Below are 288358 nucleotides of genomic sequence, written 5' to 3' on the forward strand. Positions count from 1 at the left end.
TAAATAGCAGACATATATGGCTTTGGAATTGCTTTTTGGTAATTAGAAGGCTGCTAAATGCCACTGCACATCGCACGTCTATTATCGTTAGCAGTGAAGGGGTTAATTAGGTAGCTTGTAGTGTTAATTTTAGCTTTAGTGTAGAGATCAGCCTCCCACCTGACACATTACACCCCCTGATCCCTCCCAAACAGCTCTCTTCCCTCCCCCACCCCACAATTGTCCCCACCATGTTAAGTACTTTCAGAAAGTCTGCCAGTACTAAAATAAAAGCTACCTTTGATTTTTTTTTAAAAATTAAGCATATTTACATATGCTGCTCTGTAGGATCCCCCTTATCCCCCAACCTCCCTGATCCCCCCCCCCAAACATCTCTCTAACCCTCCCCCTCTAACTTATTGGTAGCCATCTTGGGTACTGGCAGCTGTCTGCCAGTACCCAGTTTACAATAAAATATATTTATTTATTTATTTATTTATTTTCTGTAGTGTAGCTTGCCCCCCCCCCAAGACAAACCCCACACCCCCTCCCAGATACCTTAGATAATTTCTATTATAATTTTATTTCCCCCTCTCTGCCACTTCACTATTTTTCTGCAGTGTAGCGGTTCCCACTTGCTCCCTACCCGTGCACGGGCCCGCCCCCCGTGCACGCGCACGCGTCCGTGCACGCCCCCGGTTACTCTGCCCACGATCCCGCCCCCCTCTGGATCAAAGAAGGCATTGATGGACGCCCACCCGCCTCCCACACCGGCTCCCATCCACTAACGATTGCGGCCATCGATGGCTGATGCAGAGAGGGCCACAGAGTGGCTCTCTCTGCATCGGACTGCTAAAAAATGTTATTGCAGGATGCCTCGATATCGAGACATCACTGCAATAACCGGAAAGCGGCTGGAAGCGATCAGGATCGCTTCCACCACTTTCAGAGACTGAGGACGTGCAGGGTACGTCCTCGGTCGTTAAGGGTATTTTTTTGGAGGACATACCCTGCACGTAGGGCATGCAATTTTAAACAACTTTCCAATTACTTTTATCATCAAATTTGCTTTGTTCTCATAGGCCTAGATTTGGAGTTCGGCGGTAAAAGGGCTGTTAACGCTCTGCGGGCTTTTTTCTGGCCGCACCATAAATTTAACTCTGGTATCGAGAGTTTAATCAAATGCTGCGTTAGGCTCCAAAAAAGGAGCGTAGAGCATTTTTACCGCAAATGCAACTCTCGATACCAGAGTTGCTTACGGACGCGGCCGGCCTCAAAAACGTGCTCGTGCACGATTCTCCCATAGGAAACAATGGGGCTGTTTGAGCTGAAAAAAAACCTAACACCTGCAAAAAAGCAGCGTTCAGCTCCTAACGCAGCCCCATTGTTTCCTATGGGGAAACACTTCCTACGTCTGCACCTAACACTCTAACATGTACCCCGAGTCTAAACACCCCTAACCTTACACTTATTAACCCCTAATCTGCCGCCCCCGCTATCGCTGACACCTGCATATTTTTTTTAACCCCTAATCTGCCGCTCCGTACACCGCCGCAACCTACGTTATCCCTATGTACCCCTAATCTGCTGCCCTAACATCGCCGACCCCTATATTATATTTATTAACCCCTAATCTGCCCCCCTCAACGTCGCCGACACCTGCCTACACTTATTAACTCCTAATCTGCCGAGCGGACCTGAGCGCTACTATAATAAAGTTATTAACCCCTAATCCGCCTCACTAACCCTATCATAAATAGTATTAACCCCTAATCTGCCCTCCCTAACATCGCCGACACCTACCTTCAATTATTAACCCCTAATCTGCCGAGCGGACCTCACCGCTACTATAATAAATGTATTAACCCCTAAAGCTAAGTCTAACCCTAATACTAACACCCCCCTAAGTTAAATATAATTTACATCTAACGAAATTAATTAACTCTTATTAAATAACTTATTCCTATTTAAAGCTAAATACTTACCTGTAAAATAAATCCTAATATAGCTACAATATAAATTATAATTATATTATAGCTATTTTAGGATTAATATTTATTTTACAGGCAACTTTTTAATTATTTTAACCAGGTACAATAGCTATTAAATAGTTAAGAACTATTTAATAGTTACCTAGTTAAAATAATAACAAATTTACCTGTAAAATAAATCCTAACCTAAGATATAATTAAACCTAACACTACCCTATCAATAAATTAATTAAATAAACTACCTACAATTACCTACAATTAACCTAACACTACACTATCAATAAATTAATTAAACACAATTCCTACAAATAAATACAATTAACTAAACTATCTAAAGTACAAAAAATAAAAAAAGAACTAAGTTACAAAAAATAATAAAATATTTACAAACATAAGAAAAATATTACAACAATTTTAAACTAATTACACCTACTCTAAGCCCCCTAATAAAATAACAAAGCCCCCCAAAATAAAAAATTCCCTACCCTATTCTAAATTAAAAAAGTTACAAGCTCTTTTACCTTACCAGACCTGAACAGGGCCCTTTGCGGGGCATGCCCCAAGGATTTCAGCTCTTTTGCCTGTAAAAAAAAACATACCATACCCCCCCCCAACATTACAACCCACCACCCACATACCCCTAATCTAACCCAAACCCCCCTTAAATAAACCTAACACTAAGCCCCTGAAGATCTTCCTACCTTGTCTTCACCATACCAGGTTCACCGATCCGTCCTGGCTCCAACATCTTCATCCAACCCAAGCGGGGGTTGGCGATCCATCATCCGGTGCTGAAGAGGTCCAGAAGAGGCTCCAAAGTCTTCCTCCTATCCGGCAAGAAGAGGACATCCGGACCGGCAAACATCTTCTCCAAGCGGCATCTTCAATCTTCTTCCATCCGGTGCGGAGCGGGTCCATCTTGAAGCAGGCGACGTGGATCCATCCTCTTCTTCCGTTGTCTCCCGACGAATGACGGTTCCTTTAAGGGACGTCATCCAAGATGGCGTCCCTCGAATTCCGATTGGCTGATAGGATTCTATCAGCCAATCGGAATTAAGGTAGGAATTTTCTGATTGGCTGATGGAATCAGCCAATCAGAATCAAGTTCAATCCGATTGGCTGATCCAATCAGCCAATCAGATTGAGCTCGCATTCTATTGGCTGATCGGAACAGCCAATAGAATGCGAGCTCAATCTGATTGGCTGATTGGATCAGCCAATCGGATTGAACTTGATTCTGATTGGCTGATTCCATCAGCCAATCAGAATATTCCTACCTTAATTCCGATTGGCTGATAGAATCCTATCAGCCAATCGGAATTCGAGGGACGCCATCTTGGATGACGTCCCTTAAAGGAACCGTCATTCGTCGGGAGACAACGGAAGAAGAGGATGGATCCGCGTCGCCTGCTTCAAGATGGACCCGCTCCGCACCGGATGGAAGAAGATTGAAGATGCCGCTTGGAGAAGATGTTTGCCGGTCCGGATGTCCTCTTCTTGCCGGATAGGAGGAAGACTTTGGAGCCTCTTCTGGACCTCTTCAGCACCGGATGATGGATCGCCAACCCCCGCTTGGGTTGGATGAAGATGTTGGAGCCAGGACGGATCGGTGAACCTGGTATGGTGAAGACAAGGTAGGAAGATCTTCAGGGGCTTAGTGTTAGGTTTATTTAAGGGGGGTTTGGGTTAGATTAGGGGTATGTGGGTGGTGGGTTGTAATGTTGGGGGGGGGTATGGTATGTTTTTTTTTACAGGCAAAAGAGCTGAAATCCTTGGGGCATGCCCCGCAAAGGGCCCTATTCAGGGCTGGTAAGGTAAAAGAGCTTGTAACTTTTTTAATTTAGAATAGGGTAGGGAATTTTTTATTTTGGGGGGCTTTGTTATTTTATTAGGGGGCTTAGAGTAGGTGTAATTAGTTTAAAATTGTTGTAATATTTTTCTTATGTTTGTAAATATTTTATTATTTTTTGTAACTTAGTTCTTTTTTTATTTTTTGTACTTTAGATAGTTTAGTTAATTGTATTTATTTGTAGGAATTGTGTTTAATTAATTTATTGATAGTGTAGTGTTAGGTTAATTGTAGGTAATTGTAGGTAGTTTATTTAATTAATTTATTGATAGGGTAGTGTTAGGTTTAATTATATCTTAGGTTAGGATTTATTTTACAGGTAAATTTGTTATTATTTTAACTAGGTAACTATTAAATAGTTCTTAACTATTTAATAGCTATTGTACCTGGTTAAAATAATTAAAAAGTTGCCTGTAAAATAAATATTAATCCTAAAATAGCTATAATATAATTATAATTTATATTGTAGCTATATTAGGATTTATTTTACAGGTAAGTATTTAGCTTTAAATAGGAATAAGTTATTTAATAAGAGTTAATTAATTTCGTTAGATGTAAATTATATTTAACTTAGGGGGGTGTTAGTATTAGGGTTAGACTTAGCTTTAGGGGTTAATACATTTATTATAGTAGCGGTGAGGTCCGCTCGGCAGATTAGGGGTTAATAATTGAAGGTAGGTGTCGGCGATGTTAGGGAGGGCAGATTAGGGGTTAATACTATTTATGATAGGGTTAGTGAGGCGGGTTAGGGGTTAATAACTTTCTTATAGTAGCGCTCAGGTCCGCTCGGCAGATTAGGGGTTAATAAGTGTAGGCAGGTGTCGGCGACGTTGAGGGGGGCAGATTAGGGGTTAATAAATATAATATAGGGGTTGGCGGTGTTAGGGGTAGCAGATTAGGGGTACATAGGGATAACGTAGGTGGCGGCGCTTTGCGGTCGGAAGATTAGGGGTTAATTATTTTAAGTAGCTGGCGGCGACGTTGTGGGGGGCAGGTTAGGGGTTAATAAATGTAATACAGGGGTCGGCGGGGTTAGGGGCAGCAGATATGGGGTACATAAGTATAACGTAGGTGGCGGTCGGCAGATTAGGGGTTAAAAATTTTAATCGAGTGGCGGCGATGTGGGGGGAGCTCGGTTTAGGGGTACATAGGTAGTTTATGGGTGTTAGTGTACTTTAGGGTACAGTAGTTAAGAGCTTTATGAACCGGCGTTAGCCAGAAAGCTCTTAACTCCTGCTATTTTCAGGCGGCTGGAATTTTGTCGTTAGAGCTCTAACGCTCACTTCAGAAACGACTCTAAATACCAGCGTTAGAAAGATCCCATTGAAAAGATAGGCTACGCAAATGGCGTAGGGGGATCTGCGGTATGGAAAAGTCGCGGCTGAAAAGTGAGCGTTAGACCCTTTAATCACTGACTCCAAATACCAGCGGGCGGCCAAAACCAGCGTTAGGAGCCTCTAACGCTGGTTTTGACGGCTACCGCCGAACTCCAAATCTAGGCCTTAGTGTTTTTAGTTCAAAGCGAAACCAAGGTAGGCTCATATGCTAATTTCTAAGCTCTTGAAAGCCGCCTCTTATAGCAGTTAATTTTGTCACTTTTTAACAGCTAGAGGGCATAAGTTTATCTGTGCCATATAGATAACATTGAGATCATGCCGATGGAGATACCTAGGAGTCAGCACTGATTGGCTAAAGTGCATGTCTATCAAAAGAAGTGAAATAAGCGGGTAGTCTGCAGAGGCTTAGATACAGGTAATCACAGGGGTTAAAAGTATATTAAAGGGACATGAAACCCATATTTTTTTTTTCACAATTTAGAAAGAACATGCAATTTTATACAACTTTCTAATATACTTCTATTATCTAATTTGTTTCATTCTTTTGATATCCTTTGCAGAAAAGCACATCTAGATAGGCTCAGTAGCTGCTGATTGGTGACTGCACATTGATGCCTCGTGTGATTGGATCACCAGTGTTCATTGCTATTTCTTCAACAAAGGATATCTAAAGAATGACGCAAATGAGATAATACAAGTAAATTGGAATGTTGTTTAAAACTGTATCCTCTACCTGAATCATGAAAGAACATTTTTGGGTTTAATGTCCCTTTAATATAACAGTGTTGGTTATACAAAACTGGGGAATTGGTAATAAAGGGATTATCTATCTTTTTAAACAATAACAATTCTGGAGTAGACTGTCCCTTTAAATAATAATAAAAATGCAATACATTCTGAGACACTTTATTTAGATGGAGCAGAGGAAATTTTAGATATTACGTGTTTTTAATGAATCAGCTCCAACTCACTTTTTCATTTTGATTTTACTGCTTTTTCATTTATTAAAAAAAAAACTAAAAAAAAATCACAATCTGGATAGGCTTAGTGTTCATATCTATATTGCTATACAAATAAGAGAAATAAAATCATTACCGTTTTGTATGGTGTAGTGCCTTGTATCAAATACAAACAATCTTTAATTGTTAGTTCTCAGAAATCTTGGGGATCTGTGGAATAGTAAGTAATGCCCCACATGTCTGTCCGCTATTCACAATCTAATTCTTCTAATTCATTATGAATCTATGCAGTTGTACCTGTATTGTATGTGAGCATGATCTCTACTTTTTTATGTCTATATTAGCACATATGACTGTTTGCTGAGTTAAGAGGGAGGAAAGAGGGAGATGGATAAAGTTAATAATTTTACAGGTTTGAAAGCCAAGGATTGAAGGCAGACTTAGCTCCTTGATCAGGGGACTCCTTCACTAGGACCCTGGAGACCTCAGAGAGCGTAGATACATTTAAATAAATGAAAAGAGGACAGGAGCGCAAGGGACTGATCTGAGTGCAGTATAATAAAACTTAGACTTTAATGCGAAAATTACAAAAAACACACTCACACTTTTCAACCTCAAACAGATGAGGTATGTATACGGCACAAAATCAAAAGGCCCAAGGACTTGCTCGCCACGAACCCCCTCCGGTGCAATGGGTTTCCCCTTCAGTCACCACATATACAGGCTGCCGTTCTCCATCCAGCCGTACACTTGTTCCCAAAAGTCTGTGGTCTCTGGTCAAACAGTCACAGTCAAAACCGTATATGCAATGTCCCAGAGTCTCTTTTCAAATTTTACCGTGTCCAAGGGTCTTTGAGCAAAATCACATGTAGAATGTTTTTAACGCCAGATTCATTCAGATTACCACTAAACGCTCACAAGCCGGCTAGAGTGTTTGTGGATCTGACTCCTCACAGCGTGTATAGATGTGGGCGTGGCCTTACGCGTTTCGTGGGGCTCCTCCCCACTTCGTCAGAGGCATGCCCACATACCTGTAACCAGTCTATTTATATCGGAATCCCATATCTGGATGTCACTTAGTTTCCCAGCAAAGAATTCAGAAAGTCTTGAGTCGTGCTAAGGGAAAGGTATGTAAAGCTCTGCAATATGATTGGCTGCAATGTGGCGCTCTTTACTAGCAGATTGTTAGATCTTGCTTTTTTGTAACATTTAAATAAATAGTACATTCTCTAATTTTTGAGTTTAATATGCCCTTGCTTTTTTGCAGGCCTCAGCTGGTACCCTGTTCCCGCACTAGTAAGCTATGAATAAAAACAACCAATCAAATAGACTTTACAGTTGCACAACGCTATGATGAGAACTAATGAATCTGTGGAAAACATTATTATCAAACATGATTTAACCTTTATTGAATAGAGCCCTTGTCAATGTAAGGAGTGTTTACTAATCTAGGCCTATGTTATATATAGTAAAGACTGCTGATTTATAAGATAGCTGAAAACTGTGTAATCACTAGTAATTAAAACATTTTCTTTAAGTAAATAAATATTGTCATTAAATGCAGTGCATGGTATTTAACCCTTTTAATGTCTTTACTCTGACCAGCATGCTTTAAAAATATCCCAAAAATACATTTATGGTAACAAGTCCAATATAATGCTGTAACATTATTAAGCATTTAAAAAAAAAGTTATAGCAACTGCAACAAAATGCCTCTCTATCTGATATATCTAATATATCAAAGATTCAAAAAGTGATGAGTGAATGGACCCATATATTGAGACAACATGGCCAGGGCCGCCACTAGAAATTTTGGGGCCCCTGACTTAACCATTGATCAGGGCCCCCCCCCCCCCTCCTTTGACATGTGCAATTTTTGACCAAGTGACTAAAACGTATATGCACTTTATTCTTAAGTGTCTATTTAAACTTGGAAATGTTGTAAAGGTAGTAACATACACTGAAACAAACACGATCACACATAAGGATTCGCATATAGACACTCTAGCAAACACGCAAAGAAACTCAGACACAGACACCCAAACAGACACTTAGCACTTGTTTACATTGACCTGACAAGTAATGAGGTAAACTACAGTTTTGTAAAAAAAGGAGATTTAGAAAACAAATTATGGAGTTCTGATTATCTTTTTGTAAAGGAAGATGCCAACTAAATGATGACAACAGCATGCAGTGGCTGAAAGGAAGGGCCCTGAACTGCCTAAACAATAATTTAAAGGTTAAATGGTAGATCAGTGACTTCCGGAAAGGTCTCATTAGTCTCAAAGTCTGTAGAAAGATGTGAATAATCAGTAGTAAGGTCAAAATGTCCTAAAAAGGAACAGACAATGGACACACACACACACACACAAACTCAAACTTGCACATACACCCAAGGAAACACCAACAGAGACAGCCTCAGAAAACACACAAAGACATACACACACACACACACACACACAGAGACACCCACAGAAAACACATATAGACATACATACACACCCTCACTGAGACATCCACAGAAAACACACAAAGACATACACACACCCTCACAGAGACACCCATAGAAAAGAAACACCCTCACAGAGACATCCACAGAAAACACAGACATACACACACACACACACACACACACCCTCACAGAGACATCCACAGGCATACACACCCACCCTCACAGAGGCATCCAGAGAAAATACACAAGGTCAAACACACGCCCACCCTCACAGAGACACCCATAGAAAAAGCTAAAAGACATATGCACACACCCTCACAGACATCCACAGAAAATGCACAAAGACATACACACCCACCCTCAAAGAGATACCAACAGAAAAAAAATACATACACACTCATAGAGACACAAACCAAAGCACAAAGACATAAACACAGACACCCACAGAAACACTCACAGGAGGAAACATTTATGCACCTTGCATCCCCTAAATCAACAGTGTGTGACATGCATGATAAAAAAAAATGCAGAAATTAAGAGATCACTTTTTAAAGAATCATATTTGTAAATGTGCAAACAAAAATAATTCTGTGAATTCAAAATTGTACATTAATGATCTGGGTAGATAGCTAGATGAAGAAAATTACTTTTAAAAGGTTGACATATGTTTGTTTGATATTTTCCCCATTTTCCCCAACCAAGAGCACCACTTCAAACAGTGTACAAATGTTCCCATCTGTCAGCTGTACTTGTGGATTTTGAAAATGCTGTACTCTATATAGTCTTGGTGGAACCATAAGCTGTGGTACTCATACCATTAGATCTGGTGAAATGCAGGATTTAAGGTTTTTTGGTATGCATTTCAAAATTAAGTCAGCTGTAGAGTAAACTGAACAGTTTTAAGTTAACCTGTCTCATTTCCAACACTGAGCAATCTTAGTCTCAGAGTATAACATGTTATGCAGATGTAAAAATCTTAGATAAAATGCCTCCTTGTATCTGGAAAGTCCTTGCATAAAGGGGCAGTAAACTGGAATGTGATATATATCATTTGTGTATTGAGGAGGAAACATTTCTGCATGGTTTTAAATATAGAATTTCTACAGCATTGTCAAATAATCATAAATACACTGCTGCTAAAAAATTTGTTTTTATGGACCCCTGGCCCCACCATACAACTACTACCACACTGAAGTTACAATCTTAAATTGCACAAACAAATAAAAAACATTTGCTAAGTAATTTCTACCTCCTCTGCAAATAAAAGTGATCAGCCGTCTGTCTCAGGCACACACTCTACAAAGTGCCAAGTCTGTCTCACACTGTGCATAGTGGTTTAGTGCACACTCAGAAATCCTCTCAAATGCTAATACTTTACTCCTTGTAATAACATTTCCCATGCTCAATTAGCACTCTGCTGTAGTACCCACTGGTGGCTGCCAAAATGTAAAAAAAAAAATGTAAATTTTTTTTTTTTTTTTTTTTTTTTTTTTTTTTAGTTCTTGCCTCATGGGGCCCCCCTAGCCCATTGGGCCCCTGACAGGAGTCACCCCTGTCACCCCCTGATGGCGGCCCTGAAAATGGCTGCCTATTCAATGAGAATTGGAATAAAGCAACAACAAGTACTACAGAGTAACTGTGTGAGAAAACATCTAAACATCTGTATCTCTGCATGAAAAATATATGTTTGTGTTTGTGTGCATGAAAACCACATGAATATCTGTAAACTTTGTTTTCTTTTAAGTAAAAACAGTATTAAGTGTATATATAAAAATACATACAGCGGTGGTCTTTTATGCTATGGTTATCTGCAATTCTTGGAGTGGGGTGTTCTGATGAAGAAGCATAGATCCAGTTTCTGCGTGTGCCACTGTGTTCGCTATATTTGATACATTGCTTATAATGGAGGTCTACAGCAAGCAGGTAGAGAATATTGGATTTTTGTAGGGGAGACATTTCCTCTGCTTTTTAAATACAATTTCCTGAAAATACAGTTGCCCGGGTTATGAGAATTGCAAGCCCCTATTTTTTCCTGCAGATGTATTGTGGATATGACTAAATGCATGTTTGTTTCTGCTGGTGGGTGCTCAATTATGAACATCACTGTACATTACTAGACCTTTTATCTGTATCCATGACCTTCAGAAAAACATTGCATTACATATTAAATAGACTCAAAACAGCAACCTATATAGCGCTGCGAAATCTGTTGGCGCTCTACAAATAACCGATAATAATATATATATGATTTGCATAACTGATCCTTCTGAACATTTTTCCTTATTGGCTCATAAGAACAATCCCTAAAGCTCTGTTGGTGTGCATACAGGGGCGTACCTCTACCAGAATTATAACAAAAAATAGTTTTCTTCAAGATGAGCAAATCTGTTTTCTTCAGACAAAAAAACTATAACATTTTAAAATGCTCTCTTTGGATGCAAGAGTGAAAAAAAATTAATATCCATTTAATTAATATCATAAACATAATGTGGTTCCATATCTAATTAATTTAGATGTAATTTAGAGTGTTAGTCAGATAGAATCTCAAATGTCTGTTTCCAGGGAAAGACAATCAAATTACTTCAAGCTTGATAAAATGTATTTAACGTTTCCTTTGTCCTTTAGCCACCTTATAGCTGGACTGAGTAAAGGACATCATATTTTATCTTCATGTTAAATCCACTGCTTAGAATTTCTATAGTGCAGTGAATTATGTTTCACTCCTGGAACATTTTATTCCTCAAGTTCTTCATTGACAATGTCATTAGCCTAGTTAAATACTTAAAATACTTATGTGGAAAGGCTATAGCAATGAAATACAGCTAGAACAGAAAATTCCAGAAAACAACAACTATACACCCTAAAGTGAAAATACAGGTTTGTGTCACTTTAGCTTTCCAAGAATGACTGTGCATCAAGTTATACAAATATTAACTCATTTAACATGTTAAAACTTGATCCCCCCCCCCAAGTGAAGTATTTGTTTTGTGTTCATCAAAAACAAATGGCATGTAATATTGAAACTGCTGCATATATATCTAATTATAAAAAAAAATAATCTTTAAATGTGCTTGTAATAGTTAACTGAGGCATTTTATTTTAGTTTATTCCAGTAATGTATGAGAGCAATTAAATGTTTAGAACTGATCACAGCTCCTAAATCTTTCTGGGTTTTATATGTTGCATTTTTTGTTGTTGAAATAAAACTCTTACAATACTTTATGGAATAGTTTAGGATGCTTGTTATTAGTGTGGTTGAATTTCTAGTGGATCTCATTACAAGTTCGAATACATGTTTTCTAAATTTCTATTCTCTGTGGAAATCTGATTTAAATAACAAAAGTTGGTGCAGACTTATTTACAAACATTGTTGAAATTATAAGAAATTGGGGCATTTGAGAAACCCATGCTATTTTATTTTGAAAATACAATATGGGCTAGATTACAAGTGAAGCGCAAAATTGCTCTTATGCAAGCACGATATTTGGGCTCTACCAGTAATACCAGCGCACCCAAATGTGCCCTGGTATTACAAGTTGGGTGCAATGTGAACGTGACCTCATGTTCACATTGCAGGGAACCAGCACGCTTCCATAGGCTCCAATGGGAGCCTCGTTCTCATGCCGTGAGACACACGGCTGAGAATCTAGAGCAGCGAAGGGGGTAAATCGTGCAGCAAAAAAGAAATATATATTTGAATATATACATATACATTTATGTGTTTATCCAGAATACGGATGGACGCCTCCATCCGTATTCTGGACTGCGGTACTCAGCTCCGGGCTTCAGTGGATGACGTCAGTGATGACGTAGGAGGTATGAGTGAGAATATTCACCCAGCGCTTGTCAATTTCCTGTGGGATAAGTCAGGACCCATACACTGGTGGATCAATATCACAGAGAGTAAAAAGTATGACGTCCCGGAACACACAAAAGTGTAATAAATTGCAAAATGTTTTTGCATAAATTAAAATCCAAAGGTTCAACAGTGCAACAATAGCTATAGCTATTTCCACTTAGCTTATTGTAGTCCATGCTACATGTACACATTGAGCTCATATGTTTACTCCTTGCATTTTTATAATGTTACTGGGTTATTGTCTCCACTATTAATTATCTGTATTCATATTATTTTTATATAAACTTCTGTATTTCTTTTTGTGTACATGTCAATTAGTGTACTTTATGTACATCTTATATCTTGATTAAGTACTCTACATACATTTCTATTGCATATTTGTATTGTTTGTATCTATTTACTTCCTCCCTGTATACACATAATTGTTATAATGTTGAAGCATATGTATTATGGGGTTAATACCTTGTTCCGGTTGTAGTTAAGGGCGTGTTTTGTTTATTGGGTTTCACAACCTATAAGATTGATTGTTAACCTTTTTAAAGATGTCTCACCTGTGTGGCATCATAGGCTATGATTAAGGCTTCTCGCCGAAAAATGTAAGCCATTGGTGCCACGCTCTCACTACCTAGCTTTTCGCTATTGTTGCACTGTTGAACCTTTGGATTTTAATTAATGCGAATAAATTTTGGATTTTATTACACTTCTGTGTGTCCCAGGACATCATACTTTCTACTCTCTTTGATATATGTGTATATACACATATTAACTCATATATATATATATATATATATATATATATTGCATATAAGCATATACATATATATTTATAGTAATTATACATTCCCCATAGACCGCTAGGTAAAAGTACTTTTCAGTGCTGTTTTTTCTAACACCCCACACCTCCACACTTTAACCCCATAAAACTGCTTTGAGAAAAATGCTCATATTGTTTTTTAACAAAAAGGAAAACAAACACTTTTATTTGTGGGATATTTTAAAAAATAACCACCAGAGGTCTGACATTAATTACTACCGTAAGCTTGTGGTAGCAATTACCAGCCACTTGTAATGGCTGGTTATTTATCGTGCTCCCAAATTTGCCATTTACGGGCACACGATAAGTTAGCGCTCCACTTGTAATCTAGCCCTATATATTATATTTTTAGATGTTAACTGTATATAATTACAATTTATATAGTCAACTTAAATAAACTGGGGAATTCATTTTGGACATTAGCCTTTTCAGGAAACACATAAGGGGGAAGACAGTAGTAAGAAGAGAAGCCACTAATAATTTCCAGTGTGAAAGACCTACTAATGAAATAGCAATCCACCTATATGTCCATATATAATATAATATATATTTATATATACCTATACTATATATATCTATATACATATCTTATATAATGTGTATATATTTACATATTTATATAATAATGAAATCAGCCATATAGACACTCTCAACCGTTCACTAAGCAATTGGAGTCTCACTGAGCCTGTAAACTGCTATGCAGAATTGCACCCCAACATACCGTCAAGGGAGTATGACCAGAATGTTTGACACTGCAAAGCCGCTCGATACAGCAAATCGGCTATTATAACACTGAGCCCATAAGCTGCTATGCAAACATTGCACCTCAACTGTGTAATTACTGTCAAAGGAGTATATTCAGAATGCTTAATTCTGCAGAACCGCCCAAGAAAGTAGCATGAAGCAGATCGGCATTTTGACATACAAAGTGGCATACACTTCACTCCTTGCCACCTATATCGCTGTCAGCCTTGAATCGCTTATCTATGGTGGTGTCCTTCACATGCAGATGCTTGTTGTCCATGCTGTAGCCTGACGATCTGTGATGATATCACACACTCGGCAAAACTCAGTGATCGGCTCCAATGTCCCAATCAAAAGGAACAGGTTACTAAAGTTGGAATCGAACCAAGCCCCAAAACGATCTCCATCGCCAAAAAGTCACAAAGGAAGGCTGGCTCTAAATTCACAATTTATTAATAGTAAGTGACAGCGTAAAATCAAAAAAAGGCATAGAGCACAAAAAATAGTACAGACCACAGGCGGGTTTTCTATCTATCTATCTATCTATCTATCTATCTATCACAAATGGGGCTCCCAACCCTCAGGCTCCAATGTTTTTGGAAAATTATTTACACTAGTTTGCACACAACATTTTCTAATGCAAAGTCATACATGTTATCAATTAATTAGAGTTGCCAACAGCACCATTAATTTATTTGGATATTTTTGCAAAGGGTATTACCCACGGCTGGCAGCCGTAAATCCTGGGATATCCAAAAAAGCAGGCAGACACAGGATTTCCTTAATCGCCTTTATTCAGCAAGGAAAGGCTAATTCCCAAACGTTTCGGCTCTCGAAGGAGCCTTTCTCATTCAATTAATAGTGGGAACCAATACCCAAACTAGAGGATACAGAATGAACAGGGAGAGAGAACAAGACAGTCAGACCTAAACAGAAGGCACCACAGCTTGAAGAACCTTTCTCCCAAAATAAGGCCTCAGCTGAGGCAAAAGTATCACATTTGGAAAAAGTATGCAGAGAGGACCAAGTTGCAGCCTTGCAAATCTGTTCCACAAAAGCTTCATTTTTAAAAAACAAGAAGAGGAGACAACCCTAGTGGAATGAGCTATAATTCTCTGAGGAGGCTACTGTCCAGCAGTCTCATAAGCAAAACTAAAATGTATCAGAGTAAGTTAAGCGCTAAAAGCAAGGGTAAGTAGGTATAATATAAAGTGTAATTATATCCAATATTGAGAGAATAGTAACCAAAAAATAGTAACCAAAAGATGTATATAAATGTGAAATGTTTATAGGAGTAATATCAAAGATATATATCTATTATAGAGAGGTAGGATTAAAGTAGGACCAATGTATCAATATTATATTCAAACAAACAGTTTATTTAAAATACTGTATCATAAAGTGTGCAATAGTTAAAATAATAGTATCTTAAAATAGAGGGACGTCTCCCTTAACTAGTAGCAAAACCCAATGGGCTGATACAAAGTGATAAAACATACAGTGCTTGCGTTTCAGAGAACAGTTCTCATTCCCAAAGCAATGATATGCAGCCTTTGCTTGTTAATATCAAGTATGAGAGAACCACAACTTGCTTGTTAGGTGATAGGCCGTGTTGTATACGGCTTGGCGTTACCGGATGGTAATGAGTGCGCCTTTTTTATGAGGCTCTTACGTGAACTTCCTGACGTCACTTGTAATGATGGTGTACGGTGTTTCCGTATTTACCCCTATTCCTTAATGCAAGAGGAAATCCTGGGGGATATATAGAAGTTCTTTGCGCTTAATATTAAGTAATATAGGTCGTCAGGATTGTTGTATACAGCTTTACTGGAGAACTTTGCGGTCGCGATGTGGCGACTTAGAGCATAAAGTGCAGTTTTTTTTCGTGGTTGCTAGTAGCAACTAGAGGAACCTTCAACAGGCAGGACTTGGCGGTCGTTTGTTAAACGACTAGAGAAGTGATGAATAAATCTTTGCGGTCGCTGATTGCGACTAAGAAGTCCTTTATGAAAAGCTTGGCGGTCGCTAGGGGTGACTTGAAGATTCTAAGTGATGGTTCACAATGTGGTCACTAGTAGCGACTAGAAGGTCTTGTGTAAGTGTGACCAGGCACACCCAGTAAAACTTGAGTCCTTTGAAAGGCAATATAATAAACAAGTAACAAATGATAAAAAACTGCAGATAGCACAGTGTCAGGTCAATGCGTTTCGCCCTTGGGCTTCATCAAGATGTCTTGATAAAACCCAAGGGCGAAACGCGTTGATCTGACACTGTGCTATCTGCAGTTTTTTATCATTTGTTACTTGTTTATTATATTGCCTTTCAAAGGACTCAAGTTTTACTGGGTGTGCCTGGTCACACTTACACAAGACCTTCTAGTCACTACTAGCGACCACATTGTGAACCATCACTTAGGATCTTCAAGTCGCCTCTAGCGACCACCAAGCTTTTCATAAAGGACTTCTTAGTCGCAATCAGCGACCGCAAAGATTTATTCATCACTTCTCTAGTCATTTAACAAACGACCGCCAAGTCCTGCCTGTTGAAGGTTCCTCTAGTTGCTACTAGCAACCACGAAACAGACTGCACTTTATGCTCTAAGTCGCCACATTGCGACCGCAAAGTTCTCCAGTAAAGCTGTATACAACAATCCTGACGTCAGTATTGCTTAATATTAAGCGCAAAGAACTTCTATATATCCCCCAGGATTTTCTCTTGCATTAAGGAATAGGGGTTACTACGGAAACACCGTATGCCATCATTATAAGTGATGTCAGGAAGTTCACGTAAGAGCCGCATAAAAAAGGAGCACTCATTACCATCCAGTAACGCCAAGCCGTATACAACACGGCCTATCACCTAACAAGCAAGTTGTGGTTCTCTCATACTTGATATTAACAAGTAAAGGCTGCATATCATTGCTTTGGGAATGAGAACTGTTCTCTGAAACGCAAGTACTGTATGTTTTATCACTTTGTATCAGCCCATTGGGTTTCGTCTACTAGTTAAGGGAGACGTCCCTATATTTTTAGATACTATTATTTTAACCATTGCACATTTTATGATACAGTGTTTTTAAATAAACTGTTTGTTTGAATATAATATTGATACATTGGTCCTACTTTAATCCTACCTCTCTATAATAGATATATATCTTTGATATTACTCCTATAAACATTTCACGTTTATATACATCTTTTGGTTACTATTTTTTGGTTACTATTCTCTCAATATTGGATATAATTACACTTTATATTATACCTACTTACCCTTGCTTTTAGCGCTTAACTTACTCTGATACATTTCTGTTACGATTAATTGTTTTCTTGGAGGGGAATTCTATAGTTAAGCCGGGTCATACATCCATTAGCGCTTATAATTACATTTTTTCTTCATACGCAAAACTAATCATGCTTCTCAACCAGAGGGAAAGAGAAGTAGAAGTAGCCTTCTGACCCTTACGATTTTCTGAGAAACAAACAAACAGGGCAGAAGACTGGCGAAAATCCTTAGTCGTCTGTAGGTAGAATTTTAGAGCACGCACAACTTCCAAGTTGTGCAACAGACGTTTTTTATGAGAAGAAGGATTGGGACAAAGAGAAGGAACAACAATTTCCTGATTAATATTTCTATCCGAAACCACTTTAGGAAGAAACCCCAATTTAGTACGAAGAACTGCCTTATCCTCATGAAAGATAAGGTAAGGGGAATCACACTGCAAAGCCAAGAGTTTCGAAACTGTCCGAGCAGAAGAGATAGCAATAAGAAACAAAACCTTCCAAGATAGCAACTTAATATCTATGGAATGCATTGGCTCAAACGGAGCCTGCTGCGAAACTTTAAGAACAAGATTAAGTCTCTAAGGAGGAGCAACAGGTTTAATTCTGACCAGGGCCTGACAAAAAGATTGAACATCTGGCACATCCGCCAGACGCTTGTGTAACAAAATAGATAATGCAGAAATCTGACCTTTCAGAAAACTGACTGACAACCCTTTCTCCAGACCTTCCTGGAGAAAAGACAAAATTCTAGGAATCCTGACCGTACTATAAGAGTAGCCCTTAGATTCACACCAATAAATGAATTTACACTATACCTTATGGTAAATTGTTTCGAATAACAGGCTTGCGAGCCTGGATCATGGTCTTAATGACCGACTCAGAAAATCCACGCTCAGACAGAACTAAGCATTCAATCTCCAAGCAGTCAGCTTCAGAGAAATGAGATTTGGATGGAGGAATGGACCCTGAGTTAGAAGGCCCTTCCTCAGAGGCAACCTCCAAGGCGGCTGAGATGACATCTTCACTAGGTCTGCATATCAGATCCTGCGAAGCCATGCAGGAGCTATTAGAATAACCAATGTTCTCTCTTGTTTGATACAAGCAATAACTTGTAGGTGGAGCGCAAATGGAGGAAACAGGTATGCTAATCCAAAATCCCAAGGAACCACCAGAGCATCTATCAGAGAGGCCTGAGGATCTCTTCACCTTGAACTGTACATTGGAAGCTTGGCGTTCTGCCGAGACACCATCAGATCCAACTCCAGCACCCCCCATTTGAGGGTTAACCTGGAGAACACCACCAGATGGAGAGCCCACTCCCCGGGATGAAATGTCTGTCTGCTCAGGAAATCCGCTTCCCAGCTGTCCCATCCAGGAATGTGGATGGCAGATAGACAACAATTTTGAGCCTCCGCCCACTGAATAATCCACCTCCACCTCCTTCATGGCTAAGGAACTCCGAGTTCCTCCCTGGTTGTTGATGTAAGCCACTGAGGTGATGTTGTCTGACTGAAACCTGATAAACCGGACTAGAGACAATTGAGGCCAAGCCATCAGAGCATTGTAAATCGCTCTCAACTCCAAGATGTTTATGGGGAGAGCAGACTCTTACCGAGTCCAATTTCCCTGCACCTTTAATGAGTCCCAGACTGCTCCCCAGCCTAGCAGGCAGACGTCCATGGTTACAATCACCCAGGAAGGTCTCCGGAAGCATGTGCCCTGAGACAGATGGTCCTGAGAGAGCCACCATGGGAGAGAGTCTCTTGTCGACTGGTCTAGATCTATCCTCTGAGACATATTCGAATGGTCTCCGTTCTATTGTCTGAGCATGCATAATTGCAGAACTCTCTAATGGAATCGAGCAAAGGGAATGATTTCCATGGAAGCGACCATCAGGCCAATTATCTCCATACATTGAGCCACTGATGGCCGAACAGTAAACTAAAGATTTTTAATAGATAGGGAATCTATTATGGTCACTAAGAAAACCACCCTTGTAGCTGGAACAAGGGAACTCTTTTCCAGATTCACTTTCCAACCGGGGGAACCTAGAAAAGACAACAAGATCCTTGTATGAGAGTTTACTTGTTGAAAAGATGGCGTCTGAACCAATATGTCGTCCAGGTATGGCACCACTGCAATTCCCTGAGACCTGATCACTGCCAAGAGAGTCCCCAGAACCTTTGAGAAAACTCTGGGAGCTGTGGCAAGTCCAAACGGAAGAGCCACAAACTGAAAGTGTTTGTCGAAAAAGTGAATCTCAGGAATTTGTGATGATCCCTGTGGATGGGAACATGAAGATATGCGTCCTTCAGGTCTATGGTCGTCATGAACTGACCCTCTTGGACCAAAGGAAGAATGGAACGAATGGTTTCTATTTTGAAGGACGGTACCCTGAGAAACTTGTTGAGGCACTTTATGTCTAAAATGGGTCAAAAAGTTCCATCTTTTTTGGGAACCACGAACATATTTGAATAGAATCCTAGACCCTGTTCCCTTACTGGAACTGGAACAATCACTCCCAGGGAGGAAAGGTCCTGAACGCAGTTCAAAAATGCCTCTGTTTTTACCTGGACTGCAGATAATCTTGAGAGGTGGAATCTGCCCCTGGAAGGGAAAGTTTTGAATTCTATTTTGTAACCCTGAGATACTATGTCCACAGCCCAAGGATCTGGGACATCTCGTCTTCACGCTTGACCAAACAGGGAAAGTCTGCCCCCCACTTGATCCGATCCCGGACCGGGGGCCGACCCTTCATGCTGACTTAGACTTAGCTGAGGAGATGGTGGTTTCCGGAAGGGGTGGAGCTAGGATACAACCGCTCCAGGTCGGCGTTCAGGTGAACGCATGAGGGAAAAAAAACTAACCCTTAGCTCATAGCCGCATAGCCCGCAGAAGTGTGCTGCTTGTCCGGGTTCTAAATATAGTGGCGATACAGGGTGCTTTTATTTGCACCGGAGCTAGAGAAACCTACACGGCCGTTTATGGCCAGCGGCTATACCGCATCGTAACAATTGGCCTAGGATTGGAAGAAAGATGGCCAGAGAGAGCGGGCAATAACCAGTGAGAACGAACATTGCTTGCCTAAAATCTTCGTTTACAAGACTACCCAGTAACAGTTGTTCCCCTGGTGGAAAACCTGCCGCAAAAACTATAGAGGACGTATTCACTGAATACACATCCCCCAGGTGGGGCGAGTCGTGGACGGAGCACCAGGTGACCTGAGACGGATAAAGTGCCAGATCCATCACCCGGCTACAGGTGCAAGACGGGGCCTATCGATAACAGTGAGGCTGGTCCGTGGAAGCAAAGAGCTGTTTGACGCTTAGAGGCTGTGAGCACATCAATACTGAGTCGTTTGCATGGAAGGAAGGAGCCGCTGACGCCCGGAGGGATCCGAGCCTCATGATCTAACCTGACAGAAAATACTCAGTTTCAGAAACAACAGTGCTATAGCTGGAAGTGGGAGCATCCAGGCACAGGTGATAATTGAGTTGTCCCATGTCAAAATTGATCCCATAGTGTCATGCCGAGGTACGCCGGGGCAAAAGGTAACCTGTAACCTGTTGGAGAAATAAGGGAGAACGACTGCCCGCTGAAGATAATCTGCCGAGCTTTGTTGGAGCGCAAGTATTAAACACTGTACTTATTCTTTTCCCTTTCCATAAACGGGATATTTTACTATTGCCTTTTATGACTGCCCGGGGATATAAACGCTAAAAAAGAAAAAAATGTGGTACAGTGACTTTGACACGGGTATTATATATGTCTAAAGAGGAGGACTTAATTCCGCTAAATGAAGCAATATACAGGCAAGGCGCCTGGTAGCAGTGATGTATACCATTTGAACATTTAAAGTGGATAAATTTGTCCGAGTAGATATTTGAATTTTGCTAGAAATTGGTGTTGGCCTTTTTTTCCTGGCTCTGCATAATAAGAGCTAAAACTGTGTTAGCGAATAACTCTAGGCTTGTATTATAAGAATTGAATTTTTTGGCAACAAATAAGTATAGCCTTTGTATTATAAGAAATATAAGAGTTGAATTTTTTGTCAATAAGTAACACTAGCCTTTGCTTAATAAGAATTGAATCTGTACTGATAAATAATACTAGTCACGGTTTAACTAGAGTGGAACCTGAGTTAACAAACAACAGTTGCTGTGACACCATAAGAGTTGAATATCTGTAAGAAAAATAACATTAGCTCTTGCATAATAAGTCTTGACGCTGTACTGATAAAAAATATTAGCTTTTGTTTAATAAGAGCGGAATAGGTGTGAATAAATAATACTAGCCCTTGTATAATAAGAATTGAATCTGGGTTAATAAATTAGCCTTTGCATCATAAGAGTGGAAGTTGTATCAACAAATAACATTAGCCATTGTATAATAAGACCTGAATCTGCTCTGATAAATAATATTAACTTTAGTTGAATCTGTGTGAAAGAAAATAACACAAGTTAGTCTTGGTAATAGCTTCAAATTTTATTCTAAAGAAGAGGGAAGAATAGCAATTTTGAACTTGGAAAATTCTGAGTCTCAGGCTTAGTCCCTGATATTTAAAGGTTGTAAGCATTGATTTTCTTCTTGTGTAAGGAAATTCATTTGGTCTGCATTTATTACATACACCCACACGTTTTTTTTTTTTTGTTTTTTTTTCCCCTTCTCCACACTCACTTCACTGGTCCCTTTTTTTTTTTTTTTTTCCCTTCACTTTTTAATCATCCAGGAAGACTCACTCAATACACACTTAGGCACATATATTCAAGGCCATCCACCACTGCCCAGTAATCTAATAATCACCTCACTATCACTCAATCATTTGTTATCACCTTACACCTTTCAATGGAAAGGTTTATTGCACAAGGCAGACAAAGTTCTCCAATAATGCCTACCAAAACAAGAGAAAAGAAAGGTACTAAAATGCCAGAGGCTAGCCTTGAGACTACTAATGAACCTTTAAATGATCCACAAATATTGATTGCCCAAATAAATTTGCTCTTTACACCTCAATTCGAGGCAATTAAACAAGACCTTTCTAATATCTCGACAAATTTAGATATGCTTACTACTGAAGTAAAGCAATTCTCTGCAAGGCTTACAGAAGCGGAGAATAGAATTTCAGATGTGGAAGACTTGGTAAATAATCACGACAGTATTTTAGTTAAACAAGAAACACAGATAAAAAATTTACAAGCCCGTCTGGAGGATATTGAGGATCGCTCCAGGCGGAATAATTTAAGAATAGTAGGTCTCCCTGAGACAGCAGAGTTCGAAAATATGCTGAATTTTGCATCTAATACTTTACCCCAGCTACTGGGATTTCCCCCCTCTAAACTACCTTTACAGATAGAAAGAGCACATAGGGTAGGTCCAAGGAAATATAACGAAGACGGTTCTCCAAGAATTAGAGTCTGCATATTCAAGGTTTTGAGGTTTCAAGACAAAGTCGAGCTGCTTAAGTTATATAGGAAAACGGATACATTTAATATTGCTAATAAAAGAGTCTTTATATTTCAAGATTTTTCGAATGAGACTTCCTCAAAGAGGAGAAATATGGCCCCCTACTGTTCCCAATTGATAGATAGAGGTGTAAAAGCACATATGGTTTATCCAGCCAGAATTATTGTAGAAAAGGATGGTACAAAGAAAAACCTAAACTCTATAACGGAAGCTAAAGAGTTTATAGCTAATCTTGATTCCCTACAGAACTAGAGAGAGATCTCAATTGTAATAAAACTAGGCTACTATGAGTTGTAAGGTGATATGGATTTTATTGTATGTCTTTTTTTTTTTTTTTTTCTCTCTCTCCTTGCTTTTTTTTCTTCCCTTTCCCCCCCCCCCCCTTCTACTAGGTAAATTAGGATTTTAATTGGAGGTTATGACAGAGTTTTGTAAAAACTTTAAGATACTGTCCTGGAACGTGGGGGGTATTTCTTCCCCGGCCAAACGTAAATTGATTATAAAAACGCTAGGTAAATCATCACCAAGTATTGTCTTTCTCCAAGAAACCCACTTAAAAGACAAGGAAATAGTCAAGTTGAAATCAAAATGGGTGGGGGAAGTTATAGGAGCGCCCTGTCTAGGCAGAAAAAGTGGAGTGGCGATTTTATTCAATAAAGACCTGATATATAGTGTCTCATGCATTGAGATAGATGTGGAGGCTAGATATATTATTGTACAAGTCCAAATGAAAAATACAAAATTAATTTTATGTAATATATATGGCCCTAATGGATTCTCTCCCTCTTTCTGGGATAAGATGACGGCCAAATTATTCCCATACATTAAATATAACCTCATTGTAGCTGGAGACTTTAATATGTGTTTATATCCGGACCTAGAAAGAATGAATGTAGATCATCAAGCCCGATATAATAGACAGGCTAAATATTTTAAAAAACTGTGTACCTACCTGAAATTAACTGATATTTGGAGGGCGAAGAATCCAGATAAAATTAAATTTACGTGTGAATCCAAGTCCTTTAAAACGTTTTCACGAATAGATTATATTCTAATTTCGGAATCCCTCTCTATTATTAAAGCTCAGGCGTCTATAAATGATATAATGATCTCCGACCATGCTATTATATCGCTGTATTTTGACACATTGGTGAAAGCTAAAGACAAAGTAAATACCTTCTATTTCCCTAGATATCTATATAATAATCTTAGGTTTAATAATTGGTTAAGACAGAAGTGGAAAGACTATTGTACATTAAATATAGCGCAATATAATTCGATTGAAAATTTTTGGGAAGCCTCTAAGGCGGTTTTGAGAGGAGAGATTGGCGCTTATGTATACGCTAGAAAGAAAAAAGCAAGCTTGATTGAAAAGCAAATGATGAATAGTGTTAGGAATGCATACAGGAGATTTTTTAATAATCATAGTGAGGAAAACTGGGGAAAATATATCAAGGCTAGACAGGAAAGGGACATATTACTAAAACAAAGAGCGCAGGAGGAAGACATTAGACTCAATATGCATTTCAGGGCTTTTCATGGATGCTCAGCTAAATACTTATCCATGATAGTTCGGAATAGGAAAAAAAAAAATTATATATTGGCAGTTAAGGAGAGAGAGACGAGATGTACGGATAACACAGAGATTATGAGGGTTTTTCATGACTATTATCAGAATTTATATTGCGAGAAGAAAAGTGATGCAGTAAATCTTGAAGAGTTTTGGGCTAAAATTCAAACCCCGAAAATAAATCAGGAAAATTTAAATCTATTAAATGCCCCTATATCATTGGAAGAAGTGACGGAGGCAATAAGAAACGCGAAAGTAAATAAAGCAGCAGGGCCAGATGGCTTCCCAGCAGAGTATTTGAAAATCTTAATGGAGGACATTGTCCCTACTTTACAAAAACTTTACAATAATTATTTTATTTCAAATAAGCCCATCTCAAATTATTTTTCTGCTGCAAATATATCTTTAATATATAAAAAAGGGAAAGATCCGGAAGATCCCGCCTCATATAGGCCCATATCAGTATTAAATTCCGATTACAAAATACTAACCTCTATAATCGCTAGTAGACTGGCCTATTGTCTCACCGATCTTATTCATCCAGATCAAACTGGCTTCATGATAAATAGGAATTCTTCGAAAAATATTCGAAAGCTTGTTACATATGTGGATTATATATGGTCTATAAAAGGTACATCGAATTCCCAACTAATGCAGGATCTAGCAATTCTTACACTGGATGCCGAAAAGGCGTTTGATTCGATCAATTGGGAATATTTATTTAGCTCAGTTTCAAAATTTGGACTTCAAAATCAATTTCTGGGTTTTATTCGTAATCTGTATAAGAACCCTATTTCCTATCTGCTGGTGAACGGCTCCCTTTCATCTAAAATTATAATGGGTAGAGGCACGAGACAGGGTTGCCCCCTATCGCCACTCTTGTTTAATTTAGCTGTGGAGCCTCTTGCAATATGGCTTAGGGATATAATAGTAGGAGTAAAGCTAGGTACGAGTAAATTAAAATTATTACTGTACGCTGATGATTTATTGATTTTTCTGCAGAACACTACACAGTCAATTCCATTAATAGTAGACACTTTACAGTTTTTCGCATCATTTTCCGGATATAATATTAACTGTAATAAGAGTGAAATTATGTGGTTAAATAAAACTAATACTAGTCTGCAACAAATCCCGTTTAGAACCACTGAAACCCTTAATTACTTAGGCATTAAACTTAGTGCCAATCCTAATAAGTGGTACATAGAGAACTTTTGTCCTTTGACCCAAAAAATTATTGCGGATTTAAAGTTATGGGTATCTTTGCCCCTGTCAATTTCAGCCCGAGTAAATCTAATTAAGACTATTGTCTTCCCTAGACTAGTATATTCACTCCAAAATTTACCGCTTTTGATTAAGACTTATGATCGACAGAGAATTAACGCTGCTTTTTCTAATTTTATTTGGAAAGATAAGAAACCAAGAATAGCGTTAAAAAAGATGATGCAACCATATAAAATGGCAGGTTTTGCCTTACCAGACATTCACCTTTATAATATTGCTTTTTTTAGCTAAAATAGCAATTGAGTGGTTGACAGATATAAATAAGGTCTCATCAAATGATATCGAGAGTTTTTTTGTATATCCTTTTTCTTTGAAAGCGATTTTACATTGTCCTTTGAAAGTACTTCCGAGGAATATAGATTGTTTAATCTCCATTAAGAATATCATCATAGCTTGGTATAAAGTGTGTGGCATATTAGATATGGATCCATATTATTCTGATTTTCTTCCTATAAGGGGCAATCCTAGTTTTACACCTGGAATCAATCAAGCTATATTTAGAAAATGGGCAGACAAAGGAGTGAAGTATATTAATCAGGTATTAACGAATGACTGGTGTGTTGTCTCCTTTGAAACCCTAGTATCACAATTTGAATTACCTAGAACTAGTTTTTTTGGTTATTTGCAAGTCAGACATTTTATAGAAGATATGAGAAGGGATAGGGATCAATTTAAGGAATGGACTGAAATTAAAGGTTATATACATCAATATGTGGTGGGCTCTACATCTATCTCTTTGTTATATGATATCTTACTTGCTAAACAAAGCCTTATTTCCTTGAATAAAATACATGATAACTGGAAATATAATTTTCCTAATCTAGAGCTAACAAAAATAAATACAAGTCTTCTGACTACAAGGAAGTTAACTATACCTATGAGCTGGAAAGAATCCCATTATAAACTTATTAATAATTTTTATTTAACCCCAGCCCGATTGACGAAAATGTATCCAGCACAAAGTTTTAGCTGCCCGCGTTGTAACTTTGCGAAAGCGGGCATATGTCATATGTTTTATCTCTGTCCTAAAATGAAGCAAGGGTGGGAGAAGCTAGTTTACTGGATCAATAAACTTTATAATTCAAATATATCTATAGACATGGAAACAGTTATGTTTTTAAAAAGGTATAATCCGGATCTAGGAATACAAGTTAAAATTTTAAATATACTTATACTACTGGTAAGACATTTGATCGTAAAAAACTGGAAATCTATAGCTGCACCCTCATTGGCTAGGATAATAAAGGAAATTCAAAACCATATTGTATTTGAATCATTTCATATGAAGAATGTTAAGGAGCATAAAGTAAAAAGATTTATATTAGGATGGTTACCTATAATTAAAACATATACATTACAGATTCAGAAACAAATTTTGTACCCCTTTTTAAGTTCTGAGACGTTCGCAGAACTAGCTACGCTAGACATATTTCCAGCGAATTGGTATTCTTCAAGTAGAGAAATGTAGCTCTCCAAGTCATGAAGTACTAGTAAGATAGGGTTAAGAGGATAGAGTAGGACGAGGGGATGAAGGGGGGGGGGGTTTGCCCCCCTTTTTCCCTTTTTTTTTTTTTTCTTTCTCTCCCACTTCTTCTCTCTTTCTCTTCTTTTTCTTTTCTCTTATTTATGTTTATTTTGTTGTATATAATTGGAAAATGTGAGGAACACATTTGGGTTAACAGAAAAAACAATACAGGAAAAATGTAAGACAAATTTGAAAACAAAATGATGTTTAATTTTCTTTGGATGTTTATATATGTTTTGTCCTATTGGAAAATAATAGGCAATGTATGCCTTAAAATGAACAAGTTGCTGAATTTTGATTGTAATATTATAAATGTGTTTCACTTAATAAAGAAATATTAAAAAAAAAAAAGACTTAGCTGAGGGTTTCTTTGATTGCTTCCCCTTATTCCAAGACTGATTGGGCTTCAAAGAAGACTTGGACTGCTCCTGCTTTGAAGAGGGAGAGGAAGACTTTTGACCTTTGAAGTTACGAAAGGAATGAAAATTTCTTTGACGTCCTTTGAGTCTGTTCTTCTTGTGTTGCGGTAGAAAAGACCCTTTTCCACCCGTAATAAAATTATTTCTGCCAGACCAAGTCTGAACAAGGTCTTACCCTTGTAAGGAAGCGCCAGAAGCTTGGACTTAGAGGTAACATCAGCTGACCAAGATTTTAGCCACAATGCCCTACGGCTAGGACAGAGAAGCCAGACATCTTGGCTCCCAGTCTAATAACTTGCATGTTAGCATCAGAAATAAAGGAATTGGCTAGTTTGAGAGCCTTAATCCTATCTTGTATCTCCTCCAATGGAGTCTCTACTAAAATTGATTCAGACAAGGTGTTGCACCAATTAGATGCCACACTTGCTACTGTGGTAATGCAAACTGCAGGTTGCCATTGAAGACCTTGATGAGCATACATCTTCAAATTAGCTTCCAGCTTTTTGTCCATTGGATCCTTAAAGGAGATTGTAGTTCTTTTAGCCAGAGTAGAAATAGCCCCTTCTACTTTAGGCACCGTGCGCAAAGAATCTTTAATGGAGTCAGCTAAAGGAAACATCTTTTTAAATACAGGAGACGGGGAGAAAGGAATCCCTGGCTTCCCCCATTCCTGTGAATTAATCACACGGTCTGGGACAGGAAAAACTTCCATAGAGGAAGGAACATCATAGTATTTATTAAGTTTACTAGACTTCTTAGGGTTGACAATGACAGAAGTATCAGAGTCATCCAAAGTAGCCAATACCTCCTTTAACAGTACACAAAGGTGTTCAAGCTTAAATCTGAAGTTTACTTCCTCAGTATCAAATGAAGGAATAATACTGTCCGAATCTGAGATTTCACCCTCAGAGGCTACCGACGTATCCCCCTCATCAGACTTATGAGGAAGGGCAACCTGCATAGCAGTAGGTGGAACAGAAACCTTACTATCTGAATGTCTAATTTTCCTCTTGCGTTTTCCCAGCATAGGAAAAGCAGATAATGCCGCAGATACCGCAGAAGATACCTGTTTAGCAAAATCTGCAGGCAAATAAACTCCTCCAGGAGGCTGAGAGGAACTGCAGGGCACTGTATGTGATGCCATAGAGGCTTGGGTCATTTGAGGAGAAAGATGTGGCATTGCCTCAACAGCATCATCCTGAGAGATATTGGGCTCAGAGGGCAACAGAAAGAATACATACTCCTTATAGAGACCTGTAGAAAAAGAAAGAATAGAGTAACCAACTCTGGCTTTCGTTACCATGGGCAGCAATGTGTTAGGAAACAAAGCAAGGACTACCTCACAACTTCCTAACTGCTTAAAAGCCACCACTACTCTACTGAAGAAATTGACGTGGACACGGCTAAACCCGAATCCTTGCTTGCAGGGAAAAGTACCCGAAAAAGGAATTAATTTCTTCAGACAGCAAACTTCACCTCCTCCATTGACAGAGGCAAAGAGAATGACTGGGGATTATGGGTAGGGGAGTGACACTTAACAGCTTTGCTGTGGTGCTCTTTGCCTCCTTCTGCTGGCCAGGAGTGATATTCCCCACTAGTAACTGAATTACGTTGTGGAACCTCCATATCTTATGGAAGAAAATTGGGTATAGTGTCCCTTTAACTTCTTTTTTTCCACTTGTTTCTACTGAGCATGCTCACAAAACATTAAAATAGGGGACTTGAACCCAGCTGTATCTCAGCAACCACTGTTCATTTAAGACAAGACAATAAATTATATCTGTATGAGAAATTTCATGGTCTATGCTATAGTTTTATTAAATTATATTTATATACCTTGGGTGAAAGCTAGGGTTATATATTTGGCTGCCAGCATGGGGTACTTCTCACTTTCATTTGGAGAAACATTTTGAATGCGGATGTAAAAACATTTATAATCCCACAACACTTTGAATGCAATATTATACATGTCAGGAAAATTCAATCGTAAAATCTAGCAATACAGATTACAAAAATGGTAGTAAACTATATTAAAATTATTACTTTTTTCTTTGCATCTAATAACTTTCCTGATTTCTCAAACACATTTTACACATCTATTTACCAAGTAAAAGGCAAAGTACAATTTCATACATCAATGCTATTTTATATAATATTCAATGTTCCTATATGAATTTTAAATTCTGAAGGCTTTTTCTTTTTCTCTGTTAATAGCTCATTCATATGTATTTTATAACCAAGGCGATGTATTCCCTAATTGCCTAACTGGCTCATAGCTGCATTACATGATTTTGAAAAGAAATCTTCATGGCGCAAATCCTTTGAGACCTTTTTTTTCACTAGGTGACCCAGGAATAGAAATATTGATTTATAGGATGAAGTAAAAATATATATTTTTTAGGCCACCATTAGATTTGTTGTTTGAGCAAAGTCTTAAGACTATCCATATTTATTTTTCGGTCTCTTTATTAAGATACAAACAGAAAATACAGGAAATATGTATACAAGATATAAAAACAAACACAATTTTCAGAACAAAAAGGCTTCTTCAGGTAAAAGTTAGTATTTAGTGTGACCTCCCTTTGCACTAAGCACATCTTGAATTCTTTTGGGGAGACTGTCCTGAAGTTTTCTGAACTAATATTCTGGTATATTATACCAGACGTCTTTCAGCACTTCCCAGAGTTCTTCTTTAGATTTAGGTTGTCTTTTATTTTTTTCTCTGTCCAGGTTATCCCATACTATATTCAGGTCTAGACCTTGTGAAGGTAAGTCCATTACGATCAGTGTTTTATCAGCTGTTTTTCTTCAAATATAATTTCACTGCATTAGCAGTGTGCTTGGGATCGTTATCATGCTGAAAAATAAAACCATTCCCAATCAGACGCTTTCCAGAAGGAATGGCTTGATGAATTAAAACCTGTCTGTACTTTTCAGCATTCATGATCCTATCAATTCGGACAACACCACTGGCAGAAATGCAGCCCCAAACTAGGACAGTTGGTTTTCCATTTCTAAAGACTAAAACCCAGTCCAGGCCTTACATAAGCAAAATAGTGGTATAATTAATTTCAAAAACTTGCTCAGTTATGTTTTTAATATATTTCAAGCTAAACAAGGAAATCGTATAGTCGTATATTCTATGTATTATTTTTTGCATGTTATATTTATGAGTAAAATTACACACTACAGACATACAAAACCATAAGTAATGTTTACACCTTACTCCTTTTACTTTTACGAACATTCTGCATCAGTTAAAGAGAAAAGAAACAGTGCTCATTTAGTAAAAAAAATGTTATATCAACATAAACATAAAAAGAAACAGAGAGCTACATTATGAGTGACGAGCTATCATTTGAACGCAAGTGATATCGTGTTTTTGCGCATTGAAGCCCTTTGCAGTCAAGTAGATGAAAACATGAAAGATCATATTTATGTAATATTCATATTAAATAAAGTGTTATACTGTCTATTTACTATAAATATTTCACATTCCAATGTTCTGCACATAGCAGAATATGTTCTATGTATTTCTAAATATATATTCCTATGTGTATCGGGTATGGAATCCGTTGACGCTCTACAAATAACTGATAATAATAATAAAAAAATAATACATTTATACCTATATATATATATATATATATATATATATATATATATATATATATATATAGGTATAAATATATATTTGTGCAAAATCCATAATATATATAGTTAAATATCTCTTTAAGAATAAATAAAACCTATTCTGCTTTGTGCAGAATATTGGATTATGAAATATGCACTTTTATCTTCTTATGTTGTGCTTTTAAATAACCGTGAACGTGTTTGTGCAACTTGTAGGTGTTCTTCGACTCAATTGAAATTTTGCGTTCTCCACTTCTCAAATTGAAGTTGTTATTGCAACGTTACGAACACGAGATTGCAAACTTTTTGCTTTCAATTCGTAATATGAGTGCGCATCTCAGAGCGCAAAACAAATTACTTTGAGCGGTTTTAATGCTCGAACACTAAGGCACCACTCGTAATCCAGCCCAGATTGTGTTAATAAAACAGTAAACAATTTACATGTTTTCTTGCAAAATGCTCACTTAGAAACTCTCAGTGTAGCCTGTAGGAAGATAAGAGTGCTGCCATGGTGAGAACAAGTCGCTTGTTACACACTTAATTTTAAATGTGAGGTACTTCCTTTATATAGGGGTACCCTTGCAATCCTATTGGCTGATTTTCATTTTCAAATTCAAATCAGCCAATAGAATGAAAGTTTTTTTCTATTGGCTGATTTGAATTTGAAAATGAAAATTTCTATTGGCTGATTTGAATTTAAAAATAAAAATCAGTCAATAGGAATGGAAGGGTACCCCTATAGAAAGGGGGTACCTCACATTCACAATTCAGTGTGCGGCAGGTGAACTCATGAAGAAGACGTCGGACGGAAGATCAGAAGATAAGAAGAAAAGAAGATGGATGACGATAGACCACCACCGCCGGAATAGATGAGGAGTACCACAGTTTGTCAATGACTTTATTTTTAATAATAGAAGTATACAATCACCAGTACGAACTAAGCGTACTACATATACAGGTTACATGTTCAGCAATGGGTAAGTATCAAGTCACAGCAAATATCAATGACATAACAAGAATGGCTTAACAAATCGGATTTCGGCTCTCCTTGACATGCATAGCGGAGCCAGCCGGATCCGGATATCATGGTATAAATGGGGGGGGGGGGAGGGAGGTGGAAAAAAAGGGGGGGGGGAAGGAGGCGTCTTAAGGGTCAAATTCACCATAGTATATGAGGATCACTTCTGCTATGAAAGGGAATGGATTGAGATAAGAGTGAGGGCCTTGTTTCCTTCTCTCAGATAAGAGCTTTCTATTTATGCCTCAAAACTTGGGAGCCAATGGGTGTTAAATCTGTCCTTCCAGTCTGACCAGATTAACTCAAAAGAGTCTAGTTTATCTCTAGTGTAGTATATATTTTTTTCCATTGAGTAAATGTAGGCCATTAAGGAAACTACGTCTGACCAAGCGGGGGGCTGGTTCTTTTCCAGGCCCTAGCTATTGAAAGCTTAACAGCAGAGAATAAATAGATGCATAGAGTACCCTGGTGTCTAGGTAGTTTGTGCATACCCAAATGGAAAAGGGCCACCCCAGGTGTCTTGAGAATGTGTATTCCCATGTTTGCTAATATAGTGAAGCTTTGGTTCCATAGTGATTAGAGTTTGGGGCAATGCCACCAGATGTGGAGCATGTCCCCACTATGGGCGCACTCCCTCCAACAGGCCGCGGAGGCTGCGGGGAAGAGTGCGGCCAACCTAGTAGGCACATAGTACCAGTGCATGAGAAGCTTAATGTACATTTCATATATATTGACACAGTGTAATACCTGTTTTGTAAGTAAAAGTGTGCGGTGCCATTCCTCCACTGGGATTGATATGTTCAGCCTCTGCTCCCATTTAAGGATGTGAGGGGCCTTATCTACAGGAGTCGCCCCCTCCATAAGCGTGTAGTGTAGTGATAGCGGTTTGCCTAACCGACGGCCTTGCTGCCACCTGGTCTCCCAAATAGTTAGCTGACGAGAGGAGGAGGGTTTGAAGCCCCATCTGGAGAGCAAGCTTATTACTCTCATATGTTCAAAGGCCATATATGATGGCGTCGGTGTGGGGTTGTCGATGTGGGCTAGGTCCACATAAGTTCCCTGGGAAGTCGAGGACCATAAGTCCGCAACTTTACTGAAGCCCAATTTAGCTCAGGTGCCTGGGTGTGAGTCTGGGAAGCCCGAGAGGAGCCCAGTTAGGGCAGTTATAGGAGAGGGGTGAGGAGCTATTTGTTTATAGTGGCGTATCTGGTCGCAGACTGCAAGGCATTCTTTTACCACCGGGTTTGTTATGCAAATGAGTCTCCTACATTGGGGGGTGTCCAAATTAGGTCACTTAATGACAGTTCAAATGGCAATGATGCCTGTTCTACGTTTCTCCATCTGCTATCGGAGCCAATTACGCCCCACTGGGAAATATGTGTGAGCATTGCCGCCTCATAATACCTAGATATGGATGGGGAGGCCACCCCCCCCATCCATTCTGGAGTACTGCAAGTAGCTATGGGCGACTCAAGGGGGTTTACCCTGCCAAATATATTTGGTGCATGCGCTCTGGAATTGTAGAATGAGGGAGCGAGGGATTCTGAGTGGGAGGCATCTGAATACATACGTGAGTTTGGGGAGGAAGCTCATTTTAAGGGCGGCAATACGACCTAGCCACGAGACCGTTTTAAAGTTCCACCTCCGGCCCAAGGATCTGAGTTCCGAAAGGAGAGGCTTATAATTGTCTTCCAGAGTCTGGGGAAGGGAGTTAGAAATTTTAACTCCGAGGTGAGATACGTGAGAGTTATTGACTACAAATTTATGTTTGTTATGTATATGTGTGGAAATATCTTCCGAGAATCCCTGCAAGTAGATTTCTGATTTAGTTTGATTTAATTTATAGAAAGAGAGGGTCCTAAAAGTCTCAAGTAAGGATAAGAGTTTGGGTATAGTTTGTACCGGTTTAGGGGTGAAGATAGTGGTGTCATCTGCAAATAGTGCCACCTTATGTGTCGTGCCATGTAAAGTAATTCCCACTATGTCTTTATCTTCTCTAATAGCTGCGGCAAGGGGTTCGATGGCCAGAGCAAAAAGGATGGGGGAGAGAGGGCACCCTTGTCGTGTACCATTCGAGATGGGGAAAGATGATGAGCAAAACCCAAGGCCCCTGACCGAGGCCGTGGGATCCGAGTACAAGGCTTTTATTGCGAGTATAACTTGCGCTGGGAATTGGAAGGCCTCTAGGACGTTCCATAAATAGTCCCAGCGGACCCGGTCAAAGGCCTTTTCCGCGTCAAGAGTTAGAATGGCCAGGGGTTTATTCAATCTCTGAGCTTCCCATAAGATATTTAACAATCTCCTAGTATTGTCTGGGCCCTCTCGACCGGGGATAAAGCCCACTTGGTCTGGGCTAATTAAGGAGGGCAATAATTTCGCTAGTCTATTGGCCAGGATCTTCGCATAGATTTTAATATCTGTATTAATTAGCGATATTGGTCTGTAATTAGAGCATGACGTTGGGTCCTTATTAGGCTTAGGGATAGCAATAATGGAGGCGACGGATTCAAGTTTGGTGAGTACTATCTTTGGGGTTTAGTGATAGGCTATTTTGGGCCACAAAAAAAGCTTTAGGGCACCGCCCTACCAAATGCCATCTAAGGGTTAATAGTGTAGCGGGAACTTAGCAAAGTGGGGGAGTGGCAGTTTAGGGGCTAATAGTGTAGTGGGGACTTAGTGATGTGGGGGTGTGGTGGTTTAGGGATTAATAGTGTAGTTTAGTTAAACTTTTCCCTATGGCCTTACTCTTTACGCAAACTTTCAGGTTGTGTAAAAAGTTTGAGCATTAAATGTAATTGCGTTAGAGTGATCACTTTTACTTTCAACTTGTAATACAAGCAGACATTGCAGAGGCTGAGAGAAGGCAGCGCTTGGCTGTTACACTCTGCTTTTATTACAGAGGAGAGAACGTTATATGAGTGGCAAGAGAACGAAAAGGGGGAGTATATAAAATTTATAATTAACTTATAAAAAAAGATATGTTAAATTTTATAGGACTGGTTTTGTGTCCCTTTAATGTTTTGTTATTTAGACTGACTTTTCCTCAGTCTACTGGTGTGTGCATTACACTTATGGAGTGCAAAATTACATCTTGATATGATTCAAACTAAGTGCAAACATATGCTAGTGTATTAATAAAGTTGTAGGCAAAAAGGCAACTATAGATGATAATAAAAGGAACACCCACTAATGAATCTGTAGAAAAAAAAGGTGAAGCGAGGCTCAATGAAATTCGAGCATGTTCTCACCTGCAAAAGAAGGCTCCTCTGCAACTTCACAATGATCTATGAATCTAACCAATAGTCTCTTTTATGCCATGTTTAGAACCTTATATTTCCTTAAGAGCTAGTCTCATAAAACCAAATCCAATAGTTGACCTTTTTTTTTAAAAACAGATCAATTTGTGAAACATAGAGCTTTATTCTAATTTGTTAGAAGTGCTCTTCAAATAGATTTTATGCTGTAGAAGATGCTGTTTTAAAATGTAAGCCATTTCTATCCATAAGAACATTTCTTAATGGTTTTCAGATAACTTTGTATTGTGAAAGATAATTTGCATTGCGAACCCTCCCCAATCGAATTCCAGTTTGATAGAAAATATATTTTTTTTACATCTGTTGTACATGATTTTAAAAAAAAAATGGATTTAAGATCTGTTATATCGAAAAAATGTAATACTTTTTGTTTGATATATCTTAGGTGTTTGCATTGCAAATTATTTTTTTTTGGGTGGGGTTGTCATATCTTTAGCATACTTAGGACATCGTAAGGTGATTAAACATGATCATAAATAAAATATCATCATCTGAATGTTTCTTTATGAATTCATTTAAATTCATCCACCAATAAAAAAGTGCTGTCCAGAGGTCTGAAACAAAAAAGAAGCTTAGATGCCTTCTTTTTCAAATAATGATAGCAAGTGAACGAAGAAAAATTGATAATAGGAGTAAATTAGAAAGTTGCTTAAAATTGCATGCTCTATCTGAATCACAAAAGAAAAAATTTGGGTTCAGTGTCCCTTTAACCATTTTTCTATCATTTGTGTTAATCTTTTAACTAGCATTTTTTTATGTCATACTTTTTGTTTGATATATCTTAGGTGTTTGCATTGCAAATTATTTTTTTGGGTGGGTTAAAACAAGATCATAAATAAAATATCATCATCTTAATGTTTCTTTATGAATTCATAAAGAAACATTCAGATGATGATATTTTATTTATGATCATGTTTAATCACCTTACGATGTCCTAAGTATGCTAAAGATATGACAAACCCACCCAAAAAAATAATTTGCAATGCAAACACCTAAGATATATCAAACAAAAAGTATGGACATCAAAAAATGCTAGTTAAAAGATTAACACAAGTGATAGAAAAATGGTTAATTTCACACATCATCAGTTAAGCTCAAACTGCAATCAACTGCACAAGGTAATAATTCGTTAGTAGACAATTATTGTTTACATTATGTTTTTCTTTTGCTTCTGCATTGGTCTGTGAAAAGCTACAACATTCCTGTTACTCAAGTTTTGCATGTTTTTGTACCTTTTTTATTTTTATATTAAGCATTGCATTTAAAAACAGCACAGAAATAAATGACAATCGTGAACATAATGTAAACTAACAGCAATTGCATACCCTAATGGGTTAACATGTGGCTATGTCACAACAAAAAGCTATCACCTAGATTACAAGTTTTGCGCTATAGAGGGTAGTAACGAACGCAACAAAAGTTGCGTTATTTCACCCTCCATAGCGCTGCAATTACGAGTTTTTTAAAAGCCGGCTTGTGCATGCGATATGGTTGTGTTGAGCTCCATACTGCACAAAATACAAGCGCTGCTTTGACGTGCTCATGCACGCTTTCCCCATAGACATCAATGGGGAGAGAGTGTTAGAAAAAAAACTAACACCTGAAGCGTGGAATGAAAAAGCTCTGTAACGCAGCCCCATTGATGTCTATGGGGGAAAAAAAATTATGTTTTAGCCTAACACCCTAACATAAACCCCATGTCTAAATACCCCTAATCTGCTGCCCCCGATATCGCCGACACCTAAATAAATCTATTAAACCCTAATCTGCCGCTCCCGACATCGCCGCCACAGAAATATATCTATTAACCCCTAATTTGCCGCTCCCTATATCACCAACACTATACTAAAGTTATTAACCCCTATTCCCTCGCACCCCAACATCGGCCACACTATAATAAAGATATTAACTCCTATTCTGCCGCACCTTGACATCGCCACCACTAAATAAAGCTATTAACCCCTAAACCTCTGGCCTCCCACATCACTACCACTAAATAAACCTATTAACCCCTAAACTGACAGCCACACAACCTAAATTAAACTATTAACTCCTAAACCTAACCCTAAACCTAACCCTAATACCCCCTAACACTAACATAATTAAAATAGACCTAAATTAAAGTTACAATTATTAACTAAATAATACCTATTTAAAACTAAATACATACTTACCTGTGAAATTAAACCTAAGCTAGCTACAATATAACTAATAGTTATATTGTAGCTAGCTTAGGTTTTATTTTGATTTCACAGGTAAGTTTGTATGTATGTTAACTAGGTAGACTAGTTAGTAAATAGTTATTAACTATTTACTAACTACCTTGTTAAAATAAATACAAAATTACCTGTGAAATAAAACCTAAGCTGCCTTACACTAAACCCTAACATTAAAAAAAATAAAAAAAAACCTACCATTACAAAAATTTAAAAACGAAATTATCCAAAACAATAAAAATTATTCCTATTCTAATACCCTGTTAAAAAAACACCCCAAAATAAAAAACCCTACTCTATAATAAACTACCAAGGGCCCTTAAAAGGGCTTTTTGTAGTCCCTTAAAAAAGGCCTTTTGTAGGGCATTGTCCTAAAGAAATCAGCTCTTTTTCTACAAAAGAAAAACATACACCCACTAGCAGTATACAAACCCCCACCCCCCAAACCCACAAAATAAAAATAAAGTAAAACCTAATCTACCCATTGCCCTGAAAAGGGCATTCAGCTCTTTTGCTGCCCATTAAAAATAAAAAAATGGCTATTCTAAAAAAAAAAAAACACCCCAAAATGAAAAAAAAAAACTATTACACAAAATAACAAACGAATTATCCAAAATAATAACAATTATTCCTATTCTAATACCCATTTTAAATAAAAACATCCCAAAATAAAAGAAACCTAATCTATAATAAGCTACGAATAGCCCTTAAAAGGGCCTTTTGTAGAAACCAGCTCTTTTTCGAAACAAAAATACAAAGACCCACTAACATTACAACCCCCCACCCCCCAAACCCACAAAATAAAAAAACTATCTAAAAAAAACTAATCTACCCATTGCCTAAAAAGGGCATTTGTATGGTCATTGCACTTAAAAGGACATTCAGCTCTTTTTCTTGCCCTTAAAAGGGCATTCAGCTCTTTTAAGAAATGCCCAAACCCTAATCTAAAAAAAAAACACCCCAAAAAACCTTAAAAAAACCTGACTTCTCTTTAGGTACTCACAGTTGCTGAAGTCTTCATCCCGGCAGCTCCATCTTCATCCAGACGGCACCATTTTCATCCATCACGGGACCGGCTTCTTCTTCATTCCTGCGGAGGCCGAACGGTCAATGCGCGGAGGCGGAGTTCCAGCCGAAGGTCCAAGGCGGAAGTCCAGGTAAAGGTGCACAGCGGAGGTCCAGACGGATGTCCAAGGCTGAAGTCCAGGCGGAGGTCCATCGATCCAACGTGGAGGTCCTCTTCATGTGATCGTCTGCCACACACTGAGGATTCAAATGCAAGGTACCCCATTTATACTGGGGGTACCACTGCATTCCTATTAGCTGAAAATTTGAAATCAGCAAATAGGAATTAGGGCTGCTAAAATCCTATTCGCTGTTCAAATCATCCAATAGGATTTAAGCAGCAATCATTCCAATTCGAATCAGCCAATAGGAATGAGAGCTGCTTAAATCCTATTGGCTGATTTGAACAGCCAATAGGATTTAAGCAGCTCTAATTCCTATTGGCTGATTTAAAATTTTCCGCCAATAGGAATGCAATGGTACCCCCAGTATAAAAGGGGTACCTTGCATTTGAATCCTCAGTGTGCAGCGGACAATCGCATAAAGAGGACCTCCACGTCGGATCGATGGACCTCCACCTTTGACCTCCACCTGGACCTCTGCCTTGGACCTTCGCCTGGACCTCCGCCTCCTCGCATCGACTGCTCCACCTCTGCAGGGATGAAGAAGATGCCGGTCCCACGATGAATGAAGATGGAGCTGCCGGGATGAAGATCGTTCAAGCGGGACTTCAGCAACTTTTGTTTAGAAAAAGAGCTGATTTCTTTAGGGCAATGCCCTACAAAAGGCCCTTTTAAGGGCTATTGGTAGTTTATTATAGATTAGGTTTCTTTTATTTCGGGGTGTTTTTTTTTTTAAATGGGTATAAGAATAGGAATAACTGTTATTATTTGGGATAATTCGTTTGTTATTTTGTGTATTTTTTTTTTTTCGTTTTGGGGTGTTATTTTTTTTTAGAATAGACATTTTTTATTTTTAATGGGCAGCAAAAGAGCTGAATGCCCTTTTATGGGCAATGCCTATACAAATGCCCTTTTTAAGGCAAAGGGTAGATTAGTGTTTACTTTATTTTTATTTTATGGGTTTGGGGGGTGGGGGTTTGTATACTATTAGGGGGTTGTTTTTCTTTTGTAGAAAAAGAGCTGACTTCTTTAGGGCAATGCCCTACAAAAGGCCCTTTTAAGGGCTTTCAAAAGGCCCTTTTAAGGGCCCTTGGTAGTTTATTATAGATTAGGTTTTTTTATTTTGGGGTGTTTTTTTATTTTTTTAAACAGGGTATTCGAATAGGAATAATTTTTATTGTTTTGGATAATTTCATTTGTTATTTTTGTTATGGAAGGTTTTTTTATTTTTTGTAATTTTAGAGTTTTTTATTTTTTGTAATGATAGGTTTTAGTGTAAGGCAGCTTAGGTTTTATTTCACAGGTAAGTTTGTATTTATTTTAACTAGGTAGTTAATAAATAGTTAATAACTATTTACTAACTAGTCTACCTAGTTAAAATAAATACAAACTTACCTGTGAAATAAAAATAAAACCTAGGCTAGCTACAATGTAACTATTCGTTATATTGTAGCTAGCTTAGGTTTTATTTCACATGTAAGTATGTATTTAGTTTTAAATAGGTATTATTTAGTTAATAATTGTAACTTTAATGTAACTCTATTTTAATTACGTTAAAGTTAGGGGGTGTTAGGTTTAGGGTTAGGGTTAAGGTTAGGGTAAGGTTTAGGGTTAGATTTAGGGTTACGGTTAGGTTTAGGGGTTAATATAGTTTAATTTAGGTAGTTGCGGGGGGCTGTCGGTTTAGGGGTTAATATGTTTATTTAGTGGTAGTGATGTGGGAGGCCAGAGGTTTATGGATTAATAACTTTATTTAGTGGCGGCGATGTCGGAGAGCAGTGGAATAGGTGTTATAATATTTATTATAGTGTGGGCAATGTTGGGGTGCCGGGAAATAGGGGTTAATAACTTTAGTATAATGGCAACGATGTCGGGAAGCGGCGGAATAGGGGTTAATAAATTTTATTAGTGGCGGCGATGTCAGGATCGACAGATTAGGGGTTAATAACTTTAATTTAGTGTTTGCAATGCGGTAGGGCCTCAGTTTAGGGGTTAATAGGTAGTTTATGGGTGTTAGTGTACTTTGTAACACTTTAGTTATGAGTTTTATGTAACAGTTTTGTTGCGTAAAACTCATAACTACTGCTCTCAGATGGTGGTACGGAACTTTTCGTTATAGGGTGTAACGCAAGCTTTTTAGCCTCACTGCAAAACTCGTAATGGCAGTGCTATGGAAATCGAAATGAAAAAACTTAATTTTTTTCGAGTGCGGGACTGATGTTGCGTTACAGGCTAAAAGGCTTGCAGTACCGACAATACTCGTAATGGCTGCGCTGCTGTTTTAACGCTGAAATTACCATTTTTTTCAGCGTTAAAACATGAATGCACAACTCGTAATCTACCTGTATGAAAGTAAACAGTTTAAATACCATTGCATTTAATACTATGTATTAAGTCTGCTTTGTAAAATTATAAATAGCTTAGCAATCCTCTATTTAATTATTTAAACTGCATCATAGAGGAGCAAGAGCTACTGTATATTCACATGATGTAGACATATATAAACTTTAAATAAAAAGAGAGAAGCACTCAACATGGGAACAAACAATAGTATAATAGCTTGCTTTATGGCTAATTACCACCCAAGGAATAGCCTCTTTTTGCTCAACATGTGCCGTTCACAGAAAATAACTTTTCTGTAGTATATCAGTCTGACCCTGACTAAACAGTGCAGTCTAGTCCTGAAATACCAGGCAATCCCTCTCTGAATGAGAGGAACAGCAAAACCCCAGACGTATGTTTCGGCCTAGTGTGGGCCTCGTCAGTGAGGTGCAGCCATATTGATCTATGCACACAGAGCAACGGGCCCACGTCTGGCTTCCCATATCACCCTTAAGGAGACGTCCCTCAGGGTCATAATTTATCTATTGCATCATAGAGAAGCAAGAGCTACTGTATATTCACATAGTATATGATGTAGATATAAACAAACTTTACCAGTCAATTGTTGCTAACATTAAGTCCAACATTTAGTTCCCCAACAGAGATAAACAACCCCCCTACTAACATAAATGGCCACTCTTGGACCTAAACAGTTGTTTAAAATAACATGGGAGGGAAGCACCAAATGTTTTATAAATTATACCTTCTCTTGAGGTTAAAAATTCAACTGTACTCTAGTAAATGATCAACAAAATACTGTATAAATCAGATAACGTATGCTATTTTAAAAAACTTTCCAATTCATTTCCATTATCAAAATATGCATATTTTGATATGAACATTTTCTGACACATCAACTCCTACTGAGGATGTGCGATAATTCCCAGTATATACGTCTATGCATTTTGTGATTGGCTGATGACTGTCACAAGACACAGGGGGGGGGGGGGAGAGGAAATATTAACTAAATTTGAAATTGGTCAGAATTGTTTTTACTATTATGTGAAATACATGCTGTTGAATATTCTTTTTATTATGCATTTGTTGATTTTGCAAATATACTTTATTTAATGATTCTCTATTATTAAAGGTTGAGTGCCCAATAAAACTCAAATCTTGGATAGATGTCCCTGAGAGAGAACTTAGTGGGGTAAATAAAAATTAAATAGATTATATAAAAATTGTGTACATTTTGCTAATGTCTCAGTTGCATGGCCCCATCATAACTCAATAACAGCACTTTCTTCCTGGTTTTAGGACCCAAGTATGTTTGTTGAAAAACTCTTGTGACCCTATCATATCCCATAAAGGGCTAGTGTATGCCCAACAGGGCCGCCACTAGAAATTTTTGGGCCCCTGACTTAACCATTGACCCCCCTTTGACATGTGCAATTTTGACCAAGTGACTAAAACGTATATGCACTTTCTTCTTAAGTGTCTATTTAAACTTGGAAATGTTGTAAAGGTAGTAACACACAAACACACAGACACACTCATAAACTGAAACACACACACTCACACATAAGGATTCACATATAGACACTCTAGCAGACACGCAAAGAAACACACAAACACACTCAGACACAGACACCCAAACAGACACTCAGCAATTGATTACATTGACCTGACAAGTAATGAGGTAGACTACAGTTTTGTAAAAAAAAAAAGAAGATTTAGAAAACAAAATATGGAGTTCTGCTTATCTTTTTGCAAAGGAAGATGCCAACTAAATGATGACAACAGCATGCAGTGGCTGAAAGGAAGGGCCCTGAACTGCCTAAACAATAATTTAAAGGTTAAATGGTGGATTGGTGACTTCCATAAAGGTCTCATTAGTCTCAAAGTCTGTAGAAAGATGTGAATAATCAGTAGTAAGGTCAAAATGTCCTAAAAAGGAACAGACAATGGACACACACACACACACACACACACAAACTCAAACATGCACATAGACCCAAGGAAACACCGACAGAGACAGCCTCAGAAAACACACAAAGACATACACACACACACACACACACACCCACATAAAACACACAAAGACATACACACACAGAGAGACAACCACATAAAACACAGAAAGACATACATACACACACCCTCACCGAGACATCCACAGAAAACGCACAAAGACATACACACACCCTCACAGAGACACCCACAGAAAACACACACCCTCACAGAGACATCCACAGAAAACACAGACATACATACATACACACATACACCCTCACAGAGACATCCACAGAAAACACAGACATACACACCCACCCTCACAGAGGCATCCAGAGAAAATACACAAAGGAAAACATACACACACCCTCACAGAGACACCCACAGAAAAAGCTCAAAGACATATGCACACACCTTCACAGACATCCACAGAAAATGCACAAAGACAAACACACCCACCCTCACAGAGAGACCCACAGAAAAAAATACATACACACTCATAGAGACACAAACCAAAGCACAAAGACACAGACACCCACAGAAACACTCACAGGAGGAAACATTTATGCACCTTGCATCTCTTAAATCAACAGTGTGTGACATGCATGATACAAAATTGCAGAAATTAAGAGAACACTTTTTAAAGAATCATATTTGTAAATGTGTAAACAAAAATAATTCTGTGAATTCAAAATTGTACATAAATTATCTGGGCAGATGATCTGGGTACTTTTAAAAGGTTGACATATGTTTGTTTGTTTTTCCCCAACCAAGAGCACCACTTCAAATATAGGCCTAGATTTAGAGTTCGGCGGTAAAAGGGCTGTTAACGCTCCGCGGGTTTTTTTCTGGCCGCACCATAAATTTAACTCTGGTATCGAGAGTTCAAACAAATGCTGCGTTAGGCTCCAAAAAAGGAGCGTAGAGCATTTTTACCGCAAATGCAACTCTCGATACCAGAGTTGCTTACGGACGCGGCCGGCATCAAAAACGTGCTCGTGCACGATTCTCCCATAGGAAACAATGGGGCTGTTTGAGCTGAAAAAAAACCTAACACCTGCAAAAAAGCAGCGTTCAGCTCCTAACGCAGCCCCATTGTTTCCTATGGGGAAACACCTCCTAAGTCTGCACCTAACACCCTAACATGTACCCCGAGTCTAAACACCCCTAACCTTACACTTATTAACCCCTAATCTGCCGCCCCCGCTATCGCTGACCCCTGCATTACACTTTTAACCCCTAATCTGCCGCTCCGTAAACCGCCGCCACCTACGTTATCCCTATGTACCCCTAATCTGCTGCCCTAACATCGCCGACCCCTATGTTATATTTATTAACCCCTAATCTGCCCCCCACAACGTCGCCGACACCTACCTACACTTATTAACCCCTAATCTGCCGAGCGGACCTGAGCGCTACTATAATAAAGTTATTAACCCCTAATCCGCCTCACTAACCCTATCATAAATAGTATTAACCCCTAATCTGCCCTCCCTAACATCGCCGACACCTACCTTCAATTATTAACCCCTAATCTGCCGACCGGAGCTCACCGCTATTCTAATAAATGTATTAACCCCTAAAGCTAAGTCTAACCCTAACACTAACACCCCCCTAAGTTAAATATAATTTTTATCTAACGAAATTAATTAACTCTTATTAAATAAATAATTCCTATTTAAAGCTAAATACTTACCTGTAAAATAAATCCTAATATAGCTACAATATAAATTATAATTATATTATACCTATTTTAGGATTAATATTTATTTTACAGGCAACTTTGTAATTATTTTAACCAGGTACAATAGCTATTAAATAGTTAAGAACTATTTAATAGTTACCTAGTTAAAATAATTACAAATTTACCTGTAAAATAAATCCTAACCTAAGATATAATTAAACCTAACACTACCCTATCAATAAAATAATTAAATAAACTACCTACAATTACCTACAATTAACCTAACACTACACTATCAATAAATTAATTAAACACAATTGCTACAAATAAATAACATTAAATAAACTATCTAAAGTACAAAAAATAAAAAAGAACTAAGTTACAGAAAATAATAAAATATTTACAAACATAAGAAAAATATTACAACAATTTTAAACTAATTACACCTACTCTAAGCCCCCTAATAAAATAACAAAGCCCCCCAAAATAAAAAATTCCCTACCCTATTCTAAAATACAAATATTACAAGCTCTTTTACCTTACCAGCCCTGAACAGGGCCCTTTGCGGGGCATGCCCCAAGAATTTCAGCTCTTTTGCCTGTAAAAAAAAACATACAATACCCCCCCCCAACATTACAACCCACCACCCACATACCCCTAATCTAACCCAAACCCCCCTTAAATAAACCTAACACTACCCCCCTGATGATCTTCCTACCTTGTCTTCACCATGCCAGGTTCACCGATCCGTCCTGGCTCCAAGATCTTCATCCAACCCAAGCGGGGCTAGACATCCACTGAAGAAGTCCAGAAGAGGGTCCAAAGTCTTCCTCCTATCCGGCAAGAAGAGGACATCCGGACCGGCAAACATCTTCTCCAAGCGGCATCTTCTATCTTCTTCCATCCGATGACGACCGGCTCCATCTTGAAGACCTCCAGCGCGGATCCATCCTCTTCTTCCGACGACTAGACGACGAATGACGGTTCCTTTAAGGGACGTCATCCAAGATGGCGTCCCTCGAATTCCGATTGGCTGATAGGATTCTATCAGCCAATCGGAATTAAGGTAGGAATTTTCTGATTAGCTGATGGAATCAGCCAATCAGAATATAGTTCAATCCGATTGGCTGATCCAATCAGCCAATCAGATTGAGCTCGCATTCTATTGGCTGTTCCGATCAGCCAATAGAATGCGAGCTCAATCTGATTGGCTGATTGGATCAGCCAATCGGATTGAACTATATTCTGATTGGCTGATTCCATCAGCCAATCAGAAAATTCCTACCTTAATTCCGATTGGCTGATAGAATCCTATCAGCCAATCGGAATTCGAGGGACGCCATCTTGGATGACGTCCCTTAAAGGAACCGTCATTCGTCGTCTAGTCGTCGGAAGAAGAGGATGGATCCGCGCTGGAGGTCTTCAAGATGGAGCCGGTCGTCATCGGATGGAAGAAGATAGAAGATGCCGCTTGGAGAAGATGTTTGCCGGTCCGGATGTCCTCTTCTTGCCGGATAGGAGGAAGACTTTGGACCCTCTTCTGGACTTCTTCAGTGGATGTCTAGCCCCGCTTGGGTTGGATGAAGATCTTGGAGCCAGGACGGATCGGTGAACCTGGCATGGTGAAGACAAGGTAGGAAGATCATCAGGGGGGTAGTGTTAGGTTTATTTAAGGGGGGTTTGGGTTAGATTAGGGGTATGTGGGTGGTGGGTTGTAATGTTGGGGGGGGGTATTGTATGTTTTTTTTTACAGGCAAAAGAGCTGAAATTCTTGGGGCATGCCCCGCAAAGGGCCCTGTTCAGGGCTGGTAAGGTAAAAGAGCTTGTAATATTTGTATTTTAGAATAGGGTAGGGAATTTTTTATTTTGGGGGGCTTTGTTATTTTATTAGGGGGCTTAGAGTAGGTGTAATTAGTTTAAAATTGTTGTAATATTTTTCTTATGTTTGTAAATATTTTATTATTTTCTGTAACTTAGTTCTTTTTTATTTTTTGTACTTTAGATAGTTTATTTAATGTTATTTATTTGTAGCAATTGTGTTTAATTAATTTATTGATAGTGTAGTGTTAGGTTAATTGTAGGTAATTGTAGGTAGTTTATTTAATTATTTTATTGATAGGGTAGTGTTAGGTTTAATTATATCTTAGGTTAGGATTTATTTTACAGGTAAATTTGTAATTATTTTAACTAGGTAACTATTAAATAGTTCTTAACTATTTAATAGCTATTGTACCTGGTTAAAATAATTACAAAGTTGCCTGTAAAATAAATATTAATCCTAAAATAGGTATAATATAATTATAATTTATATTGTAGCTATATTAGGATTTATTTTACAGGTAAGTATTTAGCTTTAAATAGGAATTATTTATTTAATAAGAGTTAATTAATTTCGTTAGATAAAAATTATATTTAACTTAGGGGGGTGTTAGTGTTAGGGTTAGACTTAGCTTTAGGGGTTAATACATTTATTAGAATAGCGGTGAGCTCCGGTCGGCAGATTAGGGGTTAATAATTGAAGGTAGGTGTCGGCGATGTTAGGGAGGGCAGATTAGGGGTTAATACTATTTATGATAGGGTTAGTGAGGCGGATTAGGGGTTAATAACTTTATTATAGTAGCGCTCAGGTCCGCTCGGCAGATTAGGGGTTAATAAGTGTAGGTAGGTGTCGGCGACGTTGTGGGGGGCAGATTAGGGGTTAATAAATATAACATAGGGGTCGGCGATGTTAGGGGTAGCAGATTAGGGGTACATAGGGATAACGTAGGTGGCGGCGATTTGCGGTCGGAAGATTAGGGGTTAATTATTTTAAGTAGCTTGCGGCGACGTTGTGGGGGGCAAGTTAGGGGTTAATAGATATAATACAGGGGTCGGCGGTGTTAGGGGCAGCAGATTAGGGGTACATAAGTATAACGTAGGTGGCGGTCGGCAGATTAGGGGTTAAAAATTTTAATCGAGTGGCGGCGATGTGGGGGGACCTCGGTTTAGGGGTACATAGGTAGTTTATGGGTGTTAGTGTACTTTAGGGTACAGTAGTTAAGAGCTTTATAAACCGGCGTTAGCCAGAAAGCTCTTAACTCCTGCTATTTTCAGGCGGCTGGAATCTTGTCGTTAGAGCTCTAACGCTCACTGCAGAAACGACTCTAAATACCAGCGTTAGAAAGATCCCATTGAAAAGATAGGCTACGCAAATGGCGTAGGGGGATCTGCGGTATGGAAAAGTCGCGGCTGAAAAGTGAGCGTTAGACCCTTTAATCACTGACTCCAAATACCAGCGGGCGCCCAAAACCAGCGTTAGGAGCCTCTAACGCTGGTTTTGACGGCTACCGCCGAACTCTAAATCTAGGCCTATGTGTACAAATGTTCCCATCTGTCAGCTGTACTTATGGATTTTGAAAATGCTGTACTCTATATGGTCTTGAAAGAACCATAAGCTGTGGTACTCATATCATTAGATCTGGTTAAATGCAGGATTTAGGCTTGTTGGTATGTATTTCAAAATTAAGTCAGAGTAGTGTAAACTGAAAAGTTTTAAGTTAACCTGTCTCATTTCAAACACTGAGCAATCTTAGTCTGAGAGTATAACATGTCATGCAGATGTAAAAAACTTAGATAAAATGCCTCCTTGCATCTGGAAAGTCCTTGCCTAAAGGGGCACTGTAATGTAATATATATATATATATATATATATATATATATATATATATATATATATATATATATATAAATAAATAAAAAAATGCATATCTGGACCCCTGACCCCACCATACAACTACTACCAGACTGAAGTTACAATCGGAAATTGCACAAAGAAATAAAAAACATTTACTAAGTAAGTCCTACCTCCTCTTGAATTGAAAGTGATCTGCCGTTTGACTCAGCACACACTGTACAAACAAAGTGCCAAGTCTGTCTCACACTGTGCATAGTGGTTTATTGCACACTTTAGAAATCCTCTCAAATGCTAATACTTTACTCCTTGTTATAACATTCCCCATGCTCAATTTTAGTTCTTGCCTCATGGGGCCCCCCTGGCCCATTGGGCCCCTGACAGGAGTCACCCCTGTCACCCCCTGATTGCGGCCCTGATGCCCAAGTCTGGTAGAAGAGGGCGGGTTGCCTCTGAAACTCCCTTGTATTATTAACCTTTCCATCGGGCTTGCCCGTCTCCAACTCTTCATCACTACACAGCCCATTTTCTATGGGGGAAAACATAGGCTCTGGAGACACACTGAGAGAGTTCCATTCTGCCTAGAGTTGTACTATGAACCACTGACAGAAATTGTTCAGGAGTAGGTCTACCTTTTCACAAAGCCCTATCGTGCTGGTTGCCATTTTAGAAATTATCCCCTTTCAAATCTCTCTATAGCTTACACCAAAGCTCTCTATATAGAATTTCTTAAAGGCTACACTCTCTCAGTATATACATTCATCTATTAGTTATTTAAAGAACTGTGCATACTATAGCAGCATTCCAGTGAGAACACACCAGAGTTTTCACTGGGGCTCACTTTGCCATGCCTCTATAAAGCACTCAGAAGAAGGTTAAAGAGGCAGTCTACTCCAGAATCGTTATTGTTTAAAAATATAGTTGTTTTATTACCCATTCCCCAGTTTTGTATACCAACATGGTTATATTAATATACTTTTTACCTCAGTGATTACCTTGTATGTAAGCCTCTGCAGACTGCCCCATTATCTCAGTTATTTTGACAGACATGCATTTTAGCCAATCAGTGCTGACTCATAAATAACTCTACAGGAGTGAGCGCAGTGTTATCTATATGACACAAATGAACTAGCACTGTCTAGCTGTGAAAAAACTGTCAAAATGCAATGAGATAAGTGGCAGCCTTCAAGGTCTTCAAGGTCTTCAAAATTAGCACATAAGCCTACCTAGGTTTAGTTTTCAACAAAGACCAAGAGAACAAAGGAAATTTGATGATTAAAGTAAATTGGAAAGTTGTTTAAAATTGCATGCCCTATCTGAATCTTAAATAGACTTTAAGAAACCAAGTCTTAAAACAATACTGCTACATCTTGTTCCTGAGGCTCCCCTAGAGCAGATATTTTGATATATTTAAAATTATGGGCATCTTGGAGGTAGATATCATGCACAATAGATGAAACTCTCCTAGAGTTTAGAAATATGCTGCTGAACTTCTGAAAATCAGATGTTCTGTATATAATGCATGCATTACTAGGATTGACAAAGAAATTCAAATGATCTTGGGCGGAATGCTATTGCTTAAAAAAAAAAAGAAGAAGATTTCGCATAGCAAAGTTTAATTTTTTTTTAATCTAGACCATAGGTATAGAACAGTTAACCTTGCACATTTTTCTATGGCATATTTTCATTGAGATATTTTACTGTGGCCCTATATCTGACACATGGCTCTAAAACACATTTTCAAATTGATATACACTTTTCCTAGCACTTTCCCTGTGACAAACAGCATTTCTCCACTCCAGTCCTCAAATAACTAGCAATAACTGTCCAGAATCTAAGGCTTCCTCTGCCTAAATACAGGTGAGTCACATTGACTGAGCAAGTGTCCAGCCAGGCAGAGAAATACAATCTGGCCTGTTAGAGATGCTTCAGAGTAGAATTGGGAGAAACTGATTTCTATGATACAGTGATTATTTATATTAGCTGCATCAGGGTAAAAAATAATGAAATAGCAGGTGCTGGAGTACCCCTTGCTAATGCTTTAGGTACCTCCAGGGGTACTTCCACGGATTGGGAAACAACCGGGTCGGCGCTTGCATAAGGCTGCATAGGCAGCTGCCTTAGGGCTCCCCAACAGAGGGGCACAAAATTAGAGCCGTTGGGTGTTGCTGACACTGCTTCCATTGCTGCTCTCACGCACGGGGGTCTCCACTTTTAGCCACACACCTAGGCCAGGGGAGAGACATGGTGGCGGTGTTGAAATCTTACTATCCCCCTCCTGCTCCTATCAGCACCTGCATCCTCATACATCTCTTTCTTTTTCCACTGCATCCGCATGTTCTCCCCCCTCTCCCTCAGGGTGGCAGTTGTCTATCGCCCCCTAGACCAACCTCCCAATTCCTTGATAACTTTGCTGTCTGGCTTTCTCACTTTCTCTCTACCAATACACCTGATCTAATCCTGGGGGACTTCAACATCCCCATTTTTAACCCATCTGCCCCTGCTGCCTCTAAGCTTTTCTCACTCACAAACTCTTTTGGTCTCTAACAATCCACCCTATTCCCTAGTCACTGCAATGGACACTCTATTGATCTGGTATTCTCCTACCTCTGCTCTCTCTCTGACGTCACCTGTCGCCCATTTCCCATCTCAGACCACCATCTGCTCACCTATAATCTTAATGTACAAGTTAAACCTACTTATCCCCCTTGCCCCCTCACCTGTAGAAATCTGCACACTGTGGATCCTCTCCAACTTTACAACCTTATTAAAAAATGCCTCCCCCACACTTTTACGATATCCTGCCCTGACCTTGCTACAAACCACAATAACAATAATCTCTACTCTGAATTTGACACTCTTGCTCCTCCCCAAATACGCAAAACCCTACGTCATCAACTCCAACCCTGGCACTCTAAGCAAACACGCTACCTGCAAAAATGCTCCAATGCTGCTGAACGTGCCTGGAGGAAATCCCGCTCTGAACCAGATTTCCTCCACTATAAATTCATTCTTTATTCTTACTCCTCTGTCCTTCACTTAGCCAAGCAAACCGACTTCTCTTCTCTTATATCTACTGACTCCTCAAACCCTAAATGTCTCTTCTCCTTTTTCAACTCTCTCCTCTATCCACCTACACCACCCCCTTCATCTGCCTTTAGTGCTCAAGACCTGGCAGACTACTTTTTCAACAAAACACTTACCATCCAAAGTAATATCCCAACACAAGACTGCAACCTTACATCTCCGCCCCCGGTCACCCTCTCCACCACTCTCGGAACCTTCCCCCCAACCACTGAGAATGAAATGAATTCCCTATTGTCTTCCTCACACCTCTCTACCTGATCCTATCCCTTCACATCTAATACCTTCTCTGTCTTCTACCCTCACTCCAGCTCTTACTCACATATTCAATCTATCCCTCACTAGCGGTTCATTCCCATCTTTCTTCAAACATGCAAAGGTCACCCCATCCTCAAAAAACCCTCCCTCAACCCCTATTCTCCTGCAAACTATTGCCCCATATCACTGCTTCTGCTAGCTTCAAAAGTCCTAGAAAAACTAGTTTTCGATCGCCTGACCCACTTCTTGTCCTCCAACTCATTGCTTGACCCCCTGCAATCTGGCTTCTGTCCCCAACACTCAACTGAGACTGCCCTCACCAAGGTTACTAACGATCTTCTTTCTGCTAAAAATAATGGCCACTACTCTATACTTATCTTACTTGACCTGTCTGCTGCCTTTGACACAGTTGACCATCCCTTCTCCTATGGACTCTCAGCTCCCTTGGGCTCTCTGACACTGCCCTCTCCTGGATCCACTCTTATCTCTCTAATAGCTCCTTTTCTGTCTCCTTTGCTTCCTCTCCATTGTCTCTGTCTGTTGGAGTACCTCAAGGCTCTGTTCTGGGTCCTCTACTCTTCTCAATTTATACTTCCTCGCTGGGTAAACTTATCAGTAGCTATGGCTTCAACTATTACCTCTATGCTGATTATACTCAGATCTACTTATCCACCCCTGCACTCTCTCCTTCTGTCCTTTCTCACAACAGTGTCTGCTTATCTGGCATTTCTTCTTGGATGGCCTCTCACCACCTAAAAATCAACATGTCCAAGACTGAGCTCCTTCTAACCCCCCCTCTAAATCTACTTTGTTTCTAATTTTTCAATCACTGCTGGTGACACCACTATCTCCCCATCACCACAAGTCTGCTGCCTAGGAGTTACACTTGACTCCAATCTGTCCATCATACCCCACATCCAATTGCCCTCTTCATCCTGTCGAAACCACCTACGCAATATCTCCAAAATTCGTCCATTTCTGAGTGCTTAAACTACTAAACAGCTAATCCACTCCCTGGTAATTTCCTGGCTCGACTACTGTAATAACCTACTAACTGGCCTTCCTCTCTCCCACCTCTCCCCTCTTCAATCCATCCTAAATGCCTCTGCTAGGCTAATCCACCTCTCCCGACACTCTGTATCTGCTGCACCTCTCTGCGAGTCCCTTCACTGGCTCCCCATTCACAGCAGAATTAAATTCAAAATTCTCACTCTGACCCACAAAGCCCTTACCAACGCAACCCCCCAACCTGTCCTTACTCATCAACAAATATACTACAGCCCAAGCCCTAAGATCCAACAATGACCTGCTCCTTGCATCTTTTACCATCACCTCCTCCCATGCTAGACTACAGGACTTCTCTCGTGTGGCACCAACCATCTGGGATGCACTTCCTCGAGCTGTCAGACTTTCCTTTAACCTCTCCTCCTTTAAATGCTCCCTAAAGACCTTTTTGTTCAGGAAAGCCTATCTTCAAATCAGTAACACATGAATTCCACTAAAAGGAAAGAGATGCACTAAGAGCCCTTGAACAAAATGAGAACATTGTTATTAAGAGAGCTGATAAAGGCAATAGTGTTGTTGTCTGTGACAAGGCATGGTATATAGGAGAAGCTAAGAGGCAATTGGAAGACACTAATGTCTATAAGAAGGTCTCCTTTAGTCCACGTTTTGATTTTCAAAGACAACTGCTTAAACTTCTCAATGAAGGCAGGAGATATGGCTTCATTGACAAGTCTACCTTTGATTATTTGTATATTGAACATCCTAGAACGGCTGTGTTCTATCACCTACCCAAGACACATAAAGGATTAAACGATATAAAGGGAAGACCGATTGTGTCCGGCAATGGTTCCCTATTGGAACATCTATCAGAATGGGTAGATGATATACTACAGCCGTATGTTCTTGGATTGAGCAGCTATACAAGAGACACCACTCATGTCCTAAATATCTTTGGAGAGCATGAGTGGTATGAGAATTATAGTTGGTTAACTATAGATGCTATTTCATTATATTCATCCATTCCACACACTATAGGCCTGCAAGCTGTACAATACTATTTGGATAGAGACACCAAAATGAATGATGATTTTAAACTATATGTGCTGAAGGTAATAGAATTTTTGCTTCAGCACAATAGTTTTCTCTTTGAAAATGATTACTTTGTGCAACAACAAGGGACGGCTATGGGGGCACGTTTTGCACCCTCATATGCGAACCTAGTAATGGGATGGCTTGAGGAAACATATATCTATAGTGACAACAACCCTTTTAGTAGGCATATAATTCAATATAAAAGGTTCATTGATGACCTTATATTGATATGGGAAGGTGATGAGATTGAGGCGGATATGTTTGTGAACTATCTTAACACTAACCATATGGGTTTAAAATTCACCAAAGAGTGGAATAGAGAGGAAATCAACTTTCTGGATATTGTATTAAAGGGAGAAATTGTCCATAGCTGTGTAAATACTACCTTATATCGAAAACCCATTGCTGGTAATGCCCTATTATATGCCACCAGTAGTCATCCCAGACATGTATTTAAAGGCATCATAAAAGGTCAGATGATGCGAGTAAGAAGAAATTGCTCTAAAGAAACAGACTATGCAAGGGAAAGTGAACATTTAGTTGAGCGTCTGACAGAAAGAGGTTATCAGAAAACGGAAGTTTTGAGAATCAAAAAAGAGGTTGATAACTATAAGAGGAAAGATCTACTACAAAATAAAAAAGTTCAGAAAGTGGACACAAGACCTATATTTATCACTAAATACTCTAATCAATATAATGACATTTGTGGTATTATAAAAAAATATCTCCCCATTTTATATGGAGACGATATATTGAAGGATATTATAAGTGATGGCTGTAAATTTGTTTATTCTAAGAATAGCACATTGGCTAATGTGCTATCGCCCAGCATGCTTAAAACTAAAAGGAATAGAGATGATAGCTCATGGTTAAAACACAGTGGCAGTTTTAAATGCGGCAGTAGTCGCTGTAAAGCATGTGAGTACCACAATGTTACAAGTACCTTTACATCACATGTGACAGGAGAAAGCTTTAATGTACAGGGATGTGTCAATTGCAGTTCTTGCTATGTGATTTACTTAGCTGAATGTACACTTTGTAAGGGTCAATACGTGGGTCTCACGACGCGTGATGTGAGAACACGCATTAGAGAACATCTAGGAGATATAAGAAATAAGGTACCCTGCTCAGAATTGAGCAGACACTTTATTTTTGAGCATAATCAATCTGTTACATCTTTCAGCTGGAACATCATTGAAGCTGTTAAAACCCCAAGTCGAGGAGGAGATAGATCACAAATCCTAGGTAGACAAGAGGTCTATTGGATATTTAAATTGAAGACGCAGGTCCCCATGGGGTATAATTCTGAATATGACCTTGTAAATTTTTGGGAGTAATAAAGTCATTAGAATCATATCCAGATATCCAGACAATTTATGTTGTTGTCTAATTGTATATATTTTTGATAGAATGTTTCAAGATAAGTTTCATAAATATTTGACAAATTGTCTATATATTCATTATATGTAGTTAACTTGAACTTAATGCTTTGATTCTTTAAATATATACTGAATTCATTTGTGATGATATATTTTGCACTGATTTTTAGGTCTCTCTATCCCCAAGCTCTGTATACATATGTGAAACAATTTGTTTGTTTAAATTACTTATATATAGGAATATTCTTGCAATGTTTTGAACACAGGACTATATATATTTTTTCAGTTTAATTGTGAACATACAAATTTAAAAGTTGTTTTTGTTCCTGAATTATTTCAAATGTTAATTTATAAATAAGTACTAATATGTAGGATAGCTGTCTGATATAACCTCTTCACAATTTGGCCTTATCCATATTCAAGCAGTCAGCGTGTAAGGAGTTAAGTCTAGCAGGTAGAATTAATTAACTAATTAACTATAGATCTATATAACAACTAAGTTTGTGGTCATAGGATATGGTCTATGAATACGGCAACAGCTAGCCGAAACGCGTTAGACCCTTTTCCATCACATTTTTAAAATGTTTTTCTATATTCTACGCCTGTTTTAATGGAACAATAAAGTATTCGTTTTTAGCTTACCTTTTTGGGACCGTTTTCTCTTTTTTTCTATTTCTGCAATTTTTAAGGGTTGTGAGGAGCCCTTATTCCTAGGTCCTGGTAAGCTGGTTTGAGCATTTGCCATCATACCTACCAATACAGCCAGAGAATAACGGAACAGTTACGGAGACCGGTGACCTGACGTCACTTCCGGAAGTAAGCCCTGCACCCGCGTTTGGGATTACCGGTGAAAGGATTGAGGTCGACGGTCGCACTCACTCTGTGGTCGCCGCCTCTGCCAGACCGAATGTAAGCCGCCCCAGGAGAATATACAGCAGCGCATCACAGATTCAAGGTAACGCTGAAAACTGAATATAAGGGGTTGTTCGTTTGCGGTGTGGCAGGTGAAGAGGGAAGTTCTGTCTGAAAACCTGTCCATTCAGTATCAGACTTAGATATCGGTCTCTATTGGCTATTTGGAGTATCTGTATGTTGTGAGTTTTTACGCTTTGCTGCTAGTGTGATCCTTCTTGCTTACTCTTTATGAATTCCACTTGCCTAATAGCTGCCCTCATCTAACTCCACACTAACATCATTCCCACCTTTGCAGTCTTCACCTCCTGTTTCTCACCCTCCTACCCATCTAGATTGTAAGTTACCATGGAAACAGGACCCTCAATTCCCCCTTTATTTGTTTGTTAAATTTTGTCTGATGCGTTTTTATATTGTACTGTACTTTTATCTTTGTATCCATGGACAGCTCTGCGGAATCTGTTGACGCTTTATAAATAAAGAAGAATAATAATAATGTTGCAGCAGCACTAATGTGAGAAAGAACATGCACTATCAGCTATTGTAGAGTACGCTCACTCTTCCTGCTCATTTTTAGACAGCTTGAGAAAGAGCATGCGCTGATAGAGTTGGGCCATAATAAGAGCTGTTTGTATTTGTGTGCAGGGCCGCCATCAGAGGGTGTCAGGCATTGCTGGTGTCAGGGCTCGTCTGTGTCCCTACTGCCAGAGTACAGAAAAAAAGGAATACACCCCCTGTGCTAGATAAAAAATAGACTTGCTCCACAAAAAATAAAAGATTCCCAATCCTAAAGAATAGATACAAACTAAGACTATTGTGGGCACCTTAAATCAGGCAGGTCCGCTGCATACAAAATATCTATAGACTATGGGGCCCATTTAACAAGCTCCGTATGGAGCTTGACGACCCGTGTTTCTGGCAAGTCTTCAGACTCGCCAGAAACACCAGTTATGAAGCAGCGGTCTAAAGACCACTGCTCCATAACCTGTCTGACAGCTATGACACCCCCCTGCTGGCGGCTGATTGGCCGCGAGTCTGCAGGGGGCAGAGTTGCACCAGCAGCTCTTGCGAGCTGCTGCTGCAATGCTGAATACGGAGAGCGTATTGCTCTCCGTATTCAGCAAGGTCTGGCGGACCTGATCCGCACTGTCGGATCAGGTCCCCCAGACCTTGACAAATAGAGGCCTATGTATATATATATATCTATCTATATAGTCGTTACAAATAACATGTCAAAAAATAAAGTGAACATATAATAAATTTATTGCATCAATATAAAGTATATAAATAAATAACACCAATGGTGTATCATAACATAAATGAAAGCATAAAAACTCTGCTGCAGACAGAGACTAATGATAAAATCAGCACTGATTAAAAATTCACGTTAAAAAAACGTCCTATTTGCTACCTCTAGCTATGCAGAGCGTAGCAATATCCAAAGTTGTTAAGAGGTGATCTCAATGGACAAACAAAGTAGCAAAAACTCAGATGGCAATGTATTATTTAAAAAAGTAGACAAAATAGTACCTTGTATTTAATCCAGAACTTGAAAAAGGCGCCCATATCAGTGAAAGTTAATGAGTTTGATTGTACTCCACATATTCTAGGGATTACAAATATCCGGAGTTTTGGATCAAATACAAGGTACTATTTTGTTTACTTTTTGCAATAATACCAGTGGAGAACTCTGGACCCCAAGATGTCCCAGTCCACAAAGTGACATGATCCGTCACTGGGGGTCAGAGCGGGCAGCTGTTCAAAAGTTCCCTAGGTAAGCCAATAGGAGTAGGGGTTGTAGGAGGGGTCCAAACCCCAAGTTCCCAAGAGAGTTCCCTTCCGGCAATCACCCCACTTTTTGCCCTCCATAGGAAGTATCAATCCCCAAAAGAGCAGAGTTCTGGGGCAAAAGGCTGCTGGAGCGACCTAGGGTAAATGTCAGCAGGGACCCTGGGTAGCTCGGCCAGCTAGTAGTTCCATGAGCGCGGCCAGCCAGGAAGGGGTCAGGCGGTAAGAGATCAGCTCTTCCAAGAGAAGGTATGAACAGTGAGAACACAAGAGGGAGAGAGTTTGGGATTTCCCGTAATCCATAAGGGGCCAGAAAACGAGGTAATAAACAGTGACCCAGGTAGTAGGGGGGTGGGGGTAGTCTTGGCAGCCTGGTATCTGTGACAATAAAGTCTGAAATCATATTTGTATTTGTTTATTGACCCATGATGTTATTTAGTAGCTTTTTATGTTATTTATAGAAATGGAAAAAAATATATATTTAATAATAATTATAACATTTTAAAATTTCTAGGCACAAAAAAGTTCTCTACCTAAAACACTGGCATAATCAGCCATTCTATAGTGCAGCAATTTGTCTGACAGCTATGGTGCAGTCAGTATATACAGGTGGCCCTCGTTTTACAACGGTTCAATTTACACCGATTCAGAATAACAACCTTTTTTTCCAGTCATGTGACTGCTATTGAAAAGCATTGAGAAGCAGTGCATTTATTAAAATAGACAGTAGGTGGAGCTGTCCGCTTGTGTTGCAGCAAAGCCAAGCAAGCTGAAATTTATCAGTTTAACCAGACCTGAGCTATCAAGCAGATTTCAAAGGAACAAGATCTTCCTGTCTATAAATCAGTCCAGATTGGAATGCATAGAAAGAACTGTTTGCAGAAAAATGCAAGTGAAGTCTGTGTTGTGTGATTATTTTATTAGGTTTATAATGCTGTTTAGCAAATGTTTTTGTTCATTTAACTTAGTTTAATTATATATTCTGTGTTGTGTGATTATTTTATTAGGTTTATAATGCTGTATAGCATTTAAAGTCTTCATTTTAAAGCTTTAAAAATAATGTATTAGGTGTTACTTATGACAATTTTGAGAGGGGCCTGGAACCTATCTCCCTCACTTCCCATTAACTTACATTGTAAACTGGGTTTCAATTTACAACGGTTTCGATTTACAACCATTCCTTCTGGAACCTAACCCCGGCGTAAACTGAGGGCTACCTGTACATTAATCATGATATGCCCCCACCCAAGTACCTGGCTGAGGGATGGGGATGGCAGGGGCCACAACCATTGGTTTAGTCAAGGGCCACCACATTTCTAGTGGTGGCCCTGGTATGGGCTCCTCTCTCTCTCTCTATTATGCTCTATGGAAGCCAGTAACTGCACTGAAACAGTTTGCCTAGGGGTATGCTAACTTTATTAACAGTTGTACTAACTGCCAAAGCATGGAGAAAGAACTTTCAGTACATTGGAGTCTTGAATGACCAAGTGTTTTTATCGTATCACAAGCTGATGAGTATGGTAGCAAAGGTGAGGTACTGCTGCTGTCAGAGTATCTTGCAGATATATTGAAGTAACAGTGCAACTGAGACTGCTTTGCCTGCTAAAATATGGTTCAGTGAGTGTACCCTAAATTTTTCTCCCATTTCATTTTTTCCCAATGATCCATTTTACCTGCTAGGGTGTGTTAAATACAAATAGAATAAATCAGATTAATATGATAACATATATCTGTCTTATCAATCATTATAAATAAAATAGGTATCTATAGCTTCTTAACACATAACTAGAACATTTGTTAAGAAGCAGTAATGGGAGAGTATGTCTTTTTTTTTTTTGCAGTGGGGGGGGGGGGGGCAAAAATGTGTCTTTGCCTGTGTAGCCAAAAATCTAGTACCGGCCCTGGGAAACAATGTATTAAAAAACAGTCAATAATAAGTAAAAGTATGAATCATGTACAGGCAGTCCTCGGGTTACAGACATCCGACTTAAGTACAACTCGTACTTACATACAGAGAAAATAGAGCTTTATCGACAATCCTTCTTTCCAGGATAATCCAAAATACTGAAAATCCAATTGTCACAAGGACAGAAAGTGATGTGAAATTTTCTGAACAGGGGCTCAGATAGCAAAACAAACTTTATCCTATGCTATCCAAAACAAAAAAAAAATGTTTGGCTAGAGTTTCACCTAAAAAAAGTGCCTGTTCCAACTTACATACAAATTCAACTTAAGAACAAACCTAAAGTCCCTGTCTTGTATGTAACCCGGGGACTGCCTGTATACCATTTGAACAGGCAAAATTATTATTATTATTTATTATTGAGGATGATTTGTGAGTTGTTTGTTCAGAAAATTTAAAAAAATAAGTCTAGATTTTATGTAGTTCATTTTCATAAACAAGATAAGAATCTTTGTAATATTTCAAAATGTGTTCTTTAAAATGCGGGACTTTACAAAGAGAGATCAAATGCTGAAGGTTGCAGATGAAAGAACAGGAAAGGATGTCTGACCTTTAACCTTTAACAGACCGAGACATAATTAAGAGATTGATTATTTTTTTAAATTCCATTTGCAGTTTCCTATTATCTTAAGCTTTTGTCTTCAAATTACGTTAAAATGTAAGAAGCCGATCCAAAAATAGACGTTTAATATAGGAAGAATCTTCATTTACATTTTCCTTGCTTACAGGGCTTATTTTAAGGGGCAGTTTACTGTAAAAAAAAATTAAATCTCTTATATTAGTAGAGTTTTATTTTTAAACATAGTCCCTTTTCTTACTATTTGTTTATCCATTAAAAAGGGGAGCCAATATATAAATATAAATATTTGTATGAACAAATTCCAAATATGGCTGTGGGTAGTGGCATTTGGCTCTTTTCGGAGCCGGATATATGTGTGTGAAAGTGCACAGACAAAGATCTGTATTTACATATATATATGCATGCTGTAATATAGTGTAGTATATTCAGGAGTAATTTGAGGAAGTACTTCTTTACAGAAAGGGTGATTGATTCATGGAATAAACTTTCACAAGAGGTAGTAATGACAAACACTGTGGGGTACTTTAAGAATGCCTGGGACAAGCATAAGGCTATCCTAGGAACTAGTTTATACTTTTAGAAAATATCAGGCAGACTTGCTGGGCCTATGGCTCTTATCTGGTGTCAATATCTATGTTTCTATGCAATCATAGGAAATATCAAACATATGTAATATGTATTCATAAACCTGTCTGAAAACTTCCTTTAAAACTGTAATTAAAATTAGTCTTGTTATGAAGTGCATATGAAAATATTTAACATTTTATTGAAAAAAATATAATTGTATATTTCCTGTTTGTGGATAAATTAAATTTGTAATACAAATACAATGTGGTATTTGCTTTCTTTGAAGCTGAAAGCAGAAGGTGTATCCTTATTTGTTATGACAAAACTATGCATAATTGCTAAGATAATTTATCTTCATTGTTTTTTCAGACTTTTGTAGATTTTGTATCCAGCAATTGTTTTATATAAAAACACAGTGCATGTACATATAAAACAATATGGATATCAAAGTGTTTACAATTTGTAAATGCCCTGTAAGAAATCACACATTTATGTTCAGGATGACCTATGTGGTACAGTTAGACAATTTCAGCAAATGTTGAATTTAAACTAGCCTTGAACATAAATTATTCTCAGCCATTATAGCGTAAATAAATCATTTCTAGTCATTCATAATTCCAATAAAGAATGTAAATATGTAAAACGTTGTGGAAATAATACAATTTATAGTTACAAGCAGTTGTATTTCATTTTAAAATAACGTTTATTTAAGGGTACAATTTATTATTATGTAAAATAAAAAAATAATAAGACAACAAAAGTGAGCAAAATATGATGGGAGACAGATGGAAATAGAAAAAATATTTTAAAGCTGTATGTAAAACATTTTAATTTCAAAGAAAAAATTTCTCAGCCACATACCAAATTTGTTAACGCACACATATATATTCTATATATATATATACTTTTATTTGCTAAGAAAAAAAGAATGTATTTATATTATTTTACCATCCTAATATTTAAAATCAGCTACATAACAATTATGGAATTGGATGTTGCATACAAAACGCACAATTATATCTTGTTAAGACCTCACTGTACATAATCTTCAGTAATGTGTTGTTATTTAAATTGCTTTGATTTTGCTCCAAATAGGCAAAATACTGTATACTGTACAGTGATTACATTATCATGATTATAGATAATTTCAGTAGCACAGAATGTAGCATTTTACTACCCAGCTTAGTGATCTCAGAGTTAATTATGCCAATTATATAATTGTTTTACACATCCTGATAATTTGAGAATTTGCTTTGTACATATTGTATGATTTTCATTTTATTTGGATAAAATTAAAAAAAATTACATTTAGAAAAAAATAGCTAAATAGTCTATAATTTGTGCTCCGTTATGACACCTCTTTCAGTCCATCACCAGATATTAGCTATAATGATTTTGCTTCTAATCCTAGGCCTTTAGGCTTGGTGCATTATAGTTGCCATAGCAATGGCTGTAATTTAAGCTGTGAAAAGAGAGATGACATTTTCAGCCCTGACATTCGTCCTGTGTCATTAATTCCAGCTCCAAAATGGGGGCAAACAAATGTGCAGATTTGTAGATATCCCTCTATATGAATCTCCTTAGGGACAGCCAATTGTTTGGCTAATTAAATGCAAACCACAAGGATACACTGCTCTCACACAATATACATTAGGATCCTCATAAATGTGACAACATCATAGCATTTGTAGTAATTCATTCTGATCTGCATGTAATTTACACTTAGATGCTATATTTTAATATGGACTTCCAATTTTCAAATTAAACTTTATTATTGTATTATATAGCAAAATTGTTTTCATATTACTTGCAAGTCACTTGTGCCAGTAGCTTCAAAATGAATTATTTTTTGACAAAGACTAAAAAAAATATATATTCATTTAATGCAACCTAATTTTAAATTCAGAGTTTACTGGTCAAAATATATTTATTTTTATATGTATTTATTTGAATTTACTTGTATGGCACAGAATATTCCACATTTGATAATAGTATAGCACTAGGTTACAGTATCAGATAAGATACTGCTTAAAGAAGCTCCTAATCTAAAAGATTAAGAGTGAAGAGTGACGTAAGTGAACAGATAAGGGCAGGACGACTTGCTGGAAAAAGTAGTGTGTGAGTGTCAGATTTTAGGCTATGGATTTGTCATAAAAAGTTCAAAGAACCAGCGAGTCATTCAAAACGCCATAAATTTCAAAAAATAAATGTTTAATGTTAGAAACCCATGCTTAAAAGGATATGAAACCCAAATTGTTTCTTTCATGATTCAGATAGAGAATACAATATCTAAACAACTTTCCAATTTGCTTCTATTATTTAATTTGCTGCCTTCTCTTGTTATCATTTGCTGAAAGGTTTATCTAGGCAAGTTCGTGAGCAGCAGAGAACCTAGACTCTAGCTGTTGATTGGTGGCTGCATATAATTATTGAATGTGATTGGCTCACCCATTTGTTCAGTTAGAAACCAGTAGTGCACTGCTGCTCCTTCAACAAATGATACCAAGAGATTGAAACAGATTAGATAATAGAAGTAAATTAGAAAGTTGTTTAAAATTGTATTCTCTATATGAATCATGAAAAAAAGATTTTTGGGTTTCATGTACCTTTAAGATAAAAACAACAAACACAGCAGCGTGCACAGATAGTGGCTAACGCGTTTCGGCCCGCAAGCCTTACTCATCATAGACATGCATTTGTCATGTTTAGTAAGAATTGGACGCAAATAGAGCTTCTGTAATAAGTAATACAAAGTGTTACTTGCATAAGACTTAACTCAGAATCTCAGTTTCAATGAGATTGAAAGTATAAATTGGTAATTCAGAGTGATACAGTGTAATGGCTTAGAGAAATAACTGAACTTTTCGCCAATACATCATAGCAAAGAAAAAAAGTGTAAAAAAAGGAAAAAGGCTTATTTTGCAAAATATTTTTTGTTAAATAACTGAGTAATGAGTGGACAGTCGCCTTCTCTCACCCTTTGAGGCAGAGTGAGCGTGCACCTATTCTCTCTATATATGCTAGTGCCATATGTTCCAATTGCCTATAGAGCTCTGCTTCAGTAACAGGAGCAGTGGCAGTAAACCAGTGGGGAGGAGGACTAGTAACGTAAATAAGGTTAAATGCTCTTTGAGTCTATAAAATTTGCATTACCTTTTTTTTTTCTTGTTGCATTTAAAAAGTATTTATTATTTCTTATGGAACTGGTTTTATGCCTCTTTGTGCCTGGGTCCTTTGCTGTGACCAGTATAGGGTAGATATAAATGTGTTGTCGCATTTAATAATCAATCACTGTGTAGAATGCTGCACTGTATAAGTTGTACATTTCACAAAATAAACCTCAAAATTTAATTACATAGAATATGAACAAAATAAATAATGAATATAGACATTTTATACAGCCTTACATTTTTATTTTAATGGACGTTTAATAAATAAACTATGAAGTTGGCACTGAAAACTAATTCCAGTATTCGCATTGTAAAATTAAAAAAAAACTTGAAATTCATCTTGCAAAAGAAAAGGAATTCTTACCACCCATGTTCTAATTATACGCATTGTATAATATAGAAGAAAGCGTTCACGTGTTTGGCAGAGTATTTTATGTCATAATGACAGTTTTACTGCTTGAACTTTCAATTTTAATTACAGCATGAAAGAAATATGTGCTTTGCATGCAGATTGTTTTATAATCATAAATGTAATATTAGTTAAACTAGCATTGTGTAAAGTATGTATTATTAACCCTTTAATGACCATGACGTACCCTGTACGTTGCTGGTTGTTAAGGGATTTCTTGGATATAATAGCGCTATTATACCCTCTCTCCTTCCTGCTGGCCACCGTAAATAGAGCTATTAATAGTGAAATCCCCATAGAAGGACCAGCGACATACAGGGTACATACCGGGTCCTTAAGGTGTTATAGGACTTACTTTTTTTATACAAATAAACAAATAGAATAGTTTTAATAATTAAAGTGACGGTAAAGTCAAAATTAAATTTTCATTATTTAAATAGAGCAGACAATTTGGAACAACTTTCCTGATTACTTTTATTGTTTATTTTGCTTTGTTCTATTGATATCCTTTGTTGAAAACCATGCATAGGTTGGCTTAAGAGCAGCAATGTACTACTGAAAACTAGCTGTGGATTGGTAGCTGCGCATATAGGCCTCTTTTCATTCGCCGACATGATATGTTCAGTTAGATACTAGTAGGGCATTGCTGCTGGATCAACACAAGATACAAAGAAAACATAGGCGGCTCTAGTGTTAGACCAAATAGGGGACCGCCTAAGGCCTCATTTATGCTGCACCTCTCTGCCAATCCCTTCACTGGCTTCCTCTTGCCTCCAGGATTAAACACAAAATTCTGACTCTGACATACAAAGCCCTCAACTGCACTTCTCCCCCCTATATCTCAGACCTTGTCTCCAGATACTCTCCCTCCCGTCCTCTTCGCTCTGCTCATGATCTCCTCCTCTCCTCCTCTCTTGTTAACTCCTCCCATTCCCATTTGCAAGACTTCTCCAGCCTGGCTCCCATCATGTGGAACTCCCTGCCTCGCTCCACAAGACTCTCCCCTATTTTTGAAAGCTTCAAGCGCTCCCTAAAGACTCTACTGTTCAGGGATGCATACAACCTACACTAACCTTTCCTAACTCCATTGCTATCCCCTTGAATCCCTTAGCATGTAAGCCTATGAGCCCAGCTGTTTGTAGATCACCTTCATAAGAACCGACTACAAAAGTGCAACTCTTGGCAGGGCCATCTACCCCATCCCTATAAATGCTATCTTTTATACCACCTAAATTTATAGCACTGCGGAATATGTTAATAATAATAATAATAATAATAATAAAAGATGGGGCCTCACAGAGGGACAGAGAAAATGTGCTTTATTTTTTTGCCTCTGGGGCATTTTTGGTAGTATAGTAGCATTTCCCACCAACTTTCTCCTGACGCAGCTGGATATTCTAACCCTCAGAGCCTATTACACAACTGCAAAATCTCTGGCTGTCAAGTCCAGGCTCTTCACTTCCCTCCACCTTCTGCGTGCCACTGTGTAGTTCTGTCAGCCTCAGTATAATCAGGAGGTGAACATGTAAAAAGGACAGGGTGAATGCAGTTTAAGCATTTCATTCCCTTTGCAACCAATGGTAATAAGCTGCTATTAACATTTCTTATACTCTCATTTGTCCCTCCTCTCACACTCTCCTCTCTTCTTATATTTACACTTCTCTCTCGCTCTTTTACTCCCTCCACTCTTTTCTCCCACTTCTCTCCCTCCTCTATTGCCCCCTCTCACTGCCTTCTCTTTTTCCATTTTCTTTCTTTTACTCCCTCCATTCTCTACACTTTCTTCTCTCTTTTTTCCATTGCTTCCCCCTTCTTTCTCATTATTCTCCCTCTCACCTTTCTCACCCTCTTGTCACTCTCTATTTTTTCTGACTATTTCTTCTTTCTCTCTCTTTCTGTATAGTTTCTTTCTCTTTCTTTCCACTGTCATTACATTTTTTAATCTATACTTAACTCTTCACTTGTTGTCCTCTCTCCCTTCTCTTTTCTCTGCTATCTCCCTTTTTTGTCTCTCCCTCTCTTCTCTTCCTACTCTGTCTTCCCACTGTCCCTTGTATAATCATTCTTTTTATTCTCAATCTACTCTCTTTCTCTCACTCTCTCTCTCTCTCTCTCTCTCTCTCTCTCTCTCTCTCTTATCTCTTCTTCTGTAAGGCTCGTGGGATACTCCTCTATCAGACCAAACTCGGTGAGTAGTCTTGTTATCCCGGCGTCGAGACGGAAAGATAGGGAATATCCCAGAGCAGAGAGTATCAGGCAAATGAGGAGAGCGGCACTAACCACAGGCTGGACAGCACAAGGCAAATAAGGCAGACAGGATACGGCAACAGAAAATCAGTCCAGCAATTCAGGGGGTAACCAGGTAGCATAGTGAGACAGGCAGGGTTCAGCAACAAGAAGATAGTCCAGCAATGTAGGGGTTAACCAGGTAGCGTAATGAGACAGGCAGGGATCAGCAACAAGAAGTCAGTCCAGCAAGTTAGGGGTTAACCAAGTAGCGTAGTGAGACAGGCAGGTTTCAGCAACAAAGTATAAGTTCAGCAGTTTAGGGGTTAACCAAGTAGCGTAGTAAGACAGGCAAGGTTTCAGCAACAAAGTATTAGTCCAGCAGTTTAGGAGTTAACCAAGTAGCGTAGTAAGACAGGCAAGGTTTCAGCAACAAAGTATCAGTCCAGCAGTTTAGGGGTTAACCAAGTAGCGCAGTAAGGCTGGCAAGGATTCAGCAGCTAAGTATCAATCCAGCAGACGATCTGTCACTCCCAGGGGCACACGAAGTAGCACCTATACTTGGGCAGTGACAGATCGCTTGCTGCCCGCTAAAGTACTTGGTGGATTGGCTCCAAGAGAATGGCCGGCATCAGGAGCGTGCGGCGATGACGTCAGCGCCGCACGCATCCTGAGCCGACACAGCCCTAGGCAACGATCATGGGGAAGATGCCATGCCCCTAGCAATGGCGCAGCATGACATAGCCCCCTCCTCAAGGGTTCCCTCCGGGAACCAGAGTCGGCTTCCAAGGGTGAGCAGCATGGAATTTGGAGACCAGAGATGGAGCATGCACATCATGGGCAGCAACCCAGAAACGGTCTGCTACAGAGTAACCCTTCCAATGTATCAGATAATGCAATTGTCTGCACCTGTATCTGGAGTCCAGAATCTTAGCCACTTCATATTCAGGGTTACCATGAATCAAGAGCAGAGGAGGAGGAGTTTGAGGCTGGGAATATCTATTCTTGATGTACGGCTTGAGTAGTGAGATGTGGAAGACTGGGTGTATGCGTAGGGTTCTTGGCAAGGCCACTTTGTAGGCAACAGGAGACAGTCTTTTTAGAACCTTTTAAGGACCGATAAACCTAGGCCCCAATTTGTGACAGGGTTGACTTAGACGGATATGTCGAGTGGCGACCCAAACACGTTCACCCACTGGAATGGCACGTACAGAAGCCCTGTGACGATCAGCAAACTTCTTACATCTAGAGACAGCTGAATGCAGCTGAGAGTGAATTCGTTGCCAATGAGTGGTGAGATCAGTGACATGACGGTCTGTGGCAGGTACCCCAGTGGACCGAGCTGAAAGAGGGAAGATACAAAGTTGATAACCTGCTGCAGCTTGGAATGGAGAGCATCAAAGAGACCAGTGCCAATGGGTGTTTCTTGCCAGCTCAGCTAAGGGTAGCAATTCAGACCAGATGGTATGGCGAGTGTTGACAAAGGCTCTAAGGTTGGCTTCAAGATCCTGGTTTGCTCTCTCAGTTAGTCCATTGGTCTGAGGATGGTAGCCATACGACAAGGATACAGTGGTTCCAATCAATTTACAAAAGGTTCTCCAGAAGGCAGAGATGAACTGTGAACCCCTTTTCGGAGACAATATTCACAGGAATGCCATGAAGTCATACCACATCCAAGAGAAAAAGGGATAACAATTCCTGAGCAGAAGGCAGTTTGGCTAGGGGTACGAAGTAAGCCAGTCTGGAGAAGCGATCCACCACAACCCAGATAACTTTATGGTGGTTGGAATAGGGAATATCAACAATGAAGCCCATTGTTATGTGTGTCCAGGGTCGTTTGGGAATGGACAATGGTTGGAGCAGGCCAGGAGGCAAGGATCAGGGAGTCTTGTTGGCAGCACAAATTGTGCAGGCTTTCACGTAGTCCTGAGCATCAGACTTCATAGTTGGCCACCAAACATGTTGGCACAGACGCCTGAAGGTCCTAGTCGAACCAGGATGTCGTGAGAGTTTGCTATCATGAGCCCAGACTAGCACAGGGATACGGAGGTTCCGAGGTACAAAGAGGATATCAGAGGCCATGGGGGCACAAGGAGGTTTACTAGACTGAGCACGTTGTAATCTTTGCAGAAGAGTGGTATTGACTTGAGTGATCACACAGGAGGGGGGCATGATGTGTTCGATAGGAGCTTCGGAGGAATCACTTGAGTGAGGGAACTGACGGGAAAGGGTTTCCGCCTTCTTGTTCTTGGTTCCAGGAAGGTAGGAAACCACAAAGTGAAAATGGGAAAAGAACAAGGCCCACCTGGCCTGACGAGGATTGAGTCGATGAGCAGTTTCTAGGTAAGTCAGATTCTTATGGTTGGTGAGGATCTGAATAGGGTTGGTGGTGCCCTCTAGCCAGTGACGCCATTCAGTTAAGGCCATTTTAATGGCTAAGAGTTCACGATTACCCACATCGTAGTTCCTCTCAGCAGGAGTAAAACGTTTAGAAAAGAAGGCTACAGGGTGTGATTTTGAAGTCAGAGGGTCCCTTTGGGTAAGAACTGCTCCAGCCCCTATCTCAGAGGCATCAACCTCTAAGGCAGTGATTTGCAACCTTATTTTGCTGTGGCACACTTTTTTACATTAAAAAATCCTGTGGCACACCACCATCCCAAAATTTTACAAAATCACACATTGTAGCCTAATACAGGATATATATATACAGTATATATATATATATATATACACACACACACATATATATATATATATATATATATATACACACACTGTACTGTGCTGTCATGCCATGCCTTCTACAAACTATACATGACATATTGACATTCATTCACAAACACCCCCGCACTTTTGTCAGTCTGCCGCAGCACACATGAGGATCTCTCATGGCACACTAGTGTACCACGGCACACTGGTTGAAAAACACTGCTCTAAGGTGAACTGTAGGTCAGGGTCAGGATGGCGGAGCACAGGAGCTGAACAGAAAGCCTTTTTCAGACAAGAAAATGCATTTATGGCCTCAAAAGGTCAATGTTTACAGTCCTTGTTCCGTCTAGTCAATTCAGTGAGAGGAGCGACTGTTTGAGAAAAGTTCTTTATGAACTTGCGGTAGTAATTGGAGAACCCCAAGAACCTCTGTAATTCCTTTAAGGAGGTAGGTTGAGGCCATTCTAGTACAGTGATGAGTTTAGCAGGATCCATGGCAAAACCCTCCTTCGAGATGACATATCCAAGGAATTGGATCCGGACTTGATCAAACTCACATTTTTCTAGCTTGGCTACCAAAGAGTTATCCCTGAGATGAAGAAGCACCTGTCTCACGTGCCTGTGATACTCCTCTAAAGTGGAAGAGAAAACAAGGATATCATCCAGGTAAATGATGACAGTGCGGTTAAGGAGGTCATGGAAGACGTCGTTGACAAATGCCTTGAAGACTGCAGGGGCGTTACACAACCTAAAGGTATTCGTAATGCCCCGATCTTGTGTTGAAGGCGGTATTCCATTCGTGGCCTGGAGAGATGCGAATCAAATTGTATGCCCCACGTAAGTCCAATTTAGTGAAGAAGCGAGCATCCTGGAGTAAGTCATACAATTCACTGATCAGTGGTATGGGATAGCGATTCTTGATGGTTATGTTGTTCAAGGCCCTGTAGTCTATGCAGGGTCTGAGCCCACCATCCTTCTTACCGACAAAAAAGAAACCAGCCCCAGCAGGAGAGGAAGAAGGGCAAATTAAACCTTTAGCTAGTTTTCTTGGATGTACTCCTCCATGGATTTGGTTTCAAACTTGGAGAGTGGATACGTCCTGCCTTTAGGAAGTGGGGCTCCGGGAAGGAGGTTGATCTTACAGTCATAGGGATGGTAGGGTGGCAACATGTCGGCTGCTTTTTTTCTCAAACACATCAACAAAGTCTGCATATACCGAAGGAAGGATGGAGGGAGTCTGGATGCTGGCTATGGGAATGCGGAGCAGAGGAGTGACTTTAGCAAGGCAGGAGTGGAAACAGGAGGCACCCCAAGAAGCCAGTTGTCCCTCAGCCCAGTCAAACTGTGGATTGTGTAAGTGAAGCCAAGGGAGACCAAGGATGACAGGCTGAGCTGAGGAATGAATGACCTCGAACTGGAGTTGTTCGGTATGAAGAACACAGACGGTCAGGGTCAGGGGTGCTGACTCAAAATGGATCAAACTAGAACCAAGGGGGGTGCCATTCATGGTAGTTATCTTGAGACAATGTCTTTTCTGTAGAAGAGGTAGACCAGCTTGAATCATAAAATGGTGATCCAGGAAGTTGCCAGCTGCCCCTGAATCAATGAAGGCTTGAGTGTGGACAGTATTCTGAAGTTAGGTAAGGGTAACATTTACCAGGATCCGAGAGGAGTGAGGGGATTTGGTAGAGATCATGCTTAGAGGTACCCCTGAGTTATCCTCTAAGCATTGGCTTTTCCCAGCCGAATGTCACAGTCCTTTAGTTGGTGCGAGTTAGAGCCACAATAAAAGCATAGTCTCAGTCTCCTTCTCTGTCTTTCGGACTTTGAAGGTTTGAAGGAGGAGAGATCCATGGGTTCCTCCACTGAGGTAACTGGAGCTGCTGAAGGGGTAGAGGATGTTGCCGGAGCCAGAAGAACAGGGGGACGTGAAGGGAGGACCCCTCCTAGTTTGGTCTCTCTCAGCTTGTCTCTCCTGAAAGTGAGAGTCCAGGCTGATACAAAGTGCTATAAAGTCATCCAAAGAAGAAGGAATATCATGATAGAGTTCATCTTTGATGCGTTCCTGCAGACCCCTCCTAAAGGCTGCCTTAAGAGCACTGCCATCCCAAGTGGTTTCAAGTACCAAGGTGCGAAACTCAACGGCAAACTGAGCCACGGTTCTGTTTCCCTGGCGAAGATCCAGGAGGGAATATTCTGCAGCAGGGGTACGGCCAGAAGCCCCAAACACAGCAGAAAAAGCAGAAATGAAATCATCAGCATCATGCAGGAGTGGAGTGTCCTGTTCCAGAAGAGGAGAGACCCAGGCTAGGGCCTTGTCTTTCAGCAAGGAAATGATAAAGGTGACCCTTGACTGGGGATACTGAAAGGTGTGGGGATCATTACGGAAGTGCAGCCTACATTGGTTAAGGAAACCCCTGCAATCCGTAGTACCTTCATACTTGACAGGCAAAGGTATCCGGGGTATGCTTCTAGAAGCAGAGGGAGAAGCCACAGTACTGGAAGCAGGGACTGGTGGTGAAACAACAGGAGTAGTACTCCTCAATGTGACTAGTAAGGAGAGTTGAGTGGTAATAGCCTCCAGCTTGGAATCCATATTCTGCAGTTGTGTAGTATGGGTTCCCAACATCTGTCCTTGGAGATAAACAGCTTGTGCCACCTCCTCTGGTTCCATGGCCCAAGTATAATGTAAGGCTCGTGGGATACTCCTCTATCAGACCGAACTCGGGCAGTAGACTTGTTATCCCGGCGTCGAGCCTGAAAGATAGGGAATATCCCAGAGCAGAGAGTATCAGCAAATGAGGAGAGCAGCACTCACCACAGGCTGGACAGCACAAGGCAAATAAGGCAGACAGGATATGGCAACAGAAAATCAGGCCAGCAATTCAGGGGGTAACCAGATAGCGTAGTGAGACAGGCAGGGTTCAGCAAAAAGAAGACAGTCCAGCAATGTAGGGGTTAACCAGGTAGCGTAATGAGACAGGCAGGGATCAGCAACAAGAAGTCAGTCCAGCATGTTAGGGGTTAACCAAATAGCGTAGTGAGACAGGCAGGGTTCAGTAACATTGATCAGTCCAGCAGATTAAGGGTTAACCAGGTAGAGTAGTAAGACAAGCAAGGTTTCAGCAACAAAGTATCAGTCCAGCAGTTTAGGGGTTAACCAAGTAACGTAGTAAGACAGGCAAGGTTTCAGCAACAAAGTATCAGTCCAGCAGTTTAGGGGTTAACCAAGTAGCGTAGTAAGACAGGCAAGGTTTCAGCAACAAATTATCAGTCCAGCAGTTTAGGGGTTAAACAAGTAGCGTAGTAAGACAGGCAAGGATTCAGCAACTAAGTATCAATCCAGCAGACGATCTGTCACTCCCAGGGGCACACAAAGTAGCACCTATACTTGGGCAGTGACAGATCGCTTGCTGCCCGCTAAAGTACCTGGTGGATTGACGCCAAGAGACCGGCCGGCATCAGTAGCATGTGGAGATGAAGTCAGCACCGCACGCATCCTGAGCCGACACAGCCCTAGGCAACGAGCATGGGGAAGACTCTCTTATCTCTTCTTCCCACTCTCCCTTGTATAACCATTCTCTTTATTCTCACTCTACTCTCTCTCTTTTTTTGCTCTCCCTCTCTTATCTCTTCTTCACACTTTCCCTTGTATAACCATTCTCTTTATTCTCACTCTACTCTCTCTTTTTCTCTCTCTTTCTCTTATCTCTTCCTTACACTCTCCCTTGTATAACCATTCTCTTTATTCTCACTCTACTCTCTCTTTTTCTCTCTCTCTTATCTCTTCATCACTCTTCCTTTTCCCACTCCTCTCACCCTTTCACCTCTCTTTTTCAATTCTTCATTTTTTCTCTCTACTGTCTTTTTCCTCATCAACTCTCCCTCTCTTTTTTTTACTCTCTCTTTTTCTTGCATTATTATTGAGAATTGTATACAATGCAGGGACATAGTTAATGGGATAGTCTACTCCAATCTTTTTATTGTTTAAAAAGATAGATAATACTTTTATTACCCATTCCCCAGTTTTGCATAACCAACATTGTTATAATAATATACTTTTTACGTCTGTGATCACCTTTTATCTAAGCCTCTGCAGACTGCCCTTTTATTTCAATTATTTTGACCGACTTGCATTTTAGCTAATCAGTGCTGACTGACAAATAACTCCACGGGAGTGAGCACAATGTTGCCTATGTAACACACATGACCTAGCACTGTCTAGCTGTGAAAAACTGTCAAAATTCACTGAGATAAGTGGTGGCCTGTAGTGTCTTAGAGACAGGTAGAGGTTTAGAGGTTAAAAGGTTATAAAATATATTAATATAAGAATGTTTATTGTGCAAATCTGTGGAATGGGTAGTAAAGGTATTATCTATCTTTTTAAACAAAAAAGAATTGGAGTAGACTGTTGCATTAATAGGTAATACAAATTAAACATAAAAAAGACTTATAGTTGAATTTTGCCTAAGGCCTCACCATCTCTAGAACCGGTTCTGCAAACAAATGATGCACAATTTATAATAGAAGTAAATTGGAAAGTTGTTTAAAGTTGCATGCTCTTTTTAAAACATGAATGAAAGAAATGTGGGTTTCATTCCTCTTATAGCCTCTGTTCTGCAGCAAATTGTATCCTCCTAAAAGGGAACTATTTGAATTACTTATTACACCTGCAATCCTTGTCTGCTTTTATTTCCTTTTTTAGTACACTTCCCACCAAAACTTTGAACACTGAAACATATTTGCTGTTTGTCCAATATAATGTAAGTATTATAAGCATAACAAGATCTACTTGCTACATTTACCCAATGATTTGTATTCAATAAAGTCCTTTCCCAATGTAGTGAATTGGCTTCAAATACTTTTTTTAGGACTAGTGAAAAAGTTTCTTAAGATACAGAATATAGTACAGGAAATTAAAGGGACATAAACCTCACATTTTTTATTTCATGTTTCAAAAAGAGCATGCGATTTTAAACAACTTTCCAATTGACTTCTATTAGAAAATTTGCTTCTTTTTCTCGATATTTTTTGCTGAAGGAGCAGCAATGAACTAATAGTAGCTACCTGAAACATGTCGGGTGGGCGAATGACAAGAGGCAAATATGTGCAGCTACCAATTAGCTTCTATTATCTAATTTGCTTCCTTTAGCAAAGGATACCAAGAGAATGAAGCAAATTAGATAATAGAAGTAAATTGAAAAGTTGTTTGAAATTGTATGTTCTATCTGCATCATAAAAGAAAAATGTTCGGTTTTATGTCGCTTTAAAGAGCATGAAACCCAATTTTTTTTCTTTCATCATTTAGATAGAGCATGTGATTTTACACGACTTTCCAATTTACTCCTTTTATCTAATTTGTTTTTCTCTTTGTATCCTTTGTTGAAAAAGATACCTAGGTAGGCTCAGGAGCTGCTGTTCGGTGACTACACATGTATGCCTCATGTTATTGGCTCTCTCAATTTATTAACTAGTAATGCATTGCTGTTTCTTCAAAAAAGAATACCAAGAAAGTAAGTAATTTAGATCATTGAAGTAAATTGGAAAGTTGTATTCTCTTTCTGAATCATGAAAGAAAAGTTTGAGTTTCGTGTCATTTAAGTATCATCAATTCTTAGAGAATATAAATGATCCAAAGTTCTTCATACAATAAATAAGTAGCATATTGAGCAACGGTCTTGTTTGCATGTGAATGGTATATACCCCTATGTGAAATGTGACTGGTTGTCTAGTACTAGCACTTAGTTTTATAAATGGTTTTACTGTGCTCACTTTCATTTAAAATGAAAAATACCACTAATACGACTAAACTATATTGAAAGATGCAAATTATATTGAAATATTGGTTTGAAAAGAAAATACCAGGAAAAGAACATCACCAAATGGCTGCATAGGTTGGAAAATAGGAACCACAAGTTTGTATATGTACTGTGGTACCAACACAGGGTAAATATAGATTGACACATGTATATTGGTTATGAAAATATCAGCTGTGATTGATAACAGCCACATTATTTTTTTTTACCATATGTAGATCTGCTCCTTAATTGTAAAGTAATCTGCATAAATCAGCTTGGTTATGTTTTTCCTACCACATGCATTTCCTTCACATTGCAATACAAAAGGAAATTAAGGTTCTGCTCCAAAGAACATTCTAAAGATAGTAATGTAAACACCCTGTAACTGTGGTTAGTTATAAACCTGAATGGTAAATTACAGTGTACACCATCTAACATGTATGTGTACCACCCCAGGAGAGGGCTAAGGTTACTTCTATAGCCTGCTAAGGATAAATTCTATTGCATGTTAGCAATTTTTAAAACCTTGTTTATGCTATTTTTCTCTTGTTTTTGAAGATTTTAAACTCTGTTTCCCATGTGTTTTGCTTTTCTGTTTATAGTTACAGATTTGTATGCAACTTCACCTGAAAAGTATTTGATGAAGCTGTAATATTTTTGGTATTTAGTTGGAGGCAATATTTAAACTTTCAACAACTTTATACAAATAGAAGTAGTTCATGTTTTATCATGCCTGGACACTACAGTAGAGATTATTTCCCATTGAAAACATTTCCAACCATTGTTGCAGTAAAACAAAAGCAACTCTAATAAACTTTTTTTCACCTGAGACATCTTTTTACAATAGTAAATTTAGTCCAACTGAAACCCCTTGTCAGGTGGATATACAAATTTTTTTTATACATCAATAGATAAATTCAACTTTCATGACCATTGTTAATCACTAATAACAGTTAGAATCACTGTCTAACCCCATGTAGCTTCCTCTCCAATGTGTGATTATGTACATACCTTACATTAAGCAAAACACAGAAAAAGTTACTCACTCACACCCAGGGAACACACTCACTCATTCAGTCGTACATGCATGCACACTCACTCACTCACACACTCATACATACACTAACAATACACACACTCATAAATACACAAACTCACTCATATGCACACACACACTTTCACACTCACTCATTCATACATACAACTCACACACAATCACTCATTCATACATACATACACTCACAACCCACACACACTCATACATACACAAACCCATGCATACATACACATTCACACACTCTTACATACACACACACACTCTTACATACAATCACACTTACACACAAACACTCTAACTCATACATACTCACACACTCTTACATACACACACCATACTCTCACACACACACATTCATACACACAAACACATACTTACTCATAAATACACATATGTATGGACACACATATTCATACACACACACATCTACACACTTACAACACACATTCATACATACTTAAACTCACTTATACATACAGGGAGTGCAGAATTATTAGGCAAATGAGTATTTTGACCACATCATCCTGTTTATGCATGTTGTCTTACTCCAAGCTGTATAGGCTCGAAAGCCTACTACCAATTAAGCATATTAGGTGATGTGCATCTCTGTAATGAGAAGGGGTGTGGTCTAATGACATCAACACCCTATATCAGGTGTGCATAATTATTAGGCAACTTCCTTTCCTTTGGCAAAATGGGTCAAAAGAAGGACTTGACAGGCTCAGAAAAGTCAAAAATAGTGAGATATCTTGCAGAGGGATGCAGCACTCTTAAAATTGCAAAGCTTCTGAAGCGTGATCATCGAACAATCAAGCGTTTCATTCAAAATAGTCAACAGGGTTGCAAGAAGCGTGTGGAAAAACCAAGGCGCAAAATAACTGCCCATGAACTGAGAAAAGTCAAGCGTGCAGCTGCCAAGATGCCACTTGCCACCAGTTTGGCCATATTTCAGAGCTGCAACATCACTGGAGTGCCCAAAAGCACAAGGTGTGCAATACTCAGAGACATGGCCAAGGTAAGAAAGGCTGAAAGACGACCACCACTGAACAAGACACACAAGCTGAAACGTCAAGACTGGGCCAAGAAATATCTCAAGACTGATTTTTCTAAGGTTTTATGGACTGATGAAATGAGAGTGAGTCTTGATGGGCCAGATGGATGGGCCCGTGGCTGGATTGGTAAAGGGCAGAGAGCTCCAGTCCGACTCAGACGCCAGCAAGGTGGAGGTGGAGTACTGGTTTGGGCTGGTATCATCAAAGATGAGCTTGTGGGGCCTTTTCCGGTTGAGGATGGAGTCAAGCTCAACTCCCAGTCCTACTGCCAGTTTCTGGAAGACACCTTCTTCAAGCAGTGGTACAGGAAGAAGTCTGCATCCTTCAAGAAAAACATGATTTTCATGCAGGACAATGCTCCATCACACGCGTCCAAGTACTCCACAGCGTGGCTGGCAAGAAAGGGTATAAAAGAAGAAAATCTAATGACATGGCCTCCTTGTTCACCTGATCTGAACCCCATTGAGAACCTGTGGTCCATCATCAAATGTGAGATTTACAAGGAGGGAAAACAGTACACCTCTCTGAACAGTGTCTGGGAGGCTGTGGTTGCTGCTGCACGCAATGTTGATGGTGAACAGATCAAAACACTGACAGAATCCATGGATGGCAGGCTTTTGAGTGTCCTTGCAAAGAAAGGTGGCTATATTGGTCACTGATTTGTTTTTGTTTTGTTTTTGAATGTCAGAAATGTATATTTGTGAATGTTGAGATGTTATATTGGTTTCACTGGTAAAAATAAATAATTGAAATGGGTATATATTTGTTTTTTGTTAAGTTGCCTAATAATTATGCACAGTAATAGTCACCTGCACACACAGATATCCCCCTAAAATAGCTAAAACTAAAAACAAACTAAAAACTACTTCCAAAAATATTCAGCTTTGATATTAATGAGTTTTTTGGGTTCATTGAGAACATGGTTGTTGTTCAATAATAAAATTAATCCTCAAAAATACAACTTGCCTAATAATTCTGCACTCCCTGTATATATATATATATATATATATATATATATATATATATATATACACACACACATACATATACACACTCACTCACATAGTTATACATACACACATCCAGGGTGTCCCATGACATTAATACAAATAATTTTATCTGTGTTAATATTTAAGTGACCTCACTGGGTTTTCCTGACCACCAATGTAAAAAGCATGGCTCTAGACTGTTAACATAATAAAAAAAACAATAGTTTGTTTAATAACCTGTACAAATATGTTAACTCTTTTCACAGAAGTTCTGTTTTACTATTTGCCAATATATGCAGCCTAGTAGGTCAATACAATTAAGCTTCCCTTTTTTATGGTGGTTATGCAATCTAGAGGGGCATATAGGGCAGTGCCTACTTAGGCCAGAGAGAACCCATGATTAACATATTAATAACTCATCTAGAACTTTAACATCTAAATAATAATTGTTTGCGTTCCTACAGAATTTATCCTAAATTATACATTTATGGATTTTGTGCATTTTTAATCTGTTTATTTTATGGAATTGTTTTGCAATTGTGTGTGTCATCTAATTATATGTATTTTGTTTTCCTAATATTTAAAGTGACAGTAAACACATTGAGAATTAAATGTAAAAAGTTTATACATTTGTATTATTTGTTTTGCCCCCTGTTCATGCAATTTAGCTTTGAAACTTTAGAATTGCTAGATATCTTTCTTTAATTGGCTTAAACATATAAGAACTGCAAAATAATGCACTTAATACTAACAATATGACAATGGCTAGCCTTGTCAGCTGCAGACTCAAGCTCAGATTGGTTCTTCCATATAAAGATTGCGACCTCTTCTGATTTATTTTTTTCCGGCCATGCTCATTACCATACATTTGCATAAATTATTATACAGCATAATCTAGGAACTAAAGCTGCCAGGACTTTAATAATCATTTATTTAGAATTAGATTCTAACACACTTAGAATATGTTTCTCCATTATATCATCTATATTTCAATATTTATGCTTCATTTTTGAACTTTGACCTGAGCCTTAAAAATACTGTCTGCGTTGTTAAAATCCCGGCTTGGTGGTAGCTCTACCTCCATATGAGTCAAGTAGCAGGTGGATTTAGGCTATTGAAAAACAATTACAGCAAACACGTTTTTAAAATGTATTTGGCTGATATGTATTTCATAGCAAGGCAACATATTTTGTCATTACAAGGTGTTTATTATCCTTTTAAAAGTACTGAAAACTTTTTCTCAGATTAAAATATATCTTTAATCAGTTGTGCTGTAGTAACTGAATTAACAGATTGCCAAATTTGATTTTTGTAGGGGTTAAATCAGGGAAAATTTAGGGGTGACCCAAGACTCCCTAAATATTAAGGTCTTGGGATTTTAACAACGCAGACAGTATTTTAAAGGCTCAGGTCAACGTGTAAAATGTACATATCCATATTGTTTGCTGCTACTATATGTGTTGGGGAGAGTGTTGAAGACGTCACAATACATAAATGTTGTTTCTGTATTAACTCTTTAACTTGAATATTGAGTGTCCATATACAGCACAATTCTTTACTACATAATTGATTTTGTATAGTCCTATATATACATCTCTATCTTTATCTACAGTTTATTTGTCTTTCCCTATTTCACTTTCACTCCTTTTTCTGTCTTTCTATCTTCCTTTCTCTCTTCCTTTTTCACTGAAAAAAGTGTTATACAACAGAAATGTATAGCCTCTACCCACACATAATGGTATTTTGTTCATTGCTTTAGAAATTTAATTCAAACATCCTCATTTTAGATTATTATGATGTTTAAAGCCTGTACATTAAAATGCATAATATTGTTACATATTTTGACTTTTATGTTCCTTTAATAGTTAAAAAAGAAAGTTACTTATGCCACGTTTCATTTATGTCCTTACTTGTGTCATAAAAACTATTAATATTGATTATAGTGTATACTTAATGCCCTGCACATGCCATATTAGATTCAATATTCTTTTAGCATAATGAGTCAGTTGCTAATTGTACCTGGTGAAAGTAAGCTATGAGCATTTGTTTCACTACCAGAAATAAATATCTGATATATTCAGCACCAGATGATAAGTGCATGTGAGAAGTTAAAATTGGGCTTAACTGTCTTCGCCCTATTCTATCTCTGTCAACGTTGCCTATTGCATATGCCAGAGATAGTTTCCACCACCCTATGACCTCATCCTAAATTTCTCATACTGAAACAGGTGTGAGAGGGCATAATTTGTATAGCATCAAATATTTATAGCTTGTTTTATTTACTCTTTTTGTTCATGAAGCATGGGTATTAAAACCACATCCTTTAACTTGTGTAACTTTGGGTAACAAAGTGTTATTTCTTTTATAAATAAATAGATGCTGTATATATACTGTATAAATATAAATATATATATATATATATATATATATATATATAACAACCTATAGCATGTACAAAACATACATGGATGCAAGCAGCAAGTAGGTTAAAAAGCAGATAGGTAATGCAGTGACAATTTATATATTGCCTGAGTGAGACTGACTCATTACAGTACATTAATAAGTGAGGTTGCATAAGGGGGAGGTGTTGTTTCTATTCATTGCAACAATACTAAAATGTGTGGTTGAAGAATCCAATAAATTTGCACTTTTTGAGCTATTTATGAACTATGTTTTTAGGTGTCACAAACCTATCATGTTTAATATAGCATATGCTACAATTATAAATGCAACATGTCTTTCCCGTAGTTATAATTTAAATAATACTATTCCAGGAACCAATGGTGGAAGAAGCCAAGATAGTTGCAAATTGTACAGATCTCATCATGAGGCTTTTATAGACATAGAGATTGAATCTGATAACTCTGACATACACGACCCACTTAGCATACTGTGGTAGCCAGTGTACATGTGTATTCCTCTCTCATACATAGACTAAGGGCTCCATGTACGAAACAGCGAAAGCTGCTCCGGAGCCTTTGCGGGGCAGGTTTGCATATGTGAGCCTGCTTCCCGCAATGTAAGAAGCAGCGGTCCTTAGACCGCTGCTTCCTACACCCTACGCCACCTCTTAGGTGGCGAAGCAAAATCACAGAGAGCACGCTCGCTCTCTGTGATTGACAGCCCCTTCAGTCGCATGATTGGTCGCGCGACTGAAGGGGCGGGCATTACACACTCCGCTGAGTGTGTAATGATACATACGGGCAAGCGGATCAATAGATCCGCTGCCCGTGTGTAGCGGAGGCGGGCGGACAGCTTCGCGAGTTAAGAAGCTGTCCGCCCGCCTCTTAGTACATGGAGCCCTAAGTGTTGTCTATTAGTTGAATGTGATGTCACTGGCACATGAATCCTGTACATGCTGGAGATATGTTTATGTGACTTACCATCTTATGCACTGGAGGATTCATGCACAGTAAACGTTACTGCGGCCAGGAGAGATAACTTGTGCTAAAATATGTTTTTCAAATATGTTCCATTTTAATTTGAAATGCACAACAGTGCGTTTAATTTTTTTTGCATCTCTTTAAAGGGCCACTAAAGTCAGAATTATACTTTCATTATTCAGATAGAGTGTGCAAATAAATGTACTTCTACTATCAAATTTTTCACTTGATATGCTTTGTTAAAGAGCATACTTAGATAAGTTCTGGAGTGTGCTCGTGTATAAAGCACTATATTTTAGTAGTGTTTGCAAAGATTATCGACCCTACATTACTGTATGTTTAACCCCCGCAAAGGTGGTAGAATCAAACTTAAATGTGCCACTAGCCCTGCTCTGATTGGATCAACTGCGGTTTCCTTTGCGGAGTTAAACACATAGCAGTGTAGGGTCAATAGTCTTAAAATAACATGCTCTTACAAATTAGGACATGTAATTGTTCGATTATTATGGGCCTTTAACAAGAATTCCCATTTAAACATAAAACAATGAATGAATGCATGAATTAATAAATAAATAACATTGCTGTGATATATAAAACAAATGTTTGTGTTAATACTTGTGAAGGTTTTTGCCTCCCCACCAGCAGAGCTTGTCCTTTTATTCAGTGAGTAATTGATAGTGCTGGACGTGATATGCAATATCTTTAATAGATATCGATGGACCGCACTAACATTAGCGTGCTACTTGGTAAAGGGCTTTAAGCAGAGAAGGGCTAATGTGGCTGACTTCACTCGAGCGCAACCTGATATATACACTGTATTTTGTTCATTCCTGAAAGTGCGCTTCTTTCTGAGTGTATTATGTCTCCCTAAGGGAAAAAGGGGCAACCAGACGTGGCCTCCTTGCTCATTGTGCTTAGAGGAATATGGCTGCACCTAACTGACAAGGCCCAATAAAGGCCCGAAACGATCATCTGGGGTTGCTGTGTTCCTTGTTAAGAGAGGATTTGCCTGGTATTTCGGTGCTGGACTGACCTTAAAAAATATAAATGAATACAGTATATTACCAAAAATATGCAAAATAAACATTCCTCTATTTGTGCTATAGACAAAACTTTTAACAAACTATTCCAGTATGTGATTAGGACTCAGCACAGAAAATGTTAACTCAGAGCACATTGCCATTACTAGATACCTTATTCTTTGCTGCTGTTAAAAAAAGTGGAGGAAGTGGAAATCCCCCTGCATGGCTCATAGCACATACACATGACCTTATGCAAAACTTTCTGCCTTCAATGAAGCTTAATCCACACCACTGTACAATGCATGATGGGAATTAAAGTCCAGAACTGCAGTGGCACATTACTGAGAGGGAAAGAGTAAACTATAAATTCCAGAATGCTATGTATCTCACAGAATACTGTGTTTCTTCCTAAAAAACAGAACTACATTCAGGGGAAATAAAAGAACAAAAAACAGATATTCAATTGTCTTTTTTCCCCCTGCCGTTTGTACTCCAGGTGGGGAGGAAAACCCAGGGGGCATGGCCCCCTGTGGACTCCCATGTATAGATATACAAGTATAAATATATATTTTACAAATAAATAATCAGGGATATATAGAAATATATATTTAAAAATAAAAAAACAATAATTCCTCTATGTGAAGAACATTGGAATGTCAAGTATTCCTAACTCACTTCGGGTTTAGCACAGTTGGTCTAACATGGTGTTGGGTTAGGGCGAGAGAGATAACTGTTTCTTTTGTATTGCTTTCCATAGAAGTCTATGGAGAGAAGTTAATGCTTTTGCAATATCCTGAAGTTAGCACGACTCGGAATAAATATAGGAATAAAAACATAATTATGTAAGAACTTACCTGATAAATTCATTTCTTTCATATTGGCAAGAGTCCATGAGCTAGTGACGTATGGTATATACAATCCTACCAGGAGGGGCAAAGTTTCCCAAACCTCAAAATGCCTATAAATACACCCCTCACCACACCCACAATTCAGTTTAATGAATAGCCAAGAAGTGGGGTGATAAAGAAAGGAGTAAAAAGCATCAACAAAGGAATTGGAATAATTGTGCTTTATACAAAAAAATCATAACCACCATAAAAAAAAGGGTGGGCCTCATGGACTCTTGCCAATATGAAAGAAATGAATTTATCAGGTAAGTTCTTACATAAATTATGTTTTCTTTCATGTAATTGGCAAGAGTCCATGAGCTAGTGATGTATGGGATAGCAAATACCCAAGATGTGGAACTCCACGCAAGAGTCACTAGAGAGGGAGAGATAAAAAATAAAGACAGCCAATTCCGCTGAAAAAATTAATCCACAACCCAAATCATAAGTTTTAATCTTATAATGAAAAAGAAAAAAACTGAAATTATAAGCAGGAGAATCAAACTGAAACAGCTGCCTGAAGAACTTTTCTACCAAAAACTGCTTCTGAAGAAGAAAAAACATAAAAATGGTAGAATTTAGTAAATGTATGCAAAGAAGACCAAGTTGCTGCTTTGCAAATCTGATCAACTGAAGCTTCAATCTTAAAAGCCCAGGAAGTGGAAACTGACCTAGTAGAATTTACCCAACTCCAAATAAGCGTGATGAATCAAAAGCTTTAACCAAGATGCCAAAGAAATGGCAGAAGCCTTCTGACCTTTCCTAAAACCAGAAAAGATAACAAATAGACTAGAAGTCTTCCTGAAATCTTTAGTAGCTTTAACATAATATTTCAAAGCTCTTACCACATCTAAAGAATGTAAAGATCTTTCCAAAGAATTCTTAGGATTAGGACACAAAGAAAGGACAACAATTTCTCTACTAATGTTGTTGGAATTCACAACTTTAGGTAGGAACTTAAATGAAATCCGCAAAATCGCCTTATCCTGATAAAAAAATCAGAAAAGGAGACTCCCAAGAAAGAGCAGTTAATTTAGAAACTCTTCTAGCAGAAGAGATGGCCAAAAGAAACAACACTTTCCAAGAAAGCAATTTAATGACCAAAGAATGCATAGGCTCAAACGGAGAAGCCTGAAAAGCCTTCAAAACCAAATTAAGACTCCAAGGAGGAGAGATTGATTTAATGACAGGCTTGATACGAACCAAAGCCTGAACAAAACAATGAATATCAGGGAGTTTCGCAATTTTTCTGTGGAATAAGACAGAAAGAGCAGAGATTTGTCCTTTCAAGGAACTTGCAGACAAACCCATATCCAAACCATCCTGAAGAAACTGAAAAATTCTAGGAATACTAAAAGAATGCCAAGAGAATTTATGAGAAGAACACCATGAAATGTAAGTCTTCCAAACTCGATAATAAATTTTTCTAGAAACAGATTTACGAGCCTGCAACATAGTATTAATCATTGAGTCAGAGAAACCTCTATGACTAAGCACTAAGCGTTCAATTTCCATACCTTCAAATTTAATGATTTGAGATCCTGATGGAAAAACGAACCTTGAGATATAAGGTCTGGCCTTAATGGAAGTGGCCAAGGTTGGCAACTGGACATCCGAACAAGATCCACATACAAAACTTGTGCGGCCATGCTGGAGCTACCAGCAGCACAAACGATTGCTCAATGATGATTTTGAAAATCACTCTTGGAAGAAGAACTAGAGACGGACAAATATAGGCAGATTGATAACTCCAAAGAAATGTCAATGCATCCACTGCTTCCGCCTGAGGATCCCTGGACCTGGATAGGTACCTGGGAAGTTTCTTGTTTAGATGAGATGCCATCAGATCTATTTCTGGAAGCCCCCACATCTGAACAATTTGAAAAAAACACATCTAGGTGAAGAGACCACTCTCCTGGATGTAAGGTCTGATGACTGAGATAATCCGTTTCCCAATTGTCTATACCTGGGATATGGACCACAGAAATTAGACAGGAGCTGGATTCCGCCCAAGCAAGTATCCAAGATACTTCTTTCATAGCCTGAGGACTGTGAGTCCCACCCTGATGATTGACATACGCCACAGTTGTGACATTGTCTGTCTGAAAAACAATAAACGTCTCTCTCTTCAATAGAAGCCAAAACTGAAGAGCTCTGAGAATCGCACAGAGTTCCAAAATATTGATTGGTAATCTCGCCTCTTGAGATTTCCAAACCCCTTGTGCTGTCAGAGATCCCCAGACAGCTTCCCAACCTAAAATACTTGCATCTGTTGTGATCACGGTCCAGGTTGGATGAACCAAAGAGACCCGTAGAACTATACGATGGTGATCTAACCACCAAGTCAGAGATAGTTGAATATTGGGATTCAAGGATATTAAATGTGATATCCTAGTATAATCCCTGCACCATTAATTCAGCATAAAAAACTGGAGAGGTCTCATATGAAAACGAGCAAAGGGGATCGCATCCGATGCTGCAGTCATGAGACCTAAAACTTCCATGCATATAACTACTGAAGGAAATAATAGAGACTGAAGGTTCTGACAAGCTGAACCCAATATAAATTGTCTCTTGTCTGTTAGAGACAAAGACATTGACACAATCTATCTGGAAACCTAAAAAAGGTGACCCTTGTCTGAGGAATCAAGGAACTTTTTTGGTAAAATGATCCTCCAACCATGTCTTTGAAGGAACAACAGAAGTTGAATCATATGAGATTCTGCAGAACGAAAAGACTGAGCAAGTACCAAGATATCGTCCAAATAAGGAAACACCGAGAACCTTTGAAAAGATTCCTAGAGCTGTCGCTAGGCCAGAAAGGAAGAGCAACAAATTGGTAATGCTTGTCTAAAAAAGAGAATCTCAGAAAATGAAAATAATCTGAATGAAACAGAATATGAAGATATGCATCCTGTAAGTCTATTGTGGGCAAATAATGCCCTTGCTGAACAAAAGGCAGAATAGATCTTATAATCACCATTCTGAAAGATGGTACTCTTACATGACAATTCAAAAGATTTTCTTTCTTTGGGACAATGAATAGTTCTGAATAAAACCCCAGACCCCGTTCCTGAAACGGAACTGGTATGAATACCCCAGATAACTCCAGGTCTGAAACACACTTCAGGAAAGTCTGAGCCTTTACTGGGATTGCTGGAATATGTGAGAGAGAAAAAGACTTCTCACAGGCGGTCTTACTCTGAATCCTATTCTGTACCCCTGAGAAACAATATTCTGAATCTAAGGAGTTTGGACCGAATTGAACCAAACAACTTTTAGAAATATCTTAACCTGACCCCTACCAGTTAAGCTGGAATAAGGGCCACACCTTCATGCGAATTTGGGGGCTGTCTTTGATCTCTTAAATGGCTTGAATTCATTCCATTTTGAAGAAAGCTTCCAATTAGAAACACATTACTTGGGGAAGAATTAGGTTTCTGTTCCTTATTAAGAACAAAAACGGTTATAAGCTTAAGATTTACCCTTAGGACTTAATCTTGAGGCAAAAAAACTCCCTTCCCCACAGTAACAGTTGAAAGTATTGAATCCAACTGTGAACCAAATAAGTTATTACCTTGGAAGGAAAGAAAATAGAAATCTGGATTTAGGAATCAAATCAGCATTCCAAGATTTAACCCACAAAGTTCTTCTAGCTAAAATAGCTAAAGGCATAGATTTAACCTCAATTTTGATAATATCAAAAAATGGCATCACAAATGAAATTATTAGCATGTGGAATCAAGTTAACAATGCTAAACAAATCATAATCCAATACTTGTTGCGCTAAAGTTTCCAACCAAAAAAGATGAAACAGCTGCAACATCAGCCAAAGAAATTGCAGGCCTAAGAAAAGGACCTGAAAATAAATTAATTTTCCTTAGATAAGATACAAGTTTCCCATCTGAAGGATCTTTAAAATAAATACTATTTTCCATAGGAATAGTAGTACGTTTAGCAAGAGTAGAGGTAGCCCCATTAACTTTGGGGATCTTTTCCCAAAACTCCAAACTAACTGCTGGCAAAGGATACAATTTTTAAAACCTTAAAGAAGGAATAAAAGAAGTACCAGGCCTATTTCATTCCCTAGTATTAGGAACTGGAAAAAAACCTCTGAAGTAACCACAGGAGGTTAATAAACAGAATTTAAATGTTAACTAGCCTTAAAATCAAGAGGACTAGTCTCCTCAATATCCAATATAATCAACACTTTTTCAACAAAGAACGAATGTACTCCAAAAATAAAAAAGTAGATTTGTAAGTGTCAATATCTGATGAAGGATCTTCTGAATCAGATAAATCCTCATCAGAGAAGGATAATTCAGTATGTTGTCGGTCATTTGAAAATTCATCAACTAAATGAGAAGTTTTAAAAAAGACCTTTACATTTTATTAGAAGGCGGGATGGCAGACAAAGCCTTCTAAATAGAATCAGAAACATATTCTTATAAAATCCCAGGTATATCTTGTACATTAGATGTTAAAAGAATAGCAATAGACAATGCATTAATACTGATGGACATTTTCTCTGCATGTAAAAGTTTATCATGATAACTTATTACAAACCACAGCTAAAGATAAAAATTCATAACATTAAAATAAATGAACTTAGCTTTGGTAGGACTGATATTAGTCAGCAGGAATCCAACAGTGTTTTCTGATACAGGAACAGTTTTGAGACATCTTGCAAATGTAAGAGAAAAACAACATATAAAGCAAAATATAAATTTCCTTATATGACAGTTTCAGGAATGGGGGAACAAAATGCAAACAGCATAGCCTTCTGACATAGAAAAAAAGACCAGAGCAAAAGGAATGGGGTCTTAAAATAATGAAAATATTTGGCGCCAAGTATGACGCACAAAAAACAGAAAAATATTTTTTGGTGCCAAAGACGTCCGATGACGCAACCTCGTGAAAGACTCAGCGCCAACTAAGACGCCGGAAATTACAAATTTGCATCACAAACGTAACTTTTGCGCCAAAAAATCTCGCACCAAGCATTACGCAATAAATTTTGAATTTTGCACCCTCGAGAGCCTAATACAGCCTGCAATTTAAAAGAGTCAATTTTAAAAAGACTAAACCCCAGGTAAGATTTTTTTTTATCTTTTTCTTAAAAATGCATTTCCCAGATATGAAACTGACAGTCTGCAAGAAAAGGAAATATACTGAAACCTGAATCATGGCAAATATAAGTACAATACATATATTTATAACTTTATATAAAGTGCCAAGCTATAGCTAAGAGTGTCTTAAGTAAAAGAAACATACTTACCAAAAGACACCCATCCACATATAGCAGATAGCCAAACCAGTACTGAAACGAGAATCAGTAGAGGTAATGGTATATAAGAGTATATCGTCGATCTGAAAAGGGAGGTAGGAGATGAATCTCTACGACCGATAACAGAGAACCTATGAAATAGATCCCCGTTAGGATGACCATTGTATTCAATAGGTAATACTCCCTTCACATCCCTCTGACATTCACTGTACTCTGAGAGGAACCGGGCTTCAAAAAATGCTGAGAAGCGCATATCAACGTAGAAATCTAGCACAAACTTACTTCACCACCTCCATAGGAGGCAAAGTTTGTAAAACTGAATTGAGGGTGTGGTGAGGGGTGTATTTATAGGCATTTTGAGGTTTGGGAAACTTGGCCCCTCCTGGTAGGATTGTATATCCCATATGTCACTATCTCATGGACCCTTGCCAATTACATGAAAGAAAGCTGTGTCACTGTATATGGTAATCTAATTTTAAAATCAGACCTAGCAGTCTTAGGGCCCAATTATTTAAAGGTCTCTGGGCTGATGAGATTATTTAAGAATGCCCACCAGTACTTCTATTTCCCTGGTGGAATAATCTAAAGCCACTTTTAACCTTGAAAACAGGGTGCCTCGCTAATGGGGGTATACTGCATTTTCATATGGGAAGGAGATGTATACATTACAAAAGTCCACAATGAAAATCGTAATTTTAAAAATCATATAAAATGAATTATTGAACCCTTCACACAAAAATACACAGGAAAAAATTGTATAATTAAAATGTCTCAAAAATCTTAACACAATTGTTCACTAAACAACATATTTTATCAAAAATGTAAAATTTTTACGTGAATTACACAGGAATAAATCATTTTAAATACGCACTGTGACAGACCCCTCTGTCAACCTCCCTACGGATTATGGATTCAGGCATTATGTTAAGTCACCCTGTGCCCATTATAGGTACAGGGTGCAAATCCAACAGTACTGGAGGGGTTAACTTCAGTTTTGAGTAACTGTTAGTTTTGAGTAACTGTATTGTCTAAGACAGTTGTTGTTAGCAGTAGTTGTTGTTGCACCAGTTTTAAGCAGTGGCTAGAAGCAAAATAAATAGCTGATTTAGACTTAAACTTGGACTGAATTATTTAGACGACATTTTTAAGATGAGGATGTCTCTGCCTAACTAAAAGATATTGCGGATCCTACTGCCTCTCCGCTACACGCACAAATTCTAATTTAAATACACTGCATGTGCAAAAACACAAAATTTGTAATTATAAGTACAAAGTACAAAGTGTAATTGTTGTTTTATTGTAAAATGTGTGAAATTGATCTCTCAAATCCAAGTGTAATTCTGTAAACATTTCCTCCGTACAGATCTCACAGGTTTTTTTTTTTAAAACTAAAAGGTGGCGAGATAATACTCAAAATACTTAATACCCTAATAGAAAAACATAAAAACACATACTGTACATCTAAAAATAGAGGTGAGTGTCAGATGCTATAGGCAGAACAATACAAAGCAGAGGATTTCATTTTTAAGGTCGCCTCCTGCTCACTGCTAACTTCACTCTCCCCAGCAAAGTTTCCCTTTCTAGCAAGTTCCATTACTTTTTATAGGAGACATCTCGCCACTAACAGAAATTGCCCCCTTTTTAAGATAATTCCATGAGGACAGCCCCTGCGAGGGTCAGCGTGGAAAACCATGTTTGATCTGGCACAGTTTAGATCTTTGTTTCTGAATTATGCTGCGTAACTATTTACACAAATGTATGCTAATTAGCACAGTCAGTATTTTTTTCCCCAAGAAAGATGGCAACCCTATGCACAGGTCACACGTGTAGAATATTTTGGGTATCGGAAACTAAGATTAGACTGGAGCAGTGTCTTTCTTGAGCACGCAGAGGATTTTGAAATGCAGCTAAAGTTGACATTGATTAATTGAGGGATTTTTCTGTTGAGGTAGAAAAGTTTTCTGAAAGTCACAGCAGTTTTCTTAAAGTCACAGAATTCACTACTTTTCCATCAGGCATTCTGATCTATAAGTTTTTGTTGTATATCTCGAGTAATTTTTGTCTTATTTTCATGGCCATTGCAATACTTTTCAATAACTACCTTTTTAATTAGTTCAAGGAACATAAAAGTGCAAAACGAAAATGTTCTAATTTGTTAATTAGAACATTTAAACCACACAAAACATATAGTTAAATTCAGTTCTAGAGCAGCACACTTAGTGCGCCAAAGACAAGAGGCATATGTACATAGACACCAGTCACCAGGTTTGTATCATGTGTTTAAAAACCTTGCAGGGTTTAAAAACAATTTTTAAGAAAATATATTAGAGCATGTTTTTTATTGCACTTTTATATCTCTTTAAGCTACTCAAATGACATAAATGATAAAACAGGAAAATAATGTTAAACATGTAAAAAGAAAAAAAATTCCTAGGCTTTCCAAGAGAGTTTTCACAAAGCGTTCTTGCAGAGCTTTTCATTTAGCAAAATATATGTGGTCAATGTAAAAACAAAATATGCAGGCTAATATCTTACCTCCCAAAATTCCCAGAGGATTCCAGGAAAGGGAGGTTAAGAGATGTGGGTGGCTTCTAATAGACACCTATAGGGGCCTAGTTATCAACCTCAAATACGCTGGAATTCCGCAGCGTGTTTGTGGCGAGGCTGATTCGCCTTAGTTATCAAAGGCTAGAGACCGGCAAAAGTAGAATTTTGTGACGTAAACTTCGATCCGCCGGACTCAGTCCGACACAGATCGATTCTTACGTCACTCCAGATGTTCCGCACACAAGTGCGGCACAATCTGACTACTTTTGCTAGTTATCAAAAAACTAGCAGGTACGCTCGGCACTTTTCCGGCTCAGCGTACCTGGTTTTCAAACCGCCACCCTGGAGGCGGCGGATCCCATAGGAATCAATGGGAGTCTGACCATAGCGAAAGTACAAGTTCGCTGCTGCCAGACATCCCATTGATTCCTATGGGAGATGTCTGTACCTAACACCCTAACATGTACCCCAAGTCTAAACACCACTAATCTGTCCCCCCTACACCGCCGCAACTAAAGAAAGTTGTTACCCCCTAAACCGCCGCTCCCGGAGCCCACCGCAAGCTACTCTATACATATTAACCCCTAAACCGCCGCTCCCGGAGCCCACCGCAACTATAATATATGTATTAACCCCTAAACCGCCGCTCCCGGAGCCCACCGCAAGCTACTCTATACATATTAACCCCTAAACCGCCGCTCCCGGAGCCCACCGCAACTATAATATATGTATTAACCCCTAAACCGCCGCTCCAGGACCCTGCCGCAACCTATATTAAATTTATTAACCCCTAATCTGCCCCCCTACACCGTCGCCACCTATAATACATTTATTAACCCCTATCCTGCCCCCCACTACACCGCCTCCACTGTAATACATTTATTAACTCCTAAACCTAAGTCTAACACTAACCCTAACACCCCCCTAACTTAAATATTAATTAAATAAATCTAAATAATATTTCTATTATGAACTAAATTAATCCTATTTAAAACTAAATTTCTCCAACATTGGTGTGTCCGGTCCACGGCGTCATCCATTACTTGTGGGAAATGTTCTCCCCCACAGGGAAAGGCAAGGAGAGCACACAGCAAGAGCTGTCCATATAGCTCCCCCTCTGGCTCCGCCCCCCAGTCATTCTCCTTGCCGCTCTGAACAAGTAGCATCTACCACGGGGATGGCGAGGAGTTTGTGGTGTTAGTTGTAGTTTTTTATTCTTCTATCAAGAGTTTGTTATTTTAAAATAGTGCTGGCTTGTACTATTTACTCTATAACAGAAAAGTGATGAAGATTTCTGTTTAAGAGGGCTATGATTTTAGCACAAGTAACTAAAATCCATTACTGTTACCACGCAGGACTGTTGAAACAAGAGAACTTCAGTTGGGGGTAACAGTTTGCAGACTCATCTGCTTCAGGTATGACTAGTCTCCTTCTAACAACACAGGCTAATGCTAGATGACAGTCATTTTTCCCCTCAGGGGAAACGGTAAGCCATTTTTCTTTCACCTCAGCAAAAAAGATAACAGGCTTCCCCTTTTTGTTTTTTATGCTGGTAGACACTGTTAGGGGCTAAATCGATTGGTTTTTATTACAATATTATACCATTTGAAATATTTTATAAGCTCACATACACTTGGGAACGTTTTTTATTGATCTGGCTTGTTTTAGACACCTAAATCTAGTCAGGAAGGCCCCTTCACTCTAGTGTGCTGAGGGAGGAAGCCTCATTTTGGCACTTCAGCTGTGCAGTTGAATTTCAAGGCAGTGCATGCAGATTCATGTGAGAGGGTCCTGTGGTTCAGAAAGTGACTCCAAAAGGCTTTTTTCTGTGAATGGTGACCCCTAAGGAAGGTAAGAAGCTGCAGCAAGGCTGTAGCTGGGATTGTGGTGTGTAAAAACGGTTAAATCCAACAATTAGCTCCGGTTTGCTTGTTTTAAGAGCTAGAGTCTCCATATTTGCTGTGCAATACTTTCTAAGCATTAAGACACTGGGGTCCAAATTTCAGAAAATATTGCCTTCATAGTTTTTTGAACATTCAGAAATAAATGTGTCATTTTATTATTTAAAGAGACAGTAACGTTTTTGTTTAAAATCGTTTTTATTGCATTGTTTGCCTGCCTAAATCTGTTTAACATGTCTGTTCCATCAGATAACCTATGTTCTGTGTGTATAGAGACAAATGTGGTTCCCCCTTCGAGTGTTTGTGATAATTGCGCCATAGCGTCCAAACAAAATCAGGACAGCTCTGTTATTTTTCATAATGTTGCCCAAGATGATTTATCTAATGAAGGTAGTGGGGATAGCTCTACATCCTCTCCTTCTGTGTCTACACCAGCTTTGCCCGCGCAGGCGACACCTAGCGCGCCAGTGCTTATTTCTATGCAACAATTATCAGCAGTAGTGGATAATTCTATAGCAAATCTTTTATCCAAACTGCCAGTTTTTCAGAGAAAGCGTGATTGTTCAGTTTTAAATACAGATAAAAAGGATGAACAATCAGACGCTGACGATGCCTTATCTATTTTACCCTCACATCAATCGGAATTGGCTGTGAGGGAAGGGCTGTCTGAGGGTGAAATTTCAGACTCAGGAAAAATTTCTCAACAGGCAGAACCTGATCTAGTGGCATTTAAGTTTAAGCTAGAACATCTCCGCGCTTTGCTTAAGGAGGTATTAGCTACTCTGGATGACTGTGATTCCATGGTAGTACCAGAGAAGTTGTGCAAATTGGACAAATTTTTAGAGGTCCCAGTGCACGACAACGCTTTTCCAATACCTAAGAGGGTAGCGAACATAGTGGAAAAGGAGTGGGAGAAGCCAGGTGTACCCTTTGCCCCTCCTCCTATATTTAAGAAAATGTTTCCCATAGTAGACCCTAGAAGGGACGCATGGCAAACGGTCCCGAAGGTTGAGGGAGCTGTTTCAACACTAGCGAAGCGCACAACTATTACTATAGAGGACAGTTGCGCTTTCAAAGATCCTATGGATAAAAAATTGGAAGGATTGCTTAAAAAGATTTTTGTTCAGCAAGGGTTCATCCTTCAACCAGCTACGTGTGTTATTACTGTCACTTCAGCGGCGTCCTTTTGGTTCGAAGAACTAGAAAGGTCACTCCAGAAAGAGACTTCCTATGAAGAAGTCATGGACAGAATTCACGCATTAAAGTTAGCTAATTCCTTTATATTGGATGCCGCCTTTCAAATAACGAAATTGGCGGCGAAAAACTCAGGTTTTGCTATAGCGCTTTGGCTAAAATCCTGGTCGGCAGACGTGTCGTCCAAGACTAAGTTACTGAATATTCCTTTCAAGGGTAAGACCCTTTTTGGGCCGGAATTGAAGGAAATTATTTCAGACATCACTGGGGGTAAGGGCCATGCCCTCCCACAGGATAGGCCTTTTAAGGCTAAGAACAAGTCTAATTTTCGTTCCTTTCGCAATTTCAGGAACGGACCAGCTAATAACTCCACTGCCGCTAGACAAGAAGGTAACGCGGCCCAGCCCAAACCCGCTTGGAAGCCCATGCAAGGCTGGAACAAGGGTAAACAAACCAAGAAACCTGCTGCTGCTACCAAGACAGCATGAAGGGGTAGCCCCCGATCCGGGACCGGATCTGGTAGGGAGCAGACTATCTCTCTTCGCTCAGGCTTGGGCAAGAGATGTTCTGGATCCCTGGGCACTAGAGATAGTTTCCAAGGGATACCTGTTAGAATTCAAGGGACTTCCTCCAAAGGGAAGGTTCCACCTGTCTCGCTTATCTTCAGACCAGATAAAGAAACAGGCATTCTTACATTGTGTAAGAGACCTATCAAAGATAGGAGTGATAAACCCAGTCCCCTCCGGGGAACAAGGTCTAGGGTTTTACTCAAACCTGTTTGTGGTTCCCAAAAAAGAGGGAACTTTCAGGCCAATTCTGGATTTAAAGATATTAAACAAGTTCCTCAGAGTTCCATCCTTCAAGATGGAAACCATTCGGACTATCTTACCAACAATCCAGCAGGGTCAATTTTTGACTACCGTGGATCTGAAGGATGCGTATCTGCATATCCCAATCCACAAATCTCATCATCAGTTCCTGAGGTTCGCCTTTCTGGACAAACATTACCAGTTTGTGGCTCTTCCATTCGGTTTAGCCACCGCTCCCAGAATTTTCACAAAGGTGCTAGGGTCCCTTCTAGCGGTCCTAAGACCAAGGGGCATCGCTGTAGCACCTTATCTAGACGACATCCTAATCCAAGCGTAGTCTCTTTCCAAAGCGAGGGCTCATACAGACATTGTGTTGGCTTTTCTCAGATCTCACGGGTGGAAAGTGAACATAGAAAAAAGTTCACTGTCACCGTCCACAAGGGTTCCTTTTCTGGGAACAATAATAGATTCTGTGGAAATGAAGATCTTTCTCACAGATGTCAGAAAGACAAAGCTTCTAAAAGCTTGTCGAGTTCTTCACTCTATTCCTCAACCCTCCATAGCTCAATGCATGGAAGTAATAGGACTAATGGTCGCAGCAATGGATGTGGTTCCTTTTGCTCGAATTCATCTAAGACCATTACAGCTGTGCATGCTCAATCAGTGGAATGGGGACTATACAGACTTGTCTCCCCAAATTCAAGTAGACCAGGTAACCAGGGACTCACTTCTCTGGTGGTTGACCCAGGATCACCTGTCTCAGGGAATGAGTTTCCGCAGACCGGAGTGGGTCATCGTCACGACCGACGCCAGCCTCTTGGGGTGGGGCGCGGTCTGGGACTCTCTGAAAGCTCAGGGCTTATGGTCGCGGGAAGAGTCGCTTCTCCCGATAAACATTTTGGAACTAAGAGCTATATTCAATGCGCTCCTGGCTTGGCCTCAGCTAGCGGAAGCCAGGTTCATAAGATTTCAGTCGGACAACATAACGACTGTTGCGTACATCAATCATCAGGGGGGAACAAAGAGTTCCCTAGCGATGAAGGAAGTAACCAAGATAATCCAATGGGCAGAGAATCACTCCTGCCATCTATCTGCTATTCACATCCCAGGAGTAGACAACTGGGAGGCGGACTATTTGAGTCGTCAGACTTTCCATCCGGGGGAGTGGGAACTCCATCCGGAGGTCTTTGCTCAGTTAACCCAATTATGGGGCATTCCAGACATGGATCTAATGGCGTCCCGTCAGAACTTCAAGATTCCTTGCTACGGGTCCAGATCCAGGGATCCCAAGGCGAGTCTAGTGGATGCATTAGTGGCGCCTTGGTCATTCAACCTAGCATATGTGTTTCCACCGTTTCCTCTCCTCCCCAGGCTCATAGCCAGGATCAAACAGGAGAAGGCCTCGGTGATTCTGATAGCTCCTGCGTGGCCACGCAGGACTTGGTATGCAGACCTGGTGAATATGTCATCGGCTCCACCATGGAAGCTACCTTTGAGACAGGACCTTCTAGTACAAGGTCCATTCGAACATCCCAATCTAGTTTCTCTGCAGCTGACTGCTTGGAAATTGAACGCTTGATTTTATCCAAGCGTGGGTTTTCAAATTCTGTGATTGATACTCTGGTCCAAGCCAGAAAACCTGTGACTAGAAGGATTTACCATAAAATATGGAAAAAATATATCTGTTGGTGTGAATCCAAAGGATTCTCCTGGAGTAAGATTAAAATTCCAAAGATTCTCTCCTTTCTCCAAGAAGGTTTGGATAAAGGATTGTCAGCTAGTTCTCTAAAAGGACAGATTTCTGCATTATCCGTCTTGTTGCACAAACGACTGGCAGCTTTGCCAGATGTACAAGCTTTTGTTCAGGCTTTGGTTAGAATCAAGCCTGTTTACAGACCCATGACTCCTCCTTGGAGTCTAAATTTAGTTCTTTCAGTTCTTCAAGGGGTTCCGTTTGAACCTTTACATTCCATAGATATTAAGTTACTATCTTGGAAAGTTCTGCTTTTGGTTGCTATTTCTTCTGCTAGAAGAGTTTCTGAATTATCTGCTTTGCAGTGTGATCCACCCTATCTGGTGTTCCATTCAGATAAGGTTGTTTTGCGTACTAAGCCTGGTTTTCTTCCAAAAGTTGTTTCCAACGAGAACATCAACCAGGAAATAGTTGTTACTTCTTTGTGTCCGAATCCAGTTTCAAAGAAGGAACGTTTATTACACAATTTAGATGTTGTTCGTGCTTTAAAGTTCTATTTAGAAGCAACAAAAGATTTTAGACAAACCTCATCCTTGTTTGTCGTTTACTCTGGTAAGAGGAGAGGTCAAAAAGCTACTGCTACCTCTCTCTCTTTCTGGCTGAAAAGCATTATCCGCTTGGCTTATGAGACTGCCGGACGGCAGCCTCCTGACCGTATCACAGCTCACTCTACTAGGGCTGTGGCTTCCACATGGGCCTATAAGAACGAGGCTTCTGTTGACCAGATATGTAAGGCAGCGACTTGGTCTTCTCTGCACACTTTTGCCAAATTCTACAAATTTGATATTTTTGCTTCTTCGGAGGCTGTTTTTGGGAGAAAGGTTTTGCAAGCCGTGGTGCCTTCTGTTTAGGTAACCTGATTTGCTCCCTCCCTTCATCCGTGTCCTAAAGCTTTGGTATTGGTTCCCACAAGTAATGGATGACGCCGTGGACCGGACACACCAATGTTGGAGAAAACAGAATTTATGCTTATCTGATAAATTACTTTCTCCAACGGTGTGTCCGGTCCACGGCCCGCCCTGGTTTTTTTTTTTAATCAGGTTGAAAAAAATTTTCTTTATACACTACAGTCACCACGGCACCCTATAGTTTCTCCTTTTTCTCCTAACCGTCGGTCGAATGACTGGGGGGCGGAGCCAGAGGGGGAGCTATATGGACAGCTCTTGCTGTGTGCTCTCCTTGCCTTTCCCTGTGGGGGAGAACATTTCCCACAAGTAATGGATGACGCCGTGGACCGGACACACCGTTGGAGAAAGTAATTTATCAGGTAAGCATAAATTCTGTTACTTACCTTTAAAATAAACCCTAATATAGCTAGAATATAAATAATAATTATATTGTAGCTATCTTAGGATTTATTTTTATTTTACAGGCAAATTTCAATTTATTTTAACTAGGTACAATAGCTATTAAATAGTTATTAACTATTTAATAGCTTACCTAGCTAAAATAAAGAGAAATTTACCTGTAAAATAAAAACTAACCTAAGTTACAATTACACCTAACACTACACTATACTTTAATAAATTATTCCTATTTAAAACTAAATACTTACCTGTAAAATAAACCCTAAGATAGCTACAATGTAATTAATAATTACATTGTAGCTATTTTAGGAATTATATTTATTTTACAGGTAACTTTGTATTTATTTTAGCTAGTTAGAATAGTTATTAAATAGTTATTAACTATTTAATAACTACCTAGCTAAAAGAAATACAAAATTACCTGTAAAATAAATCCTAACCTAAGTTACAATTAAACCTAACACTACACTATCATTAAATAAATTAAATAAATTAACTACAAATAACTACAATTAAATACAATTACATAAACTAACTAAAGTACAAAAAAAAAAAAGCTAAGTTAGAAAAAATAAAAAAAATAGGTTACAAACATTTAAAAAATATTACAACAATTTTAAGCTACTTACACTTAATCTAAGCCCCCTAATAAAATAACAAACCCCCCCAAAATAAAAAAAATGCCCTACCCTATTCTAAATTAAAAAAGTTCAAAGCTCTTTTACCTTACCAGCCCTTAAAAGGGCCATTTGTGGGGCATGCCCCAAAGAATTCAGCTCTTTTGCCTGTAAAAGAAAATTACAACCCCCCCAACATTAAAACCCACCACCCACATACCCCTAATCTAACCCAAACCCCCCTTAAAATAACCTAACACTAATCCCCTGAAGATCATCCTACCTTGAGTCATCTTCACTCAGCCGAGCAGCGATGGAACCGAAGAGGAGACCCGGAGCGGCAGAAGTTATCCTCCAAGCGGCGCTGAAGAAATCTTCCATCCGATGAAGTGATCCTCCAAGCGGCGCTGAAGAAGTCTTCCATCCGGGCGATGTCATCTTCCAAGAGGCGCTGAAGAAGTCTTCTATCCGGGCGATGTCATCTTCCAAGCGGGGTCTTCAATCTTCATCCCGCCGACGCAGAACATCCTTCTTTCCCGACGGACTACCGCCGAATGAAGGCTCCTTTAAGGGACGTCATCCAAGATGGCGTCCCTTCAATTCCGATTGGCTGATAGGATTCTATCAGCCAATCGGAATTAAGGTAGGAAAAATCTGATTGGCTGATTGAATCAGCCAATCAGATTCAAGTTCAATCCGATTGGCTGATCCAATCAGCCAATCAGATTGAGCTCGCATTCTATTGGCTGTTCCGATCAGCCAATAGAATGCAAGCTCAATCTGATTGGCTGATTGGATCAGCCAATCGGATTGAACTTGAATCTGATTGGCTTACAGGAGCCTTCATTCGTCGGTAGTCCGTCGGGAAAGAAGGATGTTCCGCGTCGGCGGGATGAAGATTGAAGACCCCGCTTGGAAGATGACATCGCCCGGATAGAAGACTTCTTCAGCGCCTCTTGGAAGATGACATCGCCCGGATGGAAGACTTCTTCAGCGCCGCTTGGAGGATTACTTCATCGGATGGAAGATTTCTTCAGCGCCGCTTGGAGGATAACTTCTGCCGCTCCAGGTCTCCTCTTCGGTTCCATCGCTGCTCGGCTGAGTGAAGACGACTCAAGGTAGGATGATCTTCAGGGGATTAGTGTTAGGTTATTTTAAGGGGGGGTTTGGGTTAGATTAGGGGTATGTGGGTGGTGGGTTTTAATGTTGGGGGGGGGTTGTATTTTTCTTTTACAGGCAAAAGAGCTGAATTCTTTGGGGCATGCCCCACAAATGGCCCTTTTAACGGCTGGTAAGGTAAAAGAGCTTTGAACTTTTTTAATTTAGAATAGGGTAGGGCATTTTTTTATTTTGGGGGGGTTTGTTATTTTATTAGGGGGCTTGGATTAGGTGTAAGTAGCTTAAAATTGTAATATTTTTAAAATGTTTGTAACTTATTTTTTTTATTTTTTGAAACTTAGCTTTTTTTATTTTTTGTACTTTAGTTAGTTTATGTAATTGTATTTAATTGTAGTTATTTGTAGGTAATTTATTTAATTAATTTAATGATAGTGTAGTGTTAGGTTTAATTGTAACTTAGGTTAGGATTTATTTTACAGGTAATTTTGTATTTCTTTTAGCTAGGTAGTCTTTAAATAGTTAATAACTATTTAATAACTATTCTAACTAGCTAAAATAAATGCAAAGTTACCTGTAAAATAAATATAAATCCTAAGATAGCTACAATGTAATTATTAATTACATTGTAGCTATCTTAGGGTTTATTTTACAGGTAAGTATTTAGTTTTAAATAGGAATAATTTATTAAAGTATAGTGTAGTGTAAAGTAGGTGTAATTGTAACTTAGGTTAGCTTTTATTTTACAGGTAAATTTCTCTTTATTTTAGCTAGGTAAGCTATTAAATAGTTATTAACTATTTAATAGCTATTGTACCTAGTTAAAATAAAATGAAATTTGCCTGTAAAATAAAAATAAATCCTAAGATAGCTACAATATAATTATTATTTATATTCTAGCTATATTAGGGTTTATTTTAAAGGTAAGTATTTAGTTTTAAATAGGATTAATTTAGTTCATAATAGAAATATTATTTAGATTTATTTAATTAATATTTAAGTTAGGGGGGTGTTAGGGTTAGTGTTAGACTTAGGTTTAGGGGTTAATAATTTTATTACAGTGGCGGCGGTGTAGTGGGGGGCAGGATAGGGGTTAATAAATTTATTATAGGTGGTGACGGTGTAGGGGGGGCAGGATAGGGGTTAATAAATTTAATATAGGTTGCGGCGGGGTAAGGGAGCGGCGGTTTAGGGGTTAAACTATTTATTTAGTTGCGGCGAGGTGCGGGATCAGCAGGATAGGGGTTAATAACTTTATTATAGAGGGCGACTGTATAGGGGGGGGCAGGATAGGGGTTACTAGGTATAATGTAGGTGGCAGCGGTGTCCGGGAGCGGCGGTTTAGGGGTTAATACATTTATAAGAGTTGCGGCGGGGTCTAGGAGCGGCGGTTTAGGGGTTAATACATTTATAAGAGTTGCGGCGGGGTCTAGGAGCGGCGGTTTAGGGGTTAATACATTTATAAGAGTTGCAGCGGGGTCTAGCAGTGGCGGTTTAGGGGTTAGTAACTTTATTTAGTTGCGGGGGGCTCCGGTATAGGGGGGTAGAACAGTGTAGTTAGTGGGGGTGCTTAGTGACAGGCTAGCAAGAAAGCTGTAAAAAAGCCAAAGAGCAGCGAGATCGGATGAGTGATAACTCTCACAGTCCGCTGCTCATCGCCCCGTACTTGGTGCACGGCTTTTTGACAGCTTTTTTGATAACTTAGGTGAATTTTTGCAGGTCCGCGGCGGCGATGTGAGGCGAGCTTAGGCAGGCGTATTGGGACGGCGAAGACAGGTAAAATAGACACGTTGATAACTACCCCCCATAGTGTTCTTCTGGATTTCAGAAGTTTTCTCTCCAAGATGGAAATAATTTCAGTCATTAAAGGACCAGTAAATACAGCAGATTTGCACAATCAACAAATGCATGATAATAGGACAATGCAATAGCACTTAGGGGCCGATTTTTCATTGTGCGGGCGGACATGATCCGCTGTAGCGGATCATGTCTGCCGCACATCTATTAATGCTGACAGCATTTATCATTGCACAAGCATTTTGTGTGAAATTCTTGTGCAATGCCGCCCCCTGCACATTTGTGGCCAATCATCCTGATCGTATCTGATTGTGATGGTTGCTGTCCACCACCTCAGAGGTGGCGGACAAGTTAAGGAGCAGCATTCTTAATACCGCTGCCTCTTAACTTCAGTTTCAGAGGAACCTGAAACTACGGGGGTATATTGCAGCATCCGCTGCTTGATAAATCTACCCCTTAGTTTGAACTTCAAAACAGTTGTAGATTTTTTTCTGCCAAATTTCAAAGTTATAATTTTTGGGAAAAAACTGACTCCTAAAGAAGGAACAGTAAAAGAAAGGATATTTGAGACCCATAAAACTTTTATTGATACTCTAAAATCTAAAATGATAGAAAACATAATATAACATACACAAAAAGTTTATGACCCAAAAGAGGTGATACATCAGAGGAGATACTGGGGGTATATATCTATATTACACATATACCTATGTGACATCAATGATTCCTCTTGACAAAGTCTGAATGCTGTCAGACGAAACGCATTGAGGTCATCACGCTCCACACCTCAACGTCCTCTGACGCACCTGGAGGTTTTATCGGCACCCTGATCTTGCGCACACCATGGAGATTTTCTATATGTGCCATTTATGTCCTTATATCTTGTAAGTTTTTATTCATCTTGCGCTCTTGTATGCCATTAAATACTGACACTCTTAGCGTGGGATGTGCTGTCTTTTCTTTTTACTACTAGTTCCAAACGCCTGAGGATTCACCGAACGGAGGTTTCCTACAATTGCCAGCAGCTCCCGACTCCTTCAACTTCAATACCATACTTAAACTTCAATACCATACTCCAGAGACGGCACTTAGTAACGTCCACATTGAAAAACATACTCTAAAGGTGGAAGATATATATCTCTACTCTCTGGTTATACTCTGGACTCCCGAATGACATTTAACTCATATTGAGAGACATCTTCTTGCCTATTAAAGTGGATGTAAAGTCACGATCTCCTCTGTTACTCATCTTTTTATTTGATTAAAATAAAGGTTAGTTTAAGTCATCATTTTTCTCAAATTGAATAATATATCAGAATCGAAGGATTTATAAACCTATTTCGCTTACTTTCATCCTCCGCCCGCCATCTTGTCCCTCGTTTCTAATTTGATTGACATCCCATGATATCTAATAACAGATCGTACCCCATGACGTCCAGCCCCTTTTTCTCACACGTCACGCGATCAAACTGCGCATGCATTCCTTAACGATTTGTCATTCACAATCCATGCTTGTCCACGTTTAGCGCATGCGCAAAGCTTTTACTATCATATTTACATTGGCGTTCAGTAAAAGCGGAAAGTAAGTATCGATGCAACGTTTAGCGCATGCGCAAAGCTTTTAATATCATATTTATACGATCGATGTTGGGATCAGAAAAAAAGATGTTTCTTTTGCTTGCTGCCAAAGTATTCAATGAATGGAAACATTTATTGAATACTCTGGGTGCGATCCGATATGCAGCGTAGTTTGCGGCGCAAGCGAGGGAACCCCCGCCGCCCGCAGTTTCAGCTCGCAACTCGAGCTATCCTATATACGGCGCCGTCAGATGCTAAAGTGCCGTAAGTCTGACAAACCAGCGATGTCCAGAAATCTGCGTAAGTACAAATTTCTGGAGTCGCCAGTGACTTACGGCACTTTAGAAACTGCCGGCGCTTACAAAACCTGACTAAAGTATGAAATCACCCGTACTGTCTAACACGCCTCCCAAACATAGCCCGACACATCTAACCCTCTATCCGCTATCCCCCCTCACTATCCTAACAATAAAAAAAGTTATTAACCCCTAAACCACCGCTCCCGGACCCCACCGCCACCTAATAAAGTTATTAACCCCTAAACTGCCACTCCCGGACCCCGCCACCAGCTATATTAAATCTATAACCCCCTAATGTGAGCCCCTACCCCGCCGCCATCTACCTTACCTACCCCCTAATGTGAGCCCCTACCCCGCCACCATCTACCTTACCTACCCCCTAAAGTGAGCCCCTACCCCGCCGCCATCTATTTTAAAATTATTAACCCCTAATTTAATCCCCCTACACCACCGCCACCTATATTAAATTATTTAACCCCTAATCTAATCCCCCTACCCCGCCGTCACCTATATTAAATTAATTAACCCCTAATCTAATCCCCCTACCCCGCTGCCAGCTATATTAAATTAATTAACCCCTAATCTAATCCCCCTACACCGCCGCCAGCTATATTAACTATATTAACCCTAATTATATTAGGGTTAATATAGTTAATATAGTTATTATATTATATATATTAACTAAATTAACCCTAATTATATTAGGGTTAATATAGTTAATATAGTTATTATATTATATATATATTAAGTATAATAACCCTATCTAACTCTAACATCCCTAACTAAACTCTTATTAAAATAAATCTAATATTAATATTATTAATTAAAATATTCCTATTTAAATCTAAATACTTACCTATAAAATAAACCCTAAGATAGCTACAATGTAATTAATAATTACATTGTAGCTATTTTAGGGTTTATATTTATTTTACAGGTAACTTGGTATTTATTTTAACTAGGTACAATAGCTATTAAATAGTTAATAACTATTTAATAGCTACCTAGTTAAAATAATTACCAATTTACCTGTAAAATAAATCCTAACCTAAGTAACAAATACACCTACACTATCAATAAATTAAATAAACTACAAATATCTAACTAAAATACAATTAAATAAACTAAACTAAATTACAAAAACAAACAAACACTAAATTACAAAAAATAAAAAAAAGATTACAAGATTTTTAAGCTAATTACACCTATTCTAAGCCCCCTAATAAAATAATAAAGCCCCCCAAAATAAAAAATATTCCCTACCCTATTCTAAATTAAAAAAGTTAGCTCTTTTACCTTACCAGCCCTTAAAAGGGCCTTTTGTGGGGCATGCCCAAAAGAAAACTGCTCTTTTGCCTGAAAAAAAAAACACAATACCACCCCCCAACATTACAACCTACCACCCACATACCCCTATTCTAAACCCACCCAAACCCCCCTTAAAAAAACCTAACACTACCCCCCTGAAGATCTCCCTACCTTGTATTCACCCAGCCGGGCAGAACTCTTCATCCGATTCGGGCGGTGTCTTCAATCAAGCGGCAAAGAAGTCTTCTTCCATCCGGCGATGTCTTCAAGCAAGTGGCAGAGTCTTCTTCCATCCGGCGATGTCTTCAAGCAAAGCGGCATCTTCAATCTTCTTTCTTCGCTCCTCCGCCGCGGAGCATCCATCCGGCACGACGACTTCCCGACGAATGAGGTTCCTTTAAATGACGTCATGAACCAATCAGCCAATCGGATTGAACTTGAATCTGATTGGCTGATTCAATCAGCCAATCAGATTTTTCTACCTTAATTCCGATTGGCTGATAGAATCCTATCAGCCAATCGGAATTCGACGGACGCCATCTTGGATGACGTCACTTAAAGGAACCTCATTCGTCGGGAAGTCGTCGTGCCGGATGGATGCTCCACGGCGGAGGAGCGAAGAAAGAAGATTGAAGATGCCGCTTTGCTTGAAGACATCGCCGGATGTCTACTTTGGGGTAATGCCACGCAAAAAGCCCTTTTCAGGGCTATTTGTAGGGTTAGACTTAGGTTTAGTGGTAGGGATAGTTTAGTATTTTAGGGGTTAAATAATTTAATATAGCTGGCGGCGGGGTAGGGGGATTAAATTAGGGGTTAATTAATTTAATATAGCTGGCGGCGGGGTAGGGAGATTAAATTAGGGGTTAATTAATTTAAAGGTTAAAGTAATCAAAGGTAGATGGCGGCGGGGTAGGTGCTCACTTTAGGGGGTAGGTAAGGTAGATGGCGGCGGTGTAAGGGGCTCACTTTAGTGGGTAGGTAAGGTAGATGGCAGCGGTGTAAGGGGCTCACTTTAGGGGGTAGTTTAATATAGTTGGCGACGGTGTAGGGGGATCAGATTAGGGGGTAGTTAATGTAGGTGGCGGCGGGGTCCGGGAGCGGCGGTTTAGGGGTTAAATATTTTATTAGGGATTGCGGCGGGGGATCGCGGTTGACAGATAGATAGACATTGCGCATGCGTTAGGTGTTAGGTTTATTTTGTAGCTAGTTTAGGGAGTTACGGGGCTCCAATACACATCGTAAGGCTTACTACGGCTGCTTTTTGTGGCGAGGTGAAAATGGAGTAAGATTTCTCCATTTTCGCCACGTAAGTCCTTACGCTGTATATTTGATACCAAACTGCGCTGGTTTGGTATACCTGCCTATGGCCCAAAAAACGCCGGGTGACGGCAGAAATATACGAGCGTAACTTCTAGGTTACGCCGTATATAGGATACCAAACCAGTGCAAAATTCAGCGTCGCCGGCATTTGCGGGCGACACTGCATATCGGATCGGGCCCTCTGTTTCTTTATTTACATAGAGCGTGTTTGAAAACGCATGCGCTAATTTGATTCTTCTCGGGAGCGCGCTTCACTGATACATAAGATAGCAGGAGGCAATGCTCTGTAAGAAAAGGACTCCGAAAACCGGAAGTCAAGGATGGGAGGAGTTCCAGTTGAAGACGTAGCTAAGTTATTATATAAATTATAATATCAAAAGATGATTATTTAAAAAAAAAAAACATAGCGGTTTACATTGCAAACATATACGGCTAGATTTAGAGTTTTGTCGGTAACGACCCGCGTAGCTAACGCATGCTTTTTTTTCCCCGCACCTTTTAAATACCGCTGGTATTTAGAGCTCACAGAATGGCTGCGTTTTCAGTGCGCTAGGCTCCAAAAAAGGAGCGTAGAGCATAATTTACCGCCACTGCAACTCTCGATACCAGCGGTGCTTACGGACGCGGCCAGCTTCAAAAACGTGCTCATGCACGATTCCCCCATAGGAAACAATGGGGCAGTTTGAGCTGAAAAAACACCTGCAAAAAAGCAGCGTTCAGCTCCTAACGCAGCCCCATTGTTTCCTATGCAAGTCTGCACCTTACACCCTAACATGTACCCCGAGTCTAAACACCCCTAACCTTACACTTATTAACCTCTAATCTGCCGCCCCCGCTATCGCTGACCCCTGCATATTATTATTAACCCCTAATCTACCACTCCGTACACCGCCGCAACCTACATTATCCCTATGTACCTCTAATCTGCTGCCCCTAACACCGCTGACCCCTATATTATATTTATTAACCCCTAATCTGCCCCCCACAACGTCGCCGCAAGCTACCTACAATAATTAACCCCTAATCTGCCGACCGGACCTCACCATTACTATAATAAATGTATTAACCCCTAATCCGCCTCACTAACCCTATAATAAATAGTATTAACCCCTAATCTGCCCTCCCTAACATCGCTGACACCTAACCAAGTATTAACCCCTAATCTGCCGACCGGACCTCACCGCTAATATAATAAATGTATTAACCCCTAAAGCTAAGTCTAACCCTAACACTAACACCCCCCTAAGTTAAATATAATTTTATTCTAACGAAATAAATTAACTCTTATTAAATAAATTATTCCTATTTAAAGCTAAATACTTACCTGTAAAATAAATCCTAATATAGCTACAATATAAATTATAATTATATTGTAGCTATTTTAGGATTAATATTTATTTTACAGGCAACTTTGTAATTATTTTAACCAGGTACAATAGCTATTAAATAGTTAATAACTATTTAATAGTTACCTAGTTAAAATAATTACAAAATTACCTGTAAAATAAATCCTAACCTAAGTTACAATTAAACCTAACACTATCAATAAATAAATTAAATAAACTACCTACAATTATCTACAATTTAACCTAACACTACACTATCAATAAATTAATTAAATACAATACCTACAAATAAATACAATTAAATAAACTAACTAAAGTACAAAAAATAAAAAAGAACTAAGTTACAAAAAATAAAAAAATATTTACAAACATTAGAAAAATATTACAACAATTTTAAACTAATTACACCTACTCTAAGCCCCATAATAAAATAACAAAGACCCCCAAAATAAAAAAATGCCCTACCCTATTCTAACATTAAAATAGAAAAGCTCTTTTAACTTACCAGCCCTGAAAAGGGCCCTTTGCAGGGCATGCCCCAAAGAATTCAGCTCTTTTGCCTGTAAAAAAAAACATACAATACCCCCCCCAACATTACAATCCACCACCCACATACCCCTAATCTAACCCCCCTCTATCAGCCAATTGGAATTAAGGTAGGAAAATTCTGATTGGCTGATGGAATCAGCCAATCAGATTCAAGTTCAATCCTATTGGCTGATCCGATCAGCCAATCAGATTGAGCTCGCATTCTATTGGCTGATCGGAACAGCCAATAGAATGCGAGCTCAATCTGATTGGATGATTGGATCAGCCAATCGGATTGAACTTGAATCTGATTGGCTGATTCCATCAGCCAATCAGAATTTTTCTACCTTAATTCCGATTGGCTGATAGAATCCTATCAGCCAATCGGAATTCGAGGGATGCCATCTTGGATGACGTCCCTTAAAGGAACCGTCATTCGTCGGGAAGTCGTCGGTGAAGATGGATGTTCCGCGTCAGGGGGATGAACTACATGGATCCGGAAGAAAGAAGATTGAAGATGCCGCTTGATAGAAGACTTCAGTCGGATCATGGACCTCTTCAGCTCCCGCTTGGATGAAGACTTCAGCCGGATCATGGACATCTTCAGCTCCCCGCTTGGGCTTGGATCAAGACATCAGAGGCTCTTCTGGATCGATCGGTGAACCCGGCGTGGTGAAGACAAGGTAGGGAGATCTTCAGGGGCTTAGTGTTAGGTTTATTTAAGGGGGGTTTGGGTTAGATTAGGGGTATGTGGGTGGTGGGTTGTAATGTTGGGGGGGTATTGTATGGGTTTTTTTACAGGCAAAAGAGCTGAATTCTTTGGGGCATGCCCCGCAAAGGGCCCTTTTCAGGGCTGGTAAGGTAAAAGAGCTTTTCTATTTTAATTTTAGAACAGGGTAGGGCATTTTTTTATTTTGGGGGTCTTTGTTATTTTATTAGGGGGCTTAGAGTAGGTGTAATTAGTTTAAAATTGTTGTAATATTTTTCTAATGTTTGTAAATATTTTTTTATTTTTTGTAACTTAGTTCTTTTTTATTTTTTGTACTTTAGTTAGTTTATTTAATTGTATTTATTTGTAGGTATTGTATTTAATTAATTTATTGATAGTGTAGTGTTAGGTTTAATTGTAGATAATTGTAGGTAGTTTATTTAATTTATTTATTGATAGTGTAGTGTTAGGTTTAATTGTAACTTAGGTTAGGATTTATTTTACAGGTAATTTTGTAATTATTTTAACTAGGTAACTATTAAATAGTTATTGACTATTTAATAGCTATTGTACCTGGTTAAAATAAATACAAAGTTGCCTGTCAAATAAATATTAATCCTAAAATAGCTAAAATATAATTATAATTTATATTGTAGCTATATTAGGGTTTATTTTACAGGTAAGTATTTAGCTTTAAATAGGAATAATTTATTTAATAAGAGTTAATTTATTTTGTTAGATTTAAATTATATTTAATTTAGGGGGGTGTTAGGGTTAGGGTTAGAATTAGCTTTAGGGGTTAAAAAATTTATTAGAGTAGCGGTGAGGTCCGGTCGGCAGATTAGGGGTTAATGCTTGAAGTTAGGTGGCGGCGATGTTAGGGAGGGAAGATTAGGGGTTAATACTATTTATTATAGGGTTTTTGAGGCGGGAGTGAGGCGGATTAGAGGTTAATACATTTATTATAGTGGCGGTGAGGTACGGTCGGCAGATTAGGGGTTAATAATTGTAGGTAGGTGGAGGCGACGTTGGGGGCGGCAGATTAGGGGTTAATAAATATAATATAGGGGTCGGCGGTGTTAGGGGCAGCAGATTAGGGGTACATAGGGATAACGTAGGTGGCGGCGGTGTGCGGTCGGCAGATTAGGGGTTAAAAAAATTTAATAGAGTGGCGGCGATGTGGGGGGACCTCGGTTTAGGGGTACATAGGTAGTTTATGGGTGTTAGTGTACTTTAGAGCACAGTAGTTAAGAGCTTTATGAACCGGCGTTAGCCCAGAAAGCTCTTAACTCCTGACTTCTTTCTGCGGCTGGAGTTTTGTCGTTAGATTTCTAACGCTCACTTCAGCCACGACTCTAAATACCGGTGTTAGAAAGATCCCATTGAAAAGATAGGATACGCAATTGACGTAAGGGGATCTGCGGTATGGAAAAGTCGCGGCTGGAAAGTGAGCGTTAGGCCCTTTCCTGACTGACTCCAAATACCAGCGGGCGGTAAAAACCAGTGTTAGGAGCCTCTAACGCTGGTTTTGACGGCTACCGCCAAACTCTAAATCTAGGCGATAGAGAATTAGTACTGAGGAGTAGACAGCTTATTATTGACATTCACTTTAAGGGTAACATTGACATACTCCTTCTCAGATCACAATTATACTGATGATATGATCCCTCCACAAACTTTTATTTTTATATTGTGTTTTCTTTTTGTTTGTGTTTGTACATATGTTTTGAATGACTTACTTATATCACAAACATCAGGACACACTGTGTAGGGAGAGCTTAGTTCTTCTTTTTACATTCTCCTATGTGACATCAATATTTGCACATAAAATACTCATTTGCTATCCTTATCCTCCCGCCTGGGGAACACATACCTACAAAATTAAACACTATGATTATGTGAAGCCCTCAAAGGGGGAAATAAGACTGGCTTTAACACTAGGGAAGATAAAAGTAGCAAAATAAATACAGGGACTAAATAATCATATTCTGGTATGCTCTGGTATGCTTATCGGCTTCCATATAGACAATCAAACAACCCTCGGTTAAGTCTCATGTCTGACACGCATTTTGCCGAATGCAGCTTTGTCAAAGATGAGATTTAATCCCAGTTTCACAGGCCTTCAAATACCGTATTGATAACCAATCATATTGTTCTAAATTGTCACACCCACAACAAGTTCAAATAATCAGAATGTTACGTTTGCAATCAGCTCGAATTTGGCAGATAAAAGAACACTCCATCCAATACGTCACAGCAGAGCAAAACTGGTCTGTATCATATGCTACCCGACTGACTCCATCACAGATTCACAGCCAGACCAACACATCATCTACAATCAATTCAAGGCTGGAGGTTAGAAGAACACTCCCTCTAATACATCACAGAAGTGAAAGCTGATCTGAATCACACACTACTACGTACTATAGGACACATTTCCCCTATGATGGATTATAGGTACCTCATGTATTAAGATCACTGAGAGGGATGTATCAGGGTGATTAGGATATATTGGTGTGGTTATCCTGATAGTATTTCTATTACTTAATTTCAAAGTTATGTCTATTTCCAATCCTCCTGTATCACTTGACAGCCATCAGCCAATCACAAATGCATATATGTATATTCTATGAATTCTGGCACATACTCAGTAGGAGCTGGTGATTTAAAAACTGTAAATATAAAAAGACTGTGCACATTTTGTTAATGGAAGTACATTGGAAAGTAGTTTAAAAATGCAATGCTCTATCTAAATCATTAAAGTTTAATTTTGACTTGAGTGTCCCTTTAATTGAAAATATTAAAAAAAACAATACTTTTAAAATATTAAGGGCCAGATTAGGAGTGGAGCAATATTTATCATTACCGCTCAAGCATTAACTGCCTTCAAAGTAAGGATACCACAAGTAATATAAGTTAATAGTGAAAAGTTTTTACTCGCGTGCTAACCCGAAGCGAGCAAAAAAATCAACTTACAATATCGCAATCAAGTTAACGTATTCTCCCTTAGACTTCAATGGAGCATGGAAAGTGGAAAAAACTCACACCCTACTCGCGCTTAAACCTGCTATTAATATTCACATAGTAGAATATGTTCTATTTATTCATAAATACATATTTCGATATATATATATATATATATATATATATATATATATGATGTTTTTTGCCCAAATATATATAATTGTACATATATTATATCGGAATATATACTTAAAAAATACATGGAACATATTCTGCTGTGTACAGAACATTGGAATGCAAAATATTTACAGTACATTCACTGTATAACACTATTAGAAATGAATATTGCATAAATATGTTTTTACATGTTTTCATCTACTTTTCTGCAAAGGGCTTCAACGTACTTGTCTTATGTTTTATGTGTACATATATTTATGTGTTTATATGTAAATATATATGTCTGTAAATACATATATACACATATAAATACATAAATACATATGCACAAACATTTATACATAGATATATACATAGATATACATCTTTAGACAATAAAATATACATCTATACCTATATATCTGTAAGATTATATATGTATAGATAGATATATACAGAAATATATAGGAATATCGATTTAAAAATACAAAGAACATATTCCCTTATGTGAAGAACATTGGAATGTGAATGTTATTTACAGGAAATACATAGTTAAATACGTTTAAAAAAAAAAAAAAAGAATATTGCATAAAAATGATTTTACATGTTTTCAGCTACTTAACTGCAAAGGACTCCAAAGCACTATATATATATATATCGTGACAGTCTCCGGCTACCCCGACTGGGTAGCTCCACCAAAAGGGTCCTTCCTGTACCTGGAACTTGTAGCTATTGAGTAGAGAAAGTGATTTTAGCAAGAGCCCACCCTAATAACCAGACAAGACCAGTATTAAGGTGAAACACAAACAGACTTTATTGTAGAAAACACACAGCTTATATACACATTCTCATCTTGATAAGAGCCTTATCTGCTTCTGTGCTTCCCGCCCCTCCAGACAGGCTGGCGCCTCCATAGGAGCCATAGTCACATAGAGACCCCAAAATAGCTTGGTCGCAGTTTTGGGGTGATCCCGGGGGATCAGCGGCCATTCCAGGATGTCGTTAGAGAGCTCCTGGTCCCCAGATGCCACAGTCACATGAACCGTAACTGGGGACCGGAACGAAAGCCTGGCAAAGTTATTCAGAAACAGTCTGAGGTGGGGGGTGGCCAAAAACCCCGCTCCCCCTCAGCAATCAGCCCAACCCCTGTCAACCAAAGCATAAAAAATTCCCAAAACAATGGAGCTCTGGGGCAAAGGGCCTCTGGAGCGACCTAGGTTAAAGTTCAGCAGGGACCTCTAGCAGGCCCAGCCAGCGAGTGGTTCCATAAGCCTGGCAAGTTATGAAGGGGCCAAGTGGGCAGAGATCAGTTCTTTCTGTGACAACGTGCCATCAGGGTAACAATAAAAGGGAAGCTGGTGGGGACACAATAATCCACAATATGGGAGGAGGTAGACTTGGCAGCCTGGTATCCGTGACAGTGCTCCCCCCTTCAAAGTTCGACAGACCCGGCTAGATTCTGACGGGTCGGCTTGGGGCTGTCCGGGGGTGCTATGCCAATTCAGTTTGTCGGGAGAGGCCATCTGCATCGCTGTTACTCCTTCCCAACCGATACTGAATTGTAAAGTTAAAAGGGCTGCAAGGCTAAGCTCCACTGCAACAGACATCTATTGTCCCCAGAAACCGGGTTAAGCCATACCAGTGGGTTGTGGTCAGTGAGCACTGTGAAGGACCTTCCGTATATGTATGGCTGCAGTTTCTTGAGAGGCCACACCAGTTCCAAGCATTCCTTCTCCACTGCCGCGTAGCCTACTTCCTGAGGTAGTAATTTTCTGCTGATGTAGGCTACAGGGGGTGTTCACAGCCCTCCTCATCTACTTAGCTCAGCACTGCTCCCAACCTGAACATGGAGGCATCTGAGTCCCAGGGTCGAGTGCGGCAGCTTGGAGTCTGGTTTGTTGATGGGTAGTGACTGGGTAAGTATCCGTGCAGCCATCCATAACGAAGGAGGATGCGAGATGCCTTAAGTCACTTCCCAACAAGACTTCAGCCGGCAAGATGGCCATGACTCCCACTTTGACAGCACGGGAGCCGGCACCCCAATCTAGGTGAACCCATGCTGTAGGGATCCGGAGCACCTTACCCCCAGCCACACAAACTGTAATTGATTTCCTCATCTGGTCTGAACTGGTGACCAAGTGTGGCTGGACAAGAGTAATGGTGGCTCCACTGTGCCGCAGTCCTTGGGCCTGCCGGCCGTTGATCCATACTGGCTGGCGATGGTGCAGGTGCCGCCTGCACCTGATCTACCTCATGCAGAACCCCAAATTCTTCTTCGGCCCAAGCTGCGGTGTTCGCTGGGCTTCCTGACTCAAAGCAGTGAGCTGCTCCTCTAGCAACCCCAGTTGGTGCTCTGGTACAGTTGGAGTGGGGCGGATTCTTTGGACAATTGGACCATACATGGCCCACTTGATCACACCCATAGCACCAGATTCCTGTCTTCCGGGGCGGACTGGGTCCAGAAGAGCGGAGTGGAGCCAGTGGAGCAGGACAGTGCCAGTGGATCAATGGAGGCCGAGGAGGTGCAGGAGTGGAGCGGGCTGTTCAATGGGGTTTTGGTCTTACCGTGCGTCGGGCATCTAAGAATTTGTCTGCCAGGATGACAGCTTGATCCACTGTCTCAGGTTTCCGATCCCTGACCCATTTTCGTACCTCCTGCGGGGAGTGGTCATAAAAATGTTCCATAAGGATGAGCTGGGAGGCTTGGGCCAGGGTGGAGACTCTCTCTCCCCCTTGCACCTCATCCCAAAAACAGTCTCATTACTGCAAATCTGCATCTCATCTTATGTCACTCTCCCTCTTGCTCATACTAGCTGTTGGTGACATCTCCCCTAATCCTGGTGCCCCACAAAAACAAACTCTGGTAACCTTAATATCATTACTCTTGCATCTAAAGCCACCACCCCCTTCACTTGTGCACTCTGGAATTCTCGCTCTGTTTGCAACAAGCTCACTTCTATCCATGACCTCTTTATCTCCCACTCTATCAATCTTCTGGCTCTTACAGAAACCTGTCTCTCTCCTTCTTACACAGCTTCCGCTGCTGCACTGTCACATGGGGGTCTCCACTTTAGCCACACTCCTATGTCTGGTAAAAGACAAGGAGGTGGTGTTGGTATTTTACTTTCCTCTTGTTGCACCTTTCAACAAATACAGCCCTTCTCTTCCCTCATATTTTCTTTATTCAGAACACACACAATTTGCTTATTCTCTCCCCTCTCTATATGTGTTATATACCACCCCCCTGGTTCCTCAACTATTTCTAGATCACTTTGCTGCCTGGCTACCATATATCCTTTCCTCAGACACCCCTGCCCTCATTCTTGGCGACTTCAACCTCCTTGTTGAAAATCCCACTGCCTCCTCTGCAAAACAAATTCTGCAACTCACTTCCTCTTTTGGTCTCAATGGATGGATTCTCCCACTGACAAAGATGGTCACTCCCTTGATCTGATTTTCAGCTATTGATGCACTATCTCAAACATCACAATCTCCCCTTTTCCTATTTCTGACCATCAACTCCTCACTTGTAACATCGCATCCCTCCCTATAACTCTCCCTCCTTCTACCCCTCACACTAAACTTCACAGAAGGATCAAGTCATTAGATCAGCAACAGCTCGCTAGCACTCTCAAACCTCTCCTCTCTTCCATCCCCTCCTTTTCCTGCCCTGATAAATCTATTTGCCACTATAACTCCACCCTTATATTGGTCCTTAACAATCTGGCCCCACCTACCATAGCTCGGAAATCATACTCTCATGCTCAGCCCTGGCATACTCCTCTGACACGGTACCTACGCAGATGTTCCCATACTGATGAGTGACACTGGAGAAAATCTCAGAGTTCAATTGAATTTCTTCACTACAAGTTCATCTTGAACTCTTACTATCCTGCCCTTAATCTATATAAGCAACATTACTTCTTCACTCTTATCTCTACTCTTTCTTCAAACTCAAAACGTCCATGTTCAATAATCTTCTCCGCCCACCCCCACCTCCTACTACAACTTCTCTCTGCCCAAGATTTTGCCAGCTACTTCAATAACAAAATTGACTCCATCAGAAATTAAATCATCTCTCAGCATGTTACTGGTCTCCCACCCCCTTAAAAGCTCACAATCATCCACAACCCACATAGCCATAAATTCAGCTCTTTTGCCCCTGTTACAGAGGAAGAAGTTTCTGCCCTTATACTATCCTCTCACCTAACTTCCTGTCCGTTCAACCCCACCCCCTCACAGCTACTCCCCTCCCTCTCTTCTACCCTTACCCCTATACTCACACACATCTTCAACCCCTCCGTGAGCACTGGTATATTTCCCTCATAAAATTAAACATGCACTGGTAACACCTATCCTCAAAAAAACTTCTCTCGATCCAACCTCGCCATCCACCTACCACCTTATTTCCCTACTCCCTCTTGCCTTGAAGCTTACACTAATCTCCCTCCTTGACCCACTGCAATCTGGATTTCACACAGAAACTGCTATTGTTAAGGTTACCAACGACCTACTTACAGCAAAATCCAAAGGCCACTTCTCTCTGCTTATCCTCCTTGATCTGTCTGCAGCCTTTGATACTGTTGACCACCCTCTTTTGTTCCAAACCTTCGGCATTTGTGACACAGCTCTCTCGTGGTTCTCTTCCTATCTGTCTAACCATACCTTTAGTGTAGCCTTCTCTGGGGCATCCTCTGCCCCGTTACCACTTTCTGTTAGAGTACCGCAAGGCTCTGTCCTCGGTCCCCTTCTCTTCTCAATCTACACATCCTTAATAAAGTCCTACGGGTTTCAATATCCTTTGTATGCCGATGACACCCAAATCTACCTCTCTGCACCAGACCTATCTCCATCCTTTCAAACCAGTGTCACTACCTGTCTTTCTCATATCTCATCTTGTATGTCCTCTCACTACCTTAAGCTAAATCTCTCCAAAACTAAGCTCCTTATTTTCCACCCTTCTTCAAAAATCTTCACCCCCACTTCTCTATAACTGTCGATAACGCCATCATAACCCCTACCCCACATGCTCGATGTCTTGGGGTCAGATCTTTCTTTCATTCCTCACATTCAGTCCTTGGCTAAAGCCTGCCACTTCCACCTTAAAAACATCTTTAAAATTAGACATTTCCTTGCACAAGACACAGCTAAGATTTTAATCCACTCTCTCATCCTTTCCCACCTCGACTACTGCAACTCAATCCTCTCTGGTCTCCCTAGCTGCCGCCTAGTTCCTTTACAATCCATAATGAATGACTCTGCCAGGCTCATATTCCTTACACGTCCCACTTCATCTGCTGAACCTCTCTGCCAATCCCTTCACTGGCTTCCTCTTGTCTTAAACACAAAATTCTCACTATGGCATACAAAGCCCTCAATTGCACTGCTCCCCCCTACATCTCAGATCTTGTCTCCAGATACTCTTCCTCCTGACCCCTTCACACTGCTCACGATCTCCTATTCTCCTCCTCTCTTGTTACCTCCTCACATTCCTGTTTACAAGACTTCTCCAGATTGGCTCCCATCTTGTGGAACTCTCTGCCTCGCTCCACAAGACTCTCCCCTAGCTTCAAGCGCTCCCTAAAGACTTTAATATTCAAGTATACATACAACCTACACTAACCTTTCCTAATTGCTATCCTCTTGAACTCCTTAGCATGTAACCCTATGAGCAAAGCTGTTTATAGATCATCCTCATAAGAGCCGACTACAACAGTGCAACTCTCGGCAGGGCCCTCTACCCATTTAATTTTATCTTGTATACCGCCTATGTTTATAGCACTATGGAATCTGTTGGTGCTCTACAAATACCTGATAATAATAAGGTATTTATGCTAGTTTTGGTGCACATTTCTTTTAATACTTGGCCTTTATGTGAGACTTCAGTCACACTCTCCCAACAAACGCAATTTTAATTTGCACTCAAGCGAATGTATTTACTTTCAACTTGTTATACATATGCAATTTAGCGCAGTCACAATATTGCTTATCACATGCCCATGATAAGTGCAAATAAGCACAAATCGCTAATACAGTTTATGATAAAAATGTGTTTGTTTTCTAGGTAATTCTTTCATTAGGTTTGAAGCTGATACAGCAATTATACAGCCAGACATAATATAGTTTGGCAATTAAGATAAGGAAACCAACCTGTTCTAAATCATTCATAATTAATCTTTGATCACTTGTGAGAAGAACTCTTTGTTATGTGGTATGTTATATACATTAATATATATATTTAAAGGTTGGCTTATGTCCAGTGGGATCTCAAGGAGTTACTTAAAGGGGGGCAAATCCTGGAAGCCCACCAAAGTTTGTGGACAGGGCTACAATGGAAGAGGCAGGGCCAGATGGGTAATGGACGGGACCAGGTGGTCCATGGGAGAAGTCGAGCGTGTAGTGGGTGGAGATAGTGGAGCCTGTATAGATTGCTGGTAGCAAAATAAAGGCTGCTCATATCAGGGGTCACATGGTCGAACAGACGTTATGCTGGGGGCTATTCCCAATGCCTAGCCTCCCCTAGTGACACCACTGCTAATGTCCAGCTTGACAAGGAATTCTTTTCTAATAACTGAGCAAACAAATGTCAATTCAAGAGGCTATAGTGGGCACATAGGTTGCATTCTAGAGAAAGACACATATTACTCCACAATATTCTATATTAACACAACTTGCGGTAATGAAAATAATAAAGTATTCAGGATGATTTCTCCATTTATAAACATACACCATCTGCACTGTCATTTCCTTCTCCTGCTTCTAAGACAATGTCATGCTGGATTCCTTTTGTGTTTGTTCCTTAGCATTCTGTTATTTGAGCTCATCCTTTCTTGGAAGCTATCGCATAACCATTTAACATCTATAACTCAGCTGTTTGCATGACTCACATTTATCCTGTATCATTGTTTTCTTCCTTCCACAGATGATGTCTTGTGACAACAGCATTCCTCTCCTTAGCCTTTCTACAATATATATATATATATATATATATATATATATATATATATATATATATACAGTATCCCACAAAAGTGAGTACATCCCTCACATTTTTGTAAATATTTTATTATATCTTTATATGTGACAACACTGAAGAAATGACACTTTGCTACAATGTAAAGTAGTAAGTGTACAGCCTGTATAGCATTATAAATTTGCTGTCCCCTCAGAATAAGTCAACACACAGCCATTAATGTCTAAACCATTGGCAACAAAAGTGAGTACACCCCTAAGTGGAAATGTCCAAGCCGTTTTTCCTCCCCGGTGTCATGTGACTAGTTAGTGTTACAAAGTCTCAGGTGTGAATGAGGAGCAGGTGTGATAAATTTGGTGTTATCACTCTCACACTCTCTCATACTGGTCACTGGAAGTTCAACATGGCACCTCATGGTAAAGAACTCTCTGAGGATCTGAAGAAAAGAATTGTTGCTCTACAAAAGATGGCCTAAGCTATAAGAAGATTGTCAAGACCCTGAAACTGAGCTGCAGCATGGTGGGCAAGACAATACAGCGGTTTCACAGAACAGGTCTTGCCATGGTCGACCAAAGAAGTTGAGTGCACATGCTTGACGTATGAGTGCTGCCAGCATTGCTGCAGAGGTTGAAGGGGTGGGGAGTCAGCCTGTCAGTGCTCAGACCATACGCCGCACACTGCATCAAATTGGTCTGCATGGCTGTTGCCCAGAAGGAAGCCTCTTCTAAACATGATGCACAAAAAAGCCTGCAAACAGTTTGCTGAAGACAAGCAGACTAAGGACAAGGATTACTGGAACCATGTCATGTGGTCCGATGAGACCAAGATAAACTTATTTGGTTCAGATGGTGTCAAGCATGTGTGGCGGCAACCAGATGAGGACGGAGTACAAAGACAAGTACAATGTGGGTCTTGCCTACAGTCAAGCATGGTGGTGGGAGTGTTATGGTCTGGGCCTGCATGAGTGCTGCCGGCACTGGGGAGCTACAGTTCATTTAGGGAACCATGAATGCCAACATGTACTGTGACATACTGAAGCAGTGCATGATCCCCTTCCTTCAGAGACTGGGCCACAGGGCAGTATTCCAACATGATAATGACCACAAACACACATCCAAGATGACCACTGCCTTGCTAAAGAAGCTGAGGGTAAAGGTGATGGACTGGCCAAGCATGTATCCAGACCTAAACCCTATTGAGCATCTGTGGGGCATCCTCAAACGGAAGGTGGGGGAGCGCAAGGTCTCTAACATCCACCAGCTCTGTGATGTCATCATAGAGGAGTGGAAGAGGACTCAAGTGGCAACCTGTGAAGCTTTGGTGAACTCCATGCCCTAAATGGTTAAGGCAGTGCTGAAAAATAATGACGGCCACACAAAATATCGATACTTTCGCCTCAATTTGGACATTTCCACGTAGGGGTGTACTCACTTTTGTTGCCAGCGGTTTAGACATTAATGGCTGTGTGTTAAATTATTTTGAGCAAATTTACACTGTTATACAGGCTGTACACTCATTACTTTAAATGAACAAATGAAGTTACCTGTGTTGGAACTAATCACAGCCGTAGGCCTCGGTGCAGGTAAAAAACAACTTTATTTTCAGTAGATTAACATTCACAGGGTGAAACAGACTCAGGGGTACACTGAGAACAAACGTCCTTTACATTGTAGCAAAGTGTCATTTCAGTGTCATTTCTTTAGTGTTTAGTGTCACATGAAAAGATATAATAAAATTTTAAAATCTGGATATTTAACTTTATCATTAATATTTGTTTTAAATAAAATTACTCCTTGCCAGTAAGTCACAATCTTTTCAGCCTGCATCTTTGGTTTGGTTTTTGTGTATTGAAATGCAAATGATAGCCTATATCTATTTAATCGAAAACAAAAAGGAGTAGTCTGGCACAGTGTATATCAAACCCAATATATCAACTAATAGCAAAATCACCCTACTCATGTGCAAACACAATCTCATATTCTCAAGTGCACTAACCCTACATAAAAATATAAATATTTCACATTCCAATGTTCTTCACATAGAAGAATATGGTCTATTTATTTAAAAAAATCATATGTGTACAAACATCTGAAGTTTTTTTGCACAAATATATGTTTTTGCTTCTTCAGAAGCAGCTTTTGGTAGGGAAATTCTCTGTGCAGCGTTGTCTGGAAATTACATGACTGCCTTTTCAAAAATGTTTATCCCGCCTTCATTACTCGTTGCTTATTAGTTCCCAGCAATAAACGTATGGACTCTTACCACCTTTTTTTTACCTGATAAATTAATTTCTTTTGAGCTGGTAGTGAGAGTCCATGAGGCCTGCCTTATTTATTTGTTTATTTATTTAAAGGGACACTGAACCAAAAAAATTTCTTTCATGATTCAGATAGAGCATGCAATTTTAAGCAACTTTCTAATTTACTCCTATTATCAAATTTTCTCCATTCTCTTGGTATCTTTATTTGAAATGCAAGAATGTAAGTTTAGATGCCGGCCCATTTTTGGTGAACACACTGTGTTGTTCTTGCTGATTGGTGGATAAATTCACCCACCAATAAACAAGTGCTTTCCATGGTCCTGAAATAAAAAAATAGCTTAGATACCTTCTTTTTCAAATAAAGAAAGCAAGAGAACGAAGAAAAATTGATAATAGGAGTAAATTAGAAAGTTGCTTAAAATGTGCATGCTCTCTCTGAATCATGAAAGAAAAAAATTGGGTTCAGTGTCCCTTTAATTTAATTGTTATTTTTTTTTCTGGCGTCTTTTCTAGTTTTGCACCTCATTTCCCTGTTCTGTACTTCCGTACCTTTTTATTTCTGCTCCCTTGGCTGTACATAAGGCTGGTAAATCAGTGATGTGGGAGGGATAGAATACTCTATCTTTGCTTCCTCCTAGTGGCCAGAAATTTAATCCCAGAAGTAATGAACTTGTGGACTCTCGCTACCTTGAAAGAAATGAATTTATCAGGTAAGCATAAATTGTGGGATTTTTATTTAGAATCATAAATAAAATATACTAATCATATGAACTTTAGAACTTAATTACTACATCAATAACTTACTCTTAAGTGTTGTTGCAATAATAAATGTTAAAGGGACATGAAACCCAAAAGTTTTCTTTTGTGATTTAGGTAGAACATACAATTTTAAACAACTTTCCAATTTACTTCTATTATTTAATTTACTTCCTTCTCTTGTTATCCTTTGCTGAAATGTTTATCTAGGTATGCTTAGGAGTGGCAACGAACCTAGGTTCTAGCTGCTGATTGGTGGCTGCATATATATATATATATATATATATATAACGATTGTCATTGGCTCACCCATGTGTTTAGTTAGAAACCAGTAGTGCATTGCTGCTCATTCAACAAATGATACCAAAAGAATGAAGCAAATTTGATAATAGAAGTAAACTGGAAAGTTGTATAAAATTGTATGTTCTACCTAAATCATGAAATAAAAATCTGGAGTTTCATGTCCCTTTTATGTTCCCTTCATGCATATAAGCAATTTACCAATATTAAATCAAATCAATGAGTCTTGTTTGGCCTTTGGTATTACATTTTATTGTAAATATATATATATATATACAATGTTGTATGTGGGCCAACCAAAACTTTTTTATCATGCCCTATACTTTTAATGGACAGAGCCGGGAGCACTGCTAGCATGTTTATTGTGCTTGCATTACAAGAGGTGAGTTAAAGAGACACTCAAGTCAAATGAAACTTTCATGATTCAGATAAAGCAGGCAATTTTAAACAACTTTCCAATTTACTTCCATTAACCAAATGTGCATAGTCTTTTTATATTTACACTTTTTTTTTTTTTTTTTTTTTTTTTAAACAAATTTTTATTGAGGTTCTTTACCAAACATACAAGTATTGCTTTTCCGTACATAGTAAAAAGGAAAATAGGTTATTACAGAGTAAGCTGCCAAAACAAGATCACATAAGTACATAGTATAATTAAATGACAGATTATCTATTAGATATAATCAATAAACTCTGTTCAAACATGAAACCTGCTGTAAGATATAAGCAGCCACACAGGGACCGCCAAGATAATGTAGTACAATATAGGGCAGGAAAGCAGTAATGTGATAGGGCCACTCATGGACCCCTAATGAAGAACCTCTATTTTATATTTTTAAAGCTATAATTGGGAAATATTGTAAATGATCAGGTAAAAATCAAATATAAATTGAATAATGGTATAAGAGCTACTTAGAGAAGAACACAACAAAACTGTTAAACAAGAAATAGTAACAGAGAGGACACCAATTATATGCTTAGATAACACAATAGGGTATGCAGGCATGATGCAATATATAAAATGTAGTGACTTAAAAATAGCATGATAATTAGCATTACAATCAATAATTACAATGAATGAATGCGCCTCTCCTTCACTAAAGTGATATGCTATAATATGTAGATGCAATATAATATTTGGGGTGCGGTAGCACATCAGAACTGTTAAACAGGAAATACCAACAGAGAGGGCGCCATTTATATGCTTAGATAACACAATAGGGTATGTAGGAATAGTGCAATATATAAAATGTGGTGACTTAAAATAGGATGACAAGTAGTATGTCAATCAAAGGTTATACTGAATGCACCTCTCTTTTGCTAAAATAATATTGTGTAACATGGAGATGCAGTATAATACTTAGGGTGCGGTATTAGCAAGATAGACCGCGTATCAAATTCTCCCAGATTGGGAGACATATTATGGGGGGGGGGGGAGGTGGTAGTCTGAATACCGTGGATAGATGTATATCGAGTACGTATCATATTTAGGTATCAAAATATTCATTAGCTATAATGAGGATACTGAGGAAAGCCAGTTTTGTTACTGAGCAGTTACATGCCTCTAAAATCTTAGATATAGATAGAGGTCTGCACCTAGCAAATGTGGAGGGAAAGAGAATCTTGCTGCCCCGGCCGCTGACAGCCTAATCTCCATGTAGTAATATCCTAGGTGCTAGCCTGCGGGTGTGACCTAGGAATAGAGTTAGAAAATGAGCTAAATCTAAGTAGCAATATAGGGCTTATCACAATGTAGGGTACATTAAAAGTTAGCTACAATATGGCGCTTTATAAACAACATTTCACAGGCACATAGACCAGCTGATGCCCATGTCATGTTGCAGCCACTGGCTCACTAACCTATGTCAGAACATAATCCAGAACAATGCACAGTATCCTAAGGAATGCAAGACCTAACTGTGGACTAATATGTATTAAGCAATGGTATATATGATGTAGTAAACAAATTGGCATATGACTCTATAATCCTCTCAGGGTTGGAATCATAGTGTTGAATCCTCCATACTAGTATATCATTGCTACACAAGGTAACTATTGTGGCATAGTCAGGGTAAATACAAATATATCTAACTATATAGAATGTAATTTTTGGGAAGAATAATGGAGGCTGTATATTATGTTACACTAGTAGATCATGGCTGCATAGGGTGACTATTATAGCATAGTTAGGGTAAATACAAATAAACCAACTATATGTTTTGTAATTTTGGGAAGAATGGTGGAGGTTGTATATACTGTTTAACAATAAGCAATACGGAACCCTATAAACAAAACATGGTTAAGCAGACTATTGAAGGGATCATGTCATTTTTAGGTACAGGCTCAGGATAGAAACTTTAACAAACATAACCGCTAGATAAACTAAGGATATAGATAAAACAAGAACATTCATGAGCATGTAATATCACAAGCTTTAAGGTAGTATGTTATTCTATGTTAGGACATATCAGAAGGATATATGGTCTATATGACACCTTTACAGATAGAATTGTCCAACTGTTCAGTGTATACTCAAATCAGTAAGTTTGCATAGGAGAGCAGTTACAGGAACCAGTTTAATATCGTTCTTAGATTCAGGATTCTATTTATCACTGGCCAAATATAAATGTCCCCAAGGTTCAGCACCTTTCAAAGAAGTGATGTTTCCAAGTCAAGTTAGCCAATTCCCCTTTTTTGTAGTAAGTTAGGATCCTTATGCCCGGGCTTCAATGAACTAAGACAGATAAGGCTTACTTTACCCAGCGAAAATACAGCACCGGTAAACCGTGGCCCAAGAGAGAGTAGAAGTGACAGTTGTGCTCTTTTCATCTCGGCTCTGTGCGTCTGTGGCAAGTATACCGGAGCAAAAGCTTTCAACTCCGGAGCTCCAGAAATAGCACATCCGTGGTCTAAAGAGCAAGGAGAAATAGAACTTGAGTGTTCTGGAGGGCTATCTCTCATACCGTACATGGCAGTGGCAGTGCCATGTGTAGATTCCATCACTCCTGCGCCGTCATCCCGCCGCGAAGGGAAAGTCCTCCTGTCATGGCCGCAGGCTAGAGACAACATGCGCCTCGCAGCTGGAGGTAAATTTGGGAGCGTGGTAATAAGTTCTGGTGTCTCGTCGGATAACCCCGGTACAGGGTGTATACCAGTATAGCCGCCTTTCTCCGTCACAGCTAGTGGGTATGCCTCACCCTTAACTGGGTTGTTGTAGTAGTAATTGGGCAATGCGCCATACTGCAGAGAGTCAGACAGGGGACACGGGGTTTCGGGAGTTACCGATTCAGTGCCGTTGCTCTGATCCAAAATAGAATCAGCATTAATCAGGTTAAGGGCAGCATGCGTAGGCTCTTTAATTGAAGCATAGCTCTCAAGTAGTGTGATCTCTAGTCTGATAAAATGTTCATGCAAGAGCTGCGCCATGTCCTCCATCCATCTGTTTAAGGCCTCCGTCTTTGTCATTTTTTTTTAAAGGATTCCACCAACCAAGAGTAACCACTTGAACACTTGTCAGATCTTTAAAAGTAATGAGGATCACAGGATCACTTTGTAGCTTGAAAGAATTATATCCGAGGGGTAAATAAATAAGGTTTAAGTCTAATTGGAGCCAGGAGCTCCACACATACACGTCTGGTTCCTTTGGAAGTTGGCTCCGCCCCCTCATATTTACACTTTTTGAGTCATCAGCTCCTACTGAGCATGTGCAAGAATTCACAGAATATACATACAGTATATGCATTTGTGATTGGCTAATGGCTTTCACATGATACAAGAGGATGACAATAGGAGTGGAAAAATATATAACATTGACATTTGTCAGAAAAAAAAATCTACTACTCTTTTGAAGTTATTGCATTGTCCTTTTATCATGCATTTGTTGATTATGCAAATCTACTGCATTTACCGGTTACACTCAAATGCAATCTTAAATACCACTATAAAATGTAATGTTTTTTGAGACCTGTAGTAAATCATTATTTTTTATAGTGTAGCACGGATCTACATGAAAAACAAATGTTATCATTTCACTAGCCACAGTTTCTATATCATGTGATTAGAGGTAAAGTTGCTTTGTGTTCCTGTTTGAAACATAAATATCATGATAGGTATTCAGCATGTGCAATATCATAGGCAATGAAACTGGGTGTAGCATCTTGCACATTATTTCGGTTTTATAAGGACCGTGAGTTATATAGGAAGGGTGTGAAGCACTCAGGAGAGGAAGATAATTACTTCCTTTGCAGTGTAGAACTAATACTGGTTGAAAGAGAGAGTTGGAATAAAGAAAACACATTCCAGGATTCCAGGGAAGGCAGAATGACTCAGTGGGCTGTGCTACTTGTCAACATTCCTTCAACTTCAACTCAAACAAGTCAGCATTCGTCTACAGAAGGACTTTCTCCAATTACATCTAAGATCATATTTCCTGATACATGTGGGGCCTACATAGATATTTGTCTCAGACTGAAGCTTAGATAATGTATTCCAGATACATTTTTCTGGGTTATAAAACAAAAATGTAACTCCATCTAGAATGTGGTGAATGTTTGAAAGATTTTAGTCAAAACACAATCTTTATCATATGCGGATTAATGCTTTTTTAAAACACTAAAAGGAATTCCTAAAAAAGGGGGTTGTGACTCCTGCATGTTTATTTTTAAATGATTACAAATATTTCTTGAGCAGAACATTATGTTATAAAGTCAAAGACTTGCATGGGATCATTAGATTATATAAAAAAAATAAAAATAATAATAATGCAAAGTGTGTAATTTATCAAAAGGCAATTAAAGATGTGAGTTAAAGGGACAGTCTAGTCAAAATTAAACTTTCATGATTCATATAGTGCATGTCATTTTAAAGAACTTTCCAATTTACTTTTATCATCAAATTTGCTTTGTTCTCTTGGTATTCTTTGTTGAAAGCTAAACCTAGGTAGGCTCATATGCTAATTTCTAAACCCTTAAATGCCGCCTCTTATCTGAATGCATTTGAAAGTTTTTTGTATCTAGAGGTCATTAGTTCATGTGTGCCATATAGATAACATTGTGCTCACACCTGTGGAGTTACTTATGAGAGGGCAGTGATTGGCTAAAATGCAAGTCTGCCAAAAGAACTGAAATAATGGGGCAGTCTGTAGAGGCTTGGATACAAGTTAATCACAGAGGTATAAAGTATATCAATATAAAGTGTTGGTTATGCAAAACTGGGGAATAAGTAATAAAGGGATTATCTATCTTTTCAAACAATGCAAATTCTGAAGTAGACTGTCCCTTTAAATACTCTTCTTACAGAACATATTTAACAGAAACAGAATATATTTTAGGCACCTTGATAACTCTAAAATAGTAACAAAAGGTCTGTACTTTAAACTCAAGATGTTAATTTAGCATGGTTATAAATATATAGGACATCTTTAGTTCTACATTTTAGCTTTACTCCTGCTTAAAATACCTAGTTGTGGTTTGACATCATCATATACCAGTGGCGTCACTAGGGTTGGTATCACCCGGTGCGGTAAGTTATGGTGTCACCCCTCCCCCCCACCCCCCAGAAAGTAGACACACAAAACACAAAAACACAGGCACACACACATAAAAACACTCAGATACACACACACTCAGACACACTTAAAAACACACTCCGATGCACACACAAACACTCGGAAACACACAGACAAACACACAAAAACACTCAGACACACACACATACAAGAACACTCGGACACACACACACAAACACTCAGGCACACACACAAACACTTAGACACACACACACAAAACACTCAGGCACACACACAAACACTTAGACACACACAAAAACACTCATACGCACACAAAAACATTCAGACATACACACACACACAAAAACTCAGTGAGTGACTCCACTGCTCCACTCGTCACTGAGCAGTGAGCACAAATAGGCAGGCAGGTTTAGGCTAGCAGCGCAACTTTGCAAGCCAGACAGCACGCCCACAACATTCATAGTGAAATTTTGCAGGGGAGGAGCAAAGTACAAACAAGCAAAAGCAGCTGGGAAAACTATTTGTGGAAATTGCAGCGCTGGCTCAAGGGGCAAAAAAACTTTCCTAGTCCCACTAATGTTCACAAATGCTGGCCCCTCTAATAAAAATAATCTATGCATTGTATTTCTTTGAATTTCAATTAAAAAAAAAAAAAAAAAAAAAAAAAAAATTCTGGTGGTGTCACCCCCTGGAGGGGGGATGTCATATGCAATAAGGATTTTCCAGGATGCAGAGGTATTTTCTTATTGCTTGTTGTACTGGAGCCATAAGCAGCATTTCAATTGGCATTTCACATGTCCTGGAAAGCAAATAATCACTTTAAAAATGGTAATTAACTGTAGCACCAGTTAAAAGCAACTTTAGCTGAGTGAGAGGGGCCCTAAAGAAACCACTATCACTCCCCATTTGGGATTCATGTGACCCCATTAAAAAAGAAGAGAAGTCCCTCTTTTAGAATACTACTGGATACTTGTCACCATTGACCCACTTATTTAAAAGAGGGACTTCATGATAAAAGGTGATCACTTGTCCCACTGAACACCAGAGAGGATTTATTACAGAGCTCCCATCTCCTCTTCTGTTTTGTTTTCAGGGACTGCGAAATTTTATTTAAAAGAAGGGAATTTTCTTTTTAAATAAGTCATCAAATTATCCTTCCCCAAATAGGAATTAGGGTGGACTTTGTAAATGCAGAAAGAGGGCTACTTCAGAATACCTGTTTCCCCCCATTTTTGACCATGCTGAAAAAAGGGAAGCTCTTTTTCCAATAAAATGACTCATGCTCGTTTCATTGGTAAGTGATTGTCATAGAAATTGCAAATAATTTCCTATTGTTTACTGTATTTACTGGGGTACAGTAGCTCAAAAGGGGTCATCGCATTAAAACAGCATAAACCACACATGCAAAAACATTTGATATCAAATTGGAAATTAAATCACCTTTCTACTAGGTGAATTTTAGAGTTCATTGGCCTTGAAAAGGGATCATGTCATTTCCATTTAAACACTAACATTTGGTAAGTGATTTAAATTTTAAAAAAATATAAGCCATTCTTTTAAACAGGGGCTCACATACTCAGTTGGTTATCATGTGATCACCATAGCATACCAGTCACTTGGTAGAATTATAGCATATTGAACAAAATCATGGTGGCGGGGTAGCCCCCCTGTTCATTTACAATACAAAGCTGAAGATGAGACCCAATATTTGGACAGAACAATTCTGCTCTTTCAAATAAGCATTTTTGTGTTTATCCACCTGTCAGGGTATTATCATAACAATGACCAATACCTGAAAGTAATTACCTTTTTTTCCTCTAAAGAACCCCTTGTTATCACTTCACCAAAGAAATATATAATAAGACCATCCATTTGAAATATGTGTTCCTAATTTTCAATTAGTAACTTTATCCCTGTACAGCTACCAAGTCATTTCTGAAGTAGTAATAAGATGACAAGTGTGTTTGGTCTGGAGTAGAATTATCCTTATATTGTTACAAGGAGTAAAGATAGCTTATGAAATTAGAGTTTTGTATGGTTTTCAATTAATTGAATGAATCTATTATTAATATATTGCATCCCTATTCATTATCTGCATAAGGTTTAAGATAAGTCTAGATAGTTATAGTCTACTGGAACAAAAAGTACATATGAATTTTGTAGGTTAATTGCATGTTATACAATAGTGATGAGTTATTTATTAAAGGCAGCTATAAGTAAAATAAAAACACATTATTTTAAATGAATTAACTTTTTATTGGGCTTTTGTGCTATTTTCTTTCTATATTGAGCTTATGGGGCATATTTAATAATGTGCGAGCGGACATGAATCATGATACGAAGTAGCGTATCATGTCCGCTGCACATCGATAAATGCCGACAGCATATGCTGTCGGCATTTATCATTGCACCAGCAATACTGCCCCTTACAGATTCGCGGTCAATCGGCCGCTAGCAGGGGGTGTCAATCAACCCGATCGTATCCGATCGGTCTTGATAAATATGCCCTTATTTCTCTTTTGGGAGCAGCACATTAAGGCCTAGATTACAAGTGGAGGGCTATTAATAGGTTAGGGTATACTATAAATATGGTGATGCCCATGCTAAAATAAGCACACAATTTTGTATTACAAATGAATGGTTAAAAGGAATAAGCAGAGCATGTTTAGAGCTGCCGACATGTCTTTAGCGGGCCCTACACTTTCAGTGACCAGTATGAGAGAGTGTGAGAACAATAACACACCTGCTTCCCATTCACACCTGAGACCTTGTAACACTATCGAGTCACATGAGGGAAAATGGCTAACTGGGCCCAATTTGGACATTTCCACTTAGGAGTGTACTCCCTTTTGTTGCCAACGGTTTAGACATTAATGGCTGTGTGTTGAGTTATTTTAAGGGGACAGCAAATTTACACTGTTATACAGGCTGTACACTCACTACTTTACATTGTAGCAAAGTGTCATTTCTTCAGTGTTGTCACATGAAAAGATATAATAAAATGTGAGGGGTGTACTCACTTTTGTGAGACACTGTATATGTGTACACATACATACACATTTATACATACACACATACAAATACACACACACATATATAAGCCTGCATCGTGAACACTTTTCCAACAGAAAAGCTCCCAAAAAGCCTTTACTTGTGTTAAGTACCTATTCTCGAAATAGAAACTGGGCATGCGCCCAAAACTGACTGATACAATAGCCCATTCATACAGTTTATTTAAATAACCCCTTTGTTCACTGTGAAGTTAAATACTCATTTACATGTGGGACATTAAAGAAATAAGAAACCCAAAAAATGTATTTTGTGATTCAGACAGAATATATCATTTAAAAAAAGTTTTCAATTTACTTCTATTATCAAATTTGCTTTGCTCCCATTATATGCTGTGTTGAAGAGATACCTAGGTTGGCATCTGGAGCACTACACGGCAGGAAATATTGCTGCCATCTAGTGCTCTTGCAAATGGATAACATTTTTGCCAAATTGCTGCCATTTAGTGCACCAGAAATGGGTCAGATCACAAGCATACACCCCTGCTTTTTAAAAAGTTACCAAGAAAACAAAGAAAAATATATAATAGATAATAGAAGTAAATTAGAAAGTTGTTGAAAATCTCATGCTCTATCAGAATTATGAAAATCAAATTTTGATTTTCATATCCCTTTAACCTATTGTAATCTGAATGCATCCTCAACACTGATTAACCATATGTATTGTATCTTGGCATGATGGGCATACTTCAAAATCACATCAGGCACCAATTTTTATTTGATTTCATTCAAAGTCACACTTGCACTGTTGCATTCGTGAACTTTAACCCCTTCAGTACCATGAATTTTAGAGAAATACCTGCCCAAAGTACCAGAGAATGTTTAGCATTTTTGCCATTACTCCATTTAACCAGAGTCTTGGGGGTCAATTTATCAACCAACAAGTATCTGCTTCTGCGCGAGCCATCAGGCTCACTGGAAACAGGAGTTAAGAAGCAGCGGTCTGCTGCTCCTTAACTCGTCCTCCACCTCTGAGACGGCGGACAGCAATCAGCCCGATCGGATACGATCGGGATGATTGACCCCCCTTGCTAGAAGCTGGTTGGCTGCAAATGTGCAGGGGGCAGCATTGCACAAGCATTTCACTAGAAATGCTTGTGCAATGATAAATGCCGACAGCGTATGATGTCGGCATTTATCGATGTGCACCGATCCGCTACAGTGGATCATGTCCGCCCGCACATTAGTAAATCGACCCCTTGGTTTTTTATTTAATTGTAGCCAACCCAAATTATAAAACATGGAACACAGGACTGGGTACACATCCTATGACCCTGCAAAACTCACAGCCCTGGGTGCTCACCTAGACACATACAAAACCGGACTGGGTACACATCTAATTACCCTGCAAAACTCACAGCCCTGGGTGCTCACCAGCACTCACAGACAGCTGCACAGCTTTCAGTGACTGAGGCTGTTAACCCCAGACAAGCCTGTTACAAAACAAAATTATTAACAAAACACATAGAAAGTCTGGCACTCTCTTGGAAGCACTCATCTAGATTAAAATCAAAGGGGAAAAGTTAGTTACAGCATTTGCCAAATGTTGATAGACCCAGGACCACATCAAGGTCTCTTCCTCCCTGGGTCCCTAACATAGAGCCACACAATGCATGTTTTCAGCCAAACACACTGAGATACAAACAAGGGTGACACAGACCATTTGTAATTTCCCTAGACTAAAAAGACATTGGGTACACATCCTATGACTCTCAGCCCTGGGTGCTCACCAGGAAAAGCTTACTAGTTTATGAGTACACTATACATTTTGGAGTCACTGTATGCTAATACACTTTAATATAGTGCACCTTTACCCACTAGCACTTGTGCAGGGTCTGACCATACAAATAAATACATAACAGGGATGTAATAGTGCAGAGTTTAAGATCACTTGTACACAGTGCATTCCCCTTCCTGTGTAAAGGGTCAGACAATACTCCCAGCTGCCTTCCCCAGTGTGTACAAGGAGCTTATAGTCTCAAAATACACAGTGCACTCTTTGACTGGGATACATACACACACAGTAGGGAGGAGGGGCATGAAAGCTCACTCTTCACCACTGTACAATGCATGCTGGGAATCCAGAACTGCAGTGGCACAATCTTGAAACAGAGAACTACAGTTTCTAGAATGTTACTTAACTCCTAGAACTGTGCTTTTTACTCTAAAATTGAGCTATATTCAGGGGGCTAAAATAAAAAAGGATATTCAATTGTCTTTTTTTCCAAATGCCCTCTTTTCCCCCCCTGTGGACGCCCATTATTAGAAGGCCGCTTATTGAAGCTGCACACCACACTTATGAAATTCTCAGCAGTGAAGAGGTTAATTAGTTAGCTGGCAAGGGTAGTAAAGAGTACCCTCCCACCTAACACCACCTACCTCCCTGATCCCTACCTGATCCTTCCCAAAGAGCTCTCTTCCCGAACCAACACTTTCACCACCATCTTAGGTACTGTAAGACAGTCTAGCTTTTTAAAAAAAAATATTTTATTTTGTTTTTATTATTTTTCTGCAATGTAGGATCCCCCCTTACCCTCCCATGTCTCAGAGATCCCTCCCAACAGTTCTCTATCCCTCTCCCCCCTCTCAATGGTCTCCACCATTATAGGTACTGGCAGCTGTTTGGCAATACCCAGTTTACTTATATTTATTTAGAATTTTTTATTTATTTATTAATAAAAAAACATTTTTCTGTAGCGTAGCAATACCCCCTCCAAGAGATTATGTAGAGGGCCCCTTCTCACAAGCCCCTTTCCTGCATCTTTCCTTCTCTCTCCCTTCTTTTCTGTAGTGTAATAATCCCTCTCCTTCCTCCCCCTCCCACTCCCATCTGGCGATTTGCCACCCACCTGCCTACTTTCTTCCCTCTCACAACACCCACGGCACCACCTCAGCATATACAGACAGTGACACTGTCTGTGTCACTGTCTGTATCTGCAATTTGGCTTCATATGGTAAAGGGAGCACTGTCAGCGCTCCCTTACCATATGAATGCAGATGCCTTCTGCTCTTAGCTGCAGTATCGGTTTTCGAAGCTGACATCTGCCACAGCAGCATGTGCTACAGTGTTGGATGTAAGTACTGTGTGACGTAGTACCTACGTCCAAATGGTGCAAGGGGTTAACAAGTATTGTTTTATACAATATTGATTTTATATTGTTTGTTAAATGTTTCCATTTTGGATTGTTCCTAAAACAAGATGGTGATTGCACGTTTTAAAAAAAAAAAACAAAAAACTTATAATATCTTCTTATACTGGATTTAAAAAAAAACAAAACACAAAAACTGTAAAAATGTGAACCCCTTGCAATATTATATCTGCCTAGGAGACGTTCATGGAGGCGCATTTTACAATAGTGTGAAGGTATTTATATGTAAATGTGTGCCCTTTCAACTGTTTACAGGCTATACAATAATGATGAATAAAGATTTAATGAGTCGATGCCATGTATGCTAATTCATCTCTACATTTCAGTGTTTTGCACAGGTGCAAGATAATAGACGGTTTCCAAATAGCAGTGAAATGCTTGCAAATATGTACAAAATGCCATTTAGAGGACTTAACAAGTACGTTGAGATGTCAAATTTGAAAAGTTAAAACTGGCTTTGAAGTGATGTTGAAAAGTCTCTCAAAAATGGATTTTGACCGCCGAGAACTTTATATACAAATATATACATATATATATATATATATATATATATATATATATATACACCCTGTTCCAAATTATTATGCAAATTCTATTTCAGTGTCAAAAAGATAATTTATTTTTTTCAGTTTAACTCATGGATGGCATTGTGTCTCAGGGCTCTTTTGATCACTGAAAACAATCTTGGACACCTGTGATAATTAGATTGCCAGGTGAGCCCAATTAAAGGAAAAACTACTAAAGGAGGGTGTTCCACATTATTAAGCAGAGCATCATTTTCAAGCAATATGGGGAAGAAAAAGGATCTCTCTGCTGCCGAAAAGAATGAAATAGTTCAATGCCTTGGACGAGGTATGAAAACATTAGATATTTCACGAAAACTTAAGCGTGATCATCGCACTATTAAGAGATTTGTGGCTGATTTAGAGCACAGATGGATTTGTGCAGATAAAGGCACATTGAGGAAGATTTCTGCCAGATTTATGCATCGGATCAAGAGAGCAGCTGCTAAAATACCATTACATAGCAGCAAACAGATATTTAAAGCTGCTGGTGCCTCTGGAGTCCCATGGACATCAAGGTGTAGAGTCCTCCAGAGTCTTGCAACTGTGCATAAACCTTCCATTCGGCCACCACTAACCAATGCTCACAAGCAGAAATGGCTGCATTGGGCAGAAAAATACATGAAGACTCATTTTCAAACAGTCCTGTTCACTGATGAGTGCCGTGCAACCCTGGATGGTCCAGATGGATGGAGTAGTGGATGGTTGGTGGACGGCCACCCTGTTCCAACAAGGCTGCGATGTCAGCAAGGTGGTGGTAGAGTCATGTTTTGGGCCAGAATCATGGGAAGAGAGCTGGTCGGCCCCTTTAGGGTCCCCGAAGGTATAAAGATGACCTCTGCAAAATATGTGGAGTTACTGACTGATCACTTTCTTCCCTGGTACAGAAGGAAGAACTATGCTTTCCGTAATAAAATCATCTTCATGCATGACAATTCACCATCTCATGCTGCAAAGAATACCTCTGCATCAATGGCTGCTATGGGGATAAAAGGAGAGAAAGTCATGGTGTGGCCTCCCCTGACCTCAATCCGAACCTTTGGAGCATCCTCAAGCAAAAGATCTATGAGGGTGGAAGGCAGTTTACATCCAAACAGCAGCCCTGGGAGGCTATTCTGACATCTTGCAAACAAATTCAAACAGAAATTGTCCAAAAACTCACAAGTTCAATGGATGCAAGACTTGTGAAGCTGCTATCAAATAAGGGGTCCTATGTTAAAATGTAACGTGACCTGTTAAAATGTTTAAAAAGTTAAAATGTTGTTCAATGTTTGATTGAAATAGCTTTTGATTTCAGTAAATATGCTGCAAACACAACAAATGACAATTTTCAGTTCTTTACAACCTATAAAGTGTTTTGAAACTTACTGTGCGTAATAATTTGGAACAGTGCATTGTAAGTTTTTTTATTTTGAAAAAAAAAATACTGTTATCATTAGGGGGTTTGTTCAATAAAATTTGAATTGTACTCTTAATAGTTGATAACATGAGAATTATGCTGACTGTTGTTTACATCAATTATTTAGGTAAATGAGAAAGATATCATTGGCATAATAATTTGGAACAGGGTGTATATATATATATATATATATATATATATATATATATATATATATATATATATATATATATATATATAAAGATATAGAGACATATAGTTAAAGCCAAAATAGAGTTTTGTAGCAAGCCCCATAGAAGTCTTTGATGAGAGTAAATTTAAAGTGGCCATGCATTCAGATATTAGTGAGCACTACTTTTTTTTTTATTCCAAGTTCTTTTTTATTGAGAAAGTTTTGAAAATAACATTATCGGATATTTAAAGACAAACTTTTCGATAACATTACAGTGTAATCAACACTATTTAACATTAACAACTATTCTCTTATGGAAAAATGAGAACAACAAGAAAATAATATAACGTAAAAATAAAAGGAAACCAAATAGGTCATATTGCTGTTCCAGCAAAATCGCCATGGTAAGTGTATAAGGTCATGTTAAGTAGAACTAGTGATAAGTCTATGTCTCCACATATCAATCTGACAGAAACTTACGCCTAGATTTAGAGTTCTGCGTTAGCCATCAAAACCAGCAATAGGGGGTCCTAACGCTGCTTTTGGCCGCCCGCTGGTATTTAGAGTCAGTCAGGAAAGGGTCTAACGCTCACTTTCCAGCCGCGACTTTTCCATAATGCAGATCCCCTTACGTCAATTGCGTATCCTATCTTTTCAATGGGATCTTTCTAACGCTGGTATTTAGAGTCTTGGCTGAAGTGAGCGTTAGAAATCTAACGACAAGACTCCAGCCGCAGAAAAAAGCCAGGAGTTAAGAGCTTTCTGGGCTAACGCCAGTTCATAAAGCTCTTAACTACTGTGCTCTAAAGTACACTAACACCCATAAACTACCTATGCATCCCTAACCGAGGCCCCCCCACATCGCCGCCACTCTATTAAAATTTTTTAACCCCTAATCTGCCGATCGCACACCGCCGCCACCTACATTATCCCTATGTACCCCTAATCTGCTGCCCCTAACATCGCCGACCCCTACATAATATTTATTACCCCCTAATCTGCCCCCCCCCAACGTCGCCGCTACCTACTTACAATTATTAACCCCTAATCTGCCGACCGGACCTCACCGCTACTATAATAAATGTATTAACCCCTAATCCTCCTCACTCCCACCTCAAAAACCCTATAATAAATAGTATTAACCCCTAATCTGCCCTCCCTAACATCGCCGACACCTAACTTCAAGTATTAACCCCTAATCTGCCGACCGGACCTCGCCGCTACTCTAATAAATGTATTAACCCCTAAAGCTAAGTCTAACCCTAACCCTAACACCCCCTAAGTTAAATATAATTTAAATCTAACAAAATAAAATAAATCTTATTAACTAAAGTATTCCTATTTAAAACTAAATACTTACCCGTAAAATAAACCCTAATATAGCTACAATATAAATAATAATTACATTGTAGCTATTTTAGGATTAATATTTATTTTACAGGCAACTTTGTATTTATTTTAACCAGGTACAATAGCTATTAAATAGTTAGTAACTATTTAATAGTTACCTAGTTAAAATAATTACAAAATTACCTGTAAAATAAATCCTAACCTAAGTTACAATTAAACCTAATACTACACTATCAATAAATTAATTAAATAAACTATCTACAATTATCTATAATTAAATTAACTAAACTAAATTACAAAAAAAAAAACTCACTAAATTACAAAAAATAAAAAAAGATTACAAGAATTTTAAACTAATTACACCTACTCTAAGCCCCCTAAAAAAATAACAAAGCCCCCCAAAATAAAAAAATGCCCTACCCTATTCTAAAATAAATATTTTACAGCTCTTTTACCTTACCAGCCCTTAAAAGGGCCTTTTGCGGGGCATGCCCCAAAGAATTCTGCTCTTTTGCCTTTAAAAAAACATACAATACCCCCCCAACATTACAACCCACCACCCACATACCCCTAATCTAACCCAAACCCCCCTTAAAAAATCTAACACTAAGCCCCTGAAGATCTTCCTACCTTGTCTTCACCACGCCGGGTATCACCGATCCGTCCAGAAGAGGGTCTGAAGTCTTCATCCTATCCGGCAAGAAGAGGTCCAGAAGAGGCTCCGAAGTCTTCATCCTATCCGGCAAGAAGAGGAGATCCGGACCGGCAAACATCTTCATCCAAGCGGCATCTTCTATCTTCTTTCATCCGGCGCGGAGCGGGACCATCTTGAAGCAGCCGATGCGGATCCATCCTCTTCTAACGACGTCCTAAGTCCGAATAAAGGTTCCTTTAAATGAATTCATCCAATCAGCCAATCAGATTGAAAATTTTTATTTTAGAATAGGGTAGGGCATTTTTTTATTTTGGGGGGCTTTATTATTTTTTTAGGGGGCTTAGAGTAGGTGTAATTAGTTTAAAATTCTTGTAATCTTTTTTTATTTTTTGTAATTTAGTGTTTGTTTTTTTTGTAATTTAGTGTTTGTTTGTTTTTTGTAATTTAGTTTAGTTGATTTAATTGTAGATAATTGTAGATAGTTTATTTAATTAATTTATTGATAGTGTAGTGTTAGGTTTAATTGTAACTTAGGTTAGGATTTATTTTACAGGTAATTTTGTAATTATTTTAACTAGGTAACTATTAAATAGTTATTAACTATTTAATAGCTATTGTACCTGGTTAAAATAAATACAAAGTTGCCTGTAAAATAAATATTAATCCTAAAATAGCTACAATATAATTATTATTTATATTGTAGCTTTATTAGGGTTTATTTTACAGGTAAGTATTTAGCTTTAAATAGGATTCATTTATTTAATAAGAATTATTTTATTTCGTTAGAATAAAATTATATGTTAGTGTTAGGGTTAGACTTAGCTTTAGGGGTTAATACATTTATTAGAGTAGCGGTGAGGTCCGGTCGGCAGATTAGGGGTTAATAATTGTAGGTAGGTGGCGGCGACGTTGGGGACGGTAGATTAGGGGTTAATAAATATAATATAGGGGTCGGCGGTGTTATGGGCAGCAGATTAGGGGTACATAGGGATAACGTAGGTTGCTGCGGTGTACGGAGCGGCAGATTAGGGGTTAAAATAATATGCAGGGGTCAGCGATAGCGGGGTCGGCAGATTAGGGTTTAATAAGTGTAAGGTTAGGGGTGTTTAGACTCGGGGTTCATGTTAGGGTGTTAGGTGCACACTTAGGAAGTGTTTCCCCATAGGAAACAATGGGGCTGCGTTAGGAGCTGAACGCTGCTTTTTTGCAGGTGTTAGGTTTTTTTTCAGCTCAAACTGCCCCATTGTTTCCTATGGGGGAATCGTGCACGAGCACGTTTTTGAAGCTGGCCGCGTCCGTAAGCAACACTGGTATTTAGAGTTGCAGTGGCGGTAAATATGCCTGTACGCTCCATTTTTGGAGCCTAACGCAGCCCTTCAGAGAACTCTAAATACCAGCGTTGTTTAAAAGGTGCAGGGGAAAAAAAACACGTGTAGCTAACGCACCCCTTTGGCCGCAAAACTCTAAATCTAGGCGTTAGGTATTTTATTTATGTGAAAGTGCAGATAGGTTACAATCCAGCTTTACATATTGATCCCCCATGTCTTGAGCTATGATAAAGAGGTCTCTAGTATCTAGTCTGAAAGATCTATATTCTTCTAGTTCTATGAGGTCAGAGACCTTATTTCTCCACATTATTATATCAGGGGGGTCTGGGGATTTCCAGTTTTTGGCAATAAGTGATTTGGCGCTATTGGTAAATATTCGAAAATATTATGGGCCTTGGAGGGGAGCTTGATGTGTTTGTTAAGTAGAAATATTAGCGGGTCTAAGGGTAATAATGTCTGGAAAATCTTCTCTATTTCCCCAATGAGGGCTCTTCAAAATTCATTTATACTGTTACACCACCACCACATGTTGCCCATGCCGCTGCCTATATGGCCACAACGCCAGCAACAGTTTCTAGTTGTGGGGTACAATTTATGTAAACGTCTAGGGGTAAGGTACCAGTTATGGAGTATCTTATAGTTAATCTCCAACAACCCTGCCGAAGAGGAGGATGTCTTAGTGTTAATAAACATAGAAGATGCCATCTGAGGAAGAATAATAACCCCCAGTTCCCTCTCCCAAGCCTCAATAGAACAAGGTAAATTACCAGGGGGGGGGGCTGAGATAAGATTGAGTAAATCTTAGATAAGGTATGATTAAGTGAGATTGTGGATGACAACACTTTCTCTAGATTAGTCATCGGTCTTAGCATGTTGTGTTGTTGCTTATGGGTTGTAATGCAGTGGTAAACTCTCCTATAGTTGAACCAATTATGGGCCCAACTGAATCCCAGTTCTTGTAGTGTTATATCCGAGTGCAGGTGTTCATTTTCTGAAAGGTGATGTACGGCAATGTCTGGGAGAGATTTAGGATCAGTGATATGTATCCCCAGGTCAGTCAAGGTAAACTCAGAGTTATGAATCAGAGAAGTGAGTGGAGAAGGTCTAGAAGAAAGATATGGGTTAATTCTATTAGCCTTTTCCCATTGACTCATAGTCTCCCTAGTGATCGGGTTTTCTATATTTTTTATTAGGTCTCCATATTGAGGGGACCAGCAGCAGGATTGCAGGTTTAGGTCTTTGTGTAGGTGCTCCTCGAGGTGAATCCACCTTTTCTGGGATTTATGTGAATCAAGGATTCTTTGGATGAAAATTGCGTGCCTATATAATTCTAAATTGGGAACCCCCAAACCACTATGGATCCTGGGAGTCACCATTATCTTTTTATTAATTCTTGAGTGTCTGCCCTTCGAGATAAAGGAATTGAATAACTGTTGAATTTTCATGAGGAATCGAGGAGGGAGGGGAACAGGAAGAGTTTTTAATAAATACAGAAGTATTGGGAAGGCCATCATTTTTATTAAATTAATTCTGCCTCTCCAGGAGAGGTGTCTAGAATGCCAGGAAGAAAGTCCACACTCCAGAGCCCATTTAAAAGGGACATAGTTTAAATTATATAACGACTCTAGATCGTCCGTAAGGTGTATGCCCAGGTACTTGAAAGAAGTTTTACACCGGCGGAAGGGACAGGTAAGCCTAATTTTTGGTCAAGGGCAGGAGACAGGGAGACCCCCAGGAATTCTGATTTAGAGTGATTAATGAGGAAATTGGTCAATCTATTAAAGAGCGACAATTCCTCTAGGAGGATGGGGATCGACCTACAAGGATTGGTAAGAGTAAACATCACATCGTCCGCAAATAGGGATAATTTATAGGTCTCTTCACCCACCGCTATACCATCAATCTCTGGGTTCTGTCTTATTTTGGTAGCGAAGGCCTCCAAAAGACAGACAAACAGTAGAGGAGACAGGGGACACCCCTGTCTGGTGCCGTTCGAGATCAGGAAAGGAGGGGAAAGTATACCATTTATGGAAATTCGAGCACTAGGGAAGTTATATAGCGCAAATATTCTATGGAGCATGGATTCCCCTAGACCTAGTGTTTGTAGGGTGGCTTTAACCCCTTAGTGACCAGACCACTTTTCAATTTGTTGACCATCTGGGACCAAGGCTATTTTTGCATTTCTGCGATGTTTGTGTTTAACTGTAATTTTCCTCTTACTCATTTACTGTACCCACACATATTATATACTGTTTTTCTCGCCATTAAATGGACTTTCTAAAGATATGATTATTTTCATCATATCTTATAATTTACTATAAAAAAAAATATAAAATATGAGGAAAAAATGAAAAAAAATGAACTTTTTCTAACTTTGAGCCCCAAAATCTCTTACACATCTACAACCACCATAAATACCAATGCTAAACAGTTTCTAAATTTTGTCCTGAGTTTATAAATACCCAATGTTTACATGTTCTTTGCTTTTTTTGCAAGTTATAGGGCAATAAGTACAAGTAGCACTTTGCTATTTCAAAACCATGTTTTTTCAAAATTGGCAATAGTTACATTGTAACACCAATATCTGTCATGAATCCCTGAATAACCCTTCAAATGTATATATTTTTTAAAAGAAGACAACCTAAGGTATTAAACTTGGGGTATTTTGACTTTTTTCATGCAACCATTTTACCACCAATCTATGCCAAAGTTTGGGGGGGGGGAAAAAATAATTTGATTTTTTGACAAAATAGCAATTTAAGAATACATTTACTGATAATATTAAGGGTTACTGCCAAATAACACCCTCATATGTCTTCAGCAGCATCTCCTGGGTACAGTGATACCACCCATGTATAGGTGTGTCGGGTTCTCAGGGGGCTAAAAGCTCTTATTTTTAGGGAGCGCATTCCAGTTTTTCAACTTGGAATTTTCACATCGGTCATCATGCACCCATGTCCTATTTGGGACATTTCTGAAGCTGGTCAATGGAATTTACCCCCATCAAACCATATATTTTTGAAAAGTAGACACCCTAGGGTATTTCAAATGCTTGTATTTTAACACTTTCCATGCACTAATTCAACCACCAGTCTTTGTCAAACTTTTGGGTAGTCATTATTTTGTGTTATTTTTCACACACATTGTACTTTAGGCATGGATTCTCAGTTCCTGTTATGTGTTACTGCCAAAAAACACCTCAATATGTGTTCAACAACATCTCCTGAGTACAGTGATACCACCCATGTACAGGTGTGTCGGGTTCTCTGGGGGCTAAAAGGCCTTAATTTTAGGAAGCGCCTTCCAGTTTTTCAACTTGGAATTTTCACATCGGTCATCATGCACCCATGTCCTATTTGGGACATTTCTGAAGCTGGTCAATGGAATTTACACCCATCAAACCATATATTTTTAAAAAGTAGACACCCTAGGGTATTTCAAATGCTTGTATTTTAACACTTTCCATGCACTAATTCAACCACCAGTCTTTGTCAAACTTTTGGGTAGTCATTATTTTGTGTTATTTTTCACACACATTGTACTTTAGGCATGGATTCTCAGTTCCTGTTATGTGTTACTGCCAAAAAACACCTCAATATGTGTTCAACAACATCTCCTGAGTACAGTGATACCACCCATGTATAGGTGTGTCGGGTTCTCTGGGGGCTAAAAGGCCTTAATTTTAGGAAGCGCATTCCAGTTTTTCAACTTGGAATTTTCACATCGGTCATCATGCACCCATGTCCTATTTGGGACATTTCTGAAGCTGGTCAATGGAATTTACCCCCATCAAACCATATATTTTTGAAAAGTAGACACCCTAGGGTATTTCAAATGCTTGTATTTTAACACTTTCCATGCACTAATTCAACCACCAGTCTTTGTCAAACTTTTGGGTAGTCATTATTTTGTGTTATTTTTCACACACATTGTACTTTAGGCATGGATTCTCAGTTCCTGTTATGTGTTACTGCCAAAAAACACCTCAATATGTGTTCAACAACATCTCCTGAGTACAGTGATACTACCCATGTATAGGTGTGTCGGGTTCTCTGGGGGCTAAAAGGCCTTATTTTTAGGAAGCGCATTCCAGTTTTTCAACTTGGAATTTTCACATCGGTCATCATGCACCCATGTCCTATTTGGGACATTTCTGAAGCTGGCCAATGGAATTTACCCCCATCAAACCATATATTTTTGAAAAGTAGACACCCTAGGGTATTTCAAATGCTGGTATTTTAACACTTTCCATGCACTAATTCAACCACCAGTCTTTGTCAAACTTTTGGGTAGTCATTTTTTTGTGTTATTTTTCACACACATTGTACTTTAGGCATGGATTCTCAGTTCCTGTTATGTGTTACTGCCAAAAAACACCTCAATATGTGTTCAACAACATCTCCTGACTACAGTGATACCACCCATGTATAGGTGTGTCGGGTTCTCTGGGGGCTAAAAGGCCTTAATTTTAGGAAGCGCATTCCAGTTTTTCAACTTGGAATTTTCACATCGGTCATCATGCACCCATGTCCTATTTGGGACATTTCTGAAGCTGGCCAATGGAATTTACCCCCATCAAACCATATATTTTTGAAAAGTAGACACCCTAGGGTATTTCAAATGCTGGTATTTTAACACTTTCCATGCACTAATTCAACCACCAGTCTTTGTCAAACTTTTGGGTAGTCATTTTTTTGTGTTATTTTTCACACACATTGTACTTTAGGCATGGATTCTCAGTTCCTGTTATGTGTTACTGCCAAAAAACACCTCAATATGTGTTCAACAACATCTCCTGAGTACAGTGATACCACCCATATATAGGTGTGTTGGGTTCTCTGGGGGCTAGAAGGCCTTATTTTTAGGAAGCGCATTCCAGTTTTTCAACTTGGAATTTTCACATCGGTCATCATGCACCCATGTCCTATTTGGGACATTTCTGAAGCTGGCCAATGGAATTTACCCCCATCAAACCATATATTTTTGAAAAGTAGACACCCTAGGGTATTTCAAATGCTGGTATTTTAACACTTTCCATGCACTAATTCAACCACCAGTCTTTGTCAAACTTTTGGGTAGTCATTTTTTTGTGTTATTTTTCACACACATTGTACTTTAGGCATGGATTCTCAGTTCCTGTTATGTGTTACTGCCAAAAAACACCTCAATATGTGTTCAACAACATCTCCTGACTACAGTGATACCACCCATGTATAGGTGTGTCGGGTTCTCTGGGGGCTAAAAGGCCTTAATTTTAGGAAGCGCATTCCAGTTTTTCAACTTGGAATTTTCACATCGGTCATCATGCACCCATGTCCTATTTGGGACATTTCTGAAGCTGGCCAATGGAATTTACCCCCATCAAACCATATATTTTTGAAAAGTAGACACCCTAGGGTATTTCAAATGCTTGTATTTTATCACTTTCCATGCACTAATTCAACCACCAGTCTTTGTCAAACTTTTGGGTAGTCATTTTTTTGTGTTATTTTTCACACACATTGTACTTTAGGCATGGATTCTCAGTTCCTGTTATGTGTTACTGCCAAAAAAAACCTCAATATGTGTTCAACAACATCTCCTGAGTACAGTGATACCACCCATATATAGGTGTGTTGGGTTCTCTGGGGGCTAGAAGGCCTTATTTTTAGGAAGCGCATTCCAGTTTTTCAACTTGGAATTTTCACATCGGTCATCATGCACCCATGTCCTATTTGGGACATTTCTGAAGCTGGCCAATGGAATTTACCCCCATCAAACCATATATTTTTGAAAAGTAGACACCCTAGGGTATTTCAAATGCTGGTATTTTAACACTTTCCATGCACTAATTCAACCACCAGTCTTTGTCAAACGTTTGGGTAGTCATTTTTTTGTGTTATTTTTCACACACATTGTACTTTAGGCATGGATTCTCAGTTCCTGTTATGTGTCACTGCCAAAAAACACCTCAATATGTGTTCAACAACATCTCCTGAGTACAGTGATACCACCCATGTATAGGTGTGTCGGGTTCTCTGGGGGCTAAAAGGCCTTAATTTTAGGAAGCGCATTCCAGTTTTTCAACTTGGAATTTTCACATCGGTCATCATGCACCCATGTCCTATTTGGGACATTTCTGAAGCTGGCCAATGGAATTTACCCCCATCAAACCATATATTTTTGAAAAGTAGACACCCTAGGGTATTTCAAATGCTGGTATTTTATCACTTTCCATGCACTAATTCAACCACCAGTCTTTGTCAAACTTTTGGGTAGTCATTTTTTTGTGTTATTTTTCACACACATTGTACTTTAGGCATGGATTCTCAGTTCCTGTTATGTGTTACTGCCAAAAAAAACCTCAGTATGTGTTCAACAACATCTCCTGAGTACAGTGATACCACCTATGTATAGGTGTGTTGGGTTCTCTGGGGGCTAGAAGGCCTTATTTTTAGGAAGCGCATTCCAGTTTTTCAATTTGGAATTTTCACATCGGTCATCATGCACCCATGTCCTATTTGGGACATTTCTGAAGCCGGTCAATGAAATTTACCCCCATAAAACCATATATTTTTGAGAAGTAGACCCCCTAGGGTATTTGAAATGCTGGTATTTTCACACTTTCCATGAACTTATTTAACCACCAGTCTTTGTCAAACTTTTGGGTAGTCATTTTTTTGTGTTATTTTTCACACACATTGTACTTTAGGCATGGATTCTCAGTTCCTGTTATGTGTTACTGCCAAAAAACACCTCAATATGTGTTCAACAACATCTCCTGAGTACAGTGATACCACCCATGTATAGGTGTGTTGGGTTCTCTGGGGGCTAGAAGGCCTTATTTTTAGGAAGCGCATTCCTGTTTTTCAACTTGGAATTTTCACATCGGTCATCATGCACCCATGTCCTATTTGGGACATTTCTGAAGCCGGTCAATGAAATTTACCCCCATAAAACCATATATTTTTGAGAAGTAGACCCCCTAGGGTATTTGAAATGCTGGTATTTTCACACTTTCCATGAACTTATTTAACCACCAGTCTTTGTCAAACTTTTGGGTAGTCATTTTTTTGTGTTATTTTTCACACACATTGTACTTTAGGCATGGATTCTCAGTTCCTGTTATGTGTTACTGCCAAAACACACCTCAATATGTGTTCAACAACATCTCCTGAGTATAGTGATACCACCCATGTATAGGTGTGTTGGGTTCTCTGGGGGCTAGAAGGCCTTATTTTTAGGAAGCGCATTACATTTTTTACACTTCCCATTTTCACATCCCATGCACCCATGTTCTATTTAAGACATTTCTGAAGCCGGCCAATGTAATTTACCCCCATAAAACCATATATTTTTGAAAAGTAGACATCCTAGGGTATTTCAAATGCAGGTGTTTTAACACTTTCCATACACTAATTCAACCACTAGTCTTTGTCAAACTATTGGGCATTCATTTCTTCGTGTTATTTTTCACATACATTGTACTTTAGACATGGATTCACAGCTCCTGTTATGTGTTACTACCAAAGAAGACACCAATATGTGGTCACCAACATCTCTTGAGTTCAGTGATACCACCTATGCATAGGTTTGGTGGCTTGTTTGGGCGGTGCAATGCCAAATGTCTGACATGTGTTTGTGATTTTTTTTCACATTTAACATATTTTCTTTGCCTATCGTCTTTTTTGGGGGTCTTTTAACATACCCCAATTTATTTGTTTTCCATAAATGTGATTATATTTAAAAAGTTGACCCCCCAAGGTATTATACATGGAGTGGTTTGATGACTTTGATGCAACCGTTTTAGCCCAAAAAATTGGAGAAAGTATATGGTGGTAATTTTTCAATTTTCATTGTTACAGACACATTGCTTTTTTACTATGATTTAGGAGAGACTGTTGTAAGTTATTGCAAAAGAATACTTCAGGTTGTTTTCTGCAAGGCACCCTGAGTACACCTATGCCCCCCATGCATAGGTTTGCCAGGATTTTGGGAATGTTATGTTACATGATTTTAGTTATTAAAAATGAGAGTATTTCTTCTGATAGGCCTATCTTTAGTTTGGGGCCTATCACATACCCCACTTTTATTTATTGCATTCAAAGTGTATATTTTTTAAATGTTGACACCCCAAGGTATTGTATATGGTGTGCTTTGATGTCTTTGAAGCAACCGTTTTAGCCCAAAAAATTGGAGAAAGTATATGGTGGTAATTTTTCAATTTTCATTTTTACAGACACATTGCTTTTTGACTATGATTTAGGAGAGATTGTTGTAAGTTATTGCAAAAGAATACTTCAGGTTGTTTTCTGCAAGGCACCCTGAGTACACCTATGCCCCCCATGCATAGGTTTGCCAGGATTTTGGGAAGGTTATGTTACAATTTTATGACTTGTGATTTTAGTTATTAAAAATGAGAGTATTTCTTCTGATAGGCCTATCTTTAGTTTGGGGCCTATCGCATACCCCACTTTTATTTATTGCCATGAAAGTGTATATTTTTTAAATGTTGACACCCCAAGGTATTGTATATGGTGTGCTTTGATGCCTTTGAAGCAACCGTTTTAGCCCAAAAAATTGGAGAAAGTGTATGGTGGTAATTTTTCAATTTTCATTTTTACAGACACATTGCTTTTTGACTATAATTTAGGAGAGACTGTTGTAAGTTATTACAAAAACATACTTCAGGTTGTTTTCTGCAAGGCACCCTGAGAACACCTATGTCCCCCATGCATAGGTTTGACAGGGGTTTTGGTTAAAAAAAAACAGGCCCAATTTTAGAAAAAAATAGAGTAATGAAATGTAAAAATCTGGCACAGTAAAAGTAAAAAAACCAAAAAAACATCTAACTGTAAACATAACAAAAAAAATATATATATATATATATGTAACAGCAAATGTATTTATTTTTTTAAAAATTGACCATTGTATGGTACAGCTTGAAGCAGTCCCCAATGCAGAGTGCAGGCTGTCCAGGGCAATCAGGACAGTAATATATGGTGTCCCTTCTCTTCCCCCTCTTGGTACAGACTGGTGGTTTCTGCTTTGTGGCAGTAGGGGGGATTTTAAAAATAAAATGGGTAGCCCCAACTCTGCTCTCTCCCATCACCGCCCGGGGAGCAGGTGCATCATGGTACAAAATCCCCGTAATAATCTGGAGCTGAAACTGTAAAAAAGTCTTTTTAACTCTGGGGTTTGCTTTTTTGAACAACAAAAAAGCGTTGTGGGTTGCAATCTGCATTAGGTAAATTGCAACCTTTTTGTACCAGGCCCTTGTCTTCCGCATAATTAGGTAGGGCTGCAGCAGCTGATCAGCCAGATCAACCCCACCCATATGCCGGTTATAAGACTTGATGCACACTGGCTTCCTTATGATCTCAGCTCTGCCACGTACAGAAACCTCCACCGTCCTCTCTGTGTGGATGGTGGTAAGAAGGTATACATCCTTCTTGTCTCTGTACTTCAGTGCCAACAGCTCCTCTTGGCGCAGAGCTGAGGTCTCCCCCCTTCGTAGCCGGGTGCGTACAAGCTGTCCTGGGAAACCTGCGCGGTTCTTTTTAATTGTACCGCAAGCTACTGTATCAAAGCAATACAGTAGCTTGAACAAAAGGACACTTGTATAAAAATTGTCTAAGTACAAGTGATACCCTTTGTTCATTAGGGGTAATATCAGGTCCCAGACAATCTTGCCAGTGGTTCCCATATGTTCTGGGCAACCTGGAGGGTCAAGGTGGCTATCCTTTCCCTCATACACCCGGAAGGCCTGAGTATACCCAGTCTCGCTGTCACAGAGCTTATACACCTTTACCCCATATCTGGAGCGTTTGGAAGGAATATACTGCTTGAATCCCAGCCTTCCCTTATACTTCATTAGGGATTCATCAACGCATATATTCCTTCCAGGTGTATAAGCCTCTGCAAACCTGGCAGAAAAGTGGGTTATCAGGGGGCGGATTTTATACAGCCTGTCAAATTGGGGATGCTCCCTAGGGGGGCACAGGCTGTTGTCGCTGAAGTGCATGAAATGCAGAATCATTTCATACCTCTTCCTCGACATAGTCTGGGAGAAAATGGGGGTAGAGCAGATGGGGCTAGTACTCCAGTAGGAGCGAATGGAGGGTTTCTTTATGATGCCCATCAGCATAGTCAATGCCCAGAATTTTTTGAATTCTGGCACATTGATGGGGGCCCATTGCTGCTTTGCCAAATATGTTCCAGGCTTTGCAGCACGGAACTGATGGGCATATAAATTAGTTTGGGCGACAATGTTCCCCAATATATCATCGCCCAGAAACACTTCCAGAAACTGCTGGGGGCTAAAACCTGCCACATCTATATTTATGCCAGCATTTGCTGTGAAGGGTGGGATATCTGGCCTCTGGAGATGAGGCGTTACCCACTCTTCAGCAGCAATGGCAGCAACACGCCTCCTTCTGGCAGGGGGGCTAGCAGGGGGGCTGGCAGGGGGGGTAGCAGAGGGGCTGGCAGGGGGGCTAGCAGCCACAGATACATCACTATCAGTTGAGACTGCATCTAGTGATGTATCTGAGCACATGGCAGGGTCAAAATTGGGGTCTGAGTCAGAAATAGAGGCATCTGACTCTGACGCAAGGATGGCATACGCCTCCTCAGCACTATATCGTTTCTGTGACATTTTTGTATCTGTCACAGAAAACAATTACTAAAAAAAATTAAATTAACTAAATTTATTAACTAAATTAACTAGCAAAAAAGTACAGCTATGCTACTGCCAGTGATTTATAGCGATCACTGGCAAGCTAGGGGTTAATGGCTCTGAAAATTAAATTAAATTAACTAAATGTTTCTGAAAAGAGCCTTTGGGTTTTTAAAAAATTACAACAACAAAATTAACCCCTAAAAAAATGCACAGACAGCAAAAAAGTACAGCTATGTAACTGCCAGTGATTTATAGCGATCACTGGCAAGCTAGGGGTTAATGGCTCTGAAAATTAAATTAAATTAACTAAATTAATTAACTAAATTAACTAGCAAAAAAGTACAGCTATGCTACTGCCAGTGATTTATAGCGATCACTGGCAAGCTAGGGGTTAATGGCTCTGAAAATTAAATTAAATTAACTAAATGTTTCTGAAAAGAGCCTTTGGGTTTTTAAAAAATTACAACAAAATTAACCCCTAAAAAAAATGCACAGACAGCAAAAAAGTACAGCTATGCAACTGCCAGTGATTTATAGCGATCACTGGCAAGCTAGGGGTTAATGGCTCTGAAAATTAAATTAAATTAACTAAATTAATTAACTAAATTAACTAGCAAAAAAGTACAGCTATGCTACTGCCAGTGATTTATAGCGATCACTGGCAAGCTAGGGGTTAATGGCTCTGAAAATTAAATTAAATTAACTAAATGTTTCTGAAAAGAGCCTTTGGGTTTTTAAAAAATTACAACAACAAAATTAATTCCTAAAAAAATGCACAGACAGCAAAAAAGTACAGCTATGCAACTGCCAGTGATTTATAGCGATCACTGGCAAGCTAGGGGTTAATGGCTCTGAAAATTAAATTAAATTAACTAAATGTTTCTGAAAAGAGCCTTTGGGTTTTTAAAAAATTACAACAACAAAATTAACCCCTAAAAAAATGCGCAGACAGCAAAAAAGTACAGCTATGCAACTGCCAGTGATTTATAGCGATCACTGGCAAGCTAGGGGTTAATGGCTCTGAAAATTAAATTAAATTAACTAAATGTTTCTGAAAAGAGCCTTTGGGTTTTTAAAAAATTACAACAACAAAATTAACCCCTAAAAAAATGCACAGACAGCAAAATGCAGCAAAAAAAAAGTGCACCTATGCTACTGCCAGTGATATATAGTGATCACTGGCAAGCTAGGGGTTAATGGCTCTGAAAATTAAATTAAATTAACTAAATGTTTCTGAAAAGAGCCTTTGGGTTTTTAAAAAATTACAACAACAAAATTAACCCCTAAAAAAATGCACAGACAGCAAAATGCAGCAAAAAAAAAGTGCACCTATGTTACTGCCAGTGATATATAGTGATCACTGGCAAGCTAGGGGTTAATGGCTCTGAAAAGAGCCTTTGGTTCTATATTTTTTAACAAATAAAAGAAATAAATCTCTCTCTCTGCTAAATACAGGTCTCTCTCTCTCTCCAACAAAATGGCAAGTGAGGAGAGGGAGGGAGATCCACACTGATCATAGTCAATATTTACAAATATTGACATGATCAGACAAATGGGGTATTTTATTATTATTTTTTTTTTTAGGGTGGGAGGCTCAGATTGGGTGACCCTAGCTTGCCCCTATGATGATGCAGGCTAGGGACACCCCCAGAGGCCCCATGATGCACTGGGCATCGCCATCTTGGATGCCTAGTGAAGGGGGAGGGGGGGGCTATTTAGGGCTTTTTTTTATTTAATTCGTTTTTTTTTTATTATTATTATTACTTTTATTTAATAACCAACTAAGTGCCTCGACCCACCGAGGCACTTAGCACACAAGCAGAGCATCGGAAGCGTGTCCGATCGCTTCCGATGCTCTGAAACACTGCCGGGCTCCAAGTGGAGCGAAACTGGAAGTGATCACTCGTGGGGGAGTGATCAATCCGGTCCCGGCACTCGGGAACAGTATTGCAGGATGCCTAGACCTCAAGGCAAGCCTGCAATACTGTTAGAGCAGCTGGAAGCGATTTCGATCGCTTCCAGTGCTCTGTTAAACCGACGACGTATGCCATACGTCCTCGGTCGTTAAGTGCTTTTTTTTTGAGGACGTATGGCATACGTCGTCGGTCGTTAAGGGGTTAAGGAAGTACCATCTAACCCGGTCGAAGGCCTTCTCCGCGTCGGTGGATAGCCATATCGTGGGAAAGCCTTGTTTTTTAGAATGCCACAGGAGGTGGAGGTTACGAATCGTATTATCCTTCGCCTCCATGTAGGGGACAAATCCGACCTGGTCCTGATGTATTAAATATGGGAGATATTGATTTAGCCTAATAGATATCATTTTTGCATACATTTTAATGTCTGCATTGAAAAAGGAGATTGGTCTGTAATTGGGAATATGGTCGAGGGTCTTATTTGGCTTCGGGATTATGGATATATGCGCTTGGAGAGATTGAGGGGGAAAGGATTTATTATTATGGATATCAGAAAAGTGGGCTAGGAGATGAGGGGCAAGGGTGTCAATAAATTTAGAGTAGTATGCATGGCTTAAACCATCTGGGCCTGGTGCCTTGCCGGGAGGGAAAGAGAGGATAGCCCTCTGAAGTTCCTTTAAGGTAAAAGGGGATTATAGGTCTGATTTTTGGTCTGCAGTCAGGGAAGGAAGTTGAAGTGTAGCAAGGTAGTCTGTGATGTCTGAAGGAGAAGGTGGAGTGGATCTTCACAGTAATTTCTGAAGTTGTTTGCAATGTCAGTAGATGTGGACCAGACCTTCCCTTTGTTATCTTTTATGGACATAATATAACCTCTAGAGGATCTAATCCGCAATAGCCTTGCCAGCAGTCTGCCCTGCTTATTTCCTCCCTCATAGAATCTCCTCCTAAGAAAGAGGGCCCTACGTTTGGCCTCCGAGCCCAAAAGAAGGTCTAGCTGATTTTGTTTATGTTGTATGTCCTCAAGCAGTGAATGGACTTTGGGATGTCTCTTGTGGGTATGTTGCAACTTATCTAATTCTTCTAGTAAGTTTTTTAGTACCAGGGAATTTTGTCTGTTCCTATCTGCCTTGATCGCTATTAGTTCCCCTCTGATTACACACTTATGTGCTTCCCATATATGAAGAGGAGATACATCGGAGGTGGAGTTTGTCCTAAAGTATGCCTCAAGTTTTTTATGTATTTGTAAGTTAGTCAATGTGTCAGACAATAATGATTCATCTAATTTCCATGTACGGTCCTGTCTTTGGGATGTAGGCCAGTTCAATGAGCAACTAATCATGGCATGGTCGGACCAAGTTATGGGGTATATTTCAGTGGACTGAACTAGGGCCAGACTAGTAACATCTATCAACAGGTAATCAATGATTGAATAATTTTGATGGGGGTGGGAATAGAACGAGTAATCTTTTACATGTGGGTGATAAATTCTCCAGGTATCATGAATATTTAACCTTGACATATGTGACTTAATTAGTTTCAAGGTTTTTTGGGGGACAGAGGACGATTCAGATGAACAATCTAAGTTGGGGTCTAGTGCCAAGTTAAAGTCTCCCCCCACTGTCAGACTGCCCCTGGCAGATTCAGAGATTGTATTACAGGCGTGGTGAAAAACTGAGCAGGACATAAATTGGGGGCGTAAACATTGGCTTTATTGAAGAGTCGGCCAGTGATTACCACCAATCTGCCCTCTTTGTCTCTAAAAATGTTTGTGAGTTGGAAAGGAACCGGTTTTCGAATTAAAATTCCCACTCCATTGTGTTTTGTGGAGTGGGAGGCAAGATAAACCTGACCAAATTTCCTAAGGGACTGCAAGGGCTTCCTACCTTTTTTTAAATGAGTCTCCTGAAGTAGGATAATATCGCATTTAAAGGACCAGTCAACACAGTAGATTTGCATAATCAACAAATGCAAGATAACGAGACAATGCAATAGCACTTAGTCTGAACTTCAAATGAGTAGTAGATTTTTTTTCTGACATTTTTAAAAGTTATGTATTTTTCCACTCCCCCTGTACCATGTGACAGCCATCAGCCAATCACAAATGCATACATGTACCATGTGACAGCCATCAACCATTCACAAATGCATACACACTTATTCTTGCACATGCTCAGTAGGAGCTGGTGACTCAAAAAGTTTAAATATAAAAAGACTGTGCACATTTAGTTAATGGAAGTAAATTGGAAATTTGTTTAAAATGGCATGCTCTATCTGAATAATGAAAGTTTAATTTTGATTGAGTGTCCTTTTAAGTCTCTGGTAATCTCTCAGGGCCCTGGATCTTTTCCAGTCTGACTGCTGGGGTCAGGGGAGATAGTAAGGAATGGAAAACAAATAGACCATTAAACATGTTGTGATATATATTAAAACAAATCCTATTACATGGTATCTGTGAAGACCTATAACAAGAATGCATTATTAATCCATAAGAATAAATATTATGACCTTTGAATGCATATTGTGTAGGAACATTTGAGCAAGTTACATAACTGGAACATAAAAAACCCATACAATCATCATCGAGTAAAGCACTTACTGTTAACATAACATGGGTAGACAACAAAAGAAAAAACAAAATGCAGACAACTACAACAACGAGTGGTGTATGAGAGGATCTGTGAATACACCATTCAAGGGGGAGGAATGATGTCGGGTAACCTTCTAGGGTGAACAATGGTTAAAAGTCATAGTATATGGCATGTAAGAGAGCATAATATATAACTAATTTGGGCCTATTGGAATAGGAAAGAACAGGGGAGTAAATATATAGTCAATAAGGATAGGTGTCTATACTGTACCACTGGCAACGACTCAGCGAGAGACCATCCTTTGTTGAGTAGTCCAGAAAAAAAAAAAAACCTTCAAGACCAAAGTAACGGAGGAAAAGATTAACCATGCCTAAACTTAAGCGAGAGCTGAATAATAATATTGTTAGCAATATCAAGCTTCAGTGGCTGTGGAGGAAGGACCTGTTTTATGCCTCTTGGACACCACTTTAAACCAGTTAGGTCTCTGTTCCTTCGGCAATACTCCTACAATTCTCCTACTGATTGTGAGGTGGGGTTTCTATGATCTTTTCAGGTGGTGGGTCAAAAGAAATGTTTAGCTTCTTAGAAATATCGCCAAGATCAGAAAAACTTTTGTAAACAATTTAAGAGCCGTTATGTGAGATAATTAGGCTGAATGGGAAGCCCCATTGGTATCTTACGTTATTCTCTTGAAGTGTTTTGGTTATGAAGTGAACCTCCTTTCTGCGTTGGACTGTTTGAGGGCAAAGGTCTTGGTATACCTGTAAGGTGTGATTCCAGAATTGTATTGTCCGCCTGGTTCTTGCAGTCTGCCAGATCTCCTCTTTGGTAGTATATTTTAGAAATCTGAGAATAACATCTCTAGGTGGCGCAGGAGGCCTGGCTGGAGGTCTTAAGGCTCTAGGTACTCTTTCAATCTCTTCATTTTGCAGGATTGGGGCTTGAGGCAGGAGAGAATGAAAACATTCTTTAACGTAAGCTCTGAGTTGATCTTGAGAAATCTCTTCAGGGATTCCCCTCAGGCGTAAATTATTTCTCCTTCCTCGGTTCTCGAGGTCTTCTATTTTGTTGTTTAGATTTTGGATCATGGAGTCATGGATGGACAGCTGTTGGGTATTCAAGCTAACCATATTGTTTAGATGGTCCTGGCCCTCCTCCAGATACACCATTCTGGAACCTAGATCATTAAGGTCTTTCTTTAGGTCTTTGATTTCTTCTTTGATGAATGTCTTTAGAGACTCTATATCGGATTTGGAAGGGAGGCCAGCAATCTGAGATTGAATAGACTGCAGAGGGTCATGTAGAATTGTTGGAACAGTCGGATCAGGGTGAGTAGGGGATGGATCTTGGGACTGCATAATGTCCGGGCCCGCTGGTTCTTGTGGGTGGAAAAAGGACGAGACTGATGGGCCCAAAGGATGTGGTTTTATCTGTTTGTCAGGTTTGTTTCCCTTTCTGTTTGCCATTATAGTGTGATAAGTGGCAGTGGTGAAGACTCTTAAAATGAGGGGCTATGCCCAAAAAGGCTCCCAAAAAAAACAGCCAAAAAGGAACAGTTGACCACTACCCACCTGAGGGTTATGACTGATTTATTTGACAAGTAGGATTAATGACAAGTAAGTTGTATTAGCAGTTAAAGTAGATAATAGAGTGAGTCACAATCGCCTTTAAAGAAATACAGTTCTCATGAAGTAATATATAGCAGTATTGGTACTTGAAAATGTCTCGATGAACTTCAAAAGATGAATCAGAGTATCAAGCAGCCTAACTAATCTCCAAGTTACAATCGGGTGTTGTTTATATAATAGCTAGGGCCTCGTATGAGCCTCAAAGTATTATCAATCTCCAGCTTGAAAAAAATTGTTAACTATGGAGTTCAATGTCGCAATCGAAGGGAGCCCCTGGGAAACAAGCAAAAAAAAGTTTGATGAGATGGCCCCTGAACACTGAAGAAGCGGTGTCTTGGTGTATGTGTTAGTAGGAGGGTAATGATGCTAGTTCTTAAACATGATCCCAATAATTATAAGCTTCCAAGTGGCTCTGTTAACCAGAGAAACCTCAATATATACCTGAATGATGAGGTTATAATTATACTGCCCCAATCTGCTGTAATAGAGCTAGTTGTTCTGCTGTATCACTGAGGGATTCTCTAATGCCTCTGCCCCTAAGTTAAGCAACTGGGTGTATACTTATGATACCTGTGGTATCCACGTGGCGGCCAAGGTCGCATTCGACTCCCATCCAATGACTCACGAGCTATGTCACCGGCTATAGAGGTCTCCCGATGTAAGAAGTAAGGCCAATAGCCAGTATCAAAGAAGCTATAGGTTGTACCCCAAGACTCCACTCAGACCGACTAAAGCGGCAGCATCGGAGATGTGTATGCGATCAAGTCCATCGGCAAGATGGCGGCCGCGCCCTCCGTCCAAGCAGCTCTCTGTCCTCACGTCGATCACCCCTTGTCCGTTTCCGAACAGGTTGAGAAGGCCAGTTATATAAGGCCGGTTATTGGTGGTAAGGATAGCGTTATTAGCCCATATGAATGCCAATCTGATTGCCTAAGGGACCCGACAGCTCCGGAGCTCTCTCAGAATGCGTCCATGCACCAGCACGGCGTAGCTCCGCCTCCCGAGCACTACGTTTTTTTTTATGACTGCCCAGATGACATTAGGTGTGCAAAAATATTAGTGCTAACACCACTCAAGGTAAACCAATATTGCTCTTATTCTTGCACTCATATTAAAAGTTGAAAGTAAAAATGTACTGCTCGCTAATATCTGATGTGTGTGTCTGTGTGTGTATGTATATACATGTGTATATATCTGTATATATGTGTGTTTATAGGTATGTATATACATATATAAATACATAAATACACATGTATACACATATATACATATATGTACATACATAAATACACACACACACACATAGAGCCCTTTCCATTCAAACACCTTGACATATGCCATATACCTTTTAACCCTTATAAAAAATATGAAATAACATATGAATAATATATATGAGTGTAATACTTTATTTTAATATATTTATGTTGTGTTTGGTGCACATATATTCTTATCCCTACCCCTTTATGTAAGGTTTTCAGTTACGCTAACCCGACAAGAGCAAATTTAGGTTGCACTAGGTCAGTACTTTCCAAACTGTGTGTCATGACACATTAGTGTGTTGGTGGCAGTGTGTAGGTGTGTCCCTGCTTCAGCAAAAAAAAATTTGAATTTAAATTTTCTTTTACATTTTTTGGGGGTTTCCGACTTTCCCCCTGCCTGCTATGCATATCACATGGTTGACATGTGATTGATACCTAGTGGGACACAGATCATCTTAACCTATTGGCGCAGCTCAGTGGGAACAGAAACTATTCCCATTGGCGACTTTGGCTGCACATTGGCTCCTTATTGCCTGTGTAGTCAGTGAGTGGGATAGCAGTGTGTTTGCAGTGCAGGCAGTAGTCAGTCCGACTTGCAGAGCTCTGAGGGCGGCAACTTAAACGCTGAACTGAAGTCAGAAGTCAAAGTTTTTTTTGTTGTTGCAGCTAGCTCCCAGTAGTGCATTGCTGCTCCTGCTCTTGATATATGGATAGGAAGTGGAAGCTTAAAATGCTTGATGATGAAATGCAAATGTCTTTACCTAATATTCCACCAAATATTCAGAAACTGTGTTCATCCCATCAACCTCATACATCCCATTAATATAGTAAGTAGCTATTGGTGTTATTAATTCTTGCACATACATACTGTTACTTGTAAATAGATTTTGTTATTATATCATTTATGTATGTGTCTGTATCTCTTAAAACAAGTTAGTTTAACCTCCTGTTTGCTAGTACAACTGAGTTACTGTGTCACAAAATTATGTAGGTCTAAAAAGTGTGTCGCCAACATGAAAAGTTTGGAAAGCTCTGCACTAGGTAGTGCATGTTTACTTTTAACTTGTAATATGCGTGCAAGTTTGCATGGTGGTGATATTGCAATGGCGTTAGCATTAGCGTGCCACTTGTAATCTAGCCTAGAGTAAGATAAGCACAGATAGACAAGGTTCCCAACAAGGGTTACTGTGTGCCAGTGTTTGCGGTGATCGAGCAACGGATGCTGTTCATTCACTGACTGTATTTATTATTGCACAAGGAAACCTTGTGCAGTGCTGCTTCTTGCGCTCACACAACCTGAAAATCCCCTGAACAAACAAGTTCACCCTGAGGTGAACACTGAAACTTCTTAACTTGCAGTAAGCTGGCTCGCATTAACGCTCAGGATAGGTGGGCTTGTGATCGTTATATCCTCTGTTTTAAAATGATATAGATGATAAAAATAGGGTAGCTTTTAACATTTATTAGTGTCAATTATTTTATTACTAGTCCTAAAGCCCGTTCACACGGGCCATTTTTTGCAGGGTACAGCAGTCCCAACCCTTGCGCTCTCTCCCTGCCCCTCTCTTTTGCTCTCTCTCCCCCCTCTCTTTTGCGCTCTCTCTCCCCCTCTCTTTTGAGATCTCTCTCCCCCCTCTCTTTTGCGCTCTCTATTCCCCCTCTTTTGCACTCTCTCTCCCCCCCTCTTTTGCACTCTCTCTCCCCCCTCTCTTTTGTGCTCTCTCTCCCCCTCTCTTTTGCGCTCTCTCTCCCCCCCTCTTTTGCGCTCTCTCTATCCCACCCTCTTTTGCGCACTCTCTCTCCCCCCTCTTTTGCGCTCTCTCTCTCCCCCCTCTTTTGCGCTCTCTCCCCTCTCTCTCTCTCCCCCTCTCTCTCTCTCCCCCTCTCTCTCTTTCTCCCCTCTCTCTCCCCCCCCCCCTCTCTCTCTCTCTCCCCCCTCTCTCTCCTTTCTCTCTCCCCTCTCTCTCTCTCTCTCTCTCTCTCTCCCCCTCTCTCTCTCTCTCTCTCTATCTATCTCCCCCCTCTGTCTCTCCCTCCCCCTCCCCTCTCTCTCACTCCCCCTCCCCTCTCTCTCCCTCCCCCTCTCTCCCTCACTCCCCCTCCCCTCTCTCTCTCCCTCCCCCTCTCTCTCCCTCGCTCCCCCTCCCCTCTCTCCCTCCCCCTCCCCTCTCTCCCTCCCCCTCTCTCTCTCCCCCTCCCCTCTCTCCCTCACCCTCTCTCTCTCCCTCCCCCTCTCTCCCTCCCCTCTCTCTCTCCCCCCCCTCTCTCTCCCCTCTCTCTCTCTCTCCTCCTCCCACCTCTCTCTCTCTCTCTCTCTCTCCTCCCCTCTCTCTCTACCCCTCCCCCTCTCTTTCTCTTCCCCCCTCTCTTTTGATCTCTTTGTCCCCTTTCTTTTGCTCTCCCTCCCCCTCTCTTTTGCTGTCTCTCCCCCTCTCTTTTGCTCCCTCTCTTGTGCTCCCTTTATCTCCCCTCTTGATCTCTCTCTCCCCTCTTGATCTCTCTCTCTCTCTCTCTCTCTCTCTCACCTTTCTTATCTTTTCCCTACCCCCTCTCTCCCCTCTTTTGAGCTGTTTTGAGCTCTCACTGCACAGCCTTTCACGGGCCGCCTGGCCCCGCCCCTTCACACTCGGCCACACCCCCTCGCTTTCCTCGCGCTCGGCCACGCCCCTTCATGCTCGGCCACGCCCCCAGCCATGCTCGGTTCTGATCGCACTGCAGAGCAGAGACTTAGGGACTCTCAAAGGCCAGGTGTGTTTGTCCTCGTGCTGTGCTGTCTACTGAGCATGACAGCTTCGGACAAACACACTTGGCCTTTTATTATATAGGATAGTGTTTGTTCACATATAATAACTTTATATTTTAGTTCTTAAAGAGACTGATATTATTTCTCATATAAAATATATTGTATTTATTACATTTTACTCCAACAAACTGATTTCGTATTAATGTGTTCATCAATAATTGAATATTATATTCTAATAGCAGAAAATAGTGCATACTATGCCAGTGACTCTTTAGGTCTCTCCTTGGATATGTTACAAGATCTTAAAAAATCAAATCTTCAAATAATTAAGAATACGTTTCTTTAAAGATTTTTACAACTTTTTTAGACCTGTTGCTCTTAAGAAGAAGCATAAAATTGAGATGGAATAAGCCAACTAAACAGCTAAAAACAATGTAAGACGAAGGAAAGCTGGTCAGCTGTGAAAGTTAGGCCTGTGAACAAAAACTCCAATAGACAACTCCCCATTTTACTTAATAAATATTTCAAACAAGCTCAAGCACCAAACATGGCAGGATAATTTTAAATACTATTATAAGATTTTCTCTTACAGATTAGTTGGAAAGTTGCAATAAGAATTATGTTTAGATAACTGAAATCCTCATGTTAGAATGCTTTCTCTGTCTATGTAGTAATGTTGAACGTGAAGGCCTGGCTCGCAATTGGCTTTCAAATTTATCCCAAAGGTCTTCAGTGGAGTTGAGGTCAGGGCTCTGTACAGGCCACTTAAAGGGACAGTATACTATAAAATTGTTTTTTACTTGTGCTTCCAATTACGTTTTTTACCAGCTGCAGCGTATAAAATGTATGAGATTTTTTTTAAGGCTTATTTGTGTATATGAAATAGCTGATTTTGTGTTTTGAAGCCACAACCTAATAAAATGGGTTGAGCTTGTAGGTATAATCAGATATCATTACTTTATCACATTGTGTACACCTACCTGCTTCCTTATCTTATATATGTCCATAAACCAATCACCAATACTTGGAGAGAACAATGGAAAATTAACATTTTATTACCTTATCTCTTCTATAACCCACTGAGAGTGTAATTTCTTCTACTGGCTGTGTTAACACAGCTTGGCCTTGAGGCCCAAAACTTTTAGGATGGATAGGGATACCACAGGCTAAATAAACAATTTCAAATGGCATTATAAGGGTAATGGAAATACTTGTAAACAATTTAATGCATCCCAGCAGGTAAAGTGGATCATTGGAAACAAATTAAAGGGGAGAACATTTTTGAGTAAACTGTCCCTTTAAGTTTATCCACACTAAACTTGTCAAACCATGTCTTCATGGACCTGACTTTGTACACAGGAGCGCAGTCATGCTGGAACAAGAAAGGGCCTTCCACAAACTGTTGCCAAAAAGATGGAAACACCAAGTCAGTTGTTTAAAAAATTGTTGTATTCATTAAGATTAAGATGACCCTACACTGTAGCAAAGAGACCTAGCCAAACTGTGAAAATCAACCCCAGAACATTATCCTTCTTCCACCAAATTTTACAGTGGGCACTATGCATTCCAGTAGTTGGCATTCTTCTGGCATCCATTATACCCATATTCTTCCATCAGACTGCAAGATAGTGAAGCAGCATGTACCGATCCAGAGAGCATGTTCCCACTGCTCCAGAATATAATGGCGACTTGCTTTACACGACTCGAGCCAACACTTGCCACTGAACAGATTGAGGCTTGTATACAGCTGCCCAATCATGGAAACCCATTTCATGAAGCTACTGACATATATTGTTTGTGCTGATGTTGTTTCCAGAGGCAGTTTGGAACTCTATATTGAGTGTTCTGTAACTTTGCATTGTCTACCACTTTGTGGTTGGGCTGTTGTTTCTTCTGGATGCTTGCACTTCACAATAATAGCACTTACAGTTGGCTTGGCATATCTAGTATGGCAGAAATCTCACAAACTGGCTTGGGTGGCAAAGGTGGTATCCTATGACAGTGTCACATTTAAAGTCATTAAGCTCTTTAGTATGACCTATTGTATTGCCAATGTTTGTCTATGAAGATTTCATGGCTAAGTGTTGGATTTTATGCACCTGTTAGAAATGGGTGTGGCTGAAACACCTGTACTCAATAATTAGTAGGGGTATGCAATACTTTTGGATTTATAGTGTATCTTGACTTAGGTCATATCACATTGGATCTTAGCATATTAAAGTTACCATAATTAGTAATGTATTAGTGTATTGGATGAAATTCAAAAGGTTAGACAATAGAGTTGCAAAGAAAAGTTCTAACTTGATTTGCTACAGTTATTATGTTTCGATGGTAGATGTTTGTTATCTTAGGGAAATGGATTCCTCTACACTTTTCAATTGGTTTCCATCTGTATGAAAAGAACAAATAGTTAATGACAATTGTCAGCATATATTGTTTGTTCAAGAGATCGCTGGATAAATCCCATTATCAGACGTCTGTGATCTGTGTACATTACACTGTATTGATTATAAGTAAGGGCAACTCAAATGAAAGCCTTGGCAGCCAATGATTTTTCCGGTGTCTCTCAGGTAATTGCTATGAGTCAGTAAGAAACATTCTAACATAATATCTATCCCTGTTTAAAACAAAATATGTTTTGACAGGACCATTATTCCTTAGAACTGTTACACAAACACATATTGTTACTGTTTCCTGAGGAAAAATAGCTTTTTGTGTTTGTACAAGACTGCTGGTTTCAAAATAGGAGCAAATTACTGCTTTTAGAACTAAAAAGAATAAAAGAAAGATAATCATAAAGATTACATCACTTTAATTCTGAAAGGAATGTCATATTACAACTTCAGTGTCTGCGATATGCCTGGGATTGGGACCTTGAGTGTAAGGTCTATAGGTTTTGTGTCTGTAGTTGCCCTGTCTTTGTCTATCAAGTTTTCTGTCACTATTTACCCTTATCAGTTACACTGATTCTAAAAGGATGTTAAATAGCATATATATATATATATATATATATATATATATATATATATATATATATATATATAGATAGATAGATAGATAGATAGATATATAGATAGATAGATAGATAGATATAGATATAGATAGATAGATAGATATATATATATATAGATAGATAGATAGATAGATATATATATAGATAGATAGATAGATAGATAGATAGATATATATATAGATAGATAGATAGATATATATATAGATAGATAGATAGATATATATATATATAGATAGATATATATATATATAGATATAGATAGATATATATACAGATATATAGATAGATATATATACATATACATATATGTATGTGCATAATGTTATAGACATGACTGAACAATTAATAAATATGGTCAATAATGTACAAAGTTGGATTTAATTTTTTTACATGTAAAGGTTTATACTCAAATATACATGCAACAACAGTGTAAATTAAAGAGGCTACCTATAATCCAATGCCATGTCTTACTGGTTGTATTAGATCGGTTTAGGGCACATAAATAGGAATAAAGATATGGAGTGTAAACTGGCGCAACATGGCCATCAACAAATGTAGTTCTAGAATGCACTGACTCAATCATAAACTCTCTCAAGCACAAATATCACATTACTGGGATAGACTAATAGTTCCCAACATACTAGACGAGACTTAATAAGCTATAAAAAGGACAAATATAATGATAATAATATCAGAATTGATATATCTTTACTCACTTTAATTGCATAGTATATACTTAAGAATGTGTGATCTGTGTACAAAAGACACAGAGCTGGTCAGGGATGACATTCATGGTGGGACAAGTGCTTCCCTAACTTCCTTCAGACTTGTGCAATTGAGCATAAGAATTGGTAGCATGCATGCAGGCTGTGTCATGAACACCTCCCTTCCACCTTAAGCTGATCAGTTTACCTTTTCATACCACTTTATATCTCAAACGTCAACCTATATAACCATCCTTTTCCCATAGTCCTTTGCTGGTTTATTGAAGGTCATTACCTAAAGTCTCCAGCTCTTCTATACACCTTGCTTTAGAAGAAGTTCACTTGTACTGTGATCTTCCGCTCACCAACCAGACTGCTGCTGTTACCCTCTGCCGCAAGCTGTGACATCAGCCCGGCAGTGAACTAGAGATCTCGCCTTTCTCTCTAACAACACAGAAGCCCCAGACCGCGTAGCAGCTTAGCGTGACACGCTGCATGGAGTTACTGTCTCAGGCCTCACAGATACACCACCTACGGCTCAGCCTGTCATGCTGCACAGACGCCCAGCCTCACCATCTGACAGATACCCGGATTCACCGGCAGATACTCTATGTTGCAAACTATCCAGAGCTGCAAGATCAGGTTCCATATACACAGAGACTGGTTTCTCTATACTGTGAGCGCAAGCCTCTGTACTTTACGTGGTATAATCTGTTGTTTATCCTGCATACTGTAATTCAGGTTACTTAGCCACTGCTCTAAAACAATATATAAACTGCTGAATACAATAACTACAATCTGAGACTCTAATACTTCCTGGTAACATCCTGCTCAGAGGTTATAGTAGTAACGCTATAGCTCCTCATAGCAGTGAAGCAGTCTATCCTTGTCAATACTACAGTTTACCTATATTTTATTTATGTGTGTAGTTTCAAGACTACTTCTATTCTCTAGTGCCTATAATACTTACCCAGTATTACTTCTCATATTATTGGGTTTAACTTTACAAGGCAACATAACCACAAGTGATTAAGACTTTGTCTCCTTACTAGCAGACAAACTTTCTTACTTTTTACAAACAAACATTTATAGTTCATAATTGTATCTTTAAGATTTAAACAGCAACTAACTGCTGAGCATTACAGGCAGGCAGGCTTAGTAGGGTCGTGGGCCAGGCTAGTATGCTAATCATTAATGTTATACTGGGGAGAAGGGCGTCATATCAATAGGCAGCACAATATCTTGAAGAATAATAATAAGTAAACAATTTACTCCTTAATGCCGTTTAATGATACATAAAGATAGGATTTAAACGCCAACATCACAATACATTGTGATTTACTTTGGACAGACTTATTCATGTGGGTGCACTTGTGGTTAAAAGTAAACGGAACAAAATGCTGTATCATTTGAATATCACTGCATGGGGGGCATTATCGGAACTATTTATAATAAATGACTAGTGGGAAAAATTGCTTATACTTTGAGACATAAATATAAAGGGTGAAGAGCACTGTACATATGAACATAAAGTCTTTTAGCTAAGATATTTTTTTTTGTTAAACATATGGTGCAGTTGTTTTGCATGAGAATAGCTCTGTTTTTGCTTTTATACACAAGCCAGTGTATTTTTAATTTTAGCCTTTGTATCCATGCGATTACCAACTCATTTTATCCTCAAGAGTGGTACATTTGGCCAAGAAGAATTTCCAGTAGTCACCTTTTATTGTATATGCTAATACAGTTGTGCCAGTTTTACAGAAAAAATGTGCCTTTTTCATAAATCCAGCTGGTATCTGAACTGGTGATCTTGTAATGAATAAATCAGTTGGCTAACAACTGCAATCCAGGTGGCAGATATAAAGTATTCTTTGCTGTCTCTCTGGAATATGTAATCTACAAAAATGTACACTGAAGTTAATTGAGAAAAAAAAACAATAGCAATGTTACACATGATTCATATTTATTGGGGATATGATCAACATATTTCACTTTACTATCACTTATTGCATTTCCCTGTACTATTTTGCTTGGCACAACATCATCTAAGTGTTAATTAGATCATGCTAATTTTATGTTAAGTTCTTTGCTTCAGGAAATCCCAGCTGTTGGCACAAAGCCCAGTATGTATCCAAATGGATCTGCATGAAACACAGCTGTACTTTTTTGATTAGTCCCTGTTTAGACAAAATAATGATTTTTCTATTATTGACTATTTTATTTGTTACTTTACAAATGTAAAACAGTTTTTAGGAATTGTGTTTCTTGCATATCTGGGTAGGTCTTGATGGTATAGGTTAGGTTATGTTTTATGTTTGGGACATTCTATTAATTGTTAAATCACTTGAAAGTGATGCAGCATATCTGTAAAAAAGCTGAAAATATCCCATGAACAGCTCTATGTAAAAAGGAAGATAATTTATCTGTTTCCTCAGTAGCCACATCCTATTGTGAAGGGATTTTAAGCATGCAAAGCAAATGCTTGTTCTCAGACATGCAAGGGAGCGTGCATTAGGCATGTGCAGACACTTTTTCACCCTCCCTAGTGTACTATGAAATCTCACAAGATTATGATAAAAAACCACAAGGTCACAGTTAAAGGGACAGTCAAGTCCAAAAAAAACTTTCATTTTTCAAATAGGGCATGTAATTTTAAACAACTTTCCAATTTACTTTTATCAACAATTTTGCTTTGTTCTCTTGGTATTCTAGTTGAAAGCAAACCTAGGAAGGCACATATGATAATTCCTAAGCCCTTGAAGGCCGCCTCTACTTTATTTACTTTTCACAGCAGGGGAGAGCAAGCTCATGTAGGCCATATAGATAGCATTGTGATCACGCTTGTGGTTAGTGGCAGACACTGCACTAATTGGCTAAAATGCAAGTCAATAGATAATAACTAAAAGTCATGTGATTAGGGGCGGTCACAAGATGCTTAGATACAAGTTAGTCACAGAAGTAAAAAGTGCATTAATATAACAGTGTTGGTTTTGCAAAACTGGGGAATGGGTAATAAAGGGATTATCTATCTTTTTAAACAGCAAAAATGCTGGTGTTGACTGTCCCTTTAAGCAAAATGTGAACTCATCTGGTTATTTCTGATTGGCTGTTGTTTTTTTCACCATGCATATGACAGTAAAAACAGTAAATGAAGGATTACTGCTCAAAGAACACTAGGGGGCCTAGTTATCAAGCCGTCAACCTCAAATACGCTGGAATTCCGCAGCGTATTTGTGGCGAGGCTGATTCGCCTTAGTTATCAAAGGCTCGAGACCGGCAAAAGTAGAATTTTGTGACGTAAGCTTCGATCCGCCGGACTCAGTCCGACACAGATCGATTCTTACGTCACTCCAGATGTTCCGCACACAAGTGCGGCACAATCTCACTACTTTTGCTAGTTATCAAAAAACTAGCAGGTACGCTCGGCACTTTTACGGCCCAGCGTACCTGGTTTTCAAAGCGCCAGCCTGGAGGCGGCGGATCCCATAGGAATCAATGGGAGTCTGACCATAGCGAAAGTACAAGTTCGCTGCTGACAGACATCCCATTGATTCCTATGGGAGATGTCTGCACCTAACACCCTAACATGTACCCCGAGTCTAAACACCCCTAATCTGTCCCCCCTACACTGCCGCAAGTAAATAAAGTTATTACCCCCTAAACCGCCGCTCCCAGAGCCCACCGCCACCTACATTATACCTATTAACTAAATGCTTACCTGTAAAATAAACCCTAATATAGCTACAATATAAATAATAATTATATTGTAGCTATCTTAGGATTTATTTTTATTTTACAGGCAACTTTCAATTTATTTTAACTAGGTACAATAGCTATTAAATAGTTATTAACTATTTAATAGCTTACCTAGCTAAAATAAAGAGAAATTTACCTGTAAAATAAAAACTAACCTAAGTTACAATTACACCTAACACTACACTATACTTTAATAAATTATTCCTATTTAAAACTAAATACTTACCTGTAAAATAAACCCTAATATAGCTACAATATAAATAATAATTATATTGTAGCTATCTTAGGATTTATATTTATTTTACAGGTAACTTTGTATTTATTTTAGCTAGTTAGAATAGTTATTAAATAGTTATTAACTATTTAATAACTACCTAGCTAAAAGAAATACAAAATTACCTGTAAAATAAATGCTAACCTAAGTTACAATCAAACCTAATACTACACTATCATTAAATTAATTAAATAAACTACCTACAAATAACTACAATTAAATACAATTACATAAACTAAGTACAAAAAATAAAAAAAGCTAAGTTACAGAAAATAAAAAAATAAGTTACAAACATTTTACAAATATTACAACAATTTTAAGCTACTTACACCTAATCTAAGCCCCCTAATAAAATAACAAACCCCCCCAAAATAAAAAAATGCCCTACCCTATTCTAAATTAAATAAAGTTCAATGCTCTTTTACCTTACCAGCCCTTAAAAGGGCCATTTGTGGGGGCATGCCCCCAAAAGTTCAGCTCTTTAGCCTGTAAATGAAAAATACAAACCCCCCCCAACATTAAAACCCACCACCCACATACCCCTAATCTAACCCAAACCCCCCTTACAAAAACCTAACACTAATCCCCTGAAGATCATCCTACCTTGAGTCGTCTTCACTCAGCCGAGCAGCGATGGAACCCAAGTGGACATCCGGACCGGCAGAAGTGATCATCCAAGGGGCGCTGAAGAAATCTTCCATCCGATGAAGTCATCATCCAGGCGGCGCTGAAGAAGTCTTCGATCCGGGCGATGTCATCTTCCAAGCCGGGTCTTGAATCTTCCTTCCGCCGCCGCGGAACATCCTTCTTCACCGACGCACTACGACGAATGAAGGCTCCTTTAAGGGACGTCATCCAAGATGGCGTCCCCTCAATTCCGATTGGCTGATAGGATTCTATCAGCCAATCGGAATTAAGGTAGGAAAAATCTGATTGGCTGATGGAATCAGCCAATCAGATTCAAGTTCAATCCGATTGGCTGATCCAATCAGCCAATCAGATTGAGCTCGCATTCTATTGGCTGTTCCGATCAGCCAATAGAATGCAAGCTCAATCTGATTGGCTGATTGGATCAAACAATCGGATTGAACTTGAATCTGATTGGCTGATTCCATCAGCCAATCAGATTTTTCCTACCTTAATTCCGATTGGCTGATAGAATCCTATCAGCCAATCGGAATTGAGGGGACGCCATCTTGGATGACGTCCCTTAAAGGAGCCTTCATTCGTCGTAGTCCGTCGGTGAAGAAGGATGTTCCGCGGCGGCGGAAGGAAGATTCAAGACCCGGCTTGGAAGATGACATCGCCCGGATCGAAGACTTCTTCAGCGCCGCCTGGATGATGACTTCATCGGATGGAAGATTTCTTCAGCGCCCCTTGGATGATCACTTCTGCCGGTCCGGATGTCCACTTGGGTTCCATCGCTGCTCGGCTGAGTGAAGACGACTCAAGGTAGGATGATCTTCAGGGGATTAGTGTTAGGTTTTTGTAAGGGGGGTTTGGGTTAGATTAGGGGTATGTGGGTGGTGGGTTTTAATGTTGGGGGGGGTTTGTATTTTTCATTTACAGGCAAAAGAGCTGAACTTTTGGGGGCATGCCCCCACAAATGGCCCTTTTAAAGGCTGGTAAGGTAAAAGAGCGTTGAACTTTATTTAATTTAGAATAGGGTAGGGCATTTTTTTATTTTGGGGGGGTTTGTTATTTTATTAGGGGGCTTAGATTAGGTGTAAGTAGCTTAAAATTGTTGTAATATTTGTAAAATGTTTGTAACTTATTTTTTTATTTTCTGTAACTTAGCTTTTTTTATTTTTTGTACTTTAGTTAGTTTATGTAATTGTATTTAATTGTAGTTATTTGTAGGTAGTTTATTTAATTAATTTAATGATAGTGTAGTATTAGGTTTAATTGTAACTTAGGTTAGCATTTATTTTACAGGTAATTTTGTATTTCTTTTAGCTAGGTAGTTATTAAATAGTTAATAACTATTTAATAACTATTCTAACTAGCTAAAATAAATACAAAGTTACCTGTAAAATAAATATAAATCCTAAGATAGCTACAATATAATTATTATTTATATTGTAGCTATATTAGGGTTTATTTTACAGGTAAGTATTTAGTTTTAAATAGGAATAATTTATTAAAGTATAGTGTAGTGTTAGGTGTAATTGTAACTTAGGTTAGTTTTTATTTTACAGGTAAATTTCTCTTTATTTTAGCTAGGTAAGCTATTAAATAGTTAATAACTATTTAATAGCTATTGTACCTAGTTAAAATAAATTGAAAGTTGCCTGTAAAATAAAAATAAATCCTAAGATAGCTACAATATAATTATTATTTATATTGTAGCTATATTAGGGTTTATTTTAAAGGTAAGTATTTAGTTTTAAATAGGATTAATTTAGTTCATAATATAAATATTATTTAGATTTATTTAATTAATATTTAAGTTAGGGGGTGTTAGGGTTAGTGTTAGACTTAGGTTTAGGGGTTAATAAATTTATTACAGTGGCGGCGTCGTAGTGGGGGGCAGGATAGGGGTTAATAAATTTATTATAGGTGGCGACGGTGTAGGGGGGGCAGGATAGGGGTTAATAAATTTATTATAGGTTGTGGCGGGTTCAGGGAGCGGCGGTTTAGGGGTTAAACTATTTATTTAGTTGCGGCGAGGTGCGGGATCAGCAGGATAGGGGTTAATAATTTTATTATAGAGGGCGACGGTATAGGGGGGGCAGGATAGGGGTTACTAGGTATAATGTAGGTGGCGGTGGGCTCCGGGAGCGGCGGTTTAGGGGTTAATACATTTATAAGAGTTGCGGCAGGGTCTAGGAGCGGCGGTTTAGGGGTTAGTAACTTTATTGAGTTGCGGGAGGCTCCGGGGGCGCCGGTATAGGGGGTAGAACAGTGCAGTTTAGTGTGGGTGCTTAGTGACAGGCTAGCAATAAAGCTGGGAAAAAGCCGAAGAGCAGCGAGATCGGATGAGTGATAACTGTCACAGTCCGCTGCTCATCGCCCCGCGGCTTTTTGACAGCTTTATTTGATAACTTAGGCGTATTTTTTCAGGTCCGCGGTGGCGAAGGTAGGCGAGCTTAGGCGGGCGTATTGGGCCGGCGAAGCCAGAAAAGTAGACGGCTTGATAACTACCCCCCCAAGTCTTGTGTTTTTGAGGTAAAATATATTTATTTTCTTCTTTCTTCTTTCTATTTATATTTATAATAAACATAGTCTTGAAAAATTATTTTCCATTTGATGTAGTGTCCCTCTGTCTTTTTAGCTAATTAGAGTCATATCATATACCATTGTCAACGTAAACTATGTTGATTAAGAAATGGACAATTAAAGAAACATTGGTGATTGTATTGTTCCAAAAGTAGTTTGCTCAAAGTGAAAGGGGTAAGAATTTTAGAAGGAGGGATTGTAGATGAGATAGAGGGGGAGAGGGGCAGGGGTCTATGTAGGAAATTTAGGTCCATCGGTTACGTCTATGTACGGTGGCTAATGAGTTGTGTAGCTTGTAGTTGTTCCTAATAGAATTTAATATCATAAAAAGGAAAAAATTTTAATAGCTTTATTCATCAAGTGACAATAACCGTGAGGTTTTAGCCAACAGTAGGGTGCCTGATAGGGATATGTGGGGATTTCCAATTTTGGGCTATTAGTAATCTAGCTCCGTTACTGCCTATTTGCACTAGGTACTGCCGTATAAGGAAGGGGAGGTCAGGTTTGAAGTTAAGAAGGGCTATTAGTAATCTAGCTCCGTTACTGCCTATTTGCACTAGGTACTGCCGTATAAGGAAGAGGAGGTCAGGTTTGAAGTTAAGAAGGGCTATTAGTAATCTAGCTCCGTTACTGCCTATTTGCACTAGGTACTGCCGTATAAGGAAGGGGAGGTCAGGTTTGAAGTTAAGAAGGGCTATTAGTAATCTAGCTCCGTTACTGCCTATTTGCACTAGGTACTGCCGTATAAGGAAGAGGAGGTCAGGTTTGAAGTTAAGAAGGGCTGTTAGTAACAATAAAACAAAGTCTGCACCTAACAGTCTGCTAAACATTTGCTCTATCTTCTTCCAAAAAAGGGATTATTAGTTTACATTAGCATCAGATATGCACACTATTACCTGATTTGCCACAACCTTTCTAATAGAAGCCAAAGGCTCCAGGGTAGATCGTTCTTAAAGGGACACTCAAGAAAAATTTAACTTTCATTTTCAGATAGAGCACACAATTTTAAACAACTTTCAAATTCACTTCAGTTATATAAATGTACACAATCTTTTTATATGAACACTTTAAGAGGCACAAGCTCTTATTGAGCATGTGCAAGATTCATATAATATACTTATATGCATCTTGTGATTGGCTTTTGGCTGTCACATGATGCAGTGAGAGGAAAAATAAAACTAACTTTAAAATTTGTCAAAAATAAATTTACTACTCATTTGAAATTCAAACTATGCGCTTTTGCATTTTTTTATGCACTCACTGATTATGATATTCTTCTATGTTTAGAGGTCCTTTAGGTGTGCTGGTGTAAGATACCATCAAAGTAGTATTTTTATAATTCATTTTGATAATTTATTGTAATGATGAAGATTTACAAGTATAGGTGAAGGTTTTGTTCTAATCTTGAGGATCTATCATGATACCTAAGTCATGCTGCCTAAAAGTGGTATATCGGGGGGGGACATTTTTAAGATTGCTAAGATTCCCTTAGACAGCCTAATAGTAAAGCACAATTTGTCAAAAGTTGATTGTTGTGGGTAAATATTCATGTTTATAAGGTTAAGATGTCAAGAAGTGTTGAAGCTGGGCGTACTTCAACCAAGGTTCAAAGCTACTACTCAATTGTTCAAAATATCTTTCTTTTTTTTACTTAGAGATGCTCATGTGGTAGTCAGCTTTTTACAAATAAGGTTCATCCCTTTAACGCAATTAATATTTGGGTAGCGTGTCCATTGGCTCCTTGTTAAAATCTAAAATGTATCTATTAGCAAGAATTTTGCTTTATATATTTTTAAATTAACGTTAACGCCTTTATTGATAATGTGACTTTCAAAGCACTGCACTTTAATAACTTGAAAAACCCTCCTGCACTCATCATTAGGTATAGATAACAGAATATGATATTATAATTTTATAAATATGCCCCAAAATCCCCCAAAATACAGTGTAATATATTTTATTAAAAAATAAAGATAGTAGCATCTTTATTGTTTAATAAAATAACTGCAAAAAGCAGTTATAATGGCTTAAAGTTAATGATAATTTTGATGCTAAAGTGCCCGGTTTTTATAAATTCGATTAAAATCAGGAGCACTTTAATTAATCAAAATTTACATTTCACTCCTGTTGAGAAAAAAACCTTACCGTTTACTCTTCACGACAGCTCAAGCTCCTCCGGTCGTTGCTAGCCATTTCTGACATCAGAAATGATGGATAGGGCATCCTCCAATCACGGCTTCCCCCCCGGGGGAATCAGTGTCTGATTCAACGCTGTGATTGGAGGAAGCCGGATTCCTCATTTTAGACCCAGTAAGAGGCTTTGGAACGGGTGGAGGAAGCTGGAGCTGCTGTGATGAGTAACAAGTACGTTTTTTTTCTCAACAGGAGTGAAATGTAAATTTTGATGAATTAAAGTGCCCCTGTTTTAAATCGAATTTTTAAAAACCGGGCACTTTAACATCAAAATTGACATTCACTATAAAAGTGGCGGGTATGGGGTGTTAAAAAAAAACAAAAAACGTCACTGCATCCAGTTGGATTCTTTCACCATCCATCCAGGTGGATTCCGAAAAAAGCAGGGTGGTGAATGAATCCATCCAGGTGGAATCTTTCACTATCCCTTTTGCTCTCTCTCCCCCGTCTCTTTTGCTCTCTCTCCCCTCTCTTTTGCTCTCTAACCCCCCACTGTTGCTCTCTCTCCCCCCTCTTTTGCTCTCTCTCCCCTCTCTTTTGCTCTCTAACCCCCCTCTGTTGCTCTCTCCCCCCCCCCTCTTTTGTTCTATCTCCCCCTCTTTTGTTCTCTCTCCTGCCAGCACCAGCAGAAGATCGTTACAGATGGTGACACACACAGTGTCACCGTCTGTAGCGATCAGGCATCTGGCCACATATGGAGGCGGAGCACCGATCGCGCTCCAGTTCCATATGCGGAAGATGCCTGAAGCTTCAGGAGCTCCAGATCTCAGCTGTTATGTTATAGCTGAGATTTGGAGCTCCTGAAGCTGTCTAGCCGCGAGGTGGCTGCGCGCGCATCCAACATTCCTTGAGGATGCGTGAGCAACTGCCGACGGCGACGGACATTACAAACACAATTATAGTATAGATGGTCACAAAATAAGGACAATAATTTTAATGTGTAATTACTTACCAAAGACTGTGTGATAAAATATTGTGGTGGCCTATAGAAGACAATAATGTATTAACATTTTAAGGGCTAAGAAAAATATAGGAAACATGTATAATATAGGAAAGTTAGTAGCCCGATAGAAGAACCTAGTGTCTCAAATATGGAAATTAATTATTGTCTACATTATCTTAAGAAAATAGGTAATTAGTTCACATATTAGTGTATCCTACTGATATTTTTTTTAATATGAAGCCCTTAGATTAGGGTGTTAACATGTAAATGGGGTTAGTTGTAGAATTAATCCCTTTGAAAAGCAAATGTGCATTAATTTTAACTATGTAACATTCCAACATGACAAAATGCTGCTTGCAACAGTTCAGACATGCTGGTATGTTCTGCAAAGTATAGACATTGATATGTTAATACTAACTGGGCACCCAAATTACTCATGTGCTGTTAAGTAATAAATAACCGCATGTAAATCTTGTGGATTATTTACTTCAGATAGAGAATTCACATGAAGTTAGAATGGCCCAGAGCAATAGAACTGACATTCACAAAACAGTAAAAAAAAAAAAAAAGAGCACACAGATAGTTGCCTACCAAAGTAAGTATTTGAATCACTTTTTTTTAAAGACATGGGTAATGTTGGCCTAGCTTCTAATCCACTCAGTTGCCTTATCAAGTCTGTTTGGGAGGGCTAGTAAACTTTTTTTTCATGGTCCAGAACAAATACAACCACCCAATTGAGCAATATGTAATCTGCTAAGGTACTTGGGGCTATAACCTTCTAACATTTTGCCATACATAACATTAGACCATTAGTAGCCAAACCCCACCTTGCTGCTGTCCAACATCAGAATCCACTTAGTCAGATTCCAACCACAACACTAACCAAATTGTTTTCCACCCACAACCTACTATACACCTGCCTATGAAAAACTGTTAAATCCCCTGTAGCAAGAAAAGTTTGGATATTTTTTTATCTGGTAAACAGCTATTTGCTCTTGATATTCCATGTACCTACCAGAGTAAAAAAAGTGTGTCTAGTGTAGCTAAGCCATAACAGTTCACACAGGACACATATATACAGTATCCCACAAAAGTGAGCACACCCCTCACATTTCTGTAAATATTTTATTATATCTTTTCATGTGACAACACTGAAGAAATGACACTTTGCTACAATGTAAAGTAGTGAGTGTACATCCTGTATAACAGTGTAAATTTGCTGTCCCCTCAAAATAACTCAACGCACAGCCATTAATGTCTGAACCGTTGGCAACAAAAGTGAGTACACCCCTAAGTGGAAATGTCCAAATTGGGCCCAAAGTGTCAATATTTTGTGTGGCCACCATTATTTTCCAGCACTGCCTTAACCCTCTTGGGCATGGAGTTCACCAGAGCTTCGCAGGTTGCCACTGGAGTCGTCTTCCACTCCTCCATGACGACATCACAGAGCTGGTGGATGTTAGAGACCTTGCGCTCCCCCATCTTCCATTTGAGGATTCCCCACAGATGCTCAATAGGGTTTAGGTCTGGAGACATGCTTGGTCAGTCCATCACCTTTACCCTCAGCTTCTTTAGCAAGGCAGTGGTCATCTTGGAGGTGTGTTTGGGGTCGTTATCCCAGTCTCCGAAGGGAGGGGATCATGCTCTGCTTCAGTATGTCACAGTACAAGTTGGCATTCATGGTTCCCTCAATGAACTGTAGCTCCCCAGTGCCGGCAGCACTCATGCAGGCCCAGACCATGACACTCCCACTATGCTTGACTGTAGGCAAGACACACTTGTCTTTGTACTCCTCACCTGGTTGCCGCCACACACGCTTGACACCATCTGAACTAAATACGTTTATCTTGGTCTCATCGGACCACAGGACATGGTTCCAGTAATCCATGTCCTTAGTCTGCTTTTCTTCAGCAAACTGTTTGCAGGCTTTCTTGTGCATCATCTTTAGAAGAGGCTTCCTTCTGGGATGACAGCCATGCAGACCAATTTGATTTGGGGTCATTATATGATTCTCCGAAGACACACTTGTCCTTTGCAGTCCTCACCTGGTTGCCTCCACACACGCTTGACACCATCTGAACCAAATAAGTTTATCTTGGTCTAATTGGACAACAGGACATGGTTCCAGTAATACATGTCCTTAGTCTGCTTGTCTTCAGCAAACTGTTTGTGGGCTTTCTTGTGCATCATCTTTAGAAGAGACTTCCTTCTGGGACAGCCACGCAAACCAATTTGATGCAGTGTGCAGCGTATGGTCTGAGCACTGACAGGCTGACCCCCCCACCCCTTCAACCTCTGCAGCAAAGCTGGCAGCACTCATACGTCTATTTCCCAAAGACAACCTCTGGATATGACGCTGAGCATGTGCACTCAGCTTCTTTGGTCAACCATGGCGAGGCCTGTTTTGAGTGGAACATGTCCTGTGAAACCGCTGTATGGTCTTGCCCACCGTGCTGCAGCTCAGTTTCAGGGTCTTGGCAATCTTCTTATAGCCTAGGCCATCTTTATGTAGAGTGTGAGAGCGATAACACCAAATTTAACACACCTGCTCCCCATTCACACTTGAGACCTTGTAACACTAACGAGTCACATGACACCGGAGAGGGAAAATGTCTAATTGGGCCCAATTTGGATATTTCCACTTAGGGGTGTACTCACTTTTGTTGCCAACGGTTCAGACATTAATGGCTGTGTGTTGAGTTATTTTGAGGGAACAGCAAATTTACACTGTTATACAGGCTGTGCACTCACTACTTTACATTGTAGCAAAGTGTCATTTCTTCAGTGTTGTCACATGAAAAGATATAATAAAATATTTTCACAAATGTGAGGGTGTACTCACTTTTGTGGGATACTGTAGATAAGTGAGTTATGTTTTATAACAATCATTCATACGAGTGTTTCAAGGCTTCAAGGCCAGCTGTGGAGTTCCCTGATCAACCTTTGATCCTAACCTGTGACCTCTGATGTTCTGTTATAATGCATTTTAGTTGCCACATTTCACCATGGGATACTATTTATTTAATCAATATAGTGCACTGGTTTTCAAACCTGTCCTCAGGCCTCGGTAACAGGCCACATTTAGTGAATATCTGAACTGGAGCACAGGTGAAATAATCAGCTGATTAGTAATCATGGTTATTTTACCTGCTCTCATCCAAGGTAATCCTGAAAATTTAGCCTGTTGGGGAGGCCTGAGGACAGGTTTGAAAACCAGTGATCTAGCATTTTATCTGTCACCTTTCTGTGGTAGATTTTGCATGAAATGCTATGAACCTTTTCTGAATCTTTGCATGTTCTAATATCTTTAAAATGTAAAGACATTCTATAGAATATTCCATAATTATGGCTCAAGCATCCAGGGGTGCGGGTACCACAGACTGAGAAACAAGGTTATAAAGCATGGGATAGAATATTTAAAGGTACAGTAGATGCATAGTAAAACAACTTTACAACATACTTTCATGGTACGCAGCATGGTTCACAAGCCTAACTTTGCTAGATATTTCCATTTATCCTTAAATGACATGAAACCTACATTTTTTCTTTTATGATTCATATATATATATATACAACTTTAAACAACTTTTCAATTTACTTCTTTTATCAGATTTGCAATATTCTCTTGATATCATTTGTTGAAGGAGAAGCAATGCGCTACTGGGAGCTAGACGAACACTCCAGGTGAGCCAATAACAAGAGGCATACATGTGCAGCCACCAATCAGAAGCTAGCTCCCAGTAGTGCTTTGCTGATGAAGTTGTTGATAATTGCATGCTCTATCTGAACCATGACATTTTAACTTTGGCTTTACTGTTCCTTTAATATCACTTTGTTATCTACCTAAAATTAATATTTAGTTTACAGATTGACAGTGGCAAGCCCTGTCTTCTCCAGACCAGATTCAAATCTAAATTGGCTTCTCCAAATAATGAAAGTGGTGGGTGGAATTTAGCCATTGAAAAACAATTGCAGCAAACTTGGTGTTAATCTGTTCTAATAATATTCTGACTTTACTAATATGTTCATTTATTGGATTTTTTTTTTGCAATTTCAAGATGTTTACTTTCCCTTTAATGACCACTTATAATTGTGATTACCAGTTTTTCATTTTTGTACACTTTTCAACAATACTGTAGTAAGGACGAGGTAACTGACTAAAACTGCCTTATTTATTCTTTAATGGCAGAAACAAAACATGTTCTTCATGAGGTAACACATTGCTCTATAACTTTATTGTATATATAGGTCCTTTGTCATTTCTTAATGCACAGAGGCATAGGGAATCATAGGGTTAATAAATTCCAGTTGTCATTTACAGTGAAATCAGATATTGTTTGTGAAGACTTCCTGGTTAATGTCATAAGCGATTATTCTAGTCAAATACAAACTAGTTTATTCAAGGAAGTTACAGCGTCTGATAATGTTTTAAATGATTGAAGTCAGCATTCAAGATCATTAAGATTATCAATACAACATTGTCAATACTGCATGCAATGAAAAGCAGACCATTTACAAAGTCATAGTAAAAAGCTTGTTCCTTGCTTGCCTGCGTTTAACATAGCAAGCATGATTGTATTTGCTTATAGAGGTCTAATTTAGTATGTCCCTATGGCTGGTCATGTAATTTTATTCTATAAACAGAATTGATAGTAGTTGTATGTACTCTCCAAACATATTTGTAAAATTGTACTGAACAGTTCTGCTTTTCTGAACAAATAGTATCACTCATAACAAATATGTAATACTGCACACAAATATGCTTAAAGAAATATGTAATACTGCACACAAGTATGCTTAAATAAATATGTAATACTGCACACAAGTATGCTTAAAGAAATATGTAATACTGCACACAAGTATGCTTAAAGAAATATGTAATACTGCACACAAGTATGCTTAAAGAAATATGTAATACTGCACACAAGTATGCTTAAAGAAATATGTAATACTGCACACAAGTATGCTTAAAGAAATATGTAATACTGCACACAAGTATGCTTAAAGAAATATGAAACCCAAACATGTTATTTTGTGATTCAGACAGAGCATACAAATTAATATAAGTTGCTCATTTACTTCTATTATCACATTTGCTTCATTCCCATGGTATTCTTTGTTGAAGAGATACCTATATAGGCATCCGGAGTACTACATGTTAGGAAATAGTGCTGCCCTCTAGTGCTCTTGCAAATGAATAACATTTTTGCATAACTGCTGCGATATAGTGCTCCAGACACTTGGACGCTCCAGTCATGAGCTTTTGTCTCTGCTTTTCAATAAAGGATACCAAGAAAATTTGATAATAGAAGTAAATTAGAAAGTTGTTTAAAACGGAATGCTTATCCTGAATCATGAAAGAAAAAAGTTGGGTTTTAATATTCCTTTAAATGCTTAAAAAATAATAAAAAATACATATATATATATATACAGGTGGCCCTCGTTTTACAACGGTTCAATTTACACTGTTTCAGAATAACAACCTTTTTTTCCAGTCATGTGACTGCTATTGAAAAGCATTGCGAAGCAGTGCATTTATTAAAATAGCCAGTAGGTGGAGCTGTCCGCTTGTGTTGCAGCAAAGCCAAGCAAGCTGAAATTAATCAGTTTAACCAGACCTGAGCTATCGAGCAGATTTCAAAGGAACCAGATCTTCCTGTCTATAACTCAGTCCAGATTGGAATGCATAGAAATAACTGTTTGCAGAAAAATGCAAGTGAAGTCTGTGTTGTGTGATTATTTTATTAGGTTTATAATGCTGTCTAGCAAATGTTTTTGTTCATTTAACTTAAGGTTAATTATATATTCTGTGTTGTGTGATTATTTTATTAGGTTAAAACCTATTTCCTTCACTTCCCATTGACTTACATTATAAACTGGGTTTCAATTTACAACGGTTTCGATTTACAAGCATTCCTTCTGGAACCTAACCCCGGCGTAAACTGAGGGCTACCTGTATATATATATATATATGTATATATATATATATATATATATATATATATATATACTGTATATATTCATAAAACAGCATTAACATTTAAAATAAATAAATGTAACAAGTAAGACATATATACAAATCATATAAAAGTCCAAAGCATGAGTTCAATGTTTATAATACAGATGAAAGAGTCCCAAATATGTATCCGATAAACTGAATAGTTGGAATTCAGATTTGCCTAAACGATTGATAAAGAATCTTCAAATATATTAAAGTAATGGTGTCTGCACAATAAAGGAACTGCTCACAAGATCTTGGGGAAAGATTGCTATTAAAGTTATAGAGGCAAGCATATTATTATTATATCATTATTGGGATAAAACTAGTACCCATAAAACATAGGTGCTAATTATCTTTATATTTATAAATGCTGTAAAACTGACCTTGAACTACAGATTAGCAAATTAGCAAATAATTGTAAACATAAAACCCCCTTATTTAGGTCTAGATTACAAGTGGAGCGCTATATATCGCATTAATGAAATGGATATTCACAATCCACTTTGGAATACCAGCGCACGATAATGCTTGATAGAACTAATGCTCAAGCAATACAAATAAAATCGAAACCAACCAAATGAACTGATGTAGCCGGCTTAATATTAGCATTTTCATGAAAAATAGGTGTTTGGGATATTATTTATTCAAAATGGATTTGTTTGTTTGTTTATAGGGGTTATGATCGTACCAAAGAACAAAAATGCATGTTAAGGGCATAGATAAAGAAATGAGCAGAAAATGAAGTATGTATAAGCAAAATTATACTTCTCAACAAGTCAAGTTTTAATAAAAAATAAGTAAGTAATGCTGTGAAATCTGTTTTTTAGCAGTATTAAGAGAAGTAATATGCTGTGCTCAGCTGAAAAAGATCACCCCAATTAAACTAACTGGGACTGGAATCGGCTCTGATAATGTTATTGAATCTTCATGATGTAGAATAAAGCATGGATTTCCTACTAAACATGGCAATGGCAATTTAGGGGGTTGCATAACTTTGACCACAAAGCTAAACATCAGTACAGCAAGAGATTGCTGGTGTGAGTCCCATTCTCTAATGCATATTTTTCTAATTTTTAATTTCCCTTCTAACTAATTACCTCTCTTCTTGTGCTGGACATTTAAGTTAAGGGCAGCTGGCAAAGTTTTATGATGCTACATTAATGAATGGGGGTATTTATCACTTTTGAAAACCATTGGCTACCGCTTTCATATTGTGTTCACATTGTGCACCATAAAAAGGTCTGGAGCTTTAATGGAAAATCATAAAAACTCATAAGACCTTACAGCTGTTGCTAACACAGCAATTAAGACCTCCTATCATTGCTAGTGAATTTCTAACCATCTATATCTTGTTCCTAAAATGTTAAGGAGAAATAATTGTCTCACAGTAGGATTATTTTTGAAATAATAAGACATTATGGCCTATATTACAAGTGGAGATCAAACAAAATTAGCAATATTCTACGTTAACATTGCTCTAGCGCAGTCAATAGCACTTTATTTTTGCATTCATATCCAAAGATATTTTTTATTGATTAAGCGATAGTCCAGGGCATGCTAAAATCTACATATTGGATAGCGCAGGTGCACTAAATCCCTCACATAATAGACTTCTAAGGGGAAAAACAGCAAAATTCACATTGGATATCGCTCAATGGGTAAACTGAGGATGCGCTAAGCTGATGGTGTGCAAATAGTGGCGTTCTCCATGTAGTTCTGTGCTATACTCTTAAAGGACCAGTAAATACAGTAGATTTGCATAATCAACAAATGCATGATAAAAAGACAATGCAATAGCACTTAGTCTGAACTTCAAATGAGTAGCAGATTAGTTATGCCACTCCTCCTGTATCATGTGACAGTCATCAACCAATCACAAATGCATATACGTATATTCTGTCAATTCTAACACATGCTCAGTAGGAGCTGGTGACTCAAAAAGTATAAATATAAAAAGACTGCACTTTTTGTCAATGGGAGTAAATTGGAAAGTTGTTTAAAATTGCATGTTCTATCTGAATCATGAACGTTTAAGTTTGACTTGAGTGTCCCTTTAATAATAATAATAATAATGGTTAACTCAGGTTCTAAATTTTACAGCGGTATTTTGGATTGCTCTTGAACTTAACAGAAGTGTAATTAGCTTGCTAATAGTACTCCCTAGTCCATCCATTAAGAGTATAGGATGTACTAAAAATGTTTTGGCAGCATTAAGATTTTTTACTTTTTAAAAAATGTAATTATCCCCTTGTAATACCAGGTTGTGTGTTATTATTTGCTGTTTGATACAATTATGCACATTGGGCTGGCTGAAGACAACAATTATGCTTTGTATTTTGTAGATATAAGTATGGATTTCTATGTGTTTTTGCACATCCAGTGTACTGAATTAAAGATTTACACTGTGCATATTTAATATGATTTATTCCTGTGTAATTTACGTAAAAATTTTATGTTTTTGATAAACTACGATTTTTGACAAATATTTTTTTTACCTTTTAATGCTCTTTAACAATACAATTTTTGCGTATTTTTATGTGAATAGTTCAATTATTCGTTTTGTATGATTTTTAAATAAAAAAATTCATTTTGCACTATTTCTTATAAATGCATCTCCTTCCCATACAAAAATGCAGGATACACCCCATAGCAAGACCCCCTGTTTTCTCTGTAAAAAGTGGCTTTAGATCATTCCACCATGGCAAGCATTCTTAAAGAATTTAACCGGCCCAGCAAGCTTTAAATAAAAGGACTCTTAGGGGTAGATTTATCAAAGCTTCAACTGATAATACGCTGGAATCCTGTGTCAAATTTGCCGCAAAATTAATCCGCCGTAGTTAAAGCGTCAAGATCACCAAATGTTGAAACGTGTGATGTAATATATACACTCCCGCAATCTCAATCCAACGTAGATTGATGCTTGCGTCATTCCAGATGTTTCGAATTCACATTCAACTCTGTTTGACCCTCTTCCCAATTTATCAAACGTTCAACAGGTACGCTCCCGTCCCACTCTTCACTTCGCACCAAATTTGATGCAACACTTTTCACACCAAATTTGACGCAATACTCCTAAACAACCCACAAACTAGTGAAAGTTTCCACCACTTTTGATTGGGAAATGCATAATCACATGATTTATGACATCAGCCAATATGATTTAAATATACATATTATACTATCAATAACAAATCAAATTGCTCGATTCTTGTGTCATTGATCACTCATCAGAACTTGTAAGTGCCATTTGTTACATTGTGTATTATACTTTGAAAGTATGTATATGTGAAATTTGCATTAAAGTTAAACATTAATGATGACATTAGGACACACAGTGTAATATTTTAGACCAGTGTTCTTCAAACTTTTTTTCCCAAGACCCTGTGAATTGATAGCACATACCTTCGTGACCCTATTTTTATATTTGGTCTGAAAATTTCTGAAGTAATATACAGCAAGATACAGCAATTTTTGCAAAGTGACTAAAATGTGGGCGTACTTTAGTCCTGATTGTATTCAAACATGAAAGTGGTATAAAAGCATGTGACACACCATGCACACTGGGGCAAACTGATATTGCTGCTTCTATTAATGTAACCAAACATTGGCCTTGCATTTTTTTTCCCTTTGTGCAATAACTGGCAGAAGTACCAAATATTGGATATGGAAATGCCAGCCACTAATTAAATAGCTGCACATGTAAGAATGACACCTAATTCTGATCATTATCATTCAACTAAAATGGAAAAATATAATGCCTCAGGCTGTGCTGATTCTACTGCTTTCAATGCTCCTGGGTAATCTCCCCATCACAGGCCCTTTGCTACAATCAATGGTGGCCAGGATGCAATTGCCACCCTGTCCACACACTCACACACACATCCACACACACACACATCCACACACACACACACACACACACACACACACACACACACACACACACACACACATACACATACATGAACACATACATGCACACATACATGCACACATACATACACACACACACACATATACACACATACACATACACACACATAAACTGTGTTAGCAATTTTAGATTTTTTTGTGGCCATTCTTTTTATTTTTATATCATGTACATGAGGCAGCCAAGGGGTTAAATGAAAGACAGAGCAGAAGGAAGAATATATGGTTTGACCTCCGAATGTTAAAAGTTAATAAATTACCTTTCCCCAGTTATACTAGCAGGAGGTAGAGATACATTAGGATGGCCCTGCACAGACTGATACATGTGAGCTGTACCAGCACATCATAGGAACTGCAGGATCACCTGCCCTCCTCCCCTTCTGACCTACCAGACAGCCTGCAGGACAGGAGATCACGTAAATTCAGCAGCTGTAGGATTGTCCGTTTCCACTTCCCTGCAATCCATACAAATGGGATCTACAGAGCCCCATCAGCCCCATTAACAACCAATAGGAAGTGCGGGAGGCGGGTCCCACTGCTATCATCTCATCACAGTGAGTGTAATGCAGAGAGCGCAGCGGTTGTGCAGGGAAACAGTTCAGTGTGATGTTTCCAGATGCTCTCTCTGCCCTACGCTCTCTGCCTCTGTAGTCAGATCAGATCTAAACCTGCTGCCCATTTTAAAATTAGTGCTGTGAGTACTAAATAGAATCTGCAGTGCAGCTGCTTACCATGCACCTGCATATATTTTTTAAACAGTTCAGTTCTGCCTGTGTGCGACCCAGTGAGAATGGTGTTGCAACCCAGTAATGGGTCGCGACCCGTAGTTTGAAGAACCCTGCTTTAGGCAATAATTTTAAAATTCGAATGATGTTTGATTCAATATAATCTTAAACTGATAGCTCAAAGGGATAGTTTACCTAACATTAAACTGTCATGATTCAGATACAGCAGAAATTAAAATCACCTCTTTACTGTCATGCTATTTTCAGTGTTTTTCTTCCTTCTCTTGAATTTCATTTTCATTAAGAAATGCCATCTTATATGCCAGCCTATTTTATAACACCTGTGTAGGGATGGTGTATAAAACTAGACTGTAATCAGAAGGGGTTACACAGGTGCAGAGAAAAAACTGGCCCAGCTCTTAAAATATCCATTTGCAAATAAATAAAGTTTTGCGTCAAATTTATGCGAAAAGTTTTGCGTCAAATTTGGTGCGACGTATTACATGCCTTAAACATGGTGCAAATAGATTTATCCAAAAAGAAAAAGGAAGCTAGCAATATTATGTTATGTATTTTATTTTTATCTCTATATCTACTAGTGCACCAAGTTTGGAGCAATACTTCGCACTAAGTTTGGAGCAATACTTCGCACCAAATTTGGAGCAATAATATTGTCCCCCTGCTTTGTAATGAGAGACAAAGATGTAACACAATCCATAAGTAGTAATGTATTTATTTCATTTTTATCCCTGTATCTACTAGTGCACCAAATTTGGAGCAATATTTTGCACCAAATTTGGAGCAATAATATTGTTTGATTTAGAAAGAATATACAATTTAAATAAAGTTTCTAATTACATGTTATATTTGCAATTATTTATGCTCAGAATAATAAATTTAAACTATAAACATATAGTGGTATAAATAAAAACAGAGATATTAAAGACAACATTGTTTAGAACAAAAAAAAGGAATTTAGGGACATGTAAATATGTTTGCAAACGATTTCTAACATAACACATAAATATTCAAGTATGTGCAAAGATATATGTACAAATTCTAGCATTAATAATCATTTTAAAAAACAAAAAAAACATGAGAGGCATATTGTGATTTATAGAAATACAAATACACATTAGTTTATGTGGAAAAGGAAATATCATATATCAGTTTTTGGTATAAGAAATACATAGGCCTAGATTTAGAGTTCGGCGTTAGCCGTGAAAACCAGCGTTAGAGGCTCCTAACGCTGGTTTTAGGCTACCGCCGGTATTTGGAGTCACTCAAAATAGGGTCTAACGCTCACTTTTCAGCCGCGACTTTTCCATACCGCAGATCCCCTTACGTCAATTGCGTATCCTATCTTTTCAATGGGATCTTCCTAACTCCGGTATTTAGAGTCGTTTCTGAAGTGAGCGTTAGAGCTCTAACGACAAAACTCCAGCCGCAGGAAAAAAGCAGGAGTTAAGAGCTTTCTGGGCTAACGCCGGTTCATAAAGCTCTTAACTACTGTACCCTAAAGTACACTAACACCCATAAACTACCTATGTACCCCTAAACTGAGGTCCTCCCACATCGCCGCCACTCGATTAAATTTTTTTAACCCCTAATCTGCCGACCGCCACCTACGTTATACTTATGTACCCCTAATCTGCTGCCCCTAACCCCGCCGACCCCTGTATTATATTTATTAACCCCTAACCTGCCCCCCACAACGTCGCCGCAAGCTACTTACAATAATGAACCCCTAATCTGCCGACCGCAAAGCGCCGCCACCTACGTTATCCTTATGTACCCTTAATCTGCTGCCCCTAACACCGCCGACCCCTATATTATATTTATTAACCCCTAATCTGCCCCCCTCAACGTCGCCGACACCTGCCTACACTTATTAACCCCTAATCTGCCGAGCGGACCTGAGCGCTACTATAATAAAGATATTAACCCCTAATCCGCCTCACTAACCCTATAATAAATAGTATTAACCCCTAATCTGCCCTCCCTAACATCGCCGACACCTAACTTCAATTATTAACCCCTAATCTGACGACCGGAGCTCATCGCTACTATAATAAATGGATTAACCCCTAAAGCTAAGTCTAACCCTAACACTAACACCCCCCTAACTTAAATATAATTTAAATCTAACGAAATTAATTAACTCTTATTAAATAAATTATTCCTATTTAAAGGTAAATACTTACCTGTAAAATTAATCCTAATATAGCTACAATATAAATTATAATTATATAGTAGCTATTTTAGGATTAATATTTATTTTACAGGCAACTTTGAAATTATTTTAACCAGGTACAATAGCTATTAAATAGTTAAGAACTATTTAATAGTTACCTAGTTAAAATAATAACAAAATTACCTGTAAAATAAGTCCTAACCTAAGTTATAATTAAACCTAACACTACACTATCAATAAATAAATTAAATACAATTTCTACAAATAACTACAATTACATAAACTAACTAAAGTACAAAAAATAAAAAAGAAATAAGTTACAAAAAATAAAAAAAATATTTACAAACATAAGAAAAATATTACAACAATTTTAAACTAATTACACCTACTCTAAGCCCCCTAATAAAATAACAAAGACCCCCAAAATAAAAAAATGCCATACCCTATTCTAAATTAATAAATTTAAAAGCTCTTTTACCTTACCAGCCCTGAACAGGGCCCTTTGCGGGGCATGCCCCAAGAAATTCAGCTCTTTTGCCTGTAAAAAAAAACATACAATACCCCCCCCCCAACATTACAACCCACCACCCACATACCCCTAATCTAACCCAAACCCCCCTTAAATAAACCTAACACTAAGCCCCTGAAGATCATCCTACCTTGTCTTCACCATACCAGGTTCACCGATCGGTCCAGAAGAGCTCCTCCGATGTCCTGATCCAAGCCCAAGCGGGGGGCTGAAGAGGTCCATGATCCGGCTGAAGTCTTCATCCAAGCGGGCCAGAAGAGGTCTTCCATCCGATTGAAGTCTTCATCCAAGCAGCATCCATCCGGAGCGAAGCGGCAGCATCCTGAAGACCTCCACCGCGGAACATCCATCCTGGCCGACGACTGAACGACGAATGACGGTTCCTTTAAATGACGTCATCCAAGATGGCGTCCCTCGAATTCCGATTGGCTGATAGGATTCCATCGGCCAGGATGGATGTTCCGCGGTGGAGGTCTTCAGGATGCTGCCGCTTCGCTCCCGATGGATGCCGCTTGGATGAAGACTTCAATCGGATGGAAGACCTCTTCTGGCCCGCTTGGATGAAGACTTCAGCCGGATCATGGACCTCTTCAGCCCCCCGCTTGGGCTTGGATCAGGACATCGGAGGAGCTCTTCTGGACCGATCGGTGAACCTGGTATGGTGAAGACAAGGTAGGATGATCTTCAGGGGCTTAGTGTTAGGTTTATTTAAGGGGGGTTTGGGTTAGATTAGGGGTATGTGGGTGGTGGGTTGTAATGTTGGGGGGGTATTGTATGTTTTTTTTTTTACAGGCAAAAGAGCTGAATTTCTTGGGGCATGCCCCGCAAAGGGCCCTGTTCAGGGCTGGTAAGGTAAAAGAGCTTTTAAATTTATTAATTTAGAATAGGGTAGGGCATTTTTTTATTTTGGGGGTCTTTGTTATTTTATTAGGGGGCTTAGAGTAGGTGTAATTAGTTTTAAATTGTTGTAATATTTTTCTTATGTTTGTAAATATTTTTTTATTTTTTGTAACTTAGTTCTTTTTTATTTTTTGTACTTTAGTTAGTTTATGTAATTGTAGTTATTTGTAGAAATTGTATTTAATTTATTTATTGATAGTGTAGTGTTAGGTTAATTGTAGGTAATTGTAGGTATTTTATTTAATTAATTTATTGATAGGGTAGTGTTAGGTTTAATTATAACTTAGGTTAGGACTTATTTTACAGGTAATTTAGTTATTATTTTAACTAGGTAACTATTAAATAGTTCTTAACTATTTAATAGCTATTGTACCTGGTTAAAATAATTACAAAGTTGCCTGTAAAATAAATATTAATCCTAAAATAGCTACAATATAATTATAATTTATAGTGTAGCTATATTAGGATTTATTTTACAGGTAAGTATTTAGCTTTAAATAGGAATAATTTATTTAATAAGAGATAATTAATTTCGTTAGATTTAAATTATATTTAATTTAGGGGGGTGTTAGTATTAGGGTTAGACTTAGCTTTAGGGGTTAATACATTTATTAGAATAGCGGTGAGCTCCGGTCGGCAGATTAGGGGTTAATAATTGAAGTTAGGTGTCGGCGATGTTAGGGAGGGCAGATTAGGGGTTAATACTATTTATGATAGGGTTAGTGAGGCGGATTAGGGGTTAATAACTTTATTATAGTAGCGCTCAGGTCCGCTAGGCAGATTAGGGGTTAATAAGTGTAGGCAGGTGTCGGCGACGTTGAGGGGGGCAGATTAGGGGTGAATAAATATAATATAGGGGTCGGCGGTGTTAGGGGCAGCAGATTAGGGGTACATAAGGATAACGTAGGTGGCGGCGCTTTGCGGTCGGCAGATTAGGGGTTAATTATTGTAAGTAGCTGGCGGCGACGTTGTGGGGGGCAGGTTAGGGGTTAATAAATATAATATAGGGGTCGGCGGTGTTAGGGGCAGCAGATTAGGGGTACATAGGGATAATGTAAGTAGCGGCGGTTTACGGAGCGGAAGATTAGGGGTTAATAATATAATGCAGGGGTCAGCGATAGCGGGGGCGGCAGATTAGGGGTTAATAAGTGTAAGGCTAGGGGTGTTTAGACTCGGGGTACATGTTAGGGTGTTAGGTGCAGACGTAGGAAGTGTTTCCCCATAGGAAACAATGGGGCTGCGTTAGGAGCTGAACGCTGCTTTTTTGCAGGTGTTAGGTTTTTTTCCAGCTCAAACAGCCCCATTGTTTCCTATGGGAGAATCGTGCACGAGCACGTTTTTGAGGCTGGCCGCGTCCGTAAGCAACTCTGGTATCGAGAGTTGCATTTGCGGTAAAAATGCTCTACGCTCCTTTTTTGGAGCTTAACGCAGCATTTTTTTGAACTCTCGATACCAGTGTTAATTTTATGGTGCGGCCAGAAAAAAGCCTGCGTAGCGTTAACAGCCCATCTACCGCCAAACTCCAAATCTAGGCCATAGAAAATAACTTTCTATGAGATATTATTGTTTGTTCAGGTATAAATCTAGCTATTTCTTGGACATTAACAAAGGAAAAATAAAAGATTAGTTTTAGAGAAATGTGCTTGCTCATGGACAGTAATGAAATGGTATAAAGTTGGAAAAAACAGAATATCCACGACATTGATGAGTCTTATTTATCAACAGCTCATCGTTTGTACTTGATGCACATGTTTTTGACAGACTTTTTAATAAATAAGGGTGTTGTATGTAGATTCCTGGCAGCGACGTCTGGCGAGCATATTGAATCCAGCAAATGTGTATAGATTAGAACTCAAGTTAGTCTATGTAAAGGTTTGAAAGTGTCGTTACAACTTTCTTTTTTCAAATACATACCTACATTTTCCTGCACAACTAGGCATCCTCTGGTATTTACATGGGGCCAAATTACAAGTTGGGCAAATTAAAGCGCGGTACAAGATACGCATTATCTCTAGACCAGGATGGAACAGTTGATGTAGCATATGTAGATTTCAATAAATCATTTGACACGACCCCACACAACCAACTAATTCACAAACTCCTTGGTCTAGACTAAAAAATTGTGAACTGGGTGGAATTCTGGCTTAAGGACAGAAAACAGATTGTCTTAGTAAATTAAGTACATTCAGCAGAGGGGGCAGTTACTAGTGGTGTTCCTCAGGGGTCAGTTCTGAGGCCTGTTTTATTTAACACATTTATCAGTGATATCAGCAAAGGGCTACAGGGGAAAGTATGTCTGTTTGCAGATACAAAAAAACTTTATAATAGAGTAGATGTTCCAAGGGGGTTAAAAAAATGAAGGATTGGACAAATGACTGTGATTTAAAGTTTAACACTGCAAAGTTCAAAATTATGTGTTTAGGAATGAAAAATCCAAACGTTAATTACAGAATCAATGACACTTTACTTACTGTTACAAATGAGGAAAGAAACTTGATTATAATTTTTTTGGATCATTTAAGATTTAGTAAACAATGTAGTACTAAAGTGAGTAAGGCCAGAAGAATGCTTGGGTGTGTTGGTAGAGGTATTAGCAGTGGAAATAGTAAGGTTCTTATTTCATTTTACAGATCATTAGTTAGGCCTCATCTTGAGTATTGTGTGCAGTTCTGGAGACCATGGCCTCTAGTTATCAAGCCGTCAACCGCAAATACGCTGGAATTCCGCAGCGTATTTGTGGCGAGGCTGATTCGCCTTAGTTATCAAAGGCTAGAGACCGGCAAAAGTAGAATATAGTGATGTAAGCTACGATCCGCCGGTCTCAGTCCGACACAGATCGATTCTTACGTCACTACAGATGTGCCGAACACAAGTTCGGCACAATCTGACTACTTTTGATAGTTATCAAATAACTAGCAGGTACGCTTGGCACTTTTCCGGCCCAGCGTACCTGGTTTTCAATCCGCCGCCCTGGAGGCAGCGGATCCCATAGGATGTTCGCTGCTGCCCGATATCCCATTGATTCCTATGGGAAGTGTTTGCACCTAACATGTACCCCGAGTCTAAACACCCCTAATCTGTCCCCCCTACACCGCTGCCGCCTACATTATACTTATTAACCTCTAAACCGCCACTCCTGGACCCCGCCGCAACTAAATAAACTTACTAACCCCTAAATCGCCACTCCTGGACCCTGCCGGAACTAAATAAACTTACTAACCCCTAAACCGCCGCTCCCGGACCCCGCTGCAACTATAATAAATATATTAACCCCTAAACCGCTGCTCCCGGACCCCGCTGCCACCTACATAATACGTATTAATAAATTTATTAACCCCTATCCTGCCCCCCCTATACCGCCGTTACCTATCTTAAAGTTATTAATCCCTATCCTGCCCCCCCTACACCGCCGCCACAATATTAAACTTATTAACCCCTAAACCTAAGTCTAACCCTAACCCTAACACCCCCCTAACTTAAATATTATTTAAATAAATCTAAATAAAAATTAATATTATTAACTAAATTATTCCTATTTAAAAATAAATACTTACCTATAAAATAAACCCTAAGATAGCTACATTGTACATTGATAGTTACATTGTAGCTATTTTAGGATTTATTTTTATTTTATAGGCAACTTTGTATTTATTTTAACTAGGTACAATAGTTATTAAATAGTTAATAACTATTTAATAGCTACCTAGTTAAAATAATTACAAAATTACCTGTAAAATAAATCCTAACCTATGTTACAATTAAACCTAACACTACACTATCATTAAATTAATTAAATTAACTACAATTACCTAAAATTAAATTAAATTAAATAAACTAATCTATAGTACAAAAAAAACACACTAAATTACAGAAAATAAAAAAGAATTACAAGAAGTTTAAACTAATTACACCTAATCTAAGCCCCCTAATAAAATAATAAAGCCCCCCAAAATAAAACAAAAAAATGCCCTACCCTATTCTAAATTACAAAGTAATCAGCTCTTTTACCAGACCTTAAAAGGGCTTTTTGCGGGGCATTGCCCCAAAGTAATCAGCTCTTTTACCTGTAAAAAAAAAATATAACCCCCCAACATTAAAACCCACCACCCTCATACCCCTACTCTAACCCACCCAAACCCCCCTTAAAAAAAACCTAACACTAACCCCCTGAAGATCACCCTACCTTAAGCCGTGTTCACCCAGCCCGGCCAAATTCTTCATCCAAGCGGAGAAGGAAGAGGTCCTCCATCCGGTAGAAGTCTTCATCCAAGCGGGGCAAGAAGAGGTCCTCCATCCGGAAGAAGTCTTCATCCAAGCGGTGTCTCCTATCTTCATCCAACCAGATTGACCTTGCATTCTATTGGCTGTTCCAATCAGCCAATAGAATGCAAGGTCAATCCGATTGGCTGATTGGATCAGCCAATCGGATTGAGCTTCAATCCGATTCGCTGATTGAATCAGCCAATCGGATTTTTCCTACCTTAATTCTGATTGGCTGATAGAATCCTATCAGCCAATCGGAATTTGAGGGACGCCATCTTGGATGACGTCCCTTAAAGGAACCTTCATTCGTCGGGTTGTCGTCGGGCCAGCAGGATGTTCCGCGTCGGAGGTCTGCAAGATGGAGCCGCGGTTGGATGAAGATAGAAGACACCGCTTGGATGAAGACTTCTACCGGATGGAGGACCTCTTCTTGCCCCGCTTGGATGAAGACTTCTACCGGATGGAGGACCTCTTCTTGCTCTGCTTGGATGAAGAGTTCGGCCCGGCTGGGTGAACACGGTTCAAGGTAGGGTGAACTTCAGGGGGTTAGTGTTAGGTTTTTTTTAAGGGGGGTTTGGGTGGGTTAGAGTAGGGGTATGTGTGTGGTGGGTTTTAATGTTGGGGGGGGTTATATATTTTTTTTACAGGCAAAAGAGCTGATTACTTAGGGGCATGCCCCACAAAAAGCCCTTTTAAGGGCTGGTAAAAGAGCTGGTTACTTTCTAATTTAGAATAGGGTAGGGACCTTTATTATTTTGGGGGGCTTTTTTATTTTATTAGGGGGCTTAGAGTAGGTGTAATTAGCCTAATATTCTTGTAATCTTTTTTTATTTTTTGTAATTTAGTGTTTGTTTTTTTTTGTAATTTAGTTTAGTTTATTTAATTGTATGTAATTGTAGGTAATTTATTAATTAATTTATTGATAGTGTAGTGTTAGGTTTAATTGTAACTTAGGTTAGGATTTATTTTAAAGGTAATTTTGTAATTTTTTTTAACTAGGTAGCTATTAAATAGTAAATAACTATTTAATAGCTACTGTACCTAGTTAAAATAAATACAAAGTTGCCTGTAAAATAAATATAAATCCTAAAATATATAATTATTCGTTATATTGCAGCTATATTAGGGTTTATTTTACAGGTAAGTATTTAGTTTTAAATAGGAAGACTTTAGTTAATAAGATTTCATTTATTTCGTAAAAATAAAATTATATTTAACTTAGGGGGTGTTAGGGTTAGGATTAGACTTAGCTTTAGGGGTTAATACATTTATTATAGTAGCGGCGAGGTCCGGTCGTCAGATTAGGGGTTAATACTTGAAGTTAGGTGGCGGCGATGTTAGGGAGGGAAGATTAGGGGTTAATACTATTTATTATAGGGTTTGCGAGGCGTGAGTGCGGCGGTTTAGGGGTTAATACATTTATTATAGTAGCGGCGAGGTCCGGTCGGCAGATTAGGGGTTAATAAGTGTAGTTAGGTAGCGGCGACGTGGGGGGGGGGCAGATTAGGGGTTAATAAATATTATGTAGGGGTCGGCGATGTTGGAGCAACAGATTAGGGGTTCATAGGGATAATGTAGGTGGCGGCGATGTGCGGTCGGCAGATTAGGGGTTAAAAATATTTATTATAGTGGCGGCGATGTGGGGGGACCTCGGTTTAGGGGTACATAGGTAGTTTATGGGTGTTAGTGTACTTTATAGCACAGTAGTTAAGAGCTTTATAAACCGGCGTTAGCCCAGAAAGCTCTTAACTACTGACTTTTTTTTGCGGCTGGAGTCTTGTCGGTAGAGGGTCTACCGCTCACTTCAGCCAAGTCTCTAAATACCGGCGTTAGGAAGATCCCATTGAAAAGATAGGATACGCAATTGGCGTAAGGGGATCTGCGGTATGGAAAAGTCGCGGCTTGAAAGTGAGCGTTAGACCCTTTCCTGGCTGACTCTAAATACCAGCGGCCGGCCAAAAGCAGCGTAAGGACCCCTTAACGCTGCTTTTGACGGCTAACGCAGAACTCTAAATCTAGGCGTTAGTGTTTATTTTACAGGTAAGTATTTATTTTTAAATAGTAATAATTTAGTTAATAATAGTAAGTTTTATTTAGATTTATTAAAATAATATTAAAGTTAGGGGGGTGTTAGTGTTAGACTTAGGTTTAGGGGGCGACGGTATAGGGGGGCAGGATAGGGGTTAATATGTTTAATATAGGTAGCGGCGGGGTCCGGGATCGGCAGTTTAGGGATTAATGAGTTTAATGTAGGTGGCGGCGGTGTAGTGGGGGGCAGGATAGGGGTTAATAAATGTAATGTAGGTGGTGGTGGGCTCCGGGTGCGGTGGTTTAGGGGTTAAACAACTTATTTAGTTGCGGCGGGGTCCGGGATCCGCAGGATTGGGGTTAATAACTTGAATATAGGTGGTGGCGGTATAGGGGGCGGCAGATTAGGAGTTAATAGGTATAATGTAGGTGGCGGCGGGGTCCAGGAGCGGCGGTTTAGGGGGTAATAACTTTATTTAGGTGCGGGGGGCTCCAGGAGCAGCTGTTTAGGGGGTAAAACAGTATAGTTTAGTGTGGGTGCTTAGTGACAGGCTAGCAAGAAAGCTGCGAAGAAGCCGATGAGCAGCGAGATTGATGACTGTCAGTTAACAACAGTCCACTGCTCATCACTCCGTACTTGGTGCACGGCTTCTTGACAGCTTTCTTGGTAACTTTGGCGAACATATTCAGGTCCGCGGCAGCGATGGTAGGCGAGCTTAGGCGAGTGTATTGAGCTGGCGAATGCAGGAAAGTAGACGGCTTCATACATAGAGGCCCATATCTCCAGAAGGTTATAAAAAAAACTAGAATCTGAGCAAATAAGGATTACTAAAATGTTACATGGTCTAAAACATTAAACAAGGGAGGCTCAATTATCTAAATATGTATAGCTTAGAGGAAATAATGGAAAGGTGATATCATAGTAACTTTCAAGTATATTAAGGAGCTTAGTAAAACTGAGGCTGTGAGCATTTTTCATAAAAAGAAAAATTTAAATTTAAGGGGTCATGATCTCAAGCAGAAGGGTAGTAGATTCTGGAGTAGTTTGAGGAAGCACTTCTTTACACAAAGGATGATTGATTCATGGAATAAACTTCTACAAGAGGTGGTAATGACAAACACTGTGGGGGATTTCAAGAATACCTGGGCTAAGCATAAGGCTATCAAGAGTACAAAAAATGGGTATATATGTGAGCGCCAATATGTGTAAAACACAAATGGCAATAGATCTTTTTAATATTGGCCAATATTAAAAAGATCTATTGCCATTTGTGTTTTACACATATTGGCGCTCACATATATACCCATTTTTTGTACTCTTGATTGTTTTCAGGCTTAGGGATTGCCTGTTTTTTTATGTGTGGCCCAGATCTTATCTAGCGCATTGTTTCTCTCACACAATTCCCCTTAACTAAGCATAAGGCTATCCTACGAACAGTTAGCTTGAGAACGAATATAAAATTGTGCACACCACTTATAATCTGGCATGTATGTATCTCTTTGTTAAAGCCCTTTGCAGGCCTTTCTATTTCTGACACCTCATATCTTTAAGCCCTTTTAACATTTTAATGCATTTTTTTTGTATTACTTGTATTATATGGTGTTATTATGAGTGTAACTGTACTTTTAAATGTAATTTTGATGTAGTTTGCGCAAAGTATTATTCAAGTGTAACACTTAACCAGAGCTCCTATCCCGATAAATTAAATTGCACTTGAGTGAATGCGTTTACTTTCAACTTGTAATACAGCCGCATTAAAGCCGATATAGCTCATGCGCAATGGTTATCATGTCCCTCGTAATCTGTCCCTTAAAAGGAAGGTGGAGATCTCCTTTGAAAGTTATGCTTTGTGGAGGGAGGAAACTTTGGAAAGAGGCACAATGGTGTGGATTACCATGAAATGTGTCAGTAGTGCAGCGAACACTATCTTGCCAGTTTCTATTTAACTCATGCGTATGCCACATTTTTGCAAAGCTTTCTTTTCTGACTCCCAGGCCATTCTTCAGCCTGGCACTGTCATAATGAAATTCTGCCTTTAGAACATCACTAGGTATGGCCTGAAACAAGACAAAGCAAAGAACAAGATGTTTTTTATGACTTCCAGGCTGTCCTTCAACCTGGCATTGTCATAAATCCTGCCTCTTGAATATCCCTAGGTATGGCATGAAACAAGACCAAGCAAACAAAGAGATATACCAAAACTTTTTTTGTACATAGTGGCTAACTGTTCCCTTTGGCATTGACTGATGACCATCAGAGAGCAGAAATAGCAGGAGTAAGCAGTCAGAATTGTTACTGAAGTAGGCCTTTAAATTATATTACACAAACCCCAACAATACACCTCCAAGGAAGATGTAAAAATACATGTCAAAACTCCCTTGGACATATAAGCTAGGTGTTCACTAAGGATTTGGCATTGACTGATGACCACTGCAGAGCAGGAATGGCAGGAGCCAAAACAACAGCAGTGGCCAGATTTTGTACTGAGGCAGGTTTCTAGATCATAGTACACAAACCCTCAGGAAGGCAAACAAAGATGTGATATAACTCCCTTGGACACAGAGGCTAGCAAGGATTTGGACTTGACTGGTGACCACCAATGAAAAGGAATGTCAGAAGCAACAGGAGTGACAGCAGCAGACGGCATCATTACTGAAGTAGGTCTCTAGATTATAGTACACCAACCCCAACAATACATCTACAAAGAGACGCACAAAGACGTGCCAAAACTCCCTTGGTTACAGCGGCTAGCTGTTTCCAAAGGCTTTGGAATTGAATGATTACCACCACAGAGCAGAAACAAGAGGAGCAAAAGCATCAGCAGCAGGGAGCAGCGTTAATGAAGTAACAATACACCTACAATGAGGTGAACAAACATGTACCAAAACTCCCATGGACACAGAGGCTATCTGTGCCCTAAGGATTTGACCATGACTGATGACCACCACTGAGCAAGAATGGCAGGTGGAGGAACAACAGGAGCAAAAGCAGCAGGAAACATCATCTCTGAGGTAGGCCTCTAGATTAGAGTACACAAACCTCAACAATACTCCTTTAAGGAGTGCAATCAAAGACATGCCCAAACTCCCTTGACACAGAGTCTAGCTGTTCTCTTAGGATTTGCCATTAACTGATGACCACCAAACACCAGAAACAACAGGAGCAGCAGCATCTGAAGTTGGCCTCTAGATTATAGTGCACAATCCCCAACAATACACCTCCAAGAAAGGTGAACAAAGATGTGTTCCCTAGCTGTTTCCTGAGGATTTGAATTGACTAAATACCACAGAGAAAAAAACTGTGGCAGCTGCTACTCAAGAAAACTTTTACTGCAGCAGCATCAAATGGTACATAGTACCCTCTCACTAACAATTTTATTACAGAATATAAAGACAGTGGAGGGACCAGCATGGGACTGAAACAAGCTAAGGGTTAATGCTGAAAGGAGTGAGATAGGAGAAGAGGCAGTGTGGGGTTAGTTGCAACAATGTTGCTAGTGTAGGGAGGAGCTCCCCTTCTTACCTTAAAAGTGTGCAACACTGATCACTGGCCCTCTTCTTCCTGGATCCTGAGCAGAGACGTTTTTGCAGTACTTGCTGATTCAAAACTTCTTCATGCAGCGTCCTAGAAGAACCAGACTCCCTCCTCAAAGATTCCATGCACTGACTTTTGCAAGACTTGGAAAGGAAAAGCAGATAAGTGACATGGATAATGGGGAGGATTTAGATGATTTTGTTCCTGAAACACAACCTGATAGCTTAGTTGTTACAGCTCCTAGCCATTTACACACATCAATTACTACAGTTGCTGAAGTGCATGACTTTAGCTGCACCGGATCGGCCTATGCCACTGAGGCACTGGTCAGGGCCCCTAGCATAGAGGCCTTAGGTGCAGAGGGTGATGGGGCAGGGGTAGAGCAGGGAGAACAGGTGTTGGCACAAAGGGTGGAATCGCCTGAACTGTTTACTGACAGGCCAGGCGTGTCAACCCCATTACTTAAAAAACGGCCTAATAATAGTAGAGGTGCTGCAGTAAGTCATTCCCCTTCCCCACGTATATTTAGGGAACCGACCGCCTCTGCTGTCCCCCCTTCCCCCTGTGTGATACATCATCACAATGATATTGGCCCCCATGTTCAGTCCACCACTACCGCTGCCAATGTTAATCCCCAGCAAGGCCTAGTAGTAGGCCCCAATATGGCGGCGGTGGGTGTGGACTCCAGCATGGTGGCTCTTCAACATCCCCCTATGACACACAATATGGCGGCTGTGGGTGGAAACACCAATATGGCGGCGGTTGCGGGGGGGGCCTTCTTGGGCACTGCCGGGTAACTTACCTGACTCTTCTGTCTCCTCCCTCTTTGCGGCGCTTCCCCCGTCGGCTGCGTCGGCGATGGCGTCCTTACTTGCGTCCCTTGCGTCGGCTATGTCTCCTCCTGTAGCTCCTATCCATGCGGCTGCTCCATCGGCGAATCCGGAAGTGGGCGCGATAAGCCGCGCCCCTTCCGGTGATGTCATTTCCGCCCATACACGGCAAGACACACGCGGAGATGGCGGCAATCGACCGGGTCCTCTCATTTACACCGGAGGTGAGTACCATGAGAGGACACCGGTAGGGGAACGATTGCCAGTCTCCATGAGGGGCAGTACAAGGAGGAAAAATGTTCAGAGAAGGGTTAACTTTGCTGCGGCGTCACGTGGGAGCGGGGCCATAAGAGGTTTCTCAGGGCAAAGGCGAGGTGCCACAACTAACATAGTGAGGGGAATGAGAGGGTCCAGCCGCTCCAATATGAGAAACAGAGGTTTGGTTAGAGATAGCCGTGTGACACATACCCAGTTATATAAGGGTACAGACCAAGTTTATCCCCGCGACAGGGGCGAGGCTCACAGCAGCGATGCTGCGCTTCAAGGCTTAACTGACAATGCGATGAGGGGAAACACTATTAACCCAGTGCATGCCACAGGTGTGCGTGATTTGCATGCAAGTGGTAGGGCAGTTCAAGCGGGAGAGATTGCACGGGTTGAGAATGAAAGATCTGCTGCTACAGTTAACACTTTCATTGCCAGTGTGAATGCTCATGATAATGTGAATGCCTTTATGAATGCTCATGATAATGTGAATGCCTTAACTAGCAATGCTGCGCTTCAAGGGTTAACTAACAATGCTATGAGGGGAAACACTATTAACCCAGTGCATGCCACAGGTGTGCGTGATTTCCATGCAAGTGGTAGGGCGGTTCAAGCGGAAGTGAATGCGCAGGTTGCGAATGAAAGATCTTCTGTCCCAGTTAACGCTTTCATTGCCAGTGTGAATGCTCATGACAATGTGAATGTCTTAACTAGTGTGCCTAGGGCTAATGTGACGACTGGGCTGAGTGGGAACAGGCCTAATTTGTGTGGTGTTCAAGGGGGCACTGTATTGGGGAATGAGTCTCTGGGGATTGAAACTGTTAATCCTTCCAATGCTGGTGTTCGTTGTGCTCGCCAAATTTTGTCTATTTTGCAGGGTACAGCTCAAACGGAGTCTGTTTTGCCTTCAACATCTGGCACAGCTAGTATTACCCAGGCAGCTAATTCAGCGGGTCCACAGCATGATCTCGCACCACTTGCACCTGCTCAGCAGCCAGCAGTTCCCGACACAAGGAGAGAAGCCCAGCCGGTTGCGACAGCTCAAGCAGCGGCATCCTCTGCAGAGGGTAAGACTGGGGCCTTTATACATGACCGACCTGACATAGATGACTTATCACTTACTGAGTCAGGATCTGACAGTGACACTTCATTGGGGCTGCACACTAAGGGCCAAAAACGTATGTTCTCAATGGTAAAAAAGATGTGGCAGGAATTTCAAGGGGGTACTTTTAGGAAATCAGGTCAGCAGCAGCAGCAACTAGCTTTGACAGAGCATCCCCATGACACATCAGCACAGTTCATTGAGCGCCCTTTACCTACCCCTAGTTCAGAGCGCAAAGTCGCGTTACACGGTGACTCTTTGCCCTCTTATACCCCTTCTTTGCATGGACATTTAAAACCTAAGACGGTTAAAAAAATCCAGCAAGGGAGATACGTTAATGTTTTTGAGCTTTCAGCAGAAGCTTATAGACAAAAAGAGAAGAGTATGGATGGCACTGGTCCTAAACGGTTCAAGCGCCCGGAAACTTTTGATGAATGGCTCATTTGTTTCAGGGTATACTCTTCCTGCTATTTAGAAAAATACCCCAGCCAGTGTCATGCTATCTTGAAATACACTGATAACATACACTGGATTCAGAGGAGGTATGGAGATTCTGCATGGAGGGATTATGACTCTGAGTTTAGGCAAAAGATGGCAGGGAATCCGGTGCTTACATTTGACACCACTGATACCCACCTTTGGCAACGCCTAGGCTCTCATCCTCCCTCCTCCTCAACCACGGGGGTCGCGAACCAGTCCTTTCGTTCACCGAAAGGTAAGCGAAAGGGTGGTGCCTGTTGGGCGTACCAGGATGGGAAGTGTGATAAAGGTAGCTCCTGCAACTTTCGCCACACATGTAAGTTCTGCGGGGGTTCTCACCCCGGCAGCGAATGTTCCAAAAGAAAAGATTTCCAAGCTAATAGGGCCACCAACAGATTCGCGACTGTTTCAAAGGGCCCCAACCCCAGTGAGGGTTCACGCCCTTGAGCCCTGGCTACGAATGTACCCAGACCGCCACGCCGCCATATTGTTACGTGACGGTTTTTTGTACGGGTTTCATATCCCTTTAATGCGAAGCCCACAAGGGGCTCCTTGTGCTAGAAACTTAAAATCAGCTTATCAGTTTCCGCACGTTGTTAGATCGAAATTGAATAAAGAAATTCAGTTGGGAAGTATAATAGGCCCATTTCCTTCCATCCCCCTTCAAGGTTTGGTGATTTCCCCTCTAGGGGTTGTGACAAAGAAGGAGGCAGGTAAATTTCGGCTAATTCAACATCTATCTCACCCCAGGGGCACTTCTGTCAATGATGCCATTGACCCAGATATGAGCTCAGTGAAGTATCAATCGTTTGACAGCGCCTTACAGCTGGTTCAGTCGGCAGGGAGAGGGGCCCTACTGGCAAAACTTGATATTGAGGCCGCCTTCCGTTTGCTGCCGCTGAACCCAGCAGCCTTCCCTCTCATGGGAATTAAATTTGAGGGTGGCTACTATGTAGACCGTTGCCTTCCGATGGGCTGTGCCCTTTCCTGTGCCCTTTTTGAGACATTTAGTACGTTTCTACATTGGGCAGTCAGCCAGCGGGTGGGTGGAAATTTCATAGCACATTACCTAGATGACTTTCTCCTGGTAGGTAGAAAGGATTTGCGGGATTGCCAGTTGCTGATGCAGTCCATGAGAGATCTCATGTCACAATTTGGGGTTCCTCTCGCGGAAGACAAGTCTGAGGGTCCATGCACTTGCCTCACATTCCTAGGTATCCAAATTGACACTGAAAAGCAGCTGTGTAGGTTACCTCCTGAAAAGGTTCAAGCCATGTTACTTACGGTGCAATCGACTTTAACCAGTCGTGATGTTTCACTTCGCCAACTCCAATCCTTGCTGGGCCTCCTTAATTTTGCAGGCAGAGTAATCCCTATGGGGAGGGTTTTTAACAGAAGGTTGGAAAGTAAGTTAAAAGGGTCTCCCGCACCGTCGAAAAGAATTAGAGTCACTGAAGGCATGAAAGCTGATTTGCAAGTCTGGGAAGACTTCTTAAGGAATTTTAATGGCATCTGTCTTTGGCGCTCTCCCCCTACTTCTAGCCAATCGTTGCATTTGTTTACAGACGCAGCGGGGTCTAAAGGATATGGGGCCTATTTTCAGGGGCAATGGTCCGCAGGCCCCTGGCCTTCAGACTGGAATGCAAAGGGTCTGACGTGAAACCTTACATTGTTAGAACTGTTCCCGATAGTGCTAGCAGTTGAATTATGGGGAACATGCTTTGAAAATCAAGCGGTCATTTTCTGGACGGACAACCTTAGTGTTGTCCACGCAGTTAATAACCTATCAGCAACTTCGGCTGCGGTAGTCTGTTTGCTCAGACGCTTGGTGTTGCGTTGTTTAGAGCTTAATATTCAATTTCAAGCTCAGCATGTCCCCGGTGTTAATAATGTGCTTGCGGATGCTCTATCGAGATTCGATTGGGCGACTTTTAGACGTCTTGCTCCTAATGCTGCTCCAGAAGGTTTACCCTGTCCCGGTTTTCTTTGGTAGCTTCTAAGTCGTGGATATCCCTGCTCCCTTTAGTACGGGCTTCACTAGCCCCGTCTACTTGGCGCTCTTACACGAGCTTGTGGGACGAATGGGAAAGATTCTGTCATCATCAAGATTTGGAAGCTGTGGAGGCATCTCAAGCTACATTGTGTGATTGGCTGGTGAGTCTCAGGCAGGCTGGGGTTCGGCATGGAGGTATTCACTCGCGGCTTGCGGCATTGTCATTTTTCTTTCGCACCATGGGCATGCCTGACCCAACTAGCGCTTTCTTTGTGCGGCAGGTAGTTAAAGGGTGGGGAAGATTGCAGCCCCAGCATAAAGACCCTAGGGAGCCCATTACCCTCGCTCGGCTTGAGCGGCTGGTGGAGGCGTTAGGGCAGGTTTGCGCTACGCCATATGAGTTTTCCCTGTTTCGTGCAGCCTTTGTCCTGGCTTATTCTGCAGCCCTTAGGGTTGGTGAATTAGTATCCCCCTCCAAGACACAACTTGACAGGGGCCTGTTGGCCGAACATTTACGGTTTGCAACAGATTCCCTGTTGCTATATCTACCACGGTCAAAGACAGATCAGCAGGGAAAAGGGGTGTGGATTTCTATGCCCAAAACATCGGGATCGTGCTGCCCGGTATTAGCTCTTTCACACTTTTGGGAAGTGAGACCAGGCAACCCGGGGTCCCTGTTAATACATGCTGATGGTTGTGCGTTGTCCATTTACCAGTTTCGCAAAGTTTTAGCAAAGGCAGTGGCAGCTGCCGGTTTAGACGGAACCAGGATTGCCTCCCATTCTTTCCGTATAGGGGCTGCGACTAACGCTGCGATGACAGGTTCCTCAGCAGATGCCATTCGACATGTGGGTAGATGGCGGTCCAACAGATATCGGGGTTACGTTCGGCCAGTTGTTTAATGTTTCCCTTCAATTTCTGTGTTGTTTACACTGTTTGTCGTTGCAGGAACCGCACAGGGAGCCAGGAGAGTGTGGATTGTCGGGCACTCGTATGTCCATTGGGCATGCATCCGCTGTTTATCCCTCCCCGGGGGTCAGTCACTGGGTTTCCCTGCAAATAAAGCATCGATTAGATGGTTAGGGGAGAGGGGCATGTGTTGGCCAAGGTTAGCCCCCCTTATTTCCGAGGCCCTAGTTCGCTGGGGTAAGCCCCACATATTGATTATTCACCTGGGCGGTAACGATGTGGGCGCCATTCCAGTGTTGGAATTGACAAAAATCATGCAGGCCGGGATTGCATGGATTAAGATCAGAATCCCGAACGTTGTAATCGGGTGGTCTAATATTATTCCCAGACTGGAATGGCGGCACATGGCCAGTCATAGCGCAGCCTATCGAGTTAGGAAAAAGATCAATGCCTCGATTGGTAGGACCGTCACGGGAGTGGGGGGTTTTGTGGTTAAACACGACTCCATCACGTCCGACAAGCAGCATTTCTATAGAAGGGATAGGGTTCACCTGCAGAATGTAGCCCTAGATATCTTTATTGAGGATATTAAAAATTCTATAGGAACCCGCCTGTAAGCAGGTTGTGGTTGTTAGGTGGCGGCAAGGGTAGCATTAATTTATGCTATCTTGTGGCGGGAGGTAGCGGCCCTGTTGCGTAGGGAATGGCGAAAAGGGGTGAGCGATGACCAGTCTAAAAGTGGGAGGGGCGGATGTCCCCAAGGGCACGTGGGGTGCCCCTCCTTCCCCTTGCGGGTGGGTCACAAGAGCTCGACACCCCTCAGTAGCGTTTCCTTGAGCAGAGAGCCTCTCTGCTGCAGATTCCGTTTTGGGCCGCTTACCTCCTGCAGTGCTGGGTTATGTTTTAGGATAAGCGCTTGCCGCCATCTTGCCTGTTGTGCAGTTTTTTCTGATGCGTTCAGTTTAATAAATATTTTGCCCTGTGACGGTCAAATAGTTTACCCATAACCAGTTTCTGTGTCGTTATTTATTAGGTTAAGTTAAATAAAGTGTTAAGTTATATTTGTGTTAAGTTATGTAAGCCTCTCTGCTGGTAACAACTGATAGGCATTTAATCCCTTAAGACAGTGGAGGGACCAGCATGGGACTGAAACAAGCTAAGGGTTAATGCTGAAAGGAGTGAGATAGGAGAAGAGGCAGTGTGGGGTTAGTTGCAACAATGTTGCTAGTGTAGGGAGGAGCTCCCCTTCTTACCTTAAAAGTGTGCAACACTGATCACTGGCCCTCTTCTTCCTGGATCCTGAGCAGAGACGTTTTCCCGCCCTCCCTCCCTTTTTGGCAAGATGGCTACTCTAGCTAGTTAATTTACAGGACCTGGGCATGCCTAGTCAGGCTAGCCTTTGAAGTCCATAGCAGGATAGTTCTAGCTTTCCTCTCTGGATTTCTCAGTTCGAGCGGCTGGGATACAGAGACCTTCTCTGACACCCTCACGGCGGGAGGTAGCGGCCCTGTTGCGTAGGGAATGGCGAAAAGGGGTGAGCGATGACCAGTCTAAAAGTGGGAGGGGCGGATGTCCCCAAGGGCACGTGGGGTGCCCCTCCTTCCCCTTGCGGGTGGGTCACAAGAGCTCGACACCCCTCAGTAGCGTTTCCTTGAGCAGAGAGCCTCTCTGCTGCAGATTCCGTTTTGGGCCGCTTACCTCCTGCAGTGCTGGGTTATGTTTTAGGATAAGCGCTTGCCGCCATCTTGCCTGTTGTGCAGTTTTTTCTGATGCGTTCAGTTTAATAAATATTTTGCCCTGTGACGGTCAAATAGTTTACCCATAACCAGTTTCTGTGTCGTTATTTATTAGGTTAAGTTAAATAAAGTGTTAAGTTATATTTGTGTTAAGTTATGTAAGCCTCTCTGCTGGTAACAACTGATAGGCATTTAATCCCTTATATCTTTTTGTTTGTTCTTCAGTTTTATCTGACACATAAAAAAGGGATTTCTGGTATTGTGTACTATGTTTTGGTGGGAACTTTAAAATAATATGGAATAAACACCTACATGAGAGGCAGAGAAGGCAGGAGCTCACTTAGGCCCTGATGATTGAAAGTACCACAAGGTGGTGAGATATTCATAAGGGATCTGTCGAGAAATCCGGCAAATTATTCAAAAGGGCTGACAATACTATTTTAAAGCAGCATCGCCAAGAGAGGTGTTTTACCATACATTTCAGTGGGTGACAATGCTTCTCTTATACTGGCAATATATACAAAGCAGCAGCATCAACTAATTTGACATTACTGTATAACAATACAATATACATTTCCCAATAGAAACTCTACCCTTGTTCTTACAATACAATAGTGAATTCAACATATCAATAATACACCTATAGGGCTGCAGGAGTGTGGGTATATATGTATATACATTGTTTAATGCATATGTATTGTATAGAATAATGTTAGAATATGTATGTAAACTGTGAGCTTGATTATACAAATCTTCGATTGCGTCTTTAGGCGTGTTTTTTGCCTAATTGAAGAATGCAATTGCATGTTCTCAATATAGATATTTCCATTATATTGAGAACACGCAATCACGATCACAATATTCATATTTCCATTATATTGAGAATGATATTGCACGTTTGCAAAATTCATATTTCATGATATTGCATTTGCAATTGCGCAATCATATTTTACTTATAATACTGAGATTGCACTGTAGCAAACATGTTCTATATTAATTTATATCTATATATTTTGTAGTAGCATTCCCCACAAAACAAACACATTTTAAGGGAAAGAAAAGTAGAAATATGACTATATATCACAGTATTTTAAAACTTTGCTAGATATTTTTAAAATTTATATTTAATGTTTAATATATGTTATTTAATATCTTTCAAAGTTTACAAATATGAATTATGGATTAAGAAAATGTTTTGTTAAAACCAACATTTAAAGGGATATTAAAGTAATCTAAAAAGGAAATTGTATTTTTTAATTAATGTTTTTATTCTGAATAAAATTAATTTTCAGTTTTGTGTTGCGTTGGCTTCATCATCCAGAGAGAGATTTATCTCTAGTGACTAGTTTTGCCACAAGCAATTCCTGCTAATCTCAGCAAAAATAACTATAACAAACCCTTTTGTGCATCATTAAATTGTTTTAAGTTTAGTGTCCCTTTAGGTTCTCATTTAAATACACAAAAGCCAAGAAGTAAATATTAATAGCACTGAAAACACAAGGCTGAATCTACTATTTGTTGCATTTTACCGACAATCTATTATAAATAATGTATAAGTGTTAGACTGGGATATCAGTCACATCAATCATCTGCATATAACCCTTCTAGGTCACTGCAATTAGATGCCAGAGGAAGGAACTGGAAGTTTTAAGACATATGTCTCAAAAGAAGAAATTATCTGAACTTCAGGGCCACACAATTTAAAATGCAAATACATTATAAAACAACAACACCCTCTTTTTACACAAAACAGTAAACATCAGCACAATTCAGTAACTGGTTGCTTCCTAATGCATCTTTACATATATTAACGTTATACAACAATTGTACAGAGTGTGATTAAAGAGAAATTAAACAATAAACAAATACTACAGTACGCAAAAAATAAAGTACGCCCTTTATGGGTTTACATATCAGGACATAAAAACAATTATCTGGTCCTTAGCAGGTCTGAAATTAGGTAAATTCAACCTCAGATGAACAACACATGACATATTACACCGTGTCATGATTTATTTAACTAAAATAAAACCAAAATGACGAAGCCATGAGGTACAAACTAAGTACACCTTATTATTCAAAAGCTTGTAGAACCACTGTAAGCAGCAATAAGTTGAAGTAATTGTTTTCTCTATGACTTTATTAGTCTCTCACATAGTTGTGGAGGAATTTTGGCCCACTCTTCTTTACAACATTGCTTCAGTTCATTAAGGTTTGTTGGCATTCATTTATGCACAGCTCTCTTAAGGTCCCACCACAGCATTGCAATCGGGTTGAGATCAGGACTTTGACTAGGCAATTGTAACACCTTGATTCTTTTATTTTTCAGCCATTCTGTTTTAGATTTGCTGTTGTGCTTGGGATCATTGTCCTTTTGTATGACCCAATTTCAGCCAAGCTTTAGCTGTCAGACAGATAGCCTCACATTTGACTCTAGAATACTTTGGTATACAGAGAAGTTCATGGTCGACTCAATGACTGCAAGGTGCCCAGGTCCTGTGGCTGTAAAACAAGCCCAAATAATCACCCCTAAACCACTGTGCTTGGTAGTTGGAATGAGGTGTTTGTGCTGATATACTTTGTTTGGTTTTTGCCAAAGGACATTGTTCCAGAAGTATTGTGGTTTGTTCAGATGCAACTTTCCAAACCTAAGCCATGCTGCCATGTTCTTGTTAGAGAGAAGAGGCTTTCTCCTGGCAACCCTTCCATAAAAACCATACTTTACTTTTTCTAATTGAACTGTCATGAACTTTTATATTTCTCATGCTAACTGAGGCCTATATAGTAAGATAAGTAACTTGGATTTTTTGCAATTTCTCTTAGCATTGCACGGTCTGACCTTGTGGTGAATTTGCTGGGACGTCCACTCCTGGGAAGATTGGCAATTGTCTTGAACGTTTTCCACTTGGGAATAATCTTTCTCACTTTAAATTGTTTGGAAATGGCCTTATAACCCTTTCCCAGATTGATGGGCAGCAACAGTTGCTTCTTTAAGATCATGCTGATATCTTTCCTCCTTAGCATTGTGTTAACACAGCTGAATGCTCCAGACCAGCAAACTGCTAAAACTTTGGCTTTTATAGAGTTAGTCACACTTTCTGATGATCAATTAATCAAATGCATTTGATTAGCAGCACCTGGCTGCTACTTAGGTTTTTAATTCCTAATGGAAGCAGCAAAGGTGTGCTTAGTTTTTCACACATGGCTTTTCCATTTTGGCTTTATTTTTGTTAAAAAAAATCATGACACTGTGTGATATGTCATGTGTTGTTGTTCATCTGCGGTTGTATTTACCAAATTGTAAGACCTGTTAAGGACCAGATGATTGTTATTATGTCCTGATATGTAAAACCATAGAATTCAAAGAGGGTGTACTATCTTTTTCGCATGACTGCATTAATGCATTCAAAGCCTGAGAATAATATGTAGAAGTATTTTTAAAATTATATTAGTAGTTTAAATAATGAAGAAATAATTGTAAAGTGTCTGTAAAAGTAAAGGGTGCTGCCAGATTGTAACCTAGGTTCTCTTGATTTACAAGCCTGTTATATTATCTCTTCTGCTGAACACAGTTATGAGTTACTAGTATAACGAACTTAACCCCTTTTACATTTTCGATCTAAGGGGTTAAATATTTCCAAATGCCATCTGGAGTGAGGCATGTAGTAGTAGCGCATCTCAACACTTTTGGCAACACCTATGCTATTACAAGGCTGATAACTAGCCGTGCACAAAAATATTTGTTTTGCATTTGTCCAAAGGTTCAGATCGACAGCATTTCAGCCATGTGGGGCTGTTCCTTATAGAAACAGTAAATATAGGCAACTAATATTGTCAAAAGTCTTACACTTTAGGAATTGAACAATAACAAGAATCTATCTTTCAGTGTCAACAGAATATACAACTATCTGATTAGATTGAATTGAATTGAGTTTGAGTCAATGACTAGCTCACAGAGACACAGAAGTCACACAACTGCATCTTGTAATAGTTCTAGTAAAAGTGTTACAATGTCTGAGCCTCCTCTAGTCTCCCACCTCCCCATGCAAGGTTAAGGCTTAATTGGATAAGCCTGTATGACTAGGTGTCCTTGACATAGGTCATTATTAATACTATGGCAGGATTGGGTAGGGGATGTTGCACACATGAATTAGCAGATCCCCTATACATTTTTTAAACAAAGAATCTGATTTACCAGATAATATAATTCCTCCCCCCTTCCTGCAACTTTTTCGTCGCTAAATGGCACAAGCAAATAAAAAAAATATTTTGTCAAGCAATCATTTCTTCTTTGTCCGTTTTGTCCAATAATGTATTCAACTTTTTATGTATCAAACCAACTGGCTGAAGGAATGCAGATCTCTACTCAAAACTTCTTAAAGGTACATTAAATACTAAATAAATCTTTGATAGAATTATGTATTTAGATCGAATATTAGTCTGAGAATAATATATACATGTATTTTTTAAAATGCTATTACTTGTCAAATATTGAAAAAAAAGAGTAAAAATTTTAATGTCCATAAAACAGTGGGCACTGCCATATTTTAACTTAGGGTTCTTTTTCTGCTATGGACAATTAGGAACAGTTTTATAAATTGCTTACTAGAGTGTGCAACCAATGACAGATGTGTCTGCACTTTTAACATACTTTAAGGAAGCCAACAATACTCAGAATTAAATTATAGGAAAAGGACACAAAATAAATAATAAAAATATATTGCAACGTTGTTTTACTACATATATTTAAACATTTTATATTATGTTTTACATTGTGTTTAATGTCCCTTTAAGAATATGCAATGTACATGGTGTATCCGTTTCATTAAGGGGTTCATATCCCTTTAAAGGGATACTAACCCCAAATTTGTTCTTTCATGATTCAGATAGAGCATGCAATTTTAAGCAACTTTCTAATTTACTCCTATTATCATTTTTTGTTTGTTCTCATGTTATCTTGATTTGAAAAAGCAATAATGAAAGGATAGGAGCCAGCCCACTTTTAGTTCAGCACTTGGGTAGCGCTTGCTAATTGGTTTGCTACATTTAGCCACAAATCAGCAAGTGCTACCCAGGTGTTGAACAAAAATATGGGCTGGCTCTAAAGCTTAAAGTACTGCTTTTTCAAATCAAGATAGCATGAGAACAAAGACAAATTGATGATAAGAGTAAATTAAAAAGTTGCTTAAAATCTCATGCTCTATCTGAATCATGAAAGAAAAAAATTGGGTTTAGTGTCCCTTTAAACGTGATGCTTCTTAATCTTGTAAAGCTTTTTTTAAAAAAGGCATTTTTAAAAAATATGCCACAAACACATACCGTACCATTTAATGCAACTTCATATTTATATATGTGTGCTATTAAAAATGCTTTTTTAGGTTGTCTTTGAAATGGATTCTTCCTTTCGAAAAGAATGTAGTAATCATGACAATTATGAAAGCTAAACTTATAGGCTAAAGCTGGGTGTAACTAGAGTATTGAAAAAGGCATGGACAGTATTTGAAACATATGTGGAAGAATCAGAGAAATAGACAACCGTTATACATTGATTTTTCCTTTTATGATCATCATAGAGTTAATTAGTATAGTTTGTAAGATGGGGAAGCTGAAGGTAAAATAAATTCCCCTACAACCTATAGTATTGTTTATATAGAGAGTTTAGGTATACTGATCACCTTTATACATGTATGCCCCACAGACTTTTTAAATAGGGAAATTTAATATATGTACAAAAACTAGTCTAAATATTATGTTGCATTTGCCATTTTAGATTAAAGGAAAATCATCAAACTTTCCTTTTTCTGTAGAAAGTAGGGCCAAAGCATACAACATGACTTGTGGTAGTTAAATGATACAAATTACATACAGACATGAACAAGTTCGCTAACACACCCTGTCTAGTTCTTAGCTTATTAAAGTTTTGTTGTCTGCAAGTAATTTTGGGCACTCAAATTCTTTACAAGTAAAATGGGCTGTTTTGCAATAGCTAACAACTGTAATCTGAAAAACAATGACGTAGTTTTACAAGACGTGAACTCAAATAATTCTAATGCATATGAAAAAGAATTGTTTAAATATTATTTTTTTACATGAAAATGCTTTTTTTTGTTTTGTTGTTTGTTTTTTTTTAAAAAAAATCATTTTGACAGTAACTGGAAGTGTATGTTTGTGTACAATTGGTTTGTGGAATACAATAGTACCACAGCTCTATTGGTGGATAGTGACAAACCACACTTTTTTTTTCTGCCACATGAATCCATTACTCAATAAAAGTTTTTATTTATGAGCTACAAAGGAAAATATTGTTAAAATATATTAAGGCCCAGAGTGCAGGGTTCACTATCAATATTGTGGACCTCGCTAAGATTAGCACACAATCTGGTATTACAAGTCCATGGTAAAACAGAATGGATAAGAAATGTTTAGCACGGCTGCCATCTATTTAACGGCTGTGCTAAACATTACTCATATTACAAGTTGTGAGATACAGTATGTGTTCGATCACACATTACAGCACTAAAAAGTTTAGTGTGTCTTGTGACCTGAAGTAAAGTCTTAGGGCTACAATAAAACATAACAAATGACAAACATATTAAAATAATGTATTACACACATACACACATGTACACATAAAGGGGCCGATTTATTATGCTGTCGGCATTTAACATTGCACAATCATTTCTATTGAAATGCTTATGCAATGCTGCCCCCTGCAGATTCGTGGCCAATCGGCCGCTAGCAGGGGGTGTCAATCATCCCGATCGTATCTGATCGTACTGATTGCTGTCCACCGCCTCAGAGGTCTTACGACCGCTGCTTCTTCTCTTATGTTTCTGGCGAGCCTTATGGCTCGCGCAAAAACTGCTGCACTCGCAGCATGTTAAATCGGCCTCTAAATGTAAAGTACATGTCTATTATTGAAATAAATTTATAAAAAAGGGTGTTAAAGGGATATGGTATATGACAAGGTGTTTGACAGGGAGGTGCTCAAACGTATATATATATATATATATACAGTATCTCACAAAAGTTTGTACAACCCGTCACATTTTTGTAAATATTTTACTATATTTTTCATGTGACATCACTGAAGAAATGACACTTTGCTACAATGTAAAGTAGTGAGTGTACAGCGTGTATAACAGTGTAAATTTGCTGTCCCCTCAAAATAACTCAACACACAGCCATTAATGTCTGAACCGTCAGCAACTAAAGTGAGTACACCGCTCCTAAGTGCAAATGCCCAAATTGGGCCCAAAGTGTCAATATTTTGTTATTTTCCAGCACTGCCTTAACCCTCTTGGGCATGGAGTTCACCAGCGCTTCGCAGGTTGCCACTGGAGTCCTCTTCCACTCCTCCATGACAACATTATGGAGCTGGTGGATGTTAGAGACCTTGCGCTCCCCCACCTTCCGTTTGAGGATGCCCCACAGATGCTCAATAGGGTTTAGGTCTGGAGACATGCTTGGCCAGTCCATCACCTTTACCCTCAGCTACTTTAGAAAGGCAGTGGTCGTCTTGGAGGTGTGTTTGGGCTCATTATCCCATTCTCCGAAGACACACTTGTCTTTGTACTCCTCACCTGGTTGCCTCCACACACGCTTGACACCATCTGAACCAAATAAGTTTATCTTAGTCTAATTGGACAACAGGACATGGTTCCAGTAATCCATGTCCTTAGTCTGCTTTTCTTCAGCAAACTGTTTGCAGGCTTTCTTGTGCATCATCTTTAGAAGAGGCTTCCTTCTGGGACGACAGCCATGCAGACCAATTTGATTTGGGGTCATTATATGATTCTCCGAAGACACACTTGTCCTTTGCAGTCCTCACCTGGTTGCCTCCACACACGCTTGACACCATCTGAACCAAATAAGTTTATCTTGGTCTAATTGGACAACAGGACATGGTTCCAGTAATACATGTCCTTAGTCTGCTTGTCTTCAGCAAACTGTTTGTGGGCTTTCTTGTGCATCATCTTTAGAAGAGACTTCCTTCTGGGACAGCCATGCAGACCAATTTGATGCAGTGTGCAGCGTATGGTCTGAGCACTGACAGGCTGATCCCCCCCCACCCCTTCCACCTCTGCAGCAATTCTGGCAGCACTCATACGTCTATTTTCCAAAGACAACATCTGTATATGACGCTGAGCACGTGCACTCAACTTCTTTGGTCGACCATGGCATGGCCTGTTCTGAGTTTAACCTGTCATGGGAAACCGCTGTATGGTCTTGCCTACCATGCTGCAGCTCAGTTTCAGGGTCTTGGTAATCTACTTATAGCCTAGGCCATCTTTATATAGAGTAGCAATTCTTTTTTTTTCCAGATCTTCAGAGAGTTCTTTGCCATGAGGTGCCATGTTGAACTTCCAGTGACCAGTATGAGAGAGTGTGAGGGTGATAACACCAAATTTAACACACCTGCTCTGCATTCACACTTGAGACCTTGTAACACTAACGAGTCACATGACACAGGGGAGGATAAATAGCTTTTGGGCCCAATTTGGACATTTCCACTTAGGGGTGTATTCACTTTTGCTGCCAACGGATTAGACATTAATGGCTGTGTGTTGAGTTATTTTGAGGGGACAGAAAATTTACACTGTGATACAGGCTGTACACTCACTACTTTAGATTGTAGCAAAGTGTCATTTCTTCAGTGTTGTCACATTAAAAGATATAATAAAATATTTACACAAATGTGAGGGGTGTACTAACTTTGTGAGATACTGTATATATACATATATATATATATATATATATATATATATACCCTGTATATATGTGTGTGTCTGAGTGTATATAAATATGTATTTATATATATATATATATATATATATATATATATATATATATATATATATATATATATATATATGTTTGTGTGTACATTTACATACGTTCATATTCATGTGGCAGTTTGATTAGAATTTCTGGCATTAGTGTGCTATCATACTAAAATATGGCATCTTCTCTCACTTATGATTATTATTTTTTTTTTATATTTGTGGTCAACACAGATTTTCTTTTTTTTCTGTTTTTACTTATTCATGTTTCTATGCGTAATTATACATATTTATTTTATTATATAAACCATGCAAACTTGCTATACGTGTATCTATCATATGAGCTGTATATTTATGATACTTTAAATATTTATCATTGTATTTGAAAACCTTTATATACAAAAAAAAATATGTTCAGTATAAAGAATTATAGCATTAAAAGAAACAAAACATGATTTAATGCAAAATGCATATTAACAACAAATCAACATCATGCAACAAATCAGAGCTTGCTGGGCAGATTACTTGCTAAGTGTATCCAAGAATTCAGCAGTAGCAATTATCTTACTTTCCCCCCCATTTGTGATAGCTGTGCGGTAGCAGAGAATAAACAAAGCACTGAGTAGGTGGGTACTGATTATCTTATTGCCTGGGGCTCGAAACTCACAGACCATTACATTCCCTAATCCGTTTAGGAAATGCCATTTTGTTCCTCAAAATAAGGAAGAGTAATTAATCATCATTCATATAGCAAAACTGACACATTCATCCTGTTTTATGAAAAGGTAAATTTCTTAAAAATCTTGTGGAGTTTTTTTTTTTGAGGGAAGGACTGTGTTCTATTTACTTTAATGCAACACAATTATATTTAAAAATAATTTAACAATTCAGCAGATAAATGTAACAAATAGTGGTAATTAATGCTGATACTTGTTAAATGGTGATCTATAGCTGCTTTTTATAAATAACTAGTTGAAAACTAAAAAAAAATAATTATATTATAGTTGTTTTTCATATTTATGCATTAGAAATTAAAGGGGCATAAATATTCACAGCACATACAATTTGAAACAACTTTTTAGTTACTTCTATTATCGAATGTGCTTAATTTTGTTTTTTGTATTCTTTGTTAAAGGAGCAGCAATCAACAACAAGTGAGCCAATAGCAAGATATATATAAGTGCAGCCACCAATCAACAGCTAGCTCCCATTAGTGCATTCCTACTCCTGAGCCTGCCTATCTATTCTTTTTAATAAAGGATACCAAGGGCAAGATTTATGACAAGATTAATGCCCCAGTCGGTTGCAGGCTTGCTCATTTAATTCTGCAAATGGTATTTATGAAGAAGCGGTTTAAACCGCTGCTTCGTAAAATCTCTCTGTCAAACTGGAGTTGGCGGATGAAAATCACCCCAGATTCATTTGACCAGGGTGATTGACAAGCTCTACTCTCACGCAATTGGTTGCTAGGGTAGGGGGCCGCATTGCATGAGTGTTCTATCAGCTGATTAGTAAGCATGGTTATTTTACCTGCTCTCATCCAAGGTAATCCTTAAAATCTGGCCCATTGGGGAGTTCTGAGGACAGGTTTGAAAACCAGTGCTCTATCAGAATCATGAAAGAAAAATTGTGTGTTTTATATCACTTTAATTAGTGCATTGTAAAATATCTTTATACAATAAAATGTTTTAAAACATTTAAACCTTTATCTTTACCTCCTTTGCTGTGAACAGGGACTAATATAAATACATATTAAGCCATTGATGTGCAGCATGTAGGAGGGTCAGGATTCTGTATCTCATGGAACGTAGTACAACAGCCTTTTTGGGACATTTGATAACTACAGTTTCATTATTTAAATTGCAAGAAAAACAGGCAAAAAAAATTATCAAAGTGCATTGATACGTTGTTCTACTTTGCATAATTAAACATGTTGGCCTAATTTGCAAATGAAACATAAAAATATTATCACTATTGTGTGTTAATATCACTTAAAGGACCAGTACACACAGTAGATTTGCATAATCAACAAATGCAAGATAACACAATAGCACATGGGGGACGATTTACTTATGTGCAATGCCACCCCCTGCACATTCGCAGCCAATCGGACGGTAGCAGGGGGTGTCAATCAACCCGACCGTATCATATTGCTGTCCGCTGCCTCAGAGATGGTGGGCAAGTTAGAGAGCAGCTATCTTACGAGCACTGCTTCTTAACATCTGCTTCATGTCGGACCTGAAGGGTTGGAAGTAGCATCCGCTACTTCATAAATCGACCCCTTAGTCTGAACTTCAAATAAATAGTAGATTTTTTTCTGACAATTTTAAAAGTAATGTCTATTTCCACTCCCCTTGTACCATGTGACAGACATCAGCCAAGCACAAATGCATACACGTACCATGCGACAGCCATCAGCCAATCACAAATGCATACACGTTTATTCCATGAATTCTTGCACATGCTCAGTAGGAGCTAGTGACTCAAAAAGTTTAAATATAAAAAGACTGTGCACATTTTGGTAATGGAAGTAAATTGGAAAGTTGTTTAAAATTGCCTGCTTTATCTGAATCATTACAGTTTAATTGTGACTTGAGTGTCCCTTTAAGCTAAGCTCAAGCAATAGTGTTTCTATTTTTTGTACTGATATTACCAAAGTCCAAAGTTATTTTTAATTCCTTGAGCAACAGTCTAGTGCATGCTAACACCTGCATGTTGAATAGTGTGGGTACGCTAAAAACCCTCGCAGTAAAGTTGATGTCAGCGATTTTATCCTTTAGCTTATGTTTTTAAAAATTACCTATTTTTGGACTTGAATATCCATCTGCTTACAATGAAATTTACCCTGAAATTATTCAGCTTTCATAAAGAATAATGTTTACATGATGTAATTGCTAATGAAATTTATTTATAAAATGAGTAATAAAAGTGCAGTACAAAAAAGCGTAACATGCCACATTTTGCTAAATGGTGGTGGGTTGGGAACTATGACCTGCTTTACATCCTTATACCTTTATGTCTTGATTTTTAAAGAATCAAACACCCTAAATCCCATCCTGAGACATCAAAAATCTCCCATGGAACAACCATCCATTCTCCCAGACTGCCTAGGCTTGTGACAATGCTGACTCTAATTACTGAGTTATTAAGATCCACCCCTAGGTAACTAAGACTCCAAATTGGCAACTGAGAGTCTTCCCCCAGTTTAAAGTTAAACATCATAAATATTTATTATTTAAAAAAAAACAGTAATAGTCAAAAGCAAGAGCTAACAAACATTTTTAAATAATGAAGCAATCAAGAATATTTAGTAGCCAGAATCATATTTTTGTATGAGTCATACCAGATGTGATAATATAAAATGATAATTGTTGAAAAATTGTAATAAAATCTTTAGAACCCGAAGTATTATTCTTGTTGTCATTGCTCCCTTGCTAACTTGTGAGGGTCTAGGGGACTGGGAGCCTCTATATGAAAGTATTTATGATTAAACTAATTGTAACAATGTAAACTTTTTATTAACCCCTTAAGGACCGTGCACTTCAGATTAAAACTTTCCCAAAGACCAGAGCATTTTAGCATTTTTGCGATCACTCCATTTAAACAGAAATAGAGCCTTTTTTGTTTGTATTTTTATTTACCTATCACAACTATATATATATTTTTTTTAGTAGACAACCCAAAGTATTGGTATATTTGATGCCATCATTTCACCGCCAAATGTGATCAAATAAAAAAAATGTTACGTTTTTCACAAGCTTTAGGTTTCTCACTGAAATTATTTACATACCGCTTGTGCAATCATGCCATAAATGGTTGTAAAAGCTTCTCTGGGATCCCCCTTTTCAGAAATAGAAGACATATATGTATTTGCCATTGTTTTTTTTGTTTATTTTGTTTTTTATAAATATTTTATTGAGGTTTAGAAACATACAATGTAAAAAGAAACAAAAAGAAAACATGCACGAAATGATAAAACTGAATACAATAGTCATACATATAGTCTAGTACAATAAGGGCTAGGAAATGATATGAGATACACATACCATAGTTATAGTCTAGCACAAAAAGAATAAAAATAGAAAATAAAACCTAGAGCAATCTCAATCATAGACATGGTATATGTCAATATCAGGAACCTCATATTCTAAACCTTCTGTGTAGGACTAGTCGGGCCACTCTTGGACCCCAGATCACTTATTGGAGGGAATAACAAAAGGTAAAAAAAAAATATATATATAAGACCACGTTCGGGCCTTTATAAATCTAAGCATAAAAGTAACTAAACGCTTCAACTATAATGTACATAGCAAACACAACATAATAGCCAGTAGTGGAAGTAGCTTCTGTTGAGCATAATATGGAAATTACTCACAATAGCTACTTTTAGCCTCATGACAAATGTTAAATATAATATAAAAATATCTCTTATAGGTCAGATAAAGCTAAAGATAGAAATAGTAACTCTAGGAACTTATTCTATAAAAGCTATAAGTATAGTTAGGAACATAACTAAGACACCTATACATGAATAAGAACTTACTAATAGAAACAAGGAGTTTCAGTGAAAACAACTAAGTAAAGCTCTGGTCCCTATGTAAGTGTAGGAGCACTATGAGAGGGGGCAAGCAAAGACTAGTATGGCAATAAGCTCTTTGGGTGACTTCTATACACATCACAATGTCCTGTATTATTGTTGTGAAATGATGCTTCTGGAAGGAAGTTTTTGTGACCGACAATAAAAGTTTTTAACAAGTACCCTGGTGCAGCTCATCACTTTGTTACTCTGGAATTCACTGAAACGGAGCCTGCACGGAGGTAGCTTGTAACCGCTACAACTGTTGATCCAGCCAGCGCCCATCGGATAATTCTGACAGCTGATTGAACAGCTGAGAAGGAGCAGGCCGGTGACGTCAGACGCCGAGTTACCACGAGTGGAGCGGGACCCAGGAGGAGAGCGGAATACCAGCCGGAGGCAGCAAGAAAGGGGCTCTGATCTGCATTAGCCCACTGCCCCGGAGGAATAAGCCAGCTCTCTGAGGACGGGCCATACTCTGCGAGCAGCGGAAAGAGGCAAGAAACCGGCAACAATCTGCAGCCAGGGGTGAGTCAGTTTACAGAGACATTTCCATCTTGGTGTTACACAAGTTTGGGATTACTTATTATAACAAGTAAATTGACTGAGCGGCTATACTAGGTGCTCACACATCTTTTGACTTTTGTACATTATACAATAAGGCGTGAAGCCTGTAGCATAAGAAGATATATTAATCTAATGCTGGTATTATTATGGCATATTTAAATATATATTTGCAACAACTCCCTCGGGTGTATGAGAAGTTTGTGTTTAAACTATCAAATCCTAGTAAGGATATATAAGTCAACTACTTGGAGTTTAACTTTAGCTATAAATTAAGGACTCTCCCTAAATAGAGTTTGAGGGCATCATCACTAAAGTACTAGGGGGTAAACATTATATACCTTTGTTTCTCACATTTCTTGCCATTTGGGTATGGGCCCTATACCCATGACCAGAGATATCGTGTTGATGGTTAGGTATTTATAGTAGTTAGAAAGCACAAATAATTGGCCAGACATCGATATACTAAAAGGCAATATAACCAGAGAGAAGAAATGGTCAAACACACCCTAGTATGTCAGAATGCAAAAGTAATAGTATAAACATTTGAAAATATAATATCTGCCAAGAGAGAAAGTGTATAATATTACATTAACAGTTCTCCAACTATGCAAAACTAAATAAAAATAACGGTCTCAGCTGAACTATTATTTAGCCCACCATTTCCTTGTTATAGTTTTAAAGACCGTGCAGAAATAAAAATTATGTCTTCAACATGCACTTTTGTATTATACACTATATTTCTGGAGACTTAATTCAATTGCCCACATAATATAAAATATTCGGTTAGATGATAAGAGGCAGATAAAACAGAAAGATTCTTTAAGGCTTAAACTTCTAATAACCTTGCAGTCAGATAAATCGGAGGTAGTAAGCATAACGCTGAAGAGGTCATAGGGAACTCCCATATATGTAACAAAGACCCCCACTAACTGCCTGCTTTCTTAAAATTTCAGCCGACACTAACAGTATTGTAAGCAATGAGTTGGTAAGATGTCTCCATGAAAGAGTTCAGATCGATGTACCAGAAGAGGTGTAGTAGAAAAGGTATAGCCAAAGGAATGCCTCTCATATCGCACAATAAAGTCTCTGGATCATTATATTTCCAAAACAGAGATGGGATGTGCCGTATCCCAATGTTCGCTATATGAGTGAAATGCACATGTCTCTTTAACAATGGCAGCACGGTTCCCATCTTGTGAAGCCTCTGTGCTCCAACTAAGCTCTGTTGTGCCTGAGGCCTAAGCTCCATGTTTATCCCGGGTGCGCTCAGCTGGTGTCCCACTTTCTCTTGTTGCGTGTGTGCCCGTTGCTCTAAACAATCCACCGCATGGTACATGGCGCAGAGATCTCTGTCTGGAAGTGATATCGACTCCACACATTGCCATGTCTCAGTCAGACTTCGCTGGAGGCTTGTATCGGGAACTTGGGTTGCAGATCTAGGCTCCGCTACCTGACCGCTGGACCGCTGAAGTATAGTTGTCTCCTGTATCGTGGCACAAAGGTTGTTTTCAAAGTCTGTTAGGATTTGTCCTAGAACACTTAAAATGTCCTCCATTAACATGTTGTAATATTGGTGTAAGTGACTTCCACGCTAAAACAAAGTTTATTGTAAAGCGTTAGGAAAATTTGCTTCAGCGCAACTGGCTGGCTAGTCTGACAGGTCAGAATGATATGGGGGGGGGGTAGGAGAAGGTATAGGCTGCACCAAGCCTTAATGGCGTACCTTCCCTAATCAGGTCTGCTAGTTCTCGTTGATCTAAAAAAGTTAGATGAATCTAATCCTTGAGTTGTAGGTATCACAGATCTCCTAACAGGAGCTAGGTCTGATGGTCCCAGGAAGAATAAACAGCCGTTTTTGTCAACTACAAGGTGGAGCACTAGCTAATAGCAGCCATCTTAGTCGGTGGTTGGACACGTCCCCCTTTGCCATTGATTTTTGTTAATTAGAAGGCCGCTAATTCCAGCTGTGTACCACACTTTTTTTATTCCCAGCAGTAAAGGGTTTAATCAGGTAGCTTGTAAGGTAATATAATGTAATATTAGCTTTTGTGTAGAGATTACCCTCCCACCTGACACTTCCCACCCCCTGAACGCTACCTGATCCCCCCCAAACAGCTATTTTCCCTCCCCCCCCCCCACTGGTCACCTCCATCTCAAGTACTGGCAGACAGTCTGCTATGATGGACACAGAGTGTCCATCTCTGCATCAGTAACTCTGCAAATCTATTTCTGCACTTGTGGGGCATGCAGAAATAGTGCAATTTTGCTACTTTTAGTGTGATCGAAGCAGAAAGAGGCCCAGGACAGCAGCACTGTACAGGGTACGGCACTGGTTGTTAAGGGGTTAATTTATGTAAAGAGTGTTACTGAGTATATGTTGATAGATACCATTAGAAAGCACTGCTGGTCAACAAAGCTATTGAGTGACTCATCAACCTCTGCATAGGAACCCAATGATCTAAAGCTCTCCTTTCTGGTGAGATAAACCAAGAAGTCTCATCAGTACTGTGAGGTCTCATAAAATATTTTAGAAAGGCAATTTTTACCTTGTATGTTGTTTATCTCACTTTGCAGAGTTCTGAAAGTGAAGGAGATACAAATGCATTACAATATTATGTTCAAAAAAGCCCTAAAAAACTTTGAGTGATTTCTTTCCATGTTTTTGATAATCAGGTCCTAAAAGAGCTGGTGGTGAAAATCCATATACAACATATTGATAGTATATTGTTTTTATATTATCTGAAGTTTGCTCTGAGCAAATATATAATAATTATTAGGTACATAAAATGCTTTACATAGCCATGAAATCTCCATAAACAAACATTGGCAGTACAAATGGTCATACTGAAGAGCTTAGTGTCAGGGTTTCCCTGATTTCACTAGTTATTTGCAGCTTTTTATCTTTGCTGCCATTTTAAACTCACCTGTGGGTTTTTTTCCTTGCCTGTAGCCGAGTGTGTAATGCTGCTCACTACTCCCAGGCTCCCTCTTATGGCCAAACTGGAGAACATCATCAGAGAGAGACAGGTTGCAGTCCCAGAATGATGATGTCATCACTTTCTATTTAACTGCCACAGCTTGTTTGCCATTGCCCTCTGACTTCTCTGTGAGTTCCTGTGTTCCTGGCTCTGTGTATAACCTGGCTTGTTTGACATCCCTTTTGGTTCCATCCTGATCCCTGGCTTGTTCCTGACTTTGCTGATCTTCGTGTTCCTGATCGCGGCTAGTCTTACTATCCACTTTGGCTTGACTCCTGGCTTGTCATTTGGCTTTTGGACTCATAATAATCTTTTGTTATTTTTTTCATAAAGGTGTGATTAATTTAGCATTTCACATCTCTGTCTAGCTCCTGGTACCCTGACACTTAGGGACCGAATTATCAAGCTCCGATGCACCGTGTTTCTTCTAAAGACCGCTGCTCCATAACCTGTTCGCCTGCTCTGAGGAGGCGGAAAGACATTGCAAGAAATTAACACGATTGAATACGATCGGGTTGATTGACACCCCCTGCTAGCGCCCAATTGGCCGTGAATCTGCAGGGGGTGGTATTGAACTAGCAGTTCACCAGAACTGCTAGTGCAATGATAAATGCAGAGAGCGTATGCTGGTAGGCCATGCAATCTCACAGAAATGGGCCACTGAGTGCTAAAGCATGTAGCTAGTAAATATTTATTATCATCTGTGGCATCAATCACTACATAGTTACAAACAACCTCTTGAAGCAACCTCAGCACAAGAACTATGCATTGAGAACTTCATGAAATGGGTTTCCATAGCCGAGCAAGTGTGCACAAGCCTTCCATCACCATGAGCAATGCTAAGAGTCGACTGGAGTGTTGTAAAACACACCATCACTGGACTTTGGAGCAGTGTAAATGTGTTCTCTGGTGTGATGAATCATGTTTCACTATCTGGCTGTTTGACGCTTCCTACCAGCAGGCCTGGATCTAAAGTTTGCGAGGCCAGATGCAAGGTACAATGCAAGGCTATTTAATGTTTGTAATCTCTTCAGAGTTTAAGGAGATATGAAACTCAAAATTTTCCTTTTATGATCCTGATATTGCATACATTTTTAAAAACCTTTCCAATGTACTTCTATTCTCTAATTTGCTACATTTTTTATGAAAAAAAGCAATGCACATAGGTGAGCCAATAACATGATGCATGAATGTGCAGCCACCAATCAGCAGCTCCTGAGCCTACCTAGGTATCCTTTTCAACAAAGATACCAAGAGGAAAAACAGATTAGATAATAGTAAATTGTAATGTGTTTAAAATTGCATGCTCTAAATCTAAATCATAAAAATAAAAATTGGGTTTGATGTCCCTTTAATTTTTATATAGTTATAGGCTTCTATTCTACCCTTGTAATACATATAAAACACTATTTGCATATATTTATAAAGTTAAAAATATTATCAGTTTATTCTCTAACCTAAAAATACAATTGCATTTTTCAGATGGTAGCAAGCTGTGAAAGGCAGAGATAGACACACACATACAGTACAGGCAGACAGACAAAACCAGAGGCAGAGACACATACATGGTGGCAGAGACACAGACAGACACATATACATACACACAGTAACAGTACATATACATAATACATACACACTACACATATACATACATACATAAACAGATACAGTACATATGCATATACTGTATGTGTGTATATATATATATAGTGCATTTTCATACATACATAAATGGAAAAACATGTAGCTTCCAACTGGTGGTTCCCCATAGAACATCCATATCTGTTGCAAATGTTACCAGATGTTTTAGCAGGGACAATCACATACCAGTATATCACGTGCAGCAATGCCTTGGTACTAGACTAGAGACAAAGACACATCTGCCGCTAAACATAATGTCTAGACATAGATTACATCCCCATCACTCTGTTTTCTTTGCATGCTCATGCTATCTATTTATCTCTCACGACCATCACATGAATCAGATAGCTGTACAGTGTGAGCAAGGGAATGGCCATCTGAGTGCTTCCCCAACACCTTCTGCTCTGCTCAGGCACAGCTGTACACCTACACCATTGAGTCCCTCTTAAGTCCACCCAAGTCTTTAAAAGCATTTCTAGCAACCAAAATGATATAACTATTAATTATTCCTATGCACTAAAATAACAAAATAGTTTACAATGGAAAATTCAGGTTATACCCAGCTGGTGATAAGTTAAACGTTATTAGATGTAGCAGTCTGGAAGATTAGGAGCTTCCCAGCTAGCTCACATCCGATATCAGCAATGCCTTGGATACCCACAGCGTAGATAAAACACCATACAGGAATCTAATAAATAATGCAATTTACTTCAAATCATAAAAGTATAAATGAAGTGATTTATTAAAAGTGCACACAGCACATGTAAAAGAAAGCTGAACGCATTTCGCAAGTTACTCTTTCTTCTTCAAGCAGCATAAATGGACATCGCCAATACACAAATACATATACAAATAGCAAGTATAATTACAAGATTCAAATTGAACACAGACTTACCATAATTAACCCATTAAAATATCCCACCTGATAACAATCGTAATGACCCACCAAGAGCCTACACACGATATCTGGATTACACATCTAACACTGGTAAACAGTTATTTGAATCCACCAATTATGTAAAGCCAGAAATGTATGTTGCGACATACAGTGCTCCGATTGCAAGTCACAGGTCTAATGAGATTTCGAGAGCCCGGATCTCAGCAAGTGGTTACAATAGTAATCTCTAGGTCTATGTATCCAAGACAACCGGAACAAACATATTGCAGCGTTCTAACAATAGATTATCCGGACTAAATCAAATAGATACTCAGTGGACTAGATATATACATAATAGAGTAATTTCATTCATATAGAGACATATAAGATACTCAAAAAGGAAATACAATTAGTAGAATAATATAACATATAAATATAGAGCATGATAATAATTTGTCTTTATTGGAAGTTAAATATTTCCTTGAGCTAGATTGTTTCCTCCCGGTTAGACAATGTATTTTTTGATTGATTCTATCAAGTTTATTTCTGACTCACAATTATTTTGTTTATTTAGATACATTTTATTTGCAAATCTGTGGAACGGCCATGGGAACACGTTTGGCCCCAGCCTTGCAAACCTCTTTATGGGGTATTTTGAGCAGGATTTTATTTATAAATCTAAGTATTGGGAAAACGTTGTTTTCTATGGCCGTTTCATAGATAATTTGCTTTTTTATTTGGGAAGGCAGTAGGGAATTGGCTTTGGAATTTGTAAGTTATCTTAATTCTAACACTTGGGGAATTTCTTTTTCACATGTCATTGAATCTGATAATATCAATTTTTCGGATGTGTCCTTACAATGGGACTCTGATGGTCAATTAATATTTAAAAGCTTTTTTTTAAAAAGTGGACTCTAATAGTTATATCAACCGCCAAAGCAATCATCATCCACAGTGGTTGGACAATATTCCGTTCAGTCAATTTAGGGCTCGTTTCGATTGAGCCGCAATTACGTTTGCGTGCACATGCAAACCAATAAATAAGCTGTCGGAAGCAATATCGTTTATTGACTGCTTCCAACAGCCAGTTATAACCCAATTTCGGCAACCGGACTCCGGCTGCCGAAAACATTATCGTGTCCCATACAAAGTATCAGAAGCCACTAATCTTTAAATTATACCCGGTTTCCATGCCCACGCAAACCGTAAATGCACTGTTGGAGGCTGTCAGTATATTAACAAAAATAACACGCAGCTCAACTAGGTGTAAAACAGGAAAAGGGTGCTCTTTGAGACCTTTTTCCCTTTAAAATCTAACCCGACAAGTCAAAACCCCTCTATCTGCCATCCCCCCCACATCACAACTTATAATAAATGTATTAATCTCTAAACCGCTATTCCCTACAATGCAAACTAGCTATTTCAACAATTAACCCCTAATCCGTAAAGCCCCCCCAACGCAATCTATCTATTAAATCTATTAACCCCTAATCCGCAATGCCCCCACAACGCAAACTATCTATTTAAACAATTAACCCCTAATCCACAATGCCCCCACAATGCAAACTATCTATTTAAACTATTAACCCCTAAGCTGCAATGCCCTCACAATGCAAAACTATCTATTAACCCCTAATCTGCAATGCCCCACATCGCAAACTATCTATTTAAACTATTAACCCCTAATCCGCCATTAACCCACATCGCAATTAACCTAATAAATATTTTAACCCCTAAACTGCCAAACCCCACAACGCAAATAACTAATCACTAAGCCCCCTAACCTAACACCCCCTAAATTAACCCAATTACATAAATTAAAATAATCCTAAATTACAATTTAAATAAAAAACCTAACATTACTTTAAAAATTAAAAAACTAAGTTTAAATTAAGCTAAAATTACAGAAAATAAGAAAAGTCTAACATTACAAAAAAAATTAAACAAAATTATCAAAAATAAAAAAACTAAGCTCCGCAGTTGCCGGACTTCAGTTCCGCAGCCGCTGGACTTCAGTTCCATGGTCCTGGATGAAGATAGAAGAGGTTGCCGCTTGGAAGAAGACTTCACCGCCGGACTTCAGGAACCGTGAGTACCTATCTGGGGGTTAGAGTTAGGCTTTTTTTTATTTTATTTTTTTTAGATTAGGGATTTGGGTGCTGTAAAAGAGCTGAATGCCATTTTAAGGGCAGTAAAAGAGCTGAATGCCCTTTTAAGGGCAATGCCCATACAAATGCCCCTTTAGGGGCAATGGGTAGTTTAGGATTTTTTAGTGTTAGGTTTTTATATTTTGGGGGGTTTGGTGGGTGGGGGGTGTTTACTGTTAGGGGGTACTTAGTTTTTTTAAAGGTAAAAGAGCTGTTTAATTTAGGGCAATGTCCTAAAAAAGGCCCTTTTAAAGGCTATTGATAGTTTAGTATTAGATTAGGGGGTGTTTTTATTTTGGGGGGCTTTTTTATTTTCATAGGGATTAGGTTTAATTTTTTAATTTTTGATAATTTTATTATTTTATGTAATATGTAATGTTTTCTGTAAGTTTATTTTAATTTAAACTTGTTTATTCTTATTTTTAAAGTAATGTTAGGTTTTTTATTTTAATTGTAATAGGATTATTTTAATTTATGTAATGGGGTTAATTTAGGGGTCTTAGGTTAGGGGGCTTAGTGATTAGTTATTTGCATTGTGGGGTTTGGCAGTTTAGGGGTTAATAGATTTATTAGGTTAATTGTGATGTGGGTTAATGGTGAATTAGGGGTTAATAGTTTAAATAGATAGTTTACGATGTGGGCGCATTGCGGATTAGGGGTTAATAGATTTAATAGATGGTTTGCATTGTGGGGGCATTGCAGATTAGGGGTTAATAGTTTAAAAAGCTAGTTTGCATTGTGGGGCATTGGGGATTAGGTGTTAATAACTTTGATAGATACTTGGTGGTATCGGGGTTGGCGTATTAGGGCTTAAAATATTTGTTATTGCGGTGGGGGATTTGCAGTTGAGAGTTAGATATCGCACATGCGTTAGGTGTTTGATTTTATTCTTACAGCGAATGACGGGTAAAATATACGGCGCCGCACTTGTATGCGGCGCCCTATATGCGATCAAAATTATTTTAAGGTCGGGTTACCATAGTAACCTATTAATGTCTTAGAAATCCAGCATTGGGTGGAAGCGTTAACACAACGCTAACTTACACCTACACAAAAAAGAGCGAACGCTCGCAAAGCTGAAAGATTTTCAATGGAAACCTGGTACTAAAATGGAGTCGTAAATTACTTTTAGCTGACGGCCGCTTCGGTAGCTTACGGCTCCATTTTTAACGGCTCAATGGAAGCAAGCTTTTAGACGGATTAGACGTAACTGCACTAGGGTTGAGGATTTTTTGGAGGAATCTAAATTACTAGAGAAAAGGTTTTTGGGTGAAAAATATAATCCTAACTCCATCAATACAAGTAGAGAAAGGGTATTGACATTAAATAGGGATTTTTAAAAGAAAGATAATACTAAAGGAATTGATAATAGTTTCAGTAACTCTACCAAATTTATTACTAAATTCAATAGCAATTATAGAGGGATTGTTGAAATCTTTGGTCTGTTTTATCTATGGATCTGATCTTGAGGGACTTGATTGGGGAGAGACCAATATGTGTATTTAAGAGGGCCCAACTCTTTAGTACCAAGTAAGGTTGTATCAACTAAAGTGAATAAGTGTAGAAGGACCAATCCTATTTTATTTGTAGGTACTGCTAAGGGTGTTTTTAAATGTGATAAGCCCAGATGTGAAACTTGCACCTTTTCTGAGAATAAATGTACAGAATTTAAATCAAATGTAACTAGTGAAATATTCCACATTAAATCAAGAATGAGTTGCGAGAGTTGTTATGCTGTTTACTTAGTCGATTGTGTTTGTGGGCTCCACTATTGTGTCCGCACTAGCAGACCTGTTAGAAAACACTGGGGTGAAAATTTGAGGAATATTAAAAACAAATTCCTCAAACACAGTGTCTCTCTCCATAGTGTATGTAAACACCAGGATAAAAAGGGTATTTATACAATCAGACCTATAGAGGTTATCCCTCCATCTAATCAGTACAACAGATTTACTAGGCTGAGGCAGAGGGAACCCTTTTGGATTTAAAAACTGAAATCTTTATCACCAGAGGGTCTTAATGATAACATTGACTTAGCAGCCTTCAACTGAATTAGTGTATGTTTTCTTTTTCTTTTTGTTTGTATTTATTATTTATGTATGAATTGTGTATATATAATTACTGTTTGCATACATTTTTTTATACATACATATATTTTATATATATTTATTTCTACTATTGAGTATTTTTTGATCACTTAATTGACTTTGTTGTATATCATATCATTCAATTATTATCATGCTCTAAATGTATATATTATATTATTGTACTAATTGTATTTCCTTTTTGAGTATCTAATATGTATCTATATGAATGAAATTACCTTATTATGTATATGTGTAATCCACTGAGAATCTATTTTAGTCCGGATATTCTATTGTTTGTACGCTGCAATATGCTTGTTCCGGTTGTATTGGATACATAGACCTAGAGATTACTATGATAACCTCTTGCTGAGATCCGGGCTCTCGAAATCTCATCAGATCTGTGACGTCAAGGTATACTTGTAAACGGAGCACTGTATGTCGCAGCCTACATTTCCGACTTTATATTATTAGTGGATTCAAATAACCGTTTACCAGTGTTAGATGCGTAATCCAGATATCGTGTGTAGGCTCTTGGTGGGCCATTACGATTGTTATCAGGTGGGATTTTTTTAATGGGTTAATTATGGTAAGTCTGTGTTCAATTTGAATCTTGTAATTATACTTGCTATGTGTATATATATTTGTGTATTGGCGATGTCCATTTATGCTGCTTGAAAAAGCAAGAGTACCTTGCGAAATGCGTTCAGCTTTCTATTATATGTGCTGTGTGTACTTTTAATCACTTAATTTATACTTTTATAATTTAAAGTATATTGCATTATTTATTTGATTCCTGTATGGTGTTTTATCTACGCTGTGGGTATCCAGGACATTGCTGATATTGGATGTGAGCTAACTGGGAAGCTCCTAATCTTCCAGACTGCTTTATATTGCACTTTGTGATAAGTGCTTGAAATTTTTGAGTATATCTCCTTCTATGGCCATTGAATGTGATTGGAGGGGTCTCACTCATGAGATAATACGCAATTGGAGCGTCTTCTTTTTCTCTTCCTTTGTTATCCAAATTGTATTCATTCCTTTGAAGAGCTGTCCTTTGGTTGGATTGCTGGAATTATCATCAGCCTTATATGTGATGCCTCTGTGATCATCACTATCACTGTTTAACAGTGGGAACTGAGTATCTTTTTTCATAGTTATTAGATATAATTTATTACTAAAATGTGAGTTAAATTGTATTATTTTACATTTCCTCACACTCCAGCAGAGCCTGTAATCCTAATCTTGGCTCGCTGATCCACCCACCAAAACAATGCTCAACAATGTTTTGAAATCAATCATACACCTGGTCTCTAAACTGCTCTAGATGCATTCAACTCAGCAGAAACTTCTGCTGCTCTTGCTATTTCCCCACCTGCAATGCTGATTGTTCTCCTGTCTCAAAACCCTGTTCCTCACATATCCCCTCTTCCCGTGTGCAATACAAGGTTACAGCCTGCATGCAGGTTATAGCCAATTTTAACAAATTGAAAAAATAAATATTTTACTATATTGCAAGCGCGAGGCCTGTAAATTTGCAAGGCCAAGTGAGCTGCAGCTATTGCACCAGCCTAGCAGAATAGGACCTGCCTACCAGAATGCATAATGCCTACTCTGAAGTTTGGTGTAGGAAGTATAATGGTCTGGAGCTGTTTGACAGGATTTGGGTTACTCTCATAGTTCCAGTGATGGGTCATCTTAAAGCTAAAGGATACACATGCATTTTAGAGAGTTTGGTGCTTCCAACTTTGTGGTAACAGTTTGGGAAAGGCCCTTTCATAATCCAGCATGACTATACTTCTGTGCACAAAGCAAAGTCCATGAAAACATGGTTTTACAAGTTCAGTGTGGAGGAATTTTCTCCTGTACAAAGCCCTAACTTCAACCCCACTGAGCACCTTTGAAATTAATTTGAACACCAGTTGTGAGCCAAACCTTCTCGACCAACATCAATGCTTGACTTCACAAATGCTCTTTTCGCTGAATGGGCACAAATTCTACCCGACATGTTCCAAAATCTAATGGAAAGCATTCCCAGAAGAGTGGCAGCTATTATTGCCACAAAGGGGGACCCAACTCCATTTTAATGTCCATAGTTTAGAATGTGATTTCCAACAAGCTCATATAGGTGTGATGGATGGTAAGGTGGCCAAATCATTTTGGCCATACAATCATATATCGACAATTCATATCTATAATAAAGTCACAGCTGTATGTCAGATTCAAATAATTAATATAATCTCTGGCATGCATCTACTGAAAGTACTTCAAAGGAAATCTTGAGGTTTATGATTTAGAAAACATTATAACCCATTTTCTACTTGATGGTAAGCAGAATAACCTTAGCCTTTAGAGTAGCCATATTTGTGTTTTTGAGGTATGTTTCAAATTCAACTTTTTTATTTTTTACCTTGAGAAGAAAACATTTAGGAATACAATGTTGTGATCAGTTCTATCAGGTGCAAAACACCCCTGAACATTATGGTAATACCTCCAAATACTTGTTAATCCATCTTTACATATCCTATGAGGTAAATAGATGGAAAATACTATAACAATTAAAAAGTAGCAACAAATTAATTCATAATTAATGTAATATATGTAATAAGGTTTCAGATGCTGGCTACTATATTTGGTTTAAAAGTTAATTTCAAAGGACTTTTCAAAGTCTTTTGAAACTAAGAAGTGCTTTATAGATAATCAGAAAACAGCTTAAGCAGGTTGAATAAAAAATTGGTTAAATTCAACTCTTTTTATAGCTGTGCAAATGGTTTAATTTGTTACTTCTCAATTTATGTTGATAGATGGTTGTTAACAGACCTGACATTTAACCAACTTCACCTGACTTATCCCCCCGAAAATTAGTTGTCAGGTTGCAGCTTTGTGGAAAGGCTTCCCCATCAAAGGTGTAATTTCAATAAAACTTCTTCTAAACCAATAGCTCACAGTAAAAACTTTGTGCAACATCACAAGTCAAGTGTTATCCCAGCCATAAGTGATGTGGGAGGCCAGAGGTTTAGGGGTTAATAACTTTAATATAGTGGCAGCAACATTGGGGACGGCATATTAGGGGTTAATAAGTGTAATGTAGGTGGCGGCGATGTTAGGGGCGGCAAATTAGGGGTTAATAACATTATGTAGGTATAGGCGATGTTGGGGGCGAGAGATTAGGGGTTAATAACTGCAATGAAGGTGTCGGCGAAGTTAGGGGCAGCAGATTAGTGGTGTTTAGATGTTGTTTTTATGTTAGGTTGTTTAGGTAGGTTTAAACATAACTTTTTCTTTCCCCATAGACATCAATGGGGCTGTGTTACGGAGCTTTTGTTTCCGCGATCGCAGGTGTTATGCTTTTTTTTTGCCGGTTCTCCCTATTGATGTCTATGGGGAAATCGTGCATGAGCATGTCAAAGCAGCGCTTATTTTGTTGCGGTATGGAGCTCAACGCCACCATATCGCCCGCACAAGCCTGCTTTTTTAAAACCTGTAATAGCAGCGCTATAGGGAGGTGGAATAACGTTGCTTTTGTGGTGCTCATTAATTTCCCTATAGCGCTCAAAACTCGTAATCTAGCTGTGAGTTTTTTAAAGCAATTTTACAATAATGTTAGTATTGGTCATATGTTCTAGAATAATCTTTTTCTTTTTTTCTTTTTTTTTTTAATTTGTAATAGGTTTTATTACATTTTAATCAAACGTACAATAAAACAAAGCAAATAATATTTCAAACATGTGTTCAAATGGTTTAAATATTATAAGCCGGAGAAGAAACGTATGTATTAATAATACACTTTCATTACAATTTGTGAGATTTTCTCCCATCTTTTGAAGAAAGCTTTGTACATGTGGATATGATAAGAAGAGATTGCTAAATAGCCCCCTCCCAGCTGTGCAACAAGACAAGACATACCTGGCTTTATATGGATGAAACTGTAAAAAGTACATCCACCTAGTAGGAATGCTGCTAACAGAAATTTCCATTAAAGGGACATAATACTCATATGCTAAATCTCTTGAAACTGATGCAGTATAACTGTAAAAAGCTGACAGGAAAATATCACCTGAGCATCTCTATGTAAAAAAGGAAGATATTTTACCTCACAATCTCCACAGCTCAGCAGAGTAAGTTCTGTGTAAAAGGTTATACTCAGCTGCTCCCAGCTGCAGGTAAAAAAAAATAAAAAATTAAGAAATGAACAGCAGCCAATCAGCATCAGCAGTGCTGAGGTCATGAACTCTTACTGTGATCTCATGGGATTTCACTTAACTCTCATGAGATTTCATAGTAAACTTCCTTTACCTGATTGGTGAAATAATATGAGAGTGCACGAGGCTCATCCCCTAAGCTGTCCTAGGACAGACACACTAAAATGCTGCTTAGAAATCCTTTACAATGGGATGTGGCTACTGAGGAACTTTTGAGGTGAAATATCTTTCTTTTTTACATAGAGATGTTCAGGTGATATTTTCTAGTCAGCTTTTTACAGCTATGCTGCGTCACTTTCAAGTGTTTAAACATTTGGGTATTATGGCCCTTTAAGTTCAAGATGGTGTACTGAGGTCAGATGAAGGAGACCACTCTCTAGCAGACCATGTGGGACATAATGTCATAGGCCACTACACGGCTCACATCAGTTCACTGTGAGAAAAAAATAAAGAAGAAATGAATGTGAAGCGGTAATAAGGGGAGAATTTTGGTGATAAACACTTGAACCATGGAAACATGTCTGGTAGAATAATCACTTTTTTTCTATGGCATAGTTTTCTCCTCATGATATACTTAATTAGTCTAGGGTGTATGATAATACAAGGGTATAAATCATTTATGGCTGCAAAGAAAAGTGACAGTCTCACTAAGTTCCATACTAGCTACATCCCAGTTATCTTAGTGAAGTGGTTTCAGAAGTGGACATCATTAGTTCACAACCTTTTATAAAAGGTTCTAAGTGTATTTGCTAATAAACAGCTCAGGAATTCGGGACTTTAACCTTTTTTGGCATCCCTAGTGCAATTTACTGATTTTAACATCTGTCATAAGTAAATAGCAAGCACACATGATACAATCAGCAAGCAGTTTTACTTGTTGTTTGACCTATCCACAAAATGAATGAATTACCTCCTGAGAGCTGCCTAATGGTAAAGCAAATATCTATTTATAAATAGCAGGCAAGCAACAACAAGCAACATAATAGTAAAAAAAATCTAAAATAAATGTGATGTGTGAGATCATTTACATCCGAATAATGTAACTAAACAGAAAAGTCTGCGCACAGTTTTAGAATTTGCCTGAAAAGAAAAACTCCAGTTCTTTACGGCTAGATTTAGAGTTTGGCGTTAGCCGTAAAAACCAGCGTTAGAGGCTCCTAACATTGGTTTTGGGCTACCGCTGGTATTTAGAGTCAGTCAGGAAAGGGTCTAACGCTCACTTTGCAGCCGCGACTTTTCCATACCGCAGATCCCCTTACGTCAATTGCGTATCCTATCTGTTCAATGGGATCTTTCTAACGCCGGTATTTAGAGTCGTGGCTGAAGTGAGCGTTAGAAATCTAACGACAAAACTCCAGCCGCAGAAAAAAGTCAGTAGTTAAGAGCTTTCTGGGCTAACGCCGGTTTATAAAGCTCTTAACTACTGTGCTGTAAAGTACACTAACACCCATAAACTACCTATGTACCCCTAATCCGAGGCCCCCCCACATCGCCGCCACTCTATTATAATTTTTTAACCCCTAATCTGCCGACCGCACACCGCCGCCACCTACGTTATCCCTATGTACCCCTAATCTGCTGCCCCTAATACCGCCGACACCTACATAATATTTATTAATATCTAACAACGTAAAAAGGAGAGTAGAAACCTAAAATACAGGTAACTAAAAGTCTAGGCAAAAGTTAGCACAACTGTATGAAATAAATAAGAGACTAGGGCGAATTCTTGAAATACAAATAGATTTAATAAAGTTACACTAAATAAGTGCATACATCCAAACATACAAACACATACATACAGGGATATAAGATGCATAAAAATGTTAGGTTGGCCGTGCAGGGGACTGGTGCACCAGTATACACAAAGTATACACAAATTGGCAAATGTTCATCACTTTGCATGTATAGGTAATATATAATTGTAATCCAAAGTATAGTGCGTGTCCTTAAAGTTGCACGGACCAAGTGGATACAGTCTTACCCCTTCGTGTCTAAATGTACATAGTAGCGTGAGGACATCAGGAGTCAAGGGGAGCTTACCCTCGCCGCGTCTTTTTCACAGGCTTGAGTTTTATCCTTCTATCTGGTACCGCATTGTAGCCGGGCTCCGCTTTGTTTCTGTTTGTCTGGGGCTGCTTCTCACTTCATATGGGTTTCAATAGGTAAACATTGCCACCTCTCTTCCTGACTATGGTGCACCATAGTCAGGAAGAGAGGTGGCAATGTTTACCTATTGAAACCCATATGAAGTGAGAAGCAGCCCCAGACAAACAGAAACAAAGCGGAGCCCGGCTACAATGCGGTACCAGATAGAAGGATAAAACTCAAGCCTGTGAAAAAGACGCGGCGAGGGTAAGCTCCCCTTGACTCCTGATGTCCTCACGCTACTATGTACATTTAGACACGAAGGGGTAAGACTGTATCCACTTGGTCCGTGCAACTTTAAGGACACGCACTATACTTTGGATTACAATTATATATTACCTATACATGCAAAGTGATGAACATTTGCCAATTTGTGTATACTTTGTGTATACTGGTGCACCAGTCCCCTGCACGGCCAACCTAACATTTTTATGCATCTTATATCCCTGTATGTATGTGTTTGTATGTTTGGATGTATGCACTTATTTAGTGTAACTTTATTAAATCTATTTGTATTTCAAGAATTCGCCCTAGTCTCTTATTTATTTCATACAGTTGTGCTAACTTTTGCCTAGACTTTTAGTTACCTGTATTTTAGGTTTCTACTCTCCTTTTTACGTTGTTAGATATTCACTTTTCTAGGATGCACCTGTATCTTTTATTGACTTATTAAGAGTGCTACTCACCCTGCTTTTCTTGTGTCTTACATAATATTTATTAACCCCTAATCTGCCGCCCCCACTATCGCTGACACCTGCATATTTTTTTTAACCCCTAATCTGCCGCTCCGTACACCGCCGCAACCTACATTATACCTATGTACCCCTAATCTGCTGCCCCTAACACAGCCGACCCCTATATTATATTTATTAACCCCTAATCTGCCGCCCCCAACGTCGCCTCCACCTACCTACAATTATTAACCCCTAATCTGCCGACCGGACCACACCGCTACTATAATAAAGTTATTAACCCCTAAAGCTAAGTCTAACCCTAACCCTAACACCCCCCTAACTTAAATATAATTTAAATCTAACGAAATAAATTAACTCTTATTAAATAAATTATTCCTATTTAAAGCTAAATACTTAATTGTAAAATAAACCCTAATATAGCTACAATATAAATTATAATTATATTGTAGCTATTTTAGGATTAATATTTATTTTACAGGCAACTTTGTAATTATTTTAACCTGGTACAATAGCTATTAAATAGTTAATAACTATTTAATAGCTACCTAGTTAAAATAATTACAAAATTACCTGTAAAATAAATCCTAACCTAAGTTACAATTAAACCTAACACTACACTAGCAATAAATTAATTAAATACAATACCTACAATTATCTACAATTAAACCTAACACTACACTATCAATAAATTAATTAAATACAATACCTACAAATAAATACAATGAAATAAACTAACTAAAGTACAAAAAATAAAAAAGAACTAAGTTACAAAAAATAAAAAAATATTGACAAACATTAGAAAAATATTACAACAATTTTAAACTAATTACACATACTCTAAGCCCCCTAATAAAATAACAAAGACCCCCAAAATAAAAAAATGCCCTACCCTATTCTAAAATTAAAATAGAAAAGCTCTTTTACCTTACCAGCCCTGAAAAGGGCCCTTTGCGGGGCATGCCCCAAAGAATTCAGCTCTTTTGCCTGTAAAAAAAAACATACAATACCCCCCCACCAACATTACAACCCACCACCCACATACCCCTAATCTAACCCAAACCCCCCTTAAATAAACCTAACACTAAGCCCCTGAAGATCTCCCTACCTTGTCTTCACCTCACCGGGTTCACCGATCGCTCCAGAAGAGGGTCCGAAGTCTTCATCCAAGCCCAAGCGGGGGCTGAAGAGTGACGTCCATCCTCCGGCTGAAGTCTTGATCCAAGCGGCGGCTGAAGAATTCCATCATCGGGCTGAAGTCTTGATCCAAGCGGGCGCTGAAGAAGTCCATCATCGGGATGAAGTCTTCTATCAAGCGGCATCTTCCATCTTCTTTCTTCCGGAGCCATCTTCTTCCAGCCGACGCGGATCCATCCTCTTCTACCGATGCCTACTCGCCCAATGACGGTTCCTTTAAATGACGTCATCCAAGATGGCGTCCGTCGAATTCCGATTGGCTGATAGGATTCTATCAGCCAATCGGAATTAAGGTAGGAAAATTCTGATTGGCTGATGGAATCAGCCAATCAGATTCAAGTTCAATCCGATTGGCTGATTGGATCAGCCAATCAGATTGAGCTTGCATTCTGTTGGCTGTTCCGATCAGCCAATAGAATACGAGCTCAATCTGATTGGCTGATTGGATCAGCCAATCGGATTAAACTTGAATCTGATTGGCTGATTCCATCAGCCAATCAGAATTTTCCTACCTTAATTCCGATTGGCTGATAGAATCCTATCAGCTAATCGGAATTCGAGGGACGCCATCTTGGATGACGTCCCTTGAAGGAACCGTCATTCGTCGGGAAGTCGTCGGTGAAGATGGATGTTCCGCGTCGGCGGGATGAACTACATGGATCCGGAAGAAAGAAGATTGAAGATGCCGCTTGATAGAAGACTTCAGTCGGATCATGGACCTCTTCAGCTCCCGCTTGGATGAAGACTTCAGCCGGATCATGGACATCTTCAGCCCCCGCTTGGGACAAGACTTCAGCCAGATCATGGACATCTTCAGCCCCCTGCTTGGGCTTGGATCAAGACATCGGAGCCTGGACGGATCGCTGATACCCGGTGTGGTGAAGATAAGGTAGGGAGATCTTCAGGGGCTTAGTGTTAGGTTTATTTAAGGGGGGTTTGGGTTAGATTAGGGGTATGTAGGTGGTGGGTTGTAATGTTGGGGGGGGTATTGTATGTTTTTTTTTACAGGCAAAAGAGCTGAATTCTTTGGGGCATGCCCCGCAAAGGGCCCTTTTCAGGGCTGGTAAGGTAAAAGAGCTTTTCTATTTTAATTTTAGAATAGGGTAGGGCATTTTTTTATTTTGGGGGTCTTTGTTATTTTATTAGGGGGCTTAGAGTAGGTGTAATTAGTTTAAAATTGTAATATTTTTCTAATGTTTGTAAATATTTTTTTATTTTTTGTAACTTATTTCTTTTTTATTTTTTGTACTTTAGTTAGTTTATTTCATTGTATTTATTTGTAGGTATTGTATTTAATTAATTTATTGATAGTGTAGTGTTAGGTTTAATTGTAGATAATTGTAGGTATTTTATTTAATTAATTTATTGATAGTGTAGTGTTAGGTTTAATTGTAACTTAGGTTAGGATTTATTTTACAGGTAAATTTGTAATTATTTTAACTAGGTAACTATTAAATAGTTCTTAACTATTTAATAGCTATTGTACCTGGTTAAAATAATTACAAAGTTGCCTGTAAAATAAATATTAATTCTAAAATAGCTACAATATAATTATAATTTATATTGTAGCTATATTAGGATTTATTTTACAGGTAAGTATTTAGCTTTAAATAGGATTAATTTATTTAATAAGAGTTAATTTATTTAGTTGGATTAAATTATATTTAACTTAGGGGGGTGTTAGTGTTAGGGTTAGACTTAGCTTTAGGGGTTAATACATTTATTAGAGTAGCAGTGTGGTGCGGTCGGCAGATTAGGGCTTAATTATTGTAGGTAGGTGGCGGCGACGTTGGGGGCGGCAGATTAGGGGTTAATAAATATAATATAGGGGTCGGCGGTGTTAAGGGCAGCAGATTAGGGGTGCATAGGTATAATGTAGGTTGCGGCGGTGTACGGAGCGGCAGATTAGGGGTTAATAATAATATGCAGGGGTCAGCGATAGCGAGGGCGGCAGATTAGGGGTTAATAAGTGTAAGGTTAGGGGTGTTTAGACTCGGGGTACATGTTAGGGTGTTAGGTGCAGACTTAGGAAGTGTTTCCCCATAGGAAACAATGGGGCTGCGTTAGGAGCTGAACGCTGCTTTTTTGCAGGTGTTTTTTTTCAGCTCAAACAGCCCCATTGTTTCCTATGGGGGAATCGTGCATGAGCACGTTTTTGAAGCTGGCCGCGTCCGTAAGCAACGCTGGTATCGAGAGTTGCAGTGGCGGTAAATATGCTCTACGCTCCCTTTTTTGGAGCCTAACGCAGCCATTCTGTGAACTCTAAATACCAGCGGTATTTAAAAGGTGCGGGGGAAAAAAAGCATGCGTAGCTAACGCACCCCTTTGGCCGCAGAACTCTAAATCTAGCCGTCAGTTTCTTGATTTAAACCTGAGCATACAATTGGGGTCACCTTCCCTAGCAGGGATGGCTTCACCAAATATCAAGGTCTATTCACATATTTTAAAACATACAATCATTAGCGTACAAAAACAAAAAAGGGCTAGATTACAAATGGAGCGCTAAATTATTCGCCTGTTTGTGGGAGCGCAATAATTAACCAGCCATTACAAGCTCGCGGTAGCACTTAGTGCTCAGAAACATAACCAGAGATTAGATAACTGGTTAATTTTCTAAAAGTTCCCCAAATGCCCTCAAAATAGAGGCCGTTGTAGTTTTTAATTTAAAAAAGTACCATTTTTTTAAAATTAAAAACAACTGCACTAGCTAGTTTTTAGGGTCTAAAGTTGGTGGTAGTGGGGTGTTAGAAAAAAAACGGTACTGAAAAGTGCCTTTACATTATGGTCAATGGGAACTGTGTGTTCCTTATAAATCTATATGCTTATATACTGTACATATATATATATATATTCACAAAAGAGACTGGACCAAGTCCCCAATATATAGAATTTAAATATATATTTCCAGCGACTGCCCAGATAACAGTCCTATCCACTCTTACCGGTTGTTTGAGCCCACGCCAGGGGAAAAACTACAGGCGGTGCAGAGGGCGCAATTGCGACTGGGCCCTCAAGGGTGGGGGCCCAGCTTAAAAAAAAAAACTTTTTTCTTAATAAAAAACATTGACCTGCCTGCCACTGCCTGCACTGATATCATGTGATTGTGACATGATGCTTCACTAGTGTCTCTGACTACAGGGGTTAGTATTTCTGTTTTACCCATTGGTGTTTATGTGTGTGTGTGTGTATGCATGTATGTGACTGTGTGTGTATTTATGCATGTATGTGTGTGTGTGTATGTTTGTGGAACCAGCAGATTACAGACCTTGTTACTGCAGCATGGGGGGAGGGGGTAAACAGTGTCACTATACAGTACCACTATATACAGTTTGGGGGGGCTGGACTATGTCACAGACTACTGTGGTCCCTTTATAAAGTACTGGGGCGGGTAGGGTCATGCCAGCCATCTCACCGGCAGATTACAGACTGTGTCACTGACTCACTATATACAGTACTGGTGGGTTAAACAGTGCCACTATATACAGTAATAGGGGGTTAGACCATCTCACAGACTGTGGGCACAGGGTACCTTCTTTTGCAGACATGTAATCTGATTCATTCACATTTTTTTTCTGTAAATGTTAAAAAAATGTATCAAATTCATTTTTTTGGGGGGTAGGGGGGCCCTTCTTAGATTCTTGCACCTGGGCACTGTGTTTTATAGCCACACCCCATGCTGGTGTTTAGTCTCCGCTCATTGCCAGATTCCTGCTGCACATGAGACTTATCTCACGGCGTGCTCCCCTAGTAGTGGGTAATGACGTCAATCATCAGAGCGGCGGTCAGCTATATCCTGGGCAGAGTATGCAGAGCGGGTGTATAGCAGGAGGATGCGCTGTGCTGGAGCATGAACAAGGATTCACAAACAAGAGAAGTGCTCCATCCTTCATTAAAACGGTAACTTTATTAAATCCAAATTAAAATTACACGTGGAAGGTAACAAATACAGGAGTAGATGGTGTAGTGAGAACAGGCTTACACGTTTTGGCAGTAAGCCGTAATCATAGCCTGGCTGCTCTATTTACTACCTTCGCTGTGCGAGGATCTGATGCCATCTGCGACGTCTCGTGAGCACAATACGATTGACTTTTAATACCAGCGCACATTATTATGCTCTGGTATTACAAAGTGGAGCGCTAATATCAATTGCTCACAAGCGATATTTAGCGCTCCACTTGTAATCTGTCTCCAAATAAATAACTCTATCATGTTAAAAAAAAAAAAAAAATCTGATAGAAAGGAAATGTTTTTTTTCACTATAAATACCTATGAGTGCCTATCCTTTCTTTCATTATTTTATATAAAAATGTTACCCATATGCTAAATTACTTGAAAAGTGATAGAAAATATCACATGAACATCTCTATGTAAAAAAGGAAGATATTGTACCTCAAAATGTTGCACCTCTGAGAGCAGCTATCTTTCATTATCTTTTATTGTCATCAGCCAATCCGCATTATCCGTTGGGTTCACACTTTGCTGTACTGCAATCTAGTGAGAGATACCATAATCTCATAAGATTTCATAGTAAACTTACTTAAAATGAGGATGGAAATAGACTGTACCTTACCATTATACTTTTTATGTAGTACAATTGTTTAGTACACAATAGCTAGTACAAATATGTTGCTTTAAATCTTAATACCTTTGAAGAGTTCACCAAAGCCAGATTTTTCTACAGTGTAATCCACTTTGAAGTGTTTTCAGTACATGTGTACTATATTTCTTAATACATTACCTTATTTTGCTATACATTTAACTCTTTCAAAAGGGTTAAACACACAGAACATTTGCACTTTTAGAACACCACCACTCTGCTTTAGATGAGGATATAGTAATACTGGCATATGCAATTAAGATTGCTTCTTATTTACTCACCAGCTGTGTCCTTTGGAGTGGCACAAGAGAACAACTTTGGGTTAATAAATGATAAAATAAAGAATGATAAAAAGTAAGATATATGTTTAAAAAAATGCACTAATAAAAAAAGATTTGATTTTTACATTACAATACACCTTTAAACAAAATGGAGTATTCTACCTCAGAGAGGGGAATGGCATTTAATGGACATAACAGCCCACATGACTTTCAGGATAATAGCATTCTTATTTTACTTACTGTACATATTCAAAATTCCATCTAAGGCCTGTTAGTCTAAAATATGTATAGATGTTATATATTTTAAAAATGACCTTAAGTTTCCATGTTCAAAGGGATTTATCTTATCACAAGATTATAACTCTGAATATAAATGTGACCATGAAACACAAAGTTTTTTTGAAAGACTATTTTTCCCCAGGCGTTTAGAAAGGAATTGCTGTAGTTTTAGTGGATAATCATTCATCAAACATTAAAGCACAAAGAAAGCTCCTAATAACTATCAGAACATGACCTCAGCAGGCCACACACAGCACATACTTTCCCTCCACCCACTGGCAGGAGGGGAACCCGCAAACAAATGTTCCAAGAAGAACAGATTAACACCAAATAGTAGTTGGTAAAGTAAAACGTTGGAATGCATGACAGTGCTACGCCTATTATATGAAATATCTCAGGAAAAATGTTTCTAAAAGATGAGAAAAACACAATTGTATCTTAAGTAATTTTAGTAGAACATAGCCCAAAACTGCTACTTGTCTATAGCCACTAAAAAGTAAAATGGTTTTGCAATAGTTGTAAAGCAAAAGAAATCAAGTCAAGATGTTCAGTGTATCGTTGTGCATTTGTTGGGATTATGCAGTGTCAACGCACGATGCAGAGGTTTTTATTTCCTATACAAATGTGGCACAACTGTGTATATCTGACTAAATGTGTTATTGTATTTCACACATCCATAGAGACATCAAACTGATTTTATTACCCCCCCCATGTAATTAAAGGGACAGTCAACACCAGAATGTTTGTTTAAAAAGAAAGATAATCGCTTTATTACCCATTCCCCAATTTTGCATAACCAACACAGTTATAATAATACACGTTTTACCTCTGTAATTATCTTGTATCTAAGCTTCTGCTGACAGTGACTGCCCCCTTAGTTCTTTTGACAGACATGCAGTTTAGCCAATCAGTGCTCACTCCTAGGTCACTTTACGTGCATGAGCTCAATGTTATCTATATGAAACATGTGAACTAATGCCCTCTAGTGGTCAAAATGTATTCCGATTAGAGGCAGTCTTCAAGGTCTAAGAAATTAGCATATGAACCTCCTAGTTTTAGCTTTCAACTAAGAATACCAAGAGAACAAAGCAAAATTGGTGATAAAAGTAAATTGGGAAGTTGTTTAAAATTGCATGCCCTATTTAAAACATTAAAGTTTTTTTTTTAACTTGACTGTTGCTTTAATGTTGGTCTAATACTATCATTGAACTGAATATCACTATGTACATATAAAGTTTAATTTACCAACCTCTATAAAGATTTTTATTTTTTTGATTTTACAAGATTAAATTTATGTTATATAGTATAATACAAATATTTATATTGCAGAATATTTTAATGCCAATATTAGGGTAGAGAGAAAGTTACACCTATATATATATTCTATGCTGTGTGGCTGAAACCTATCAAGATTATAATTTACTGCCTTAAACTACAAAATATCCACAAGACTCCTGAAATGTGATAATGTCAGGCAATAATAATGGTATGACTAACATATTTATGATTACGATTTGAGACACTTAGTGGACTAATTATTATATAATAGATACATATGGTTCTGTTAAGCATTGTTTTAAACTGTATAGAAAAGATATTGCAATTTGCAAGACTATTTCTAGTCATTTTCAGTTGATTAAATAATGAGGGTTGATACCCCCCTTGTTTGTTTGCAGTTAAAGTACAAATATGATTTTAGAAGGCTCTTGTTATGCAGTGCTCAAGAAGAATAAATTTCCTGAAGGGCACTGTACAAATGCCTTGCTACTTCCACCAGCAGTAACACTATAGAATTAAAACTGTATAACCACTGGCAAGCTTAATAGAAGGTGACATAATAAATGTGAAATAAGAGAGTTTATAGCCTTAACTTATCTGTCCTTATGCAATCAACAGTGTTAGGTCAGTTGATATATGTGTCAATAAAATATACGCCAATAAAATATATGTCACAATTGCTATGAGTAAAAATACTTTTAATATAAAATTCACAAATTGCTTATAATAAAATCAGTGTTGTGGCCGGTTTCCTGATTGGCCTACCCAACTCAGCATGGAAATACCCGTCTGCTAAAGGCTCACACACACGCTGCAGGCTTTAGCTGAAAGGGTAAAAAATAAGGATTACCTATACCATTTGGATAACAAGACCAATATAGCAGTTCTAGAGGTCCAGTAAAGTTGTGTATCGAATGACCGTAAGACAGACGTTATTGATCTAATAATACTAACATCTGGATATATTATATTTAGGGGCGCAATAAACTTTGCAGGTTTTCTTAACCGCTTTGCAAACCATAACTTCAGCTAACGAAGATTCTACACTTCATGCATATTAAACATGGAAACATAGAATTTGACGGTAGATAAGAACCAAAAAGGCCCATCAAGTCTGCCCATATTACATGTTACTTTTTCCTTAGGATAGCCTTATGCATGTCCCAGGCATTTTTAAATTCCTTTACAGTCTTTGTGTTTACCACCTCAAATGGAAGTTTATTCCATGAATCCACCACCCTTTCTGTAAAAAAATGCTTCCTTAAATTTCTCCTGAATCTGCTACCCTCTAACTTTAGATTGTGACCCCTTGTTTTGGCATTTATTTTTTTGTGAAAAATGCTTTCAGCTTCCATTTTATTAAGTCCCTTCATATATTTGAAGGTTTCTATAATGTCACCGCTTTCCCTTCTATCCTCTAAACTATACATATTTAGATCATAGTCTTTCTTTGTACGTTTTATATTTTAGACCATGTACCATTTTAGTAGCCCTCCTTTGGACAGCTTCTAGTTTATTTATATCTTTCTGAAGATAATGGGGCATATGTATCAAGCTCTGTATGGAGCTTGATGCCCCGTGTTTCTGGCGAGCCTGCAGGCTTGCCAGAAACAGCAGATATGAAGCAGCGGTCACAAAGACCTCCATAACCTGCTCTGAGCAGGCGGACAGTCATTGCCGGAAATCAACCCGATCGAGTACGATCGGGTTGATTGACACCCCCCTGTTGGCGGCCTATTGGCCGCGAGTCTGCAGGGGGCGACGTTGCACCAGAAGTGTGAGCTGCTGGTGCAATGCTGAATACGGCGAGCATATTGCTCGCCGTATTCAGCGAGGTATGGCGGACCTGATCCACAGTGTCGGACCTTGATACATATGCCCCATGGTCTCCAGAACTGTACACAGTATTGAGATATCTGATGTTCAAGTGACTATATAGACATTCAGAATATGGATATTCTATGTTTTTGATGTTTCTCTTAGCAGCTGCTATATTATAATATATTTATTGCATGTATATATCTCTGAACATAGAACCACACAGTATCTACATAGTATCTACATAGTATATGGTGTTTTTTATGTTGTGTCCACAACACTGATTTTATTATAAGCATTTTGTGAATTTTATATTAAAAGTATTTTTTACTCATAACTATTGTGACATATTTTATCGACACATATATCAACTGACCTAACATCCTTGCATACATTGTTGCATTTTATATATATTGTTTCTATTACTCCTTCAAGCTTGTTCAATAGCATGACTCTTCCACTCTTTTTGTTTTTTTCATGACTTAATAAATGTGTCATCATGTATATGCATATATAATTACTGAAAAAAAATGTTTGCATGAAGAGAGTTTTAAAACTTTTTAAATATGGAAGCTAAAAAAGATGTGCATGATTGCATTTAACTAATCTCTAGGGGCGTGCTGGTTACTGGCTGATATATTGGTGGTCAGTGACAAGCACTTTAATCATGAAAGTAGCTTTATTCAGGAAATTAATACTCAGAGAAAGGTAATATATTTTAAATCCTCTTTCAGATGTAACAAAAAAAATAATTTCATGTTTTTTTTAAAGTACAAAAATATGTCCTTTCTTTCATATAACTCACATCACGGTCACTGGGAAATTCCTCTGCCTTCCAATTCTGTACTCCCCTGAATTACTGCAGCATCTGTTCTGTATTATACACACACATATGCAAACCCAATTCATAGCATAGGGCTTCAGTCAAGGACAAACAAGGTTCAAGTCCGTCAACCTTGTCCACCCCCATCATTGTGGCAAGATATCATTGCACTAGCTAGGGTAATTTAACTCCGTCATCTTAAGGGTGATAAGTGGTATCAGTTCTTAAGACTACTAAACTAGAATTTCAGGCCCACTCGGACCCCCAAGCTGAGTCCACAGCTTCATAAAGGGGGTCCTTAGCCAATACGAAATATTACACTAAAAAGTGCACTTAGTTAGGAGTAGAATATTTGAATTTAGACTATTCTGCCTTGAATTACATTTAAAGCTGGAGTTCTATAAATACTGCTTATTTGTTTACATTTTCAGAAGAAAATTTGTTAATTCACAATTCCAATTACATCAAATAATCATAATAATCCATGTTCCTGGTGTCCAATCTTTCTGTTACTCATGACAATTCAGGAAATATGACAGATGAGCCAGGAGCAGTATTATTATCAGGTATTTGTAGAGCGCCAACAGATTCTGCAGCGCTATAATCAGAGGCAGTATACAAGATGACATTTAAAGGGATCAAATGGGTAGAGGGCCCTACCGAGAGTTGCACTGTTGTAGTCAGCTCTTATGAAGGTGAACTACAAACAGCTGGGCTTATAGGCTTACATGCTAAAGGGTTCAAGGGGAAAACAGTGGAGATAGGAAGGTTAGTGTAGGTTATATGCATCCCTGAATAGTACAGTCTTAAGGGAGCGTGGGAAGCTTTCGAAACTATGGGAGAGTCTTGTGGAGTGAGGCAGAGAGTTCCATAAGATGGGAGCTAGTCTAGAGAAGTCTTGTAAATGGGAATGTGAGGAGGTAACAAGAGTGGAGGAGAGTAGGAGATCATGAGCAGAGCGAAGGGTATGGGAGGTAGAGTATCTGAAGACAAGGTCTGAAATGTAGGGGGAAGCAGTGCAGTTGAGGGCTTTGTATGTCAGAGTGAGAATTTTGTGTTTAATCCTGGAGTATCCCTTTGAAATTATAGGATATAGGTGGGAAGGATAAATACACAATTGTTGGGGTTGTCTACATTATTATGATGGTTACAATATACATTTAATCTAAAGTAATTTTTATAAGCAGAGTTAACATTTGCAGGATAGCGAAAGATAAATCCAGTGAGAGGAAATAAACTTATGTTAGATAATTTGAGGTTAAAGTCTAGTAAAGAGGTTATTCCAATTCCATGTTATGAGTTTTACTCAATCAAAGTATGCATTAAAAATCAGTGAAACTCAGAGCTGATCCAGGTCTCACTGAAATTAGAGATTTCTTGAACCACAAAATGCCAGAGAAAAATCAGAGAAGAGTATCACATGACAATCTGCATAAATTCCTACAACAGTAAACAATGCACCAAAGCATTCAAGCATTTGAAAAACGATTTCAAGATGTCTGTCATTTAAGTGCAATGAAAAACTTTTCACAATGCAATGATTTTCACAATTTAATTATTTTATGGTTTTTTTTCACAGCCAATATTTCTACATAGATAGTTTATTCATTCTTTGTTAGACAAATATAAAATTAGGAAATATAATATCTGAATTATTATTATTATCGGTTATTTGTAGAGCGCCAACAGATTTCGCAGCGCTATAGTATAATAATGAATAATGCAAACATAACCCAGTTCTTATATCCTGCAGCCAATCTGTGCATAATGACATCATTTTACATCTTTGAGAGTTTTTCACATAAACCAGGCATTCATTTGTGTCCAATTTATTATATGAAAAAAATAATATATATACATATACATGCTTATGTTATTTTATATTTAACACTGACCACACATTTTGCATTATTTTAAGCTTGTAGTTTTTCACTTGTTTTATAATATTGCTATTTTCTGCAAAGTTGTAATCAATTCCTATAGGTTTCATATCTGTACTAGCTACAAGGATTGAGTTTTACAACTTGACAGTATCTACTGTGGAAATCCCTTATCTTTTTATAAGATGAGATCTCTATTCTTCTAGCCCTAAGGGATGAACTGTCATATGCATTTTCTTATTTATAACAAGTACTCCTGACAATGTATTTTTATGACCCAGGGACTGAAGACCTCATTTTGTTAACCTATATTCATTCCCTTATTAGTTTGTCTTCTTGTGTTCTAACTTTTCAACATGCTTTTAAGTGAAGTGATTTGTTTACTTAGCCACTTCTTACACATACTATTATCTTATATGGCTTAGAAACTATTGCATGACTCCAAGCACTGCTTCTTAATTTGTTGTATACAAGAATCCCTACAACTTTACTGTTTCTGATTCAAAAAACAATTTATATTATACATATAGTTGCATGCAAAAGTTTAGGCACCCCTGACAATTTCCATGATTTTCATTTATAAATAATTGGGTGTTTGGATGAGCAATTTCATTTTGATCGATCAAATAACTGAAGGACACAGTAATATTTCAGTAGTGAAATGAGGTTTATCGGATTAACAGAAAATGTGCAATATGCATCAAAATGAAATTAGACAGGTGCATACATTTGGGCACCCTTGTCATTTTGGAGAAGCTGTATGGGAGAGTGATGCGCAAGAAGCCTTTTCTGCACACATGCCACAAACAGAATCGCTTGAGGTATGCAAACGCACATTTGGACAAGCCAGGTTCATTTTGGAAGAAGGTGCTGTGGACTGATGAAACAAAGATTGAGTTATTTGGTCATAACAAGGGGCGTTATGCATGATGGCAAAAGAACACAGCATTCCAAGACAAACACTTGCTACCCACAGTAAAATCTGGTGGATGTTCCATCATGATGTGGGACTGTGTGGCCAGTGCCGGTACTGGGAATCTTGTTAAAGTTGAGGGTCGCATGGATTCCACTCAATATCAGCAGATACTTGAGAATAATGTTGAGGAATCAGTCACAAAGTTGAAGCTACGCCGGGGCTGGATATTTCAACAAGACAACAACCCAAAACACTGCTCAAAATCTACTCTGGCATTTATGCAGAGGAACAAATACAATGTTCTGGAATGGCCATCCCAGTCTCCAGACCTGAATATCATTGAAAATCTGTGGGGTGATTTGAAGCGGGCTGTCCATGCTCAGCAACTATCAAACCTAACTGAACTGGAGAAGTTTTGCAAGGAGGAATGGTCCAAAATACATTCATCCAGAATCCAGACACTCATTACAGGCTATAGGAAGCATCTAGAGGCTGTTATTTTTGCTAAAGGAGGCTCTACTAAATATTGATGTGATTATTCTGTTGGGGTGTCCAAATTTATGCACCTGTCTAATTTCGTTTTGATGCATATCGCACATTTTCTGTTAATCTAATAAACCTAATTTCACTACTGAAATATGACTGTGTCCTTCAGTTATTTGATAGATCAAAATTAAATTGCTGATTCAAACACCCAATTATTTAGAAATGAAAACCATGGAAATTGTCAGGGGTGCCTAAACTTTTGCATACAACTGTATATCAGTATGACCAAAGCAGGAAACTATTCTGTCTAGTGCCCCATCTAGATTATTGATGAAAATATTGAAAATAATTTGATCTAATACTGATTTATTATGAACTACACTTATCACCTTTATAGTCCATAATATAAAAGGCCAAGTGTGTTTGTCCGAAGCTGTCATGTGCAGTAGAGAAAGCGTGCAGACAAACACACCTGTCTTTCAACACACTGACCTGGAATATGGGCCTGGGTCGAACGTGCATGACGGGGGTGGGGGCAGGCGTGATGAGGATGTGGTGGGCGTGGCATGGGTGGGGTCAGGTGTGACGTGGGTGGGGCAGTGCGGGGCCATGTGGACGGGAGAGAGAAAGCTCAAAAGAGGGGGATAGAGAGAGAGCAAAAGAGGTGGGGATAGAGAGAGAGAGGGAGAAAGACAGCAAAAGAGAGGGGGGAGGGAGAGCAAAAGAAAGGTGAGAGAGAGAGCAAAATAGGGGAGATAGAGAGAGCAAAAGAGATGGAGACAGAGGGGGGAGAGTGCAAAAGAGGGGATAGAGGGGGGGATAGAGAGAGAGCAAAAGAGGGGGGATAGAGAGAGCAAAAGAGGGAGGATAGAGAGAGCAAAAGAGAGGGAGAAAAACAGAAAAAAGAGGGGGGATGGAGAGCAAAAGAAAAGAGAGAGAGAAAGGAAAAGAGAGAGAGCAAAAGAGAGGGGGGAAAGAGTAAAAGAGAGGGGAGAGAGAGCAAAAGAGAGGAGGGAGAGTGCAAAAGAGGGGAGAGAGAGAGGGGGGATAGAGAGAGAGCAAAAGAGGGGGGATAGAGAGAGAGCAAAAGAGGGGGGATAGAGAGAGCAAAAGAGAGAGCGAGGGACAGCAAAAGAGAGGGGGGAGGGAGAGCAAAAGAAAGGGGAGAGAGAGAGCAAAATAGGGGAGATAGAGAGAGCAAAAGAGAGGGAGAGAGAAAGCAAAATAGAGGGGGATAAAGTGGAGAGAGAGAGCAAAAGAGGGGCGAGAGAGAGAGTGCAAAAGAGAGGGGGAGAGATAGAGAGAGCAAAAGAGAGGGGGAGAGCGCAAAAGAGAGGGGACAGAGCGCAAAAGAGAGGGGGAAAGAGAGGGGGGAGAGAGAGAGCAAAAGAGAGGGGGGAAAGAGAGGGGGAGAGAGAGAGCAAAAGAAAGGGGAGAGAGAGAGCAAAAGAGAAGGGGGAGATAGAGCATAAGAGTGGGGGAGAGAAACAGCAAAAGAGAGGGGAGAAAGAGAGAAAAAGAAAGGGGAGAGAGAGAGAGCAAAAGAGGGGGAGAGAGAGCAAAAGAGAGGGGGGAGAGAGAGAGAGCAAAAGAGAGGGGGAGAGAGAGAGCATAAGAGAGGGGGAGAGAGAGAGAGCAAAAGAGAGGGGGAGAGAAAGAGCAAAAGAGAAGGAGAGAGAGACAGCAAAAAAGAGGGGAGAAAAAGAGCAAAAGAAAGGGGAGAGAGAGAGAGGAAAAGAGAGGGGGGAAAAGAGAGTAAAAGAGAGGGGGGAGAGAGAGAGCAAAAGAGAGGGGGGAGAGAGAGCGTTCAAAAGAGGGGGATAGAGAGAGCAAAAGAGGGGGGATGGAGAGACAGCAAAAGAGAGGGAGAGTGACAGCAAAAGAGAGGTGGGGAGAGAGCCAAAGAAAGGGGGGAGAAAGAAAGCAAGAGAGGGGGAGAGAGAACAAAAGACAGGGGGGAGAGAGCAAAAGAGGGGATAAAGAGAGCAAAAGAGAGGGAAAGAGACAGCAAAAGAGAGGGGGAGAGAGAGATTTAAAGAGAGGGGAGAGAGAGCAAAATACAGGGGGAGAGGGATAGCAAAAGAGAGGGGGAAGAGAGCAAAAGAAGGGGAGAGAGCAAAAAGAGGAGGGATAAAGAGAGCAAAAGAGAGGGAGAGAGACAACAAAAGAGAGGGAAGAGAGAGCAAAAGAGAGAGGGAGGGAGAGAGACAGCAATAGAGAGGGGGAGAGAGAGAGAGCAAAAGAGAGGGAGGAGAGCGCAAAAGAGAAGGAGGAAAAGAGAGGGGGAGAGAGAGAGCAAAATAGAGGGGGGAGAGAGAGCAAAAGAGAGAGAAGGGGGAAGAGAGAGAGCAGAAGAGTGGGGGGAAGAGAGAGCATAAGAGAGGGGGGAGAGAGCAAACGAGAGGGGGGATAGAGAGAGAGCAACGGGTGGAACCATTGTACTGCAAAAAATGTCCCGTATACACAGGCTTTAGGACTAGTAATTATATATTATGCTACAAGAAAGCTATTTGTGAGCTGATAGTTTTCCCCTTTGATTTATTTTGAACAATGCGGCACTCTGTTAAAGCTGCAAAATCAAAATAGATCAAATCAACTGCTTGCCTTTTATGTAGGGTTCTTAGTTATAGAAAATTAGTTGATTAGTTGACATAATCAATGTGTCATATAAACATTCTCACTACATATGAGTTTCTGGGGCTGAACTATCAAGCTCTGAATGGTGCTTGCTGCTCCTGTTTCCGCACAAGCCTTCAGGCTTGCCGGAAACAGAAGTTATGAAACAGTGGTCTAAAGACCACTACTCCATAACTGGTCCGCCTGCTCTGAGGCCGCGGACATCAATCCGCCCGATCCTATATGATAGGGCTGATTGACTGAATCTGCAGGGGGCGGCATTGCACAAGCAGTTCACAAGAACTGCTTGTGCAATAATAAATGCTGACAGCATATGCTGTCGGCATTTATCGATATGTGGCGGACATGATACGCTACATTGTATCATGTCCGCTCGCACTTTTATAAATTAACCCCTCAGAATGATCATATTCCAATATTTAATCAATTCCCTACAAACTCCACCATCCACTAACATCCTATGTGCCACTAACATACATTCCAAGTTAATTATATATTTTATTGATGCATAGTTGTAGTGATTGTGTTACGGGTTAGTTTTCTTTTTAATAATTTACTTTACAGTACTTTAATGGCTAGATATCACTGTTATAATCCCTAAAATTTGTATATTGCTGAATTGTTTTATTTTGTTTATCTGGTATCGTTTGTGTTTTTGCTCAGAACACAGAATATTTTATTGGTTCTTAAATATTACATTTGTCCTATTGAATTAACTTTATATTGCAAAAAAAAAGTATTTTATATACTTATGGAAAATGGGAATTCAATGACTTCTTTCAAAATGTGCAGTCAGTTACAGTTGGAAAAAGAGCTACAATTAATCCCAGTATATGCCATGAATCCACCTTAAAGGGATATTCCAGTCAAAATTTAAATGAACATAGATGAGCTACATCTTTTGAGAGAGACATATTTACAATATACATATATAGGCAAAACTGCTTCTAGTAAAAGTTATCACTGTTTTAGTGTTAGCATTTCTCTACATGTGCTTGTGAAGCATAGTTATATATTTTTAGTACAAGTAAAAGAACACTTATTAAACAGCGCTTACTTCCAAACAGGAAAAAAATTCTTTAGCACTATTGCTGGTCAGTTTTCAATAATACTTTCAACAACATACAAACTATGTCTAGTATCAAAAGTACTCAAATACACAATCTAAAATTGATCATACATTCATCACACAGTGGAATGCAATAAATTAAAACATTAAAACATTGAAACCTTAAAAGTTGATACAAATCCTAAATCTAAAAAATACCATTAGATATATAAAAATTGATGAAATTAATAAATTTAAAACCATAAGATTCATACAATTAATGAAAACCGGATCTCACCTCAAACCACGAAAGTCTGGGTATACTTGGATAGATCTAAATGGTCCAAAAACCTGGTGCAGCTGTTTACCGGGGGTGTCCTTCGTGGCACCCGGAGTAGGGTAGAATAGAGAAATCTGTGAAAAACAAAGCGCAACCATATTCAAGTGCAGATATTGGGAATGAGACACACCACACTACTGAATTGCACTTACAATGTTAATGATTTTATTATGCACTGCAACATATCCCAATGATAGAAATAAAAGTATGAAATACACGGTCCATATCTCCTCCAAGTCAGTCTCTATATACGGCACTCACTAAATGCATGTTGACATCCCTTGAAGACTTCCGTGCCTGCGGCTTGAATTACAATCACCGTGCTGGAAAGGAGATACACAGTGTAGTTGCTGCAAAATCCTACGGATCCTTCGATAGCTCAAACTTAGCCTCAACGCGTTTCAACCTCCAACTTGCAGTTTTTCTCAAGAGGTAGTATGTCCATAGTCAGGATAATGTTCCTTATATAACGGACAGTCTTTTTTTACAGGTCATCAATAATTGTCATGCCTCATTCTGTTCCACATTGCGCCTTGATCTATAGATAGCTCAAATATAGCTTAAAACACAAGTTAAAAGCAATCTGTATTTAATATACAATACCAATTAAAAACACTGCTAAAAATACAAATGAATAATAAATGCTAAACATAAAAGGTAGTGGCAATAACTTCCAGCGCACCCAGCAGCAGTGAAACTTAGACACAGAAACAATGCAAATAGAGTTACCTGTTTATTGGAAATCGCTTCATAAATATGAAAAGCCACAATAATATCCAACAGGAAGGAATTGTAACAGCAATAGACAGGCAGCAAGGCAGGAAAAGAAATTATAGGTCAGACGCGTTTCCTTATGTTATCACATAAACATCCTCAGTGACCATACCTGTTACCCATGATACACTGCCTTATATACAGGACAGCTGGACACTCCCAGTAATTAGAAGGCTAATTTAATATAAAGCCTTTCCCATAAGGCAGGCTAACATGGGCAAGGTATGTTATTGGACATGGAAATGTCTAAATTAGAAAGAATGCAAAAAATATATAATAATTATAAATAAACATGGTACTAAAAACAAATGAAAACTTACACTACCTTCAAAATTAATAAAGAAACAGCAAAACATAAGCTGTAATGTAGATTGTACATATAACTTAATTTAGTACCTAAAAAGGTATAACGAAATATATTATTTTAAATACACTGAACATGAAATTTAGAAGCAAAAAGCTGAAGAATACAAATTTCTATAATAAACAAAGCTATACTAATGATCCACAAAAAGTTTAACGTCCCAATCAAAATTCAGACCTGCCGGCACCCTAGTACCCAACTGAAAAATCCAGTAAACTTCTCTTTTACTGAGAGCAATAACTCTATTGCCACCTCGTGGGTGCCTGGAAATCAATTGGATGGCTTGGAATGTCAGCAGCGAACTATCAGAATCGTGATATTTTTTGAAATGCAGGGAAATGGGAGTAGTAGACTCCGGATCATCAATTGAGCGTAAATGCTCAAGAAAGCGATCCTTTAACGAGCGAGTCGTTTGTCCTACATATTGCCTAAGACACCCCCTGCAGGTCAAAAGATATATGACATAGCAGGAATTGCACGTCATATGTTCTCGAATTTCAAATGTCTTTTGATAGTTAGTAGATGTAAAATTATTACCAAAAGACGCATAAGCACAAGACTTACACCTTCTACTACCACATTTGAAAAATCCAGCTGTCCTGTATATAAGGCAGTGTATCATGGCTAACAGGTATGCTCACTGAGGATGTTTATGTGATAACATAAGGAAACGCGTCTGACCTATAATTTCTTTTCCTGCCTTGCTGCCTGTCTATTGCTGTTACAATTCCTTCCTGTTGGATATTATTGTGGCTTGTCATATTTATGAAGCGATTTCCAATAAACAGGTAACTCTATTTGCATTGTTTCTGTGTCTAAGTCTCACTGCTGCTGGGTGCGCTGGAAGTTATTGCCACTGTGTTTGTTATTTGAGCGTGGATGGAGCGCTCTGTTTCCTTTGCACCGGAGCAGTTGAGTGAATGAGGATACGTCATCAGAGACGTCAAGGGTGTGCGAACTACGTGAAGAGCGTCACGTGATTGTATACACATACAGACCATGTTTGAGCGCTTCCCCAGCTGCATCTCTAAACATAAAAGGTGAATGCAAAATTTATGTGCAATACTTCATTCTGTCATATGATCATGACTGATAAGGCAACTTAAAAACACATCAATTTAATATTTATAATGAAATTAAAATTAGAATCAAAATTGAAACAATCAATTATTCATACTAACCATTTACACAACACATTCTACAATTCATTATGCCCTGATTAAAATAAAATAAACAACCAGCTAACATGAAACATATTCTGGATAATATACTATAAATAAATAACACATAATGAAAACATGTTTAATTACATAACTAAAAGTGACTAAAAGCCCCTTCTGATTATGCAAAACAATTTTACATAAAAGCAGCCAAATCTAAATCCACATTGAGACCCCCTGGGCACAGACAATTGAGTTTCTGTATCCAGTAGGTCTCCTGTTTGCGGAGAGCAAGTAATCTATTTGGTCTGTTGGGAGGGATCCAATCAATAACTTGAATTCTTAAAGATCTGGAATCCCCCCATGTACATCTCTATAGTGGAGTGGAACACTGTGGTTGTCTACTTTGTTTTTAATATTATTCAAATGTTCCGTGAACCTGCACCTGATCTTCCTTTTGGTGCGACCTACATACATAAGGTCACACCCACAGGTTAAAAGGTAGATCACATGCGTGAAATCACAAGTACAGCGACTCTGAATTTGAAAATGTCGAGTGTGGTCACTATTTGCAAAACTAGATCTTGACATGCTTGCACAGTCCACAATTTTGTTTACCACATTTATAAGTGCCCTCTTTTAGGCTCAACCAATTACTCTTGGTGGATGTTACATTTTCCTTTTTAATAGATTTTAATTTACTTGGGGCTAATAGATTTTTTAGATTTCTTCCTTTCCTGAAGGTAATCAATGGATTATTTGTCAATGACGGTGATAATAAACTATCCGATTTTAAAATTCCCCAATGTTTCTTAAAGACATCTTTAATGATTTTATGCCCTTCATTAAAAGTAGTAATAAATCTAATCTGATCCTTATTCTGATCCTTACTCTTTCCAATCAATCCCTTCAAACAGTCCAATAGCGTGTGTAGTGTCCTTCAGGTAAGCCCTTGTATTCTTCACAATATTTTGTAGATAATAATCAATATATTTGGATACTTTGTCAGTCAAGGAACAAATCCCTGAAACAATGGGCCTCCCCGGAGGACACTCAACACACTTGTGGATCTTTGGAAGATGATAAAAATAAGGTATTTTGGGGTCTAATTCTTGTACATATTTAAATTCATCATTATTTAAAATTCCTTCAGTCTTGACACTGACTAAAATGGAATTTAACTTGGATAAATATACTTTCATTGGATCTGTCTTTAAAATACAATATGTTTCCTTATCCCCTAAAAGGTTATGGGCTTCTTTTAAATAATCAGATCTTGATTGAATTACTATTCCCCCTCCCTTGTCAGTGGCCCTGAATACTACGTATCATCACTCATTAATTTTTTAAGTGATTTTCTCTCCATGATGGTTAAATTATCATTATATTTGTTTAATAGACCTTTCTTTTTTGTTTTTATTTGGGATAGAATATCTTTGGTGACTAAACTTGTGAAAACGGGTATTGGAACAGCCAATAGAATGTGACCTCAATCCTATTGGCTGTTCTAATCAGCCAATAGGATTGAAGTTCAATCATATTGGCTGATTGCATCAGCCAATGGGATTTTTCTACCTTAATTCCGATTGGCTGATAGAATTCTATCAGCCAATCGGAATTGAAGGGACGCCATCTTGGATGACGTCATTTAAAGGAACCTTCATTCAGTCATCGAATGAAGAAAGAAGAGGATGCTCCGCATCGGATGTCTTGAAGATGGACCTGCTCCGCGCCGGATGGATGAAGATAGAAGATGCCGTCTGGATGAAGACTTCTGCCCATCTGGAGGACCTCTTCTTCCCGGCTTGGATGAAGACTTCTGCCCGTCTGGAGGACCACTTCGCCCGGCTTCATTGAGGACTTTCGCCCAGTTGGGTGAAGACTTCTCAAGGTAGGGTGATCTTCAAGGGGTTAGTGTTAGGTTTTATTAAGGGGGGATTGGGTGGGTTTTAGAGTAGGGTTGGTTGTGTGGGTGGTGGAGGACCACTTCGCCCGGCTGGAGGACCACTTCGCCCGGCTTCATTGAGGACTTTCGCCCAGTTGGGTGAAGACTTCTCAAGGTAGGGTGATCTTCAAGGGGTTAGTGTTAGGTTTTATTAAGGGGGGATTGGGTGGGTTTTAGAGTAGGGTTGGTTGTGTGGGTGGTGGGTTTTACAAAGTTGCCTGTAAAATAAAAATAAATCCTAAACTAGCTACAATCTATTAGTTATATTGTAGCTAGCTTAGGCTTTATTTTATAGGTAAGTATTTAGTTTTAAATAGGAATAATTTAGTTAATTGTAGTTATTTTATTTAGATTTATTTAAATTATATTTAAGTTAGGGGGTTGTTAGGGTTAGGGTTAGACATAGATTTAGGGGTTAATAACTTTAATATAGTGGCCGCGAAGTTGGGGGCGGCATATTAGGGGTTAATAAATGTAGGTAGGTGTCGGCGATGTTACGGATGGCAGATTAGGGGTTAATAAAATTTAACTAGTGTTTGCGAGGCGGGAGTGCGGCAGTTTAGGGGTTAATATATTTATTATAGTGGCTGCAATGTCCGGTTCAGCAGATTAGGGGTTAAAATATTTATTTTCAGTTTAGGGGTTAATAGGTAGTTTATGAGTGTTAGTGAATTTTTTAGCACTTTAGTTAAGAGTTTTATGCTACGGCGTTAAACCATAAAACTCTTAACTACTGACTTTAAAATGCGGTACCAGGCTTGACAGGAAAGGGTCTAACGCTCACTTTTTGGAAGACTCGTAAAACCTGCGCTATGCAAGTCCCATTGAAAAAATAGGATACGCAATTGACGTAAGTGGATTTGCGGTATTTTCGAGTCTGGCCGAAAAAGTGAGCGGTACACCTGTACCTTCAAGCGGGCGTTAAAAAGCAGCGTTGGGACCTCTCAACGCTGCTTTTTAAGGCTAACGCAAGACTCGGAATCTAGCAGATAGTATTCTCTAAGAATTTTAAGCCTGCAGAATTTTAAGTCTCAAATACTCAAAGTGCATATTGCACTAAGGTCTATGAATATGGTGTACTAGACTGCGGAAACACGTCAGACCCCCTTATTTTTATGTTTTATCTCCGCCTTGGATACTTTGTATTTTTGATAAACTGAATATAGTTCATTTTGATTTGTGTTTGATTAGAAAAAAAAAAAGATTAGGAGCAGGTGCTCCAAAGAGCTTTATTACTTTCTATGGGAAGCAGGTCCACACTCTCTTGGACTTTCAGGCTCAACTCCCATTTAAAGCTCAGCAGGGTGAGGGTTATATCATTTCATGCCAGAGATTGTTAGAGCATTGGACCGTAAGAGGCAGATTACTCAATGGGCGGCATTTATCAAGCAATGGATGCTGATTCGGAGGCCCATTGTTTCTGGTTCGCCTAAAACGAAAGTTATGAAGCGGCGGTCATAAAACCGGTGCTCCTTAACCTCTCCACCACCTCAAAGGTGGCAGATTGAAATCATCCTGATACGATATGATCGGGATAATTGACTGTCCCTGCTAGTGGTTAATGGGCCATCAGTGAGGAGGGATAGGCATTGCACAAGCATTTGGTGAAATGCTTGTGTAATAATAAATGCGGACAGCGTATGTTATATATGCTATAGCAAATCAGATCCGCTCGACATTTGATAAATCGAGACCAATGACTTAAAAGCAATAACATTTATATGATGGAAATCCAGAGACAAATGAAATACTTTGCACTTAAACATTCATCATAAAATTGTCTCCATATAGGGTCACGAGTTGTCTGCCACAAAAATATTGGACAACCTGTTGGTAACTGCACATGGGTGGTGGTTGAGTCACACAAACTGCCCCTGCCAAGATTTTTACCTTAGACCCCATCCTTGACCCCCCATATATATTTTTCCTAAATAAGCAGTGATTTATTCCCTTGGATGCCATCAACACATACCATATAAATGATTTAGCCTCTTTAGCTACCAATAACAACAGTGATTTGACACACCCGTTAACTGTCATTATTAAATGCAAATCAACACATACCATATAAATGATTTAGCCTCTTTAGCTACCAATAACAACAGTGATTTGACACACCCGTTAACTGTCATTATTAAACGCAAATCAACACATACCATATAAATGATTTAACCTCTTTAGCTGACAATAACAACAGTGATTTGACACACCCGTTAACTGTCATTATTAAATGCAAATCAACACAAAGAAAATATTTTACCCCCGGTGGCTCCCTGTAACACTTTTTTAGTATTTTTTCTGACTGACATTAACAAAAGACAGTGATTGTTTTATTTACCATCATTGGCTGCCAGTTACATATAGAACAGTTCATGTGCAGTGTCAGTTCTTTATGGACCATATACATGTAATGCAAAGAATCATAGAAGGACTTTAAAATTTAGCATTCACGGGACATCTAAGTGTCCAGAATTTTTTTGTTATAGATTTTATCAGACAGCCTGCTGAAATACTAGACAATGCAGTTGAATACTGGATGCATGGAAACACTATTTTTACATGCACATGCATATATTTAGTGCATACCGTCACAGAAACAGCTACACATGCTTACACGCTTGACCTTTGAATTATACAGCACAGTCAGCTCACCTTTACAGTAGAGGTACAATATGGGCCCAGCTATAACTCACCCTTGTCACTCACTGTCGGGACTCAGCATCAGCAAACGGATATTTAGAATTTTTAGATGTTAGTGCTCTCAAAAAGATCAGTTTGCATGACTGAGGGTGTAATTACTCAGAGCAGCACAGTATTATTGATTTCAATTGACAATAAATATATTTAACAATTGATTATTATTCTATTTTTTTAAAACAGAAGAAAATTATACATAATGTAACTAGAAAACTAGAAAATTATGTTTATTACACACAATAATTTTAACTGACAAATTTAAAGATTTAAATGCTTATTAAATATTATTTATTTGCAGAATAATTTCAATAGTTATTCATTTCAGAATCTGATATAGATTCTGATTGAAAAAAATGCCTTTAATGTCCCTTACTGTACCAGTATTTATGTAAATTATTATTATTTTATTCGCCACTTTATAGTTGTAAACTTTCTATAAACATTTGTTTCACTTTGCAAATAAAGAATGTGATCATTCACCATAACAAATGATGTCATTAGAAACTGTCCTCTTACTAACAACTGGATTAGATTTTTAAAATCTTTACCGATTCCCTTATGGCAACCTCAAACACAGTAAACAAATGTAATTCATAACATAATCTCTGTTTAATGTCACATTCCTACTAGGAAAGGAAATGTACTTTTGTATAAGTATATTCTAAAAGCATTGTAACACATTTAATAATTACATCTGTCACTATGAAATATTACTTTTTTGTTATGTTTGTGTATATAAGGTAAATGTTTAGTTTACATATGAGTGTTCCTAAGACGTCAAAATTGTAGCTACTTCTGCACAATTTTAAGATGTTTATATTGATACCTATACATGTCTACTGTATAACAGTTAAATATGGAAGTCACACTTAAAGTGCATGCTTCTCTACATTTATATATAGTTAGCACCTCCGTAACAATTAAATGAGCATTATTCATTTTATCATTCATATTTTTGTTTGACAAAAAAACGGTTACATTTAAATATATTTTAAACTAATAGAAAGTGTGTGATTGCACACAACACATATCTAGGGATCTATTAATTAATGGCTGTAAACTTTTAATGATTCCATATACAAATAATTCATAAATCACTTAAAGGGACACTCAGGTTAAATTAAAGTTTCATGATTCAGATACAGCATGTCATTTTAAACAACTTTCCAATTTACTTCCATTAAAAAAAATGTGCACAGTCTTTTATATTTACAATTTTTGAGTCACCAGATCCTACTGAGCATGTGCAAGAATTCAGACTATACGTATATGCATTTGTGATTGGCTGATTGCTATCACATGGTACAAGGGGAGTGGAAATATACATAACTTTGAAATTTGTTATATAAAAATCTACTACTCATTTGAAGTTCAGACTAAGTGCTATTGCATTGTCTTGTTATCTTGCATTTGTTGATTATGCAAATCTAATGTGTTGACTGATCCTTTAATGTATTAGTTTATGTTACAACTTTGCTTATTAGAGAGAATACATATATAGTTTTGCATATATACTGTATATCTAGTACATATATAACACATATACGCCTTTAAGAGTATTGCCTTTAAGAAAAGTTACACATAATACTCAGCCAAAGATTACATCTTCATAAGGTCTCCAAAAATATCTATTGCACGTGATGCACTGAAAAGCAAAACCAACTTGTTATCCATTACTAAGATACGCTATTAAGTGCACTTTGGATTGTTGGAATTGCTGTCCTGGTTCAGCTCCTTATATTTTCTACAATCAAGTGAACTTGGTTTCGCTTTTCAGTGCATCAAATGCAATAGATATTTTTGGAGACCTTATGAAGATGTAATCTTTGGCTGAATATTATGGCCAGTGAACTTTTCAGTTTACACCCTTTTATAGAGGCCTCTTATAAGGGTTAATACCATTTTTGACTTTTTCATTTACAGGGGAATATCCGGGTTGAATTATTTGTTGCCATATAATACATGTATATAACATTATGCTTTGATTTATGATAAACATATATCCTCAATTGTTTTTTCTCTATGTGTCTGCTTTCATATACTTGAGGGTTTGATCTTTTAATCTTTCAGTTTAATTTTGTGAGATACCATTGTGCTGGACTATGAGTTACTTTCTTTTCTTTGATAGTGATAATTAAGTTATTAACTCTCCTTGCACAAGTGGGAGGCTATTTTCTGGGGGTTTTTCACCCCATCCCCCTTCCACTTTTTAGGTTCACATTACTTAGGAGTGTAGTGCTGATACATTATTTCAACAAATAAATATATATATATATAAAAGCAACAGGAAAACGAGGACCAACTGGATCAGTTACAACCAAGTGGGTTTATTCAGGCATAGGTGATAAGACACACGGTGGTGTACAAGGTTAGGTGATATTGATCTGACGCGTTTCGCACATGTGCAATGCGCTTCATACATGATCTCTGATGAAGCGCATTGCACATGCGCGAAACGCGTCAGATCAATATCACCTAACCTTGTACACCACAGTGTGTCTTATCACCTATGCCTGAATAAACCCACTTGGTTGTAACTGATTGAGTTGGTCCTCGTTTTCCTGTTGCTTTTGTATCTACGGCTAAGCGAGCCTTGAGGACCGGATCTTTCACCCTATGGTACTGTAAACTTGGCTATCAAGCGGATACTCTTCACTTCCTTCAACCCCCAGTTTGCTTTTCATCGACTCTACTTACCACCGAGTAGCCCTACCTGATGACCGAACAAAGGAGACAGAAGCGGCATCACCCGCGATCACCAATCAGGTACTATCTCTGCCCTTACGTCATCTACACAGGAGGAGTCAGATGCGGCATCACCCGCGCGTCCCGCAAAGGCTATTCAGCAAACGAAAGTCAGACTCTCGGAGCCTCACAACTTTGGAGAAAAGGTATTGAGTGTTGAGCAGTGCGGAATACCGCTAGCACATGAACGGCCATTGGTGAGTTAAATGTCTCATTGTTAATACCTATTTGGTATAGTACCGTTCAAATCTATTACAGTGCATTACTGGTTGTTCACACTCTGACATTTGCATAACTGGGGGTTCCGTGGACTTATAATATACAGCCACTTACTTACAAATTGCATATGGAACTTTAATATGTTTGGATATTTCATATCTTAAGGACTTCCCTATAAATCCGCCAAGCACCTGTAACATCTTAGGGCTGTGCACATTTCTTTGTTGTTTCCTATATATATATATATATACATATATATATATATATATATATATATACAAAATCAGGAAAAAGGACATCACATCCAGACTGGACCGGGTACACATCTCATGACCCATAAACAGACCCAGCTTTGGTTGCTATCGCACTCACATAAAGCTCCTCTATTTACAGAGTCACAGGCAGTTAACCCCCGGGCCTGCCAGGGCGCAAGTCCTTAGGGAGAATAAAAAAAACAGACAATACAACACACATAAAGTCCAGTACTCACTTACAAGCTCTCAGCTAGGATTAAAAAGCAAAACTGTAAGAGTTAGTTATCGCATTTCGCCAAATGGGAAAAGCCCAGGTACCACATCAAGGTCTCTTCCACATACCTGGGTCCCTAATACAACCACACAACTGCAGCCATGCACACAAATGCAAGAAAATAACCAAACAAACTGGGAACAAGTCAGGGTTCACAGACTTATGTAATCACCTTGGGCATAAGCAAAATCAGGAAAAAGGACAGCACATCCAGACTGGACCGGGTACATATCCCATGACCCATACACAGGTTCAGCTTTGGTTGCTATTGCACTCACATAAAGCTCCTCTATTTACAGAGTCACAGGCAGTTAACCCCGGGCCTGCCAGGGCGCAAGTCCTTAGGCAGAATTACAAAAACAGACAATACAACACACATAAAGTCCAGTACTCACTTACAAGCTCTCAGCTAGGAATAAAAAGCAAAACCGGAAGAGTTAGTTACCACATTTGGCCAAATGGGACAAGCCCAGGTACCATGTCAGGGTCTTTTCCACATACCTGGGTCCCTAATACAGCCACACAACTGCAGCCATGCACACAAATGCAAGGTAATAATCAAACAAAGTGGGACAAACTGTGAACTGTTCCCAGTTTGTTTGATTATTAGCTTTCATTTGTGTGCATGGCTGCAGTTGTGTGGCTGTATTAGGGACCCAGGTATGTCCCAGGTATGTGGAAGAGACCTTGACGTGGTATCTGGGCTTGTCCCATTTGGCCAAATGCGGTAACTAACTCTTCCGGTTTTGCATTTTAATCCTAGCTGAGAGCTTGTAAGTGAGTACTGGACTTTATGTGTGTTGTATTGTCTATATATATATATATATATATATATATATATATATATATATATATATATATATATATATATATATATATATACTTCAAGGAAAGAAGAGGCACTCACAGGACTTAGTAAACATAACTTTTATTAGTATTTCATCAACAATGTTCAGCGGTTGCACATATACGGATTACGATACAGTCTTGACAAAGGTCCCTGTGAGGACTGAAACGTTGACTGAACCTTTGTTGATGAAATACTAATAAAATTTATGTTTACTAAGTCCTGTGAGTGCCTCTTCTTTCCATGAACTTTCTACCTATCTACCATAGAGAGCACCCAGGCAATTCACTAATACAGTGAGTGCTTGGATCCCAAAACTACTTATATATATATATATATATATATATATATATATATATATATATATATATATATATAAAATATATTATATAATATATATATATATATATATATATATATATATATATGACCAAAAATATTGGCACCCCTGCATTTATGTCAGATAATGCATCACTTTACCCAGAAAAGTGTTGCAATTACAAATGATTAGGCATTCTCATGTTTATTTCTTTTCTTTGTATTGGTATGACACAAAAAAGTGGAGGGAAAAAAAAGCCAAATCTGACACATTCCACACAAAACTCCAAAAATGGACTGGATAAAATTATTGGCATCCTCAATTTAATATTTGGTAGCACACACCTTGGAAAAAATAACTGAAATCAATTGCTTCCTGTAACCATCAGTGAGTTTATTACACCTCTCTACTGGAATTTTGGACCACTCTTCGTTCGCCAACTGCTCCAGGTCTCTCAGATTGGAAGGGTTTCTTTTCCCAACGTCTGTTTTGAGATCTCTCCACAGGTGCTCTATGGATTTGAGATCTGGACTCATTGCTGGCCAGTTCAGTACTCTCCAGCGCTTTGTCTTAAACCATTTCTAGATGCTTTTTGGCATGTTCTTTCCTGCTCTAAGACCCATGACCTCTGAGGGAGACTCAACTTTCTGACACTGGGGCCTACATTGCACCACAGAATTCTTTGGTAGTCTTCAGATTTAATAATGCCATGCACACAGTCAAGACATCCAGTGCCTGGAGCAGCAAAGCAACCACAAAATATCAGTGAACCTCCACCATGTTTGACTGTAGGGACTGTATTGTTTTCTTTAAAAGCCTCATTTCTAGACATGTGCATGGCGGAAACATTTGGTTCCGTACGGAACGATTCGGATGTTTTCGAATTTCGGTTCGGATCAATTCCAATTCGGAAAAAAGCGAATGCATTCGTTTCGGATTCATTCAGATTTGAATAAATTCGGCTGGATTCGGTTCGGTTCGGAAATTTGGAATTTCGGTATGTGTTAGGTGGGATGTGCTGTGTATTAGACTAGTATTATGTACTGTATATTAGGTGTAACTCATAGCAGAGTGATATAACCTAATATACTGTACAATACTAGTGTAATCCATGGCCATCCGAATTTACCGAATAAATCCAAACTATTATTATTATTATTATTATCGGTTATTTGTAGAGCGCCAACAGATTCCGCAGCGCTAACTAATTCTGATTTATTTGGTAGATTCAGTACTACTGTAATTTGGAAATTCAAATCGATCTGAATCTCCGAATTTAACAAATTCGGCCGAATTTCGATTCGTTCCGAATCGAAAGGCACATGTCTACTCATTTCTTTATCTGAAAACAGTAGAATGATGGGCTTTACCAAAATGTTGTAATTTTGTTTGTCTGTCCACAGCACATTCTCCCAAAAGAATTTTGGCATCCTCAGGTAAGTTTTGGCAAAATCCAATCTGGCTTTTTTATGTTTTTGTGTCAGCAGTGAGGTCCTCATGGATCTCCTACCATAGCGTCCATTTTCATTCAGATTGCGACGTATAGTGCGAGCTGACACATTTGTACCCTGTGCCTGAAGGTTAGCTTGAATTTGTCTGGAAGTTGATCAAGGTTCTTTATCCATCATTCGAACAATCCTTCGTTGCCTTCTTTGATCCATTTTTCTCTTTCATCCACTTCCAGGGAGATTAGCTACAGTGCCATGGGGCTGTAAACTTCTTGACAATGTTGTCCACATTGGACACAGGAACATTACGATCTGTGGAGATGGACTTGTAACCTTGAGATTGTCCATGCTTTTAACACAACTTTTGTTCTCAAATCCTCCGACAATTCTTTGCTGCTCTTTCTCTTCTCCATGCTCAGTGTGGCACACAGAGACACAAAACAGAAATGTTTAGTCAATTTGTTTACCATTTTAACTGGTTGCCGGTGGGATTTCTATATTGTCAGCATCTGTTAATTAATACAGGTGAGTTTAATTGCAAATTACAGAAGCATCACAAACTTGAAATGCAATTATTTCTTACAATTTAGAGAAGGTGCCAATAATTTTGTCCAGTCCATTTTTGAAGTTTTGCGTGGAATGTGTCAGATTTGGCTTTTTTTCTCCACTCTTTTGTGTCATATCAATATAAAAAAAGAAATAAACATGAGAATGCATAAACATTTGTAATTGCAGCAATTCAATATATATACACACACACACTATAATTTATAGATACTAAAGATCTAGGGGACTATTTATCAAGCTCCGAATGGAGCTTGATGACCCATGTTTCTGGCAAGCCTTCAGGCTCGCCAGAAGCACAAGTTATGAAGCAGCAGTCTAAAGACCGCTGCTCCATAAAATGTCCGCCTGCTCTAAAGCGGCAGACAGAAATCAACCTGATCGAATACGATCGGGTTGATTGACACCCCCTGCTAGCCGTGAATCATCAGGGGGCGGTATTGCACCAGCAGTTCACAAGAACTGCTGGTGCTATGATAAATGCCGACAGTGTATGCTGACGGTATTTATCGATGTGCGGTGGACTTGGTTCACTATAGCGGATCACGTTCATCTGCACAATGATAAATGGGGACCCTACTCTCAAGTTTAGAATAACAGACCATTACATAATGGTTTTGTTTTTTCCATTAACCCCTTCACAATGGGCGATGGAACCCTTACATCGGCTGCCCATAGCTCTTCCAGGGCTGTAGGAGCATGGGTCTTACCGACACTGGCAAGACTCCGCTATTTCTGCATTTTACTGTAGGATCTATTTGTGTGTTTTGCAATTGGATAGAGTGTTGTTTCTGATATGTGTTAAACAATTTGAATGTCATGTGTATATGAAAATGATGGTTATACTGGGCATGTTTGCTCAATTATGTTTTAAAACTTTAATATATTATTTTCCTTTCTTTTTTTTCAATATTTCGTTGAAAAATCCTAATTTTCGATGTGGCTAGGTTTGCATCTAAAATCAAGAAGAACACTGCTGGAAAATTTGCGTAAAAGTAAGTGTCATAAAACTGCTAAGTGAAAAGTTTTAAAATATCACCAAAAGTTCCAAACCTTACTGTACAGAACCATGTTTGTCTTTGCCAAATTTCATTTCTGTAGGAAGATGGGGCATGAGGTTCTGGATACTGTAAATCACGTTTTTTTAAAAACATGATTTTTGTGACTTTTTTTTTCTGTAAAGAAATGATGGAATAGAAACCTGTTAAATCCTGTTCACAAATACGTGAGCTAATAGAGAGGTTGGGTAGATCTAGGTATCTAAGCACCTTAGATCTGACTAAAGGTCCCACTGCCAGATAGAGCAAAAGACAAAAAGGCTTTTCTACACCTGAGGGCCTAATTCAATATAAAGTGTTGCCATTTGGTTTGCATGGTCCTCCAGCCACCTTTCAGCGTATGATGGATAAAATACTTAGGCCTCATAGAGCATATGCAGCTGCCTATCTGGATGATGTGGTAATTCACAGTGCGGACTGGGAAACACATCTTCCTTGTGTTCAGGCTGTTGTGGATGCACTATGGGCTGCAGGGTTAACTGCAAACCCTGAAAAATGCTCTCAAGGATTAGAAGAGGCAAAATACTTGGGTTACACAATAGGTCGGGGGCTCCTTAAACCACAACAGAATAAAGTTGAGGCTGTTTCAGGTTGGCCACGTCCTGTGACTAAGAGACGAGTAAGGGCATTTCTGGGGATAACAGGATATTATTGCAGGTTCATCCCTAATTTTGCTACTATTGCTAACCCTTTTATAGAGCTCACTAAAGCTAAGAGTTTGGTAATGGTGAAATGGAACCCTGTAGTAGAGCATTCATTTTGTGTTTTAAAAGAAACATTGTGTGCTGACCCAGTATTGATGACTCCAGATTTCTCTAAAAAAAAGTAGTACAGACTGATGCATCTGATGTGGGCTTGGGAGCAGTACTTTCTCAAGTGTATAGGGGAGAAGAACACCCAGTTATGTATTTAAGTAGAAAAATAAATTCCCATGAACAGAGGTACTCCGTATTAGAGAAAGAATGTTTAGCCATCAAATTGGCTTTGGAAACCTTGAGATATTACCATGCTCCATTAACATGGATGAGGCAGAACAAGGAGAAAAATACCAGAGTGACCAGGTGGTCCCTTAGTCTTCAACCTTTTAATTATACTATAGAGCATAGGGCTGGTAAAGAACAAGGTAATGCAGATGATCTTTCTCGAGTTCATTGTCTATGGTCTGAGGCCGCTCACCTGACCCCAATAGGTCTGAGCTGGGGGGGAGGATCTTTGACAGAGAATAGGGAATTGTGAGTGACCAGGTTTATATTTCTCCTACTATGTTGAAATGTGTATTTGATTTCTAAACCCCAGGGAATTGTATTGTATAAAATGTGGCTAGGAATGAAGCTGCTGTATTTTTGGGTCCCTGGGGTGGAACATTGGAGAGAGGGCGGGCCAGTGTTCCACTCCTCAGTTTACACCTAGCTGAAGGTGAGAAATCAGGAAGGTATTTTTCTCACCTGTGTTTAATTAAATGAGGGTAATTTATTCTTCAGCTGCTAGGTGGAGAGAGAGAGCCTCCAGAGTGTTTCTGACTTGGAGAGAGACACTTTGCAGTTGAGCTGAGAAAAGCTGATAAAAAGTGAGTTTGCTAAAAAACATAATTTATGTAAGAACTTACCTGATAAATTCATTTCTTTCATATTAGCAAGAGTCCATGAGCTAGTGACGTATGGGATATACATTCCTACCAGGAGGGGCAAAGTTTCCCAAACCTCAAAATGCCTATAAATACACCCCTCACCACACCCACAAATCAGTTTAACGAATAGCCAAGAAGTGGGGTGATAAGAAAAAAGTGCGAAGCATAAATATAAGGAATTGGAATAATTGTGCTTTATACAAAAAAATCATAACCACCACAAAAAAGGGTGGGCCTCATGGACTCTTGCTAATATGAAAGAAATGAATTTATCAGGTAAGTTCTTACATAAATTATGTTTTCTTTCATGTAATTAGCAAGAGTCCATGAGCTAGTGACGTATGGGATAATGACTACCCAAGATGTGGATCTTCCACGCAAGAGTCACTAGAGAGGGAGGGATAAAATAAAGACAGCCAATTCCGCTGAAAATAATCCACACCCAAACAAAGATTAAAACTTATAATGAAAAAAACTGAAATTATAAGCAGAAGAATCAAACTGAAACAGCTGCCTGAAGTACTTTTCTACCAAAAACTGCTTCAGAAGAAGAAAACACATCAAAATGGTAGAATTTAGTAAAAATATGCAAAGAAGACCAAGTAGCTGCTTTGCAAATCTGAACAACCGAAGCTTCATTCCTAAACACCCAGGAAGTAGAAACTGACCTAGTAGAATGAGCTGTAATCCTTTGAGGCGGAGTTTTACCCGACTCGACATAAGCATGATGAATTAAAGATTTCAACCAAGATGCCAAAGAAATGGCAGAAGCCTTCTGACCTTTCCTAGAACCGGAAAAGATAACAAATAGACTAGAAGTCTTTCAGAAATTCTTAGTAGCTTCAACATAATATTTCAAAGCTCTAACTACATCCAAAGAAAGCAATGATTTCTCCTTAGAATTCTTAGGATTAGGACATAATGAAGGAACCACAATTTCTCTACTAATGTTGTTAGAATTCACAACCTTAGGTAAAAATTTAAAAGAAGTTCGCAACACCGCCTTATCCTGATGAAAAATCAGAAAAGGAGACTCACAAGAAAGAGCAGATAATTCAGAAACTCTTCTGGCAGAAGAGATGGCCAAAAGGAACAAAACTTTTCAAGAAAGTAATTTAATGTCCAAAGAATGCATAGGTTCAAACGGAGGAGCTTGAAGAGCCCCCAGAACCAAATTCAAACTCCAAGGAGGAGAAATTGACTTAATGACAGGTTTTATACGAACCAAAGCTTGTACAAAACAACGAATATCAGGAAGATTAACAATCTTTCTGTGAAAAAGAACAGAAAGAGCAGAGATTTGTCTTTTCAAGGAACTTGCAGACAAACCTTTATCCAAACCATCCTGAAGAAACTGTAAAATTCTCGGAATTCTAAAAGAATGCCAGGAAAAATGATGAGAAAGACACCAAGAAATATAAGTCTTCCAGACTCTATAATATATCTCCCTAGATACGGATTTACGAGCCTGTAACATAGTATTAATCACAGAGTCAGAGAAACCTCTTTGACTAAGAATCAAGCATTCAATCTCCATACCTTTAAATTTAGGGATTTGAGATCCTGATGGAAAAAAAAGGACCTTGTGACAGAAAGTCTGGTCTTAACGGTAGAGTCCACGGTTGGCAAGAGGCCATCCGGACAGGATCCGCATACCAAAAACCTGAGAGGCCATGCTGGAGCCACCAGCAGAACAAATGAGCATTCCTTCAGAATCTTGGAGATTACTCTTGGAAGAAGAACTAGAGGCGGAAAGATATAGGCAGGATGATACTTTCAAGGAAGTGACAACGCATCCACTGCTTCCGCTTGAGGATCCCTGGATCTGGACAGATACCTGGGAAGTTTCTTGTTTAGATGAGAAGCCATCAGAACTGATTTGTGGGTGTGGTGAGGGGTGTATTTATAGGCATTTTGAGGTTTGGGAAACTTTGCCCCTCCTGGTAGGAATGTATATCCCATACGTCACTAGCTCATGGACTCTTGCTAATTACATGAAAGAAACAGCATGTTTTGTTTAGTTTAGTTTTCCTTGATTCAGTAAGGGATGTAAAACTATGTCAGTAAGAGCTCACACTGAGCTAGGTTTTTGTTTGTAGGTTTGGGTGTGTTTGGTTGTTATAAAACACACATTACTGTGAACTGCACTTGCACAGTGAAAAATAAAGCTGACTGTTTAAATTTATTAAGGCTGTGTCATTTTATACCCTAGAGGACCGTTCTATTTCCTTGAAACCAGGCACCAGGAGTGCTGGATTACAATATGTATTTACAGACATATGTACACATATAAACAAAACACATAAATACATATGTATTCATATATAAAGCTATCTAACTGCATTGAAGCCCTTTGCAGTCAAGTAGCTGAAAAAATTTAAAATCATAATTATGCAATATTCATATTTAATAAAGTGTTTAACTGTGTATTTACTATTGTACTATAAATATTTCACATTCCCTTTGTACTAAGTATTTTAAAATAGATATTCCTTTATATACATCTGTATAAATCTATACCTATATATATATATATATATATATATATATATATTTTTTTTTTTTTTTTTACAAAAAAATATCATATACTATATATATATATATATATATATATATATATATATATATATATATATATATATATATATTTCTGAATGATTAGAACATATTCTTCTATGTGAAGTACATTGGAATGTAAAATATATGTAAATATATGTAAATATATGCTGGTTAACGCACTTGAGAATATGCATTTAGGTTTGCGTGTGACTAAAGTGTTTTTTCAGCTTTTTGCCCTCCATTAATGTCTATGGGAGAATACATTAAAAAGGTCGCAATATTCTAACTTTGATTGGAAAGTTTGGAATTGATGCAATAATAAAATGCTCTAACAAATAAAGTGATCTTATAGCTTTGCTATGTTATGGCTACAGTGGAGTACTATAAGGAAGACAAACAAGTAGTTATATGCACATACAACTTAAGATACCTGAGTTCTGTTTTTGATGTCAAACAACCATTTTTATAAATCTTTAAAATAAGATGCAGGGCTGTAACTATACCTCGATGTGCCCCACGGCAAAGGCTGTAGAGAGCCCCACATTTCAATAGAAACCTTTTTGACTGTTGGCAATCAGCACATGCTGACCCTGAAGCAACATAGGAGAAAGAGAAGCTACTTCTCTGTGATTATTATTCATTCTTCTCTTATTGCATAGCCTTCCTGCACAAATATGAGGGTAGGTTTTCTTGTACAGCAACACTGTAATTGTCAGGATCCCTTACCCGGTGCCCTTTCTATGATTAAGAAATATGTCCCTTTAAATCCTTCATGCTGTTTGCACTCAGTGCTCAGACATTAGGGGTGGAGCTGTCTCTTTAAATCCTTCATGTTTTTTTGCTTTTAGTGCTCAGACATTTGTTTACCTAGTACCTGATTCTTAGCATTTGTATCCTGTTTACCTCTAATAATTTGGTTTTGTGAACTTGGCTACCCTTCCTGGATTCTTCCATTGCGTCATCCTTTTTGTTTTGACATTTGGATTAAGGACTGATCGTTGTGTTTGACCCTGGCTATTTCACAGGGCTCTAGTATTGCCTTACCCTATCCATACTTTTCTGATGGTGTGTCTTTATGGTATATGACCATGGTCTGCTACTGAATTTCCTTCAAGCGATATACTTTACAGAGAAACTTATTTGGATTGATTCTTCCATTTTGACCCTCGGGCCTGTTTTTGAACTTACTTATTCCTCCATAACAGATTAATCACCAAACAAGACAAGGCAAGTTTTCTCTTGATAGTAATGACCATCTTAGAAATACTGCTACCATATTGTAAAGGCAGATTCATACATTTTACTTAAACTCTTTTTCTGAGGGTACAAATTAGAGGGGCCAAACTTAATGCAGGTGGAGCCTGGACACACCAGCCCCCACTGTATAAATGCCACAACTAATTGCAGGGCCAGATGGGCAAACTTAGAGGTCCAAGCCCAGTCCCAATTTAGACTTCTGAGACTCCTGTAATTATGCCCCTGGTAAGACACTTTCCATCCTTCAATAGGTTATACCTCATTTCAACCAACCCCTAAATTTTCCAGTCTCCACCTCCAGATAGCTTTCTGACCAAACCCTGTATGAGTTGCCTACAATCTGTAATCAGAAAGCTATCCGGAGACTGGAAAATTCAGGGGCTGGCTTAGGAAGCCTGTCTTAATTCTGTAGTGTCCCCTGCCTGGATCCTGGTCACTTTGAACATATCTTGTCACAGATGTAAACAAAATATATAAATTATCTTGGGAATAGTCTATGAATTTGTTCTGAACCCTGAACGAAGCGTACATAACATCTTGTAGTAACCAAAGCTCAGAACTATCAAATGCCAAATATTTCATTATCTCCTTCTGCTTCTTTTTTTAGAGATGATGGGGCCGATTTATCATCAGTCTGTCCGACATGATATGCTCAGCGGATCATGTCCGACAGACATTGATGAATGCAGACAACATACGCTGTTGGTAGTTATCATTGCACAAGCAGTTCTTGTAGACTGCTTGTGCAATGCTGCCCCCTGCAGATTCTGGGCCAATCGGCCACTAGCAGGGGGTGTCAATCAGCCCGATCGTATAGGATCTGGCGGATTGATGTCAGCTGCTTCAGAGCAGGAGGACCAGTTAGGGAGCAGCGGTGTTTAAACGGAGCCTGATAATTCGGCCCCAATATCTTTGTCTTTATGAATTTTGGGAAAATAATGATTGAAATCTGACTTAACCCTTTTGTTGTTCTAAGTCAGGGGTATCAAACTGAAAGTATCTGGGGGCCACTGGCCAAGTGTTCTTCTCCCATGGGGGCCGCTTGAACTGAATAAGTGCTCCGAAACTGGATATACTAGGAAATGGAAGGGACATTTATCCAAGTACTAGTGAATAGTGGGAGTTGTAGCCCACAATAGACATACACAGTTGTATATTTATCTTGTGAGTACTAAGTAAAGTGATCATCTTGGAACTGTATAGCAACGTAAAAAGTGACATTTACGCAACGCAGTGTGTTGTAGGAGTCTACACTTGATGCTTTGTCTTTATATTTGTCTTGTAAGTGCCTATATAGAATATCAACTAGTTACACCTCTTAGAACCCTAAAAAAAAATGACAGTGCAAAGTAATGGTCTACCTATTAAACAAGGGAGGGCCATATGAAACTATCTTGGGAGCCGCATTTGGCCCTGGGGCCTGTACTTTGAGACCACTGTTCAAAGTAATACAATGATTTAAAGATTTCTGTTAAAGCAGCTTTAGTTCTTTGGAATATATTCACCCTTGCTTAATATTCACTATTAATATTGGCCAGTTATTTGGCACAAAGTTTAAATAACTTAATTTCACCTTTTTTGACAAGTTTAAAAATAAAGTACACTTGGCATTATGTAATGTTCTGCATATTTCTGGGAAAGATAAATTTGGCACAAAATAAAAACACTGAGTTTCCCTGTAATGCAAAATTGCAAAATTATTTATGCAACATCATAAATGCCAATGGACAATAAAATACTTTTAACTTGTACATTCAGTTTCTTAGCAAAATGTCTAGACAAATGCACAGGGGAAAATAGAATATTTTTTAAATTTGATAAAGTGTCGTCCAGCTAATTATTGCCTATTTTTGATGCTTCAACAAGCTAATAAATTCTAATATTCAAAGAAAATGTACAATATAAGCAAGAAGAATGTATAAAAGGCAGAGATACAGTTTTGAATTGCATCATCAAATTTCCATAACAGGCCAGATTTTAAAGGTACATTGTAGACTAGATTTTTCCTTGCATACATGCTTTGTAGATGATCCATTTATATAGCCCATCTGGGAGTGTTTTTGTAACAATGTATAGTTCTGGTAAAAAACTGGAAAAAAAGAGAAAATTATACAGGGCGCTACAGCGAAAATGTACTACAAATATACAGACACTTAAACAGCTTCAATAGACTATACCACTAATTCATATGTACATAGTACATTTTAGTGGTGAGCTTAATAAGTCTCTTCCTAAAACATCAATAAGAGTCCGATACATACAGCTCCACTCCGATTTTATGTGTCCATATGGAGCAAAGGAAAGGGGAGATTGATCCAATGTTGATTCTGTATGTATCCAAAGAGGCTGCTCCTTTAAAATAGTCCCATCACGTAGATAACTATAATGATAGAGAGAACAGGAGCGCACAGACGCATCTAAGTGCAGATTATAATATAAACTTTAATATATGTATTCCCTACAATGGAATCGCACTCACACTTTAAGAGATAAAAAACAGCATTAAAACATTAGCACAACATGCTGCAAACCCACTCTGTGATTTCCTTCCAGGAATGCAAATGTTCCGGATCTGTGTATCCACCAATCAGTGAGAGGGGTGTGTATCCAGAAAGACCAATCCGGTATATTGATTTCCCTCACAGTCCTCCCAATAGGCTTATGGACGGAGGTGTGTGTAGAAACACAGAATAAGTTTGTTCATGGGACACGCTGAGAGAGACTCACGGTATCCTTCTGTCACATAGATACACAGTCCACGGGTGCAGGATAAACACAATAACAATACTAAAAGAAAAGGCTCTAACACTTAGCCTACAATCATGGCCCTAAGCTTATGTAGTGCTTGATAAATATTATAAACACTATCGTAGCCTCACAGGGACCAGTTACCTTCTTAACACTCGACGTACGTTTCGTTCCAAACAGGAACTTTTTCAAGAGTTGTTAACATGCACTTCCTTCCTGTCTTTTAAAGGCAGGGAAGAGGTGCTTTGCCAATTAACCCTTGATTGATGTTTTAGGAGGAGACTTATTAAGAGACTTATTAAGCTCAACGCTGAAATATACTATGTACATATGAATTAGTGGTATAGTGTATTGAAGCTGCTTAAGTGTCTGTATATTTGTAGTGCATTTTTGCTGTAGCGCCCTGTATAATTTTCTCTTTTTTTTCTTTTGTTTTTTACCATTACAATATCTCATACTGGCAGCAATGCACATTATCATATTTATATTTTATATCATATCATATGACTTTTTTTAAAATAAGGCAATATTAATTATATTGTTGACCTATTTTATGATCAGTTAATCAAATAAGGGGAACAATCTCCTATTTGTGTATATATATTATAAATTAAATAGATTGGGCTATCCTTAAAGGGGTAAACTACTTAAGGTAGTTTATCAGTAAAATGGAAACACATATAGAACATATTGATGTAAATGTTAATCCAGTAGAAAATAACAAATTTGGAGACAATTCATTAAGATCTAATAGACAAAGATCCACAAATTTATTAACAGGTAATTTAGAAAATGTGTCTACTGATAACCCTATAGATTTATTTAGGCAATTGGAAAAGTAACTTTGTAAAGATGCCAAGGAATGGCAGGATCTAGTCCTTTTGGATAGTTACATTATTCATGATGTCATACCTAGGGGATTTAGGATTTTTAAATTCCCTGCTTTTGAACTTGATGAGGCAGAATTCCAAATGGAATGGGAGCAAGCTCTACATAAATGTTCCCTCACCCTAATTAAAATTTTAATCAAATACAGGGATTTTAAATAGGAGAATCTAAAAACTCAAATAGATGGTGTTGTAGATAAAATTCAACCATATAAAAGTATAATGAAATGGAAAGAGTTTAATGATAATATACAGGCTAAAATTAATACCTATGCGAAAGAATTGGAAACCAATAAAAAAATTCAGGAGAGATTTAGAAGATTTTAAAGCTGATAGAGTTTATACATATAAACAACAGGGAAATGATGGGATGGGCCATATTAATAGTAACCAAGATCTAACAAGAGGCATCACTTATGACACATATAGAGAAGTACAAACTCCCACATACCAAGACATACAGGGACCCTATAGTAATACCAATGCCAATAATCAGAATATAAACACCAATAAGAATAAAAATTACCCATATAAGAATAAATATAAAACCACTATTAATAAGAATAAAGGTCCCACAAAACCTTTTAAAAGACAATATCAAAATCAATATCAAAAGAGTGGTAATTATGGGAACACTAGAGACAATATAGGTCCATACACACATAACAGTAGTAACATGAATCATTTTCATTTTCACAGGGATTCATAATAGGGTCAATATGGAAGGCAACTATGTTGAAGGAAACCAGGGGCCAAATAGTCCCAGGTGGAACCAACAAGGGGCAAAACCGAAATTTAGAGGAAATAATAGAGATTACGAGAAACAGCCCAAGTTTTGGTCTCCTAATGTACAAAGACAGGGAAATTTAGAGAAGGTGCATTTTTTAGGAACTCCCCCATGGCGACAACAGGGGAACAAAACAATGGGGAGGTGTACCACCAAATGCCCTAGGCACCCCAAGAAAACCAAAACGTATGTTAGATGATACAGAGGCACTAGAGGTGGTGTTAAACAATGAAAAAAGAAACAGAAACAGCTGGAATTAGAGAAGGGATATAAATTAATCTTCAACCTATCAGATAAAACCTTTAGTGAGAATGAAACGAAATTACTCTCTAGAGGACTTAATTTTGCCCCTATTACTCAACCGAACCAGTTTGAACTATTTTTAGATATCCAAAAATACATTAGGAAATTAACCTTAAAAAGGTATTATGATAAAACTAACATGTCATCAAGTATTGCCCTTAGTAGAGAGGACACACAGACCTTGGCAAATCTAGAATATCTAGATAATGAGAATCAAACTCAATTTCTATTAAATAGTATTATGGATGAGGAGATCCTGAACTTGTCAATACATGAGGAAGGTATTGAAAATGTGGTACATTGCCCACTAAAAGGAAAATCTTTATTTTATCCGCAAAATATGCAAAGTGAATATATTAAAACATTCAATAAATTAGTATGTGAGGATATCAATAAACTTTTTAACAACAATAAATTAGATCAGGATAACCTCACGAAAGGGGAAAGAGAATCACTTAAAGACCTAACAAATGATATGGATGTTGTGTACCGATGTGCTGATAAGGGAGGTGGAATAGTCGAGCAAAATAGACATGACTATTTGAAAGAAGCATACAATTTATTGAATGATAAAGACACGTATCAGCCACTCACTTTCAATCCTACCTTTAGTTACAAGAAAGAACTGTTTAACTATCTATGTGTAGCCAAACAAGAGGGTATTCTCAATCAAAATGAATTTAATTATCTATATGAAGTACATCCAAAAGTGGCATGCTTCTATCACCTTACCAAAATCCACAAAAATGCCCCCAGGGAGACCTATAGTCTCTGGAATTGGGTCATTATGCAATATTATGTCTAAATTTATAGACTACTACCTGCTGCAACCTCTCGTTAAGACAATTCCAGCATACTTTGCGGATACATTAGATGTGATAACCAAATTTGAAGAGTTGAGTTGGGGACCTAATTATTTTCGGGTCACCTGTGATGTTTCCGCCCTTTACACCAGTATTCCCCATAGTAAAGGGGTTTCAATAATTGGGGAATAATGTTTGAAAGGAAATATATAACCCTTTACATACCAAGTTTCTGTCGGAATCTATACGTTTCATTTTGTCACATAATTACTTCCTATTTGAAAACAGGTTCTATAAACAAATACAAGGAACCGCGGTGCGGACAACATTTGCCCCATCATACACGAACCTGTATATGTCAAATTACGAAGATAACTATATATGGAATAATAACCCTTTTCCCTCAAATATTTATATGTTATTCTTCTATATAGATGACATCATTATGATTTGGCAAGGTGAATCACACAATATAAAGGAATTAGTGAATCAAATGAATACGAATAATTTTAATTTGAAATTTACTTTTTCATATTCACAAACAGAAATTATTTTTTTGGATCTAACTATGTTCATTGATTCAAACAAAGTATCGAAATTATATAGTATAAAATTATAGAAAAGATACCGACAGAAATGGTTTATTGGATGCACGAAGTGGCCACCTTAAACAATGGAAAAACAATATTCCTTTTGGCCAGTATTAACACATCAAGCAAAATTGTACAAATGTTCAGGATTACAATCAGGAAGCTAAATAGGAGCCATATAGAATAGAATAATAGAATAGAATAATCAGCCAATAGGATTGACCTCGCATTCTATTGGCTGTTCCAATCAGCCAATAGAATGCAAGCTCAATCCTATTGGATATATGAACTGCCGGCGGGGTATATGTAATACCCCGATGTGCAAGGTGAAATTACGGGCGGCGCAGGTTCCCACGCTTGCGCCGAAACCTGCTCCGTATATGTGATCGCACCCCATACTATTAAAATGTTATCTTGTGTAATGAGGTGATGTATTTTTTTATATATATACACTCTATTTTTTTTTTCCCAGTTCTATGAAAGTCTACAATCATAAAATTACAAAAATGATAGCTTATGCTAGATGACCAAGTAATGAATGATGTAAATCTAATAATCATTTCACAGTCACTAGTGGCTTATAAAAACACAGGACATATTAAATTACTAACAAAATAAAAAAACGTAAAAACTATTATTGTGGATATTGTACAAAAATAAAACTGATAAAGGAGTAAACTTATAACAAATCAGTTAAAATGTGAGAGTGCTTCTGGCTTATCTAGCGGTTATATCTAATCAGGGGATGCTAGAGGAAGATTGTGTTCTAGAGGCTTTGCTGCTCTGTCACTGGAGGGAATAATCTCCCAAATATTTATCCAAATTGCCCTCATTTAGAAAAATACTGTAATTTGCAAGGTTTGTGTTTGCTACAACATGTTTATTGATATTTTAATTTGAAATGTTTTAAATTTAATTATTTTGACTTGATTTCCATAATTTACCTTAAATAAATATCAGCCAGGTTACGAGTTTTGAGCGCTTTAGGGAAATTAACGACCGCTACATTTTCGGCGGTATATCACTCCCTTTAGCGCTGGTATTACGAGTTTAAAAAAAGCTGCCTTTTGCGGGCGATATGGCTGCGTTGAGCTCCATACCACACACAAATACCAGCGCTGCTTTGAGTTGCTGTTACGTGCTTGTGCGCGTAAAAGAGCTGATATCTTTGGGGCAATGTCCCGCAAAAGGCCCTTTTAAGGGCTATTGGCAGTTTAGTTTAGGCTAGGGGTTTTATTATTTTGGGGGGCTTTTTTTATTTTTATAGGGCTATTAGATTAGGAGTAATTAGCCTAAATATTTGATCATTTCTTTTTTTATTTTGTGTAATTTAGTGTTTATTTTTTGTAATTTAGTTAATTGTATTTGATTAATATAATTTATTTAATTTTAGTGTAATGTTAGATTTTACTGTAAGACAGGTTAAGATTTATTTCACAGGTAAATTTGTATTTATTTTACCTAGGTCGTTAGTAACTATTTAATAACTAATCTCTCTAGTTAAAATAAATACAAAATTACCTGTGAAATAAAAATAAAAACTAGTGTTTGCGATGCGGGAGTGCGGCGGTTTAGGGGTTAATATGTTATTATAGTGGTGGCGATGTCAGGAGCGGCAGATTAGGGGTAAATAATTTTATTTTAGTATTTGTGATGCGGGAGGGCCTCGGTTTAAGGGTCAATAATAGGTAGTTTATGGGTGTTAGTGTATTTCATAACACTTTAGTTATGGGTTTTATGGTACAGCTTTGTAACGTAAAACTCATAACTACTGACTTTAGATGGCGGTACGGATCTTGCCGTTATAGGCTATACCGCTCACTCCCAGGCAAAACTCGTAATACCGGCGCTGTGGAAGTCCCATTGAAAAAGGACTTTATAAAAAGTGCCGTACTTACGTTGCGTGACGGCCAAAAAGGTGTGCGGTACAGCTATACCTACAACACCTGTAATGGTAGTGAAAAAGAACCATAACAATGTTTTTTCACTCATAACGCACAATTTGTAATCTAGCTGCCGTTATTTAATAATTTGGTTTGCAGCTTTTAAAATAAATAAATAAATGCTTTTTTTTATAATACCTGAAGAATCTCCGGCTGCTTATTCTTACCTCTGGCAGATATTTTATTTCCTGCCAAAATAAGATTGGCTAGGAATCAGTCAATCATCTCTCTCAACTCTCCTTCTATCAAGTGGCACTATAGTTGCATTCCCATCACAAAGCTTCTAGACTAACTGATCAGTTTACAAAACGTATTATACATCTACAGCTGCACCAGATTTATGCTAATAAAGGGCTAGATTACAAGTGTATCGCTCGCGCAATAACTTTGCTAGACGGAAGCTTTTTGCACATGGGGTTGCGCTTGTATCACAAGTTTAAAGTAAAATGTTTGTTTGCAAGCAAAACCTGACGTGCGGGGGAGAGAGACAGCAAAAGACAGGGGGAGAGAGACAGCAAAAGACAGGGGGTAGAGAGACAGCAAAAGAGAGCGGGAGAGAGACAGCAAAAGAGAGGGGGGAGAGAGACAGCAAAAGAGAGCGGGGGAGAGAGACAGCAAAAGAGAGGGGGGAGAGAGACAGCAAAAGAGAGGGGGAGAGAGACAGCAAAAGAGAGGGGGGAGAGAGACAGCAAAAGAAAGGGGGGATAGAAACAGCAAAAGAGAGGGGGAGAGAGACAGCAAAAGAGAGAAGGGGAGAGAGACAGCAAAAGAGAGAAGGGGAGAGAGACAGCAAAAGAGAGAGGGAGAGAGTGCAAAAGAGAGGGGGGAGAGCGCAAAAAAGAGGGGGAAGAAAGAGCACAAAAGAGAGGGGGGAAGAGAGAGAGCAAAAGAGGGACGTGAGAGAGAGCGCAAAAGAGAGGGGGGAAGAGCGCAAATGAGAGGGTTGGAGAGAGCACAAAAGAGAGGGGTTGAGAGAGAGCGCAAAAGAGAGGGGGAGAGAGAGCGCAAAAGAGAGGGGGAGAGAGAGCGCAAAAGAAAGGGGGGAGAGAGAGCGCAACAGAGAGGGGAGAGAGAGCGCAAAAGAGAGGGGGAGAGAGCGCGCAAAAGAGAGGGGAGAGAGGGGGAGAGCACAAAAGAGATGGGGGAGAGAGAGAGCGCAAAAGAGATGGGGGAGAGAGAGAGCGCAAAAGAGAGGGGGAGAGAGAGAGCAAAAGAGAAGGGGAGAGAGTGCAAAAGAGAGGGGGAGAGAGAGCGCAAAAGAGATAGGAGAGAGAGAGCGCAAAAGAGATGGGGAGAGAGAGCACAAAAGAGAGGGGGAGAGAGCGCAAAAGATAGGGGAGAGAGAGCGCAAAAGAGAGGGGGGAGAGAGAGCGCAAAAGAGAGGGGGGAGAGAGAGAGCGCAAAAGAGAGGGGGAGAGAGACAGAAAAAGAGATGGGGGAGAGAGACAGCAAAAGAGAGGGGGGAGAGAGACAGCAAAAGAGAGGGGGGAGAGAGACAGCAAAAGAGAGAGGGGAGAGAGACAGCAAAAGAGAGGGGGGAGAGAGACGGCAAAAGAGAGGGGGGAGAGACAGCAAAAGAGAGGGGGGATAGAGACAGCAAAAGAGAGAGGGGGAGAGAGACAGCAAAAGAGAGGGGGGAGAGAGTGCAAAAGAGAGGGGGGAGAGTGCAAAAGAGAGGGGGGGAGAGAGAGCGCAAAAGAGAGGGGGGAAGAGAGCGCAAAAGAGGGGGAGAGAGAGCGCGCAAAAGAGGGGGGAGAGAGAGAGCGCAAAGGAGAGGGTTGAAGAGTGCAAAAGAGAAGGGGGAGAGAGTGTGCAAAAGAGAGGGTGGAGAGAGAGCACAAAAGAGAGGGGTGGAGAGAGAGCACAAAAGAGAGGGGGAGAGAGAGCGCAAAAGAGAGGGGGTGAGAGAGCGCAAAAGAGAGGGGGAGAGAGAGCGCAAAAGAGAGGGGGAGAGAGAGCGCAAAAGAAAGGGTGGGAGAGAGAGCGCAAAAGAGAGGGGAGAGAGAGCACAAAAGAGAGGGGGAGAGAGAGAGCACAAAAGAGAGGGGGAGAGAGAGAGCACAAAAGATAGGGGGAGAGAGAGAGCACAAAAGAGATGGGGGAGAGAGAGGGGGGAGAGAGTGCAAAAGAGAGGGTGGAGAGAGAGCGCAAAAGAGAGGGGTGGGGAGAGAGCGCAAAAGAGAGGGGGAGAGAGAGCGCAAAAGAGAGGGGGTGAGAGAGCGAAAAAGAGAGGGGGAGAGAGAGCACAAAAGAGAGGGGAAGAGAGAGCGCAAAAGAGAGGGGGTGAGTGAGCGCAAAAGAGAGGGGGGAGAGAGACAGCAAAAGACAGGGGGAGAGAGACAGCAAAAGACAGGGGGTAGAGAGACAGCAAAAGAGAGCGGGAGAGAGACAGCAAAAGAGAGGGGGGAGAGAGACAGCAAAAGAGAGCGGGGGAGAGAGACAGCAAAAGAGAGGGGGGAGAGAGACAGCAAAAGAGAGGGGGAGAGAGACAGCAAAAGAGAGGGGGGAGAGAGACAGCAAAAGAAAGGGGGGATAGAAACAGCAAAAGAGAGGGGGAGAGAGACAGCAAAAGAGAGAAGGGGAGAGAGACAGCAAAAGAGAGAAGGGGAGAGAGACAGCAAAAGAGAGAGGGAGAGAGTGCAAAAGAGAGGGGGGAGAGCGCAAAAAAGAGGGGGAAGAAAGAGCACAAAAGAGAGGGGGGAAGAGAGAGAGCAAAAGAGGGACGTGAGAGAGAGCGCAAAAGAGAGGGGGGAAGAGCGCAAATGAGAGGGTTGGAGAGAGCACAAAAGAGAGGGGTTGAGAGAGAGCGCAAAAGAGAGGGGGAGAGAGAGCGCAAAAGAGAGGGGGAGAGAGAGCGCAAAAGAAAGGGGGGAGAGAGAGCGCAACAGAGAGGGGAGAGAGAGCGCAAAAGAGAGGGGGAGAGAGCGCGCAAAAGAGAGGGGAGAGAGGGGGAGAGCACAAAAGAGATGGGGGAGAGAGAGAGCGCAAAAGAGATGGGGGAGAGAGAGAGCGCAAAAGAGAGGGGGAGAGAGAGAGCAAAAGAGAAGGGGAGAGAGTGCAAAAGAGAGGGGGAGAGAGAGCGCAAAAGAGATAGGAGAGAGAGAGCGCAAAAGAGATGGGGAGAGAGAGCACAAAAGAGAGGGGGAGAGAGCGCAAAAGATAGGGGAGAGAGAGCGCAAAAGAGAGGGGGGAGAGAGAGCGCAAAAGAGAGGGGGGAGAGAGAGAGCGCAAAAGAGAGGGGGAGAGAGACAGAAAAAGAGATGGGGGAGAGAGACAGCAAAAGAGAGGGGGGAGAGAGACAGCAAAAGAGAGGGGGGAGAGAGACAGCAAAAGAGAGAGGGGAGAGAGACAGCAAAAGAGAGGGGGGAGAGAGACAGCAAAAGAGAGGGGGGAGAGACAGCAAAAGAGAGGGGGGATAGAGACAGCAAAAGAGAGAGGGGGAGAGAGACAGCAAAAGAGAGGGGGGAGAGAGTGCAAAAGAGAGGGGGGAGAGTGCAAAAGAGAGGGGGGGAGAGAGAGCGCAAAAGAGAGGGGGGAAGAGAGCGCAAAAGAGGGGGAGAGAGAGCGCGCAAAAGAGGGGGGAGAGAGAGAGCGCAAAGGAGAGGGTTGAAGAGCGCAAAAGAGAAGGGGGAGAGAGTGTGCAAAAGAGAGGGTGGAGAGAGAGCACAAAAGAGAGGGGTGGAGAGAGAGCACAAAAGAGAGGGGGAGAGAGAGCGCAAAAGAGAGGGGGTGAGAGAGCGCAAAAGAGAGGGGGAGAGAGAGCGCAAAAGAGAGGGGGAGAGAGAGCGCAAAAGAAAGGGTGGGAGAGAGAGCGCAAAAGAGAGGGGAGAGAGAGCACAAAAGAGAGGGGGAGAGAGAGAGCACAAAAGAGAGGGGGAGAGAGAGAGCACAAAAGATAGGGGGAGAGAGAGAGCACAAAAGAGATGGGGGAGAGAGAGGGGGGAGAGAGTGCAAAAGAGAGGGTGGAGAGAGAGCGCAAAAGAGAGGGGTGGGGAGAGAGCGCAAAAGAGAGGGGGAGAGAGAGCGCAAAAGAGAGGGGGTGAGAGAGCGAAAAAGAGAGGGGGAGAGAGAGCACAAAAGAGAGGGGAAGAGAGAGCGCAAAAGAGAGGGGGTGAGTGAGCGCAAAAGAGAGGGGGGAGAGAGAGCGCAAAAGAGAGGGGGAGAGAGAGCGCAAAAGAAAGGGGGGAGAGAGAGCACAAAAGAGAGGGGAGAGAGAGCGCAAAAGAGAGGGGGAGAGAGCGCAAAAGAGAGGGGAGAGAGAGGGGGGAGAGAGTGCAAAAGAGATGGGGGAGAGAGAGAGCGCAAAAGAGATGAGGGGGAGAGAGAGAGCACAAAAGAGAGGGGGAGAGAGAGAGCACAAAAGAGAGGGGGGAGAGAGAGCACAAAAGAGAGGGGGAGAGAGAGAGAGCACAAAAGAGAGGGGGGAGAGAGAAAGCTCAAAAGAGAAGGGGAGGGAGAGAGCGCAAGGGGTGCGACCACTGTACTGCAAAAAATGGCCCGTGTGAACGGGCTTTAGGACTAGTATTTAATATTTCAATAACACGCAATAAAGATAGCAATTCTTCATGTGCGTTAACCTGACCACGTTAGTCCTAAATCACAAGCCCCAATGCGTTTCACTTATCACATAGAAAATAATGTACTTTTTAATATTAAATATATTTCTATATATACCTGATACTGTTCATGTAAAATATATAGCTATATATATAGGAATAGATAAAAGTATATATATATATATATATATATATATATATATAGCAATAAGTATTTACAATAAAAAGTACCTGTTTCCTGTTAGTGAAGAACAATGTTAAAGTGAAAGTAAACTTACCTTTATGTCAATCCAGGATATCATTCGTTTTAAAAAATCAATATGATTTTCATTCATGATTCTTTATAAATATCATTATAAATCAAGTTATTGCCATTATTAATTCATTTCTGAATGTTCACAAATGCAACCTGTACATTTTAATTTTTTTTGGCTGTCGATCACGTTTCTGGACCAGCCAACTGAAATTCTGGCCGTTAGGCGGCCGTTAGTGCACGTCATCCTCCTACTTGATCCTGTGCCCATGCTCCATTGTTTTCACCTTCATCTTGGCATCCATGCACGCTCACGTTTCGCACATGCGTATTCGCAGTATTTAGGAATCCCCATAAGACGTTTCCAATGCAATTAACCCATGCGCGGTTGGGATAGGGTTTGACGATATACGCGTGCGCAGAAGACAGTGAGCTCGCCGATTGGCGCATGCGCTGCTTCACGGAGCCTCATGAACGCGCTTTAGACAGACGTAGAAAGCGGATGGGACCGCTCTTTATGTCAAAGACAAGGAAAGGAGGAAATAATATGTGGGAGGAGTCATGCAGTGCAACGGTAGGGAGTTATAAATATAGATAATATAGAAATTTTAAAAAAAAATCAGCAAAAAAGTTAGCAATTAAGTTGGGGTAATATTAACAAATGTATTCATGTCTTGATGATGTTGAAAATTTACCTTCACTTTGAATATGTACAGTACATATACAGTAAAACACATAAATACTTAATTACATATGTAAACATATCTATACAGCCGATTTGCAGCCCTTTTTTTCCCTAATACCTTATACCATATATCTTTGAGCCCTTATAACTCATTTACTA

Source organism: Bombina bombina, chromosome 1 (assembly GCF_027579735.1).
Source record: "Bombina bombina isolate aBomBom1 chromosome 1, aBomBom1.pri, whole genome shotgun sequence".
NCBI lineage: Eukaryota > Metazoa > Chordata > Amphibia > Anura > Bombinatoridae > Bombina > Bombina bombina.